At 43.8% G+C, this 288,358-nt stretch overlaps 5 protein-coding genes and 1 pseudogene across 12 annotated transcripts; 3 read left to right on the top strand and 3 right to left on the bottom strand.

Annotated features, from left to right (window-relative positions):
- Nucleotides 1-73,257: 73,257 nt before the first annotated feature.
- MRPL22 (mitochondrial ribosomal protein L22) lies at nucleotides 73,258-117,423 on the bottom strand. 2 transcript variants are annotated; one of them, XM_047774618.1, is made up of 7 exons: nucleotides 117,368-117,423; nucleotides 115,796-115,838; nucleotides 89,143-89,278; nucleotides 83,840-83,905; nucleotides 82,279-82,356; nucleotides 80,159-80,228; nucleotides 73,258-73,554 (listed from the first exon to the last, which is right to left on the bottom strand). In XM_047774618.1, exons 2-7 carry the CDS (start codon nucleotides 115,825-115,827, stop codon nucleotides 73,343-73,345), a joined length of 594 nt encoding a protein of 197 aa, XP_047630574.1. In that variant the 5' UTR covers nucleotides 115,828-115,838; nucleotides 117,368-117,423; the 3' UTR covers nucleotides 73,258-73,342. The 2 variants fall into 2 exon arrangements, with proteins under 2 accessions (XP_047630574.1, XP_047630528.1); XM_047774572.1 differs by lacking the exon at nucleotides 117,368-117,423 and adding an exon at nucleotides 115,920-116,033.
- LOC125124599 (spermine synthase-like) lies at nucleotides 99,022-100,125 on the top strand (annotated as a pseudogene).
- A 168-nt stretch (nucleotides 117,424-117,591) lies between the features above and the next one.
- On the top strand, nucleotides 117,592-163,531 carry GEMIN5 (gem nuclear organelle associated protein 5). 4 transcript variants are annotated; one of them, XM_047774330.1, is made up of 28 exons: nucleotides 117,592-117,842; nucleotides 118,642-118,802; nucleotides 119,514-119,695; nucleotides 123,216-123,367; nucleotides 123,575-123,691; nucleotides 125,194-125,326; nucleotides 126,487-126,652; nucleotides 127,677-127,889; nucleotides 128,878-128,963; nucleotides 132,945-133,027; nucleotides 134,244-134,380; nucleotides 136,559-136,632; nucleotides 137,289-137,470; nucleotides 140,749-140,888; nucleotides 141,898-142,069; nucleotides 145,158-145,385; nucleotides 147,082-147,195; nucleotides 147,574-147,699; nucleotides 148,856-148,951; nucleotides 149,386-149,523; nucleotides 150,661-150,808; nucleotides 154,346-154,465; nucleotides 154,971-155,181; nucleotides 156,912-157,166; nucleotides 158,723-158,885; nucleotides 159,506-160,010; nucleotides 161,838-161,934; nucleotides 162,731-163,531. In XM_047774330.1, the coding sequence occupies exons 1-28, from the start codon at nucleotides 117,677-117,679 to the stop codon at nucleotides 162,896-162,898; spliced, it is 4,533 nt and encodes a 1,510-aa protein (XP_047630286.1). In that variant the 5' UTR covers nucleotides 117,592-117,676; the 3' UTR covers nucleotides 162,899-163,531. The 4 variants fall into 4 exon arrangements, with proteins under 4 accessions (XP_047630286.1, XP_047630229.1, XP_047630173.1 ...); XM_047774273.1 differs by having other exon boundaries at nucleotides 148,853-148,951; XM_047774217.1 differs by having other exon boundaries at nucleotides 123,572-123,691.
- Nucleotides 163,532-167,811: 4,280 nt separating this feature from the next.
- Nucleotides 167,812-187,948, bottom strand: CNOT8 (CCR4-NOT transcription complex subunit 8). 2 transcript variants are annotated; one of them, XM_047774428.1, is made up of 7 exons: nucleotides 187,758-187,948; nucleotides 179,186-179,367; nucleotides 177,091-177,284; nucleotides 171,572-171,733; nucleotides 170,839-170,983; nucleotides 170,001-170,111; nucleotides 167,812-168,288 (listed from the first exon to the last, which is right to left on the bottom strand). In XM_047774428.1, exons 2-7 carry the CDS (start codon nucleotides 179,300-179,302, stop codon nucleotides 168,139-168,141), a joined length of 879 nt encoding a protein of 292 aa, XP_047630384.1. In that variant the 5' UTR covers nucleotides 179,303-179,367; nucleotides 187,758-187,948; the 3' UTR covers nucleotides 167,812-168,138. The 2 variants fall into 2 exon arrangements, with proteins under 2 accessions (XP_047630384.1, XP_047630436.1); XM_047774480.1 differs by lacking the exon at nucleotides 187,758-187,948 and adding an exon at nucleotides 186,772-186,847.
- An 8,727-nt stretch (nucleotides 187,949-196,675) lies between these two features.
- Nucleotides 196,676-225,779, top strand: FAXDC2 (fatty acid hydroxylase domain containing 2). 2 transcript variants are annotated; one of them, XM_047774053.1, is made up of 9 exons: nucleotides 196,676-196,795; nucleotides 205,965-206,012; nucleotides 207,958-208,049; nucleotides 208,167-208,270; nucleotides 215,699-215,820; nucleotides 221,999-222,204; nucleotides 222,663-222,768; nucleotides 223,189-223,355; nucleotides 224,108-225,779. In XM_047774053.1, exons 2-9 carry the CDS (start codon nucleotides 205,965-205,967, stop codon nucleotides 224,262-224,264), a joined length of 1,002 nt encoding a protein of 333 aa, XP_047630009.1. In that variant the 5' UTR covers nucleotides 196,676-196,795; the 3' UTR covers nucleotides 224,265-225,779. The 2 variants fall into 2 exon arrangements, with proteins under 2 accessions (XP_047630009.1, XP_047629998.1); XM_047774042.1 differs by having other exon boundaries at nucleotides 221,996-222,204; nucleotides 224,108-224,409.
- Nucleotides 225,780-226,802: 1,023 nt separating this feature from the next.
- Nucleotides 226,803-288,138, bottom strand: LARP1 (La ribonucleoprotein 1, translational regulator). 2 transcript variants are annotated; one of them, XM_047773841.1, is made up of 19 exons: nucleotides 287,315-288,138; nucleotides 251,232-251,293; nucleotides 250,914-250,979; nucleotides 249,810-249,981; nucleotides 248,493-248,624; nucleotides 248,209-248,415; nucleotides 247,948-248,110; nucleotides 246,927-247,071; nucleotides 242,265-242,439; nucleotides 241,977-242,146; nucleotides 239,357-239,749; nucleotides 238,487-238,610; nucleotides 238,168-238,373; nucleotides 237,610-237,716; nucleotides 236,613-236,764; nucleotides 234,716-234,860; nucleotides 232,272-232,381; nucleotides 232,004-232,131; nucleotides 226,803-230,371 (listed from the first exon to the last, which is right to left on the bottom strand). In XM_047773841.1, exons 1-19 carry the CDS (start codon nucleotides 287,751-287,753, stop codon nucleotides 230,162-230,164), a joined length of 3,306 nt encoding a protein of 1,101 aa, XP_047629797.1. In that variant the 5' UTR covers nucleotides 287,754-288,138; the 3' UTR covers nucleotides 226,803-230,161. The 2 variants fall into 2 exon arrangements, with proteins under 2 accessions (XP_047629797.1, XP_047629893.1); XM_047773937.1 differs by lacking the exons at nucleotides 250,914-250,979; nucleotides 251,232-251,293; nucleotides 287,315-288,138 and adding an exon at nucleotides 250,319-250,847.
- Between the last annotated feature and the right edge of the window lie 220 nt (nucleotides 288,139-288,358).

Raw genomic sequence — 288,358 nt, 5'->3', positions numbered from 1 at the left:
ACAGAGCTAGGATTTATTTGCTCCATAGCTAACATTTGTTGAGAGCTTATTATGTTCTGACACCTTGCTGAGAATTTCAGACAAAATATTTCATTTAATCCTCACAATATGTTCTATTATTATCCCATTTTTCAGAAGAGAAAACAGAGGCTCAGAGAGGTTCGTGACTCACCCAACTTGACACAGCCAGGAAGTGGTAGAGCTAGGTCTCAAACATAGTTTGTCTCCAGAGTCTTCTCTCTTCTCATTATACTGAGATTTAATCCAGAGCACCTTCCACCACTCCATGCTGGGTTACACTGTAATAGGATACAGAAATAGAGAAAAAGAGGTGTTTCAGGCACATGAAATAGAAGAGATTCAACTAACACTAATACTTTGTTTTACAGGGCTTTCCAGGACTGACGAACGAGCACCTCGAGAGAAGAACCCTATCTTATTAATAATTTTACGTCATCTAACAATGGTTGCATCATGTAAATGTGCAAAATTTTTCTACTATAACCATTGTGCATACCATGCTCTCTGACCCCCTGCTTTGGTTTTCTGCCCTTGAAAAACAAAGCCCAGGTATCTCAGCCCTGCTGAAGGTCACTGAGCTTCCTCTAGCAGTCCTTCTCTACTCCAAGCTGGACTGCAGTGTGGAAGATTCCAGAAGCCAAGCCCTCACAAGCCACCCAGCTCTTTTCTCCCCCTAGAGGGGCTTAGTGACATCATGGAATGCTGGGTTCTTATTCCTAGCACCAGCACCCCTCACCAAGTGGCCCTGAAGAACTCATTCAATGTGGACCTCATTTTATCCATACCTTTCACATAAAAGGGGTTAAACCACATGGGCTTTAAAAAGGCACATTTTGGAATTCCCGTTTTGGCACAGTGGGTTAAGAATCTGACTGCAGTGGCTCAGGTTTGGGTTTGACCTCTGACCTGGCACAGTGGGTAAAAGGATCCAACGTTGCTGTAGCTGCAGTGCAGATCACAGGTGCAGCTTGGACTCAATCTCTGTCCCAGAGGCCTCCATAAGCTGTGGGTGCAGCCATAAAAAAATAAAAATAAAAACTGAAAAGGCACATTCTTGTATGAAAATATTGACTAACTATGCTGTACACCTGAAACTAATATAATATTGTAAATCAGCCATACTTCAATTTTTTAGAAAGGCACATTCCTCTCTGACAATGCATAATTCCATGAAATCAGGGAGTAAGAAAGAGACACTTAAAAAAAATTTCTATGAACAGAAACAAGAAAATTTTATAAACAAAATGTAAAACTGAAAATTAAATGACTCTATACAAACATACATAATAAAATAAATATACATATACTTATTGACTATACAGTATTAGGGCGCAGCATTATTTTATGCCACTACTGGACTCAGAATATCAGACAGACTGGGGTTTGTAGCCCATCTTTGCCAAGCACTGGATATGTTACATTACTTATTATAATAATGACAATAATAATAGTTAATAGTCATTGAATACCACCTATATGTCACAAACTCAACACTCTATGGCTCCCTCTGTTCATTTAACCCTCAGTTACCACATCTATAATAAGAATGAACAGAAGCATACCATAATACAGTAGCAGTAACAATATAGATTCTCCTAAAAGACTTTCTTAAAGCATATTATTATTTTGAACAAAGTGTAAGCTTATTCAGAACAACTGCTCTATCATTATCCAGGCGAATGCAATGTTAGCCACCTACAGTGAAAAAAAACTATTCAAATATTTGTCTAATTTTCTTGAAAACTATTATTTTTATTTTTTTTATTTTTTTATTTTTTTTATTTTATTTTCCCACTGTACAGCAAGGGGGTCAGGTTATCCTTACATGTACACATTACAATTACATTTTTCCCCCACCCTTTCTTCTGTTGCAACATGAGTATCTAGACAAAGTTCTCAATGCTATTCAGCAGGATCTCCTTGTAAATCTATTCTAAGTTGTGTCTGATAAGCCCAAGCTCCCGATCCCTCCCCCTCCCTCCCCCTCCCATCAGTGAGCCAAAAGTCTATTCTCTAAGTCCATGATTTTCTTTTCTGAGGAGATGTTCATTTGTGTTGGATATTAGATTCCAGTTACAAGTGATATCATATGGTATTTGTCTTTGTCTTTCTGGCTCATTTCACTCAGTATGAGATTCTCTAGCTCCATCCATGTTGCTGCAAATGGCATTATGTCATTCTTTTTTATGGCTGAGTAGTATTCCATTGTGTATATAGACCACCTCTTCTGAAGCCAATCCTCTGTCGATGGACATTTGGGTTGTTTCCATGTCTTGGCTATTGTGAATAGGGCTGCAATGAACATGCGGGTGCACGTGTCTCTTTTAAGTAGAGTTTTGTCCGGATAGATGCCCAAGAGTGGGATTGCGGGGTCATATGGAAGTTCTATGTATAGATTTCTAAGGTATCTCCAAACTGTTCTCCATAGTGGCTGTACCAGCTTACATTCCCACCAACAGTGCAGGAGGGTTCCCTTTTCTCCATAGCCCCTCCAGCACTTGTTATTTGTGGATTTATTAATGATGGCCATTCTGACTGGTGCGAGGTGATATCTCATGGTAGTTTTGATTTGCATTTCCCTTATAATCAGCGATGTTGAGCATTTTTTCATGTGTTTGTTGGCCATCTGTATATCTTCTTTGGAGAAATGTCTATTCAGGTCTTTTGCCCATTTTTCCATTGATTGATTGGCTTTTTTGCTGCTGGGTTGTATAAGTTGTTTATATATTCTAGAGATTAAGCCCTTGTTGGTTGCATCATTTGAAACTATTTTCTCCCATTCTGAAAGTTGTCTTTTTGTTTTCTTTTGGGTTTCCTTTGCTGTGCAAAAGCTTTTCAGTTTGATGAGGTCCCATGGGTTTATTTTTGCTCTAATTTCTATTGCTTTGGGAGACTGACCTGAGAAAATATTCATGATGTTGATGTCAGAGAGCGTTTTGCCTATGTTTTCTTCTAGGAGTTTGATGGTGTCCTGTCTTATATTTAAGTCTTTCAGCCATTTGGAGTTTATTTTTGTGCATGGTGTGAGGGTGTGTTCTAGTTTCATTGCTTTGCATGCAGCTGTCCAGGTTTCCCAGCAATGCTTGCTGAATAGACTTTCTTTTTCCCATTTTATGTTCTTGCCTCCCTTGTCAAAGATTAATTGACCATAGGTGTCAGGGTTTATTTCCGGGTTCTCTATTCTGTTCCATTGGTCTGTCTGTCTGTTTTGATACTAGTACCACACTGTTTTGATGACTGTGGCTTTGTAGTATTTCTTGAAGCCTGGGAGAGTTATGCCTCCTGCTTGGTTTTTGTTTCTCAGGATTGCTTTGGCGATTCTGGGTCTTTTGTGGTTCCATATAAATGTTTGGATTATTTGTTCTAGTTCTGTGAAAAATGTCATGGGTAATTTGATAGGGATTGCATTGAATCTGTAGATTGCTTTGGGTAGTATGGCCATTTTTACAATATTGATTTTTCCAATCCAGGATCATGGACTATCTTTCCATTTCTTTACATCTTCTTTGATTTCTTTGATTAAAGTTTTATAGTTCTCGGCATATAGGTCCTTTACCTCCTTGGTCAGGTGTATTCCAAGGTATTTGATTTTGTGAGGTGCAATTTTAAAAGGTATCGTATTTTTGTATTCTTTTTCTAATATTTCATTGCTGGTATACAGAAATGCAACTGACTTCTGAATGTTAATCTTATATCCTGCTACTTTGCTGAATTTATTAATCAGTTCAAGTAGGAAAACTACTATTGTTAAATATCACCTTACATCTTCTGGATTGTTCATTCCAATGGCAATAATAGTAATAAATGTATTATCCCCTTTCCCATTATTACTCCAAAATAAATTCTCATGAATTTATTCATTGTTTACCACAAGATGCCACAAAGAGCAAATGAGAGAGGAATGCTGTATTGATAAACTAGAGCCAAAAACTGAAGAATTTAAAACCATGTGTATCATAATTAGATAGTCAGTTGCTCTTAACAGGCACTCAAGTGTTGAAAATATTTGCATTACCACATGGCTATGCTCTCAATTGGATTTTATCATCTTTAGTGATTCAGCTATAGAATTCAAAAGAGTGCTTACAGGTCAACCAGATTGTTCCTCTTCCAGTTCCAATCCCTATGTTCAGAGAGGAAAATGAGAGCCCAAAAAACAATCAAGAAGCCAGTCAACTATTGGCATCTATGCTCTTATTATTTGCTAGCCCCTCTCTATATTCTTGGAATACCTTATGAGCAAAGGAACATTAAGACAGTCCATGCCCTTATGACATATATTTGGCAGGGAGAAGTGACTTGTCCAGACAATAGTTCAGGCCAGGGGTAAAACTGTATCATCCGGCACCTAGACCTGGGCTAGAACCTTTATATCGAGTGATCAGACACCTGGTTTACATCAAAATTTGAATCATACCTCTGATTAGGATTATTCTTCCCACATTTTGCCCAAAAGGCCTTCAAAGCTTTCCTTCAGTTCTATCTCTTTGGCAGAGATAAAAATTTGTGATTGCCAGATCAATCTGGGTTGACTACAGCGTCCTTTAGCTTATCTAGTGAAACTAGACAATATAATGTCACAGACTATAATAATTCTGTTTTATAACATGCGTAATGCTGAAAAGTTCACAAAGCTTTTTGTAATCATTTTGGAGTTAGGTACCTATTCTAGGTGTTGCCATATTACCCTATGTTTTCATTACAGTATTTCTCATGTTATATTTTGCAGGTGCTTATTTTCTGTCTCCATCTCTAAATTGTAAGCTCCATAATGGAGCAGGGGCATTCATATGTCCCATTAGGTCAGTATCTAGCCCTAAACCTGACATGATTAGCACTTAATTCATATTTATATGTTGAATGGATAAATGATCTATTTTTCCTCTCAATCTTCTCAATGACCCTTTGAAGTGGGTAGAGATGACTACTATATTTTACTGGCCCAAGACTCAGAAACTCAAGGTCACATCTCCAAGGTCACACAGATGGTCATGATAAAACCTGCTTTCCTGACAATTTCTCTAGTGACGTTATGTTTCTTGTAGACTAGAACCACATGTTTTCCATTTTTGAGCCCTTTACAGAGTTGGTCACAGTATCTGGCACCTAATGAGGCAGTAGTAAACCTAATTTTAAAAAATTATTATTAATAAAAAATAAACTTTAAGTCAAAAATCATCATAAGAGAAAAAGAAGGACAATATATAATGATAAAAGGACCAATACACCAGGAAGATATAAGAAGAGCATGCAGGGAGACCTAAATACATAAAATAAACATTGAAAAAAACTAAAGTATGAAAAAGACACCAACACAATAATAGTCACGAACTTCAATACTCCACTTTAAATAATGGATAGAATATCCAGACAAAAGATCAATAAGGAAACAGAGGACTTAAACACACCATAGATCAAACAGACCTAAAAGACATATAGAAAACATTCTAACCACTAGCAGCAGAATACATATTCTTTTCAAGTGTACACAGAACTTTTTCCACGATAGACCACATTTTAGGTCACAAAATAAGTCATAACAAATTTAAAAAGATTAAGATCATACTAAGTATCTTTTCTGATCACAATGGAATAAAATAGAAGAAATGGATAAATTCCTAGAAACATACAACCTACGAAGACTACAGGTGAAAACTAGACAGTCTGAAAAGACTTGTAATGAGTGTAGAGATTGACTTAGTAATCAAAAACCTCCCAATAAAAAAAAGCCCAGGACAAGAAGGCTTCATTGGTGAGTTCTACCAAGTCTTCAAAGAATTAATGCCAATTCTAAATTCATTCAAAACATTTAAGGAGTTCCTGTTGTAGCTCAGTGGGTCAAGTACCCAACTAGTACCATGAGGATGCAGGGTTGATCCCTGGCCTCACTCAGTGGGCTAAGAATCCAGCATTGCCACAAGCTACAGTGTAGGTCAGAGATGCAGCCCAGATCTGGCATTGATGTGGCTGTGGTGTAGGCTCACAGCGGCAGCTCTGATTTGACCCCTAGCCTGGGAACTTCCATATGCTGCAGGCACAGTCCTTAAAAAATAAAAAAATAAAAAATTTTTTAATTAAGAGGAGGGAATACTTCCAAACTCATTTTATGAGGACAGTATCATCCTAATAACAAAGCCAGACAAAGACACCACAAGAAAAGAAAACTACAGTCCAATATTTATACATATATTTATATAAATATAAAAAACTCCAACAAAATCCTATCAAACCAAATCCAACAGCACGTTAAAGGGATCAGACATCATGACCAAGTGGGATTTATCACTGGGATGCAAGAATGGTTCAACAAACAAAAATCAGCTAATGTGATATACAACAGTAACTAAATAAAGGATAAAAATCACATGGTCATCTCATAGATGCTGAAAAAGAATTTTTGACAAAATGCAATTCTTACTCATTATAAAAACTGTCACCAATCTAGTAATAGAAAATACCTCAGCAAAATAAAGGCCATATATGAAAAACCCAGAGTTAACATTATTCTCAAGATAAATATTAGAAGTCCTAGCCAAAGTAGTTATACAAGAAAAAGAAATAAAATGTGTTCAAATTGGATAGGAAAAAGTAAAATTGTGCTTGTTTTCAATTGACATAATCCTACATATAGAAAAGTCTAAAGACGCTATTTAAAAAACCATCAGAACCCCCCAAAAAAATTCAATGAAGTTTCAGGATACAAAAAAAAAATCAACAAATTATCTAAAAAGGAAATTAAGGAAACAATCTCACTTTCAATTGCACCAAAAAGAATAAGATATACAGGAGTAAGGTTAACTAAGGAGGTGAAAAACGTGCACACTAAAAACTACAAAATACTGATGAAAGTAAAGACACAAACAAAAGGAAAGAAACCCAGCATTCATGGATTAGAAATCTAAATATCATTTAAATGTCCAATCTATCCAAAGTGATCTAGAGATTCAATGGAATCTTAACCAAAACTCTAATAGCATTGTTTACAGTAATAGAAAAATTATTTTAAAATTCATATGAAACCATAATAGACCAGGAATAGTCAAATCAATTTTTAGAAATAAGAACAAACCTAGGAGTACCCATTATGGCTCAGTAGAAACGAATTCAACTAGGAGCCATGAGGTTGCAGGATTTGATACCTGGCCTCACTCAGTGGGTTAAGGATCCGGTGTTGCCATGAGCTGTGGTGTAGGTCACAGATGCAGCTTGGATCTGGCATTGCTGTGGCTCTGGCACAGGTCAGCAGCAACAACTCTGATTAGACTGCTAGCCTGGGAATCTCCATATGCTGTGGCTATGGCCCTCAAAAGACAAAAAAGAAAAAGAAAAAAGAAAAAAAGAAGTAAGAACAAACCTGGAAGCATCACAATTTCAGGTTTCAAAATACACTGCAAACCTACAGCAATCAAAACAGTATGGTACTGGCATAAAGACAAACATATAGACCAATGGAAGAGAGCAGAGAACATATAAAAAAAATCTACACATGCAAAATCAAGTTATGTCAAGAATACACAATGGGGAATAGATTGTTTCTTCAACAAATGGTACTGAGAAAAGTGGATAACCAGATACAAAAGAATGAAACTGGACTTTTATCTTATATCATAAAAAATAATTAAAGATATTAAAATATATTAATTATATTAAAATATATTAAGGAATTAAACATAACATTGAAACTGTAAAACTCCTAGAAGAAAACAGGAGAAAATCTTTATAAAAATGGTCTTGGCAATGATTTCATGGACATGACATCAAAAACACAGACAACAAAAGTAAAAATAGATTTTTTTTAAATGAGACTGTAAATCTTCTCCACAGCAAACAAAAAAAATCAACAGAGTAAATAAACGCAAATTATAGAATGGGAGAAAATAATTACAAAGCTTTTATATGATAAGGATTTAATCTTCAAAAACTATATAGAACTCCTACAATGAAATAGTAAAATAAACCCAAAAAAAGCCTATTTAAAAGAAGGCTAAGGACTTAAAGAGACATTCTACAAAGAAGACATACAAATGACCAACAAGTATATGAAAAAATACTCAATGTCACCAATTATCAGGGAATGCAAATCAAAACCACAATGAGTTATCATCTCACATGTGTTAGGATGGTAATTATGAAACACACACACACACACACTCAAAATACAAGTGTTGGTGAGGATCTGCAGAAATTAGAACACTTGCACAGTGTTCAGAAATATAAAATGATGCAGCCACTATGGAAATAGTATGGCATTTCCTCAAAAAATTAAAAATAGAACACCATATGATCCAGCAATTCCACTTCTGGGTATTTACCCAAATGAATTGAAATTATGATCTCAAAGATCCCTCACTTTCAGTGATTCACAGTAGTCAAGATGTGGAAACAACCTAAATGTCTACTGACAGATGAATGGATAAATAAAATGAGGTATATACATACATGAAATATTAAGCCTTATAAAGGATTTTCTGACACACAGTACAACATGGATGAAACTCGAAGACATTATACTAAGTGAAATAAACCAGTTACAGAAGGACAAAGCCTGCATGGTTCCAAAGATATCAGGTATACAAAATAGTCAAATTCATAAAATCAGAGAGTGGAATGGTGGTTGCTAGGGGCTGAGGAGAGGGGAAAATTAGGAGTTACTATTCAATAGGCCTAAAGTTTTAGCAAGACGAATAAATTCTAGAAATCTGCTGTACAACATTGTACCTATACTCAACAATACTGGGGAGCTCCTGCTGTGACTCAGCAGTACTGAACCTGACTAGTATCCACAAGAATGTGGATTCAATTCCTGGCCGCTCTCAGTGGGTTAAAGATCCAGTGGTGTCTCTGTAAGCTGTGGAGTAGGTCACAGGTGCAGCTCAGATCTGACGTTGCTGTGGCTATGGTATAGGCCAGCAGCTGTAGCTCCAATTAAACCCCTAGCCTAGGAATGTCCATATGCTGTGGGTGCAGCCCTAAAAAGAAGAAAAAAGAACAATACTGTATGTGCACTTCAATTTTTAACAGGTTACATCTCCTGTTAAGTGTTCTCATCACAATAAAATTTTAAAGAATTATTGCTGTCGTGATGATGATGATAATGAATAAATAAAAATAATTTGTTAAAAGATAGAGATTTAGATACAGGCCCTGAATGAAGCATTAGACCAGATGAACTTAATAGATATTTATAGGACACTCCATCCAAAAGCAACAGAATACACATTACACATTCTTCTCAAGAGCACATGGAACATTCTCTAAGATTGATCATATCCTGGGCTATAAATCCAACCTCAGTAACTTTAAGAAAATTGAAATCATATTAAGCATCTTTTCCAACCACAATGCTATACAACTGGAAATCAACAAGAAAAAAACTGCAAAAAACACAAACACGTGGAGACTAAACAACATGTTACTAAACAACCAATGGGATCACTGAGGAAATCAAAGAAGAAATGAAAAAATACCTAGAAGCAAAGGACAACAAAGATACATCATTCCAAAACCTATGGGATGCAGCAAAAGCCGTTCTTAGGGGAAAGTTTATATCAATACAAGGCTACCTCAGGAAACAAGAAAAAGCTCAAATAAACAAGCTAACTTTACATCTAAAGCAGCTCGAGAGAGAAGAGCAGACAAGACCTAGAATTAGTAGAAGGAAAGAAATCATTAAGATCAGAGCAGAAATCAATGAAAGAGAAACGAAGAGAACCACAGACAAGATCAATGAAACAAAAAGCTGGTTCTTCGAAAAGATCAACAAAATTGATAAACCTTTAGGCAGACTTCTCAAGAAAAAAAGAGAGAGGACTCAAATCAATAAAATTAGAAATGAAAAAGGAGAAGTAACAATGGACATCACAGAAATACAAAGGATCATAAGAGACTACTACATGCAACTATATGCCAGTAAGACAGGAAACCTAGAAGAAATGGACAAATTCTTAGAAAAGTACAATCTTCCAAGACTAAACCAAGATGAAATAGAAATGAACTGAAATCACAAGTACTGAAATTGAAACTGTGATTAAAAAACATCCAACAAACAAAGGTCCAGGACCAGATGGCTTCACAGGCGAATTCTATCAAACATTTAGAGAAGAGCTAACACCTATCCTTCCGAAACTGTTCCAAAAAATTGCATAGGAAGGAACACTGCCAAACTTATTCTATGAGGCCACCATGACCCTAATACCAAAACCAGACAAAGATAACCACAAAAAAGAAAAATTACAGGCCAATTTCACTAATGAACATAGATGAAAAAATCCTCAACATAATACTAGCAAACCGAATCCAACAATACATTAAAAGGATTGTACACCATGATCAAGTGGGATTTATCCTAGGGATGAAAGGATCCTTCAATACCTGCACATCAATCAGTGTGATACACCACATTAACAGACTAAAGAATAAAAACCATATGATCCTCTCAATAGACACAGAAAAAAAACTTTTAACAGATTCCAACATGTGTTTCTGACAAAAACCCTTCAGAAAATGGGCATAGAGGGAACCTACCTCAACATAATAAAGGCCATATATGACAAACCCACAGCTAACATCATTCTCAATGGTGAAAAGCTGAAAGAATTCCTGCTGAGATCAGGAACAAGACAAGGATGTCCACTCTCACCACTACTATTCAACATAGTTTTGGAAGTCCTAGCCACAGCAATCAGAGAAGGAAAATAAAAGGAATCCAAATTGGAAAGGAAGAAGTAAAACGATCACTATTTGAAGATGACATGATACTATACCTAGAGAATCCTGAGGACTCTACCAGAAAACTGTCAGAGCTCATCAATGAATTTGGCAAAGTAACAGGATACAAAATTAATACACAGAAATCAACAGTATTTCTATATACTAGCAATGAAAGATCACAAAGAGAAATTAGGGAAGCAATCCCATTTACCATCACATCCAAAAGAATAAAATAAACCTACCTAAAGAGACAAAAGTCCTATACTCTGAAAATTATAAGACACTGATGAAAGAAATCAATGGGGACACAAATAGATGGAAAGACATACCATGCTCTTGGATTGGAAGACTTCATATTATCAAAATGACTATACTACCCAAGGCAATTGACAGATTCAATGCAATCCCTATCAAAGTACCAAGGACATTTTTCACAGAACTAGAACAAAATATTTTAAAGTTTGTTTGGAAATACAAAAAGACCCAGAATAGCCAAAGACATCCTGAGAAAGAAAAATGGAGCTGGAGGAATCAGGCTCCCTGACTTCAGACTATACCACAAAGCTACAGTCATCAAAACCATGTGGCACTGGCACAAAGACAGAAATATAGATCAGAGGAACAGGGTTGAAAGCCCAGAATTAAACCCATGCACCTACAGTCAACTCATCTATGACAAAGGAGGCAAGAATATACAATGGAGAAAAGATAGCCCCCGCAATAGGTGGTGCTGGGAAAACTGGACAGTCACATGGAAAAGAATGAAATTAGAACACTTCCTAACACCATACACAAAAATAAACTGAAAATGGATTAAAGACCTACGTATAAGACCAGATACTATAAAACTCCTGAGAATGAACAACTATATGTCAACAAATTTGACAATCTGGAGGAAATGGACAATTTCTAGAATCTTACAGCCTGCCAAAACTGAATCAAGAAGAAACAGACCAACTGAACAGACCAATCACTAGAAATGAAATTGAAGAAGTCATAAAAACACTTCCTACAAATAAAAGTCCAGGACCAGATGGCTTCACAGGCCATCAAACATACAAAGAGGAATTGGTGCCCATCCTCCTTAAACTCTTTCAAAAGATCAAAGAAGAAGGAATACTCCCAAAGACATTCTATGATACCACCATCACCCTCATTCCAAAACCAGACAAAGATAACACCAAAAAAGAAAACTATCAGCCAATATCTTTGATGAACATAGATGCAAAAATTCTCAACAAAATCTTAGCCAACTGAATCCAACAACATATCAAAAAAATTATACACCATGACCAGGTAGGGTTCATCCCAGGTTTACAAGGATGGTTCAACATACGCAAATCAATCAACATCATACATAACATTAACAAAAGAAAAGTCAAAAATCATATGATCATCTCAGTAGACGCATAAAAAGCATTTGACAAAGTCCAACATCCATTCATGATCAAGACTCTCGCCAAAGTGGGTATAGAGGGAACATCCCTGAACATAATCAAAGCCATTTATGATAAACCCACAGCAAATATAATACTCAATGGGGAAAAACTGAAAGCCTTCTCACTCAAATCTGGAACAAGACAGGGATGCCCACTCTCACCACTGCTCTTCAACATAATTTTGGAAGTCCTAGCCACAGCAATTAGACAAACAAAAGAAATAAAAGGCATCCATATAGGAAGAGAAGAGATCAAACTGTCACTGTATGCAGACGACATGATACCATACATAGAAAACCTTAAGGACTCAACCCAAAAACACCTTGAACTGATTCATAAATTCAGCAAAGTAGCAGGATATAAGATTAACATTCAGAAGTCAGTCGCATTTCTGTATACCAGCAATGAAATATTAGAAAAGGAATACAAAAATACGATACCTTTTAAAATTGCACCTCACAAAATCAAATACCTTGGAATACACCTGACCAAGGAGGTAAAGGACCTATATGCCGAGAACTATAAAACTTTAATCAAAGAAATCAAAGAAGATGTAAAGAAATGGAAAGATAGTCCATGATCCTGGATTGGAAAAATCAATATTGTAAAAATGGCCATACTACCCAAAGCAATCTACAGATTCAATGCAATCCCTATCAAATTACCCATGACATTTTTCACAGAACTAGAACAAATAATCCAAACATTTATATGGAACCACAAAAGACCCAGAATCGCCAAAGCAATCCTGAGAAACAAAAACCAAGCAGGAGGCATAACTCTCCCAGGCTTCAAGAAATACTACAAAGCCACAGTCATCAAAACAGTGTGGTACTAGTATCAAAACAGACAGACAGACCAATGGAACAGAATAGAGAACCCGGAAATAAACCCTGACACCTATGGTCAATTAATCTTTGACAAGGGAGGCAAGAACATAAAATGGGAAAAAGAAAGTCTATTCAGCAAGCATTGCTGGGAAACCTGGACAGCTGCATGCAAAGCAATGAAACTAGAACACACCCTCACACCATGCACAAAAATAAACTCCAAATGGCTGAAAGACTTAAATATAAGACAGGACACCATCAAACTCCTAGAAGAAAACATAGGCAAAACGCTCTCTGACATCAACATCATGAATATTTTCTCAGGTCAGTCTCCCAAAGCAATAGAAATTAGAGCAAAAATAAACCCATGGGACCTCATCAAACTGAAAAGCTTTTGCACAGCAAAGGAAACCCAAAAGAAAACAAAAAGACAACTTTCAGAATGGGAGAAAATAGTTTCAAATGATGCAACCAACAAGGGCTTAATCTCTAGAATATATAAACAACTTATACAACCCAGCAGCAAAAAAGCCAATCAATCAATGGAAAAATGGGCAAAAGACCTGAATAGACATTTCTCCAAAGAAGATATACAGATGGCCAACAAACACATGAAAAAATGCTCAACATCGCTGATTATAAGGGAAATGCAAATCAAAACTACCATGAGATATCACCTCGCACCAGTCAGAATGGCCATCATTAATAAATCCACAAATAACAAGTGCTGGAGGGGGCTATGGAGAAAAGGGAACCCTCCTGCACTGTTGGTGGGAATGTAAGCTGGTACAGCCACTATGGAGAACAGTTTGGAGATACCTTAGAAATCTACACATAGAACTTCCATATGACCCCGCAATCCCACTCTTGGGCATCTATCCGGACAAAACTCTACTTAAAAGAGACACGTGCACCCGCATGTTCATTGCAGCCCTATTCACAATAGCCAAGACATGGAAACAACCCAAATGTCCATCGACAGAGGATTGGCTTCAGAAGAGGTGGTCTATATACACAATGGAATACTACTCAGCCATAAAAAAGAATGACATAATGCCATTTGCAGCAACATGGATGGAGCTAGAGAATCTCATACTGAGTGAAATGAGCCAGAAAGACAAAGACAAATACCATATGATATCACTTGTAACTGGAATCTAATATCCAACACAAATGAACATCTCCTCAGAAAAGAAAATCATGGACTTAGAGAATAGACTTTTGGCTCACTGATGGGAGGGGGAGGGAGGGGGAGGGATCGGGAGCTTGGGCTTATCAGACACAACTTAGAATAGATTTACAAGGAGATCCTGCTGAGTAGCATTGAGAACTATGTCTAGATACTCATGTTGCAACAGAAGAAAGGGTAGGGAAAAAATGTATACATGTAAGAATAACTTGATCCCCATGCTGTACAGCAGGAAAAAAGAAAAAAGAAAAAAAATCAAACATAAAAGAAAAAAGCATTTCCTATCTAAAATTCTATGACCCAACTTATCAATTAAATGTCTCTGGAAAATAAATATATTTTAATATGTACAAAGTTGTAAAAGTTTACCTATAGAAACCATTTCTCAGAAAGAGTCAGAGAACTACCTGGGAAAAAAGTCAATTACTAATATTGTACTCCAGAATATTACTTAGGAAAAAAATTAAGCATGTAAGATATAGTATCATTCTCTTTAATCCAAATTTATATCTAGCTTTGCTGTTTTGATTTTGATTTCAAGAATACTCGAAAGTGAAGGTAGTATTAATGGCACTTTGCTTTTTTTGTGTTTTTCTTTTTCTGTTTATCTTGTAATTTTTTCACTTTAGTAAATACATTTAAATACAATTTTTTCAAAAAAAAAAGAAAGAAAGAAAAAACCTCATAGAGGAAAACATAGGCCAAACACTGTCCGACATTAACGACAGCAATATCTTCTCAGATCCACCTCCTAGAGTAATGACAATATAAACAAAAACAAACAAATGGGACTTAATTAAAACTTAAAAGTTTCTGCACAGCAAAGGAAACCCTAAACAAAACGAAAAGACAACCCACAGAATGGGAGAAAATCTTGGCAAATGAATCGACTGACAAGGGATTAATCGCCAAAATTTATAAACCCCTTGTGCAGCTCAATACCCCCCCCAAAAAAACAAAAACAAAAAACCCCATCAAAAAATGGGCAGAAGATCTCAAAAGACAATTCTCCAAGGAAGACATACAGATAGCAAAAAAACACATGAAAAGGTGTTCAACATCACTCATATTAGAGAAATGCAAAACAAAACCACTGTGAGGTGCCACCTTACACCAGCCAGAATGGCCATCATCAAAAAGTCTATAAATAATAAATGCTGGAGACGGTATGGATAAACGGGAACCCTGTTACACTGTTGGTGAGAATGTAAATTGGTGCAGCCACTGTGGAAAACAGTATCGAGATTCCTCAGAAAACTAAAAACAGAACTACCATTTGATCCAGCAATCTCACTCCTGGGCATCTATCCAGAGATAATCACGACTCGAAAAGATACATGTACTCCAGTGGTCATGGCAGCCCTACATACAATAGCCAAGACATGGAAACAACCTAAATGTCTATCGACAGAGGAGTAGATAAAGATGTGGTACATATACACAAAGGAATATTACTCAGCCATTAAAAGGAAAGCAATAAGGGCATTTGCAGCAACATGGATGGACCTAGAAATAATCATGCTAAGTGAAGTCAGTCAGACAGTGAGACACCAACATCATATGTTATCACTTAAATGTGGAATCTAAAAAAGGACACAATGAATTTCTTTGCAGAACAGATACTGACTTACAGACTTTGGAAAACTTAGGGTTTCCAAATGAGACAGGTTGGGAGGGTGGGGAGATATGCTGGGGGTTGGGATTGGAAATGCTATAATCTCATTGTGAGGATCGTTATACAACTATAAATGTAATAAAATTCATTGAGTAATTAAAAAAAGAAAGAAAGAAAGGAGCTTTAGAATCAGAGGGTTCAAATCTCACCCCTGCCAGTTACTGGCTGAAAGAACTTGGTTGGGCTTTTTCATCTCACAAGAAGAACATTATAGTCCTACCTCCAGGGAGGCTGGGAGGATCGAACAGAAATTGCACGTAGAGATCAACACGACACTGGCATTTCCAATGCGGGACCTTCAGGCCAAGGCTCCTTCCCCAGGCCCACAGAAACAGCAAGAAGGAAGGCTTTAAGAAGGAAGTACAGCTTCTTCAAACCTGCTGGTGTAGCACAAATGTATCAAACCAGGGGGTTCTAAGACTCAAACAGTCATGGACAGTCCCCACCAGGCACTCACAATTCCATTCAAAGTCCCTGAAAGGCTTCTTCCCAGCCTCTGCTCAACTCAAAGGCTGTTTTTATCAACTCCTATAGGTTCCTGCAGCTTCATTCACTGTGGACAGTCTCTCTTGGTGGCCTGTGTATGAAGAACTCCAGATGCTGCAAATCCTCAATTTGCACATGAACAAAGGAAATGCTTTTTGTTTTTCAAAGTAGCAACCTTGAAGAAACAAGCCAGGAGCTGATGTAGGAAAGCAGCCTGACAGTCAACACAGACCAACAGCTAATAGTATCAACACAACTATGTGAGCAATGGGAGGCACCATAACTCTCCCACATGCCCCCAAATAAACAAACCAAGAGCGTCCACAGACTGGATGGCAGCAGGCAGGCTGGAAAATGGTGCCTACAAATGAACCCCCAATCTTTGTTCTGTTTTCCAAGCCATTTAGCCCAGAGATATGTGCGATAATGGACCTTCTGATAGGAAAGCCACTTCTAAACAGTTCTGACAATTCATGAGTGCTATTTATTGTAGTTTATTACGTCTACAAGGGAAAAGTTTGGGGCTGCTTTTCAAAACTGAACACTTTTTTTTGTTTGTTTGCTTTTTAGGGCTGCACCCACAGCATATGGAAGTTCCCAGGCCAGGGGTCGAATCAGAGCTGCAGCTGCCAGCCTACACCACAGTCACAGCACTAGATCTGAGCTGCATCTGCCTCACAGCTCACAGCAATGCCGGATCCTTAACCCACTGGACAAGGTCAGGGATCGAACCCTCATCCTCATGGATACTAGTTGGATTCATTTCCACTGAGCCACGATGGGAACTCCCCCAACAATTTTTAAAACTTTCATTCATTCAACAAATATTTACTGGACCTTCGTTCTGTGTCAGGCACTGAACTAGATCCTGAGAAACTAGCAATAGTAAACAAAACAGAAATGGGTCCTGCCCTCAGGGAAATTATATTCTAATGACACAGACAGATAACAGCAAGCAGACAAAGAAATAAAATAATTACAGTAAGCTCTACAAAGGAAGCAAACGAGGAGCTGACATGGGGAGGGGATAATAGTAAAGTTGGAAGAAAGAGGTAATATTTTGGCTGACATTCAAAGAATAAGGAAGGAAAGCCGTGAAAAGGGATGGGGCGCTGTATAATTCCATTTCTATAGAATGTCCAGAAAGGCAAATTTAGAGACTCGGAAAGTAGATTAGTGGTTGCCTAGGGCTGGGGTGGGAATGGGAGGGAGTGTAAAGAGGCAGGAGGTTTCTTTTTGGGCTGATGGAAATGTTCCAAAACTAGAGTGTAGTTGGTGGTTGCACAATTCTGAAAATATGTGAAAATCACTGAATAGTATACAAAATAGGTGAATTTTAGGATATAAAAACACCTCAAGGGAGTTCCTGCCATGGCACAGCAGAAACAAATCTGACTAGTAGCCATGAGGACACAGGTTCGATCCCTGGCCTTGCTCAGTGGGTTAAGGATCTGGTGTTGCGTGCCATGGTGTAGGTCACAGACACAACTCAGATCTGACGTGGTGCGGCTATGGTGTATGCCAGCGATTACAGCTCTGATTTGACCCCTAGCCTGAGGACCTCCATATGCCACTGGTGTGGTCCTAAACACACACACACACATACACACACAAAGAGATGGGTGGACGAACCCAGGAGGAGGAACAGCATGTACAAGTATTCTCATGTGGGAAGGCACTTGCCACATGTAAGGCCTGAGAGAACCACTGCTCTGGACACAGAGGAGGCAGGAGAGGAGGGTGAAGACAACAGAGCTGCCTGCAGGTCACTTGAGGCCTCCTTGGCCATGGTACAGAGCAAGTACCATGCTATTAAGTGGATTCACTGTACTGGCCATTCAAGTTGTTCATGATTTAGTGAAGAAACAAGAGGCGGAATATAGAGCAATGATACCTACTTGATTTAAAAAATTTTTTATTACAGTATAGTTGATTTACATGTTCCTTCAGTTTCTGCTGTATAGCAAAGTGACCCAGCCACCCATACACACTCGGTTTTGATTTGGCTTTTATTTTTGTCCATCGGGTTCTTACCCAAGACACTGGACACAGGTCCCTGTGCTGTACAGCAGGACCCCATTGTCCATCCATTCCAAAGGCAAGAGTCTGCATCCACCAACCCCAGACTCCTTGGCAGCCCCCCGGTCTCCCCATCCCCGCCAGCAAACACAGGTCTGTCCTCCACGTCCACGATTTGTTTCTGTTTTGTAGAGAAATCATTTGTGCCATCTTTTTTTTTGTCTTTTTTTTTTTTTAGGGCTGCACCCGCAGCATATGGAGGTTCCCAGGCTAGGGGTCTAACCGAGCTATAGCCATTGGCCTACACCACAGCCACAGCAACACCAGATCTGAGCCATGTCTGTGACCTACACCACAGCTCGCAGCAACACTGGGCCTTGACCCACTGAGCAAGACCAGGGCCTCAAATCCGCAACCTTGTGGTTCCTAGTCGGACCTGTCTCTGCTGTGCCATGATGGGAACTCCTGTGGCATCTTTTAGACTCAGAAATAAACCCGAGGCACCTATGGTCAAGTAATTTATGACAAAGGTGGCAAGAACTTACCATGGAGGAAAGACAGTCTCTTCAATAAATGGTGCTGGGAAAACTGGACAACCACGTGTAAGAGAATGAAACTGAACATTTTCTAACACCATATACAAAAGTAAACTCAAAATGAATTAAAGACCTAAGTGTAAGGCCAGATACTCTAAAACTCCTAGAGGAAAACATAGGCAGAATGCTCTTTGACATAAACCATACCAACATCTTGTTTGATCCACATCCTAGATCCTTATGTTTTATAATGTGCTGCCCCACACGGTCTCTCATTTGCTCTGCCAACAACTCACTCAGAAGAGACGGTTTTATGAACTTCAGCTATGAGATGAGGAAACTGAAACACAGTGGAGTTAAAATGACTTGCCCAGGTTGACACAGCTATCAACGCGAGACCTAGGAACTACCTTTATTTTATGAATAAATTCACCCCATTTTCAAACACTGAGTTTACCAAAATCCACATCACCAATCTCTCTGTATTGGTTATCCATCTCAGCATAACAAACCTCCCGCAAATTCGGTAGCCTAAAACAACCCTTAAAATTGCCCAGGCATCTATGAGACAGCTGGGAGATTCTGTGGTTCTAGACCAGACTCTATCAGTCTTCACTGGGCTTGCTCATGTGTCTGGAGTCACCTGCCTAGTCAGATGGGATCCAGTTGGTATAACTAACATGCCAAGCAACAGGCTAACGGGTGGCTGGGGCAAAAGAAATAACTGGGCCATATATCTTTTATTATATCATACCATACCATAGTAACAGGCTAGCTGAGGCTTTCTCCATGGCAATAGTAAGGCTCCAAGAGAGCAGATGGAGACACACAGTGTTCCTTGAGATCCAGGCTTAGAACTGGCACCCACCTCTTCTGCATTCTACTGGCCAAAGGAAGTGACAAGTCCAGCTCAGAATCAAGGCAAAGAAAACTAGATTCTGCCTCTTGGTGGGAAGAGATGCAAAGGCATATCACAAGGCCAAAAATATAGCGGGGGTATGGGGTGGGATGAAGGATTATTGCCATGTTTGCAATTTAATAAAATCTCATTCCCACAAATAGCAAGAAGAAAATTGCCCCTAAAGGACCAATGATCAAGAAGTATTCCTGGAGTCCTACTGTCAGGTACCCACAGACACCTCTGGCTGTGAGGAAGCAAGAAGACTGCTGTGTCTGGTCATCAGTTTTCCTGCCCCTCCCCACACCTCTTTCTTAGCGTCTTCTCGAGGACCTCTGAATTATTCCCTCCACCATGAGCATAGTGCACCAGATGGATGGAGAGGGTGACCATTTCATCCCGCCTGGCCAAAGGCATTTGTTTCTTAGAGCTGCCACAACAAAGTACCACAACAAGTTGGCTTGAAACAACAGAAATTCATTCTCTCACAGTTCTGGGGGCTGCAAGTCCAAAATGAAAGTGCAAGCAGCGTCAGTTCCTAGTGCACGTTCTAAGGAAAACTTGTCCCATATTTCTCTCCTAGCTTCTGGTGGCTCCTGGCAATGCTTGGCAACCCTTGACTCATGGCAGCATAACTCCAATCTTTGCTTCTGTTCCCACATGGCACCCTCCCCTGTGTCTATGTCTCCACTGTTCCAATTTTTTTATAAGGACCCTAGTCATTGGGTTAGTGTGCACACCTCAATGCAGTACAACCTTCTTCTTAATGAATTACATCTGCAAAAAAAAACCCCCAAAAAAACAAAAAACGCTATTTCCCAATAAGGCCACATTCTGAGGTTCCAGGTCAACATACGTTTGGAGGGATATCCTTCAGTGCGCTACAGGGATCTCTGTCCCAGGAATTTGGAATTGAGACTTGGAAATAACCATTTGTCTTTGTTGATTCTTGAATAGAAGAGATATGTAAAGAGCTAGAATGGCCATTTTCTTCTATGTATGTAAAACAGAGAAAGTCAGATTATAGAGAGGAAAAGAAAGAAGCAGATCTTTAGAGAGAAGCAGAGATGAAAAAATATGCTGAGATGGACAGAAAGACAGAGAGACATTCCATCTTGGTTTCTCAGGGTCTTCAGTCAGCTAGCTCAGTACCTCATGGGACCAGGTTGCCCTTCCTACTCTTGAATGCCCATAGATACGTTTATATCCTTGCAATAAACTTCTTTCTTTGGTATAAGTTAGCATGAATGGATTCCGTTAAATGCAACCTAAAGATATCCATAAAGCCAGAGATGACTTCATTATCCTGCTAAGATGCTTCTGGGGGCCAGCCTGGCTGGGGCTGAGCAGGAAGGTGTCAATCATGAGATGGGCATTCTTGTCCTGGATGTTGCTATTGTCTCTGTTCCTTGCACAATGTTACACATGATAGTTAGGTTCCCAGGCCAGCACCCTAAAGCTCTTTAAATCTTACAGTAAAATTAGCATGCTAATTTAATTACAGAACAAGTAGATAAATAGGTAAATGGATTAAACAGCATTCAAATATATCAAATAATTCATAAAATCTCCTTTAGAACCAGCTAAAATTAGGGCTGTCTCCTCTCCCTACTCAAATCATTCTTTGTTTTGTTTTTAATTTTTCAAGAAATGGAGAAAGAGACTGCTCAAAGCGTTTTCACTTCAAGCTCTTTTTCTTCTCAGGGATAAAACTGCAGTGTTCAATGGTGTCATAATATGTGTTTGACAGCTCGGCCACTCAGTAACTTGTGAACATACTGTACATCCATCTTCTCCAAGAAAGAAGTTAGAACTCACTTTCCCAGCCTCCCTTGCAGCTAAAGTTTAAGTGTGTGACCTAGCTTGACACCAGCAGGCCTTCAATTTGGAAAGGAACCACATGGGAAAGCAGGCACTAGGCAAAGTTCATATTTTAATGAGTGAAGCAGTGACAGCATCTGGATCAGGGGACATTCATGGCAGGGCTTCTGTCCCTAATATTATCAGTGAAAGCACCAGTTCTTATGCTGAGCAGTAGTGCCGTCCTCATTGTACTGTCTGCACAGTGTGATCTGGGCTTTGTGTCTGACTAAATTGCCAGCTTCTCTGGCTTCATCTCTGGCCTTCTCTCTGAGGTTCTGTGAGCTTTTTATGTCATTTAATGAATCTCTTCCTTGAATATACCACCAACAGTGGCTTGTAATTAAGAACCCCAACTGATAGAGGATATTTCTGGTATGGCTTCTCTCTTCCTCCTGAAGGTAGGATGCTTCAACCATCTAGACTGTCCTGAACACGTGTGCTGGTCTGCCACACATGGCTGTGGATGCAGGCGACAGGACCGTTCTGACCTCTTCCAATCTTTGCTTCTTAAAAGCAAAGTAGATTCATGGTGGCCTCTCCTATCAAAATTGAAAGGCATGTTTTTTATAATATGTTATAAAGAGATAAATATGAATAGCATACCTTCTAAATAATGGAGTTTTAAAGAATGATTTTTCAGAAACTATGTGATCTATCCCCTATTGCAAAAATGCAACCTATCTTTTATGAGGGGCACTGAGACCTTAGGTTATCTTGCTTGACAACAGTCATCACAATCTTCCAAATGCCTCTGTTCTCATTGGAAGGGAAAAGTATCACATTCCAGTAACAAGTGTTTCAGGTTCACAAAGGGTATCTTTCCAGGGGTCTTCCACACTTCAATCCATTTGTGCTTTATTGCTAAAATTAAAGGAATTTTAACACGTATCTGATCACACCACTCCACTGAGTAAAACTGAACTCATTCTGTACTGGCTATGGAAAAACGTCCAAATTTCTTAGCATGATGCATAAGGCCAAACAATGCCTGTCTCTCCAGCCTCATGTCTTTCTGTGCTTTAAAATTCTACTCCTGTATCCAGCATCCCATTCTCAGCCATACTCCACTGCTTATGGCTCATTCACTGAATGAGATATACTGTCCCTTGCTTCTGTAGGCTTGCTCACTCTGCTCCATCTGCCAAGGGTCACCTTCTATATTTTGCCCAAATGATAAACATTTATCTCTTTATTAACACCCAATAGCAGTGTTAATTACTCTAGAGTTTCTGCATAGTCACATATGGATTTCATTCGATAAGAACTCTTTCATTTGTAAGGTAACAAATCTTCAAACTGGCTTTAAATGGGAAAACGATTTAAACAGACACTTTACAAAAGAAGATTTACAAGTGGCCAATAAGCACATGAAAACATGTTCAAAATCATTAGTCACAAGAGAAACGCAAATTAAAATCACGAGATACCATTTAACAACCACTGGAATGATTAAAATTACAGGAACTGACAACAAATGTTGGCTTGGATATGGAAGAAATGGTACTCTCAGAAACTGCTGATAAGAGTGTGAAAATTAAATGTATAGGAGACTCCCCATTTGTGGGGCAGTGGAAACGAACCAACTAGTAACCATGAGGTTGTGGGTTTGATCCCTGGCCTCACTTAGTGGGTTAAGGGTCCGGCGTTGCCTTGAGCTGTTGTGTAGGTCGAAGACACGGCTCAGATCCTGCATTGCTGTGGCTGTGGCATAGGCTGGCAGCTATAGTTCCAATTTGACCCCTAGCCTGGAAACTTCTATATGCTGAGGGTGTGGCCTTAAAAAGAAAAACAAACAAACAAAAAAAGAATCCTCCCCAGAGATACATATGCGTACATAATACACACAACTTTCTGCCTGTAATTTCTGTAGGTTCTCAAGTCCAGTCCCAGGAACAGTTTGGATTAAGAACTCCTGGACAAAATGACTTTGCAATATCTCACAGGCTCTGAATTCTCTGAAGAGAAAAACGATTCTAGAATCACAATGCACTCACAAAGTCAGTGGGGAAAATTAAGTCCCGGGGTGCCATTAATTCACATTTCACCTATAACATACACCATGAAACATAACTTAACCTTCCTTGGAGGTTAACTGCAAAGGCTAATATCTTCATCCTGGCCCAGAGGAGCAGAGGCAGAAGTCAGGGGGCTTGTTGTAAAGAACAGCATGGAAGGGAGATGGCTACTAGCCCGCAGAGGGGACATACAACAGGAGTACCTCCAACTGAGACTGGAGCCTCAGTTTTGCCATTAAGAAGATTAAGAACCTTACAAGGAATGTTGGAATCAATCAGGCCAACAGTCTAATTCCAAAGATGAACATCCTGCGTACCAGAGAAAGGGATTAACTGGCTCAAGTTCAAATAGGAAGTAGCAGAGCCTGAGTTAGAAGCCTGTCTTATCAAACCCAATTAGTGTGGACCCTGTTGTTTTATTTGGCCACTGTCCATTTTCTAGGAATCTCTTCTTCATCCTGTTACATACATGGCTGTAGTAGAGCTGCCATGCTCCTTCAAAGTAACCCACACTACCAGGCCTATAGTTTTCAGATCTAGAGGGAGAGGTGAGCTGGGAGAGGAGGAGAGGGAAGGGAGCAGAGGAGGAAGAGGAAGAGAAGGAAAGAGAGAAAGATTCTGTTTTTAGTTATTTTTTTCTTTTTTTTTCTTCTGCTTATTAGAAGTTGGTCTTTTTTTCTTTTTTGTCTCTGTAGGGCTGCACATGCAGCATATGGATGTTCCCAGGCTAGGGGTCTAATGGGAGCTACAGCTGCTGGCCTACACCACAGTCACAGCAACGAGGGATCTGAGCCACATCTGCAACCTACACCACAGCTCATGGCAATATCAGATACCCGACCCACAGAGTGAGACCAGGGATAGAACCCACATCCTCATGGATCCTAGTTAGGCTTATTACCACTGAGCCTCGACATGAATTCCAGAAGTTGGTCTTTTGAAGTTAGTTTTTTGGGGAAGTCGCTATCATGGGGTTCAGGTGTACAAGACAGTGATTCACAGTTTTTAAAGGTTGTTTCGGTTTTGGTTTGGTTTATTTTTTGGCTGCACCTGTGGTATGTGAAAGTTCCTGGGCCAGGAATCAAAGCCAAGCCACAACAGTGACAACACCAGATTCTTAACCCACTGCACCACCAGGGAACCTCCCAACACCCCAAAAATTTTTATAGCCACACCTGCTGCATATGGAAATTTCTAAGTCAGGGATTGAATCTGAGCTGCAGCTGTGACCTACACCACAACTGCAGCAATGCCAGATCCTTTAACCCATTGCTCCAGGCCAGGGATCAGCCAATGCCTCCATAGTAACCCAAGCCACTACAGTCAGATTCTTAACACACTGTACCATGCAGGCTCTCCTAAAGGTTATATTCCATTTATACTTATTATAAAATATTGGTTATATTCCTTGTGTGGTCTATCTGCTTTTAGGTGCTTGTACTAGGAACCTGTGGTAACAGCCATAAGTTATGGAAAAATCCATAAGTCAGATGTGCCCAAGGACTAGAGTTGTTAGTCAGCCAATAGATTATTTCTATAGAGTTTTTGAGAGTTCAGAGAATATTCGAGAAGGCAGAGGACCTGAGCAGACATTTTTTCCAAGGAAGACAAACAGATGGCCAAGAGACACATAAAAAAATGTTCAACATCACTAAGCATCTGGGGAAAAAAAATCAAAACCACAATTAGTTATCACTTACACCTGCCTATCATCAAAAAGACTACAAATAAAGTACGTTAGCAAGGATGTATAGAAAAGGGAACCCTCATGTAAAATGGGAAGGTAAATTGTTGCAGCCACTATGCAAAACAGTATGAGGGTTCCTCAAAAAATTAACTGAACTACCATATGACCCACTCCTGGGTATATATAAAAGACAATGAAAACACTAATGAGAAAAGATATATGCACCATTATGTTAATTGCTGCACTATTTAAAATAGCCAAGATATGGAAACAACCCAGTGTCCATCAATAGATAAATGGATAAAGAAGATGTGATTTATAAAAACATAAATAGAGTTATAGACACAGAGAACAAAAAGGTGGCTGCCAGAGGGGAGGGGAGTTGGGGGAAGAAAGAAATAGGTGAGGAAGATTAAGCGGTAGAAACTTCCAGTTGCAAAATAAATGTCACAGATATGAAATGTAGAGAGTGGGGAATACAGTCAATAACAGCGTAATATCTTTGTAGAGTGACATATCATAACCCAGCAAATCACTATGTTCTGTAACAGGACATAGTTATAAACTAGTACCGTAGGTCAACTATACTTGCAAACAAAAAGGAGTTCCCATTGTGGCTCAGTGGTAATAAATCCAACTAGTATCCGTGAGGACACAGGTTCAATCCCTGGCCTCGCTCAGTGGATTAAGGATCCTGGGTTTGCTGTGAGCTGTGGTGCAGGTCACAGACTTGCTCAGAACCCAAGTTGCTGTGGCTGTGGCGTACGCTGGCAGCTTCATCTCCAATTCAAACCCTAGCCTGGGAACTTCCACATGCCACAGGTGTGGCCCTAAAAAGCAAAAATTAAATTAAATTAAATTAAATTTAGTACAGGAGACACTGAAATATTTTTTTGTTTCTTTTTTCCAATGTCTTTATTTTTTGTCCATTTTTTATTACTCAATGAATTTATTACATTTATAGTTGTACAATGATCATCACAACCCAATTTTATAGCATTTCCATCCCAAATCCCCAGCACATCCCCCCACCCCCCAACCTGTCTCATTTGGAAACCATAAGTTTTTCAAAGTCTGTGAGTCAATATCTGTTCTGCAAAGAAGCTCATTGTGTCCTTTTTTTAGATTCCACATGTAAGTGATAGCATAGGATGTTGGTATCTCACTGTCTGACTGACTTCACTTAGCATGGCGATTTCTAGGTCCATCCATGTTGCTACAAATGCCATTATTTCTTTCCTTTTAATGGCTGAGTCATATCCCATTGTGCATATGTACCACATCTTCTTGATCCACTCCTATGTCAATGGACATTTAGGTTGTTTCCATGTCTTGGCTATTGCAAACAGTGCTGCAATGAACATTGGAGTGCATGTGTCTTTGCGAGTCGTGGTTTCCTCTGGATAGATGCCCAGGAGTGGGACTGCTGGACCAAATGGTAATTCTATTTTTACTTTTCTGAGGAATCTCCATACTGTTTTCCACAGTGGCTACACCAATTTACATTCTCACCAACAGTGTAATAGGGTTCCTTTTTCTCCACACCCTCTCTAGCACTTCTTGTTTGTAGACTTTTTGATGATGGCCATTCTGGCTGGTGTAAGGTGGCACCTCATAGTGGTTTTGATTTGCATTTCTCTAATATGAGTGATGTTGAACACCTTTTCATGTGTTTTTTGGCCATCCGTATGTCTTCTTTGGAGAATTGTCTGTTCAGATCTTCTGCCCATTTTTTGATGGGGTTGTTTTTTTGTTGTTGTTTTTTGGGGTTTTTTTTGGTATTGAGCTGCATAAGGGGTTTATAAATTTTGGCGATTAATCCATTGTCAGTCGATTCATTTGCCAAGATTTTCTCACATTCTGTGGGTTGTCTTTTCGTTTTGTTTAGGGTTTCCTTTGCTGTGGAGAAACTTTGAAGTTTGATTAGGTCCCATTTGTTTATTTTTGTTTTTACTTTCATTGTTCTAAGAGGTGGCTCTGAGAAGATGCTGCTGTCATTTATGTCGGACAGTGTTTGGCCTATGTTTTCCTCTGAGAGTTTTATAGTGTTTGGTCTTATATCTAGGTCTTTAATCCATTTTCAGTTTATTTTTGTGTATGGTGTTAGGAAGTGTTCTAATTTCATTCTTTTCCATGTGGGTGTCCAGTTTTCCCAGCACCACCTATTGCGGGGGCTATCTTTTCTCCATTGTATATTCTTGCCTCCTTTGTCATAGATGAGTTGACTGTAGGTGCATGGGTTTAATTCTGGGCTTTCTACCCTGTTCCTCTGATCTATATTTCTGTCTTTGTGCCAGTGCCACATGGTTTTGATGACTGTAGCTTTGTGGTATAGTCTGAAGTCAGGGAGCCTGATTCCTCCAGCTCCATTTTTCTTTCTCAGGATGTCTTTGGCTATTCTGGGTCTTTTGTGCTTCCAAACAAACTGTTGGTGAGAATGTAAATTGGTGTAGCCACTGTGGAAAACAGTATGGAGATTCCTCAGAAAAGTAAAAATAGAATTACCATTTGGTCCAGCAGTCCCACTCCTGGGCATCTATCCAGAGGAAACCACGACTCGCAAAGACACATGCACTCCAATGTTCATTGCAGCACTGTTTGCAATAGCCAAGACATGGAAACAACCTAAATGTCCATTGACATAGGAGTGGATCAAGAAGATGTGGTACATATGCACAATGGGATATGACTCAGCCATTAAAAGGAAAGAAATAATGGCATTTGTAGCAACATGGATGGACCTAGAAATCGCCATGCTAAGTGAAGTCAGTCAGACAGTGAGATACCAACATCCTATGCTATCACTTACATGTGGAATCTAAAAAAAGGACACAATGAGCTTCTTTGCAGAACAGATATTGACTCACAGACTTTGAAAAACTTATGGTTTCCAAATGAGACAGGTTGGGGGGTGGGGGGATGTGCTGGGGATTTGGGATGGAAATGCTGTAAAATTGGGTTGTGATGACTGTTGTACACCTCTAAATTAAATAAAATTCATTAATAAAAAATAAAATAAAATTTCCTTCAGAAAAGACACAAACAAACAAACAAAAAACTAAGATGGTTGTTCTGGGGAAGCCAATGTGGTCAAGGTGGCCACAGTGGATCATGTGATTCAATGCATGTGACCTGGAGCATCCCAGCCATCACCTGGGCTTATATACCTTACTCCTGTCATCACTGGTCTCCCTCTCACCAAACTGACTCTACTTAACTAAGGCATAGGTTCCATTGGTTACTTACTTACATCTGACAACCTGATTGGCACATCTACCATCCAATCAGAACAAGTAAAGGCAGCAGCTTCAGAGGAGTGTTCTGGAGGCCTTTGCAGTTTGGCATTAACATTTTAGTTGTGGATCATGGGGAGGGCAATGATGTGAAATTTGAGGAGGGCCAAATCAGCAGGAGTCCTGGGGAGGGGTCAAGTGGGTCTCAGAGCAGCATCTATTACCGAACATATGGATGGAACTCAATATTTCAACAACCCCTATGGTCATGCCAACATACAGTACCATCCAGAGATAGGCAGGAAGGGTCCATACTCTAGCACCTACATTTTAGAACACCTACAAGTCAGAAAAAAAAAAAAAAATACGTTCCTTGAAGAACACACGGGCACCTTCATCCATCAGTGTTCAACACTATGGCGAGCACGGCTCATTCCCCAAACACCAGTTCTTAGGACCAACACCACTCAGGCCCAGGCAGGCAGTTCTGATGACCTGTTGTTCTATAGCCTTGAACAGATGCCTGAATCCAAATGCCACAAAGGTTTGCGAGTTGTGGCCTTACCACAACAAAGACAGCGATACAGACTGCGGGAGGGTATGTGCCGTGGGTGTGCTTAGGTTAGAGAAAAGACTAATTAATTAATTTGTCAAGTCCTTCCACAAAGATAGCATAAATGTGATAGATTCTTGAATAATGAAGTATAATTCCCCAGTAGTGCTGAGTGTCCACTTTTTTTTTTTTTTTTGCTTCTCTTTGAGTTCCAATATGTTATTCACAAATGAGCCTGGGATTCATAACTGCACGTGGTGACTAAGAAATATGTGTGCCATGTTAAACAATTCACCTGTGTGTACTGTCATGAAAAAGTGGACAAATGTCTTAAGGAAAAAAAATAAGATGCAGTCCCCTCACCTATGAGATGGCCCACGCTCTGTCTATGGAGTGTGTGTCTCCCGGAATAAATCTGCTTTCACTCTTTAAAGAAATAAGATGCAGAATAGTAGGTATACCATGTTCCCATTTGTGTGGTTTTTAAAGTTCATATACACAGAGATAACACATTTGAACAGTCTTAGTAAATTCTCAGACTTCCTATCTGGAATTTTCCCTTTCTGGGGATCCACTTTCTATCTGGAATTTTCTCTTTTTTGGGGGGGGATCCATCTTACTCTATTTCATGCTCTTCTGAAGTGTTTGAATGTTTTTTTCTGTTCATATACTACTTCTGCAATTTCAAAAACTAGTATTTAATTAAAAAAAAGAAATTCCTTATACACTGAATTTTATTTTTCTGTTTATTTTCTGATTTTTCTATGTTAAACATGTATTATTTAGAAACTTCTAAATAATTCACTTCAAGTGAATTCATACAAGTTCTAAAAGTTATAGTCACTAGTTAGTTTCATTAATTAGCCCAATGTGCTTCCACAGGATTTTCTGTCTCTATGACTGAGCATGTGGGCTTCTGGTTATGTTGGAAAATGAAGGCACTCTGACGGTGTATATATGAGAGAGAGAGAGACAGAGACAGCAGCTCACAGAGACAGAGAGACAGACAGGCAGAGACGGAACAATCACAGCTGGCACAATCTCGCTGGAGAAAACCCAAGAAAGCATCAAAGACACCTTCAGGAAAATGCTGCCTCCTGGGGGATGTCTGGGGAACCCTAGAGAAACCACAGTTCCCACCGCCATTGCAGGGCACAGCTAACAGGAGCTAAGACAGAGAAAGAACACAGTCCCCCAGCTGACAGCAGGTTCTCATCCACACTCTGGACTGCAGAGGCCACTCACCCCTGCAGCCTTGCTAGCCTCCCAGGCCTGAGCTTCCAGGTCACCTCAGCGCACACTGCCAGCCCTCCGGCTTTGCATACAGGCTGTCCAAAACCCTGAAACCAAACAAGAAGTCTCCACAGTCCTGAGCTTCAGACCTCAGCTCCAAATCCCTCAGCCTTCTTTTTAAAATACGCCTGTGAGCTCTATTTCATCTCATCTCATTCTAAAATCCACTAATTCATTGGGGGAAACAGGAATCTTTTGATCTCTGATTGCCTGGCCATTCATAATTGATAACTTGCCTTGGAAAAAAAAGGCACAATTAGCTGTTCCATTTGATACGTCCAGAACTTCAACGCTGCAGACCCCGCTAGTGGAACAGAACTTTATTCCAATGAGACAAATCAATAAGGGATGAAGGGGGCAGGGAAGACCAAGAGAAAGACAAAAAGAAACAAAGACAGAGACCAGCCAATATACACAGAGTGAGGAGCTGGAAACACGGAGAAAGGATGATTGCTTCAAATCTCCAAAGCCAAAGCACAGCCTACTTCTTCGCACAATCCTGGTTGTTTTCTAAACTCACTTGGTCAAACTGCATGGCACTATTTCTTTCTTTCTTTCTTTTCTTTTCTTTCTTTCTTTCTCCCGCGGCATGTGGAGGTTCCCAGGCTAGGGGTCTAATCGGAGCTGTGGCCACTGGCCTATGCCACAGCCACAGCAACGCAGGATCCGAGCCGCATCTGCAACCTACATCACAGCTCACGGCAACGCCAGATCCTTAACCCCCTGAGCAAGGCCAGGGATTGAACCCACAACCTCATGGTTCCTAGTCGGATTCGTTAACCACTGCGCCACGACGGGAACTCCTGCCTGGGCACTTCTTACTTCCTTCATTGCAGATAAAAATGGGACATGGTGCTTTGTTTTCCTGACAGTTCCAAGACCCTGGGCGTGAGTGACCTACCAGCATGTGGAGCCATTATCTTAAAGCCCTCCGCACCTGACAGCCTTCATTCAGAGTGAGCAGTAATGGGGAGTCTCTGTGCACTTCAAGACACTTAACTCATGAAAATTTAAGGCAGGGCAAATGAGGTTGGGGGAATGAAGTCTGGGGGTGTGGTTCATGGCGTGTGGGAGGAAAACCTGGGGACAAGTTCAAAGGAAACACTTTGGAGTTTCCTTGTGGCGCAGTGGGTTAAGGACCCAGCATTGTCACTGCAGCTGCTCTAGATGCTGCTGTGGCACAGGTTCAATCCCTGGCCCAGGAACTTCTGCATGCCGTGGGCATGGCCGAAAAAAAAAAAAAAAAAAAAGAAAGAAAGAAAGAAAAAGGAAAAGAAAGGAAGAAACATAATTTACTACCAAGAACTTTTGAAGTAATCAGCTAGCTCTTCTTAAAAGAATTCTCTGGGAGTTCCCATTGTGGCTCAGCAGGTTATGAACCCCACTAGTATCCATGAGGATTAGGGTTTGATCCCTGACCCTGCTCGTTGCGTTAAGGATCTGGCATTGCCATGAACCGCGGTGTAAGTCACAGATGCAGCTCAGATCCTGAGTTGGCTGTGGCTGTGGCGTTGTCCTGTAGCAGCAGTTTTGATTCAAACCCTAGCCTGGGAACTTCCAGGCTAAAAAGCAAAAAAAAAAAAAGGAAAGAAAGAATGCTCTATTACTAGGTCATTTATTTATGTCTTGGTGGAATTTCACTACTCAAGATCTATGTGCGCAGGGTTCAACCACTTCAGTTCTGGTGGTAGTAGAATGCCTAAGATATCTGACCAGAGAGCTCTTTTCTAGAATATTCTATTGCAATGTAAAACACACATATCAAATGACGTGACTCCAGGATGTTTTAGAGACATCCAAAAGTCCCAACAAGGTGGTTGCCCAGACCAAATCTTATGTATAGAGACTCAGTAAGAAAGAAAGTTGGAACTCAACCCCTACCAAAGTCAGCTTGCAGAACACTGCCATGGTGATACTTAATTCTAATCAGTTTGCTTTGAAAAGCCTGACACAAGTTTTTTTGAGCCCTAAACAGGGGTGACTATAGCTCTCCTAGGAAAATGTGATCAGCAAGCTAGCTGCTACATTCAAAGTCCAAATCTCATAGTGGTGGATATGTTTTCTAACAATGACACCACTTGGAAATTGCACAGCACTTTATATTTCCAAGTGCCTTCATCCACGTGGTCCCCTGGTGCTGGCAGGCAGGCAGGGCAGGGAGGAGAAGGAAGCCACTCAAGGCAGTGATGTGTTTAGGGTCCCACAGATGTAATGTTGCAACTATAGAGATGGTTGAGTCAGGGACAAGACTGAGATTCCACAGATCTTTCTACAATGCCCAGAAAACCCCCACATTGTCTGAGCTTCAGGGTTTTTGTTTTTGTTTGTCTTTTTAGGGCCATGTCCACGGCATATGGAAGTTCCCAGGGTAGGGGTTGAATCAGAGGCGCAGCTGCGGGCCTATGCCATAGTAATAGCAACAACGGATCCAAGCCGCATCTGTGACCTACACCACAGCTCATGGCAACGGCGGATCCTTAACCCACTGAGAGAGACCAGGGATCAAACGCACATCCTCACGGATACCAGCCAGGTTTGTTAACCGCTGAGCCACAATGCAAACTCCAAGCCTCAATTTTAAATGTCATTACTCTGGGGTTCCCGTCATGGCTCAGCGGTTAACAAATCCGACTAGGAACCACGAGGTTGCGGATTCGATCCCTGGCCTCTCTCAGTGGGTTAGGGATCTGGCGTTGCCGTGAGCTGTGGTGTAGGCCAGCAGCTGTAGCTCCGATTAGACCCCTAGCCTGGAAACCTCCATATGCCTCAGGAGCAGCCTTAGAAAAAGGCAAAAAGACAAAAAAAAAATGAAAAAAATAAATGTCATTACTCTACTGGCCCACGAGGGCATTCCCACTAACCACCTCCCCTTTCAGGGCCTCTGCTCCTCCCTCTGCCTACAGAGCTCTTCCCCAGGAATCCCTAGTCATTATTCACATCTTGGCTCAAATGTCATCTCCCCAGAGAGGTCTTCCCTAACTACCCTTTCTAGGCTGTAAGCCTTCACTATGACATCCCTTGCTCTGTTGACTACATGGAACTTAGCCTTTCCTGAAATTATGTTCTGCATTGGTGATCTTGTTAACCACCTGGCCCCCCAGCAGAACCAAGAGCATAGGAACCCTGCCTGGCTTTGCACCACTGTATCGATCCCACATGCCTACAACAGTGCCTGGTATACAGTAGGTACTCCCCCAAATTTTCTGCATGACTAACTGATTTCATTAATAGTCATAATCAACCTTACAAAACACACAGGAAAACATTATTATCCCCATTTGACAGAGGAGGACACTGAGGCCCAGAATGATTGACTTGTTCAAGATCTCAACTAAAAAGTGACAGAGTTGAGAAAAGAGCCTGGGTCTTTGACATCAAATCCAATGCTACCTGCACTAGATAGTTTTTATTCAAAAAGTTATGGAAATGAGAAATTCTTCCCAATCAAGAATTACTGTACATTCATTCATTCACTCAACAAAAGATTCTGAGTGTTTACAAAATCCAAGTGGTATATTAAGCTCTATGGGAGACAAAAGGTATCATCAAGATATATGTCCTGCCTTCAAGGAACTTACCATATCCTAAAGAGGTTAAGCATGTGAAAAACAGTAAAAATAAAACAGAAAGTTTTAAGTGCCTTATGGACTCACTTGTGTCCACCCCAAAATCTGAATGTCAAAGTCTGAACCTCCAGCATCAGAATGTAACTGTATCCAAAAATAGGGAATTTTTTTTTTTTTTTGGTCTTTTGGTCCTTTTAGGGCTGCATCCAAGGCATATGGAAGTTCCCAGGCTTGGGGTCCAATCGGAGCTGTAGCCACCAGCCTACGCCACAGCCAGAGCAATGCGGGATCCAAACCGCATCTGCGACCTACACCACAGCTCACAGCAATGCCAGATCCTTAACCCACTGAGCAAGGCCAGGGATTGAACCCATGTCCTCATGGATGCTAGTCGCATTGGTTAACTGCTGAGCCACAATGGGAACTCCTGGAAACAGGGCCTTTTAAAGAGGTAAAGATTCACTGTTGCCTTTGGAATGGATAAGCAATGAGATCCTGCTGTACAGCACTGGAAGCTACATCGAGCACTTGTGATGGAGCATGATGGAGGATCATGTGAGAAAAAGAATGTGTATGACTGGGTCTCTTTGCTGTACAATAGAAAATAGAATGCTGTAAACCAGCTATAATGGCAAAAATAAAAATCATTAAAAATAATAACATAAAAGCAGCCATCCTAAAAATAAATAAGTAAACACAAAGAGGTAAAATTCAGTAACGTCACGTGGGCCCTGAACCACGTGACCATATTTGGAGATGGGCTTCAAAGAAGTAATGAAGTTAAAATGAGGCCATTAGGGCAGGGTCCGAATCCAACAGGACTGGCGTCCTTATAAGGAAGAGCCATCAGGGATGTGTGGGCACAGAGAAAGGGCCATGTGAGGACACCTCGAGAAGAAGGCCATCTGCAAGCTAAGGAGAGAAGCCTTGGGAGGAGCCAAACCTGCAACACTTTGATCTTAGACTTTTAACCTCCAGAACTGTGAGAAAATTAATTTCTATGTTTATCTACGAAGTCTCTGTCTCTCTCTGCTCTCCTTATAAGGATATCAGTCACACGGGATTAAGAGCCCACCCTCTTCCAAACAAACTCATCATAACTAATTATGTCTACAACAAAACTATTTCCAAATGATATCATATTATAGACATCAGGACTTCATCATATCTTTGAGGAGGATACAATTTAACTGATAACAAGTGGCTGGTTCAATTTTACCCAAAAAGTCTCTTTCTAGAACTTTTTCTGGAAATAACAGAAAAGTTAAACCCCCAAGACCTCATTGGAAAGATTATGTGAACCTAGAGCTGACAGGGCCCACCAGCCCACCATTGGAGAGAGACTGACAGAAAGCAGAGCCTGAAGAAAGGAAAGATGGAACAAGTCCTGAGGGCCTTCTCCGAGCTCCTAGATCCAACCATGCCTGATGCTGGTTTCCAGTTATTTGATTATTACCATCTCTCTGTTCACCAATCCACTATAACTGGATCACTTAAAACCAAGAGTCTCAACTAACAAAGAAAACAGAATTGAAAAGAACTTACAGCAGCAAAAGGAAAGCCAAAACTACCTCTAAATCTGAGTTATTTGGGGGGGGGGGGGTTAGGGAAAAGAATGGACAAAAGGAAGTCCATAGAAAGAGGAAGGTAGGAAAAATAATGAGATTAGTTTTGGGTTTCTGGAGCTTCAGATTCTAGGCTGACATGAACAGAGCTATATTCTAAAAGACATAGGAAACATAAGGAGAAAGACTGCAACACACCACACCAGACATGAGATCCATGAGAGGAAGATCATTACCTACCTATCCTAAGTGTGATTTATGCTAACACGGAGGGATGTATCCGAATTCAGGGCAAGAAACTGAAGTCACTCTAGGTATGTCAAGCAGAAAGAGGTTTAATCCAGGGAATCAATTACTCAAAAAGAAGGGGGAGGGCACTGGAAGGCTAGAAGGGGTAGAAGTCAGAGAGCCTCCAGAGGACCAGGGAGCTCAATGACATGCTACCACAGCTGCAATCCCACCTGCTGCCACCACTGCCCCTACAGCCCTGGAGGCTGGTGGCTAGCCACTGAAATGCTGAGTCTAGTCACCACGGCCTCTTCACACATCCTCACCACTTTGACTCTCAACAGCCATGGCTGCAAAGAGATCTTATGCAAGGGTAATGAACTGGTGGAATTGACCTTGCATCTGGAATCACAGCTGCAAGAAAGATGAGTTAGCTTTCCATTTAGAGGAAATGGAGGTTGAGAAAGCCAAGGCATGGCTTTTACCATATATGAATTGATGACAAACCAGGTAAAGGAGCAATTCATTGTCCAGGTGATTACTGGCTTTCAAGTGCTTTCACACACTGAGTCCAAGTTTCCCCGTCTCTAAAATGAGGCAACTGGACTGTGTGATTTGTAAGGGCCTCTCCAGCCCAGCTACTTATGTGTCTGTGAGAGTCACCCTGGCCCTGACCCAGAGTCAAACAATTTTCTTCCTAAGAATATCATCTTCTTGGCCAAAAGACCAGCCCCACACATTAAACACCTGGCAAGAAGGGCCACCCCACATAAGTTTAATAATTCACATTCCAATCCAATTACTGTGCATTTCATAAACAAGGGCTTATTAGAATACAGTCATTTCTCTGAGCAAGCAGCGTTTGTAGAACGGAAATTACAATGATTATCTTGAAGATACAGGCATGAATAATATAACCATTCCTTCCCGCTCCTCGTTTTCATCATTTCCCTTCCAGACAGTCTTAGATGGGAGGCTTTTAGCCAGTGGCTCAATCCAGCCACCTCTCCCGCTCTGGACCCTCTTGTCCCTGCCACGTAAGGTCCTCCTTGTCTCTTCATCAAAATACATCTGTCCTGGGTCTTAGATGAGCTTAAGGACTTGGCAAGGGTCCTGCTTATTACCTCTTCATCTCTGACTTAGGCATGTGAAATTGGAGAGAATTTGGTGGGGAGACAAGGAGCAGACTGCAGTGAGGCTACTGCATGGCTTGGAGCATCTGTGACCTCTTTTTGGATCTCTGAATCCCCATCTCTAACATAAAAGAACTGAATTCTTAATCTGGGGCACTTGAGCAAGACTTGAGGGCTATAAGGATAAGCCTAAATTATATGCAGTAAGTTGTGTGTGTATAAGGACTATTCACTGACCCCAAACTCTGTTTGGGAAATAATGTGGGCCTAGGGACAGTAACTCCCTATCAGCACCACAGCAGAGCAAGTGATCTACTAGTTAAGGCAGACAGTACTCTCTAGTTTCTGGCCAAGGTACTGGTTCCGAGACGTGTATTGCCTAAAACTTAATCATATCAAATCTTGTGGCCTTTACTGGGAATACTAAAATAGAGACATTCTTTCTTGATGGACATATGAATGAAGTTTCATGAACTTCCACCAGTCATCTTGGAACCCACAGGGGAGCCAGCCTTGGGATAAAGCTGATATTGCAGGAGGCAAAGCAGAGAGAGAGAAGAAATGAGTCTTGGTAAAATGTTCAAGTGCTGGATCAAGCTTCACCTGATACCCCTGCAGTTTTTATTATAGAAATCAGTAAGTTTCTTCCAATGTTTAAGCTGTTCTGAATAGGGCTTCTGTACCTTGACACTAAAAGCAACTTAAATGATAGTATGCTTATATGTGAAATGCTCTAAAGACAAAAGCCATAGTTTCCAAGAGATCTTCTATGGGATCTGTGACCCCAAAAATATTTTAAACCCTTAAACTAAGAAAAATTTTAAGGTAGCTTTGCAGCATTAGCATTCTATAAGCTTATGAACCCACCAAATTATAAATTGTTGGTATGAACGATAATGCGTAACCCACACCACTCTAAATAGAGCTTCATTTTTTAAATAAAGTTGATACTTTCCATTACAAAAGAAATACAAGCTTATTACAGAAATCTGTACACTATAGGAAAAAAATAAAACAGAAACACAACCATCTTTTTTTTTTGTCTTTTTGCCTTTTCTAGGGCCGCTCCCGTGGCATATGGAAGTTCCCAGGCTTGGGGTCCAATTGGAGCTGTAGCCACCTGCCTGTGCCACAGCCAGAGCAATGCGGGATCCAAACCACGTCTGCAACCTACACCACAGCTCACGGCAACGCCGGATCGTCGACCCACTGAGCAAGGCCAGGGATTGAACCCGCAACCTCATGGTTCCTAGTCGGATTCATTAACCACTGAGCTACGATGGGAACTCCACAACCACCATTAATACTTTGGAAATTTCCTCACAATTTAAAAAAACTTTCTATGCATAATCTTAGGGAGGTTTTAAGATAGCAGAGTTCAAACTATATGTACTATTTTGTATCCTGCTCTTTTCACTTGATATTATCGTATAATTCCCATATCATCGCAAACCCTTCCTGAAGAGCCTGTTCAAATGACTTCTTAACATTCTACTGAATGGATAGTCTATAATTTACTATTCCCCAAACGGGCAAGATGGGGCTATGTCCAGGTTTTGTTTTGTTCGTTTGCTTGGGTTTTTTGGCCTTGTTTTGGCTATTATTTCCTTGAGTGACAAAAGACTGTTTGTACAGGACTCTAAATGTAAAGGAAGGAGGCACCCGCCCTGGAATGCCCATCACAGAGTCAGACCGAGTGAGGAGGGCTGGGGCACCATCCTGACCAGAGGAAGTGCCTGCCTCACCATGGACGTCAATAGAAGGTGAAGCCCCCTTTGCCTGTCTCAGGACTTCTTCCATTTGGATGGAGCTCCACCAGCAGCACTCCTGGCCTCCCTCCACTTCAAGGTGGAGTGTCCATCCCAACTGATGGTCTAGGGAAGGAGTCCCTTCAACTGAGAGCCAGCACAGCCCTATCCCTTCCTGCAGTGTTTTTTAGATTAGGCCCCAGTTTGGGCAGCTCTGCAGGAACCCAGCTTTATCTGTTAACAGGGGAGAAGTCTCACTCTACTGTTCAGCCATATCAAGTTCCTTTCATCTCCAAAATCTGTTTGATTGGAATAACCGTGATATTTTGGTCACCTGTCTCCTTCCATTTTGTCTAATTTTTCCACTGGCTCAGGATTGAAGCCAGGAAGAAGGATGCTATTTATCCAACCCCTTCAAAACCACAACTAAGACCATATCCTCCACTGTTGCTGAATTTTTTCTCTTCTCATCCCACAAGCAGGATGTTGGGGTTTGGGATTCTGCTTAGAGGACTTAGCTGAAGGCAAAATTCATTGCTACATGCGGGTCTTGGCAATCAACACTATGCTCAAACAGAAACAACAGATAATAGAATCATTATTATTTATAACAGTCACTGCTGTTTCTTGAGTAGTAATCACGTACCATGTGTTGCTAATTTTTTTTTTTAAATCTTTTCAGAGGCGCACCTGTGGCATATGGAGGTTCCCAGGTTAGGGGCTGAATCGGAGCTGTAGCTGCTGGCCTACATCACAACCACAGCAATACCAGATCCAAGCCGAGTCTGTGACCTAGACCACAGCTCACAGCAACGAGGGATCCTTAACCCACTGAGCAGGCCAGGGATCGAACCCATATCCTCACGGATCCTAGTCAGGTTCGTTAACCCCTGAGCCACAGTGGGAACTCCCATGCACCCTGCATTGTATCAAATGCTTGGCACCCCTAGTTCCTGCTAACAAAAGCCCTCTCGGGTAGATATCATCACCTCTGCTTTACAAGGGGGGGAAGCTGAGGTTATACGAGAGGTCTTGTAACATCCAGATTACAGGCTTACACCGTTAACAGTGGCCAGGCCAGGATTCACAATTAGATTAAGACCCCTGAAAGCCTGTGCTCTTAACCTCTTAGCAGCCACATGGGTTCCTCTGAGGAAGGGGGCAGGTGAGGGAGTGAGGGCCCCCACATCCTCCCAACACACAGTTCAGGGAATTCCAGCATGCTCAGAGCCCCACCAGATCTTTATCTTCCCAGAGACCATTGCCACAGCATCATTGTGGTATAAAGGGGGGGAGTGTTGATTACTTTGGGCTTCTTTTTTTTTGTTTTTTTTTTTGTTTGTTTTTTTTTAGGGCTTCACCAAGGGCACGTGGAAGTTCCCAGGCTAGGAGTCTAATTGGAGCTACAGCTGCCAGCCACAGCCATAGCAATACCAGATCCAAGCCGCATCTGTGACCTAGACCAAGGCTCACAGCAACACCAGATCCCCACCCACTGAGTGGGGCCAGGGATTGAACCCACATTTTCATGGATACTAGTTGGGCTTGTTACCACTGAGCCTCAACCAGAACTCCAGGCTTCTGGTTTTTTTTAGGTCGGAGTCACATAACCTAAAACTCACCATTTTAAGTTGTACAATTTAGTGGCGTTTAGGCTGCAAGGCTCTACCATCACCACCTCTCCCCAGTTCCCAACATTTTTATCACCCTAGACGGAAACCTTCCTACAAAGTCACTCCTCAATCCCCCCTCCCACTCTGGCAATCACTCATCTGCTTTCTGTCTCTATGGGTTCTCTTATTCTGAATATTCCATCTGAAGGGATTACCTGGAGGTTTCTCATGGGTGGTAACAGCATCCACCACTCACGTATTGTGTGCAGATAGGGACGCAGCTCTCCAACACAGGGTCAGAGAATTCTCCTCTCGCTGCCCACCCGGACGTCCCCCCTTGCCATTGTGCAGCCTCTTAGCGTTTCTCTCCTTGACGGGCCACACATCCTGTCCCGCTTCCCCACTTCACATTCACGCTAAAACATAACAAACACACAAGGAAACAAAACCCTTCGCACCTCGTGAGCAGATGAGCCAGGAAATCCGATGATTCAACCCTTTTTTTCTTAGCTCAAGAAGGTCAAGCCCAACCCACTGCAGGGTACTGGAAACCCTATCTGATCTCTTGGGACAGTCCATGAAGGAAGATAATATAAGGAATGGAAGGTATATGTATGTAGGACTGGGTCACTTTGCTGTACAGCAGAAATGGACACAACATCGTACATCAACCATACTTTTGAAAAAAAGTTTCAGGAGTTCCCACTGTGGCACGAGCGGAAATGAATCCGATTAGGAACCATGAGGTTGTGGGTTCAATCCCTGGCCTTGCTCAGTGGGTTAAGGTTCCGGCATTGCCATGAACTGTGGCTTGGATCCTGCGTTGCTGTGGCTGTGACACAGGTCAGCAGCTGTAGCTCCAATTTGACCCCGAGCCTGGGAACTTCCATATGTCATGGGTGTGGCTCTAAAAAACAAACAAACAAATAAATAAAAATATTTAAATGTTTCATGTATCTTTAAAAAAAAAAAAGTGTCTTCTGGGAGGGCAAATGCAAGACTGAATGAGGCAAAAAGCTACAAAAGGAGAAGGTAATAATTGAAGGGAATGGTCCCCTTACTGCCAAAAGGAACCCAAAGCAGAATGTGAGAGTGCTAGCCAGCTCCCACAGCCCCCACCGCATACAGGGCCATTCAGACTTCTACGCACGTATTCCAGAAAGTCTACAAACACAGGGCCAGTTGAACCAGGAAGACACACCTGGAGAGGATGGCACTTACCTGTAAACCGCCTCCCCCTGCCATCTTGCCACTCAAAGTATGGTCTGAGGACCAGCAGCATCAACACACCCTGGGGCCTTGTTACAAATGCAGACTCTGCCAAGGACCTGTCTGCTCAGTCCTGAGCTATTCCCATTGCAGGGCTTGTCCCTATACTTCTGTACGGAGGTATAATTATACCACCCCTTAGGTTTTCTTAGCATACTATGCTCTGTTTCACGTTGCACCCTTAAAGCTCTGTCCATATGCCTTTATTTCAAGATTCTGAGCATAAGGCATGGCCAGCATTATGAGTGAAATTTTTTATTTTATTTTTTGCCCTTTTTAGGGCCATACCTGCAGCACATGGAAGTTCTCAGACTAGGGGCTGAATTGGAGTTGCAGCTGCCAGCCTACACCACAGGCACAGCAATGCTAGATCCGAGCCGCATCTGCGACCTACACCACAGCTCAGGGCAATGCTGGATCCCCAACCCACTGAGAGGCCAGGGATTGAACCCGCATCCTCATGGATACTAGTCGGATTTGCTTCCTCTGTGCCACAACAGGAACTCCTTGTTAGCGAAATTTTTAAGTGTTAATAAAATAGTATTAAACACACACACACACACAAAAAAAAATGCAGAACCCATACCTCAACAAGATTCCATGGACATTTGTATGCATTAAAATCTGCGAGGTACTATTCCTCCATATAAGCAAAAAAAAAAAAAAAAAAAAGTCAGGACCAAAATGTGTTAGAAGTTCAGCAGTTCAAAGAGTGCCTTAGCCTGGGCTCCTGTAAGTCCCCGGTCATATGTGCACCTCCACCTCCACCCACATTACCCTCCACTCTCGGCACAGGAGCAGTGATTATGTACATCCTTGCGGTGTGTTACTTCTTCCTTCCAGATGTGGTCTAGTCTTCCCTTAGAATCAATGGCCTGGAGCAGTGAGACTGGTTTATTATTCCCATCTGTGAATGCTCCTCCTTCTAGTTGGAGAAGGCAGGAATTTCAGAGTTGCTCAAACTGATCCCGCCAGAGTGCAGAGAAGGAAAAGATGGGTGGGGAGGGAGGACCAGTGAGGTTAAGAGGGGGTGGAGGGATCGTGTACTGAAAAAGGACTTCCACATCTTTCAGGACCACTGGGCAGAAACATGAATTGAGACAGAGACCACCTGGCTGTCTCTGGGAAATTCCACATACACAGAGCCTGTCCCTGGAAACTCTCTCCTGGTCCTCACCTGACATGAAGCAAAGGCATCCACCGAGGACTTAGAAATTCCAACAATTTCCTAGGCCTGTTCCAAATTCTCTGCATCTCAGCCCAACGAGAAAACTACCCATACTCACACGACAGAGAAGAGGAAGGAGGGTGACATAACAGGAGACCTGGGACAGATGAGACAGAGCCGCCCTTGCCCTCCTCCCATGTCCCCTCCCGTCTTTTCTGAGTGCACTTGTGGCAGTCTGTGATCCTGAATATCCGGTCAGGATGGCAAAGGCTTCTGGCTTTTATTCATCATGGAACTTCTGTGTCCCCCACAACCAATACACACTCACACACACACACATACACACACACTCCTCCAGCATCGCTAAGTCAGTGGGCAACCTTTTTGGGAGGTTATTAAGCAATGGATTGAAAGCACAGAAATAAGTGTTCTCCAGCTAACAACTAGCATCTCCTAACTCTAGATGCTTAAGTGGGAGCCCAGAACAGCCCCCCCTCCACTGATACCCTCTGCACTGGTTTCTGAGAGCTGCCCTAACAAATTACTACAGACTGAAAGGCTTAAAACAACATCAACTTACTGTCGCCTAGTTCTAGAGGCTTTAGGTCCAAAATCAAGGTGTTGGCAGGGCCATGCTTCCTCCAGAGGCTCTGGGGAAGAATCCTTTGCCTCTTCTGCTTTCTGGTGGTTGCTAACAAGCCTTGACGACCCCTGCAGCATCACTGTGGTCTCTGCCTCAGTTCTCACATGGTGGTCTCCCTATGGGCCTGTGCACAAATTTCTTTTTCTTTTTTTTTTTTCTTTTTTCTTTTGGCTGAGCCCAAGGCATGTGGAAGATCCCAGGCCAGGGGTGGCCCCTGAGCCACAGCAGTGACCCAAGCCACAGCAGGGACAATACCAACACCAGATGCTTAACCCACTGAACCACCAGGGAACTCCTCCCTCTTCTTATAAGGACCCTAGTCATTGGATTAGGGCCCAAGATAATACAGTATGTCCTCATCTTAAATTGATTACATCTGCAAAGACCCTATTTCCAAATAAGGTCACGTTCGCAGCTAAGGGGAGTTAATACTTAAACACATCTTTGGGGATAACACAGTTCAACCCACCACACCCTCTAATAAGGACCAAACCAAAGCCCTGTGGCATGTTAACAACAGAAAGATTTTGCTTTTGTCAGTCCCTCAGGCCTCAAAAACACATCATCGACACAAAACACCAATACTGACTGAGTACTTAGTAAGTGCCAAGCATTGTGCTATTTTATTTTACATGGATTTTCTTCTTAATCGTCAAATTCACTCAGTGAAGTAGGAATTATTATCAGCCCCATCTTACAATTGAAGTTTTCAAAAATTAAATAACTTACCCAAGGAATACAGTGATGGATCCAGGATTTGAACCTGACTCTCTCTGACCCCAAAGTCCACCAAAGTTCTTCCATGTTTTGCTTTTCAAGCTAAGCTGTGTGATTTGGGGCAAGTACCCCTCTCTGGGCCTCGGTGGCCTTATCTGTAAAAAGAACAGCTCCCCAGATTAAGGGCTCTTCCTTCTTTGAGTCCACAGCACTTTGAGTCTTTTCATCCAGGGTAACCAGTCACTGACCAGCTGATCCACTTTTGAAATCAACTGCAGAAAGGTCCACCCCTGACCCCTCCAGACCCCAAGAACAGCAGGGTATCTTGCCACATGTGTTTATGCATGATTCGTACAAAGAGGATTTCAAACACATTACCAAATTCTGATTCCAGGCTGTGACAGCCTCATCAGAGGCAGGGATCGTTTCTATCTGCATATAAGCTTCGGGGAGGGCCTAACCGACCCACAGGGAAAGACCCGCTCCACCAGCAACACACGCCTTTACAGCACTTGGGGAAAGAAAACACTTGCACTTCTAATTGGTTTCTTATCAGCAGTGTGCTTCTGGAACTAAGCGAGAACATCGAGTACACGATGTCTTTCACTTGACTTAGATGAAAGTTCACATTCCAATTCCCGAGAACAAGTTAGTGGAAGGGCCTTCCACAAGTCCTGACCTGCTCCTCCTGGCATCTTCCCTCCGCCTTTCATTCCACTTGCCAACCAGGCCACATAAGTGGGGGCTCTACACCTCACAAGCAAGGGAAGGGGATGGGGGAAATGGCAAAAAGATTAGGGTCAATAGGGAGCTGGTGGAAACAAAGAATGGCGCTAATTGCTGGCTGGATCCAAAATGATCACAAAATCCTAAAATGCATCACATTTATTGGACACTACTGGTTTCAAGCATATTTTCTCCTGTAATGCTCCCAGCAATTATGTGGGGCAGCTGTGTTATGGTCCCACTTTGCAGATGGAAAAAACAAGGCTCAGCTCTTAAATGAGATTTAAGACCAGGTGTGGCTGATTCCAAAGTCTCTTCTACAACCCTGGGCCTCCAAGGACCACAAGAAGAAAACAGTCACCTTCCTGTTTCTACAGCTTACACTGCTATTGGTGCCACAGCTGCCAACTTCCGAGAGTATGTGCTCTATTCTTTTTCTTGGAGGAGATAAGATTTTGTTCCGATGAAGCAGAAAACAAATAAGATTACCTTAGATCTGGAGTCTCAGAATCAGTGACTGTGAAGAAAGCAGGAGGACAGGGAGGAAGCGGCCCTCTTCATCCTGGGTCTGGCTCCTGATGCAATGTCAGGATCAAGGACTGAAGGGTTCCTGCCGTCTCTCCACGTGTCTCTCAGTGGCAAGACCTTGTTCCCCTGAGCTGCACTCCCCACCTCCTCCCAGCAGAGGGCGGAAGTCGTCCAAACCTAGACTCGGCCCTGCCTCTCTGCAGCGCCCTCTTCTCTATGATGAGGAGGATGTTAGCTTGCCTACACCCGGAATCCCACAGCGTCACGCTTGCACCCCCACCCCCACTTCTAAGGCCGTATCCCAGCCCGTTCCCCCGCAATAGCCACCTAATTTATCTCCCACTTTTCACACTCCTGCTCCCTATAGCCATGCTTTCTACCCAGCATGCAGCAATCTTTGAAAAATGTAAATTAACGCACTGTCTAGTTAAAAAACCTCCGGGGCATTTCATCATTCCTAGAATTTTAAAAAACTCTCTGTCGTGGTCTTTAACACCCACCCCTGCATGCTTCCCTTACAGGCCCCACCTTGATGCCTCCACACCAATCCTGTGGGTTTTCTTCTAGTTCCCGAATCATGCCACGGTCAGAGCTGCCGGCACTAGCTGGTCCTTCTGGCTGGAACCCTCCTCCCCAGAGTTGCACAGGCTCCCTTCCTCACGTCACTGTCTACCCAAGTATTCTTTCTCCAGAGAGGCTTTCCCTGGCCTCCCCAGTTAACAGGCATCTTCCCCAGAAAACTCTAAAACCTTATTTGCCTCTTTTTCACAACATTTATTACTACTTGAAATCCTACATGTGCATAAATTGCTATTGTCTGCCTCTTCCACTAAAACGTAAGCTCTGTGACCGCAGGAGTTTTGTCTATATTGTTTATCCAATAGTTGTCCTGTAGTAGATGCTTAATAAATATTAGTAGAATGAATGAATGACAGCATATTAAGCTTTGGCAGAGACTGCTAGTTGTCCCCAATATCTAGTCTCCCTTTCTTCTTCTAATTAATCAAAACTCCAAGCTGTAGCTTAACACATTACCATCCACCGAAAGACTATGTTTCCCAGACTTCCTTGCACTTAAGTGTGTCCATGTGACTAGGTCTGGCCAATTAGGGTTGCCAGATAAAATATGGAATGCCCAGTTCGATTTGAATGTTATTCAAAGTTTCTGAAACCAAATTTATGGTTACCAAAGAAGAAATCTTGGGGGGGGGAGTAAGTTAGGAGGTTGGGATTATCATATACACACTATTATATATAAAATAGATAGGTAACAAGGACCTACTGTGTAGCACAGGGAAATCTACTCAATACTCTGTAATGACCTAAATGGGGAAAGATATATGTATATGTATAACTGATTCACTTTGCTGTACACCTGAAACTAACACAATGTAAGTCAAATATACTCCAATAAATTTTTTAAAAATAGAATATTTTAAAAAATCTGAATGACATATTAACAACCAATAATTTTTTACTGTAAGTATGTCCCAAATTAAAAGACCAGTAATTGGTTTAGTATAAGTAAGGCCTATTAGGACACCAGAAAAGCATTTGTGGTTTATCTGACTTCAAATTTAACCAGGTGCTCTATATTTTTGTTTGCTATATCTGGCAACCCTATGGCCAAGAGAACACAAGAGAAAGTAATGTCTACAACTCTGAGGTCACCTCCTTAAAATGAGGGGCACGTCCTCACTTCCCCTTCCCCGTGTTGTTGGCTAAAACATGGTTGGGGTTAGGGGCCGGTGACTCATCTCTGACCATTACTGATGTGATGCAGGAGGGCTGCTCTGCTCTCCAGACCCACCTGCTAGCTCAGTCTTGTAAATGAGAGAAAAACTACCTTCTGCCTCATTAAAGCCTCTGTTATTTTGTTCACCATTAAAGCAGCTAAACCCAAATCTGAGTAAATGCAAAATTTAAAGTGAATTATGGTAATCTGGGTGCCAGGGAGATCGCCAGAAAGCCTCAATAAATCTTCATTTCCCGTCCCCTCACTATCAGGTTTGGCCCCCCTCTAGCAAATTCCACAGCCCTGATTTGAAGGAATTTGGCATCTTCATGTTTTAACCAGCAGCTCTTGTAAGCCCCCCAGTTGTCACCCTCTCGGCCCCGGAGGAGAGGGGCTCAAAGTAAGCTTTATTCATGGGATAAAATTAAACAAAGCAACCAGTGAGATTTTCGGTTCTCCCAGCATTGATTCCCAGCTGCCTGGAGAAGCTATGGTGTTCCACGATACACAGCTTAGAGCTCTGTAAATACCCTCATCTACGAAACACCAGGAAAAGAGAAGTGGCCCAGAGTCCTTCTGCACTGGTGCCAATATGGGCTCAGCCACTGTCAAAGACGCCCAAGCTGGGGAGGAGCCTCTGAGTCTCCGTGGGAATTCTCCCCTCCACGCCCGCCCACTGATCCCCAAACCTTCACGTGGCTGGTCTGTGCATCAATGTCACCTCCTTAGAGAGACCTTCCCTGGCCATTCCATCTAAAGGAGAAGCCTCCACTCCTGCAGCACTTCATAGCATCTATCTTTATATGTATGGATATATATCCACTGGGTTATCCTCTGCCTTCTCCACTGAAACCTGGGCCCCCTGAGCACAGGATATTTGTCTCTGCTGTTCACTGCTTAAGCCCAACACCTCAGACTGTGCCCAGCCAACGTGGAGGTACTGGATAAATATTGTTGAGTAAATAAACAAAAAGAAGATAGATATGGGTATAAATATGGATGTAGATATTGATGTGGATATAGCTTTCCATGTAGATGTGGATATAGATATAAATATAAGGGGTTCCCGTTGTGGAGAGCAGAAACAAATCCAACTAGTATCCTCGAGGATGTGGGTTCGATCCCTGGCCTCGTTCAGTGGGTCAGGGATCCGGCATTGCTGTGAGCTGTGGTGTAGGTCACAGACACGACTCAGATCTGGCTTTGCTGTGGCTGTGGTGCAGGCCAGCAGCTGCAGCTCCGATTCGACCCCTAGCCTGGGAACTTCCATATGCCATGGGTGCAGCCCTAAAAAAAGCAAAAAAATAAAAATAAAAAATAAAAGATATAAATATAGGTGCAGAGGTTCACCAACAAGCCAAGCATCTTCTACCAACAGCTTCCAGCACCAGATAACAAGAAAGGTGACAAAAACCTGTGCACAATAGTGCTGACGTTTTACCAGAGAATACACAGCTTTGAATATAAAGTTTGACTCCCTGTTGACATGGAAACCTCTGCTAGGTAGAAGTAATGATTCCACAGAATGTCAGGACCAAAGGCATCTGAAGTTCAAGTCCCTGATGGGGAAATAGAGCTGGGCTCATGCTAACAGTGGCAGCAGATATCTGCCAAGCACTTTTTGGTTTAGGAAGCATCTCCCCTTCCTTTTTCTTCATTTGGTCCTCACAACAATTCTACTGGGCAAGTAGTTGTAATATTGGTAGCATTATATTAATTATAATTTAGCAATTATTATTTATAACACTCATCCATACATACACACACAATGGAAGAGCACTCAATCATTAGAAAGACTGAAATAATGCCATTTGCAACAGTATCGATGGCCCTGGGGGGGGTATTATGCTAAGTGAAATGTCATAGCAAGGCAAATACGTATATCATTTATAGGTAGAATCTAAAAAAAGCAACAAAGTAGTGAATAAGACAAAAAAGAAGCAGACTCACAGACACAGAGTACAAACTAGTGGTTAAAAGAGTGGGGAGAGGGAAGGGTGAGGGGCAATACAGAGGTGGGGAAAAATGGGTTATTATGAGGTTATATGAAACCACGAGTTTGAACTTCGGAGGATGTAAAGCACTATAGAATTTAAAGAATCTTTCATTCATTAAAAAATAACAAAATATAAAAATATCAGTAGCATTTTAGTTATATTGAAATATAATTAGCCTCCTGAACTGTGCACTTAAAAATAGCTAAGATAGGAGTTACCGTCATGGCTCAGCAGAAACCAATCTAATACCCATGAAGACGAGGGTTCGATCCCTGGCCTCGCTGAGTAGGTTAAGGATCCGGCGTTGCTGTGACCTGTGTTGTAGGTCTCAGACGTGGCTCGCATCTGGCATTGCTGTGGCTGTGGCCCAGGCCAGCAGCTGTAGCTCCAATTCGACCCCTAGCCTGGGAACCTCCATATGCCACAAGTGCAGCCCTAAAAAGCCAAAAAAAAAAAAAAGCTAAAATTGTAAATTTTATGTCATGTGTATTTCACAACAACTAGAAATGAAAATTATATATGGGTATACATAAAATGATTAGCCACAACTCTGTTCTGTACCTGAAGTAAGTTAAGCTCAGAGAGGCTATTACTTGTCAAAGTCACACAGTAAAGGGATGTGTGGGAAGCCAGTGTCACATGGGGACATTGGAGTCCAGCTCTGGACATTTCCTACAGGGAGAGGGAAACTTCACCCCACAAACATGCCAAGAACCAACCCCAAGCTAGAAGATGAGTGCTCTGAGTTTCCCAAGGAAGTTTTTAATATGCTTAATCCCACATAGCTGTTCACACAACGCTGCTGTCAAGGTCTGCCTCTTGCGTGATGCCACACCGAAGGGCGGCTGATCCAACAGCCGGCAGCTCAGCACAGACTGCGTGTCATTTACTCTCATTTTGAGACAATTAATTTGCTCGAGGACCAAGGGTGTTCAGTGGTTACATTAAGACGCAAAGAAAAATTAAACACTGATGTGTCTTTTCTCTCACGGGTCAGTGTCGGCAGAAGGTATTTTCATTGACATTGTTTATCTGTTCCACTTGACTCCAAATTACACTTGAGATACAAGAACTAACACACCACAGTGTCTTTATACAGAAGTGTTGACTATGAGGGACCGGATATTAAAGAGAAAATAACTAGCCTGAGATTCTAGTAGGGCATAAAAGCAGTGAGATATGACACAAAGAATTAGTCTCAAGCATGCAGGAGCACAATAAAAGCCTTCTTAGAAAAACCGATCTGCGCTTCTGGAGTCTCTGCTTAATATGCAGCATTGTGCCAGCTATACTCCAACGTCTAAAACAATGTGTTAAGAAAGAGTCTAATGGGGAGTTCCCATCATGGCTCAGGGGTCACAAACCTGACTAGGATCCATGAGGACTCTGGTTCAATCCCTGTCCTCGCTCAGTGGGTTAAGGATCCGGCATTGCCATGAGCTGTAGTGTAGATGGCAGATGTGCCCATGTTGCTTTGGTAGCTCTAGCTCCAATTTGACCCCTACCCTGGGAACGTTCGTATGCCACAGGTGCAGCCCTAAAAAGCAAAAAATAAAAAATAAAATAATTTTTAAAAATGTTTAAAAAAAGTCTGATGCCCATTTAGAATAGTTACAGTTAAAGCACGAGCATCGTGTATCATAACTGCCTACTTTCTGATCCTCTGCCAGCTCTCCCCACCTCACTTAGATCATGCTTCTCTCTTTCACACCAGCTGTTTGGTCCTGACTGGATATCAGGCTTCTCAAGGTAAAGCAGCATAAAGTTTAACTTTGCAACCAGCGAGACCTGCACTGGAATCAGAGCTCCGTCATTTACCGCTCCTGCGACCTTGAGAAGTTACCTAAACTCACTGATCTCCTTTTCTCGTCTCACAAAATAATACCTCCCACACCGTAGGATTCTTGCGTGAATTAAATGAGATATTTTGTGCCAAGCACTGGGTACAGTGCCTGGTGGTAACGAGGGTTCAATAACTGGGCAGTTCAGGATGCTCTACTATGCAGAGCACCGTGTTAGCTCTCAGAGCATATCTTCAATAAGCATCTATTAGCAGTTATCTCAGGGTCATGAGAATGATCTCATGGTTGGTTTTTCTTATTATATTATTCCACATGAATTATGCTTTATTGAGCACACATCATGTGCTAGGTCCTGTTGCACCTATTTCCTGTCTTCTCCCATTAGTCTAGTCGTTCTGTAGGTGGGGAGAGCAGGAACGCATGCCCTGGCAATCTGGCTCTGGCTCCTGCCCTCCTAACCTCACTGCCTCTGCTGCTACTTTTTGTGTAACCAGAAAAGCAAAATATTTTTAAAACAATTTAAGACATTAAGTGCACACTTGTCGAATGCTTGTCAGCTCTCATCTGAATGTGCAAGAACCTGAAGATTGAGAGAGTGACACTTCTTGTAATTCACAAAAATTGTCACAAAAAGAGCAGGGTGGGAGTTTCCGTTGTGGCTCAGCGGTCATGAACCTGACTAGCATCCATGAGGATGCAGGCTCAATCCCTGGCCTCACTCAGTGGGTTAAGGATCCGGCGTGACCTGTGGGGTAGGTCTCAGACCTGGCTGGGATCTGGCATTGCTGTGGCTGTGCCGTAGGCCAGCAGCAGCAGCTCCAATCAGACCCCTAGCCTGGGAACCTCCGTGGGCCACAGATGCGGCCCTAAAAATAAAAAGACAAAAAAAAAAGAAAAAAAAAAGAGAGAGAGAGAGAGAGAGAGGAAGGTGTTAGGCCCTAGGCAAGATGCTGTGGGAAACATCACAGAAAAAAATGATGTCTTCCCTTCAGAGCCTTCAGACATGGAAGGTAAATTAGTGCTGCTAGCAGCTGACGTTCATTTAGGGTGTGCCGTGGGCCCAGCCACTGTGCTAAAAGTTCTGTCTACATCATTTCATTTAATCCTCACTACAAATCAATGAACAAGAGACGATTAAAACCCTCCTTTTGCAAAGGAGGAAACCAAAGCCTTCAGAGGTTAATCACTTGCTGGGGGTTCCAGAAGAAAAACCCGCACAGGCTAAGTGCCACGTGGCTGCCATCGGCAATGATTCTCATCCATCTTCCTCTCCCACTGTCTTAAAAAGCAGGCCACCTGGTAGGTGGCTGAAACATTCCTGGCAAAGTGAATGTCCACTTTTTAATACTCTCCCATTGCTAAATGTCAGTGTATTAGCAGACATTAAACTTTACACAAACACAATTAGTGAGTTCTAATGAATTCCACCCACTGAGTTTATCAGCCTCGTCATGCTGGTCCCCACTGGCACCTCCTCTCCTACCTCCCACTTTGGAGAAGGGCCTGAGATGGAGAAGACAACCCTTTCCCTGTGCTCTTGCCTGCAAATTCTCAATTGCAAGGTGTTTATTACACCTGATTTATGGCCTGACAGGGCTCATTCTAGCCCACAACCTTGAGCATATGAAACGCACGGGGGGAGGGGGATTTACTACGACTGTGTTCGTCTTCATGCACTGCAGGGAATTTCTTAAGTGAAAAAGGCTCAAGAAGCAGGGATATTTCAAACAGCCAATTATGAATAACAATCGCTTGATGGCCAAGCGCCGTAGATCGTCCAGCTCATTCGGTTTTCATCTAATTAAATCTTTCATTTCCACGGGCAGCGTGCGGTACAAGCTGGTGTCTGCTTTTGCCGGCAGGAGATAATCAATAGGAGAAATGTGGATGCGTTTCAGCATTTATTAGCAGCTCAATTGGAAGTTGTTTTATTTTAATAACAGCCTGGCCTTCGTTCTGTGCAGGATAAATCGACAGCTTTGATGAATAATAGACGACAGAAAACTGGTTTATATTATCCCATTAAGAGTAAAGAAATCAGAGAATGAAAGGGAGCTGAGAAAGAAATTGAAAAACACTCTAGAGCTGCATTTTCTTTGTTACCAAGAAAGGGAAAAATAACCAAAAATGCCTTCCATTTATTCTAAAGGATCATCAAACCTACCTGACTTCAGCTAGACATGCCTTCAAGGACTGAAACAATAATTCCCTCATTCTGAAGCTTTCTACCACTTTTATTTGTAGATCATATTTAGTAATTCTTGGTTAATTTCCACTGGAGATGAAGTCTGGATCAAAGAGGGGAGAAACACATAGAAAATGTCATTTGTTTACCAGAAGTGAACCCAAATGCCCAAATGCTCACATCTTCAAATAGCAGGCACACTGACCAGGGTAGAACAAATACAGAAGGTCCATCCTGGTGAGGCATTTACATGAGGCTGCTGCACACCTGGGTCAGTGGCATTTAAACTGACCTGTGGGCAGAGGACCTCTCTTCGAAATCTCACTTGGTATAGCCAACCATTTACCTGACAGTGCCACAGAAATAACTAAGGCATCTCAAATATAACATCTAAAAATAAAAAGAAAGGGGGGGGGGCAGAGGGGAGTTCCCACTGTGGCTCAGCAGAATTGAACCCAGCTAGTATCATGACGATGCAGGTTCAATCCCTGGCCTCTCGCAGCAGGTTAAGGATCTGGTGTTGCCAGGAGCTGCAGTACAGGTTGCAGACGCAACTCGGATCTGCAGTTGCTGTGGCTGTAGTGTAGGCTGGCAGCTGTAGCTCCAATTCAACCCCTATACTGGGAATTTTCATATGCTGCAGGTGTGGCCCTAAATAAATAAATAAGTAAATAAAAAATTAAAAAATTAAAATCCGAGCGTTTTACCACAATGAGATACCACTTCACACCTCTTAAGATAGAGATTATCAAGAAAATAAATAACGAGCGTTGGCAAGTAAGTAGGAAATTGAAACCCTTGTGCACTCTAAGTGGGAATCAGAAATGCTGCAGTCAGTATGGAAAATAATTTGGAGTTAAAACTTAAAATAGAACTACCATATGATCCAGCAATTCCACTTCTGGATACACACTCAAAAGAAGTGAAAGGAGGAACTTGGACAAATATTTGTACACCCATGCTCGTAATAGCATAATTAATTGACAAAGAGCTGAAAGGTGGAAGCAACCCAAATGCCCATCAACAGATGGAGGAATAAATAAAACACGGCCTATACACTCTATGGAACAGCTTTAAGCCTTAAAAGGGACATTCTGACACCTGCCACAGCATGGATAAACCTCGGAGATATTATATGGAGTGAAATAAGCCAGTCACCAAAGGACAGATATTGTATGATTATATGAGGTACCGAGAGAATCAAATTCATAGAGACAAAAGTGGAGTGATGGTTGCCGGAAGCTGGGGAGGGGAGAATGGGGAGTTCGTGTTAAGTGGGTACAGAGTTTCAGATGGAGAAGAAAAAGTTTTGAAGATGCAGAGTGGTGTTGGTGGCACAACAATGTGACTGTACCTAGTGCCACAGAAGTGTCAATTTTAAATGGTCGATTTTATGTTTTATACATATACCCTGCCACAATAAAAAAACAATCTGAGTATTTAAGCCCCCAGAGAGAGTGGTCCTCTGATATTTCCCACCTGAGCATATAGCACATCCATTCAATGGGCTGCTCCAGCCAGAGAGCTAGGAACCAGCCCTGATCCCTCCCATCTCCTGCTTCCCTGGATCAACTCACGCCTGCCCCCTCCAGGCAATTCTCCATCGGTGGCCAGACTGGGCACTGGGTCCTGCCACCCCTCAGCTACAAGCTTCCCGTTGCCCTCAGACCCCCCTCTCTGAAGCCGGCGGTCTTCACCAACTGCTTGGGCCGCGCTCTCCCTCGCCCCGTCCTTCTGTGCTTCACACTCTGCACGTCCATGAGTTCCTCAGACTAACTAGGTGTCCTCTTCACACAGGGCCTTTGCCTGGAACATTCTCCCCTCATACTCGGCAGGCTGAGCACTCCTTAGACTTCAGGCCTCAACATAAATGGCACTTCCAGGAGGACCCTTCCCAGATGCTACATTGCAGAGAGTCCTCCGGCTCTCCCGTCTCTTCGTAGTCCCCCAGGTGCTTACGGCTTCATCTGCACATGGCCAGATGCCTGAGGTCAGCACCAGGGGCCCGCCTTGATCCACAGTCCCAGCACTTACTACAAGGTCTGGCACATGGCAGGTATGCATCTGTCAATGAGGGAATCAGAAAAGGAATGCATGTTCTTCTAAATCACCTGAACAATGGGAAGCAGAAACCCTGCCCTTTTTTTTTTTTTTAGGGCCGCAGTGACTCGCATGGAGGTTCCCAGGCTAGGGGTCGAATCGGAGCTACAGCTGCTGGCCTATGCCACAGCCACAGCAACGTAGGATCGGAGCCTCGTCTGTGACCTACACCACAGCTTATGGCAACGACGGAACCCCCCACCCTCTGAGCAAGGCCAGGAATCGAACCCGTGTCGTCTTCGTTGGATTCGTTTCCGCTGTACTATAACGGGAACTCCAGAAACTCTGACTTTAACCCAAAAGGCCCCCAGCTTTTCCTTTCCTAGACACCTGGGCAGGCCTTTCACACTGACCTGAAACACGTCTCACCTACACTGTCCCACACACCTGCTCATAACCACTGGTCCTGGACACACGCAGCCCACGGTACCCTTACACAGGGGCCTTGTCTTCCTCCAGATGGGCCTGAGAGTGACGCCTGTCAAAGACAAGGTAATTGCTTGAGTTGTTCCCTGCGATGACATAAATCCATTGACAAGTGCCACGCAGCTGTTCCCGCTCCTTGGTTTTCAATGGCACGCTGCCTGCTGGATTAGTGAGCAAATTCCCTGAAACAACGTGAGACTGGCGACATAGATGGCATGTAAAATTAGGTCTGTAGCTGCGAGCACCCCAGAGCGGTCCCAGTTCCTCACCTCAGCAGTCACGAGGAAGCCGGGGGCTCCCCGGCCCCGCTTCCTCCCTTTGGCAAGCCATCCTCCCCCAGCTACCGCTCCAACAAACAGTAACTTGGGTAACGACCAATGCTACCGTGATTATTATTGTTCTTATGGACTCTATTTTATTCTCATTTAATTAGTAATTATTTTAAATTACATGGCTGAAGAGCTGCTACAATGGGTGTTTCCTGGCAGTCAGGGGCTAATTCTCCATCAATGCAGAAAATGGGCTATTTGGAGATGAGCCGTTAAGACGCTGTAGTGATGAACGTCTCTCACAGCCACATGGTGTCGTCTAAACCTAGTGTCTTCACAACAATAGTTTCACTGCTATTACCGTTAGAGAGAAGTATGTGAAAACCGAGCCCGCCAGTACCCACGAGGAGGAAACCAAACGATCCTGCAGCACAGATCGGGGCCAGTTCCTTTGTTGCCCCCTCAGGGATGCTCAAGTTACAGCTGATATTTAACTGGCCATAAAATGCACACATCCTCTGTTGGACCAACAAAGCCGATAGCAAACCAGGGGTGAAATCTTAACCTCACAGGCCTCGCCAGTCGTGGATGCATGCGAAACGACCAGGGTAACACCCTGTTTGTGCAGTTTTAACATTTAGGAGTGGCCTTATTGCCACAGATAGATGTGCTCTCTTCAAATCACTGAATCCTGAGAAAGGATGAGCCTGGAATATCTTTTTGTGTCATAAAGAAAGGAAGCCCTCAAAAAATGATGAAGAAATGTCCAAAGGACCCAGGAAGTAACTTACAATGGCTCCCACGGGCCAAATCTGGGACATTTTGAGCATTAAAATACATTCTGATAGCAGCATATTAGGACACAGTGAATAGGATAAGTACTCATGAATCCATACTGATAGAAAGAAATGAAAAAATAAATAAGAGAAAGCTCTTTTTTTTTTTTTTGCCTTTTCTAGGGCTGCTCCCGTGGCATATGGAGGTTCCCAGGCTAGGAGTCAAATCAGAGCTGCAGCTGCCGGTCTACGCCAGAGCCACAGCAACTCGGGATCCGAGCCATGTCTGCGACCTACACCACAGCTCATGGCAACACCGGATCCTTAACCCACTGAGCAAGGCCGGGGATTGAACCCACAACCCCGTGGTTCCTAGTCGGATTCGTTAACCACTGTGCCATGACAGGAACTCCGAGAAAGCTCTTCTTTATAGTAAACAACTAATAAATGCAAAAGGAATGATACAGTTATTAGAAAATCACCATTTACTAATCATCACAGTAATGTTTAATTCAGTTAAGAAATATCAAAGGATGCTAAACTCTAGTGGGTGAAAGACTGATGAGGAAAGACATACATAGTCTCAAAGTGCCTCCTCACAAGATGCTTCTTAATGACAAAGAGACTTTACAATGACTTTACAGTTGATTCATCTGTACAAAAAATGATCAAAGTTAAAAACAGTAGTAACCAGGAGTTCCCATTGTGGCGCAGCAGAAACAAAACCAACTAGGATCCATGAGGACACGGGTTAGATCCCTGGCCTCGCTCAGCAGGTTAAGGATCTGGCGTTGCTGTGAGCTGTGGCGTAGGTCACAGACATGGCTCAGATCTGGTGTTGCTGTGGCTGTGTGTAGGCCAGCAGCTGTAGCTCTGATTCGATCCATAGCCTAGGAACCTCCATATGCCACAGGTGTGGCCCTAAAAACCAAAACAAACAAACAAAAAAATAAATAAAAACACTGGTAACCAGACAGACATGCACCAACCCATGTGATTAAAAAAAAAAAAAAAAAAGGGGGGGGCGTCTGTGACATTCCAGTCAAAACACATAACTTAGTCTAACCATGAGGAAATGGGTCAAAACCAAATCGAAGGAGATTCTACAAAATACCTGGCCTACAATCTTCAACTATGTCCACCTCACCAAACATAGAATTACCATATGATCCAGCATTCCCACTTCTGTGAAAATTAGAAAATTGAACAAATTTTGTACACGTGTGTTCATAGCACCAATATTTACAACAGCCACAAGGTGGAAGCCACCCCAGTGTCCCCTGATGGGTGAGTGAATAAACAAAATATGGTATACTCATACAATGGAATACGGCTCAGCCTGAAAAAGGAAAGAAATTGTGACACATGCTGCAGCATTCATGATCCTCAAAGATGTCTGCTAATAAATAAGCTGGCCACAAAAGGGCAAATACTATAATGGAAAAAAATAAAAAGCATTAAAAAAAAAAGGACAAATACTGCATGATTCCCCATATATGCGGTCTCTAGAGGGGCCAGATTCACAGACACAGAAAGTAGAAGGGTGGGTGCCAGGGGCTGGGAGGAGGGAGCCACATGAGGGGTTAGTGTAAAATGCACACTGAGTTTCAGCTGAATAAAGGTTCTGGAGATGGGTGGAGATGGATGGTGGTGATGGCTGCATAGCCATGTCAGTGTACCTAACGCCACGAAAGTGGACACTTAAGATAGTTTTCTGTTTTATATATTTTACCACATTTAAAAAAAAATAAAGAATTCCAGCTTTGGAGCCAAACCTGGGTTCAGGGGAAGGGAGGGAATTTTTGGAGAAGTTGGATAAGTTTATAGCTGTAACAGTAATGATAGTTTCCTAGCTGCATACGTATCGCCAAACACACCTAGCTGTGTACATTAAATACCTATATCTTGTTGTAGGTCAATCATACCTCAATAAAAAAACAGGGAATTCCCACTGCGGCACAATGGGACCAACAGCCTTTGGGGAGCAATGGGACCCAGGTTTGATCCCCGGCCCAGCACAGGGGGTTAAGGTCACAACTACAGCTTTGATCTAACCCCTGGCCCAGGAACTCCGTATGCCAGACAGGGCGGCCAAAAAAGAGAAAACAGAAAACAACAACAAAAAACGGGTTTAAAGTCTGACTCTGCCACTTACTCACTGCGTGACCCTTAGAAAGTTATTTAATTTCTTTAAACCTCAAGTTTCCCGTTTATAAAATGGAGGCGCTCTTCAAGCCTACATAGGATTGCTATGAGATGGAAAAAAATACATTTAACACAGTGCCTGGCATATAATATTAGCAAGACGATAAATGCTCTGTGACATGAGATAACACGCCACATGTGCTCAGAGAACTAAAGCCACTTTGGTGTGGTTGGAGTATGGGGTGCTGAGTGACGGTGCTAGAATGAAAAGCAGCTCTTTTATGCCAAGATGAAGAGTTTACACTTTGTTCTGAAGCCTGTGAGGAGTCACTGGAGGGCTGGAAGCAGTGGAGGGAACATTAGAGAAGGAGGCAGAAAGGGCAGACATCTGTATACTGCCCTCCGTCGTGGCTTTTCTCCTCTCCATCAACACAGATAATTAACACTGCTGGCGTCAGGGAAACACAAACTACTGAGGGAAATGCCACATCTAACACTCTCCCTTTGTAGCCAACACCTTAACAGAACAGGGAACTCAGATACAAAGAAATAACTGGCCGTGTCATGAAGTCAAGTGAGGCTTAAGCACAAACTCCAAAAAGACTGCTCTGTCTTTATCTCCCACTTTAATTGCTGGGTGGAGAGGACAGGGGGTTCTCGTGCTTCTGTGACTTGACCAAGGCTTCCCACTGCCTTCTCCATCTGTCCCCTGACCTGTGCCAAGCTTTCTTCGGCCCCTTGACATCTGTGATGAGAAGGGCTGGTTCAGAAGTGTATTGCTCGGGTTACAACCTGTACATCATGCATGGCCTGTGTCACACAACCTCATCTCGTTTCAATGTTTTAAGGGGGTCACATTTTTCATCACTGTACTGAACGTCATTCTGAACAGCTCCTCTCTACTGATTTTTCTCTCCATCTATAAGGCTTAAAATTTATAGGAAATTCAAGGTAATGAAATTAGCCAAAAGCACACATTTCTCCTGGATAATCTGCATTTTTGACCTGGTTTTGCTGTCCTCTAAATGAGATAGATAGATAGATTTTTAGCTTTTTAGGGCTGTACCCATGGCATATGGAGGTTCCCAGGCTAGGAGTCGGATCAGAGTTACAGCTGCCTACACCACAGCCATAGGAACGTCAGATCCAAGCAGCATCTACAGCCTACACCACAGTTCATGGCAATGCAGGTCCTTAACCCACTGAGCAAGGTCAGAGATCGAACCTGTGTCCTCATGGATGCTAGTCAGATTCGTTTCCGCTGAGCCACGATGGGAACGCCATGATTTATTTTTGATTTTACTGTTTTTTTTTTTCTAATTATCTAGGTAATACACATTCCACCTAGAAAACATCAAAAATATAGAAAAACACAAAAGGAAAAATAAAAATCACTTTTATCCTTATCAGCCTGAAGTTAATAATCTTAAAAATACTAACATACAGCCTTTTAAGGTTTTTTTTCCTAGTTCTCTTTCTGTGAATATTACTACTCTTTTTATAATTGGACTCGTGTTGCTCATATTGAAAAACTTAAATTTTCAGTAACTAGAAACTCGGCTTGGCACTTCACATTTTATGTCATTAACAGCATCTTGTGACTCTATCCCTATGTCATTCGAAAATGTGTTTTACTGACTCTGTAGGACAGCATCGCGTGATGTGTATCCGAGGCATGCACTCCACTGTCCAAGTTGTTGTCTACACAAGCCTGAGCCTGGTGTGAGGTGGGGGGTCCCTGGAAAAAGAGCAGTCTTTTTTTTTTTTTTTGTCTTTTTAGGGCCGCACGCATGGCATATAGAGGTTCCCAGGCTAGGGGTCTCATGGGAGCTGAAGCCACTGGCCTATGCCACAGCCACAGCCACACGGGATCCGAGCTGCATCTTTGACCTCTACCACAGCTCACGGCAATACTGGAACCTCAAGCCACTGAGCAAGGTCAGGGATCGAACCCTTGTCCTCATGGAAGCTAGTCAGGTTCATTAACCACTGAGCCATGACAGGAACTCTCTTTTTTCTAAGTTACACAATGGTGCCACTTTAACTAGAAAATGCCCAGGTGTGGAGTTCCCGTCGTGGCGCAGTGGTTAACGAATCCGACTAGGAACCATGAGGTTGCGGGTTCGGTCCCTGCCCTTGCTCAGTGGGTTAACGATCCGGCGTTGCCGTGAGCTGTGGTGTAGGTTGAAGACGCGGCTCGGATCCCTCGTTGCTGTGGCTCTGGCGTAGGCCGGTAGCTACAGCTCCGATTCAACCCCTAGCCTGGGAACCTCCATATGCCGTGGGAGCGGCCCCAAAGAAATAGCAAAAAAAAAGACGAAAAAAAAAAAAAAAAGAAAAGAAAATGCCCAGGTGCACAAAGGGAACATAACCTAACGAGTCCGCTGTCACTGGAGTGTTTTAGGTCATTTCCAGTTATCATTATCACAAATATCTTTGTGCGTATCTTATTAAGTCAAAGGAAACACAATATTTGAGGCTCTTGCTAATGTTGCTGGACTGCTCTCCTACCAAGTGCTTCGGAATGTTCTCTTCTCCACAATTTCCCAATTCTAGATGTTTCCATTCCTTTTAATGCTGGACAACTGGATGTGCGGCAAGTGCACACTTTTAATGTGCCACGACTTGATTATTAGAGGTCGAATATTTTTACATGCTGATTAGTAATAAGTGTTTCTTCCCTTAAAAACTGGCCTATCGATATTTCCTGCCTGTTTTTCTGTTAGGATATTGGTCTCACTGCTTTTAAGGGCTCTTTGTATTTCAAGAATGTTAACCCTTTATTTGTCTTTTTTTTTTTTTTTTTTTAGGGCTGCACCTGTGGCATGTGGAGGTATCCAGGCTACGAGATGAATCGGAGCTGTAGCCGCCAGCCTATGCCTCAGCCACAGCAACGCCAGATCTGAGCCACCTCTGTGATCTACACCATAGCTCATGGCAATGCCAGATCCTTAACCCACTAGCAAGGCCAGGGATTGAACCTGTATCTTCACGGATTCCTTTCCGCTGAACCATGACAGGAACTCAGACAATGTTAACTCTTTATCTGCCATTTATTTTAAAACATTTTCCCCAGTTGCTGTATTTCAATTTTTATTTGATGCTATGAAATTTGTACATAATTTTTAACATGGGAGTAATCAAATCTTTCTTATGGCTTCTGCCTTTACTTTAATGTTTAAAAAGAATTTTTGGGAGTTACTGTAGTGGCGCAACAGAAACGAATCTGACTAGGAATCATGAGGTTGTGGGTTTGAACCCTGGGTTCAGTGGGTTAAGGATCTGGTGTTGCCATCAGCTGTGGCGTAGGTTGCTGACGTGGCTCAGATCCTGCATTGCTGTGGCTGTGGCATAGGCCGGCAGTTGTAGCTCCGATTAGACCCCTGGCCTGGGAACCTCCATATACAGTGAGTGCGTCCCTAAAAAGCAAAAAAAAATTAATAATAAAAAAATAAAAAGACTTTTTGGAGTTCCCTTGAGGCAAAGCGGATTGTGTTGTCACTGCAGTGGCTGGGGTCGCTGCTTTGGCTTGGCTTCGATCCCTGGCCTGGGAACTTTCAGACGCCATGGATGTGGCCTAAATAAAAAAATAAGACTTTCTCCATCCTAAGTCAGATTGACTTCACCATAAAAAAAATTTATTGAGCATAAAATATTTGCTCAATTTTTTATTATGCATCTCATAACTTCAACCTCAGTTCTTTTAAACTGGGTATGGTTTTTAAGGTGTGATAATGGTGCTAAACCATGTGGCCGCTCTGGCTGGCAGAACATTGGATAGAGAATGGAGAAGTGAATGAGGAAATGGGAGGAATTCATCTCCACCAATGGACTTAGACTGTGCCTAAATGCTCCATGTGTGAAATTATATTTGGACTCCAAGATTTACCTTTTTTTTAAATTATAAAATATGGTACGTATATAGAAGGCTGCACAGCATGGTGAATACTCATAAAACAAATGTTCATGTAGCCACCATCCATGTTATTGAGATAGTGAGGGAGGGAGAGAAAAGGGGAGAGGGAGAAAGAGACAGAGGGAAGGGGGATGGGAGATACCAAGGGAGGGGGCGAGAAGAGAGAGGTTCTCGCAGTGGCTCCTTTCTCAGGGGCATACCCTCTCATCCTCTCCGGAATCCCTATCCTGACCATAGCCATCTTCACTTCCTTGTTTCACTTTATGCTTTCATCTCCTACGTATTCACTACCCATCTTTTCTGCATATTTCTAAGGTTTTAACAGTTAGATATTTTTCATCCTTATCCATAACTCTTTTGGAATTTATCTCATCATGTGATGTAAGGAACCAAGTTAATTTTCCACAGATGGTTTATCAATTATTTCAGCACTGTTTGTAGCGCGATAGTTTCTTCCTGTACCTTTTTTTTTTTTTTTTTTCTTTTTAGGGCTACAGGTACAGCATATGGAAGATCCCAGGCTAGGGCCAAATTGGAGCTGCAGCTACCGGCGTACACCACAGCCACACCAGATGTAAGCCACGTCTTTGACCTACACCGCAGCTCGTGGACCTACACCACAGCTTGCAACAATTGCCCGATCCTTAACCCACTGAGCAAGGCTAGGGATCGAACCTGCATCCTCACAGATACTAGTCGGGTTCATTTCCGCTGAGCCACAGCAGGAACTCCCTGAACCATTCTTTAAAGTCAGATTTCTTGAGTGTAATTCATCCTCTTTAAGAGTATAATTCCATGATCATACAACTATAAATGTAACAAACTTGAGTTTAAAAAGTACATACAAAAAAGAGTATAATTCCATGAATTTTAAGAAGTACATCCCATGCGGTCACAACAATCAAGACATATAGATGCAGTTATTTTCTTACCCCAAAAAGCTCCCTTGAGCCCTTTTGTAGTCAGTCCCACTCCCCCACCCACCAGCCCTTGGCAACCACTGCTCTCTTCTCTGTCCGTATAGGTCTGCCTTTTCTTGAATGTCAACCAAATCTAATTTTACGGTATGTAGTACACAGCCTTTTGAGTCTGGGTTTTCACTTACCATAATGCTTTTGAGATTCACCCATGTTGCTGCTTGTATTGGTAATTCATCCATTTTATCGACGAGACGCATCCCGTTGTATGGACGTTCTGCAACTAATACATTCCATCTTCCACCGTTAAGTATGATGGTAGCCACAGGGCTTTGTAGATGTCCTTTATCAGACTGAGGAAATGCTAGTCTGCTGAGTTTTTATCATAAATGTAAGTTCAATATCATCAAATGCTTTTCAGGCAGCTACTAAGCAATGCGTCTTGGTCTGACTGCCCCGGGGGTAATGGGCTCTGCTGCACGGAGACTTGAGACTGTACTCTACTGTCCAGGGAAGACTGTCCAGGAAGGCAGGCAGGACCTTAGACCCCACACCCACCGATCACCTTGAACCCTGCGGGCAACTGAGTTTGCTGCCCTACCCCGAGGAGCTTAGAGCTTTTGACTCCTAGGGAGAAAAATATAGGGAAGCCCCTGGTATTTTATGTCCCCAACATGCCTGGATCGCCTCGCTCTGACTGGCCCTCAGAGGGAGCTGGAGCACCTGGTGGAAGGCTGCGGAAGAGTCTGTAGCTGAGTAGGAACTCCTCTGCTACCTCAGCTCATCCGGATGTAAAGGCTCATCTACTCATCTATAGCTCACCCACACATGGCTTGTGATAGCTTTTTGTTGTTGTTGTTGTTGTTGTCTTTGTGCCTTTTCTAGGGCCTCTCCTGCGGCATATGGAGGTTCCCAGGCTAGAGGTCCAGTTGGAGCTGCAACTGCAGGCCTATGCCACAGCCACAGCAACACCAGATCGAGCCATGTCTGCAACCTACACCACAGCTCACGGCAACACCAGATCCTTAACCCACTGAATGAGGCCAAGGATTGAACCTACAACCTCATGGTTCCTAGTCGGATCCATTTCCACTGCGACACGACGGGAACTCCGATGGCATATCATTCAGCTGATTTCTTCTCCCCATGTGGACGGTGTCAGTGCCTCTGTTCCCTATGCTCTCCCAGAGCAAAGACAGTTTGTGAAGCTCACCTCTCCTCGAGGGGCTTTTCTCTCTTTTGAATGAGGCTACTTGGCTGCCTCGCATCCTTATCCTTCTCTGAGTTCTACACAAGTAATGATTTTGCAGTTTATCTGTCATTTTCTCATTGGGGTAGGAATGATGTGCTTAGCAACTTTCTGTACCTTAAGAAGCATAAGAATGTTAAATTCCACCTTTATCTTAAACCAAATGTATATACTTGAACCTGTTTTGGGGGCTATTCCTATTCTTAAACAAGAATCATGCTGCTTTGATAATAAATCTTTCTTTCTAGCAGTGTAAGTCACCTCTCAATGGTCTGAAAATTCTTCGGCCTTTTATTAAGCTTCCCAGGTGACCTTAGGATTATATAGTCTAGTTAAGAAAAAAATACTTCTGACATTTTTATTAGAATTGAAATGGCTGAATTATTGAGTTATGCCATCCAAGAATGTGGTATGCCCTATCATTTATTTAAGGCTTCAAGTCTCCAAGTCTCCCAGAAAAGTTTTACAGTTTTATTTATACGGGTCCTGCATACTTTTCTTACGTCAAGTTTATTCCTAGATATTTTCTACTCTAGTTCCCATTTTAAGGCTTTTAAAATTGTGTGTGTGTATATATATATGTACATATATATATTATTTCTATTTTCAGCTGCCTCCACAGCCTAAGGAGGCTCCTGGGCCAGGGATCAAATCCAAACTGGAGCTGTGACCTACACCACAGCTGCAGCAATACTGAATCCTTAACCCACTGCACCAGGCAGAGGCTCAAATCAGTGCCACCACAGACGCCAGGCCATTAACCCACTGCACCACAGCAGGCAACTTCTAAAACTGTACATTTTGATGACTGTTGATTTAAAGCACAATCATTGGCTTTTGTATACTGATTTTTTTTTTTTTTTCTTTTTAGGGCCACACATGCAGCATATGGAGGTTCCCAGGCTAGGGGGCAGATCGGAGCTACAGCTGCCAGCCACAGCCACACCAGATACGAGCCTCATCTTTGACCTACACCACAGCTCATGGCAATGCCAGTCCCTTAACCCACTGAGTGAGGCCAGGGATCGAACCTGCATCCTCATGGATACTAGTTGGATTCGTTTCCACTTCGCTACAACAGGAACTCTGTATACTGATTTTGTAACCAATTGCCTTAACGAGCTCTCTACTCCTAATATTTTTCCCATTGGTTTTCTTGGGTTCCTAGGTAGGCAATTATATGCAAGCAGTAATGTGTCTCTTCCTTTCTAAGGATTTTTCTTTCATTTTGTTTTACTGCTTTGAGGAAATATTAAATGACCATGGAGAGTAGGCATACTTGACTTGCACCTACCTGACTTTGGTAGGAAACATCAGAGCTTCATCATTAAGTATGATGATACCTAAAGCAGATATAATAATAAATTCATCTACTCAACAACCACTCCAATTCCCTTCCAGCTGATACTTGAAAAACAAGAGAAAAAAAACACCTCTGACATTCAGAAGCTGTCCAGGAACTTAACACTGTTATTCTCCTGTTGCACATAAACCATCTCACAAAACAGCCACTCAGACAAGGTCATTCTGAGAACATGATTAAATGAGATAAAGCGAGTCCACACCATAATTTTGTCTAACGAGAGACAAAAATAAGGTCGCTGTGCCATCCACAACGAAAGACAAACATCACCTTCTCTTGGCTAAAACGAGTCCCTGTTAATTCTTCATCAGTTAATTACAGCTCTTCCTCATCCTCGTTTGCCCCCCTGTCCATATAATTTATTAAGATATTCAACCACAGAATTCCCCCCACTCCCACTTCGATGGCATTCAGTACAGAGCAAACTGCACTCCTTAAGGATGACTCCCAAGATACCCAACCAAAGCCCAAGTCCTGACCTAGGCTCTAGCTGTATGGCCTCTGGCTGAGGACTCCCCATGGTTCCCCAAGGCGCGTTCTCTCTTCCTGACTTGTTCGACTGTAATTGTGTTTGTGGTGGTCTCTGGCTGGGAGACACTGACATGTTAAGAGGCTAGAATACTAGAAAGTCCATTTCTAGACTCCCTTACAGCTAGGGTGCAGGCATATGACATCTCTGCCAGTCACTGACATCCATGCATGATTCAAATGAGGAAGAGAACAAAGTGAGGAGATGGTTGCTGATGGGGGGTATTTATAGTTCTTGGGCTCACTTAGAAATTCTTTGAGCTCTCTAATACCCTTTAATAATTTCCTTTTGCTTAAATTCCAACAAGATGTTGGAATGGAATACTTGCTGCCTTAGTATGGTGGCTTAGGCTAAGGTACCACTGTGACAGATATCAAGATGACAAAATGATGGGAGTTCCCATCATGGCTCAGCAGAAACGAATCTGACTAGCATCCATGAGGACGCAGGTTCGTTCCCTGGCCTCTCTCAGTGGGTTGGGGATTCAGCAATACCATAAGCTGTGGTGTAGGTCGAAGATACAACTAGGATCTGGCATTGCTGTGGCTGTGGTGCAGGCCAGCAGCTGCAGTTCCAATTCGACCCCTAGCCTGGGAACCTCCAAATGCCTCAGGTACTGTCCTAAAAAGACAAAAAAAAAAAAAAAGAGACAAAGTGATTACGAGAGCATCATTTACTCCCAAATATTACTCAAGTTCACCTTCTGGTCCATTCTAAGCCAAAACTATACAGAAAAAGAGAATGATGCATCACATTGCTACACAGGATTCTAATTTTTTTTCAGGTATATTTTATGCTCTTGTCTCATAGATACCATTTTTTAATTTGTATTTTAAGTATAGTTGATTTACAATATTGGGTTTGTTTCTGGTGTACAGCAAAATGATTCTTTTTCATATTTCCTATCATGATTACAAGATAATTAAATATAGTTTCTGTGCTATAAAGTAAGACCTTGTTGTTTATCTGTATTTTATATATAATAGTTTGTATCTGCTAATCCCAAATACCTAATTAATCCCTCCCCAACCCTCTTTCCCCTTTGGTAACCCTAAATTTGCTTTCTACCTCTGTGAGTCTGTTTCTGTTTTAAAAATAAGAATAAGCTCATTTGTACCATATTTTAGATTCCACATATAAGTGATTATGCTCATACGGTATTTGTCTTTCTCTGACTGATTTACTTCACTTAGTATGATAATCTCTAGGTCCATCCACATTGCTGCAATTGGCATTACTTCATTCTTTTTTAAGACTGAGTAATGTTCCACTGTATACCTGTACCACATCTTCTTTATCCATTCCTCTATCAATGGACATCTAGGTTTCTTCCATGCCTTGGCTATCGTATCATTTGTACTTGGTGACTGGACTTAAAAGATCTGTCCATTTCAATGTTTTATTTATTTATTTTTTCCAAGAACCAAGTTAGGAATGTTTTATTATCAAGTAGATTATCTTAAAACTTTTTTGGGGTTTCCGTCGTGGCTCAGCAGTTAACAAAACCGACCAGCATCCATGAGGACGCGGGTTCCATCCCTGGCCTTGCTTAGTGGGTTAAGGATCCAGCGTTGCTGTGAGCTGAGGTATAGGTCTCAGACGCAGCTCAGATCCTGAGTTGCTGTGGCTGTGGCCAGTGGCTATAGCTCCAATTCGACTGGACCCCTAGCCTGGGAACCTCCACATGCCATGGGTGCGGCCCTAAAAAGACAAAAAGACCAAAATAAAAAACTTTCTTAAAAGGAACAGATTTCTGGTTTTAGGACAATATAATTTAAAAAAGTGGTCTATATTCTTTTTTGAGAGAATCTGAAACCTTTGTAAATCAATATTACAATTGTAGAATCAATATAGATTCTATGACTAGAGATCCTAAAATTTGTAGAATTTTACAAATCGTTACAGACATTTGAAAAGGATAGGTATTCTCCTTAGGGTACAAAGTTTGAAATATTTATCACAGCTAATACTCTGTAGCAAACCACCTCAAATCTCAGTGGCTTAAACAAGAAGAACGTAGTAATTTCTTCATGAGTCTGTAGGTCAGTTTGTGGCAGTTTTCCTCTTCTCAGCTGGGCTCATTCATGCTTCTGTCATTAGTTTTTGCTGGACTGGCAGCTGGACTCTCTCACATGGTTAGTGGTTGGCTGGCTGTAAACCGGGGCCCACTGCTCTCTTCCACATGGTCTCTCATCTTCCATCAGGTCAGCCTGGGCTTGTTTACATGGAGAAGCAGACATCCAAGAAAGAAAAAGGAAACAAACAGGGCAAAGGCTGAAAACCTGCAAACGGACACTTCTGCCACATTCTGTTGGTTGCAGAAGTCACAAAGTGAACTCAGATTGAAGAGGTCAGAACAAGACTTCATCTCATAAAAAGAAAAGCTGCAGAGCCATACTGTAAAGAGCATAGATATAGAAAAAGAGTCAAGAGCTGTGGCCAGATGGATAAAATGAACTTCAATCATTTAAGAATTTCTTATCCTAGGTGCACTGTGAAAACTGGGAACTAGTAGATGAACTTCAGGAGGTTTAGACATTGTTTCGAATTGATTGCAGAATGTGTTTCTCCATATGGATATTAAACAATGCTTTTAGATTCATTTATGCCTTTTCCTTAAATTCCACTTTGTTTGATATTAATATTGCCATCCCTTACTTTCCAGAGTGGAATTTTTATGAGTCTCCTTGGGCCATAAGTAAAAACAGTAATTCATTCAAGTCCCTATTGGACAAACAAAAAACATTTTACTTGAATGCACAAGTATGATTCACTCGCCAACACTTCCTCTCTCCCATCCAATGTTTTGTAATTTCATTACAGATACATCCTAAATTATATGCTAACGTAACTCACATCAGGCTGGTTTGCTTAAGAATAAAGGCTAGACCCTCTCTCACACATCTCACCCTAGACAGTCAAATTAGAGACAGAAGCTCAAGAAGGGGTGCCCATCCGTAGCTGTGCTAGTAATGCCGTCTATGCAATTTTGTCCTGCTTTACAATCTTTCTGGAAGTTCACCTACTCCAAAAACATTCCCTGTTTTAAACCCACAGGGAGCACTTCTTAATCAGCTAAAACTGTTATAAGCTCTGCATTAAAATGAAATGCAAGGAAAAACTCCAATCATTTTCATCACTTACAGAAAAACACATTTTATTTTGCAATGTTTGCAGTACACTCACTTCACATGTACTTCCCCTTGGGCTTCGCTGGAGCCTCATAAAATTTGGTAAATCTGAGTCAGAGCCAAGGACAGTATATTTCCCATCCACATCCCACTTAACTCATGGAAGGATGAAGTGGTCCTGACATTTACGCTGTTGAAAACAAAACCCAAGCTGGCATTCTGACAACATAACCCCTTATAGAGCCATATGGCATTGGATCATTTTTACCCTTTCCCCTCACTCTATCTCTTTAAGAATATAAACTTTCCCCCAAACACCAAGTGACTCTTTTCCAGGTGTCCTGACGTCTCCTCCCACAGCCCCCTCCCTCTGCCTGCGTAACACTCCCCACTCCCTGCATTACTGATTTACAATCTGCTCTTCCCACAGTGTGAGCTCCACGGAGCAGGGGCTGATCTTCCTTTCACTGTCTGTAGCCTTAGCACCAGGCACATAATGGCTGCCTAATAAATTTGGGTTAAGTTGAAGAAAACAAAAAGCTAACCTTAAAAAAAAAAACCTATCATATGATAGCAGTGGGAGCAACAGTTATCCTTGGGGAAGAGGTGAGTGACGACTGGGAGGGGCAGGAGGGGCCTCGGGCCGCTGTCACCCTCTACCCCTTCACCTGGTTACTTGGGCACGCTCACCACTTGATCATTTAATGAACTAAACTTGTGACTGGCATGCTTCCTGACTATGCTAGAGGTCAACAACAAAAAAGTTTAAATCTATCACAGTTTTCCAACAAAATGAAAGAAGGAAATACAAGCATTTGGATACTGCCGTTAAAGAACAATTAAGACATTAGTTTCTGAACCCTGTGAAGTTAACTTTCAAGTGGGGACCAAAATGTTTTCATTTATGTTAGAAAGTGCACTCTCAGCCATGGAAACTAACCAGATGTATTCGGCACAGTCACAGGGAGAAAGATTCATTGAGATAAAGGATATATAATGCTTAAAGCAGTGCTAAGTACACAGCGCTACATGTTAGCTATTATTACACTTTTTAACATCAAAAACAGTTCCAAATGAAGGCTGAACCTTAGATCGCAGCAAACTTTCTTCATTAGAATCCGAGATCTGTTTTGTCCTTAACGCTTTCAAAAAACAGCTTTAATAGCCTGAATGGAGTGGTACCCTCACTTACGTGATTTAGAGAGTCCACATCAACATGTGGTGTCTTTCAGTCACACCCAAGGAAGTTGAAACTCTGAGGCAAAGACTCATGGAGCATCTGCACGGAAAGAGAACCCAGAGGCCCTCCGTTCTAGGGACTGTCCAGCAGCACGCGGCTGGGGATTCGTTACAAGTACAAGCCCCCCGCCCAGGTCTCCTGCCCCAGACCCCGACTCACTTAGTCTTGGGAGTAGGGCCCAGGGATCTGCATCCTTTAATGAGCCCTTTGAGTGATTCTGAAGAAGATGGTCTGCAGAGAACAGAGTCTCTTGCTTTCTAGATGAATGAAATGGTGGCCAGGGAGAAGAGCGATCTGCCCAGTCCTTTTTCTGGTTCATGAGTATGCCAGGGCTAGAATGAAGGTCGCCTTCTACCACTCCCGTGGTATTTCCATGATTCCATGCTACAACAGCCTAGGACCCAGAATCAATCTGCCCTAAACCCCAGTGGCTTACTCCATGGAGGCCTTTGCCTTTTACCCACACATGAGGTAAATGCAGAGGCACAGAAGCCCACCTGAATATTCACTGGATATGCAGAATCAGGTACTTGAGAAACACAGAATTCAAATCACAGCACCACTATTTACAGACCATGTGATTCTGAGAGTTACTTGAAAAATGCATCACAGAACATGTCAAAGAATGAGGTCCCAGTAAAGAGGAGCTGGTACTAATGCCACCTTAAACATGGCACTAAAGCTATACTCTTCACCTGACTGGAGGAGAGGGATTCTCAAAGTGTGGTCCTCTACAATAGAATCATCTGGAAGTACTTTTTAAAACAGGTTTTTAGCAAAATCCCTGGTGGTCTAGTGGTTACGGTTCAGCACTTCCATCGCTGCAGCCCAGGTTCAACCCCCGATCTGGGAAATCCCACATCAAGCCATCGCACTCCATGGCCAAAGGAAAACAAAAAACCCCAGAAACCTCTAGTGAATCAGAAACACTGGGGTGAGACCCAGAAGCCTGCATTAACAAGCAGGCACTCCTTCTGCATACAGAAGTCTGAGAAACACTGGATCAGGGCTGTGGATAGAGAGCGTCTTGCCAGTGAAAACACACCTGTCAACAAGAGCCAGGTGGTGCGGAAGACTCATTTAATACTAGCAATTTTCCGCTAACACAAGGGAAATGAGTGCCACCTACTGCCTTATTTTAGAATGCAATGCTGAGACTGGTTCAATTCCTCACCCGATAATTGAATTCACTCTGAAAAATGAATCAACCCTCAACGAGCTATCCAAGCAATGGAAAGCAGTGTCGGAAGGAGACATAAAACAGTCCTTACCTAGAATACAACTCTCTGAGTTCAAGGGCATGGAGAATTTTAGATAAAAACAGTCCTTACCTAGAATACAACTCTCTGAGTTCAAGGGCATGGAGAGTTTTAGATTAATATATCTAATAAACTCTTGCAATTTCGAGTTACTGCTGAAACAGTAAAGGAAAACATAATCCCTCACCCAGTAGCTTATGCCAACTGTGAAAGGAAAAACTGAATCACAGAATTCCCTAAAACATTGCTGAACTACTGAAATAACATAGAGTGAGGCTTATCTCCACCACCCCTCCCCAGGTTCAAGAGAAAAATCAAGTAAAATATTAAGGACAAGTTTTCTTATCCTATAACCTACTCAAGTCCAATACCAAAACTGCCACCTGCAGGACACTAGCTTGAAAGTTAACATTCACTTCAAATGGCCCTCAAAAAAGCCTTCTGAATTATATACTCTGTTAACTGTATTTAAAGCTGATTTCTCCTTTCAAACTGCAAATGCATAAAATGTACTGAGGCGGGAATTCTCATTGTGGCGCAGTGGAAACAAATCCAACTAGGAACCATGACGTTGCGGGTTTGATCCCTGGCCTCGCTCAGTGAGTTAAGGATCCTGTGTTGCTGTGAGCTGTGGTGTAGGTCACAGACAGGCTTGGATCTGGCGTTGCTGTGGCTGTGGTGTAGGCCAGCAGCTGCAGCTCCGATGGGACCCCTAGCCTGGGAACCTCGGTATGCCGCGGGTGCAGCTCTGAAAACCAAAAGAACATACATTATATACCCAGAAGCTCACAGGAGATGGGCAAAGCCTAATAAATATTCATGTAAAACTAGCAGTTGTGCTTTGTATTTCAATAATTCAATGCCAAATCATAAAAAGCACTGGTCTTTAATTTCTGTTGGCTTCAGGAAATAAATGGTAAAACAGAGACACTGCGGAGTTGGAACACCCCCATCAGAGAGCGTGCGTGATAGTCCGGTTTCGAAGCTCCTGAATATACTCTCTGGCGTGGGCGACTGCTGTCTTTGGTGCCTCACGTGGAGGTGGGGGGCCTTCCACCAACTTCACAAAATAGTGGCAAAAAACCTTCTCCATAATCCCAAAGCGACCTCTGCCGTGGTATCGGATGCGTTTCAGGTACTGGCCTCGCCCTGAGGTGGACTCAGCTAGACAGGGAAGAAAAAGAGAATTATGGGAAATGACTGTAACCACAAGATGACAGACAGCTCGATCGGCTGAGCGATTTCTGTCCTCGCCTCAACAGGATTCTAAGACTACTCGAGCCTGCTGGCTGACTGACTAGAGCAGACTCACCTCAAGGCGACCACCCCCCAAATCCTTCCTTACTAAGAACCAAGCGGTGGAGACACAAAGAATGAACAAGACCAGCAAGGGCCCTGCCTTCATGCAGTGCGCACTCCAGAGGAGAAAAACAGAAAATAAACGTGATCATTTCAATCAGTGATAAGCGCTAACAGTGATGTGACAGAGATTAATGGGGGTGTTGGAGGGCAACTTCAGACTGGGGGTGTGAAGAGGCCTCCTTGAAGAAGAGACATTTGATGCAAAACCAGAGAGAATCATTCATGCAAATATCTAGGGAGAAGGTTTTCCAGGCAGAAGGAACAGCAAGTGCAAGGGCCCAGTGGTGGGAAAGTGCTTGGCTTGTTTTAGGGAAGAGAACCTGCTGAATGAAGCATAGCAAGCAAGGCAAAGAGTGCTGCAAACAAGGGAAACAGATCAGAAGTAAAGGCAAGACTGCAGAAAGCCCTGGAGCTTGAGGGAAGACATTCTGATTTTACTCCATGTGCAAAGCCTCTGGAACCAATGGTTCCCAAGTGCTGTCCTCAGGCTAGCTACACCAAAGTAACCTAGGGAAAATATTTAAGAGGCTGAGGCTGATGCTGCAGTTTCCTGGTAGTCTAGTGCTTAAGGATCCAGCAATGGCACCCCTGTGGCTTGAGTTCAATCCCTAGCCCAGGCAGTTCCACATGCCACAGGCATGACCCAAATATTTAAAAATTAAAAAATAAAATAAAATGCTGTTGCTAAGAACCCATATCTGGAGAGTCTAATTTAGTATATTTGGAGTGGACCTTAGAAATTACATCCTTAGCAAACAACCCCTCCCCTGCCCAAGCAACTCTGATTCACAGCCAGTTTTAGGAACTCCTATATCATATCTGCCTCCTCCCCTCCCCTCCCCCATTCCACATCAAAGTTTGACCTTGTAAAATTTGAAGAAACCTTTTAAATAGAAGAAGAAGAAGTCCGTTCACCTATTCACTCTCAGGAAATCAGAGTAGTAACTGCCTTCTACTAGCCTAAAGTTTATTTAGTTTTACTTTTTTAGTTAATTTAATAGGCCTTTTTAAAAGGCAAAATCTGTAGACTACATATCAAATTAATCCACTTCAATGATCACCATTCTTTCATTCTTACCGTGACAGAACTTTACATCACAGGGACATATCAAAGTGTGTGCTCCATAACCCTCTAACTACAATCCCCTCACGAAATGGGTTTCAGCAGAAGCATCCGAATTTTGCCAAAGAGAAAGCTAAGGATGAAAGTGATTAAGAAAACTGCCCGTGGTCTCAGTGAGATAAAGAGAGAGCTACTGCCCTTTTATCAACCTCATCTACTGAGCACTAAAGAAGTAACTTTAATTGACAGAACACTGTAAACCAACTATAACAGAAAAAATAAAAATCATCTTAAGAAATAAATTTAAATTTTTTCCAAAGATGGGGGTGGGGAGGGGGGCGAAATGTGTGTAAGGAGTCAAAAGATACAAAATTCCAGTTATAAAATAAAAAGTCAGGAGTTCCCGTCATGGCTCAGCAGAAACAAATCTGACCAGCATCCTTGAGGATGCAGGTTGAATTGCTGGCCTCGCTCAGTAGGCTAAGGATCTGGCGAGGCCTTGAGCTGTGGTGTAGGTGGCAGACGAGGCTCGGATCTGACATTGCTGTGGCTGCAGCGTAGGCCAGCAGCTGCAGCTCCAATTGGACCCCTTAGCCTGGGAACCTCCATATGCCGGGAGTGTGGCTAAAAGACAAAAATAAATAAATAAAATAAAATAAAAAGTCATGGAGCTGTAGTCAGTCCATGGTGACCACAGGTAATTATACTGTATTACATATTTGAAAGTGGTAAAAAAAAAAACAGATCTTAAAAGTTCTCATCACAAGAAGAAAAATTCTGTATGTGTGGTGACAGATGCTAACTAGACATTGTAGCGATTACTTTCTTTCTTTCTTTTTTTTAGGGCTGCACCCACAGCATATGGAAGTTCCCAGGCTAGGGGTTGGAACGGAGCTGCAGCTGCCGGCCTACACTACAGCCATAGCAACGCCAGATCCGAGCTGCATCTGTGACCTACACTGTGGCCAAACTGGATCCTTAACCCACTGAAGAGGGCCAGGATCGAACCCACATCCTCATGGATACTTGTGAGGTTCGTTACCACTGAGACATCATGGGAACTCGCTGGTGATTGCTTTATACTTTATACCAAAATTGAATCATTATGTTGTACACCTGAAATTAATGTCATATTCAATTATACTTTTTTAAAAAGTTAAGTTTTTCCAAAGAGAAAGTAGCATTATACAAATCACTCTATAATGAAGTAACACCAGGTGCCCTGTATCCACCTGGCAGGAGGAAACTTACAAATAAGAAGAGGATAAAAAACTTCTAAAAAGGTTTTACAAACATGATGGCTACTTTTATCCAAAATTGCTACTCTATCCAATTTGAGCACCAATTTCCAAACACTCTGAGAATAAGGAAGACTACACCAGTGGAATAAGTATCAAAATTAACTGTGCAGCAGTACATAATCAATCAAAACACAAGGATCAATCCTACCAGGATCTATGGTAACTGTCATTTTCTTCTTATCTCTCCCAAAACACATAAGAGCACACATTCAAAACCTGCTTTAGCCATTTATTCCAGTTACTGTTTCATCCTCAAGTCATAAAATATCATCTGCCTATCTTTATACACATAATGCCATCATGCTTTTATGTCAAAACAAATATGTTAATTCTTCTGAAATACCAAGATTCTTTAATACTTTGGAATGGGAATATACAACACAGCCTGGAATTCCTGCTGTGGCTCAGCGGAAATGAATCTGACTAGCACCCGTGAGGATGCAGGTTCAATCCCCAGTGGGTTAAGGATCCAGCATTGCCATGAGCTGTGGTGCAGGTCACAGATGTGGCTCAGATCTGGCATTGCTGTGGCTGTGGTGTAGGCCAGCAGCTGTAGCTCCGATTCAACCCCTAGCCTGGAAACGTCCATAAGCCTCAGATGCGGCCCTTAAAAAAAAAAAAGATTTTGAACACAGAATTTGATTAAAAGAAGGTGCTGGTGGGGCAGAAACATGCATAAGAAGACCAAAACTACATGGGCTACGTGTTTTAAATCGCTAACTGTGTGGGCAGTATACCCACTGAAGGCACTCAATATTTGTAGAATTAAAGAAAAAGCATTAAAAGATCTCAAAGATGGAAACAACCTTCTAAAGATAATGCCCAAGATAATGTTCTTCCAAAGATAATGCCCAAGAGGTACCACATAGTTAAAATACTGTCAATATTTCCTACTACTGGTATTTAATGAGAATCTTGACATTTTAGCTTTAGAAACCCTCCCCACTTCTTCCTTCATTACTCTTAGCCCGGAAGACTGATTTACAAAGTCAGCCGACCACTTTCCCTGAAGTGAATCACTTCAGATGCCATGAATCACGATGCAGTGACATTTTATTAGTCCATGTCCACTTGTTAAGGCCTTTTCACAGAGTCATTAGTCACCATTATAAGTTGGGAAAGGAAATGACCTTTCAAAGTCTGTGGTCACGCAACACCAGGCATTAGTTTTAGACTGATGGCAAGCATTTGAAGGAATTACCATGTAATGAGAACATATGCTGCCAAAAAAGCATTTCCCTTACAATGTCTGTACTTCCTTATTTCAGGGGATGGAAAGAGCTACTGCTGAGATGAATTGGTAGCCAACAGTTAACTAGTCTTTCAAAGCTCTAAAAGAAGCCTATGGAATGAAATGTCTAAGCCTTTTCAAAGACTCTAAGAAGATAAACCAGTTTCCCACATTTTATAGGTAAGAATCACTTGAGTAATTACCCAAGACTCTCCCCGGGGGTTTCAGATGCAGTGAGTTTGTGAGGCCTGGGAATCTGTATTTTTAATAAGACTCTCAGGCAACTCCATCAGGGAAGTGTAGCAAATACAGGAATAAGAAGCCTGACATGTGGTCAGACACTCTATCTTCCTGAAGGCACTCATCTCTTTTCCCTTCATTATGGAGATCAGGCCACAACATATTAGCAAACGAATTTTTAAAATCATAAGACAAATCTAAACTTATAAGGCTGACTTAAGAAAAGAGATTATGGAGTTCCATCATGACTCAGCAGTTAGAGAACCCAACTAGCATGAGGAAGCAGGCTGGATCCCTGGCCTTGCTTAGTGGTTAAGGACCCGGTGTTGCCATGGGCTGTGGTGTAGGTCGCAGATACAGCTCCAATCTTGCATTGCTATGGCTGTGGCATGGGCTGGTGGCTACAGCTCCGATTTGACCCCTAGCCTGGGAACCTCCACATGCCATGGGTGCAGCCCTAAAAAGAAAAAAAGACACCCCCCCCCAAAAAAAAGAAAGAAAAAGGAAAGAGATTATGAACACTGAACTAGATGACAAGAAGGTGCAGGTGAGGCAGAAATGGACACAAGGAGACCAAGAAAACAAAGACTCGCTCCCAATGGACTGGTTATGTTGATTTTTTTTTCCTCTTTTTTTTTTTTTTTTTTTACGGCCACACCCACAGCATATGGAAGTCCCCAGGCCAGGGACTGAATCTGAGCCATAGCTGTGACCTAAGCTACAGCTGCAGCAATGCTGGACACTTTAAGCCACTGCACTGGGCCAAGGAGAAAAACCACACCACAGCAACCTGAGCCACTGCTATCAGATTCTTAACCCCCTGCGCCACAGTGAGAACTCCTGGTTAAACTGATTTTTGCTTGAAGGCGACACTGAACTTTGCCCCTTCATTTGGGAAGACAAGATGAAGCTCCTCACCCTATCTCTCTACACTACAATTACTGAAACAGATTTAAGGACAAATTCTATTTCACTTGCCTCTGAACTCCATTATGAAATATTGTCTATCAGCTAAGAAGTCAATATTCCTATGAAATTGTGTAAAATTAAGTTTGATTTGATATTCAGGCATAGAGCAGGAAAGGTCACCAAGAACTTTTAAGCAAATGGTCTTGCTCTTTATCCACTTCATCTCTTCCCATGACTCTGGGTCCTCCCAGCCTTATTTATTCATGATGCTCCCAGAAGAAAACACTTATGATTAACTACTGTGGCCTGAATCTTTTGAATTTGCCATTTTGATTTCCCTCTGCATCTATGCATGTATCAGAATATAATTAGTTAAAATGATATTTCAACTGAAAATCATAACTCCTCTGAATTTTAGAAACAAGTATGCTTGCCAGAATCAATTCCACGTGAGCTGAGGTAAGACTTTAACTTAACCACTCCAGTAAAGCAGAGATTATGTGACAAAGTGGAATTTAGATTTTTTTTTTTAAACTTCTAAGTGTTGAAAGATGATGTGTGCACAGCTAACTTCCCTCCTAATGATTTAGCCTTTCCCCTTTATTTGGAGAATAGCAATTCCCCTATCTGGAGTTTAAATGTCTTTAGATAAAAAACAGTCCTTCTTAAATATAGGTTTGGCAGACTGGGAAAATTTTGCTTTTTTATCAACACCTTTGTTTGATAACAAAACTGCTGAGCTTGGAATAACTGCTGCAATAATTTTACTGTGGTGTTGGGGGTGAGCTTTGTAAGAGAGCTTTGTAATAAACACTGATCTCTTTCTAGAAAAAGAGCTGTGTGAAGGTATGCTACTAAAAAATTCCTTATATTTGTAGAGGACACCATGTCTCCCAAAGCATGTGGACTTACACTGATTTAATGTGATGTGAAATAACCATTCAAAACCAGAGGTAATGCTTCAGGATATAATAACAAAAGGGAACAAACACATCTGGGTCATCTGAGCCTTTGTAGGCCCCTTGGCTTTGATAATTCAACAGATTTTCCATTCTGATAATTGGACGGTTAACCTACATAACATTTTTTTGGATTAGGTACCTGGCCTGACACATTATAAATAAAAGATTTTTTTTCTTTTTATGCCCACATCTGCGGCATATAGAAGTTCCCAGGCTAGAGGTCAAATCAGAGCTTCAACTGCTGGCCTATGCCACAGCCATGGTGACTCCGGATTCTTAATCCACTGAGTGAGGCCAGGGATTGAACCCTCATCTTCACAGAGACATCAGGTCCTCAACCCACAGAGCCACAACAGGAAATCCCTAAATAAAGATTAAGTCTACCAGTGATCCTTTATATATCTCCGATGGGTTGACAAAAAAATTCATCTTTTAAAAAATCAGTTACATTCTTCCTTAGTCAAAACCTTTCATGATCTCCATCTCCTTACAGAATAGGTAACAATAAAGCGGTAACACTGTAACCAATTACAAAAGACTAATATTAGCATGCTGAAGGCTGAAGAGTAAGCTATTACCAGCAATTTTCACTGGCAAACACAACCCTAAGTAGTTAGATATGAAAGACTATTATTAGATAAAGAACTTGGCATCACTACTGGAAGACACTTTGCAAAGCTAAGAATATTAAAGATCTTACCTACGTACAAATTGGATCTGAATTCCACATTGTGGTCTCTCACTGCCATATCTTGTGCTTCTAAGAGAACCTTAAACAAGGAAAAGAAAGGCATTCATATGGCTGACCCTGAACTAAAACAGAATTAAATTTCTCATTTCTTGTTATCTCTATAATATGACTGCTAATCAGACCTCTTCCTTTTATGGTCAACTTTAAAAAGGGAATATCAAATGATAACAGTACTAAGGAGAAAGGGTACAGTATGCTTTCCTTCCTTGGACAAGAACTGCCAATGCAAAGAACACAGTCCATCCTGCTGAGTTTTAAATGGAATGCGTAAGCTATAAAGGAGATAACAGCACTTGCAGCAGTACGCTCAGTAATGAACATTATGTCTTTGAATCACAGACCTGTCAAAAAATTCAAGAAGCTCAAGAACCAAATCTTATCGAAAAATTTTAAACTTTGGATCCAAAATAACCATTAACAACTCAGACAAGTAGAGAAAAAGCATACTTGAAAATTTCCTTTAAGAATTATCAGGAGTTCCTATCATGGAGGTGCAAAAACGAATCTGACTAGGAACCATGAGGTTGAGGGTTCAATCCCTGGCCTCACTCAGCGGGTTAAGGATCCAGCATTGCCATGACCTGTGGTGTAGGTCGCAGATGTGGCTCGGACCTGGCACGGCTGTGGCTGTGGTGTAGGCTGGTGGCAACAGCTCCGATTAGACCCCTAGCCTGGGAACCTCCACATGCCTCAGGTGCGGCCCTAAAAAAGATTAAAAAAAAAAAAAAAGAATTATTAAATTTATACTCCGTAGATATTTGGAGTAAGTTAATTTCCTTTAAAACGCATTTTTAAAAATAGGACAATTGTCAGAAATAACAGAAATCAGATCTTTCACTCATTTAAAGATGAAGAATGTAGTACAAAGCTGGGTACACAGCAGATACTTAATAAGTGCTTTCTGAATAGAATTAAATACAGGCATTACAATAGAGTCTCTTAGAAGTCTGAATCCAATAATCTCAACTATTCAACTAGTAAACTGAAATGATAAGATCGATTTATGTGAAAATTAAGTGAAGTATGAAAAATAATGCTGATAGCCTCAGATGTCCTCAACCCAGTTTTTTTTTCATTTCTTCCTTTTTTAATGTTTTTTATTTTTTTGTAATTATTCAAATGAATTTATCACATCTATAGTTGTAAAATGATCGTAACAATCTGATTTCACAGGCTTTCCATCCCACAGCCCAAGCAAATCCCCCCACCCCCCTCAACCCAGTTTTTTGAAACAAAAACATTCATATGCCTAGAATGGGTCAGCACAAATACCATTAGCACATTTGTACCTAGTGAATCATCTATATTTAGAGCTAGAAGGGTTTTTAGAGACCATCTAATCCGATTCCACCTAGTTTACAAGTGAGAAAAATGGAACCGGACACGTGTCCTGCCCGTAGTCCCAAGAGACATTATCAGAGAAAAGACGAAGACTCCAAGTCTGAGTCCAGTGCTCCTTCCACTCAACTAAGTATAAAACCACAAGCTCTCAGTTGTGGAAGTGACACAAAAATCTTCTAAAAAATGTATCAAGCCCCCAATGATTAAAAATAAGATGGGTCACCTCATAGACTGTAAAATATAAATGACTATCTGATGCAAATAAAAGCATCTCAGGAGTTCCCTTCGTGGCTCAGCGGAAATGAATCCGACGAGGAACCATGAGGTTGCAGGTTCTATCTCTGGCCTCGCTCAGGGGGTTAAGAATCCTGTGTTGCCATGAGCTGTGGTGTAGGTTGCAAATGAGGCTCAGATCTGGTGTTGCTGTGGCTGTGGGTTAGGCCAGTGACTACAGCTCTGATTCAACCCCTAGCCTGAGAACCTCCATATGCCATGGGTGCAGCCCTAAAATGACCACCAAAAAAAAAAAAAAAAAAAAAAGGCATCTCGGGAAAAAAAATACTTAAACCACACAACATTCTTAAGGTATAAGGACAGTAATCAAACTGAGTACCCTAAATCTGAATTATATAAACTATGCATTTATACCAGAGAATTTGGTTTTTAGGCCAAGCTTACTAACACATGAGTGACAGCTATGTGCGCACTTGCAGCCAATCTCAGTTTACCTCTTTAATTATTTGAGCCCCCTTTTTGTCACTGAATTCCAACTGAGCCAAAGCCTGGTCAATAGACATTCCTCGTATCTAGAATTAAAGGGTAACAGACAAGAGAAAATAAATTATTTTACAAAGCGAATGTTCCCTTTTCAATGAAAAGTTAAAGCCTCACACAATCCAAATAACTTTTAAAATTAGCTAATTAGGAGTTCCCGTCATGGAGCAGCAGAAATGAATCCAACTAGGAACTATGAAGTTGTGGGTTCGATACCTGGCCTCTCTCAGTGGGTTAAGGATCCGGTGCTGCCGTGAGCTGTGGTGTAGGCCGACAGCTGTAGCTCTGATTAGACCCCTAGCCTGGGAACCTCCATATGCCATGGGAGCAGCCCTGGAAAAGGCAAAAAAACAAAAGAAAAAAAAAAGAATAAAAATAGGGAGTTCCCATCGTGGTGCAGCAGAAATGAATCCAACTAGGAACCATGAGATTGTGGGTTCGATCCCTGGCCTTGCTTGGTGGGTTAAGGATCTGGTGTTGCCGTGAGCTGTGGTGTAGGCCGGCAGCTGTAGCTCTGATTAGACCCCTAGCCTGGGAACCTCCATATGCTGTGGGTGTGGCCCTAAAAAAAAAAGACAAAAGACCAAAAAATAAATAAATAAATAAATAAATAAATAAATAAATAAATAAATAAAAATAGCTAAATGCAGGTAAAAGAGAAGAGTTTGAGAAGGGATACTACCACCTGCTTTAGGACATAATCAAATATTTTAAACTATAAAACCTGGATTATAATGATTTCAATAATAATAACAACAGACGTGACAGAGAAGGATCCAGGTTGGCAAGGACCACACTAGGCATTAAAAGCATCTCCTTCTCCTACAGAATAGATGTACTACATGTGTATGTGCTACTTTTTCTTCTCTCATATATAAATTTCATCTTCTGGGGAAAAAACTTAAAAGGCAACAGTTGTGAAATAGGTTGAATTAACTTTTATAGATATATAAATATGCTTCCTTCATTCTCTAATTGTAACCAGGTTCTTTTTTTTCTTTTTTTTTTAATTTAATTTAATTTTTTTTTGTTTTTTTTTTTTTTGTCTTTTTGCCATTTCTTGGGCTGCTCCCGCAGCATATGGAGGTTCCCAGGCTAGGGGTCGAATCAGAGCTGTAGCTACTGGCCTATGCCAGAACCACAGCAACGTGGGATCCGAGCCGCGTCTGCAACCTACACCACAGCTCATGGCAACGCCGGATCGTTAACCCACTGAGCAAGGGCAGGGACCGAACCCACAACCTCATGGTTCCTAGTCGGATTCGTTAACCACTGCGCCACAACGGGAACTCCTGTAACCAGGTTCTTGATGCTTTTGTTTCAAGTATCTACATAGCTACATAGTTTCTCAGGAGGTAAAAATTAAGCAAAATCACTCATCTCTAAGCAATCATTTTTGGGTTACCTACCAGAAGTCTTATCATGTAATTATACTCCTCACTTTTCTGAGAAATCAGGACAAGTCTTTTAGCTCCTTTCCCTAAGTGTTACATGGTAATGGTCATTTTAGCTTACCAGTTTTGCTAAATACCACATCTTGTCCTTGCTGTACTTTATTTGTCTTCGACAATGGTAGATTTCCTTAAAAATGGTAAGAAAAAAATTAAGCAAGTTCATCAAAATGACAGTAATACACTGCTAATATAGTTTTTACTTTCTATGCTAATAAAAATGCTTCCATAAGAAATAAAAACATTTTTAAGAATTTGGAGATTCTTTTTCCCTATACAAAGTTATATTTTTCCAAATTCTCACTATGTCATAAAGATTACTAAAGGAGAAACAGAAACTGTAAAATGGCTAGTTTGTGCCAAAAGTTGCAACATTTCTATCCAGAGTAAAAGATTTAAATGAGAGTATTTTGAAAACACTTCAAATGGCTAGCTAAAAGAGCAAAAGAAAAGGTACGATTAAAAAAAAAAGTTTTCAGTTAGTGAAAACAATGGTGAAGTGGACAAAATAACTATTTTCATAAGAAAACCAATTTCTAAGTGTTTGGTCAAGAGCATAGGCTCTAGCATCAGACTACCCAGGCTGGAGTCCCAGCTCTACCACTTACCAGCTACAGAGCCAAGCTACTTAACCTCTCCCTGCCTTATTCTTTAAAACGAAGATCATAGATCTGGAATCTAATATACAGCAAAAGGAACCTGTCTCCAGAAAAGAAACAAACTCAGGGACATGGAGAACACACTTGTGGTTGCCAAGGCGGTGGCAGCGGGGGGAGATGGACTGGGAGTTTGGGGTATAAGCAATGAGATCCTGCTGTGTAGTACTGGGAACATATCTAATCACTTATGATGGAACCTGATGGAGGACAATGTGAGAAAAAGAGTGTGTGTGTGTGTGTGTGTGTATATATATGTACGTATGTATGTACATATGTATGTGTGTATATAAGTATGTATGTGTGTGTGTGTGTGTGTGTGTGTATATAAAAAACTGGGTCACTGTGCTATACAGCAGAAATTGACAAAACACTGTAAATCTTCTATTAATTAAAAAATAAAGCTTTTTCGGCTGCGGCGTGCGACTCGGCTTGGTCCAGTTTAAGATGCTGACAAAATTCAGAGCTGGTGCTTAGAAGCAGCTTTTCAAGGAGGTATGGTATATTTGAACATGTGAAATATATGGAACAGAGGTTTTTGCTTTCTCTATCCCTTTCATGGTGGTGGTAATTAACTTTGATCTCTCTGACAGAAAATGGATCAATAGATTGCTAAGGATCAGGGAAAAGTTTGTTGCGTAAGTTTCAAGGGGTGTGTTCATGAGGAACTATTCCTACAGTTTGATTTAAGGTTGGTTTCTGCATTTGTCAAATTTCAGTGTTTTACTGAATGTAAATTCTTCAATAAACATGACTTAAAACTTAAAAAAAATAAATAAAATGATGATAATAGTACCTAGTGCACAAAACCATAAGAAGGATTAAATAAAGTAACCTAGGTAAAGATGGTACTTTACAGTGCCTAGCACGTGGGAAGACCTTCAGCAATGTTAGCTTTTATTATCTTTTGTTTATAGCAGTAGGCATATCCAATTGCCTGGTTTAATCAAACATCCAAGAAACCATCTACAGTTCACAAAGCACTTGAAGAGCCCAGGATTTTATGTGACCTAACTGTATGAAATGGGAGAAAAAAACATTTTGTAACTACAAATAGCAATTCAGAGAAATCAAGTGACTTGTCCAAAATCACAAAGCTTGTAAGTGCCCCTCAGGGAAGCAGAAAGGGCCTAATACCATGTCTGGCAGGTATATCTTTGAAGTTTCCCTTATGACTCTAAAACCCAGATTCTTTCCACTACTATACCACACTGCCACTGTAAAAGAAAAAAATTAGACAACATTTTCAAGGCAAATAATGAAAGAGAGACCTCAGAACTTTCTAACATTCTGACTCCTGCTGGAAATTTTCAAATGCCTCAGAAATAACAGAGTTTTCTCAAGTGGCCATCTTTTAATATGTAGGAGATTTCATTTCAGTTGCAATACAAGTTGACAGGCTGAAAATTGTAGCAAAAGCCCAATTATATTTTCAGCAATAAAGTGTCCTGCGGAGCACGGGACAAGACAGAAGAACTGTCATGACTGATAACGTTAATAAATAAAATTCATACATTCGATAAAATTTTTTACATAGATCCTTTCAACACTTGGTTTCCCACAGTGGGATATCTAAACCTGAATTGTGTATGATATCGTAATCCTGGAAAGACATTTGGGAAAAAGGAATCCCATGTTTATTCAGTCATGCTCTTCTAAAACTAAAAAGCTCCATGAGTTCCTGTCATGGCGCAGCGGAAACAAATCCAACTAGTATCCACAAGGATGCATGTTCGATCCCTGGCCTCACTCAGTGGGTTAAGGATCCTTCACTGCCGTGAGCTGTGGTATAGGCTGGCAGCTGCAGTTCTGGCTCCAATCTGACCCCTAGCCTGGGAACCTCCATATGTCGCAAGCGTGGCCCTAAAAAAGCAAAAATAAAATAAAATTAAATTAAATTATAAAGCTCAACATTTACTTGAGACAGGTGCAACACCTAAGGGGACTCTCTAATGATAAACTGGACAAAGTCTCAGTAAATAAATCTATTATGGCAAAAAGATAAAGTGACAAAATTGGAGGTCAGAAGGCCCGGTTAAATATCACTGCTGTTAATTAACCTACACAGTAAAATTAGGCAAAGTTATATTAGAATATAATGTGCAAAATAATTATTCAAATGAAGTAAGCCTAAATTATGAAACTTCTAAAGTAGTAACTTTCAAAGAAGTTAATTTATTTTTAAATGCACAGAACAACGCAAACAACAAAAAATGTCAGCTAAAGAAGGTTCTAGAGTCTTACAGGATCCACATTAATGACGCATAAGCCTGACTTATTATCAGTATGTCAATTAATCCACAAATTAAAAATATGTCTCTCATAGAAATGGTCATTTAAGAGTTCCCATTGTGGCTCAGCAGAAATGAATCTGATTAGGAACCATGAGGTTGCAGGTTCGATCCCTGGCCTCACTCAATGGGTTAAAGATCCGGTGTTGCCATGAGCTGTGGTGTAGGTCGCAGACGCAGCTCAGATCTGGCGTTGCTGTGGCTGTGGTGTAGGCCGGTGGCTACAGCTCCAATTAGACTCTTAGCCTGGGAAGCTCCATATGCCGTAGGTGTGGCCCTCAAAAGACAAAAAAAAAAAAAAAAAAAGGTCATAAACTATATATAAAATAGTGAAGTAACAAGGACCTACTTATAGCACAGGGAAATTTACTCAACACTATGTAATAACCCATATGGGAAGAGAATCTGAAAAGGAACAGATTGTATATGTATAACTGATTCATTTTGCTATACACCTGAAACTAACACAACACTGTAAGTCTACAATATTCCAATGCGATTTTTTTTTAAAGCTATTTGTTTTGGAGTTTCTGTCATGGCTCACTGGTAATGAACCCGACTAGCATCCACGAGGACGCAGGTCCAATCCCTGGCCTCGCTCAGTGGGTTGAGGATCTGGTGTTGCCATAAGCTGTGGTGTAGGTCGCTGTGGATATGGCATAGTTCCCTATCCTGGGAACTTTCCTATGCCACAGGCGTGGCCCTAAAAAAACAAGGGGGAAAAAGTTATCTGTTTAAACTATTAGCAACTTTTTTTCCTTCTTCATTCCCAATCAAGGGGAGGTCTTTTTTTTTTTTTTTTTTTTTTTAATGGCCATACCCATGGCACATGGAAGTTCCCAGGCCAGTATAAGCTACACTGCAGGTGTGACAACACCAGATCCTTTAACCCACTGAGGCAGGCTGGGGATTGAACCCACACCTCTGCAGCGACCTGAGCTGCTGCAGTTGGATTCTTAACTCACTGTTGCCACAGGGGGAACTCCTTCGATCAATAAATTAGCTCCCCTAAATAAGAAAAAATAAAACTATTAATTCAGACTAATATCTAGACAGCAAATGAATTTTAACAAAATACATGCTGTCAGGTTCATATAAAAACTACGCAAATTAAATTACTACTGAATTGCATTCAGTAGCCTTAAATCCCAAAGACCTTTTAAAAATGTTATAATTAAAATAGTTCTATCAATAGTAAGTGTATTTCTAAAGTACTTATCACAGTTTTTTTGTTGTTTGTTTTTTTTGGGCCATGACATTGGGAAGTCCTGGGCCAAGGATCCCAAGCCATTGCAGTAAAAACACCAGGCCCTGAAGCCCTGCTTCACAAGAGAACTCCCAAGGTTTATTTTCTTAAGGATTCAAATGTTCCCATCTTTTTTATGCTATTATTACTTAAACTTTTTAATATATGTGTATGAATCCCACAATTAGTTCACATTAATCTAGAAATTAGTCTTCTATTTCAGACTTGAGCAATCTCTAGCAGTTTGGGAAAGGATTCTAAGCAGCTAAAGATCAGATAAAACTCTAGAAAGAATACGATATCTCTGGAAAAAATCCAGTGATTACATTCAAACCATAGGTTCAAGGGTTTGTGAATTACCAAAAAAAAAAAAAGGAAAAACCTCAAACCTCAAAGCCAGTTTGTCTATATTCAAAAACAAAACACTGAAAAATCTTATTTATGATTTAAATATTGGCCAGTGCAGGGCACCCAGGCTCCAAGGATTCTAGAAGACTCACCATGATGTATTGTTATTTTTTTATTAAGTAATAAGGTTATCACTCTTTGTAAAGTTGAATAGATAACAAATACTGGCCAATGGTTTAAGCCCAACTCCTCATGCTCCATTATCAAGCCTTGTGAAGTCAAAAAACAGTCGAAATTGTCTCATGTTATTAGTTTAGTTTTAGAGTTAAGGTCCCTATTCAGGAGGTTAAGTCATGGCAAATAAATATGTAAAACAAAGACAATTTTTTAACTATCAAAAAGATAAATCTAGGAGTTCCTTTCGTGGCTTAGAGGTTAATGAACCTGACTAGATCCATGAGGACGCAGGTTCAATCCCTGGCGTTGCTCAGTGGGTTATGGATCCGGTGTTACCATCAACTGTGGTGTAGGTCGAAGAGGTGGCTCAGACCTGGTGTTGCTGTGGCTGTGGTGTAGGCCGGCAGCTGTAGCTCCGATTCCACCCCTAGCCTGGGAATCTCCATGTGCCGCAGGTGCAGCCCAAAAAAGCAAAAAAAAAAAATGTATGTATATATATGTCTAGAACATTTTCTGTACTGACTAAAGGATCAAGCAAGCTGCCATACATATTTTCTTTTCTTAACATGGAATAATAAATCACTGCTGGCCACAGAAGCGTAAGAGCACTTTATCAACATCGAGAGATTAGTTCTACCCTCAAACTTACAGCTGGTCTTCGAGGTTCTCCGGGCAGTTGTGGAGGATAAACAATTTTATTCTTCTTCTCCCATTTTCGAGATATTTCAAGGGAAGCACTTGTGTGGATATGCGATTGGGGTAAAATGCTGTGAGACGAAAGAAGCCTGCAAAACAACAGACACTCAGACTTTTTCAGAACTTATCTATCTTCCGAACCACATCAGCTTTAATTTTCTAGACGTATTCATTAAGAGAACCACTATTACATAAAATACCACATAGAGCTAGTTTACTGATGGCTAAGATGAGTGAAAACTCAATAACTTATATAATTCAAATAATAAACAGATATTAACCCAAGACTTCTTGCCCTGATTGGCCAATAAATATTTATTTTTTTTAGAGAATTTCCTATCACACATATTTTTTATATTGAGGTATAGTTGATGTACAGTAAGTTTCAGGTTTATAGCGGGTGATTCACAATTTTCAAAGGTTACGTTCCATTCAGTTATTACAAAATACTGGCTGTATTCTGTGTGTTGTATGATACACCCTTGCAGCTTATTTACTTTGTACCTAGTAGTCTGTACCTCTTTACCGCCCCTATTTTGCCTGTCCTCCCCTTCCCTTTCCCCACTGGTAACCTCTCATTTATTCTCTATATCTCTGAGTCTGTTTCTTCTTTTGTTACATTCACTAGTTTATTTTTTAGATGCTACATATAAGTTCTACCATACAATATTTGTCTTTCTCTGTGTCTTCATGGAGGCCAGTCGGGTTTGTTAACCTCTGAGACATGACAGGAACTCTGTATTTCACTCTTTTTGATGCAAGAGTAAATGAGAGATTGTTTTTATTAGTTCATCTTCCTGCTAGTTCATTATCAGTATAAAGAAATACCATAAAGTTCTGTGTATTGATTTTGCACCCTCCAACTTTACTGAATTCATTAACTACCTTTTTTTGGGGGGCTGCACCCATGGCACATGGAAGTTCTCAGGCTATGGGTGGAAACGGAGCTACAGTTGCTGGCCTACACCACAGCCACAGCAATGTGGGATCCGAGCCGCATCTGTGACCCACATCACAGCTCATGGCTACGCCAGATCCCTGACCCACTGAGCAAGGCCAGGGATGGAACTCACATCCTCATGGATACCAGTCAGATTCGTTTCCGCTGCACCATGACAGGAACTCCCTCATTTACTACTTTTAATAGATTTTTGGAGTCTTTAGTTTTCCTACTTGTACCAAGTTACATGTAAATAGTAATAGTTTTACTTCTTCCTTTTCAGTTTGGATACCCTTTATCTCTTTTTCTTGTCTAATTTCTGCAGCTAGAACTTGGACTACTATGTGGAAGAAAAATAGCAAGAATACACATCATCTTCTTGTTCCTGACCTTAGAGGGAAAGTTTTCAGCTCTTCACCACTGAGTGTGAGGTTAGCTATGGACTTGTCATATATGGCCTCCATTGTGCTGAGTATGTGCACTCAGTATGTGCTTTGTTGAGAGTTTTTACCATAAACGGATGTTGAGTTTTGTCAAATGCTTTTCCTGAATCCACAGAGATGATCTTATGATTTTTATCCTTTATTTTGTTAATGTAGTGAACTGCACTGACTGGTCATTGACTTGTTTGTAGATGTTAAACCATCCTTGAATTTTTGGAATAAATCCCACTTGATGATGGTGTATGATCCTTTTAATGTATTGTTGAATTCAGTTGGCTAAGAATGTGATGAGGATTTTGCATCTATGTTCATCAGGGACAGTGAGCTATAATTTTCTGGGTGTGGCACCCTTGTCCGGTTAAAATCGGACAGGATAATGCTGGCCTCTTAAAATGTTCTTGGAAGAACTCTGTACTTTCCAGTTTTCAAAGAGCTTTAAAATAATTAGTTTTAATTCTCCTTTGAATGTTTGGTAGAATTTACCAGGGAAGCCATCTAGTCCTGGACTTTTATTTCTTGGAAGGCTTTTGAGTACTGATTTAATCTCCAATCTAATAATCCGTCTGCTTAAATTTCCTATTTCAGGAGCTCCTGTCATGGCTCAGTGGTTAACAAATCCAACTAGGAACCATGAGCTTGTGGGTTCGGTCCCTGGCCTCACTAGATGGGTTAAGGATCCGGCGTTGCCGTGAGTCATGGTACAGGTAGCAGACGCAGCTCGGATTCCGAGTTGCTATGGCTGTGCCATAGGCCAGTGGCTACAGCTCTGATTAGACCCCTAGCCTGGGAACCTCCATATGCCGTGGGTGTGGCCCTAGAAAAGACAAAAAAAAAGAAATTCCGATTTCATCATGATTCAATCTTAGTGAGTTGTATGTTTCTAGGAATTTATCCATTTCTTCTAATTTGCCCAATTTGTTGGCATATAATTATTCATAGTAGTCTCTTATCCTTTTATTTGTTTGTCTTTTTAGGGCCACACCCATGGCATATGGAATTTCCCAGGTTAGGGGTCCAGTCAGAGCTGCAGCTGCCAGCCTACACCACAGCCACAGCAACACAGTATCTGAGCCATGTTTGCAAACTACACTGCAGCTCATGGCAACGCCGGATTTGTAACCTACTTAGAGAGGCCAGGGATCAAACCCTCAGCCTCATGGATACTAGTTAGGTTCTTAACCTGCTGAGCCACAACAACAGGAACTCTTTTTTTTTTTTTTTTGTCTTTTTGCCATTTCTTGGGCTGCTCCCGCGGCATATGGAGGTTCCCAGGCTGGGGGTCCAATCAGAGCTGTAGCTGCCAGCTTACACCAGAGCCACAGCAACTTGGGATCCAAGCCGCGTCTGCGACCTACACCACAGCTCACAGCAACGATGGATCATTAACCCACTGAGCAAGGGCAGGGATCGAAACCGCAACCTCATGGTTCCTGGTCGGATTCGTTAGCCACTGCTAGCCACTGACGGGAACTCCTTTTTTTTTGTTAATTTAACAGCCACACCTGCAGCATATGAAAGTTCCTAGGCTAGAGGCTGAACTGTAGCTGCAGCTGCTGGCTTACACCAAATCCACAGCAATGCCAGATCAGAGCCACATCTGTGACCCACACTGCAGCTTGCAGCAACACCAGATCCTTAATCCACTGAGCGAGTCCAGTGATCAAACCTGCATTCTCACAGACACTAGGCTGGGTTCTCAAGCTGCCGGACCACAACAGGAATTCCACGATCCTTTCTATTTCTGTGGTGTCACTGTCACATCTTCTCTTCCATTTCTAATTTTATTTATTAGAGTCCTCTTTCTTTTTGCTTGTTGAGTGTAGCTAAAGGCTTGTCAGCTTTTTTTTGCTTTTTTTTTTTTTCTTAATCTTTTCAAAGAATCAGCTCTTAGTTTTATTTATCTTTTCTATCTTTAGTTTCCTGTTCATTTATTTCTACTCTAATCTTTGTCGGTTCCTTCCTTTCTACTAACTCTGGGCTTCATTTGTTCTTCTAATTTCTTTTATATATAATGATTTTTATTTTTTCCATTATAGCTGATTTACAGTGTCCTGTCAATTTTCTACTGCACAGCAAGGTGACCCAGTCACACATACACGTATACATTCTTATTTCTCACATTATCATGCTCCATCACAAGTGACCAGACATAGTTCCCAGTGATATACAGCAGGATGTTCTTCTAATTCCTTGAGGTGTAGAGGTAGGTTGTTTTAGACTTTTCGTATTTCTTGAGGTAGGCATTTAACACTAACAATGTCCTTCTTAGAACTTCTTTTGCTGCATCCCATAAATTTTTTTATTTCTTCTTTCATCTATTGGTTATTCAGTAGCATACTGTTTGATCTCCACATGTCGTGAATTTTCTAGTTCTCTTCATGTAATTAATTTTTAGTTTCATACCACTGTGGTCAGAAAAGATCTTTGATATGATTTCAATCCTTTTAAATTTATTAAGCCTTGTTTTGTGGCCTAACAGAAGCATCTATCTTGGAAAATGTTCCATGTACACTTGAGAGGAATATGTATTGTTGCTTTAGGATTGGGTGTTCTGTAAAACCCTTTTAAGCCCATCTGGCCTACATATCGCTTAAGGTTGTAGTTTCCCTATTGAATTTCTGTCTGGATGATCTATCCATTGATGATATTAAGCTATTAAAGTCCCCTACTATGCACTGCTCTCTATTTTTCCCTTTAGATCTGCTAATATTTGTTTTATATATTTAGGTGCTCCTTTCTTAGGTGCATAAATACTTACAAATGTCATAACATGTTGTGTTATTAACTCCTTTATCATATAACACACTTGTCTCTTTATTATTGTCTCTGCCTTAAGTCCATTGTTTTTTTTCTTTTTACAGCCACACTGTGGCACATGGAAGTTCCCAGGCCAGGGATCGAATTGGAGCTCCAACTGTAGGCCTAAGCCACTGCCACAGCAAGACTGGATCCAAGCTGCATCTGCAACCTATACCGCAGCTTACAGCAACACCAGATCCTTAACCCACTGAGTGAGCCCAGGGATCGAACCCTCACCCTGATGAAGACTACACTGGGTCCTTAACTTCCTGAGCCACAAAAGAGAACACCAAAAGTCTATTTTATCTGATATAAGTATAGCTACTCCAGTTTTCTTTTGGTTTCCATTTGCACCAACTATGTTTTTCCATCCCTTCACTTTCACCTGTGTGTGTCCTTCCATCTAAAGTGTCTCTTGTAGGCAGCATACAGAGCAGTCTTGGTTTTTTTTAATCCCTTCAATCACTCTATGTATTTTTATTGGAGAACTTAGTCCATTTATATTTAAAGTAATTAATGATAGGTATGTGCTTACTGCCATTTTGTTAATTGTTTCTAGATGTTTCTGGGGTTCTTCTCTGTTCCTTTCTTCTTCTCCTGCTCTCTTCATTCCGGTTTGATGACTTCAGTGGTATGTTTACATTCCTTGCTCTGTATCTTTTGTGTATTTACTACAGGCTATTGTGTTGTGGTTACCGTAAGGCTTACACATAACACCTTATTAACACCCTGTTTTAAGCTGTTAACTCAAACTCAGTATCTTTCCTCTGCTCGCTACATTTTATGTTTCTGATATCACATTTTACATCTTTTTTTTTTCCAAGGTTGGGTTCTTTTTACATCTTTTCATCTTGTGTACCACTTGACTAATTATCGTAATCATAGTTATTTTTATTTCTTTCATCTTTTAACCTTCATACTAGTTTTGTAAGTCATTAACCTACAATCTTTACTATATATTTACTTTTCCAGTGAGATTTCTTCTTTCATATGTATTCTTTTTACTGACTAGCACCCTTTCTTTTCAACTTAAAGAAGTGAGCGCTACTGGTCATTATGAGGCTGAGTGGAAACAGATTCCAAGGAGAGAAGAACAGTCAGAGGACACCTCTTCTTGGGGCTCAGGCTGGGAGTGCTCCTCTCTGCCTCCTGCTGCACACCAGAGAAGAGGTTTCAGTTCAAGATGGCAACACAGGAAGGTCCTAAATTCACCTCCTTCCACAGACACACAGAGTCTACCGCTGTATATGAAACAACTTCCTCTTTTAAAAAACTAAAGGCTGACTGAGTGACAACGATATATCAGGCAAACAAGAAGAAAACTATATTAAAGTGAGTAGGACAGCCAACTAATCTATGACAAAGGAGGCAAGAATATACAATGGAGAAAGGACAGCTTGTTCAGTAAGTGGTGCTGGGAAAACCGGACAGCCGCATGGAAAAAAAATGAAATTAGAACACTCCCTAACACCATACACAAAAATAAACTCAAAATAGATTAAAGACCTACATATAAGAACAGACACTATAAAACTCTTAGAGGAAAACAGGCCAAACACTCTCTGACATAAACGACAGCAACATCTTCTCAGATCCACCTCTTAGAGTAATGACAACAAAAACAAAAATAAACAAATGGGACCTAATCAAACTTAAGAAGTTTCTGCACAGCAAAGGAAACCCTAAACAAAACGAAAAGACAACCCACAGAATGGGAGAAAATCTTTGCAAATGAAGCGACTGACAAGGGATTCATCTCCAAAATTTATAAACACCTCTTATAACTCAATACCAAAACAACAAACAACCCCATCAAAAAAATGGGCAGAAGATCTGAACAGACAATTCTCCAAAAGAAGACATACGGATGGCCAAAAAACACATGAAAAGATGTTCAACATCACTCATTATTAGAGAAATGCATATCAAAACCACCATGAGGTACCACCTTACACCAGCCAGAATGGCCATCATCCAAAAGTCTACAAACAAGAAGTGCTGGAGAGGGTGTGGAGAAAAAGGAACCCTAGTACACTGTTGGTGGGATTGTAAATTGGTGCAACCACTGTGGAAAGCAGTATGGAGATCCCTCAGAAAACTAAACATAGAACTACCATTTGATCCAGCAATCCCACTCCTGGGCATCTATCCAGAGAAAGCCATGACTCACAAAGACACATGAACTCCCATGTTCACTGCAGCACTATTTGCAATAGCCAAGACATGGAAACAACCTAAACATCCATCGACAGAGGAGTGGATCAAGAAGATGTGGTACATATACACAATGGAATATTACTAAGCCATTAAAATGAACGAAATACCAGCATTTTTAGCAACATGGATGGACCTAGAAATTATGCTAAGTGAAGTCAGTCAATGAGACACCAACATCAAATGGTATCAGTGACACGTGGAATCTGAAAAAAGGACACAATGAACTTCTTTGCAGAACAGATACTGACTCATAGACTTTGAAAAACTTATGGTTTCCAAAGGAGACAGTTTGGGGGGTGGGGGGATGCGCTGGGGTTGTGGGATGGAAATCCTATAAAATTGGATTGCAATGATCATTGTACAACTATAAATGTAGTAAATCCATTGAGTAATAAAAAATATATATAATAAATATATATATGAACAAACAAAAAATAAAGTGAGTAGGAGAGGATGGCTCACAAACCCCATCCCCAGCATGCCAACTCCACGACTGGCAGGGAACTCAAAACCCACAGATTCTCCCCAAAAAACAAAGACTTCAAACCTCACATTGGGCACTGCAATTTTTTGTTTGTTTGTTTTAGTCTTTTTAGGGCCACACTCATGGCATATGTAAGTTCACAGGCTAGGGGTCAAATCAGAGCTGCAGCTGCCAGCCTACACCACAGCCACAGCAATGCAGGATCCAAGCCACATCTGTAACCTACACCACAGCTCACAGCAACACCAGATCCTTAACCAACTGAGCAAGGCCAGGGACAGAACCCATGTCCTCATGGACACTAGTCAGGTTCCTTACTGCTGAGCCACGTCAGGAACTCTGGCACTGAATCTTTGAAGACACACACTTGAGAGCTGAGCCCCCAGCACATCTAATTTTGAAAATCAATGGAGCTCATGGTCTGAGACCCATGAGACAGAGACAATCAGAGAAACACCTCTTAAAGAGCTCATACTCACCCACCCCAATGTCCAGTTCAGAGGTAGCTGATCATGCCCAGATTTAAAGGGGGCTTATGTGCTTATATTAAAACCTCAGCCTGAGGGCAGGCATCTAATTTAACATATGTATCTAGAAGCCAACTGGAACATTCTCTGGGGATGGAGAAACATGGAAATCATCTTTGCTCTCTTCCTCCAGAGCACTGGTATATCCCATAAGGGATCCTTTACATCTCTCTTGTATCCCAATTTTTGCAGCTGTCACCCAGAAAATAACTCTTGACTACCTGGCTCTGGAGGTCAGGGGAGCTTGCATTCTTGGTCACATGGCACTATAATAATAGGTACCACCCAGAAAGGAGCTCATAACCCTCTCATGTACCCTGATTTTTGTGACTGCTGCTGAGGGACACTTCTACATCATCTGGCTCTGAGGACCAGTGGGGCTTACACCTGTGGGTCCCATAGGACTGTAACCACTGGAGAAAGAGTTTTTAAAGAGCTGCCACCCTAGAGCACAACAAGAGGCAAAAGACTTTTGAGCTCTGTCTTTCTGTGAAGGAGGTCTATTAGCTAATCATCATGACTGTGGCCTGGGACAGGTTTCTAATTAAACAATTCTTATCTAGAGGCTGCTGTAATCCTTTCCAAAGGAGGAGAAAATATTGCCACTATCTTTGCACTCACCCTCTGCCATGCTCCAAAGCACCAGTGTCTCTAGAGGACAGCTTTACATGTGTCTGGTGCAGTTTCTGAAACCAACATCCAGAGGATGCCCTTTGATCACCTGTCCCTAGTGGCTGGAAGGGCTTGTGTTCTGGGGTCTCATGGGACTGTGGTAACTGGGGAGGGATGGTTCTTGGCAGGAGACTGTGCAGACAGTGGACTAAGGCACATACCGCCCCCCACCCCCTGGTGTTTGTATCAAAGAGGCCACTGTGCCTGTCCTGGAGCTTTGGACTAAGTGTCAGGTTTCAAGTCTGGCACATTCGGTGGCCTATGGAGCTGCTCACAAGAATGGAGGCTGTAGACACTATCTTGGGGCTCTCCCTCTCTGCCTTGCTCCAGTCCACCAATATCTCCCAAAAAAGGAGCTTACACATGCATATGAACAGTGTATCCTGAGCCTTGAGACTGCTGCCCAGGGGACACCTCCAGATTGTTTGGATCTGAGAACACAAGGCCACTCCTTCAAGACTAAGAAAAGTGGATGGTTTTTCTACTATACAGAATCAACACAGAGAATCAAGGAAAATGAAGAAACAGAGGAATATGTTCCAAATGAGTTAATAAGATAAAATCTTAGGAAAAACACATTAATGAAACAAAGATAAGTAATTCACCTGATAAGAAGTTCAAAGTAATGATCATAAAGATGCTCACTGAACTAGGAAGACAGATGGATGAAGACAGTGAAAACTTTGTTCAAGAGATGGAAGATACAAGAAAACACCATGCAGAAATCACGAGCTAAAGAACATAATAAGCAAAATGAAAAACACACTAGAGGCATTCAAGAGCAGACAAGATGAAGCAAGAAAGAATGAAAGAAGACAGAATCAGTCAACTTGAAGAAAAGGCAGTAGAACTCACCTAGTCAGAGCAGCAAAAAGAAAAAGAACAGAAAGACGTGAGGACAGTTTAAAGAGGATTATGGGACAATATCAAACAGACTAAAGTTCACCTTTTAGGGCTTCCAGAAGGAGAAACAAAGAGGGCAGAAATCTTATTTGAAGAAATAACGGCTGAAAACTTCCCTACCTTGGGGAAGGAAAAAGACATCCAGATCCAAGAAGCCCAGAGAGTTCCAAGTAAGATGAACCCAAAAAGACCCACACCAAGACACATTATAACTAAAATATAAAAAGTTAAAGACAATGAGAGAAGATTAAAAGCATCAAACAAAAAGGCTCTGTTACAAACAAGGAAACCCCCATAAGACTACAGGCATATTTTTTTTCAGCACAAATTTTGCAAGCCAGAAGGGAGCAGCATGAAATATTCAAAATGCTAAAAGAAAAAACTTCCAACTAAGAATACTTGGCAAAGTTATCATCCAGAATTGAAGGAGAAATAAGAGTTTTCCAGATAAGCAAGAGCTAAAGGGGTTCATCACCACTCAACTGACCTTACAAGAAATGTTAAAGGGACTTCTTTAAATGTAGACTACTACTATAATTTTAAAAACAGAAAAGTTATCCAGACTCACAGACACAGACAACAGACTTGATGCCAAGGAGGAGGGAGAAGAGAGTGGGATGGACCGGGAGTTTGGGGTTAGTAGGTACAAGCTATTACATTTAGAATAGATAGACAGCAAAGTCCTATTGTGTAGCATAAGGAACTATATCCAAACTCCTGGGATAGACCATGATGGAAAAGAATATTTGAAAAGAATGTACATAGGCACTCCCTGCCTGACATGCTGTGTGGTCCCCCAGTCTCCCCGGCCACCTTCCCTAGGCATGGCACAGGGGCTCGCCTCACTATGGCAGCAGCACAGCACAGCACCCTCGACTTCACGCTTGGCGCCAAAGCTGATGGCAAGACCATTCTGAAAGGCCTCTAGTCCATTCTCCAAGAGCAGGGGATGACAGAGTCAGTGGGTATTTAGTGACCAACATCAACAAAAATAGCACCTTCACCAATGTGAGAATTTAGCCACATGGATTGGTGTTGCCGGACCTTCAGAGTTACGACAGTAATGTGCAAGGCAAAGAGGCTGACAGTCTTTTGAACAAAGTAGAAGAAAGAGGAGTTCCTGTCATGGCTCAGTGGTTAATGAACCCAAGTAGTATCCATGAGGACTCGGGTTCAATCCCTGGCCTTGCTCAGTGGGTTAGGATATGGCATTGCTGTGAACTATGGTATAGGCCGCAGACGTGGTTGGATCCTGAGTTGCTGTGGCTGTGGTGTAGGCCAGAAGTTGTAGCTCCGATAAGATTTTACACTCAAAACAGTTTGGAAATGTTCTTATCCTCATTGAGGATGTTAATTTGGCAGAAAGTGATGTGGTGTATATCCATGCCATCATGGGCAGTGGCAAAGATTACACTGGCCAAGATGTACTGATTCTGGGAGGTGGAAATGGGGGCATATTATGTAAATAGTCAAAATGAAACCAAAGATGGTTACTATGGTAGAGAGCGACAAATGGTGATTGACAGAGGTAAGAAATACCTGAGGAAAAAAAGATCTTAGACAATCTTAAAGGAGACTGCTATCGGGTTCTAATATTAGACTGTATTCCAGTTGTGAAGAACTATGCCAAAGAAGGGAGAGAGTTTGATTATGTGATTAATGATTTGACAGCTGTTCTAATCTCCACATCTCCAGAAGAAGATTCCACATGGGAGTTTCTCATTGATTCTTGACCTCTCAATGAAAGTATTGAAACAGGATGGGAAATATTTCATAGGGGAACTGTGTCAATTTGACGGAAGCCCTGTCACTCTATTATAGCTGGGGCACCTGTATTGTCCTGTGGAATTCTTGAAGATCATCTGTGTCCCTTCATATTTGGAACTGTGGGTATTTTACACTGTTTGGAAGAAAGCTAAACCTTGAAAATCAGTTTCCCCTAATCACGTGTGCTGCAAAGAGCCTTCCTGACCTTCATATTCCGTACATGATAGCGAAACGAGTCAGGCAACTGACTGAATTCCTTCAAGTTTTCATCTTTTAATTATTTTTTCATACAAAAAACAAATGGAAAAATGTATATTTTGATGAGCTAGGGTGTTATTTTTTTTGAAAGTCAGCTGAAGGATAATTAGACAGCACAGTGAAGGCTGCTGCTAAATGCACTGAACCCCTAGAAAGTGATTTTTTTTTTTTCCTGTGTAGGGTTTTTTTGTTCTTGTTTTGGTAGACTTTGAATTTGGTTGTTTGGAGGAATGAACATCATTGTTGTCTTCTGGAGGGATGTTCTTTAGGGAGTTTCTTTCCACCCCAAATTGACATCAATGCTAAAATCTGGTGCTTATAAAGAAAGACTTTAAAAAATGAATAGCAATGTTTCAAGGAAAATTACAAATGAGAAATTCAAAATAAATAAATAAATAAAAATAATGTATATAAAAAGTTAATTAATCACTGAAAATTTGAACATTAACTAGACAGTTGATAATTTTTAATGAGATATATAGTGAAATATTTATGGATAAAATAATATACTACCTGGGATTTGCTTCAAAATATGATGGGCAAGAGCATGGGCTAAATATAAAAAAAGAAAGCTAGACAGGCCATGAGCTAATAACTGCTGGAGGTCGGTGACAGGTTCGTGAGGGTTCAGCATGTTGTCCACTTTGGTACACATCTGAATATATCCAAAGAACACAGTGAACCTTGGTGCTTCCCTATTGCTCAGACTATAGAATCCAAACTCCTCAACAAGACAAGAGAAGGCTTTTCATAATCTAACCCCAACCTGGCTGTCTTGGCTTATTTACCTGAAGGTCTAGGCACACCAACATTCACTGTTCCCTGAACAAGCCACACACTTTCTTATCTTTACACTTCTGCTAATGTTGTTTTCTCTTCATTATCTCCTGAATGAAACACTTGTCCTATTCGAAGTCCCAGCTCAAATGTCACCTCACTGTGGAGCACTAAGCACCTCAGTGTGAACCTGATCCCTTCTCTCAGACAACCATTCACCCCATTTGCCTTCGTAGTTTGTTCTTGCCGGCCATACAGCAATGAGTTGGCCTACTCCTACGCTACAGTAAGCTGGCTGTAGAAGGAGGAGTTCTGGTAGTAAGTGTATAGATTTGAGCATCTCAAGGGCAAGTAAAACATCCTTCCTTGTTCTAGCACCAAGGACAATATCTGGCACATATAACACAGACTTAAATATTCAAAGTTGTTGTATATTCGCAAATTCTCACACAAAATATGCAATTAGCTTATACATACACACTTTAAATTAAAGCACAACACCCTACAGAGTTAGCACATGATAAACAATGGTAGTTAGCATCAATTTTAAATTAGACCCTCTAAACAGTTCCTCTCTCCTGTTCTCCAAAAAATAAACACTATGAACTGCAAACTTTGTATTACATGATTTCAAACCTTCTTCTTATATTTATAATCATCATGTTTCTATGAAGTTGTAATTTGTGAGTACACTAAGTTTGTCACCTCTCTGAGCCTCAAATTCTTTATCTACAAGAAGAGAAATTGGAGTACTTCAACTCCAAGCCTTCTCCAAGGTATGAATTCTACCTCTAATCCATGGTTACAGAAATATCAATGCCTTGGCTTCTATTTAATACTTCAATGAAACCACTACTATACTAAACAGTCTGAAAGGCTGCTTGAAGGTGAGGCCCATGCTGTCTGTATCCCCCATGTCTAGCACAATGCCTTATACTTCTCAAATCCTCAATACACATTCAGTGAATTAAATATAATGCTTAATAAATTAAACACATTATGGATTAATAATTACAAAGCTTTCTAAATACCTATAAAACTTTCAGGGCTCAAATGATTCATAAAATGAATTATCATGCAAATACTACACAACTGTAATCAAATTAAATTAAAATAGTATTCCAAACGGGGTACTTAATGCAGAAGTGTATTAAACCATAAAGGTTGTGTGCACCCTCTCCTGGCTAACAGTTGGAATAACACTGAATTAAAGCAAGAAATGAACTGACCATGAAGTACAACTGAAAATAAAACTAATTCAAAACTCTAGGTTTTTATGAGAAATTTTTATAAGAAAGCCTGTGGGAGTTCCCATCGTGGTGCAACAAAAACGAATCCAACTAGGAACTATGAAGTTGCCAGTTTGATCCCTGGCCTAGCTCAGTGGGTTAAGGATCTGGTGTTGCCATGAGGTGTGGTGCAGGTCGCAGACGTGGCTTGGATCTGGCGTTGCTGTGGCTCTGGCACAGGCCAGCAGCTACAGCTCCAGTTGGACCCCTAGCCTGGGAACCTCCATATGCCACGGGTGTGGCCCTATAAAGACAAAAGACAAAAAAAAAAAAAAAAAAAGAAAGAAAGCCTGCGAAGAGTCACTAGAGAAAACAAATTCAACAAAAGCAAGTTGGTGGAATTAACAAACGATACCACAGGTTATTGCTAGGATTCATTTCCTTCTGTAATATTATTTTCAAACAAATTTTAAATTTTAAATCTTGGAGTTCCCATTGTGGCGCAGTGGAATCAAATCTGACTGGTATCCATGAGGATGCAGGTTTGATCCCTGGCCTTGCTCAGTGGGTCGGGGATCCAGCGCTGCCATGAGCTATGGTGTAGGTCGCAGATGCAGCTGGGATCCTATGTGACTGTGGCTGTGGTGCAGGTCAGCAGCTGTAGCTCCAATTCAACCCCTAGCCTGGGAACTTCCATATACTGCAAGTTCGGCCCTAAAAAAAAAAAAAAAAAAAAAAAACAGAGAGAGCAAAAACTAAATAAATAAGTAAATAAATCTGCCTAGAACTCTAGCTTACTGTTAGCATTCTAAAGAATGAAACTAAGTTAAAGTTGTTTAAAAAAAAAACACAAAAAAACAAAAAAACCACTGAAAGGCAGTTCCCGTCGTGACACATTGGAAATGAATTCACTAGGAACCATGAGGTTGCGGGTTCCATTCCTGGCCTTGCTCAGTGGGTTAAAGATCCAGCGTTGCTGTGAGCTGAGGTGCAGGCTGACAGCTATAGCTCCGATTCAACTCCTAGCCTGGGAACTTACATATGCTGCAGGTGAGGCCCTAAAAAGCAAAAACCAAAAACAAACAAAAAAAGAACACTGAAAGGCAACCAGGATCAACTTTTATCATTTTGAAATTCAAATATCACTACTAATATTTACTGTATGTTTTCATTTACCAAGAAAATCAAATCCGTTTCGCTTCATTGTATCTGTGCAAATCCGGTGAAGGAAGGCAGGCATGAATCAGCATTCCAGAGCACTTGCACACAAAACACACACAGGGACCCACCCATGGTGAGACTGCCAGAGTTCAAGCAGAAAGTGGATGGTGTGCTGGAGCTAGCGTATGAATCTCCTTAGTCTCATTATTCTAGTGATATCTATCTACCAATACTTGAAGATTAGGTTTCAGTACCACTTTTCAAATTCCGCCCATAGTCATTTGGTATTGAAGAGCAGCAGATAACAAACCAAATTTTAGGATTAAGAGTTAACTCAGTCTGTATCTGTAAGTTTGCAAAGTCACAATTTGACAGAACTAATACTCCCTCTTTGTTACTCAAAGTTCATTTTGAAATTTAGTACAAAGTATACCCAAGTCCCAAGTGAAGATATTATTGGCCTCAGGCTCAATCTTAAGAAAATCATGCTATTATAGATGCATCAAGGTAAAAAATTCTTTGTTCCAAATTTACTTCAGATAACATTAAGTTAATCCCACACTTGAGACTGAATAAAAAGAACATCCTTCCTCTTGCTTTAATTAAAATCTAAAATAAAGGGCTGAAGTGATATGTGTATTCTCATAACTCAATATAATTTTACTTTGTGAAAGTCAAGGACAATCAAACAAGGAAACAAAAGTTTAGCAAACAAAAAACGTAAAATCCCAGCAAGTCTGGACCATTAACAGCTCAGTTGCTCGCCCTGGGCACTACTGACTTTTCAGGCAGGTCACTCTTCGTTGTGGAGGCTGCCCTGTGCCTTCCTCACAGGATGCTGAGTAGCATCCCTCACCTTCACCCACTAGATGCCTGTGGCACCTGTTGCCTTGCGACAACCAAAGACGTCTCCAGACATAGTCAAATATCTCCTTGGTGGAGTGAGGGACAAAACTGCTCCCAATTGGAAGCCACTGTTAGCTAAAGCAGCCTTAAAAACAAACAAACAAAAAACAGAGCTAGTCTGTGCAGACCAGGGAGCATGACATTTCTGTTCCTGTTATTACAACATTCGCATGTGGATGGTTGATAAATCAGATTTTCCCACTCTGCTTCTTATTCATAAACCCCAAGTGGGCCCTTAAGGCTGCCTGGCATTCCAACTGGTATTTCTCTAGTCTGTTTACTCTCCTAGACCCTGCAGACATACTTCATCCCTCTTCCTTGCTAGTTAAACCTCCTATGTCTCCTCCCTCGTCCTCAGTCTCCGCTAAAAACTATGCCTTCTCACTGAGAAAACTGAACAATCAGAAGAGAACTCCTACAAGCTCCTGCCACCTAATCTAAATACCCACCTGCATCCATGTCCACACACACTGACTGCCTTCAGTTGTTACGAAGAATGCAAATCTATGCCCTATCTAGGACTACTCTCATCCTCTGCTTTCTAGATCCCACTTCTTCCCACCCCCTCAAGGGTACTGCTCCAGCAATTCTTTCTTCCCTCTTTAAATCATCACTTTTTCCCTTCTCTACTAGAATGCTCCCATCAGCAAAAAAAATAACCTCTAGTACTTCTCAACTTAAAATAATCCATTCCCTGACCAATTCTCTCTAGCTACTGCCACAAAACTCTTTGAACTTCCCTGAACCTAAATGTTACCTAACCTGCTGTGGTGCAGGTTCTCTCTCTCTCATTCCAGCCCTCCCATTCACCCTTAACCTTCTCCACTTAGGTTGTTTTGCCTGCATCACTCCACCAAAACTGCTTTATCAAGGTCATTGAAGACATGTGCATTGTAAAATCCAAGAGGCAATTCTCAATCTTCATCTGAGAATGAGCTAAGGATCTGTGGAAAAAGGGGTCTGACTGCCTAACACTTGCAACACTGCAGGGTAGTTCCTCACGCCACCACCAAGCAAGGCTCTGACACCAGCTGGCTGTCCTACAACTGAATTCAATTCTGACACTCTATCTGGAGACAGCATGATTCTACAGGTTAAGGACTCTGTCCCATAAGACCAGCTCCACTTCAGATGCCAACTACAAGGTTTATAGCCAGGTTGTTATCTGGCTATAAATCAAGAGGGTCTCAATGGCCCCTTCTTTGGGTTTGATTAATCTGCTGGCGCAGCTCACAGAATTCAGGAAACCCACTTACTTGCTAGAGTAAACTGATTTTTTACAAAACACAGTAAAATATATCAATCAAAAGCTAAATGAAGAGAAACACAGGGCAAAGTCCCAAACAAAGGCGCTCTTTGTGAAAATTGGGGCCCAGATCGGTGGCACATGGAAGCATTCTGATCCCCCAACTCAAAAGCTCTCCAGACTCCTTCCTTTTGATGGAGGCTTCATTACATTGGCATAACTGATTAACTTATGGCCACTGGTGACTGATTCAACCTCCAGTCTTTTCCTTCTTGAAAATCAGGAAGTGGTGGGACTGAAAGTTCCACTCCTCTGTTCCTGGTTGGTTTCCCTGGCAAACAGCCCCCATTCTTAAGTGCTACCCAAAATTCACCTCATTAACATAAACCCAGCTGTGGTGGGAAGGGATTTGTTATGAATAATAGGACACTCATTTCACTTTATGGCTCTGAAGCCATTTCAGAAACTGAGGACAAGAGACCAAATATGGCAAAAGAAGCTCCCACTGGAGTTCCCTTGAGGCACAGTGGGTTAAGGATCCGGTGTTGTCCCTGCTGTGGTGCAGGTTCAATGCCTAGCCTGAGAACTTCTACATGCTGAGGGTATGTCTCCCCCCCAAAGAAGCTCCCACTACCCTATGGCTCAGGAAATCCCAAGAGTTTGGGGAACTATGAGCCAGAACCACGGACAAAGACCAAATATATATGAGAAATACATTTTGGTCATCTAAACGCCCAAGTATGTATTTCTCATAAACCACGGTATCGCATTTGGTCACTTGCTCTTCCTTGAGACACATTCTTTACTTGCGTTCCAGGGCATTGCACAGTCTGGGTTTTCCTCTCACCTCTCTAGACACTTCTCCCGTCTCCTCCTCACCCTAATCTGTGTATGTTGGCTGCCCCAGGTAGGAATCAATCCTTGAATTCTTGTGCTTTCTATCTACACGCAAACACGGTGAAGTCAGCTAGTCTTCCGGCTTTAAACACTGTTCATACACTGGTAACCAGCAAATCTGCATGCCTTTCCTGACTCCAAACTCATCTATCCAATCACCTCCTCATGTCTCCAATTATACGGTGACTGGATATCTCAAACTTAACAAGATCCAAACCAACCTCTTGATATTCTCCCCCAAACCCACTCTTCTAGGAGTTCCCTGTGGCACAGTGGGTTATAGATTTGGCATTGTCACTGTAGCAGCTTGGGTCACTGCTGTGGCGTAGGTTCGATCCTTGACCTGGGAACTTGCACACACCACAGGTATGGCCAAAAACCAAAACAAAACAAAACTCCTCTAGGAGTTCCTGTTATGACTCAGCGGTCATGAACCTTACTAGTATCCAGGAGGATGGAGGTTTGATCCCCGGCCTCGATCAGTGGATTAAGGATCTAGTGTTGCCATGAGCTGTGTTGTAGGCCGCAGACACAGCTCAGATTTGGCATGGATGTGGCTAGCAGCTACACCTCCAATTCAACCCCTCACATGGGAACTTCCATATGCCACAGGTGCAGCCCTTAAAAACAAACAAACAAAAAAACAAACAAAAAAAAACAACGCTCTTCTAGAAGTCTTCCCATCTCAGGAAACGATAACTTCAACCTTCCATTTGGTCAGGTCATAAACCCTGCTGTCACCCTTCTTTCTCATACCCCACATCCAATTCATCAACAAGTCTTGTCAGCTGTCATTAACCTAATGCCAGAATCCAATCACTCACCCAGCCTCACAGCCACCCTAATCCAAGCCTCCATAATCTCTAACCTGAAATATCCACAGTCTCCGCTTCTCTCCTTGCTCCCCGCCCCTTCCTTGGTCTGTTCTCAACACAGAAAGAACCACTCAGAAACATAAGTCAGATCATATGGCTCTCATACTAAAAACCCACCAATGGTTTCCCATCTCAATCAGAATAAAAACCAAAGGACTTACAACGACCCTAAGGCTCAACATGCTGTCCTAGTCCTTCTTCTGACCTCATCTCCCACTGTCTCCTTCTTCACTCACTGCTTTTGACCATAGTAGGGGCTTCACACTTAAGTTCCACATGCCTAGGTTATTCACTCAGATGTTGGCAGGCTTACAGCTTGCTCCCTTATTTCTTTCAAATACTATCTCTTAAGGAGGGCCCTCCTATCCAAAAGTACAACCTCCTATCCAAAAGTACAACCTCCCTCTCATTTACACACTTCCTATTCCCATCCTCTGCTTTCGTTTTCTACAAGGCAGTTATCACCATCATGTATTTTCCTTATTCTGCTTATTACTCTCCTCCCTCACTAGATTATACATTATGAGGGTAGAGACTATCATGGTTTTTGGTTCACTACAAAATTCCCAGTGCTAGAACAGTACCTGGCATACAGCAGGCACCAAATACACATTTGTAGAATGAATTAGAGAATACAGGGGACAGCCAGGTAACACAAACAAGCTAAGAGGGCTGGGCATAAGTACCTACACAACAATTTATAAGTAGTTGGAAAATGAAGAAAACTGAAGACTCTTATGTCTCACCTAAAGAGTGGTACACTCTTCTGCTCTAGAAAATTGTTGCCATGCCTTGTGATGCACAACAGAATCTAGAAACCTAGATTTTTTTTTTTTTTAAGTTTTTTGTTTCTTGTCTTTTGGCTGCACTAGTAGCACATGGAAGTTCCTGGACCAGGTCAGATCCAAACCACAGCTGCTACCTATGCCACAGCTGCAGCAACACTGGATCTTTAACCTACTGTGCCACAGCAGAAACTCCTGGAAACCTAGATTTTTATGAGAAAGGTACCAGTTTTTAAATGCTGATTTAAAAAAAGAAGTTTTAGGAACTCCTGCCTTGGCTCAGTGGTTGACCAATCCAACTAATATCCATGAGGACATGGACTGAACCTATTTCCTCCTGGATGCTAGTCAGGTTTGTTTCCTGTTGTGGCGCAGCAGAAACAAATCCAACCAGCATCCATGAGGACACAGGTTCAATCCCTGGCCTTGCTCAGTGGGTTAAGGATCCGGTGTTGCCGTGAGCTATGGTGTAGGTCACAGAGGCGGCCTGGATCTGGCATTGCTGTGGCTGTGGTATAGGCCAGCAGCTGTAGCTCCAATTCAACCCCTGGCCTGGGAACCTCCATATGCCACAGGTAGGGTCCTAAAAAGACAAAAGACAAAAAAAAAAAAAAAGAAGTTTTAAAACACAATATAACATACACACAAAACATATTTGCAGGCCTGATGCATAAGACAGATCTCTCATTTGTAACCTCTTCAGATAAGCTAGTAGGGCCCCAAACCAACTTTTTAAAATAAGTTTCATTCTTCCCTGTCTCCACATTACTCTTCTTTTTCATGATTAGCACATAGATTTTTTTAAATTTATATTTATATACTTTGAGGGGTTTGGCCTACTACAGAGTGGTATGAGAACAAATAAAAAACAAAGTCACAATTCTCAGCAGAACAATTTCTTTAAAGAATCTGAGAATAAATCAAAAAGTTTATAAATACATTCTTATTCAACTTGCCATTTCAAAGATGTGACACCTTCCCTCAGAGAAGCTATTAGAAGCCTCTGGTGCCAATAATCATTTGAAAATAAGACATTAAAACTTTCAGATTACTACCGTATCATTCAGAGTAATAACAGTCATATTCTGGTGGATAACTAATTGCATAGGTGTAGAGAGCTTCTAAAAGCCTCATTCTAGGGAGTTCCCATTGTGACACATGGGTAACGAACCTGACTAGTATCCATAAGGATATAGGTTTGATCCCTGGCCTCACTGAGTGGGCTAAGGACCTGGTGTTGCCGGGAGCTGTGGTATAGGTCACAGATGCAGCGTGGATCTGGCATTGCTGTGGCTGTGACGTAGGCTGGCAGCTGTAGCTCCTATTTGACCTCTAGCTTCGGAACTTCCATATGCTGCAGATGTGGCCCTAAAAAAACTAACTAAATAAATGCCTCTTTCTGTCCAAAGGAATAGTTTAGAATCCTGAAAACAATTTGGATAATCAGCACAAGCTACTCTTCTTTTTTTTTTGTCTTTTTAGGGCCGCACCCACAGCATATGGAAGGTCCAAGGCTAGAGGTCGAATTGGAGCTATAGCTGCTGGCCTACGCCACAGGCGCCACAACGGCCAGATCCAAGCCTTGTCTGTGACCTACATCACAGCTCATGGCAACACCAGATCCTTAACCCACTGAGCGAGGCCTGGGATCGAACCAGTGCTCTCATGGATACTAGTCAGATCTGTTTCTGCTGAGCCATGACAGGAACTCCAGCACAAGCTATTCTATTTCATAAAACTAGAAATCTATACCCACGCTTAATTTGCCATGAGGATTCCTTCCTGGCACTGGAATGGAGAAACCAGAATCTCAATTTCTCCCAATCTTTCAGACTACAACTTGCATCTGTTCAGGCTGATTAATAGTTCAGCTTTTACTTACTGACCAACTAATAAGGAGAGGGTACTATGATGTCTTTTGCTAACACCATGTCTGACACCAAACGTGGGGGTTTTCTATACCAACAACCACTTCTCCAACACTGAGTATCCAACAACTGAATTCAATTCTGACACCATCTACCTGAGAGCTAGCATCAGATCCCACAAGTTGAAGGGCACAGTTCCACAGGACTGCCCCACACCAGAAGTCATATGCAAAAGGGTATCCAGGAGTTCCCGTTGTGGCTCAGTGGTTAACGAATCCAACTAGGAACCACGAGGCTGCGGGTTCAATCCCTGGCCTTGCCCAGTGGGTTAAGGATCCAGCGTTGCCGAGAGCTGTGGTGTAGGTTGCAGACGCGGCTTGGATCCCGCGTTGCTGTGCTCTGGCGTAGGCTGGTGGCAACAGTTCCGATTAGACCCCTAGCCTGGGAACCTCCATATGCTGTGGGAAAGCCAAAAAGCCAAAAAAAAAAAAAGGGTGTCCAGATTACCCGGAGCTCTGCTTACCTGACAACAAATGTGGTGCTTCCCACAACCCTCTCTTCCACCCCGAGGTTCAATAATTAGCTAGGACATCTTCAAGAATTCAAGGAAATATTTATGTTTATTATAAAGGATTCACCTCAGGAACAGCCAAACAGAAGCGATGCATAGGACAAGGTATGGCAGGGAGGGCACAGGCCTCTATGCCCTCTCCAGGCAGACCACCTTCAAGGACATCAAGGGGTTCACGAACCCAGAATTTCTCAGAACCTCGTATAAAGTTTTTTCTTTTCTTTCTTTTTTTTTTTTGTCTTTTTCGTCTTTTTCTAGGGCCATACCCGTGGCATATGGAGATTTCCAGGTTAGGGGGTCTAATCAGAGCAGTAGCTGCAGGCCTATGCCAGAGCCACAGCAATGCAGTATCCGAGCTGAGACTGTGACCTACACCACAGCTCACGGCAATGCCGGATCCTTAACCCACTGAGCAAGGCTGGGGATCAAACCCGAAACCCCATGGTTCCTAGTCGGATTTGTTAACCACTGAGCAAGGCTGGGGATCAAACCCGAAACCCCATGGTTCCTAGTCGGATTTGTTAACCACTGAGCCACGACGGGAACTCCGTTGTTCTAGTTTTTATAACCTAAATTCCAGCCCCATTCCAAAGGGACTTGTTATGAGTGAAAAATACTCTCCTAGCACTCAGGAAATTTCAAGGATTTTAGGAGCTCTGTGCAAGGAACCAAGGACCAAGACCAAATATATTTCTTATTATGGTACAGGTACTATTCTAGGTGATGGGGACATAAAATATATACCTAGCCCTAGAGAGATGGAAAATTAACCATAATGTGCAGTAGGCATTAAAATGCCATAATTAACAGGAAGGCTGGGGTAATCGGAATGGCTGTAAGGAGTTGAGACTTGAGCTAAGTACTGAAGAAAGTACAGACTTCAACATTCAGATGCCTAGTCTGAGAGCACTCCAGGTTAAAGGCGTAGCAGAAGCAAAGGTGTGATTTACAGGACATCTTTCTGGGGGGAAAAAAAAAAAAAAGACCTAAAGATGATGTAATCAACACCTTTTGAGAGAGAATGTAGTGGGCTGAATGTCGGCCCCAAAGATGTGTCCACGTCTTCACCCCAGAATCTGTAAATATATTGTATGGAAAAGGAGATCATTAAGTTAGATATCTCCAGAGGGGAGCTTATTCTGGATTATCTTTTTAGCCCTAAGTGTAATCCCATGTACCTTAATGAGAGAGATGTAAAGAAAGTTTTGAAGCAGACAAATGGAGGGAAAGGTGACCTGAAGAAAGAGCCAGAAGCTGGAAGAGGCAAGGAATGGATTCTCCCCCACAGTCTCCAGAAGGAGCACAACCCTGCCAAAACCTTGCCTTTGAACTTCTGACCTCCAGAACTATGAACGAAAAAATTTCTACTGCTTTAGCTTTAGGTCACTCAGGTGGTGGTAATTTGCTACAGCAGCCCTAGAAAACTAACAGAAAAACATTTCAGATCTATGACTTCAACCAGATATAAACACTAATTGAAGGAAGTTTTACAAGTGCTTTGAAAGGAATAAAGCATCACATAAACAAGAAACTCATTAAACAAACATAAATATTATGAAATTGAAAATGTCCACCTATAACATCTCCTTGTTTTCGCGCATGACCATTTTATGGCTTATTGTCAAGCTACAAAAAATAGCAGCCAATGTTCTTTTTACAAAAGTAAATGTCGAGAGTTCACCTTGTGGCTCAGTGGGAACGAACCCAACTAGTACCCGTGAGGATACGGGTTCTATCCCTGCCCCTGCTGAATGGGTTAAAGATCCGGTGCTGCTGCTAGCTGCCCAGTGCAGGTCACAGACATGGCTCAGATCTGGCCTGACTATGGCATAGACACAGGCGGGCAGCTACAGCTCCAATTCAACCCCTAGCCTGGGAACTTTCACATGCCACAGGTGCAGCCCTGACAAGAAAAAAATAGGTAAATGTCAGTATGTCAGTATAAACTTGATTTCTACTTGAATCCTTTAAACTGAAACATTAAAATAAAAAAGATCATTAAATGGTACTATTTATGGTGCATGGTTCTTGGAAACCATCATCACTTTTAAGAAAAACAACCTGAAGTGATCAGGAATAAAGCACCGTAATGGTTGTAACTCTCTTTCAAATGATTTAGGGGAAAAAACCATGTATATTTATAGAGAGAGCTAAAGTGATGCTAACAATTGATGGATCCAGCTAAAAGACATTTTAATATTCTTTCAACTTTCTTGTAAGACTGAAAATTTTCAAAACAAATTGAAGGAAATAGCTCACCCATAAACGCAAGAACCACTCTCTGAAAAGCTTTCCAACATAGCCTACAACAACTAACCATTATTGCGTTTACATTTATTAACGTGTGTCATCATTGTGGTTTTGTTTAATTATGATGTCCCAGTGCAAAGATTCGTACGCTGAGGATTATGACATTACAAGAAAAACTATGAATGTGATATGCATTTTCTGGAAACACATTTTATGGCTTTCATCACACTCTCAAAGGGGTTTATGACTCAAATTTAAGAAACACTGCCCTAAAAAGCAAGGAATCACAACCCCTCAGATCATAGGCTAAGATTTCCTTAAGACAGCACAAGACATCGTGATTGTCACATCTGCTGGTCATGGCCATCAGAACACTGAGAGCATACATACATAAAAAATCAAGAGATAATTTCTACCCCTTACTTTGGAAAAGTCTCTTAGGAATAACTCAACTAAAGAGAAAAATAGGCTAATGTATGTTTCAGTTTCTTGTCATTCTGCAAATTGTTCTATAAAAGTAGGGCTGACTGGAGTTCCCATCGTGGCTCAATGGTTAACAAATCCAACAAGGAACCACGTGGTTGCGGGTTCAGTCCCTGCCCTTGCTCAGTGGGTTAAGGATCCAGCGTTGCCATGAGCTGTGGTGTATGTTGCAGATGCGGCTTGAATCCCGAGTTGCTGTGGCTCTGGCGTAGGCCGGCGGCTACAGCTCTGATTCGACCCCTAGCCTGGGAACTTCCATATGCTATGGGAGTGGCTCAAGAAATGGCAAAAAGACAAAAAAAAAAAAAAAAGTAGGGCTGATAAATGAAATACATAATCTCATCCATGAGTGCTGAGGAGCTACTAATAGTTTCAGCACAAAATCTGATTTCCTCTCAAACAACTTCACAGCAATATCACCCCATCACCACTTCTCTACAGCACCAGGCACTAACAGACATTTTATAATTTGTCCCTTAATTCTCACAACCACTCTTGAAGATAAACATTATCCTCACTTTTTGATATGAGGAAACTGAGCCTCAGAGAAGTTAAGCAAATGGCCCAAGGCCACAACATCTGTCCTTGACAGGGACCTGAAATTCATCTGCATCACCTGCAACTCAGGGTTCATTCAGATATATCAGACTGCTGTCATCATTTCCCCACCAAGCTGCTGATTCATGACATTTCCAATTTGATTTTTCTTGTGGAGGATTTTAACCTATGTACAGCTTAATAACTAGTGCCTTTGAGCTTTTACAATAACCCTTCTATTTCTAAACCACCAAAATACACTCTTCATTCTCTAAACGTACACTTTTAAATCACTCTGATCCTCCCATGTGACAGAGCACTATTATTTTTTAGGACCACACCCACGGTAGATGCACGTTCCCAGGCTAGGGGTCAAATCAGAGATGCAGCTGCCAGCCTACACTACAGCCACAGCAACTCGAGATCCAAGCCACATCTGCGACCTACAGCTCACGGAAATGCCAATTCCTTAACCTGCTGAGCAGGGCCAAGGATCAAACCTACGTCCTCATGGATACTAGTCAGATTTGTTACCACTGGGAACTCTGACAGAGCACTATTTAAAGCCAGAAAATTTTTTGTTTAGTCTGATTTGCCATGTAACCTTCAGTAAGTCACAAAACTTTCCAAATGTAGCAGCAATAAAGTGGAGACTTAAAATTCAAAGGCTGGAAATTGTCAGTCTGCACTAAATAGACCCTACAGAAAAGTTTTATTTGGTCAGAAGCATTTTTCAATTCAATTAAATGCCTTTAGAGGTGGAATGCACTCTACCGACCTCCACAGGCCTTACCACTCTCTCTTTTTACAGAGACCACTTCTCCTAGTTCAGTCATTTCTATCACCTGTCTGGCATCTGGTATCCAATTAGGTTTTCATCCACTGAACTAGATGACCTCTAAGATTTTGCATGGTCATCACGAGCCTTAGTTATACCTTTCGACTTAGTTTTCATGTAGCCATTTCCCCACTAGAAAGTCCAGAATGGGGATTCATAAAATTAAATAACTTCAAAACTATAAAGACAACACTGTAAATCAACTATACTCTAATAGGAAAAAAAAAAAGTAGAAAAAGCCTTTGAGATTACCTAGCAAATTCCAACCCTCTTATATTACAAACATAAAAAGACTAAAACCAAACTGCTCCAGTTACTTGCTTAAGCTTCCCAATATAAGTCAGTGATGGACAGTTTAAATCAACCAAATTAGCAAAACATTTACTTTGTGCATGACCCCATGCTGCAGCTACAAAGAGAAACAAGAGTTGTTCCTAACTCCAAAGCCTATGAACTAAACCAAAATTAATGTTAACAAATACACCGATCAGAATATTTGCAATCAGATTATCAATCTCCAAATATCGATAGCAGTACTACAAAAAAAAGGACAATGAGAAGAAGGCAGAGAAAGCCTCCTACCAGCACTGACTCAAGTGCATTCCCTAACCTTAAAGAACGCTTTTGTCCTGAGATCAAAGAATGCTCTAAGGAATACAGTATCAAGCTTCAAAACTTCCTGCAACTCGGAGACCTTGGGCAACTTATTCTACTTTGGGAACTTCAATTTACTTGTCTGCAAAAAATGGGAATACTAGTACCAACACTACGTAGGATATAATCATAACGAGGGAATGCGAAAAAACATTTTCACACAATGTCAGGCACGATGTAAAGCCAACAGTCTGCAATACAACCCTGCTCATGCAGACAAATAACTCCAGGCATAATGAGGAAAGGGCGCTCCCAACATGTTTGGGAGAGTCTAACTATATACAGAAAGATCAGGAAAGACTATTCAGAAAAGAATTTATAATGCCCCATAGGTCATAGGAAGAAATCCTGATCCCCGCAGGGCTATGCAGTACGGCAGCGAAAAAACGAGGTGGCACAGCAGACGCTCTGGATGTCCAGTTTGCTAACCTCGGAGCCTAAACCAGAGCCAGGCACTAGGCTCTCAGTGACTGACTGAAAAACTAACATGGAGCTTTCTGCAACTCCGAGGCGACTTACCTCAAAGCCAGCTTCCCCCTGAGATTCTGCATCCATAACCCACCTGCAAAATCAACAAAGGCCGTCAATTTAGACTCCCACCTCCCTCCTTTCTTCCATCTCTTAAGCCCTCAACGGTCCTTACCCAAATGTTCCAGTACTGCCGCCGCCATCTTTCTCCCTCCCGCTACGGAAGCCTCCGCGTTCAAACGCCGCGTGGGCAAGACGCATGCGCAATTCTCCGGCTTTCTCCCCGCCCCCAATCCCGGGTCCCAAAGACACCTAGGGGGTTGTCATGGAGACTGCGAACACGCTTCAGGAGTAAAAGGTGTGGTTGGGCCAGCCTTGTTTGGGAGTGAATGACTTAATAAAGGCTCCAATCTAGCGATTTTCCGGAAACTCGTCAGGATCCAGAAAAACTGGATAACACCTCACAAATGGCCTGAAGGGTTAGGAAAACAGAGACCGTGAACAAGCCAATTAACCTGGGAAGGTTTCGGTTTTGTCGTCAGTAAAGCAAATAAGTATCCCTATGGCACTGGCTAGTAAAGATCACTAGAGATCATGTGAAAGCTCTTTTAAAGAACATGCAAACTACTAGGTATAAAATAAGCTACAAGGATCTATTGTACAGCACAGGAAATATAGCCAATATTTTATAATATTTTGAATGAAATCATTACAAACTGTGAATCGTTGTACACCTGAAATTAATATAGTATTGAAAATATTTGATAAATAAATGAAAACAAGAGTTCCCGTCAGGGCGCAGCGTAAAGGAATCCGGTTTGTTCCCTGGCCTCGCTCAGTAGGTTAAGGATCCGGCGTTGCTGTGGCTATGGCCTAGGCCAGTGACTACAGCTCCGATTCAACCCCTATCCTGGGAACCTCCATATGCCGCGGGTGTGACCCTAAAAAGCAAAAATAATAATAGTAGTAAAATAAATAATTGAAAATAAAGAACAAGCAGTTCAAATACAAAGTATGATGCTCCAGGTTCACCTCCAAGAGCTAAGAGTTAATAATTGTCAGGCACTTGCTGCCAAATATGGCCAGTAGGCATTTGACTAAATCTCATGTATTCCCCACAGCAATCCAACAAGGCCTGGATTATCATCTTCCTTCTTCAAATGAGAAACAGATTTAGGATAGGTTAAAGTCTCAGATAACTGGAAAAAAGAGGTCAAAAAAAAAAAGGGTTGGATGCCTCCAAAGTTATGGTTGTACCCACATCCAAATATATTTGACCTCCCTTTATTTGCATAGATATCTCAAATTTTATTTGCTGGGTATGCCGGAGTTCGAGATACCCAATGCAAACATGCAATAGGGAGTAGATGAGTGTAAGTGCAGAATCTGAGCATTTTAGGATGTTTGAGCTGGAAGGGAACTTCAGTTCTTTTTCCTCCACAGCACTTAACATACAGTCCCTTCACAGAGTTGACCGGTAATCAGATCAAAAGAGTCACTATTCTGCTTTTACTTGAGTATCGAAAACCCAGAGACAGAATTTTCACCCAGTTGCGGAAACCCTTTAAAAAAATATTTGATGGGATAGGGGTTGAATAGGTCCAGGGAAAAAAGCGTTCTAACCTCTTAATGATGCACCTTGCTGTGAGAAGTGAAAAATGCCTAACCCCTGGGCTGGGCTCCAGCCGCACTAGACGCTCCAGCCGCAGGCGAGGTTCGGTGGCTGAGCGCCGCGCTCTGGACCCCACCCTACCCAGCCCAGCGACACCAGTAGCCGAGCCCGCGGTGCGGCCTGGACCTCCGCGCGCGCCGTAGCGGCGGGCCCGAAGGGGCGGGGCTCCGGGTCAACCCCGCCCCCTTCCTGGCTACAGCGTGGGGCTGCGAAAGGTCTGCGCAAGTGGTTGCTTCCCTCATCCCTGGGTGCCAGTGATCATGGCTCAGGAACCGCGCACGCTGCCGCCCTCCCCTAACTGGTACTGCTCCCGATGCAGCGATGCCGTGCCCGGGGGCCTCTTCGGCTTCGCGGCACGGACCTCGGTCTTCCTTGTCCGCGTGGGCCCAGGCGCGGACGCGATACCAGGGACGCCCCCATTTCGAGGTAATTCCCCACCTCCTGGCCCCAGCCTTCTTGCCCTTCCTGAGTTCCCTGCAGGCTCCGAGTGGGCATTTCTAGCCACCCCCATCTCTTTAGATGAGGAAACTGAGGCTCGGGAAGGGAGAAGGGTCTCCTTACGGCCAACTAAGCTGACTCGCGCGCGTCCCAGTCTACAAGGTTGAGCTATACACCACGCTGTGGCCGAGCGGTCCCGCCTCCTGGCGCTCTCACGTGGATCCTCTGCTTACTGAAAAGTTAACCCTGTCTCTTTTCAGATATTTATAACATCTAGGCCTTCCTCCCCAACCCAGTGCGTGCGGGCCCCCTGAGTGCTCCTTGGGGTTGAGGGCTGCCTAATAGCTGCACGCCTTAAGGGAGATCTTGCAAATTTATGATACTAATTTCTGTAAGATGAAGGACTTGAGCCGGATGCTTTCAGGCTCCAACCCAGGTTTTGCTTATGCCTTAGGATATGGGATGCCAGATACTTATTCTGTTCCAAACGATGTCTGGCCAGATCTAGATAAGAATCTCTTACATGCTTCCATTGAGCTGCTCCTCAGTCTGAGAACTGGGCATATCAAGGGATATGAACAGCATTTTATAGATTTGAGAAGACTGAGGCCCAAGGAGATAAAAAAGACATGTCTAAACTCAGGTAAAGGCAGTACCAGCACTTGGGGTCTCTAATTGTGAGTTCTTCCATGGGCTAAGTGAAGTCTCAGTCACCACTTAACAACAGTAAGATTCTGCCAAGGAGGCTTAGGTAGCACTTTAACCTGGAATCTGATTTTGCTTAAAGTCATAGGGGAGTTGGTGGGACACACCGAAAGGGTCTCTGGCTTCACATTTTGTCATCACCCGGGTCAATACAACCTCTGTGCCACCAGCTCTGACGATGGGACTGTGAAAATCTGGGATGTAGAGACAAAAACAGTTGTGACCGAACATGCACTCCATCAGGTACCATGGCTTACTAGTTTCTCAGGCCATTATTATATATCTGCCAGAGTTCTCTTGCTTCAAGTATAGTTTTGCTAGCTTATCTGTGCAAGTAACTTTTGTAATTGTTTTCGTTCATTAGATAAGCTCTATATGGTAAGATACTTAAAAACTTTTCTGGAAGGAGGTGAATATAAATAAGAGGTCAGCAAACTGCACTGCTGCCTCCTTTTCCAAACTGTTTTACTGGAATATAATCACAGTTGTTCATTTAAGTACTTTCTACAATTTTAAGTATTGGCTACTTGCATGCGACAATGGCAGAGTTAAGTACTTGCATCAGAGACAGTACGGCCCACACAGTCTAAAATATTTACTCTCTCCTTCTTTATGTGAAAATGACTCCCAGTATAAACTATAAGTGAATGAAACTTGTTTCCAAACTAGGTGATTAATTGTATATCTGCTTTTTGAGAGAATGTAGGAAAGGAAAGAACTCCTTTTTAGTAAGAACTTTGCATTAATCTGTAAAAGGAAAAAAAAATGTAAATGGTCCTTTGATCCCCAGTAGCCTAAATTCTCCTATCATTTGGTTATGATGTAGTCTTGCTATACAAGTGGAACTCACAGTATATATTAAGTACCTGTCATGTGCCTAGCATTGTACAGGTTAAAAACTAAAAATTTAGCATTGACAAATAAGAAGCAAATAATTTTTGTTTTGTTTTAAAGCATACAATATCAGCATTGCATTGGTCTCCTCGAGTAAAGGATTTAATAGTATCTGGAGATGAAAAGGGAGTAGTTTTCTGTTACTGGCTGAACAGAAATGACAGCCAGCACCTGTTTATAGAACCTAGGACAATTTTCTGTCTTACTTGCTCACCTCATCATGAAGATTTAGTAGCCATTGGGTAAGTACTATGCTGCCATCTGTGTGGATGATTTATTTTTGTTGATGATCTTATTTCACATTGCTTTACCTTCTCCTGTCCCTTCATTCCTTAGAGGAAACCGTCTACAGGTATTCACTCTCCCTAGGTCCCTGGTATCCCTCTAGGTCCTCAGTCTCTCTCATTCTATTTTTGTTTCCTTGGTTTCCATGATACTGTACTTCCCTCATTCTCCATAACCCATTTCTTCAGTCAGCCTCCAAATGTCAGAAATGTCCTCTTTCACCTTTTTTTCCCTCCATGTTTACCCTTGGACATAAAATAACATTTACCTCCAGAGTGTCAAATGACTAAGCTCTGGCATTGGGATCTGTTTCCCCAGTGACCAGCAGAGTTGTTTACACAGCTGGCTGAGTGGGCACTCCCCGTTCCCTCACCACTCCATTTACTTCTCTCCCAAAGCTGTCCTTTCTCTAGTTTGAAGACTAGTCATGAGCACTAGAATGTAGGAGGAGAAAGTCCAGCTGCAGGGAATTCAAGAGACTGGGAGGTGAGGTGGATATGCATGGAGACAACTTTTTCACAAAGTTTTTTGTGAAAATGTGCATAGACATGAAGCCAGAGGAGTTATATGGAGGTCAGGGCAGTGTTATATGGAAGATAATAAAGGCATGGTTTTTATGCTGATGGAAATGAGGCAGAAAAGGGGTAGCTTGCTGCAGGGGTAAACAGTGATAAGTACAAGAATGATACTGAGAATTCAAGAAGAAATTGGATCCAGATCACAAGTTGAAAGAACAGCTGAGAATATGGAAATAGGTGCAAGTGGGTTTGAAGATCTGGTTGGGAGGGAAGGGTGTTTCATTCTGATGGCTTCTGATTTTCTTAGGCACCAGTCAGAGAGGTGGAGTCAAATTCAGAGTGAGGAAGGAGCTGGATGCAGAAAGAAGCTATGAAAATAGTCATCTCAGAAGACAGAAAAATGAACTTAGGGAAATTGTAGGTCCAGTGGTCCCTGTAGAGTGCCAGGCTAAGAATCATGCTCATGAATTTTAAGTAAATTACTTATGCTGAAAAGGGAGATGGTTGGATTCAATCAGGTTTGAGTTTTTTGTGGAGTAAATATCCCTAAAAGAAAAGGGAGGACAAAGGAGATAAGTGTTTTTTTTAAGGAGTGATTATTATGGTTCATGAAATCTGTGCTGCATAGGGAGAAGGACAGGAAGACAGAAGTGGGTGAATAACAGTGAAGATGGACGAGGACTATGAATGGGCGGTCTCTGTGAAGTGGGAACATTGCTGCGATGGGGGTACAAGAGAATGAGCAGCAAGGATGGTAGGCAGGGGTCAGAGAAGGGTGAATCAAACCAACCCTGAAAGATGAGGAGGAATTCACAAGAGGAGATGAGTCTTTCAGGTGTACAGGACGATCAAAGGGGAATGAATCAGAATGGTTTGTTTTTAGAGGTTCTTCAAAATAGTGACTATTCCCTGAAGTCTTGATTGAAATTGCAAAACAACATGGTTGCATAACTATTAGGCTGAATAACTTTCAAAGGCCATGTCATCAGAGATCTGATATGTTTTATGATTTTTTTTAAATAAAGCTGTAATGGGGGAAAAAACTTTTAATAAAATGAAAAAAATTAAAAGGCTATAATGGTGTTTTTCCCTGTGGGATTGTCTAGTATATAGGAAGTATAAATAGGAATGCCCATTTTGGAGAGCAGTTTTTACTTTCTAGTAAAGCAAAGATGGGCAATAGCTGATGTCTTGGCAGTTCTCTTACAAGGCATTAAACTGAAATTGGCTCAAGTATGTATAAGATTATTAATAGCATTTTCTGTTTGTAATAATAAAAAAAAAATGGAAGCCCTTCAAAAGGAAAATGAGTAGCTAAACATTTGGTCTGTTCATACAGTGGAGTACTATATAATAGTATAAATGATTAACCAGGAACTAGAGGTAAGAATGTCAGCATGGATGACTCACAAAAAGATGAGTGAAAAATGCAAACTACAGAAAAAGACAACACCAATACCATTTATATAACATTTTAAAATACACAAAGTAATTCTATATCTTATTTAAGAATAGGGGGTTCCCGTCGTGGCGCAGTGGCACAGTTGTAACGAATCCCGCTAGTACCCATGAAGACACAGATTGGATCCCTGGCCTCGCGCAGTGGGTTGAGGATCTGGAGTTGCCGTGAGCTACAGTGTAGGTCACAGATGTGGCTCAGATCCCAAGTTGCTGTGGCTGTGGTGTAGGCCAGCAGCTACAGCTCCAATTTGATCCTTAGCCTGGGAACACATGCTACAGGTGCGGCTCTAAAAAGCAAAAAAAAAAAAATACATATATATATATGTGTATATATATATATATATATGGCCTACGAATGATGTGACACAAAATTTAGGAATAGCAGTTTATCTCTGGGGAAGAGAGAGAAATAAGATTGAGGTGAGATATAAAGAGGACTTCAACTGTGCTGGTAAATTTTTTTCTTAGGGTAGAGGGTAGATACTTGTTTATTGCATCTGAAATACTTCATCATTTAGGAAAAAAACAAAAAGCTGGAGTTCCTCCTGTTGCACAGCAGTTAAAGATCCAGCATTGTCTCTGCAGCTGTACAGACTGGATCCCAGTGGGTTAAGGATCCAACATTGCTGCAGCTACGGCATAGGGCGAAGCTGCAGCTCAGATTCGATCCATGTCCTAGCAACTTCCATATGCTGCAGGTGTGGCCAGTAAGAGTGGGGAGGAGAAAAACTATTACAATCTTTCAGTTTCTTCTTAATTCAAAAAATGACAGGAGTTCCCGTCATGGCTCAGTGGTTAACAAATCTGACTAGGAACCATGAGGTTGCAGGTTCGATCCCTGGCCTTGCTCAGTGGGTTAAGGATCCGCCGTTGCCATGAGCTGTGGTGTAGGTCACAGACGTGGCTTGGATCTGGCGTTGCTGTGGCTCTGGTGTAGGCCGACGGCTACAGCTCCGATTTGACACCTAACCTGGGAACCTCCATATGCCGTGAGAGCAGCCCAAGAAATGGCAGAAAGACACCCCCCCACCCCACAAAAAATGACAGCCTTGGAATATCCCGATCTAGAAGGTAGAATTCTGCAGCTTTTGTTAGAAAAGGAAGATGACTTGTAAAAACCAGGAAATTTTTTTTGGTGTATTAGGACAAATGTATCTCCAATTAGGGGAATTTCTGGGCCCCTGTAAGAACTACTCTGTAAGTTCCCCTCCAGCACAAGCATGTTCCAGTGTTTGAGCTTCACATCAGGCAATGTATATAGTATAACTTAGTGCCAAGAGGTTGATCATGGAGGAGAGTTTAAAATAAAATAAAATGGAAAACACGAAATAAGCACTTTGGAAACAGGACAAAACAAGATTATTTCTTGCTCTCTTTCCTTGCCCCCACCCCAAATGCCCAATTTTTAGAAATACACAGTAACTCCTAAGCCACAATGTTTACTAGAGAGACAATCTGTTTTCATTTTGCAGTAATATTTCTAACTCTTGTTCTTAAGCTACAAGGATGGCATAGTGGTTATAATTGACATCAGCAAGAAAGGGGAAGTTATACACAGGCTTCGAGGCCACGATGATGAGATCCACTCCGTTGCTTGGTGTCCCCTGCCTGGTGAAGACTGTTTATCCATAAATCAAGAGGAAAACTCAGGTAGAGATGATTTAAGAGGGTTTAGTACTCTTTAAAGAACAGAGTGGGTAGAATAGTATCATTTGAACTATATTTAAACTTTAGATTTTACAGATAAAATCTGTGAAAATGATAACTAAGTTTCAGGAACACTTGCAAACTAGTTTTTCTTTGATAAGTGGTTTTTAATTCCGATCAAAAATAAAATTGCCATCTCTATCCTAGAAGAAGCTGAAATTCCCAATGGAAAAGTTATAGCACAAACTCCAGGAACAAAAGGCTGCTACTTAGCCACTGGAAGTAAAGATCAAACCATTCGGATCTGGAGCTGCTCTAGAGGCAGAGGTAACACATTTGACGTTTCTTTTGTGATATAACCTGTATGCATCCAGTAGAAGTACAAGCTTTTTCACCATTTTGTTGTCCTGATGTGTGTCATCTGTCAGAAACTGGTTCTTTACTTTTCTATCAGAAAGTTGCTTCCCCGGTTTTAGCCTTGGCTAGACCTCTCTGAACCTCTGAACATCTGGCTTTGGGGCTGGAGATGAGGGTTCCTAATGCATTCATAGAAGAGTCACTGTTTGGTAAGGTGGGCAGGATGTTTGTTATGAGAATGGGAATATTTGAACTTGGCAAGGCCTGGGTGAAAGGGATAGAAAAGATCTCTCAAACTAGAGTTTTAATGCACAAATGCAGAATAAATAACATACGCCCAATACAGAAGTACACATTCAAATGTAAAAGCTCAGTTTACGCAAATTACCGAGACCCTCAGTCATAAAGCTTCCCCAAGCTTCTCTTTGAACTGGAGCTTTTACCTCAAATTTGTTTATTTATTTTTGGTTATGCCCATAACTAGCAGAAGTTCCCAGGCCTGGGATCAAACCTGAGCCACAGCAGTGACAACACCAAATCCTTAACTGCTAGGCTACTAGGGAACTCCAACCTTAAACTTACAGATTGAGAGGAACTCCAGGCAGATTGAATGCTACCTATATAGTAAAAATCTCTTTTCAGCAATTTATTGAGCACAGCTTCTAGTTATTTTTCTCCAGTTTATATAAAACCTTGGAAGTTTTATCTTTATCTAAATGCACTAGTGGACATAAAGCAAGTTGCATGGTGCTTGGCACATAGTTAGGGTTCAGTCAGTGGTAACAGTAGTATAATTTTGGAAAACAGGATTATTTAGGTTTGTGGACTGCTTTTGGACCTGTTTTGGCCAATTCTCCCACTTGGGGATGGCCTCAGGCTAAGAATCCCTGCAGAATGGTAATCTCTAAATTTATGACTGTGTAGTACCATGATCTTCAGTTCTGGTCTTGCAGCAGAATCAGCTGGAGGTAGCAGGACCCCACCTCGAATCTCCTGAATCAACCTCTAGGGATGGAATCGTGGCATATGAATTTTAGAAGCACCACTGGTGTGTCTGATACACAGTAGGGTCAGTAGCATGTCAGGGGTAAAGAACTTCCCTGCCACAGCATATTAACTGCCTCATTTGTCCCTTTTGTTGAATTTCTTGCTAAGTCGAAGGAGTCCTATCCTTCCAACTTTGAAAAGTACTGGACTGTGTTAGAACCTGTGTTCTCAATCCTTGTTAAAACCTTATTTTCCCAAACAATATTCTTAATGTTTAAGTTGCCAAGACCGGCTATAAAAGCTTGTTTGACCTAAATTGGTTAGACTAGTATTAACCACTTATTCATAAATTTCCATGAGAAAAGAGGTCTGAATTCCAAGTAATCAAATAAGCTTAAACCATGAACTGTATTATGAACCGCTGGTAGCTTCATGGATGTACTTTCACTGTCTTGACTATCCATGGACCTTCTTTTAACCTGTAGGGGTGATGACTTTGAAATTACCCTTTCTGAAGAGAAGAGGAGGGGGCATAGACCCAACTGTTAAAGAGCGCCTTTGGTTGACACTACATTGGCCCAAGGATCAGCCAACACAGCTGGTATCCAGCTGTTTTGGGTAAGTCTTTTTTTGGTCATGCTCTCTAATATACTTTGTTTTCCTCTCTAGCCTCAAGAACTCCTAGGCTTCTTTTTCTAGACTTCTAAATCTAGAAGATTTAGAAAGCAGTGGCTAAGATTTATATTATGGTAGGCTATTTGTAATGGAAAAAATCATGGAAGTAATACCTATGCAGTCTCATAACAGAGTTGTGAAAACAGCAAATAAGTACAGCCTGGTGGTTAAGAATGTGGACCCTGAGGTCAAGCAGAACCGAATTTCAGAATCAGTCTATTACTTACCTGCTGTGTGTTTATGAGCAAGACCCTTTACTTTTTTGAGCCTCAGTGACTTTATGTGAAAAAAGGGGGGATTACAATGTTTCTTATCTCTTAGGGTGAGTATGGCCATTCTTTAAGCAAAATTTATTGAGCACAACTTCTAGTTGTTTGAGATAAGTGAATTTAACAGAAAAGGTTCCTGCTTTTAAATGAGGGAACACAGGGAAATCATATAGAACTCTCCCCAGGTATTAGTCATGGCCCTACTCCCGTCACTGCTCTTAAAAAAGACACGCTTTAAAGCATTTGTGGCTTTGCAAATTTTGGTGGTATTTTTATGATTAAAGCTGTTAAGAAAATCTGTTCAAATGTAGCCAGTACATTCGTGTGGTTCACAAAGAATGAAAGCATATAATAAATAATTACGGTCCCTTCCACCTCTGTCTTCTCTACTTGGTTCCCCTCCCGACAGGCGAGTGACCTCTTGTTTTTGTGTGTATTTTTCCAGAGGTGAGGTTTTTTTGTTTGTTTGCTTGCTTGCTTTTTAGGGCCACCCCAAGGCTCTGGAAGTTCCCAGGCTAGGGATCAAATTGGAGCTGTATCTGCGACCTACACCACAGCGCATGGCAACACCAGATCTTTAACCCATTGAGCGAGGCCAGGGATGGAACCTGCGTCCTCATGGATTCTAGCTGATTTGTTTCCACTGCGCCACTACAGGAACTTCTCCAGAGATATATTGTGTTTATTTCAGAATATGTAATTTTTTTCTCTCCTTTAGGGAACAACGGACAGAAATTATTTTGCATTTGAGGGCCCATGCATACTCTCTGGCCCCAAATCACTTGTTTTCAGATTGCTTGTGAAAGAGAACTAATACTTGTTTTTCCTTCAAAGAGGTGAACTCCTCCTGTGGGATCTCACTCAGTCTTGGAGGCGGAAATATACCCTCTTTAGTGCTTCATCAGAAGGGCAAAATCATTCAAGAATTGTGTTTAATTTATGTCCTTTACAAACCGAGGATGACAAACAGTTGCTGCTTTCCACGTCAATGGATAGAGATGTAAGAACTGCTTATTTTGTGTTCAGTACTGTAGAGCAGTGGTCTATGATTTGAAATGGAATTAGAGGGCTTTTTCAAATCATCCATTAGTTCTCACACCTCACCTTGTCTCAGAGTTACTGTTACTGATCGGCATTAAATGTATTAGCAGCAAAGAAGTAAGGAAAAGATGAGGAGCCACCAAGATGCCATTTGTTAAAGCAGGTACAGTAAGAAGAATAGATGTGTCCACGGAGGGCTGTGTGAGATCATCATGGTTTAGCTCTAAAATATCCTTGTCTATAGTTTAGGTAGTGCAGTCATCTGCTCCTGGCCGAGTCTCTTGTAAGGAAGAATTAGCTTTATTTAAAAGACCTTACTGCTTTGCAACTAAGCTAGGCTTGTTCGTTAGACTTTGTTTTCCCCCAAGCCCCTCTGTTAAACAAATGACTATTAAAAACTTGGTGCTCCTCTCCCACTGGGTATGATAACATATTTTGCTTTCTGAGAAAACAACTGATTCTTCCACTGTCCTGATGCCATCTTCATCCCTTTTTTTTGTTTTTTGGGTTTTCTTTGTATGTGTTTTTTTTTTTTGGCTACACCGTGACATTTGAAAACTTCCAGGCCAGGAATCAAACCTGCGCCACAGCAGTGACAATGCCAGATCCCCAGATCCCCAGTGTGCCACAAGGGAACTCCTTCATCCTTTTTTTTTTTTTTTTTTTTTGGCCAACTGAGAAGATTACCAATGCTGTAAGACAACAGAGTGGAAAGGTCTCTATACTCTGGGAATAGGAAACCTGGGTTCTAGTTTATTGTGTGACTTTCAGTTCACTTGGCATCTTAGGGAATAAATATATTCTAAGAGCCCTTTGACCACTATAGGTTTTTCCCTAAGAGACACTTTTTCCAATTCCTGCTGGAATAGTTAAATTATATTACCCTGATGCCCTCTTTGAGCCCATCCTATTTGAAGTGTTGATTTTTTTTTTCCTATTTCTCTGACCTTCTTTATAAAGACTCTAACCCTGAATCTTTCCAGGTAAAATGCTGGGATATGGCCACCCTGGAGTGCTGCTGGACCCTGCCTTCGCTTGGTGGGTTTGCCTACAGTCTGGCTTTCTCTCCTGTGGACACAGGCTGCCTGGCCATAGGCGTCGGGGATGGCATGATCCGAGTATGGAATACACTCTCCATGAAGAACAACTATGATGTGAAAAATTTTTGGCAGGGTGTCAAGTCCAAGGTTACAGCGGTAAGGATGTTTAAGATTGTTGGGAATTTTTTTCAAACCAGTACTTTTCTTTTAGAGAACACCTATTCACATAAATACTCTATTTGGAATTGAAACTTCTTCCAGGATATTTTCAATGAAGTTTGAAACTAGGAAAGCAAAAGGAACCTCTCTAATCAAAGCATTACCTCCTAATTCAGAAATTTATTTTCGTTTGTCAAATTAAGGCTTTGTTCAAGTCACCCTGTTTACTAGTAATAAGAAATTGGAAATAACCTGGATGTGCATTCATAGGAGACACAGTAAGTTGTAATATAACATGTTAGAATGGTATCAAACTATTAAAAGTAATAATGTAGATCTTTCTTTGGTGTGGGAAGACATTAATGGTTTATGAAAAGTGTAAAATTACAAAACACGGAATGCAGATTACAAAATAATACATACAATTTTTTTGTTTTTCTTCAAAGTGACTTTTCTGTTGTGGTTATTTAATGTGAAACCAGTAATGCTTGTGGTTTGAAAGAAAACCACAGTAAAGAAGTACAGAACACCAGAAATGTTTCCTGCTCCACCTTGACTCCATTCTCCCACTTCTATCCAGAGAACTACTGTTGACAGTTTTTGACAGATCTAAGCTTTGTTAATTATTAATAGAGTCATATTTTCTAAATTGTTCTGGAATCTTTTATCCTTACTCAACAGTGTATCTATCATGTACATCCTTTAAATGTTTGAACCTATTTTTGTTTTTTCAATTATATATAAAGTTTATTCCCAAAACAACATTTAGACAGATACAGAATTGGCAGTGGGCTGTTTTGGATGGTGAGAATACAGGTGACTTTTACTTTGTTTTTAATATTTCTTCATTCCTCTCTTTTAAATAATGAGAACTTGTTACTTTTAAAATGAGAAAGCAACAAGAGCAAGCACGTTTTCCAGTTGAACACTCAAAGGATAACCTAAGGATTCTCCTAATGCTGCCCCCTCCTCGTATTTTTTGTAGCTGTGCTGGCACCCAACCAAGGAAGGCTGCCTGGCTTTTGGAACTGACGATGGAAAAGTGGGGCTGTATGACACCTACTCCAACAAGTAAGAAGTAGATGGCTCTTGTTTAGCCCATTGACCAAAGTGTCAGTGACAGAGTTAATTTTGAGTTGATAAACCTGCGTGTACATCATAAAAGGCTGGAGCATCTTTAGGATTCTGACTCGGAGACTGAGGCTTAGAACTCAGGATTTTATTTTTAAAAACTTCTTTTAGGTGATGGTGTTTCAGCCCATCTGACCTGCGGGAAGCACTAAAATAAACCATTTGCTTTTATTTTCATTCAGTGTATTTTTACAAAAGTTTTTAGGCATCTAAGAATGTTAAAAGCCTAGAACAAAGAACATCTTTTACCTTCCATCTTGACTCACCAGTTGATAACATTTTGGCATACTTGCTTTTTTTGTGTACACTTAACGAAAATTAGCAGTAATCCATAATATGATCTAATATCCAGCTGAGCCAAAAATGTTTTCCTGCTGTTTTTTTCTTAAACTTTTTTTTTATTTGTCTTTTTAGGGCCACTCCCATGGCATATAGAAGTTCCCAGGAGGCTAGGGGTCCAGTCGGAGCTGCAGCTGCTGGTCTACACCACAGCCACAGCAACATGTGATCCGAGCCACGTCTTCAACCTACACCACAGCTCAGGGCAACGCCCGGATCCTTAATCCAGTGAGCAGGGCCAGGGATTGAACCTGCATCCTCAAGGCTGCTAGTCAGATTCATTTCCGCTGAGCTATGATGGGAACTCTCTTTTTTTTTTTTAAGCTTGTTTTCAATCAGGGTTCACAGATTGTACTTTGTTATGTCTAGCTTTTATTCTAGAATAGTGCCCCTACTTCTTTCCAAAACAATGCCTTTTCAATTTAAAGATTCAGATAAGTTGTTTTGTAGCATAGTCTACATTTGGGACTTCTCTGGTTATTTTTTTGTGGTGAATTCTAACTCATTTCACCTTTCCCTGTTTTTCCTGTAAACTGGAAATTATGTCTAGAGCGGCAGTGTCCAGTACAGTAGTCTTTAGTCACAGGTGGCTACTGAGATGTGCTCTAAGTATAAAATATTCTCCAGAGTTCAAAGCCTGTGTTCCCAGAAAGAATACCAAGTGCCTCAAGTTATTTATTTTAATTATATTTTAGAAGATAATATTTTTTATATACTGAGCTAAATAAAATATGTTCTTTTTTTTTTTTTTTTCCTGCTTCTTAAGGCTGCCCCCATGGCATATGGAGGTTCCCAGGCTAGGGGTTGAATCAGAGCTGTAGCTGCCGGCCTATGCCACAGCCACAGCCACGCCAGATCGGAGTGGCATGTGCAGCCTACACCACAGCTCAGGGCAATGCCGGATCCTTAACCCTCTGAGCGAGGCCAGGGATTGAACATGCGTCCTCGTGGATGCTGGTCAGATTCGTTTCTTCTGAGCCACAACGGGAACTCCCTAAAATATATTCTTAAAATTGAGTTTCAGTTGTTTATTTACTTCTCTCAATATGGCTACTGGCAAGCTTTAAGTTGTCAGCGTGGTTCACATTTATGGCTCATGGTATAAACCTCTTCAATGCATCTAGTCTAGATTCTTGATTAGATTTCACACTGTTGATTTTGGTAGCCACTGGCCATGTATGGCTATTTATACTTAAAGTGATTAAAATTAAATAAAATCAGAAATTCAGTTCTTAGTCACATAAGCCACGTTTCTAGTGCTCAAGGGCCATACCTGGCTGAGGGCTGCTTTACTGGACAGCACCAGTCTAGGCCGAGGGTTGGGAAACTATGGCCCATGAGTTAAGAATAGTTTCATCTTTTAAAACAACTGGGGAAAAAAAAAAAAAAACAGTATTTCACTGTGTATGAAAAGTAAATAAAATTCAGATGTCTCTGTCCATAAATTTTTACTGGAGCCCAGCCACACTCATTTCTGTACATCTAGTCCAAGGCTGCTTTCATCCCACCACAGCAGAGTGGAGGAGCTGTGACAGAAACTGCATGGCTCACAAAGCCTGAAGCACCGACTGGCCCTTTACAGGAAATTTGCCTACTCCTGTGCTAGATCATTTGCATTTAAGTGAGAATCTTTTATCAGGCTGTGGAGCTAACCTTTTTATATGCAACTTGTTAGATACTTACTATAGCTTACATGCAGAGTTAACTTCTTTTCTCCATTTTTAGTTTTTAAGAAAAAGGCTATACGGGAATTCCTGTCCTGGTGCAGCGGAAACTATGAGGTTGCAGGTTGGATCCCTGGCCTCGCTCAGTGGGTTAAGGATCCAGTGTTGCCGTGAGCTGTGGTGTAGGTCACAGACGAGGCTTGGATCCAGCATTGCTGTGGCTCTGGTGTAGGCCAGCAGCTATAGCTCCAATTAGACCCCTAGGCTGAGAACCTCCATATGCTGTGGGTGTGGCTCTAAAAAAAAAAAAAAAAAAAAGGACAAACGACAAAAAAAAAAGAAAGAAAAAGGCTATACTATTTCAAAGAAGTATGTAAGAAAATAAATCCCTAGGAGTTACCACTGTGGTGCAATGGGATTGGCAGTGTCCTGCAGTGTCAGGACGCAGGTTCCAACCCCAGCCTGCCACAGTGGGTTAAAGGGTCTTGCGTTACCACAGCTGCAGAGTAGGGTGCAGATCAGGCCCACGAACTCCATATGCCATAGGGTGGCCCTATGGAGGAGTTCCCGTCGTGGCGCAGTGGTTAACGAATCCGACTAGGAACCATGAGGTTGCAGGTTCGGTCCCTGCCCTTGCTCAGTGGGTTAACGATCCGGCGTTGCCGTGAGCTGTGGTGTCGGTTGCAGATGCGGCTCGGATCCCGCCTTGCTGTGGCTCTGGTGTAGGCCGGTGGCTACAGCTCCGATTCGACCCCTAGCCTGGGAACCTCCATATGCTGCGGGAGCGGCCCAAGAAATAGCAAAAAAAAAAGACCAAAAAAAAAAAAAATTCAAAGAGAACTAACATGTTTCAACATTTCCACTCCTGGCTGTATATTTGAACAAAACAAAAACCAATTCAAAAAGCTACATGCATCCCAGTGTTCACAGCAGCACTGTTTACAATTGCCAAAATATGGAAGCAAGCACCCGTCAACAGATGAATGGATAAAGACGATGTATACACACACACACACGCCATAAACAGGAACAAAATTTTTCCATCTGCAGCAACATAGATGGATTTGGAGGGCATTATGCTAAGTGAAAGCAGTCAGACAAAGACATACTGTATGATATCATTTAAATGTGGAATCTAAAAAATACAACAAACTAATGAATATAACAAAACAGAAAAAGATTCACAGATACAGAGAATAAACTAGTGGTTAGCAGTAAAGGAGGTGGAAGACAGGATAAAGATGTATTATACAACATGGGAAATATAGTCCGTGTTTTGTAATAATTGTAAATGGAAAGTAACCTTTGAAAGCCAAATACAAATTTTAATTACGGAGAATAAAAGTATTAATCCAAGGGGGGGGGGGCAAACTTTCAAATCTAACTACTCTAAAGCTTGTCTTAGTTTAAGAATGTGATGTGAATGACAAAAATCAGCCCAAAATGACCTCTAGTCTTTTACCTGAATATAAGGTAGATACATTTGCATGGTGAAAATATATGCTTAGCAATAATCTTAGATCTGGGCGAAATGGTTTGCATCTTCTGTTTTGTCCTAATTTTCTCCAGTTGTGATAGCCTTTACATGGATATATAACTAACATAATATTAGAATTTTTGACATTTAAGTGAAATGGGCAACTCAGAGGAAGCGACAGGGGAAATGATCACGAAATGGCCAGTTGGGGTTAATAACATTTTTTTTCTGGGTTAGGAATGTTTGGGCTTAATTATTGTGTTAGTAGATATCATTACGTGATATGTTATTAAGTGTTTGCTTCTTTACAATGTTATTTTGAAAGGGTACTGTTAAATTATTTTTCGTTTAATCAACAGGGACCTTTTTGAAAAAGAAGGCCTATTTTCCACTATGCCTTTTCATTTAAACCTTTCTGTTTGCAATCCCCCTTGTCCCCAGACCCCCACAGATTTCTAGCACATATCATAAGAAGACTGTGTACACGTTAGCCTGGGGGCCACCAGTTCCCCCCATGGCATTCGGTAAGTGTCTGAGCCATTCTCTAACAAACTTGAGAGTACTCTCTTTCTTTCAGTTTAATCCTAGGATATTCAAGCTGAAAAGAGTCATAAATATTCTAGTACAGTGCCTACTTAGGCAAGCTGCTTTGTCCCCAGGGATCCATGAGGGCAGTTATAGCAGGCAGTAAATCAGAAACCATTCATCCAGAATAAGCCTCTCCAGACTCCAAACCAAAGCATTCAAACTAAAGCATTATTTGGTCTCTCTGAGCTGAATTTTTTTGATCGTGAAGGTAGTTATCTCATGCCAAGTCCTGATACCTAGTCTAGTGTTTTTCACTGAAATTTGCTATCACATTTTCATTTTATCAGAATTATAATGTTATTTCACTGAATTAGTGGAGTAATGATCATCTGTGTTCACCTACAGTTAAAGCAAACTTAGAATTTCTCAAAAGATCTCATCTTGCCTTTTACTGTATTCTGACCCCATTCCTCTTCTACACCCTAAGCTTTGTCTTTCTCTTTCGTATACCTACAGTGATAGGTCTTACTTTTTAAAATTAGTGTTCAGCAGAAGTCTTAGGTAATTTTTTCTTAACCATCCATAATGAAACATCTGTAAATTTCCAAAATAATTACATTTCATAGGACAGCATAAATCAGAACTCAAGCAGCACTGCAGTTGTAGCATATTCATTCATTCATTCAACAAATGCTGATCCTTGATTTATGCCAGGCATAGTTCTACCAGTGTGAAAATAAAACTTGCCCTTACAGAAACCACCAGAACCACTGTTTGCTTCTCAAAAACCAACAAGACAATTGCTGTAATACTGAAGAAGTCATTGTTTTGAGAACTCTTCTTATACTTTTTATACTTAGGAAGTCCTGCAGCTCCATATTTAAATCCCCAAAGAGTACTTATTTCTGGAAGAAAAAGTAAATTCCCCAAACTTTGAGAAGATGTTTTCTGGTTCCACCTTCGGCACCCCTACTCTTTCAAGCAGCAGAAAATGTTTAAAGCAAATATGCATTGCAAATATTAACGTAGAATTAATACATCTTACTTCTGCTCTCAACTATGTTCAGAGGCAAAGAATGGTGACTTTATTCCAGTGTATCAATCTAAAGTCTTTTAAAGCATCTCATAGTATGTTGTGGTCATACTGTAGCAACAAACAGTAAAGCTGGTGAAGAAAAAAAATGATAAGTTTTCTCTTCTTATCTCACACAGGAGGAGAAGGAGACAGGCCTTCCCTCACTTTATACAGCTGCGGAGGGGAAGGAACTGTCTTACAGCACAACCCCTGGAAGCTTAGTGGGGAGGCCTTTGACATCAACAAACTCATCAGAGATACCAATTCAATCAAAGTGAGTTCTTGTGGTCTTAAGTCTCTTATCTCTACATCTTGGTTTCCCATCTTGTATAATAAGTGCTGTTATGAGAGGTATCCATTGTGCTCATCAGATTTCTTAGTTGTTCTAAAAAGGCTCAGTGAATTTGTGTTACAACACTTATCTTAGAAGTCTTTATCCTGAGTAAAGCAAGTAACTTATCTAAAAAAATTAATTGTAATGATGATTTATTATAAACTTCCAGATCTTGAACATAAAGCATCATTTTCAGGCCAGCCACTTTGTCCAGAGTGAGGTTTTGATAAAAATAACTTTATAACATGGAATTCCAAGTACAGATGTAAGGTATATTGCTGAAGACACAATTGTAATTTCATTTTTAATTTTTTAGTGACATAATTGCAGATTTACACAAAAGCTGCAATAGGAATACAAATAATTGCCTTATATCCCTGACCCACATTCCTACATTTAGTCACATTCTTTACCATTCAGTCGGTACGTCTGTCTTTGTAAGTGAAACCATAAATGTTGAGATTTCCTGATTCTTTCAAGTGGTTGGTTTTTTTAATTGTTGGGTTGTGTTGTTGTTGTCAGAACTGTCTTTGTAAGTGAAACCATAAATGTTGAGATTTCCTGATTCTTTCAAGTGGTTGGTTTTTTTTATTGTTGGGTTGTGTTGTTGTTGTTGTTTTGCTGCACCCTTGGCATGGTGGAAGTTCCTGGGCCAAGGATTAAATTCAAGCCACAGCAGTGACAATGCTAGATCCTTAACATACTGAGCCACCAGGGAACTCTCATTGCTCATTACCTTCCCATGGCTAACAGAAATAACATTTAACCACAAATTTAAAAAAAATTTTTTTTTTTTTTTTTGCCCACACCCACAGTATTCGGAAGTTCCAGAACAGGGATAAAACTTGTGCCACAGCAGTGACAACACCAGGTTCTTAACCACTAGGCTACCAGGGAATTCCTAAATTATTTTTATTGACTATATTCCTTCATGTCTTAAATGTTACCTGAACATTAACATTCAAAATGAATAAAAGAGACAAAATTCCTGTTCCTAGCACACTGCTAATTTTGTGATAGTTATATGGATCAGAAGCTCATATATAAGGAGTTTGGGCTAGACATAGAAATTTGGAGTTCCTTCACATGAGTGGTAGCTAAAGAAACTGTGGACATGTATGAAGTAGTCTAAAGAGACAAGAAAGAAAAGAGGGCCCAGGCAGCCTTGGGGGACACCAACAAAAAGATTTAGGAAAGAAAAGAAAGAGAAGAAAGAAAAGAGACAGACAAGATAGGAAGAAAACAAGGGTAGTGCGTATGACTTCTATTGAGGAGCCCGTGACTCTCATGTTATCAAAGCCAGTGGGCATGTATCATGTCTTATGCAGGATAAAAATCATTTTAATTAAGTTCATTTCACAAAGTTAGATATTGTAGATATTGTATTTACCGGCCTCTCTTTTTTTGTCCCAGTTAGGAAATTATATTTAGAATACTTGCTTTTAGTAACTCTTTGGCAGATTATGTAGATTATTTCTAAGCATGGCTGTTGTATAATTAGAACTTTTTTTTAATGGCCGCACTCAAGGCACATGGTAGTTCCCAGGCTAGGGGTCAAATCAGAGCTACATCTGCTGGCCTGCACCACAGCCACAGCAACATGGAATCCGAGCCTCATCTGCAACCTAAACTGCAGCTTATGGCAATGTCGGATCCTTAACCCACTGAGCGAGGCCAGGGTTAGAACCCACATCCTCGTGGATACAAGTCGGATTTGTTTCTGCTGAGCTACAACAGGAATTCCAGAACCTTTTTTCCCCCCTCCTTTTAGGGCTGCACTGGTGACATATGGAGGTTCCCAGGCTAGGGGTCTAATTGGAGCTACAGCTGCCAGCCTATGCCACAGCCAGAGCAACACAGGATCCAAGCCATGTCTTCGACCTACACCACAGCTCATGGCAACACCGGATCCTTAACCCACTGATTGAGGTCAGGGATCAAACCTGCAACCTCATGGTTCCTAGTCAGATTTGTTTCTGCTGTGTCACGATGGGAACTCCAGGAATTCCAGAACATTTTTCAACTATGGATTTTATTTTTTCTCACATTGTCATCATTGTAAGAAATGTGCAAGAAGAACAGTGTTTTTAGTCAAGATTGGTTTGTTTTGCTTTCTAGTACAAATTGCCTGTGCACACAGAGATCAGCTGGAAAGCAGATGGCAAAATTATGGCTCTTGGCAATGAAGATGGGTATGTGTTTGTTTCTTTAAAAAAAAAAAAAAACTTTGTAATTGCACATACATTTGATCACAAGCTAATGCCATCTGTAATGTTAACTGGGGAAGCTTAGTTCCATTTAATATCCTGACTTATCCTTGAGATCCTTAAATGACTCAGGAGCTCTCTGGATCTTTGAGAACTGCAAAATAAGTTAAATATTTTCAGTCCAAAGAAAATGTTTGCCTAGTCTGTGTTTGGTTGTTGTATGCTTCACAGAATGCTCATCTCCTGAATTAAACTGCCTAAATCTCCCTTCATTTTTTTGAAGCGAGACTAGGCTGAATTGCTTTGTAGGCCTCACAGCATGCCCTTTTCACTGTTGATCACAGAAAGACTCCTAATTCAGCCATTGGTTTATTTACTTCTTTTAGCTTCTCCCCAGCACCACTTATTATATAACCACCTGATAAACACAACTTACTAAAGATTGTTGAGATTTTCTAAAGCTGTTTGAAAGAACCACCTTTTGTACCTGGCTCTTTGAAGAGAGTGACCACTGCGGTTTAGATAGGGTTATCCTATTACGTTTCACCTTTCTTGTCCAATGGAATGAGAGAGATACCTGTTTGCCATGGACTGTAATTTGAGCATCCATCTTTCTTGTTTCGGTGTGTTTCTTATTCCAGATCAATAGAAATATTCAAGGTTCCTAACTTGAAACTGATCTGCACCATCCAGCAGCATCACAAGCTTGTGAATGCCATCAGCTGGCATCATGAGCATGGCAGCCAGCCAGAGCTGAGCTATCTGATGGCCTCTGGTTCCAACAATGCAGTCATTTATGTGCACAACCTGCAGACTGTCATAGGTAACTCTGGTTTCTTACCATACGGGAGTGGTATGTATATATGTTCAGCTACTTCTTGTTCCAATCTCTGTACCTTTTTCCTTTCTTTTTGGTATTAAATACTATTCTTATTATTTTTCTGCTTTCAAAAGTAATATATTCACCTTATTTAAAACACAGCAAAGCTTTCAAACACAACAAAAGTGTTACTTTTGAAGTTCCTGCCCTCATCCCATCCCTCGGTAATAACTAGTATAACTAGCTTGCGGCATGTTTTCTCCAGATTGTTTTTAATATAGTTATTGCTAACTCCCTCTCCCTCTCCAAAAGACTATGCCAGTTTATAGCCCCTTCCCTCCTAGTCTGAGTATTTGACACACACATCCCATTCCCATGTGTGACTGCATCTAATTCTCACCATCCTGAGAGGGAGGTTTTGTTATCCTTATCTTCCTGATTAAATTGAGGCCCAGAGAAATTAGTTCACTTCCTTAAGTCTCATAGCTTAGTATGGCATAGAGCCTAGATTCAGGCCCACACTGTCCTAACTGCAGAGTCTGCATGTGCTCTAGGAACTAATAGTCCCTGCCTGGAAGGTTGATCTTTTTCATACTCTCATATGACTTGTTCCTTAACGAATCTTAAGCTTCTCTAAACCTCCTCAGGACCTAGAAGAACTATAGTAAGTGTCAGAGGAGCCTTTTTTTTTTTTTTTTTTAATGTGAAGGAAGTATAATTCCTTTTTGTCCTAATGTGAAGCATTATAATGTGACACTAAGCTGTTTGCAAAGAGCTGCAGAGTATGTGCTATCAACCACAGTGAAAATAGTTGACATTTTAGGGAGTTCCCATCATGGCTCAGTGGAAACAAATCTGACTAGTATCCACGAGGACGCAGATTTGATCCCTGGCCTCGGTCAGTGGGGTAAGGATCTGGTGTTGCTCTGAGCTGGGGTATAGGTCGAAGCAAGGCTCTGATCTGGCATTGCTCTGGCTGTGGCGTAGGCTGGCAGCTGTAGCTTGGATTCAACCCGTAGCCTGGGAACCTCCATATGCCATGGGTGCAGCTCTAAAAAGACAAAAAAAAAGAAAAAATAGTTGACCTTTTAAATTTCCCTAGAACTAATTTTCAGTAGTTTCCTGAGAATCCTTATTTCTAACAACAAAAACATTTTGATTCTAGTACTGACTCTCAAGTTAAAAGCAATATGGGAAAACTATGAAAGTATACACAACATTTTTCTTAGAATAAATTGTAGGCAGCTTGTAATTAATGAGCACGAAATGTTAGAAAGCTTATCCTGGTCCTCTGATCCCAAATCAAATATCTACTTTGGCCAAAGGCAGCATATAGAATTCCCAGGCCAAGGATCAGATGTGAACCTATGCCACAGCTGCAGCAATGCAAGATCCTTCAACCCACTGCACTAGGCCAGGGATCGAACCTGCACTCTGGTGCTGCAGAGATGCCGCCGATTCCACTGTGTCACAGCAGGAACTCCTAAGTTAATTTTTTTAACAGACATATACTTGATTTCCAAAGTTAGTTTTAGGTGTAAAACATAGTGATTTACTGTTTTTATGTTTTGTGGTTTTGTTTTTTGGGTTTTTGTTTTTTGTTTTTTGTTTTGCTTTTTAGGGCAGCACCTGCAATATATGGAGGTTCCCAGGCTAGGGGTCAAATTGGAGCTAAAGCTGTCAGCCTACACCAGAGCCACAGAAACATCAGATCAGAGCATCTGCAACCTACACCACAGCTCATGGCAATGCTGGGTCCTTAACCCACTGAGTGAGGCCAGGGATCAAACCAGCAACCTCATGGATACTAGTCGGATTCTTTTCTGCTGCACCAAGACGGGAACTCCATGATTTACTATTTTTCTGGATTATATCCAGAAAATAATGGCTGTATTTCCCTTTGCTATACAATATATTCCTGTTGCTTATTTGTTTCATACACAGTAGTTTGTGTCTCTCACTCCCCAACCCTTATCTTGCCCCTTCCCTCCTTCCTCTCCTCACTGGTAACCACTAGTTTGTTCTCTATGTATAAGAGTCTCTTTCTGTTTTGTTATATTCAATCGTTTGTTTTATTTTCCAGATTCCACATACAAGTGAAACATACACAATACTTGTTTTTCTTTTGTCTGACTTATTTCACTTAGCATTATCCTTTCTAGGTCTGTCCACATTGTTGCAAATGGCAGAATTTCCTTTTCATAGCTGAGTAATACTCCATTGTATATATACACTACATCTCCTTTATCCACTTGTTGATGGACACTTAGGTTGCTTCCCTATCTTCGCAATTGTAAATAATGCTGCCATGAACATTGAGTTTTGTATATGAAAGTGAGAAAATGTTATGGTTTCATTCTTTGACATGTAGCTGTCCAGTTTGCCCAGTGCCACTTACTGAAGAGCATTAACTTAATTCTTAAGAACAAGGCAGGTCTTTGTCTATTGTAATACTATCACCCTGGTTTGTTTTTTATTTTATATCTACTGAATGATAGAAAGAGGGGAAAAAATGGCCAGAATCTACTTCATTTTACTCTTACATTCTTATACATAAATAATTCATACTTAGAGGAAATTTGCAAGAATAGTATGAAGAACCCCCATATACCCTTTCACAGATTCAACAACTTATAACACTTCATCATATTTGCTTTGCTCTCTGTGTATTTTTTCCAAACTGTGTTGCATGTGTCATGCCCCCATATCCCTTAATATTTGTATATTTTGTAAGAATGACGATATTCCCATATATAATCATGATTCCATTATAGTTTCACTTAATTTAATATAGTAGTTTGATCTACCATGCTTACTCTTGTGTTGTCAGCTGATCCAGTATTGTCTTTTATATCTAAACCAGTCTCTCAGCCTTTTCTTTTCTTTTTAATCTTGAATTTTTTGAAGAATACTGGACAGTTATTTTATAGATATCCCCTCAGTTTGGTTTGGACTCCTGTTTTCTCATGACTAGGTTCACGTTATACATTTTTAGCTAGAGTGCCAAACACATGACAGTACATGCTTGCTATCCCATCTAAATGGTATTGCTTTCGCTGTGATAGCTTTAGAAAGAAAGAATGATAGCTAACACTTCGTGCAGTAAGCCCATATGCCAGGCACTGTGGATATGCCCACACTCTTAACTGCTAAACAGTCATTTCCCACTGAAAATCATATAGAAAGCATGTTGCAAAAGCTCGACTCTTGCCTTGTTAATACGCTCTTTTATATCTTTCTGTTGTTACTGGTAAAAATGACATCATCCCCTTGTCTTTTAGAGAGCAATCCTGAATCTCCAGTGACCATCACAGAGCCCTACCGGACCCTCTCAGGGCACACAGCCAAGATCACCCGTCTGGCATGGAGCCCACATCATGACGGAAGGCTGGTGTCTGCTTCCTATGATGGTACCGCTCAGGTACTATTGCATCCTTGATTCTGTGGGTTCTTCACCTTGTACTCTAACTGAAACTCCTTCCTCTTTCCCTCCGTTTTGTACACACTCCTTCCCTCACCGATGTCTTCTATAGATACTCTGTAGAGATTTTTTTTGCACTCTAGAGGGCATTTTAGTTTATTAAGCCTGTCTGCGCCCTTGGCAGGCTAAGTTTTGGTTTTATTTTTATTTTGGTGGTGGTTTTCTTTTTCTTTTTCTTTTTTTCTTTTTTTTTTTTGTTTTGATGAAAGGGGAAATATTAAAAGGAATAGCAAAATTCTGATGTTTTTTTAATATTTCATTCTGACCTACTGTCATTATGGACTATGTGATGTGAAAAGTACTCCTTCCTTTTCAAACACAGAATGGTGACTATACCTCATAAAAAAATATTCTGTTAATAAATTGGTAAGTCAGATCTCCAAGTTACCAGAATCAGAATAGACCTTAGAAACTGGGGATCTATCATCTGCTATGGATGTCTGTCTCAGTACTACTGAGTGGTAAATGAGCTGTCTGCCCAGAGCTGAGAGCCATGAAGGGCTGCCCTTTGTGAAATGGAGACTGGAGTAATTCAAGAAACAGCAAGGAAATGATCATTTGCCCAAGAATTGGGGACAAAAGAAATTAGAACCCTAAGAATTTATCACACATGAAAACGTGGGCTCTGAATTAGAATTCTCTTCATGGTTTCAGAATCTCTAGCCCAAAAATAATGACAATACGGGTTCAAGATAGTAAAATCCATAAGGCACCATTAGAAGTTTACTCAAAGTCAGCCCCATGGATGTGCCTCTTGCCCCAGAGCACAAAAGTTACCCACAGGAAATAGCACTCTCTGAAACTCACCTCCTGAGAGAAAAGAATAGATCACAAGAGGAAATAAGAATACACAGATATAAAAAATTTTTGCAAAATGTCTATACACCCCCCCACCAAAAAAAAAAATTACCAAAAATTATCTATTCTCTTGTGTGGCTTTTGGTTTTAGGTGTGGGATGCCCTCCAGGAAGAGCCTCTGTACAATTTCCGTGGACATCGAGGTCGACTGCTTTGTGTGGCTTGGTCCCCGTTGGATCCAGACTGCATCTACTCAGGGGCAGATGACTTCTGTGTGTACAAATGGCTCACGTCCATGCAAGAACATTCCCGGCCTCCTCAAGGTCAGTCAGAACCTGGAGCATGAAGGCTTGCCTAATTCAGTAACTGAACTGATCAGAGTCAAGCAGGGAAGACATTCGTGCAGTGTGGTGGCGGCCCTGTGGTAGGGGGGTGAAGCCCACACAAAGATGGCAGCCGTGAGGGGCCTGAGGACAATACGCAAGTACACCAGGCATCCACATCCTGCTTTCTAAATATTATTCTCAGTTAAGAGGGAACCCCCAGCCAGAGCTTCTTGAAGAAATGGCTAATTCCAGGTCAGGACAGGAGAAATTCAAGACGGGCCTACAGCATCAGCCTATGCCACAGGGAAGGAAGTGCTCAAAGAACTGAGATGTAGCAAAAGAGCAAAGAAGCCAACCTGAAGGGGCTGCCTCCCCAAATCTGGGACAATTTGAGTTTGTAAATAATTAGCAGGAGAATTCCATTGCTGACCATAAAAGATTAACTGGTGCCAGATTTGCCCACCTACCAGACACAGCTAGAAAACTAGACATAGTATATAAGCAGCTAGAAATGTATACAAAGAAATGTTATCTCCACAAGGAGATTTTTTAAGAGTGCTCATAGCTTTATCTGTAAAATCGCCACAAACTGGAAACAACCCAAATGTACATTGGCTGGTAAATAATTGTGGTATATCTCTATAGTAGAACTCTGTTCAGGCATAATAAGAACGTAACTACTTATGAACACAACAAAATGGATGAATCTCAAAAAAAGAGTATGCTGAGCAAAAGAAGCCGGGCCCAAAAGACTAAATATTTTATAATTCTAATATAGAACATGTAATAGTTATATGTCATGTCAATTTCTAAAACAGACAAAACTAAATTTACAGTGATAGCATGTCAGTGACTGCCTAGAGTTCAGGGAACATTTTGAAATAATGTAAATATTGTATTTGTGGCATTAGGTTACCTGACTATTCATTAGTCTAAACTCATAAAAGTATTAAAAAGTGCATATATTTTCTGGTATTAAATTATCTCGATAAAGACAACTTAAAAGCAAAAGGTAAAAACTTTAAAAAATAAATAGCAATGGGAGTTCCCGTCGTGGCGCAGTGGTTAACAAATCCGACTAGGAACCATGAGGTTGCGGATTCGGTCCCTGCCCTTGCTCAGTGGGTTAAGGATCTGGCGTTGCTGTGAGCTGTGGTGTAGGTTGCAGACGAGGCTCGGATCCTGCGTTGCTGTGGCTCTGGCGTAGGCCGGTGGCTACAGCTCCGATTGGACCCCTAGCCTGGGAACCTCCATATGCCACAGGAGCAGCCCAAGAAATAGCAAAAAAAAAAAAATAAAATAAAAATAAATAAATAAAATAGCAATATAGGATTAAAACATAAAATAGGAATTGATGAGTCCATAATGATAAAAATAAACAAATCGTTTAAATAAATAGAGAGGAGCAGAAGTTCTTTAGAGTTCAAAGCCAGCTAATAAATGTGGAGTGAATGATGGAGTAGAAGACTGCCATTTGGAATCATCACAGTAACAGTTTTTAGTCAAGAAACCTCAATGGGTGCAACTTAATTACTACAAAGAGAAAATAATTTTTCAGGCAGGGAGAAACCTGCAAGATACCGCCCCTTAATCAAATAATGAGACAAAGAGTGATAAATGTAGCCTCACTTCTATGCACTATAGTTAAAAATGTATAATCTAAATCCAATCATGAAAAACACAGAGCAGACCCATTTTGAGGGAAATTCAACAAGGCCTATCCTGTAATCTTTAATAAGAGTTTCCAGTCCTGAAGGTCAAAGGAAATTGAGATGGCCAACAAACACATGAAAAAATGCTCAACATCGCTGGTTATAAGAGAAATGCAAATCAAAACTACCATGAGATATCATCTCACACCAGTCAGAATGGCCATCATTAATAAATCCACAAATAACAAGTGCTGGAGGGGGTGTGGAGAAAAGGGAACCCTCCTACACTGTTGGTGGGAATGTAAACTGGTACAGCCACTATGGAGAACAGTTTGGAGATACCTTAGAAATCTATACATAGAACTTCCATATGACCCCGCAATCCCACTCTTGGGCATCTATCCGGACAAAACTCTACTTAAAAGAGACACGTGCACCCGCATGTTCATTGCAGCACTATTCACAATAGCCAAGACATGGAAACAACCCAAATGTCCATCGACAGAGGATTGGATTCGGAAGATGTGGTATATATACACAATGGAATACTACTCAGCCATAAAAAAGAATGACATAATGCCATTTGCAGCAACATGGATGGAGCTAGAGAATCTCATACTGAATGAAATGAGCCAGAAAGACAAAGACAAATACCATATGATATCACTTATAACTGGAATCTAATATCCAGCACACTAACATCTCCTCAGAAAAGAAAATCATGGACTTGGAGAAGAGCTTGTGGCTGCCTGATGGGAGGCGGAGGGAGTGGGAGGGATCGGGAGCTTGGGCTTATCAGACACAACTTAGAATAGATTTACAAGGAGATCCTGCTGAATAGCATTGAGAACTTTGTCTAGATACTCATATTGCAACAGAAGAAAGGCTGGGGGAAAAATGTAATTGTAATGTGTACATGTAAGGATAACCTGACCCCCTTGCTGCACAGTGGGAAAATAAAAAAAAAAATGGAAATTGAGCCTGTTCCAGGCTGAAGGAAACTCGGACATAATAAGCCAATGCAACATGTTATCCTAGATTGATTCCTTTTACTGTTTTCCATAAAGGACATTCTTGATGCAGCTGGCAGAACGTGAGTGAGTGTAAAGAGCAGACAGGAGTAATGGATCACTGTTAATTTCCTGATTTTAATGGTCGTGCTGTGGTCATGTAGGAGTGTATTCTTGTTTGTAGGACATACACTGACGTGTTGAGGGCTAAATGGGCATCATGTTTATGATTTAATGAAATCTCAAAAGGGTTTGATGTAGTGCACATTTTGCTACTATAAGAATTCACTGGGAGGGAAGGGAAAGAGCAAGAATGTGATCAAAAAGAAGAGTAATAAGGTTTTGGAGATTATCACCTAGAGTGCTTTTAACCAAGAATATATATATTTTAATCTGTCCTTTACTTAACTGCATTTCCTACAGGCAAGAAAAGTATTGAATTAGAGAAAAAAAGGCTCTCTCAACCTAAGCCAAAGCCCAAAAAGAAGAAAAAGCCCACTTCAAGAGTGCCTACCAAGCAGGAATTGTGTGACGGGAATGAAGAAGAGAGCATAAAGGAGAGCTCAGGCCCTGTTGAGAACGGCGTGTCAGACCAGGAGACGGAGGAGGAAGTCCGGGAGCCAGAGCCACCCTGTGGTGACACCCCCACAGGTAGGTGGCAGAATCCCGTGTTTCACCAACTCTCTAGGACTTAAGAGTCATGACCAAGAAACTAAGCCAGATCCTTACTGAAAGTGAAACTTTTCTGCCTCTGAGCTACTTGCTTTCCCAACTCCTTAACTTAGGTGTGTCTTTGGTGTCCTTAAAAACTGATTAAGGTTTTTTTTTAAGATTTATTTAAGCCTCTAAAATAATAACTTTGAAGTGTCAAAGGGGATCTAATGGATGGCTGCAATGGAAATAGTGAAGTTCTGTAGAGAAAACATATCACCTTGGGCAGGGTTAAGACTGTGAGACAAAGTGAAGCTAGGGCAGTGTCCACGTAGAAACTTAACATGGGGAAAGTTTTAACAGTATGACATCATCAGCCACATTTATTGAAAGAAACCACTGTACCTGACCTAGAAACCACCACACTGGGAACTTGCAAGCAAGCAATATAAATAGGACTGACTCATGTTTAATTCTGAAACAAAATATTTTGATGTGTCAGAATTTTAAATGGCCAAAATCTAAGGGACAGAGGCATCCCTGACTCTCTCTGTTCCCAGGGGTGGCTGTTAGGACCCAAAGTTTGGATAAATAAGGATGTAAAAGCTTAATAGATTTTGCTTTTGTTTCATTTTGTTTGTTTAAATTTTACGGGAGTATAGTTGACTTACATTGTTGTGTTACTTTTAGGTGTAGAGCAAAGTGAATTGGCTATATATATATCTATCTCCATTCTTTTTTTCCCATATGGGTTGTTACAAACTATTGAGTAGATTTCCCTGAGCTCTCCAGTAGGTTCCCGTTAACCACCTGTGCTCTATAGTAGTGTGTATATGTTACTTCCATCCTCCCAATTTCTCCCTCCTTCTCACAGTGTACCCTATGGTAACCATAAGATTGCTTTTGAAATCTGTGAGTCTCTGTTCTATACACACAAGCCCTGCATCATTTTTTATTAGATTCCTCATATAAGTGATATCACATATTTGATTGACTTCTCTCAACATGTGAATCTCTAGTTGCATCTATGTTGCCGCAAATGGCATTATTTCATTCTTTTTTGTGGCTGAATAATATTCCATTGTATATATGTACCACATCTTTATCCACTTCTCTGTCAATGGACATTTAGGTTGCTTAATGGATTTATTTTTTAGACCCATTAGAATACCTCTGTATCACAAAATGACTGCACAAAATGTCCTTTTACTCCTAAATATCAACAATTTGGTTGTTTTGTCAAGTTCTTTTTTAGTTTGTGGTTGTATATACTCAGGATTATGACTCCGTATCCCATACACTTTAGATTTCTATTGGTAAAGTTGTTCCTTGTTTGTGTAATTAAATATGCAATCAGTAATGTGTCACCTAAATATTTAAGTCTTATGTCACCTAAGCTAAGTCTGAGAACTCTTGGGCCTATGGTATAAAGTTATGGAGGCTAGAATCATACAACTTTTCCTTAGATCAATTAGTCAGAGTTCTAAGTAATAAAGTTGCAGATTCCTAGAATGTAGTTTGTGAGGTGGGGAAAGGAAGAAAACACCCATGTTTCCTTTCTGAAATATTTCATCTCATGTTTGGGGTAACAGACAAAAATCACACCTTAAGACCTGGGATAGCTCTTAATTTTCAAAAAGAACTGGATTCTGTGTTGTTCTCATCCAGACATTTTTTTCTTTTCCCTATGATGTAGTTTCTAAGGAACCAGTTACCTGTACTCCAGCTTCCTTAGGTTTAGAAAAGTCAAAAGTCACCATTAATAACAAAGTCCCTGTACTGAAAAAGGAGGCATCTAAAGAGAAGCCAGGTTAGTATCTAGTAATTAAAATTTTGTTAAAGCATCCTCAAATATTACATGTAACTGAAAACTCAAAAGTGTACAATTTTTGCTTTAGGTTTTAAATATTTGTGTTTTGATTATGTTTCGACTGGGGTCATTTTTTTGGTACTGAGGAACTCCTTTGGCAAATTACTGATGTAGCTTCACAACTGTTCACAGGAGTAGGTTTGTGTGTGTTGTGAACACTGCCCCCAGCTAATTCAATTTGAAAGCTTCTTTCTAAGAGTGGGAACTTTCTCTACCCTGCAGGATCCCTCCAGTAGGTTTACATTCACACAAAGGGCTTGCTTTCAGTTTTGTGTTGTGATCAGCTCTTCTTCAGTCAATACTTTTATTACATTTCAGAAGCCTTAATCATTAAGAAGCGAAAAGCTCGTTCCATGCTTCCACTGAGTACGAGTCTGGACCACAGATCTAAGGAAGAGCTTCATCAGGACTGTTTGGTACTAGCCACTGCAAAACACTCCAAAGGTACAAAAATACACTCCCCTGGCCCATCCATAGTCTTCTGAGACCTGACACCGAAGAAGTGCTTGTTTATTTCTTGAATGAATGAATGAATGAGCCAACATGTCCTAAACTGCCGTCTGTATTTCTGCAGTCTTTTCCAGCCATCTTTCCCCCTGTATCCCACTGCCAGGCTCCACACTCTGACCCACTGTCAACATTCCCCCATGCTTTTGAGACCTAATGGTCTACTTTTCTGGTATAAACGAGTTACCAGCCATCTGTGTGCTGGAATTGGTATGATGGCTTCAGTATCTTAGCATGAATCAATTCCATCAACTATTTATTCCCACTAAACAGTATCTACATATAGAAAAAAATTATTTTACTTATTGGAAATATATCCATAATGTGGTAGTTCCTTTAAAATATTTGCTGGAAGTGTTTATGTTTTAAAAATTGAATCTTATGTGTTGAAAAGGGATACATATGATAAAATGAAATTCAAACAGTATAAAAACAATCTCTCTCCTACTCTTCACCCCAGTCTTCCATTTCTTCCCTGAAATGGAAGTCCGTTGACTTCTTCAGAAACAGAATGAATATTGAACCCCTTCGTGGTAAATCCTAATTTATATTAAGAACATTTACTTATTAGTTTTGGGGGGGTTTTTGTTTTGTTTTGCTGCATTTAAATATACTGAATCTTGGGTTGGCTTTTTACATTCATCTTTTTTTTTTTTTTTTTTTTTGGCTGCCCCACAGCACATGGAGTTCCCGGGCCAAGGATCAGATCTGAGCCACAGTCTTGACCTAAGTCGCAGCTGTGGCAACACTGACTGGATCCTCAACCCACTGTGCTGGGCCAGGGATCAAACCTGCATCCCAGAGTTCCAGGACGCTGCCACAGCAGAAACTCCTACATTCCTCTTTTTCCCTCCAGATCTTTCTTTGAGCAATCCACAAACTAAACTATCTCATTGAATTTTGCCAAAGCTGAGCCTAACAAACCTGAAGTATTTTCATATTTTGGCATCATCATAACCAGCAGGGGTGTCTGTTATAGTAACAAGGGCACAGGACTCTTTCTCTCACTCTCTGAACGGGGCGTTCTAGACAGATACCCAGAAGTAACCTATAAAATCACTTCATCTGAATTTGTGTCTTTTTGAATTAGCAGAGCCGAGCGAGGATGTGTCTGCCGATCTTGAGGAAAGATTTCACCTGGGGCTTTTCACAGACAGGGCTACCCTGTACCGAATGATTGACGCTGAAGGTGAGGCAGGTCCAGTCCACACAGTCCTGTCCATCTTTAAGCCCCTCTGACACTTTGTACATACCTCTGTTATGGCTGCCATCCTGTGGCATAGTAATGGTCAGTTTTACATGTTTAGCCCAGCTTAACTAGGTTTTGAGCTCCCCTGTCTGCATACTGCAAAACACCCCTCACTCACATCTGTCACAGGACCCTAAAACACACAGTGTTCATTCTGGGTGAGTGACTGAGTGCACGTGCAAGTGGGTAGGTGGACGACTGACTGAGGGGGCTTCAGGCCCCATCATGAACACTGGCAAGTGACTTACCCATCGGCCCATGACTATATATTCTAGGAATTTATCCTTCTCCTTCATCCGCCTTTCTTTTTCTAGAAGTCAGTGAAGACAGATGTTTCTAAAACGTCTTCCAAACATCCTCTCTCCTCCCATCAGGAAAAGGTCACTTGGAAAATGGCCACCCAGAGTTGTACCACCAGCTCATGCTTTGGAAAGGAGACCTAAAAGGTGTTCTGCAGACGGCGGCGGAAAGAGGGGAGCTGACGGACAATCTTGTGGCTATGGCACCAGTCGGTATGTTGTTTTCAACAAAAGCTCTGTCATCTCCAGGGTGCGTCCACTTAAGACAGGCACTGTCTTGAAGGACAGTTTGGCCTTGTCTAATAACTAACTTAAAATACACAAACCCTTAGTTACTAGACAGTTTGGCCTTGTCTAATAACTAATTTAAAATGCACAAACCCTTAGTTACTAGACAGTTTGGCCTTGTCTAGTAACTAATTTAAAATGCACAAACCCTTAGTTACTAGACAGTTTGGCCTTGTCTAGTAACTAATTTAAAATGCATAAACCCTTTGACTCAGCAGTGCTAACTGTAGGATGTTAACTGTACCCAAACATGCAAAATGACCGATAAACATGGCCTATCATTGCAGTGGTATTTGTAATAGCAAAAGATGGCAAGACCCTCTATGTCCATCATCATAAGACTGGTTAAATCCTGTATATCTATACAGTAAAAACTCCTACAGATGCCCCAAAATGGTATATTCTGATGAAGAATGGAGCTCCAAAGTTTAGTAAGTAAAAAGAATCAAGGTAGAGATGCAGAGCAGAATATCTAATACTCTGTCATTTATATTTATACACATGCAGTATATTCATAGTCTACCGCTAAAGGTTTCAAAAGAAACCAATAATAATGGTTGTCTCAGAGAAAGGAATTTGGACAAGTTTGAGTAGGAAAATTTTTTATGCTATGCCTCGTTTTTTAGCTTTTTATTCAAGTATGCTAGAGCGAGGGGTGATCTTACACAGGTCATGGGTGTACTTGAATTTCACTAACTGAATACACCCTTGTAAGCAGCACCCTTATCAAGAAACATAACATTACCAGCATCCTAGAAACTTCTCTCATGGCTCCCGTGCAGTCAGTCTGCACACACCTCAACAAGGATAACCACTGTATGACTTCCATACTCTGGTATTTTGAATTTTGCACTATTTTTTAAATATTACATAACCAAAAATATGTTTCAAAATGTAGGTATGGGGAAAGGTAGATATAATAGATGATCTGTAGCAACAGCATCTAAATGTTCTGCTTAATACAGTGACTAAAAACAAGGCATATTCAACCCAAATGTATATGCTTTTTTTTTTTTTTTTTCCTTAAACCTGCTTCTTATTTAACCACTTTTTTTTTTTAAGCCGGTTACCATGTGTGGCTCTGGGCAGTGGAAGCTTTTGCCAAACAACTGTGTTTTCAGGACCAGTACGTCAAGGCTGCCTCTCACCTACTTTCTATCCACAAAGTGTATGAAGCTATAGAGCTGCTCAAATCAAACCATTTCTACAGGTCTGTATGACCCAGCAATTGAACCAGTGGTTGGATATAACATGAAATTAATCTGTGTAAGCTCCATTGTATGATAGCCAGCTGTAATTAAACAGCTCAAATGTACAGAAATATATGAACACTAGCTTAACAACAAACACCAATGCACCTACCACCTATACTCAACAAATGTTAACTTTCAACAAAATTTGCCACAGATCTTTTCTTAAACTTCCTTATTGTTAACACAGAGGAAACAGCATGATACAAATGAACAGCTTAGTGAATTATTAAAAGAGGAACTTTTTTTAAGCCCCACCGGTGAAGAGAACAGTTTAACATTCCGGACTTCACTGAACTGCCTTTCCCTGGTTCTGCCTTCATCCCTCCTCTAGCAGTAAGCACTCTCCTGAGACTGGTCTGAATCCTTTCTGTCCAAGGTTTCTTCGCAGTGCATATATGAGTACGGAAGACAAAAGGAACAAAACATTTCTTGTAGACAGCATATAGTTGGGTATTATTTTTTATACAGTCTGATAGTCTGCCTTTTAATTGGAGTGTTTTAATGTAAATATTGGTGTGACTGATTTAAATTTACCATCTTGCTATTTCATCTCTTCTTTAGCTATTTTCTTTTGGATCAACTAAGTATTTTTTTTTTATCTTTAATACTGGCTTATCAGCTATAATCCTTTATTTATTTTTTGCTTTTTAGGGCCACACATGTGGCATATGGAAGTTCCCAGGCTAGGGGTCAAATCGAAGCTGCAGCTGCCAGCCTACACCACAGATGCAGCAATGCCAGATCTGAGCTGTGTCTGTGACCTGCACCACAGCTCACGGCAACACCGGATCCTTAACCCCCCCAAGCAATGCCAGGGATTTTTTTTTGTCTTTTCTCAGGCCGCACCTGCGGCATATGGAGGTTTCCAGGCTAGGGGTCCAATCAGAGCTATAGCCTCTTGCCTAGACTGCAGCCACAGCGATGCCAGATCTCAGCCTCATCTGCGACCTACACCACGGCTCACGGCAACACCAGATCCTCAACCCACTGAGCAAGGCCAGGAATTGAACCCGCAACCTCCTAGGAATCTGGTTCCTAGTCAGATTCATTAACCACTGAGCCACAATGGGAGTTCCCTATTTGCCCATATTCTTATTTCCATTCTCTTATTTCCATTCTGCTATCAATTCATGCTTCACCTAAAGAACTTTGGCATTTTTTGTCATGTAGTTCCACTGGTGACATAGTCCATCACCTTTGTCCATAACAGTCTTAATTTTTCACTGGGTGTAGATTTCTAGATTGGAAGGTTTTTGTCTTTCTGTGCTTCACAGATAGTCCATTTTTTCTTGCCTTGCGCTGTTGACTCGACTACTGCATTTATTCTTATCTTGGTTACACAAGAACTGTCTTTATGCTCTGACTGTTTGTAGGACTTTCTTCACCACTGATTTTCAGCCATTTCATATAATGGTTTTGTTGAGATTTTATTTTGTTTTGTTTTGTTTTTGCTTTTTAGGGCATATGGAAGCTCCCAGGCTAGGAGTCGAATCAGAGCTACAGTTGCCAGCCTACGCCATAGCCACAGCAACGTGGGACCCTAGCCCTATCTACAACCTACACCACAGTTCAGGGCAGTGCTGGATCCTTAACCCACTAAGCAAGACCAGGGATCGAACCTGCAACTTCATGGATGCTAGTTGTATACCACAATGAGAACTCTTGAGATTTTCTTTTTGTTTATGCTGTTTGGGCCTGTTGTCTTTAGAAAATGCAGGACTCTTGTTTCGGCAGGCAGTAAAGTTCCCTGCAGATCAGCTTGGTGTTTTCTGGCTGTCTTTAAGCTTTCCTAGGACAACTTGAGAGAAATCTGTACTCTAGAATTAGTTTGCCCTCCTACCTTCTGCTGTTTTGTTTTTTGTTTTGGGTTTTTTTTTTTTTTTGCCCATGCCTGAGGTATGTGGAAGTTCCCAGGCCAGGAATCAAACCCACACCACAGCTATAACCAGAGCCACGCAGTGACAACACTGTATCCTTAAACTGCTCCCCTTATGGTGTCTTTCCCAAATGCCTTGTGTAATCCAACAAATCTGAACTCAAATGTCTGGCTGGTCAAAACTGATGTCTCCAAGCCCTGAATGAGCTCTGGGAATTATTCAGCTAATCACATTCCCTGATTATTCTTTATCCAGCCTTCAGGACTTTCCAACACATGCACTGCTTTGTGTTTAAACCAGACTCAAAAGGATCCATAAGCACGGTTGTGGAGTTCTTTCTCTGGGTGGCTTCTTCCTAGCATCCTGCCCCACAAATTCCAATTGCTTCATCTCCCCGAAGCTCTGACCACTGAGGCTCTGCTGGGGTGCCCCCTAGGAAAATGGCTTTAGGCAGGGCCAGGGCCAGGGCCATGACTGGGCTTAGAGCATTTGTTTCCTTCTTTCCAGGATGACAGTCCTGTGCTGCCTGGTGTCCAGTGTCTTTTGCCCAGTGTTTTAATTTTGTGACAGGAAGACAAGTCTGGTACTAGTTATCACTCAATCATGGCTGGAAGTGGAGGTCTCAAAATATGTACTTCTTAAATACTGCTCTAAATCTCCTTAGTCTAAAGCACTTCTTCCAGCTACAGATTTATGTTGCTGCAACTCAGAGGTTGTATGTCATTTGGAAAATAGCAGTTCACTGAGTTATACAGATCCTCCAAATGCTAACATATTTTGTTAAAAACATTCCCCAAAATCACATTCCTTATTACTTCATCAGAAAAATCTTAATTTGGGGGATGCTTTCAAGCTCACAGTGGCAGACACAAGTTCCCTAAAATTCAAGTTTTCACTTAAAAGCTCAAATTTTTTCATTGGCAACAGTACAGTTGGTTGCTTTCCATGAAATGACAGACTGTTCATTTTCGAGAAAACATCTGCCAAATACTCAACGCTGAATAACTATCATTTGTTATTTCTTTCAAGCAGTAATAAGGTTTCACCAAAAAAAAAAAAAAGCAGCTAGTTCAGCTCACAATTTGTACAAGTTTTTCGTAGAACTAAGCATTGTACTCTGGAATGCAGCAAAGAACACAAAATGTTCTTCCCATTTTGTCACACAGAATATTAACAGGATACACAGGATTCAGTGAAGTTTTTTCCCTGCTTTATCAAGGCCATGTACCTTAACTATAGGGGCCACTACCTGGATTCTTGCTCAGATGCCAGCAGTTTACCAACCATTGCTTTTGCATTATCAGTACAAATAAGAAATAGCAAATAACCTCTTGACATTATTATGGAAATAGTTTTGACCTCATGAACCCCCTAAAAGGGCCTTCGGGATGCCCAGAAATCCACGGACCACACTTTTAAGAACTGCTGACCTAGGAAAAAACCGAATGCAGCACATGGTTTTAACCTGCCGTTTAATACAGGAATACTGTTTTTTATGGGAAATTAGAACAAGACAGACAACATAAAAGAGACAGTTTATCCTGCCCTGCAGCCCTTCTGAGGGTCTCTTAGAGAGGAGCCTTTTCAGATTGGCTAACTGCCTATTCTTGCCTCTAGGGAGGCCATTGCAATTGCCAAGGCCCGGCTGCGCCCAGAGGACCCAATCCTGAGAGACCTGTACCTCAGCTGGGGAGCCATCCTAGAAAAAGATGGTCATTATGCCTTAGCAGCCAAATGGTAAGTCTGAGGCAAAGAGGAGGGCGCCCAAAAAGAAGAGGTTCCACAGAGAGCAGGATAAGAATGGAAGCGAGGCATTTAGAGGTGGGGTAAGGTGACCAGCAAATTAAAAAGCTTATGTGTGTTAAACCCAGCTTCATAAGACTCATCAAGGTCTACCTACTTGGCATTTATATAAATGACCACAACTGTCCAAGAAATTACACCTTTCTTTGGGGATGTCTTCTATCATTAAGTGTGGAAAATGAGAGGGAATGACTTCTTTGCTTATGCTCAACTTGGCAACTGTTGAGGTTTCTTTATCTCCTTAACCTGTATTATGCTGCCTCATTCCCTTCTGTGCTGGCCTCAGGCTTCACAGGGACAGCCACAGGCAGTGGCCACAACCGGGACCACGGCAAAGCACGCTAGCAAAGTGGACAGAAAGAAATGATTCAACCCGCTATGAAGCAGGAGTAAGAGATCTGTCTATGACCCTTGGCTTGAGTTTTCTTTTGTATTTCAGCTATTTAGGGGCCACTTCGGCTTATGACGCAGCCAAAGTCTTGGCCAAAAAGGGGGACGCGGCATCACTTAGAACCGCTGCAGAGTTGGCTTCCATCGTAGGAGAGAGTGAGTTGTCTGCTTCCCTGGCTCTCAGATGTGCCCAAGAGCTGCTTATGGCCAGGAACTGGGTGGGAGCCCAGGAAGCCCTGCAGCTCCACGAAAGTCTCAAGGTCAGTCTGTTACTGCCTCTCCTGCTTTTAAGAGGGAGGAGCCCCAAGTCCTTTTCTAGTCAGAGTCTGAGTGAATTACCCAATTGCACAAGCTGTACCAATTTGGCAGCTATCCCCAGAAGCGTCCAGCAAGTCCTGGCCATGCAGCGCCCCTTTAAGAACTGTGGCTTCTCCCTTACCCGACTCAGAGAAAGAGATAATGTGGTCCCTGACAGGTATCGCCATTGCTTAGCAGCTCAGCCTCTCTGGGCTGGCAGTCTGGCCTTCCGTCACTGATGTCATCAGCACATCAGTGAAGAGGGAGGCTGGCTGGTGCTCTGCCCAAAGCAGCCCTCTTCAACTGTAAGCTGTAAGGAATTGGGTGAAATCAAACCATTCTGTTAAGTATTCTGTTCCATCTGGTTAAAAATGAGTAACTTAAATAACCACTGTCCTTTTTGACACGTCAAAATTCAGATTGTTTTAAAAGCACCAGCACGCTCACCTAGGCTTTTTTTTTTTTTTTGTCTTTTTGCCATTTCTTGGGCCGCTCCCGCGGCATATGGGAGGTTCCCAGGCTAGGGGTCTAATCGGAGCTGTAGCTGCCAGCCTACGCCAGAGCCGCAACAACTTGGGACCCAAGACGCGTCTGCAACCTACACCACAGCTCACGGCAACGCCGGATCGTTAACCCACGGAGCAAGGGCAGGGATCGAACCCGCAACCTCATGGTTCCTAGTCGGATTCGTTAACCACTGCGCCACGACGGGAACTCCCTCACCTAATTTTTAAAACATGTAAACATCTGGTCCATTTTAGACAGCTTTGCTTGTCAGGCAATATGTGAATTTCTTCAGTTCCTCTTTCCCTTCAGTACTCAGCCTGAAGACCCGAGTTCCTAGCTGAATATTCCTTACCCAAGAAAAATGTTAGGCGAGGAGGTAGCTTTCTGGGAACTGCAAAATAAAAAATGGAGGTAAAAGTAGAACACCCTCAAAGGATAGTGTCGGTTAGTATATTATTTATAAAGTGACCAAATTTAGAGAGATAATAACCATAACAAAAAAAGTTTCCGGAGTGGTTATTTGGCACTTCTTTTTTTTCTCCCCTAAAATGGCATCCTTAATAAAGCAAAAAAAAACCTAAGGTTATGCTAAACAATGTTCTGCTAAGGGCTGTTTTGGCTATAAGAACAAAGACCTTCCCAAGCTTAACTGAGAAAATATCATAGGGGTACACAAGGAATCTCATGGCAACTGAAAATCCAGTAAAAATAAGTATCTCTCCAGGCCTTTTCTCTGCTTTTGTTCTCTTCTAGTTGACTCCCTCGGTTAAACCTCCTTGGACATGGCCCCTAACCACTGCCCCGGCCCTCAGAGCTACACAACTTGTCTGTTCCAGCACCTTCTGCCTGTTAAGCTTTAACTTCTGTATTCCTTAATCTGAGGTTTGGGCAAGGGGAAAAAACTGGATGAGTCCAGCCCCTCTTGGCTCAAACTGGGCCACAAGTCATAGGTAGCTGGGCTGCATGTGGCTTAAGTTTCGGTGAATAGGGCTATAGTTGGGATTTCATGTTATAAATATGGTTGCTTGAGCTCCAAGGGCTCTGGGTAGGAATCTTTCAAAAGGCATCTGGAAAAATTGTCTGTGGTTGCTCAAATGCAAAGAGGGAGACTGAGAGACCGGAGAAATCTCCAGATAACTGAGCACTTCCCTGCCTGACAGTTCCTCTCCTTTGTTGTTGGTTCCAGGGTCAGAGATTGGTGTTCTGCCTTCTGGAGCTGCTGTCCAAGCAGCTAGAGGAAAAGCAGCTTTCGGAGGGCAAAAGCGCCTCCTCCTCTTACAATGCTTGGCCCTCGGGCAGCGAAGGGTGCTTCGTGGAAAGGGTGACTGCAGTATGGAAGAGCGCCTTCAGCCTCGACTCCCCAGAGCAGTACCAGGCAGCCCTTCAGCAGCTGCAAAATATCAAGTACCCATCTGCTACCAATAACACCCCCTCCAAACAGGTACCCCTCCATGTGAGCTTTTGATACTAACCGCTCAGGAGTAAGACTTCTTTAATCCATGTCTAGTACAACAAGGCAACATGTAAAATGCCAGTTTGCATCCTACAAAAAAAAAAAAAACTAAGGCAAGCCCAAGAAACCTTGGAGAGATCCCTTCAGACTAATTAAAACCCTTTATTTTGGAAGTTAGTCTTAGAGCTGTATTCCCTTTTAAAAGCAAAAAAAGTCTAAAAATGAAGAGGAATACAATGAATAATATAAGTACCTATCAATTAGAATTAACAGATGTTCACATTTTGTCATTTTTGCTTCGTGGAGTTTTTTAGTTTTGTTTTGTATATTCTTTTGTCTTTGGTAAAAGAAACAAAATCAGCTTGAAGTCCCTCATGTTCCCTTCCCCAGTTTCGTTCCCTTTCCCTGGCTTACCAAAAACAGCCCTTGCGTCAGACCATGTGCATTATTATGGGGCTTGTTTATGTGACCCCTGTTTGTAAAACTTGTCCATGTTTTTGCACAGAGAATAGGTTGATTCATTATAGCTCCTATACCCATCATATGAAGACAACCTCAGTTTACCCAGTTTTTCTTTTGATGAGAGAACACTCATGTTTTTGAGGAATGAGATGTCCTCAAATGGTACAGCACTTTGGAAAACAGTGTGGCAGTTTCTTAGAATTAAGCATCCATGTGCATGATGACCCAGGAACCCCACTGTCTGGATAGTTCACCAAAAGAAGTGAACTCAGGTGTCTACACAGACTTGTACAGAAATGTTCACAGCAGCTTAGTTCACAATAGCCAAATAGAAGCAACCCCAAATGGCCATCAGCTAGTGAATAGATATACAAACTACACTGTAGCCATACAGTGTTAAACTATACTATCCAACAATAAAAAGAACAAATTTCTAATGCAGAAGTAGTATCAGTGAATCTTAAAAGCATTATGATAAATCAAAGAACCAAGTCACAACAGACTATATACTCCACTGTTCCATTCGTATTTCATGTGAATTCTAGAAAAAACAAACTGATACTGGCAAAAACTAGATGAGTTGTTTTCAGGGGCTGGGGAGGGGGTCGACTACAGAGGGGCGCATAGGAGTATTTTACAGTGAAAATGTTCTACGTCTTGATTTTGATAACCTGTCTTGATAACTACCACATGGATGTGTGTGTATATATATATAGTATATATATATTTGTCAGAACTCATCAAGTTGCACACTTAAAACCTGATAAATTTTCTTAATTACACACCAGAATTTTTTTAATTACAGCTTTTAGAACCAGAAACTGTTTTAATTAAATACAAATATTAAGGCATTTTCTTAGCATGGACAGACTTTTTAACACCAGACGGTGTATGTTGCTGTGCAACTAAATATAAAATTTTCAGATGAGGAAGCAAAAATGGATGGTGAACACAGGAACACCTTTCTTAACTGTGGACTGTGTGTACTTCTTCCCACATGCAGTTAATAGGAACATTTCTGGTGTCATCCCAGTGCTTGCTGTGGGAGGATGTTTAACTGAGACTCTGGCTCCTCTTTCCAGCTCCTGCTTCACATTTGCCATGACCTAACCTTGGCAGTGCTGAGCCAGCAGTTGGCCTCCTGGGACATGGCTGTGGAAGGACTGCTTCGGGCTGTGATGCAGAGCTACGATTCGGGCAACTTCACCATCATGCAGGAAGTGCACTCAGCCTTTCTTCCCGAGGGTAAAAGACCCCCACCTCTGCTGGTACACACCCACCACCAGTGGTGTGGCACCAGGTGTACACAGTTCATTGACAGACAGATGGGCTATTATGTCATTTAGTAGAAAGTGTGAATTCCTTTACCCAAACTCCTAGAGGTAGGCAGAATGACTGAGCTGTTTTCCTTCACCTGGTCCTACCTACCTACGTACTGCCTCCTATACACTTTCCTACACACAGCTAGAGAGAGGGAGAAATAGCAATGTGCTCACAAATTAGTAAGAAGGGAGAAGACATTCCTTAAGCTGCATAATTAGTCACTGAACTAAATGAAGCATTGTGGTTTTCCAGGGACATGGTGGGGTAAGACCTTTCCCCACCAGACCCTTCAGTAGGACAGATGGCATACTTTCCCTATCATGCTTTGAATGGCCTGGTGTAGTGGGAACAGTGTCTTAGGCCAGGAAGTATTGAGCTCTGGTTGGCTTTTAGTAGAAGACATATGGTCCCATGCATAGATCACTGCTGTTCTTTTTCCCAGGATCTAATTTGCGTCTTGGGTAACAGGAAACATGTGGGCAGGAGGCCAGATCTCTGGCAGATAAAGAAATGCACAACCCTCAATCTTTTTCTTCTTCTAGGCTGTGACCACCTAAGAGACAGACTGAGTGACCACGAGTCTCCGACCACACCAGCTTTCAAAAGTTTGGAGGCCTTTTTTATTTATGGACGTCTGTATGAATTCTGGTGGTCTCTCTCCAGGCCTTGCCCCGAATCTAGCATCTGGATAAGGGCTGTTCACAGAAGGACAACCTCTGTTGAGCAGAGCCAACAGGTGGACAATGTCAGCCCTGAAGAAACTGACCCCAAAGCTTCCCAGCCAGAGCCAAGCAAGACTCCAGAACCAGATGTGAAACTCACAGAAGAAGGTGAGCAAATGCTGAACACTTGTAAGGAGCTCATTTCAGAAAAGCATGCCAGTCTCCAGAACTCACAGAGAACCATTGCTGAAGTCCAGGAGACCCTGGCAGAAATGATCCGCCAGCACCAGAAGAGTCAGCTCTGTAAATCCACAGCCAGTGGCCCTGATAAGAATGAACCTGAACGGGAAGCAGAAGAATCCCTCTCTAGCCCTCAGAGTCAGAGGTAAGTACTGATTCAGTACAAGACGGAACGGAAATTCCCTGCTGGATTCCCATGTAGTACTTGATGAGACTGATCAGGTCATTTGGAAGCACCACAAAATGTTCCCTAAGGCACAGGCTTTGGTGTCACCTGTGAGCTCCAGTCCTGGCCCCACTCAGTGACCTCAAGCCAAGAGTCTTAATAATATCTAAATGTCTCTGAGCTTTAGTTCCCTCATCCATGGAGGGAGTACCAACTCCAACCTTGCTTGATTTAAAAATTAAACAAAATCATATATATTATTAATGACAACAGTACAACAAAACTCTCCCTTTGTGCAGTAAGTTGATTCCCCCCAAAATCAAAAAAATTCAGTCATGATGGAGCATGATAATGTGAGAAAAAAGAATATATACATGTATGTGTGAATGGGTCACCTTGCTGTACAGTAGAAAATTGGCAGAACACTTTAAACCAGCTATAATGGAAAAAATAAAAATCATTATAATAAATAAAAGCATCATGCTTTCTTTCCAAAAAAAAAACACAAAAAAATTCAGTCATGTAAAATGGGGAGTTCCATTATTGCATCATTAATAAAAACATTGTTTTTCAATTGTTTGGTACTGTCCCAAAAAATACACAGAAAGAGTAGTATCCAAAACTACACACTTAGCTGTGAAAAATCCCAGATGATCAGACTGCTGTAGCATCCTTCAGCAATCACCCTTCCATTGACAATAGGAGCCAGATAGGAGGGGAAAAAAAGAGGAACCAGGTGGATGATCACCAGTCACCTTAAAGTCCATTTGTGTTATCACAGGGCACTCGGGTAAGGGTATTTGCAGTGATTAACAATTACTGGTTGGTTGGTGGGCTGAGTGACTTTTACCTTGATTATGTCCCCCCCGCCCCGAGCACAGAGCCTAAAATACATAGTAACTAGTACAGCCAATAAACTTAAAGCTATTATTACTAACTTTTAAAAAGTAAAATTGGAGTTCCCGTCGTGGCGCAGTGGTTAACGAATCCGACTAGGAACCATGAGGTTGCGGGTTCAATCCCTGGCCTTGCTCAGTGGGTTAATGATCCAGCGTTGCCGTGAGCTGTGGTGTAGGTTGCAGACGCGGCTCGGATCCCGCGTTGCTGTGGCTCTGGCGTAGGCCAGTGGCTACAGCTCCGATTAGACCCCTAGCCTGGGAACCTCCATATGCCGCGGGAGCGGCCCAAGAAATGGCAAAAATAAATAAATAATTAATTAAAATTAAAAAAATAAATAAATAAGTAAAATTACGTTTTTTGCTCTAAAAATACTCCAGCTGAAATCTTAAGTCACAATTTTGAGTTACTATGTCACTGGCCTCTCATGCTCTAGGCAACACTTTAGGTTTGTTTCTGGTAGCAAGAGAAACTAGAGTTCTCTAACCCAGCATCTCTTAACCTTGGGATCAGAGGGCCTCTTTGAGAAGCTTAACATGCTCTTCCGAGAAAAAAACATGAATCCACACACCCCACGGGTAGGAATCCCAGCTCTTTCTAACCCATTCCCCAGAGAAATCCAGCCTCTCTGCACTTGGCTGCAGATGGAATCTCCTGAAGGTCCTTTGTATTTATTGGAGCTCTGTGTCTGAGAAGTGGGGGCTTGGACAGTGGTGAGCAACAGTACTGCATTCTGAAAATGGGATGTTATGTCAGGTTAAATTCTCTTCTCTTGGCCTTTATAAAGATGAGATAAAGACCCAGAGGATGAAGTAATTTTGTTTACAGGATAACAGAATTAAAAGTCATGTGGGGCAAGACATATGACATGCACTTTACTGTTACTGTTGTTGTTGTTGTTGTTACTAGGAAAGAAGAAAAAAATGAGGCAGTTTCTCTGCCTGAATTAACCAAAAGGCTTACGGAGGCAAATGAGAGAATAGCTAAGTTTCCTGAGAGTATTAAGGTAAGATTTAATGGCAGTTCATTTGGTAAAACATTATATTTTTGTACTATCAGTTGGCGACACCAAATTCTTTTTTTTTTTTTTGTCTTTTTGCCATTTTTTGGGCCGCTCCCATGGCACATGGAGGCTCCCAGGCTAGGGGTCCAATCGGAGCTGTACCGCTGGCCACGGCCACAGCCATAGCCACAGCCATGCAGGATCTGAGCCGTGTCTGCAACCTACGCCACAGCTCACTGCAACGCCAGATCCTTAACCCACTGAGCAAGGCCAGGGATCGAACCCGCAACCTCATGGTTCCTAGTCGGATTCATTAACCACTGAGCCACAACGGGAACTCCCAGACACCAAATTCTGTAGTGTCATCTACTTTGTTAGGTTTCTGAAATACGTACACATTGGTATGTGCTTCAAATTTGGGATCCTTTGGTGAACTAAAATGTTTTGTGAGAGTGGAATCACTGACAATGCAAACAATTTTATACCACAGCCTTCAGAGAAATCTAACATTTTATAATTGAGCAATAAAGTAAAATTAGTTGGTACCATGTATTTGATCGCTTACAGATGGACAGGTGTATTGGATGTGGCCCTAGTAGCATCATAATAGAAGCATCATGTTTTAAATTCATTTGAGTCGGGCTCTAGGAAAGATTGTATCGTTTGAGAGGGACATCCCAGTTCTGAGTATCATCTCTCCTTAGAGGAACTGATGAAGAAGTGTCATTGGTGCCTTCTCTGCAGATGTTTGTGGCTCTCTTGTTAATGCTTCCTTGTTCATCTCCATGCCATCTTTCAGACCTGGCCCTTCCCAGACGTGCTGGAGTGCTGCCTCATCCTGCTTCACATCGGGTCCCAGTTTCCTGGCTTTGTGACCCAGGAAATGCAGCAACAAGCTCAAGAATTCCTCCTGAAATACGGCAACACTAAAGTTTACAAACGACAGTGCCAGACCCTCTGCACGTGAACTTTCAAGGACCTCTAGGAAACTGTGCCAAATTCAGAACATCCAGCACCTTTCACCTCTGCATTTACACCTCACCAGACACTGACTTGGATCCCTAAATGTTTCTGCAGTGATCTAAATAAGACAAATGAGGATCACGTTTGAATCAGCTCTGCACTTAATCACAGGGGAATCTGGCCTTGGACTCAATTGTGGTTTCCCACTGGAAGAAAGATCATGAAAAGCCAGCAGTAGTCACTCAGAACTAACGTCTGCAGAGTGATTGTTGGTCATCTCTAAAGCCTTATGCAGGTTTCACCCAAAGAGGAGAAACGTCTTTAAATTACCCAAAGTGTTATATTCTCAAACACAAGCTACCTTTACAAATGCTTCACCTGATCATAAACATGTCATTCTCCTTTGAAACAGAATTGCTGCATTTTATGATTATTGGTATGGTTTTTAAATTGTTTTTGTTAACTTGGGTTCACCCCTTCTACTCCTTCAAAGACTGAAGTTTGAATGTGAAATAGGCCTTACCCATCATGTTGACGCTTTATCCCATCTGAACTTTAGGTCAGAAGTTTGTTTTGGTGTTTCACAGAATTGCGTATTTGAACAAATCATTTACTAAAACTTTAGAAGAATAACTAACTCAGAAGTGTCTTATCCCTTCAGTTTTCTATGAAATGATTGATGATGACCAAAGTAGCTCAGGAAGAAATTACTGTTTCACTGGTTCTTAATCTTTTTTGGATCATAGGACCCTTAGATAATTAAAGCCACAGATGATCTTTAAAGGAAAATGCATACTCCTCATTTTGCGTATGTAAATCAACGTTTGGATCGTTGAGCTCCAACTTCAGCATACTAAGACCCTGCATACTATTTAATTATAAATCCTTGTGGGGCTTTGTTGTTCTTTGGCTTTGGGTTTTTGTTGATGTTACTGCTTTCCCCCAGTAATGAGCATTTTCTTCTCTTTGATTATTTACATAGTTGAACAATGTCAGGAACAGATGTCTCTGTAATACCCTGGTTGCTAGGACATAAAAATCAAGCAGTCACAGGTGAGTTGGGAGAGAGCACTCTCCCATTACTATGTTCTTTAGAGACTCATTGTGAAGGTATTCCTGCTTCAATGTCCTGTTTATTCTTTCAGCTATTTCCTAGAGTTTGGGCTGTGGTGGGCAAGAATGAAATGCATTAACCGGAACTCTCTAGAAAGGAAAAAGTTTAAGAGGCAGTTTTCAAAGATCTGACTTACCAAGTTTGGTTCTGTCTTGTTTTAATTAGACCTAACTTTAGAATTTAAAGATGCTAAACCTAAAAAAAGGAAATATTGTAGAACTTAGATCCTTATAGTTCTAAGTTAAGTGAATTTTAGGAAGAAGATGCATTGCTGTTAGAGGCTGAAGAATCCTGTTGCAAAGATATAAACAGGCTAATAAGTGGAGAACGAGATACCAGTTCTATAATCTTTGTTAAAATGAACAAATGCTTCACTTAACAGAGACGGAAAAATACCTCTTTCCTTCCACTTGAGTAGAGAGCAGTATTAAACTAGAAATCCTAATAAGCACCTTCATGGTTTACCAAAACCATCACCTGTGGACGAGGGAAAGCTGCACACTCCTCCATTACTGCTTGGCTAAGAACGAGAATTATTGCTTGACGACCAAGCAAGAACACTACCCAAAAGCAAAGAGGACAAATGACACAACTCCGTTTCCTCTCAAGCTCCTCTTTCCAGTACTAGATAGTGTATCAAGCTATTCTGATTTGAAAAAATGGTTTCATTTCCATCTCCCTAATTATTAGAACCACAGAGCACCAAAGAGGGGAAGCTTTCTGCATGGATAAGATATATCAAAGATAAATCACCAAGCAACTCAAGAAGCAGTTTTGGTACTTAGGCCATCCAAGATAACTTCACCTCTAGTAGATAACTGTATCTCTATTATAAGCCACCATCCTATTACCCAGATGGATGACTGAACTCTCCTCCCAGTGTCTGAATCTGCTTTCTTACTACTAATTCTACATTCTTCATATACCAATGACTAGTCTAAATTACAGATCAAATCTTATCTATTCTGTTCTCAATTAGTTTCCCACTGCTGCTGGAAAGATAATCTTGAAAGGGGCTTAAAAAGCACTCCCTGATTCCAGCCCTCACCTCTTGGCCACCTGTCCAGACGTTTTCATCCTTGCTTCTAGATTCCTGCTCCACTGGTCTCTGAACTGCTGGAACCCAGCAGGTTCTCATGTCATCTCAAGGGTTTTGCCCATGTTGTTCCCCTGCCTTGCCCACTCCTGCTCATCTCTTAGATCTCAGCTTAAATGTTCTTTCTCTAAAAAGACTGTCCCTAAACTTCAACCTCAGTCAGGGACATCCCATCCAGTACTTCACAGGTCACAAATTGTATTTTTGTGAATTATTTACTGGCTGGCGACAGATTGTAAGCTCCAGTGAATGTAGAGATTATGTCTTCCACGCACTCTTTTCCCTAGCCCCCACTTAACAGTGTATATAGTATTCAGTAGGTGCATAGTGGAAACAGCCACTTGAGAAACTGGGAAACTGGGAGAATGCTCATTAATAGCTTGCACTTGAAGGACTCTAAACTGAGCTTCCTATCAGCCCCGGCTGACAGCTGAGGCTAGTGGATGGTAGTCAACCTTACTGTGTTGGCAGAACATGGGAATTCAAGAACATCTGGCAAGAGCCTCCCCACCTCTCTAGCCATGATTTCACTTTTCGGTTTCAGTTACCTACAGTCAATAGCAGTCCAAAAATATTAAATGGAAAATTCCAGAAATAAATAATTCATAACTTTGAAATTGTGGACATTCTGAGTAGCATGATCAAGTCTCAGAGCAGTCCCACCATATCCCATCCAGAACGTGAACCATCCCTTGGTCCAGCACATCCATGCTATATACACTCCCTGCCCATAGTATAGGAGCAAACAGAGCACAGAGGGCTCAGTACTCTCCATGGTTTTAGGCATCTACTGGGGGTCTGGAAACATCCCTCTACAGATAAGGGGTTGAATTACACCCATAGTTAGCATTCTCTTGGTTACTCAAGACCACCCCTTTCTGATGATAACCACTGACGCACAGCCCTAAACACGCTCAGTGTACACAAGGTGAAGTTCTTTGCAGTTCCACTAGACTTGTGCCCCTTCTTTAGCACCACTTTAAGAAGATGTCTCTTATCTCTCCCATGCAATGGCCAGACACCTACTCAACACTGAGGTCCTCAACGCTTCATCTCAACATTGCTCCTGACATGTCAGTAAGCCTTTTCTCACCTGTGGCAAAGATAAATGCCCTATTTTAATCCAAATTTGTTAGGACATCTGTGTAGGGCTCACAGTCACCAGCAGGCCAAAGCACCTTGGCTGAGAACCACTGACCTATGCTGCTTTACTACACAACTTACAATGATATATATATACCACTTCCAGTATGTGAACAACCCAATCAAAATCCTAGATCTGCTCCTGCACTTGACTTCTTACAACTCCATGTTTTGGGGCCAACAGGACTGGAAACAAAGTCCTGAGCCAAAGCCTAGGGGATCAGAAGTTCAGCTTATCTAAAAGAAGTCCATTAATTAACAAGCAAATCCACCACATATAATGGAGTAGCACCAGTAAATATAATTAAAACCAGTTTCCTAATAAGGCCCAATAATCAGCAGAGCATATGAAGTGAAGAGACAATTCCACTTACACAGTTGCTCATTAAAAGCTTCCTACAAAGTAAAACATTCTGTATGCAAGCCAGCTTGCAGCAAATAGGGGCAAGAGGGAACAGACAAGATGTTTCCATGTTACATTAGCCATCGACCTTCTTCTAGAGCTGGCAATTCAGAGCTTTGAAACACCAAACTTTCATGCCAGTGGTTGTTAAAAAGACATCTTTATTTTACAAAATTAAAAACATAAATAATATTTACAAGCATCTTAAATACCAGCTTATAATACTTGACATTTTTGAATCATTTCAAATTGAGTTTCTCATAAGCTTTTAAAATGCAAGACTATTTATCCATCAGTGAGTTACCAGTTTCCATTTCCACTATTACAAAGGAGTTTTTGGTTTTTTGAAATTGTCCATACCATAGTCATTCAAAAAAAAAAAAAAATACAGTGTACTTTTTAAATGATACCCTAGTATAAAAAAAAAAACAAAAAAAAAACTTAGTCCTGAGCTTCCTACCCCGGTTGTGGGATATTACTCAAAGAGAACCCTATAAACCAAATTCCTGACTGCCCTGTTTACATGTAACTACGGTAACTTTTTAAAAGACTCATATTCCTGGAACTCACATTAATTCACCGCCCCAACTTCTCAGTCTGCTGAAAAGGAAAGGCAGGGAAAAGAGAAGAGAGGTGGGAGAATACAGATAACCATCTGAAATCACATTACTGAAAATACAACAGACTTATGATCCAAAGATGTGCTCAGGATCAAATCCAGGATATTTTATGAAAACTTAAATTGATTTCAAATGATGCACATATGACAGCAAATCTCAGTGGCACAATGGAACACAGACAAAGACCCTTGAGGCTGGCTAATTTAATACCATTCTGGAGTTCCCTATGAATAAAGGGGTAGATAGATTCAGTAGAATGTTGTTTCAAGGAAAGCTTTCATTATCTGGTCTTCGTGTTTCAGCACTGAGTAATTCATTTCCACATAACAGCACATAAAGAAAAACTAACCAAGTGTGAGGAAAAGGTCCTCGAGAAGGGTCAAAATAAACAAAAGAACGGAAGGAAAGGAAAGGACTCAACGTCTATTACCCACTTCACAAGACCACCTTTTTGTTCCACTTTCCCACGAAGCCCTCAGCTCAGCTGAGAATCATCATCTTCAGATATTAGCAACAAATTTAAAAGAAGAATGACAACAGGTAAGAGTTATATACATTTTACTAGTATGTTTCTGACTTGTCCTGGATTTTAAAAGGTATCAAATGAGGCATGGATGCTGGTGGCAAGAGGCAACTGGAGAGGCGCAGGGATGAGGAACAGGGAAGATGTGTTTACAAATTGAGAGCAAACTCCCTTCTTCTGAATCTAAAATAAAGACATCGTTTGTCTTCAGTAGAACAAAAGTCTTTGTCAATGCAGGTGGCAGGTACAGTTTGCTCAAAAGAAGTGTTCTCTCTTGGGTGGGAAGGTAAGTACACAGTCAGCACCACTCTGGGACCAGGCCCGCCCTGCAGAGCCCCGCCGCCATCACTGCTGCATGTTGTTGATGATCGCCAGGATGCTCATCTTCTCCTGGGCAGAGTCCACGTCCTCATTCTGCTTCTGGGCCACTCCCGTGCCTAGGCCATAGAGCCGCCCACAGTATTTGGCATCATCAATACTGTCCTCAAAAAACAACTGCAGGATAGGATAGAGAACCCCTGGTGAGAACCACGCCAAGAGTCACGCCAAGAGTCATGCCAAGCTGCACCACTACCACATAGGCACCTCCCAGCTCTCCTAAAGCCTTGAAAATCTAGCCAACCAGACACCAACTTCATAAAGGCAGGCTCCAACCCTTTCCTATACATGACAGTCTTTTCATGCTCCTTTCTGCTTTCACGCGCCTCTACTCTCCGTGAGTTTTCACTGCCAGGATCCCTGTGCTGCTTGCTGTTGCCCACTTAGTACAACTGCCTCCATCTCCTCCCTTCTCTTTAACAGGAAGGGCAAAGGTTAAGAGCTTGAGCTCCAGACTGAGAATGAGTTGTTGTGTGATCTTAGGAAAGTTATTTCAACGTTCCTTAAGCCATGGTCTCCCATCTATAAAATGGGACAATGTTGTCACGAGTGAGAAATGGACATGAGGCACCTACACAGCAAGGTATCTCAACCATTTGGGCACTAGTGAGCAGGATAAGTCTTTGCTCAGGGGTGAAGGAGGTTGTCCAGTGTGTTGAAGTACCGTAGGATGTTAGCAACATTCCCTGGCCAGTGGTACACAACCCCACTCAGGTTACGACAGCCAAAAATGTCTGCAGACATTGCCAAAGGTACCTTGGAGGGCAAAACTGGGAGCATGATGCTGCCAGCTTAGTTCTTCTTTCACAAGATTGCTCTGGCTGTCTGGGGTCTTTTGTGATTCCAGATTCCATACAAATTTTAGGATTACTTGTTCAATTTCTGTGAAAAATGCCACTGGAATTCTGGTCAGGATTACAATGAAACTGTAGGCTGCTTTGGGTAGTACAGACATTTTTTAAAATATTAATTCTTCCAATCCATGGACCTGGAATATCTTTCCATTTATTTGTGTCTTCTTCAGTTTCTTTCATCACTGTCTTAGTTTTCAGTATGCAAGTCTTTCACCTCCTTGGTAAAATTTATTCCAAGGTTATTTTATTCTTTTTGACGCGACTATAAAATGGGACTGTTTTCATAATTTCTCATTCTGATAGTATGCCGTTCACCATTAGGATACAGAAACACAACAGATTTTTGTACATTAATTTTGTATTCTGCAATTTTACTGGATTCATTTATTAGTTCTAACAATTTTTTTGGTGGAGTTTTTAGGGTTTTCTATACATATTATCATGTCATCTGAAAAGAGTCATAGTTTTTCCTCCTTTCTGATTTGGATCCTTGTATTTCCTTTTTCTTTTCTTTCTTTTTTTTTTTTGGCCTAACTGCTCCGGCTAAGAGCATGTTGAATAAAAAGTAGTGAGAGTGGGCATCCTTGTCTTGTTCCTGATCCTAAAGGAAAAGCTTTCAGTTCTTCACCACTGAGTTTGAGATGTTAGCTGTGGGACATTTGATAATTAACAGAACTTTGCATAAAATAAGTGGGTGGTTTGACATGTGTTCATATTATAGAAATTGGAATAAAAGCAAATCACTGCAAGGATTAGAGCTGCTAGGAACACCAAGTATACGTCTAGCCTTGAGCATATTGAGTAGCCTCCATTTCAAAATGCTTCTTTCCTCCCAAATCACACTTAAGGTACTGAACATATGCATAATGAACAAACCAAAAAAAAAAAAAATACTGCCTTCAAGGTAGTCATCAACTTCTACGAGACACTATAAATTTTCAACAAACCTCAGCCCCAAAAGCCTCTCTGCCTCACCTCTTTCATCCTGAAGAATGCCATTCCCGTCAGCAGCGAGTCTGAGCCTGCCTGGTGCTGCCTCCCAATTCTCTGCAAATCCAACTGATCAGCAACTTCCTGAAGACCTCCCTGGAGATGTAAGGAAAACAAAGTTAGTGTCACAGTCTTGACTCCTCTACTGGAGTCAACTATGTCCACTCCTGACTTACTACATTTAGTGATGAGAAGTAGGAACAGGCCATTTACTTACCAGGCTTACCCCAGCAGTACCCCCTTCTTAGCCCTCCAAAGGATACACTGTATTCTATTCCACTTTTCCCTTCTTTGTTTTCTATTTCTTTAATTTTGTTTCTATATCTATAATTTTGTCAGACCTCTGCCCCTGAAAATCCCCACTGCTACAAAACAAGGTCAAGGGAATAGCAAACGCCAGTCTAATTCTAGACAGCAAGCCTCTCATTAGGGAAGGGAGTTCTTAAATCATCTAGGGCTAAGAACCCTTCTGAGAGTCTGGTACACAGTAGACCCCATCCCTATGAATCGTTGTTATATATACTTCATGTCGCTAAGGGTTTCACTAGGTTCATGGGCCCTTAGTGAAGAATGCCTGCCTTAGGGTGAGAGAAGCAGAGCGGTCCCTTCCTGCCCAGGTTAAAGACAGTTAACACACAAATCCCTGTGCCAGTCAGTCAGGGTGCCAATACACCCTTGTCTAGTACAGTGCTGGCACCTAGCATGTACTCAAGGACGCATGCTAAACAAACCACAATAAAGCAAAATTACACGTCTGCTTTTTTTGTCTTTTTGTTGTTATTATTACTAAGAAATATATTGTGGGAAAAAAAATATCATGTACCTTAAGATTTTTGCAACTCTTCATCAGGTATTTCACATCATAAATGGATGGGAAGAAAAGGTTCAGAATATGAAAGAATTCATGTTCCTCTTCTGGCAGGCGAGAATCTGTAAGTAACTTTACCATGTAGCCAAAGTCATAGCCACTACAAGGAGAGAGTGAGGCAATGAGGTGAATGCAGCAGTCATCAGGCCCCAAGTTCAAATGCTTTACTGTTCGGTGTCCCATACGGCCTCATGTTAGGAACTTTACATTTTCCAAAGTAGCTTATCCTGTACTCTAAACGTTCCATTAAATAATAACATAACAGAGTAATGTGGACGACATATAAGAGAACTGAAGGGTTTATAAATGGGGGCTTTATTCATCAAAAATTCACAAGTACTGAAAGATAAAATAACCTCTCCTAAGGGGAATCTGGTTTTTGAGTACCGAGGGAACTCGAGGCCAGCCATTTAAAAGACAAGAAAAAGACAACCAAGTGCTTCCACCCTCCTCATCCTCCTTCTTTCCACTTGGCGTATATCCACTGTATAGGCGTGTGGTAGGGCCTATTACTCAAACCAATATGAGCCCCAAAGTGTTTTTTGCAAAAATGAAATATGAGCAACCAATACCATTTCAACTTTATAACTGCTAGTGAGCAACAAAAGAGAGCCAAGAAGACTCCAAAAATAACGTAACGCCAATTCCCTGCTTCCAAAGCAAGAGAGAAACATCCTCGGAGACTGACCTGTGAAATGAAAGCCACTTGACATTGTCACAGAGAACCACCCCTGATGTCATAAGCAGCTCTGCAAAGTGCAAAGTGTCAATCCCTTCCTCTTCATGCTTCTGAAACTGGAGTCCTGAGTTAGCAAGGAGATCTATGGAATCCTGGGAGTACATGTCCTCTCTGAAAAAGAACGTGTGCCCGTCTCAGCTGGTGGATAAGGTAACACAAGTAGTGGGCAACATTACCATCACCTTATAAATTACAGAACAGGTATTCCCGACATGTTTTCATAATTTAAGAATAAATCAGAGTTCCCATTATGGCTGAGCAGTAACAAACCTGACTAGTATCCATGAGGACGCATATTTGATCTCTGGCCTTGCTCAGTGGGTTAAGGATCCAGCATTGCTGTGAGCTGTGGTGTAGGTTGCAGATGTGGCCCGGATTTGGCGTTGCTATGGCTGTGGCGTAGGCCGGCAGCCTATAGTTCTGATTCAACCCCTAGCCTGGGAAGTTCCCTATGCTGTCGGTGTAGCCCTAAAAAGGAAAAAAAAAAAAAAGAATAAATCAATTCATTCCTTCTAGTATTCCAGTAGACATACAAAGTAATCTTATCTTGGAGCTCCCCTTGTGGCTCAGCAGGTTAAGAAGCCAACCAGTATCCATACAGATGCAGGTTTGATCCCTGGCCTCACCCAGTTGGTTAAGGATCCTGCATTGCCATGAGCCGTGGTGTAGGTCACAGATGCAACTTGGATCCCATGTTTCTGTGGCTGTGGTATAGGCCAGCAGCTGCAGCTCTGATTCGACCCTGAGCCTGTGAACTTCCATATGCCGCAGGTTAGGCCCTTAAAAAAAAACAAAGTCATCTTATCTCTGTGATGAAAAGAAAAATGAGATTTGCTCCCCCGAACAAAATAAATGTTTTCCTTATGAAAGATTCGTATTTTTTCAATGTTTGAAAAAAAGCAGAATCAACCAATACAAAAATGCTTAAAATAGCAGAAAGAAAAAAAAATGTTCTTATAATGTTGCCACAAAGAAATAACTTTTAATTCAACTCAGTTTATATATCCTTACAGACTGTATTCTCTACCTACATGTAAATACCTCCATCTCTACATCTATATTATCATAGGCTATCTTTCCAAATCAACACTCATAGATATACCACATCCTTTGTTACTGTCACTGTTCCACTGTAAAGATATATCCATTAATTTAAACACAGGAATATTTAGTTAGTTGTTTTGCTTTTTAGGGCTGCACCCGTGGCATATGGAGGCTCCCAAGCTAGAGGTCGAATCAGAGCTGTAGCCACTGGCCTACACCACAGCCACAACAACACTGGATCCGAGCCTCCTGTGCAACCTACACCAGAGCTCACAGCAACACCGGATCCTTAACCCACTGAGAAAGGCCAGGGATCGAAACTGCATCCTCATGAATGCTAGTCAGATTCATTTCCACTGAGCCACAATAGGAACTCCTAAACACAGGATTATTTATACTATCACATAACACAAAAGTAAGGAAATAACTCCTTTTCCATAAGATTTCATCATTTCCCTTTCCTTTGTTTTTCACATAAATTTAGAAGACTGAAAAGAAAAACACCACAATCTTACTTTTTTTTCCCATGAAATTGAAACCAGTGTTGAATCACAATCTTTGGTTCCTGCTAAAATTAACATTATTTTAAACACAAACACAAACCCTGCAATAAATATAATCTTTATTTTCCCTTGCATATTAAATTGCCATTATGGTACAAATAACATGCTTTTATAATGGACTACTACATGCAATTAAAGGAAAAATCTTGATCATCTAAAATTATTCTCTGACTCTCTCCAAAATTTATGAACAACAATCAAAAAATTATTCCTGGAGTTCCCTTCGTGGCTCAGCAGTTTGCAAACCTGACTAGCATCCATGAGGACTCAGGTTCAATTCCTGGCCTCCCTCAGTGGGTTAAGCATCTGGCGTTGCTGTGAGCTGTAGTGTAGGTCTCAGATGGCTTGGATCCTGCGTTGCTGTGGCTCTGGCGTAGGCTGGCAGCTACAGCTCCAATTCGACCCCTAGCCTGGGAACCTCCATATGCCATGGGTGCGGCCCTAAAAAGACAAAAAAAGCTATGAGCTATCAGACGCTCCTCATCCCAGTTAAACAAAGCAACTTTAAAGAACTGGGGCCCAATATGAAACTAACACCACTTCATACACTAACACCACCCCATACAATCAGCAAAACAATAGTCTCCCCAAATTTTCCCCTTAAAAATTACGTCATCCTCAAAAACTTTAGAAAAGAACTATCAAATGATCCAGCAATCCTACTTCTGGATATATACACAAAAGAAATAAAATCAGTATCTCAAGGTGATATCTGTACATCCATGTTTATAGCAGCACAACTCACAATAGCTAAGAGGTAGAAACAACCCAAATGTCTGGCAATGGGTGAAGAGGTGAACAATATATGGTACATACATACAAAGGAATATTATTCAGCCCTAAAGAAGGAAAGTCTGCCACATGCTACAACATGAATGACCCTTAAGGACACAATGTTAAGTGAAATAAGCCAGTCACAAAAAGCCAAATACTGTATAATTCCAAAGAGATAAGGAATTGTAAGGAATTAAAGAAGTCAAAGTCATAGAAACAGAGTAGAATGGTGTTTACCCAGAGCCGGGGGAGGGGGGAGAGGAAAAAGGGGAGTTGTTTACTGGGTACAGAGTTTCAAGATGAAAGAGTTCAGGAGGTGTGCTTCACAAAATTGCAAATATTCTTAACGTTACTCAACTACACACTTAAAAATGGTTAAGATGGGAGTTCTCTGGTGGCTCACACTATCACTGCTGAGGGCTGGGTCTCTGCTGTGGCACGGCTTAGATCCCCAGCCCAGGAATTTCCGCATGCTGCGGGCTCGGCCAAAATAAATAAATAAGGAATGAATGAATAAATAAAGGTTAAGATGCTAAGTTTTATGTTCTCTGGTTTTTACCAGAAATTTATTAAAAAGTTCTCAAAGGAGTTCCCGTCATGGCTCAGCGGTTAACAAATCCGATTAGGAACCATGAGGTTGCGGGTTTGATCCCTTGCCTTGCTCAGTGGGTTAAGGATATGGTGTTGCTGTGGGCTGTGGTGTAGGTCACAGACATGGCTGGGATCCCACACTGCTGTGGCTCTGGTGTAGGCCGGTGGCTACACCTCTGATTAGACCTCTAACCTGGGAAACTCCATATGCTGCGGGTGCGTCCCTAGAAAGACCAAAAAAAAAAGGTCTCAAAATTCAGAGTTCCCGTTGTGGAGCAGTGGAAACGAATCTGACTAGGAACCATGAGGCTGTGGGTTTGATCCCTGGTCTCGCTCAGTGGACTGGGGATCCGGCGTTGCCATGACCTGTGGTGTAGGTTGCAGACACAGCTCGGATCTGGCGTTGCTGTGGCTCTGGCTAGGCTGGCAGCTACAGCTCCAGTTAGACCCTTAGCCTAGGAACCTCCATATGCCATGGGTGCAGCCTTAAAAAGAACAACAAAAAAAGAAATCCTCAAAATTTGCCCCATATCAGATAGGCTTCAGTTTCAATTTACCTTGATTAGCACCCACTCCAAACCTTACTTCTATTCTGAAAGAGAGTAATAACCCTGTTTGACAAATAAGAAAACTGACTTACAGAGAATAAAATAACAACCCAAATTAACCCAGCTAAGAACAGCAATTCGAACACTGATTTCCTAATTGAGGAAATGATTTCCCCCTCTCATTTTTTGCTTTTTTTTTTTAAGGGCCTCGCCTGCAGCATATGGAAGTTCCCAGGCTAGGGATCGAACTGGAGCTGCAGCTGCCGGCCTACACCACAGCCACAGCAATGCAGGATCCAAGCCTCATCTGTGACCTACAACATAGCTCATGGCAATGCCAGATCCTTTACCAACTGAGCAAGGCCAGAAATCAACCCACGTCCTCATGGACACTTCAGGTTCATTTCCCCTGAGCCACAATGGGAACTCCTCCCCTTTTAATTTTAAACAGCTTGATTGAGATATAATTCACATACTAAACAATTCACTCTTTTAAAGTAAAAAATTCAGAGTTCCCACTGGCGCAATGCTCAATGCAATCCAACTGCAGCAGGCTGGATCGACGCAGAGTCATGGGTTCAATGCCTGGCCTGGCGCGGTGGGTTAAAGGATAAGGAGTTGCCAGCTACGGCTCAGGTCACAGCTGCAGCTCCGATTCAATCCCTGGCCCAGGAACTTCCATATTTTGCAGGTGCAGCCATTAAAAGGGGGGGGGGGGGACATAATTCCATAGCACAGTTTCAGTGTATTCAAGAGCTATCCGACCACCACCAATTATAAACCATTTCATCACCTCAAAAACAAACCCCATGCCCATCAAGCAATCACACTCCATTACCCCATAACCTCCCACTCTGGCTACTAGTTTATTTTCAGCCTCTAGACTTGCCTATTTGGGATATTTCATATAAAGAGAATCATACAATATGTAATCTTTTGAGTCTGACTTCTTTCCCTCAGCCTGTTTTCAAAGTTCATCCACGTATAGCATGTGTCAGTACTTCATTCCCTTTTACTGGCCAGTAACCTTCCATGGCACAGATGCACGTTTATCCACTCCTCGGTTCACACACTTGGATGGTTCCCACTTTGGGTTCTTTATGAATAACTGGTGCTACAAACATCCGTGTAAAGTTTTTACATGGCTACGTCTTCATTTCTCTTGGGCATATGCACTCCTAGGAGGGAAATTGCTGGGTCATACAGTAACTCTATTTTTAACCTTCAGAGGAAGTGTTTATAGCAACAGAAGAGAAGCCTACTTTCTCCACAGCTTCGCCAACATTTAATATTCTGTCTTTTTGACTACAGCCACCTAGTGGGTATAAAATAGTATCTCATGGTTTTCACTTGCATTTCCCTAATGACTAAAGATGGTAAACATCTTTTCATGTGTATATCAGACATTTCTAAATCTTCTTCGAAGAAAAGTCTATTCAGATGTTGTGCCCATTTTTAACTGGGTTGCATTTATATTGTTGCCTTGTAAGAGTTCTTTAAGGACTTTACTTTCTTTTTTTTTTTTTTGTCTTTTTGCTATTTCTTGGGCCGCTCCCGCGGCATATGGAGGTTCCCAGGCTGGGGTCAAATCGGAGCTGTAGCCACCGGCCTACGCCAGAGCCACAGCAACACGGGATCCGAGCCGCGTCTGCAACCTACACCACAGCTCACGGCAATGCCGGATCGTTAACCCACTGAGCAAGGGCAGGGATGGAACCCGCAACCTCATGGTTCCTAGTCGGATTCGTTAACCACTGCGCCACGACGGGAACTCCAGGACTTTACTTTCTGATATTCCTTACTCCATCTTCTGCTTGACTGCCCTATCCAACCCCTGCTTGGGTTTGGTGAAAACAAAACTTCAAATCAATAAAATCAGTTAGAAATCACAGTCTTCACAAATGTAGCAGATCTAAGAAGAACACTGAGAAGTGTCTCAGACACTTACGTAAGGTTGAATTTGAAGTTAAACTGCCAAGTGTTGATTCCAGAAGGATATTCTCCCTTCTCATTCGTGAATGTAAGGCCCAGCTGGATAATTTTTAAAAGATCAACATTGCACCGTAAAAGCTGATACTGGTAATCTATGGAACTACGAAATTCACCAATTGGTCGCACCACAACACCTGGAAATTCTGTGTCCTAGAAAAGGAAAAAGTCATCATAAGGTATCACAACTGGATGTTGAACTGATCATTCATAAACGAAAACTGTACCTTAATTTATGAACGTTCCTGACAGGTGCTAAGCTCAGGCACAAAAATTCACCTTAAAATACTGATTTCATTGAGAGCTACAGAAGGAGCACCAGAATCATGAAGCTTTGCACCACTGGAGGTCCTAAAAAGGATGTGCACAGAAATAGCTGACCAACTCTGGGTCCGTTAAGAACATTCTAGGTTCCTACACAGGTGATTAGAAACAATCTAGGGTGAGAACAATATGAATAAAAATACAATAGAGGGAAGTGAAACAGCCATTCAGAAAATAAATAAATAGCATGTAAAAAAGCCTGTTACAAGGTCAGAGAGAGTACTAAACACTAGGCTAAAGTTAATTCTACTTTCTCCACAGCAGGAGTCGCAAACGCCAGGCAACTAACATTAAGGAGTAAAGTGCATGGAGTATGAGAATGATTATGAGTCGTGGGGACTGGAGCCAACTCAAGAGTACATGCCTCCCCTAAAAGGGCCCTGACAGCTTCCTCCAAACTCTCCAAATGTCAGGCTGGAATGTAGACCCTTTAAAGCCAGATCATCTCATTTTTTCCAGAGATGACAGAAATCCAGGATTTAAGTATGTCTCTTAATTTTTATTTATTTATTTTTGCTTTCCAGGGCCACATCCACAGCATATGGAGGTTCCCAGGCTAGGGGTCCAATTGAAGCTGTAGCTGCCAGTCTTCGCCACAGTCACAGCAACGCCAGACCTGAGCCACGTCTGCGACCTATACCAGAGCGCACGGCAAGCCAGATCCTTAATTCACTGAGCCAGGCCAGGGATCAAACCCAAAACCTCATGATTCCTAATTGGATTCATTTCCACTGTGCCACAACAGGAACTCCATATGTCTCTTGATTTTTAAATGCTGGCAACCACTTTTTAAAAACTGCTTTAAACACTGCTGTCAGTCAAATTCACCTTATCTGTGGGACAGATGGGGCTTATGGGCTGAGACAACTTCCGCTTTGAAGACTTTCATGCCCTGGAGTTTCTGTGTCTCAGTGAGCTAAGGACCCAGAGTTGTCATTGCTATGCTGATGGCTCAGGTCGCTACCATGGCATGGGTTCAATCCCTGGCCCGGTGACTCCCACATGCCACAGGCATGCCCCCCGTCCCCCCAAAAGACTTCCATGCCCTAATCTTCCCCCCGCCCCATGGCTACACCCTCAGCAGATGGAAGTTCCCAAATCAGGGATTGAATCTGAGCTGAAGCTGTGACAATACTGGATCCTTTAATCCACTGTGCCAGGCAGGGAACTGAACCCATGCCTCCACAGTGACCCAAGCCACTGCAGTTGTATCTGTTTTGTTGTTTTTTTTTTTTCTCTTTAGGGCCACGTATATAAGTTCCAAGGCTACAGGTCAAATCAGAGCTGCAGCTGCTGACCTGTGCTACAGCTGTAGCAACATGGGATCTGAGCCAAACTAGTGACCTAAGACACAGCTTGAGGCAACAGCCGGATACTTAACCCTCTGAGCAAGACTAGGGATTGAACACACATCCCCATGGTTACTAGTCAGATTCTTAACCCAATGAGACACAATGGGAATTCCTGAAGTCAGATTCTTAACCCACTGCACCATGGCGGTAACTCCTAAAGACTTTCAAATGAAGAGAACATCATAAATAATCTTAAGATAGTAGAGGTTCTCTTCTCAGACACAGTGGCTACCCTGATGTTTCATAAAAGCAACATAACATAACTTTCCATCACATTTAATTTACCATGACTTTACTGTAGTCATTTCTCTCAGAATCTCACATGAAATATTCCCTAAGTCCATACCAGAAGGTGAGTCAAAAAGCAGAGCTCTTTACCATGGCAATATAACTGTAACTAAGCACAATTTCTCGGATCTTCCTCATCTCTTCTTCTAGATTGCTGGCCCAGACTTCACAGATGACCTGGCTGTTCTCCACAAGTGCAGCAGGCATCCTGAAGAATCTTGAAGCTGCTTTCAGCTGACTACGTTAGAGGGCAAGTCAATGGTTGATCTGATCTACATTCAAAAACAGATTTTGAAATCATTTCAATTTATACAATGGCATAAGGTGTTAACAAAACAAAGACATTGAAATAGTATTTCACCATCACTTAATCAGCTTAAGCTAAAACATTAAGACTATTATATTTATTCTCCACTTTATATGATACCAGAACTTGCCTTGGTCAAGAAAGACACACACACACACACATTCTTTCTCCCTCCCTCATTTCTTTAGCCTGAAGAAATAGGAAAAAAAAAAATAAATTAAAAAAAAAAAAAAGAAACATGAAGAAACTTTTGGCCAAACTGCCCTTTAGCACAGAAATAAAATCATTACCCTAAACTGGTTTTTGAGCCCTCTCCAGACTCCTAAAGACTAAAATAGCCCTCTATGATCACAAATATGCCCTCATCCATCACTTTCATATCACTCTGCAGAGAAATCAAATCATGGAAACATTTCTAAAGGAATGGCTTTAGGAAGTTCCCATATGGCACAGCAGGTTAAGGACCCAGCATTGCCTCAACTGCAGCATACATCCGATCCCTGGCCCAGGAACTTCCACACGCCCAGGGTGCACTAAAAAAAATAAATAAATAAATTTTAACTTTTAAAAGTAAAATAAAGGGGAGTTCCCTTCATAGCACAGCAGAAATGAATCCGACTAGGAACCATGAGGTGGCAGGTTCGATCCCCAGCCTCGCTCAAAGGGTTAAGGATCCGGCGTTGCTGTGAGCTATAGCGTAGGTTGCAGATGCGGCTCGGATCTGGGGTTGCTGTGGCTGTGGCCTAGGCTGGCAGCTGTAGCTCCAATTAGATCCCTAGCCTGGGAACCTCCGTGTGCCACAGGCGCAGCCCTAAAAAGAGAATAAATAAATAAATAAATAAATAAATAAATAAATAAATAAATAAAATAAAGGACTCGCTCTAGCCAGTTGTTTTTTTTTTTTTTTTTTTAGGGCCGCACCTACAGCAAACTGAAGTTCCCAGGCTAGGGGTCCAATTGGAGCTACAGTTGCCAGCCTATGCCCCAGCCACAGCAACACCAGACCCGAGACTCGTCTTTGACCCACACCACAGTTCACGGCAACGCCAGATCCTTAACCCACTGAGCAAGTCCAGGGACAGAACCAGCATACTCATGGATACTAGTCAGGTTCATTATCACTGAGCCACAGCAGGATCTCCCTAGCCAGTTTAAATGTCCTGGGATCTCTGAAAGCTTGAAAGAATGTGGACTTCACCTTTCACACTGAAGTCTTAGCATCCATATAATGAATATGAGCATGGGACTTGTCCCTCCACTCAACAAAAAGGAAATTCTTTTCCCCCACAATTCGAAAGTCAAATACAACTAAAGGCAAAGAGATCATAAAGTGAGATTAAGTAGTAAAATCAATCCCATGTGCTAATCTGAATCACAATGAAAATTAGAATCTGAGTTATGAATGTCTACTTTTAAACATATAGTATAATTATAAAGAAAATAAGCACGCAGTTCCCATCGTGGCTCAGTGGTTAATGAATCCGACTAGGAACCATGAGGTTGCAGGTTTGATCCCTGACCTTGCTCAGTGGGTTAAGGATCCAGCGTTGCTGTGAGCTGTGGCATAGGTCGCAGACCCAGCTAGGATCCCGTGTTGCTGTGGCTCTGGCGTAGGCCATAGGCCCGCGGCTACAGCTCCAATTCAACCCCTAGCCTGGGAACCTCCATATGCGCAGGAGCGGCCCTAGAAATGGCAAAAAGACAAAAAAAAAAGAAAAGAAAAGAAAATAAGCAGCAATTCAACATTAAGAATAGAAAAGAACTGGTATAAATAATTCAACCAGAAGCAGAATGATTTATAGTGTATATTCTGGGAGGAAACTGGGGAGGCAACAGTATCCTGCAAGATAAATCTCAATGTGGTTCAGCCTCGAAGCAATGCTGTTATTATAGCAATGAGATGCTTAGTTATAAAAAGATGAAAAGGAGTTTACCATAAGGGCATTGACTTAAAAGCCAAGCCCATTCATGGATCCCCAACATAATGTAACACCAGGTTCCAGTGTATATATTGAGGGGGAAATTCCTAGAAAGACTAAAAGGAATCTTTGCTTTCTACTTTCAAGATAGGTGGATCAACAATAAAACTCTCAATCAAGGAGTTCCTGTCATTGCTCAGTCAATCCTGGGCCTTGCTCAGTGGTTTAAGGATCTGGTGTAGCCATGAGCTGTGGTGTAGGGTCACAGACGCAGCTCTGATCCTGTGTTACCACTGCCATGGCTGTGGTGGAAGCCAACAGCTACAGCTCCAATTCAACCCCTAGCCTGGGAACTTCCACATGCCACCGGTGCGACCCTGAAAAGACAAAAAAAAAAATCTCGATCAAAACAAAGTTGGCAATCTTAAGTGACATCATTTCTCTGAGACACTTCTGAGAAACCAATCTGTTGGTTTGTGACCACCCCTGGAAGATTCCATTTATTCAAGTTACTCTATACTTTGACAGATGCTTCTCTGAAATTATAACGGACTTATTGTAATTACTCTGAAACTTCAGTAGACTGTAGCTTCCTAACAAACATGGGTGAACACTTCTTAAGGGCAGAATCCACTTCTCATTTTTTTTTTTTTGGTCTTTTCTAGGGCCGCTCCCTCGGCATATGGAGGTTCCCAGGCTAGGGGTCGAATTGGAGCTGTAGCCACCGGCCTATGCCAGAGCCACAGCAACTCGGGATCCAAGACGAGTCTGCAACCTACACCACAGCTCACGGCAACGCCAGATTCTTTACCCACTGAGCAAGGCCAGGGATCGAACCCACAACCTCATGGTTCCTAGTCGGATTCGTTAACCACTGCACCACGACGGGAACTCCCTCATTTTTTGTTCTACACACAATGGGCATGAATTAAAGGCTTGAAAAAGAACAAATCAAGAACATCGGAAAAGTTCAGACTGAGTGTAGACTAAATCCCACTAACTGACCAAAATTAAGAAAATTTGGGGGAGTTTTCACTATGGTACAGGAACACAGGTTCAATCCCCAGCCCGATACAGGGGTTAAATGATCTGGTGTTGAAGTAGTATGGTTATAGGTCCCAACTGCAGCTTGGATCTGATCCCCTGGCTGGGAATTTCATATGTCATGAGCTAAGAAAAAAAAGAAAAGAAACTTTGGAGACTCAGAACTTTTTTTTTCTTTTTAGGGCCGCGCCTGCAGCATATGGAAGTTCCTGGGCTAGAGGTTGAATCAGAGCTGCAGCTCAGGCCTACTCCACAGCCACAGCAATGCTGGATCCAAACTGCACCTGCAACCTATGCCACAATGGTAGATTGTTAACCCACTGAGCAAGGCCAGGGATGGAACCCACAACCTCAGAGGGACAATATCAGGTCCTTACCCCTATGGGCCACAAGAGGAACTCCCAGAACTTTAGATTCTAAACTATGCTTAAGGTTTTCCCTTGCAAAGGGCATAAAACAGTTTCTGTGCCCATTAATGTTAAATCAGTACCACCTGGCTTCTTTCTTTCCCTAACTGAAACAAAGCACTTCCTTTTTGGTGTCACTGCAAACACAATCATCAACTACTTTAGGGGAAGTGGCTATCACTAGTGGAGCCATTTTCATAAAACAAAGGCAACAAAAGGGACTCAAGTAAAAAAAATGTCTTCAGCCTCCAGGCAGCAAAGATATGGTTTAAAAAGAGGACAATCGGAGTTCCCGTCGTGGCGCAGTGGTTAACGAATCCGACTAGGAACCATGAGGTAGCGGGTTCCATCCCTGCCCTTGCTCAGTGGGTTAACGATCCGGCGTTGCCGTGAGCTGTGGTGTAGGTTGCAGACGCGGCTTGGATCCAGCGTTGCTGTGGCTCTGGCGTAGGCCGGTGGCTACAGCTCCGATTCAACCCCTAGCCTGGGAACCTCCATATGCCTCGGGAGCGGCCCAAGAAATAGCAACAACAACAACAAAAAAGACAAAAGACAAAAAAAAAAAGAGGACAATCAATCAGATATTTATACTAAACCTTAGACCCAGGCTCCCCAGCCAAGAAGCTCTTAAACTTGTATCAAAAGAACTCAGGAAACAATCCCAGGAGGCTCCCTCTGGTCAAATAAAAGATGATATGAACATCACTATAGATAATTACTACAAGGCACTACAACTTCTCAGATTTAAGTCTGGGTGTTCACAATGAACTAAGAAAATAAATTTAATTGGCCATCAGTGGAGAATGCTAGCGAATGGACTAATTTTTAAAAATAAGTATCTTTCCTATATAAACTGTACCAAGTAAACAAATAGTTAAAAGGAAGGTTTCTCTTTGCAAAAGTTGTATAGCTAAAAACATATATGAAATGACAAAATTTCACTGTTTTGTAACTCCTAGTGAATTTATAGATCTGGGCAATAATCATAATGGCATTTATATGGAATATCCAGAAAAGGCAAATTTATAAAGACAGAGTAGACTACAGGTAGGATGGGACTGAGAGTTAACTGTAAATGGGAATGAGATATCCTACTGAGGTGACAAAAATTTTCTTAAACTCAATTACAATGATTACTGCACAACCCAGTAAAATTACTAAAGATCACTGAAATGGGTGAGTTTTATAGCACGTAAATTATACCTCAATGAAGTTGTTAAAATAATCACAATGGCCGTAATCATCATAAAAAGACACTACCAGGTATTACATGCCTCCAGACAGAACACATCACCACTATGAAATAATCTTGCCAAAAAAATCCCACTTGAGTCTGACCAGACCTCTACATTTAACCATCAATTTAAGGGAAATAATGAAGACAGAGGATCATATTAAGTGACACCACAGTAATGCAATCAGAAAAATCCAGAAACTTCTATGGAAGACTACAGAACCCAGCTTCTTCAACAAATAAATTGCAAGAAATACACATAAAAGACTCTCAAGAGACCCATCCACCAATCAATATGTATAGACTTTAGTCTGCTTTAAACAGAGGAAAAAAAAAACCCACAAAACTATAACATTTTTGAGACAATTAGAAGTTTGAACAATGTCTAATTTTGGGTTTTTGTTTCAAGGTTTTGTTTTGCGCTTTTTTTGGTGTTATACTGTGTGTGTGTTTTTTTTTAAGGTTTTTACCTTTTAGAGATAAATAAAATAGTTATAAATTTTAATAAGAAAGGTGGAATTTGGAGTTCCCGTCGTGGCGCAGTGGTTAATGAATCCGACTAGGAACCATGAGGTTGCGGGTTCAGTCCCCTGCCCTTGCTCAGTGGGTTAACGATCCGGCATTGCCATGAGCTGTGGTGTAGGTTGCAGACGCGGCTCGGATCCCACGTTGCTGTGGCTCTGGCGTAGGCCGGTGGCTACAGCTCCAATTCAACCCCTAGCCTGGGAACCTCCATATGCCGCGGGAGCGGCCCAAGAAATAGCAACAACAACAACAACAACAACAACAACAAAGACAAAAGACAAAAAAATTTAAAAAAAATAAAATAAAAAAGAAAGGTGGAATTTGCTTCAAAATAATAGTTGAGAAAACTCACAGGTTTGTTCAGTACCATCTTTCTCTACATTTCACAAATAGGAAAACTGAAATTCAGAGATATTAATTTAAAAAGGTAGCATCATGACAACCATTTCCAAGAAAATTCACTTTACAAAACAGGGGTTAGGGATTAAGAGGTAAAAACTATTATACATAAAATAAGCTAAAAGGATATATTGGACAACAAAGGGAATACAGCCAATATTTTATAACTATAAATGGAATATAAACTTCAGAAACTGTGAATCACTGTTTACACCTGCAACTTATATAATATTGTACATACTTCGATTGTAAAATTTTTTAAAATTATCTTTAAAAACTAACCAACATATATATATACAGTGGAATACTACTCAGCCATAAAAAAGGACAAAATAATGCCATTTGCAGTAACGTGGATGGAACTGGAGACTCTCATACCAAATGAAGTAAGTCAGAGAGAGAAAGATAGATATCACTTATCTGTGGAGTCTAAAATATGGCACAAATGACCTATTCACAAAACAGAAAACATCATGGACATGTAGGACAGACTCCTGTTTGCCAGAGGGAGGGGGAGGGATTGGGATGGATTGGGAGTCTGGGGTTATGAGATGAAAACTGAGAGGACGGGCAATGAGATCCTGCTGTTTAACACAGGGAACTACATTATCTAATAACTTGTAATGGAACATAATGGAGGATAATGTGAGAAAAACAATGTATATATATATATATATATATATATATGACTGGATCACTTTGCTGTATAGCAGAAATTGACAGAACAATGTAAATCAATCATAATAAAAAATTTAAAAAAAACTAACCATTGTTGGAGTTCTCACCATGGCATAGTGGGTTTAGAAACTGACTGCCAATGGCTTGGATCATTGGGGAGGTGCAGAAGCAGATTCAATCCCCTGCCTGGCATTGCCATAGTTGCAATCATAATTAAATCCCTGGTCCAGGAACTTCCATATGCCACAAGTGGGGCTATTTAAAAAAAAAAAAAAAAAAAGGGCTAACCATTGTTATACACACCTAACAAATGAGGAAATTAAAAGCGGACCACAGGCAAAAATATTTAAGACATCCTTGCATCAAACCCTTATCTAGGAAAACAGTGTGGAAATAAACAGTAGCTCGAAAGCCCCCAAAAGCAGTAACACTCAAAAACTTTTGAAATGGAATCACATTGCACACATTGAACTTAGCATAAATTATTGGATGTACTAACCAGAAAGAAAAATAATAATAGTAATGATAATAAATAATTCCAGCAATTCTGCCTGTCACTTTCCACTTGGTGAGCACATGCTCCAGTACCAGCCTAAAATGGGGATCACAAACTACTGTTCCCCTAGGTTATCAGTCTTCCTCCTTTTATGCCTCCCCCTCTCCATCCCAGCACGCCCCAGTGTACAGGCACACTGCACCTCACAGTGCAAAACGACTCTATGCCATTCGATTTTGTCTATTTACACAATACAGCCCCTAAAGGTAACTTAATTACTTTATCTGGGTTACAACCTAAGAAACAGTAACGAGTTTCAAAACTGAAGGAATAAGGACAGTACTGGATTTACTGAAACACGGCCATCTCCAATTCTCCCCCTTCCTAATGAATTCTAAAGGATAATTCTGGTTGCAAGCAACGTTGGCCCTGCAGGTTAACTTTAAAACTCGACTCCCACTCGAGCTACTCCACTCTACATGAAAGCAAAATACAAACCCGGATACCTGTTGTTGTTACCCAGTACCAGAAGGAAAAGTCACACAGCAGTTACTGACGTCCCTGCCCCATGCTGACCTGTAGACAGAACTGTGCAGATAGCCTCCCCCCCCCCCCGCCCCCAATAATGATCTGCACTGTAAACTTTTCCAAAATAAAGCTTACTGACCCAGGAAAGCCCTGAAGAGCAGCTAAAGTCCCCCGAAGCTTTCTCTGCAACCCATCCGGAGTACGAAACTTTGCTTAGGAAGAAAATGTTTTGGTTTTCTGGTTTTGTTTGTTTAAGTGTGCAAGGAAATAAACATACTCACTTCCCCATTCTAGAGGAGCGGACAAAGGCTTTGCCGCGCAGAGATAAAATGGAAAAGGAAGTAGCAGCGCTTTAGAAGAAATGGCAGCCGCTCAGAAGAGGGTACAACTCCATACGCCGCCGCGGGGGCCGCCATCCTCCCCTCCCCGGCCCCCAGGAGCCCCAGCCAAACAGTGTCCCAAGACACCACGCTGGACGGAACCGCAGTTCAACCAGTTCTTAAAACCACTCATGTGGCCCAGGCCTGTGAGCTGGCTCCTACAGAGCCAAGAGCTCTGGGTCACGAAGCCAAAGAAAAGGAAAACTTGTGAAAGAACCAGGAGGAAGGAGGCGGCCCGCAAGGTTCCAAACTCTGGTCCTCTCCCTCCCACCGTCTCCCGTTATCTTCGATTCTCTTTCCGGATCACTCTTCCACTTAAAACCACCCTCAGCCCTCTCCACCTCCTTTTAACTACCCCCTCTTTTTTTTTTTTTTGAGACAGACCTAAATTCGAAATCAGGACATGGACTAGCTGTGTTTGGCTTTGCATAAGTTACTTAGCCTCTCTCGTGCCTCAGTTTTCCCTTCTTGTAAAATGGGTTTAATGACGGTAAACATCTTGGAGGATTGCAGTAGAGGTTAACAGAATGAAACATACAAGGTGCTTTGTAAAGTCCGGGCACACATCACTAAGAATATTACCGTGTGGCAGTGGTAGTTATTACGGCTATTATTCGATGGGCCTCTTTTTGTTTTCACACACCCAGTCCCTCACGCATACTCACACTCTTCCTCCCGCAGGCCCTTATAGCCTCCCACACACTCTCATCCCACGCTCCTCTCTGATTAGCGCGGGCTCGCTTACCCTGACCCGCAGGGCCCGCGAAGCGCGGGCAGACGGGCTGCGGGGCAGACTCCCCGGGAGCTGTAGCAGCTGCCCCTGACCCGACGTTCTTCTCACCCTGCCCGGGATCCGCTCCTAGAACCAAGCGGCCTAGTGAGATGGGCGCCCTCGTGCCCAGAGCGACCTTACGCACCACCCACCAAACAATCTGGTCGTACCACTCTACCCATCCGATCCGCCCGACTCGCCTGCTCTCTTTACGTCACTGCAAACGCGCGCGCCTGAACCTCTCCGCACCTCCCCTTTCTGCGCGCCCCCGGCGACTCCGTCCCTGTTCTCTCAGCGCGAGAGCTCGCGAGAGCGGCGCGCAGGCGCAAAACCAAGAGCGAGTCGCGAAAAAGGCGGGGCGGGGCAACCTCGGAGGAGGCATTCGGAACATCGCCTCCACCCACCCCAAGCCTACGCGCGATTAGTTGCGTCGGTTCAGTTCAGTTTGAGGACCGCCCCTCCAATTCGGTTCCCCTTCTGCGCGCTCAGGAAGGGGCGTGGTCTAGAACTAGCCCATCCCCGCGGAGGGCGTGCCTTGCTAGACCAAAGGGTGTGGCCCGTCTGACCAAATACCCTAAATTACCAAGTCCCTTCCTTCTTTGAAAGACCGTTAAAATCGTTGCCAGGAACGAAGTTGGGGGCAGGATCGCTGGGGGAGCTCCTGACCCCCTTCCTTCTGTACTAACGCGGCCCCTCTTACAAAACTTCTGCCTTAAGCTTCCTTTCCGGCAAACAATTGTTTGTGGGTGGGCCAGCACCCCCAAACCGAGTCTGGGTGACGTCCGCCGAGGCCCGCCTCCCTCCTCCCACCCTCGCTGGTTTGGGCAGCCAGCATTACCATAGCAGCCAGCCCGCTGGGGTTTGCTCGGGTAACAAAGAAGACGCTGCCCGGTTGGGGAGGCACTGGGCCAGCGCTGACGCCCTCCCGCTTTCGGAGAACCTCTGAGACCTGGCGGACGCTAGGCGAGCTCGTGGGATCCTCCAACGAGAGGTGGTGCCCCGGCCTAGCTTAGCAATATCCTTTTAGCCCCCACCTTCCCTCTGATTCACTGTGAATCCTATTTGAGAAGAGAGCTCTTTGCCAACACCTGTCCTTGGCAGTATTTGACCAGGCGGGGAAGGTTCAACGCTGCCTCGCGTTCTCCAGCTGTGGGAGAGAAGACAAAGCACTGGTTTTCCGCACACAGCTGACAATTCCAGGCCGCCCTCAGTCACCGGCTCAAGAACTCCACTTTATCCCTGAGGGACGGTGCAGCAGACTCCGCAGAGCATGGCTCTAGTTACACTCCTAGATGCCTCCACTCGAAGGGGCTGCTGCTAAGTGGATTTCAAATTCATCCCCGAATCACTGCGCCTTTCTACGTTTAAACATTACCTCCTAAAGCAATCTCTAAAATCCCACATCCGTTTCCCAGGCTGGAGGCAGGGCAGGCCTTCATCGGCAATTCCAACCTAGAGTCCCAAAGGCTAGTCTCCAGGAAAGTGCACTCCCAACCCATCAAATGCACCTTCTGAACACGCCTCCTCTTCTCCCCTCCTGATGAGTCTGTTTCCTTCTCCCATAACATAGAGATATGAGTAACAATCTCACACAATGTCTGTGTTAATACATAGGAAAACCACACCGCACTAAGGAAGATATATAAGTGTATTCAACCAAGAAATGTTTCTAGGAGTTCCCGTCGCAGCTCACTGGTTAACGAACCATGAGGTTGCGGGTTCGATCCCTGGCCTTGCTCAGTGGGTTAAGGATCCAGCGTGGCCATGAGCTGTGGGGTAGGTTGCAGACGCCGCTGAGATCCTGCGTTGCTGTGGCTCTGGTGTAGGCCAGCAGCTATAGCTCCGATTGGACCCCTAGCCTGGGAACCTCCATATGCCTCAGGTGCGGCCGGCCCTAGAAAAGGCAAAAAGACAAAAAAAGAAAAGAAAAAAGAAGTGTTTCTGGCCTGCCTCAGTTTGTCGTCCGTGAGATATCCAGTCTGTGTTAGTGCTGCAGACTTAATCATTCTGTTCAGCAATACTGTGCCTAGAAAGCAGACAAGACGCTCGTTTCCCCCTGTCCTGTGAGTTTCTAATGTCCTTTCATACACTTGTAATTACTTTCAGGAGAGGATAGCCCTCTGGGGATCTAGTCTTGTGAGGAACAGCTTGTTTTTTCCTGCAGCACTGGTCCTGGTGTCTGCTGAAACAATCAAACAGGAAACACACTCCATCTCCTACCCCACAATACCCCTTCTCCCAGAACTGTGTTCATTTCTCAGGTTACTGAAGGTAAAGGTAAAATGAACACACTGATGGCTTGTATTTCCAGAGAACTTGGAGTATTTGTGGAACAATGGATTTTATGTTGCACTTAGGCTATTGCAAAACTGGAACAATTGTGTAAACCACTGATGGCAGGGAGAAGCACCAAAGGAATCAAAGGGTAGGTGGAAAAGAACATAGTCAATAATATAATTTCACATTTTAAGGGAAATGCAGCGACACTGGATCCTTAACTCAACCTGCTGCGCCACAAGGGAACTTCCAAAACGATTGTTTTTGAACTACAGACTATGGAAAGTAAGGCTTGAACACATCTTCTCAGCTGGGAGAGTATAGGTATTAAAAAACTGAGAAACATTGGTTGTAAAATGGGTCTCTGTAAGAACCAGGCAGGCTGATATCCTTAGCTAGACAAACCTTTCTATTATTACCAATTCTAAGTAAATCTAACAAGGTACATTTCTTAAGCTAGGAAATGTGTAGGAAAAGCTAAAATACATATTTGTGTTTGAAATATTTTGAAAGTGGGGCAGAAGGTAAATGCCTCCGGGCATATAATACCACTCACTCCATGAGCCCAAGTTTCAAAACTCTTTTTTTCTTTCTGCTTTTTAGAGCCACATCTTTGGCATATGGAAGTGGGAACTATGTTCTTTTCCTACACCAGAGCCACAGCAACTCGGGATCTGAGCTGAGTCTGAGACCTACATGACAGCTCACAGCAACACTGGATCCTTAACCAGCTGAGCAGGGTCAGGGATCAAACCTGCAACCTCATGGATACCAGTCAGGTTCGTTATTGCTGAGCCACAACAAGAACTCCCTCAAAATTCTTTTTTTTTTTTTTCTTTTTGGCCACACCCTTGGCATATGGAGTTTCCCAGGCTAGGAGTCAGATTAGAGCTGTAGTTGCTGGCCTACACCACATCCATAGCCACGCAGGATCTGAGCCATGCCTGCGACCTATACCACAACTCACGGCAACGCTAGATCTTTAACCCACTGAGCAAGGCGAGGGATCGAACCTGCATCTTCATGGATGCTAGTCAGTTTTGTTTCTGCTGAGCCACGACAGGAACGCTCCCCTCAAACTTCTTTACATTCCTTAGAGTAATGCTGACATACCTAGATGCCTGTCAATTGAGTAATACCATTGTTACAGTGCCCTTGGCCTCAAGCTTAGCCAGGGTCAGTCGCCTTATTTAATGTTGTTTTATCAGATCATATATATATCTTTACATTCAGCTGAAGAGTGCACCCAGCTGGCTTTTTTCCTTGGCATTGGTGGAATTAACTTCCAGCTTTTGAAATATGTTGTCCCCACTTTTCCTATGTTACAGAAAAACCTTCTGACTTAAAAATTATCAACAGAGCGTCAAACTTCTCGTAAATATAAAGCAGAGATCATGTTCCATGACAAAGCATTTAAGTATTATTTTGGTCTTTTGATTACAATCTGAAAAAACTTTTGATCTCTGACAGAGTTCAGGGAGTTCCCGTCGTGGCTCAGCAGTTAACAAACCCAACTAGCACCCATGAGGACTCGGATTCGATCCCTAGTTTTGCTCAGCGGTTAAGGATCTGGCGTTGCCTTGAGCTGTGGTACAGGTTGCAGCAAGGCTTGGATGCTGTGCTGCTGTGGCTCTGGCGTAGGCCAGCAGCTATAGCACCGATTGGACCCCTAGCCTGGGAACCTCCACATGCCTCATGTTCAGCCCTAAAAAGACCAAAAAAAAAAAAAAAAAATTAGAAAAAGATCAGAGTTCATTTTTTAAAATCAAAAGTTCATTTTTTAAAATCCAGAAATAGATATTCTATTATTTTATTTGTAACATTTAATTTTCCTTCTCCCCTAGAGTCTACTAAAATAATATTTCAAAATCTACCAATAATAATCATAAAACTGACTTCCAAAGCTGAAGAGTTTCATCAAGATGATCTAACTAGGAGTTTCCTTCATAGCTCAGCGGTTAACGAACCCAACCAGGATCCATGAGGTTGCAGGTTCAATCCCTGGCCTCACTTGATGGGTTAAGGATCCAGCACTGCCATGGGCTGTGGTGTAGTTCACAGATGGGGTTCAAATCCCAAGTTCCTGTGCATGTCGTTTGGGCCAGCAGCTGTAGCTCCAATTCAACCCCTGGCCTAGGAACTTCCATATGTTGTAGGTGCAGTGCCAAAAAGCAAAAAAAAAAAAAAAAAAAAAAATGTTCTAACTAATATATTCCCCTAATTTCACAGTAAGTAAGTAATTTGGAGTTCCCATTGTGGCTCAGTGGTTAACAAATCTGACTAGGAACCATGAGGTTGTGGGTTCGATCCCTGGCCTTGCTCAATGGGTTAAGGATCCGGCATTGCCATGAGTTGTGGTGTAGGTCACAGATGTGGCTCTGATCACGTGTTGCAGTGGCTGTGGCCTAGGCCCGCAGCTACAGCTCCAATTAGACCCCTATCCTGGGAACCTCCATATGCCATGGGTGTGGTCCTAGAAAATACAATAATAGTAATAATAATAATAATTTAGGGTCACTTGGTTCCCAAAGATAGGACCAGGATTTGAGTCTTCTGATTACCAGTCCAGGATTGGATTAGATGTTCATCCTGTCAGCTGTGTCTGTGATCCATTTGCTATGAGCAGGGTGCCATGTTGATCCTGGCAGATGCACTGCTGAATGAAACAGGCATGGTTCCTGGCCTGATGTGCTGCACCTGTGGTGGCGGGGCTGGCAATACAGCAAGTGAGTCAGCATTCAGGTAAGAAATAAAAGGATAATGGGAAATTTTGAGAGCTCTCATGATGGAAATTAATGAGGTAAAAATCACAGACAATAACTGGATTGAGGGACGATCTGGGCAGTGACTTAAAGGTCAAAGAAGGCCTCTCTGAGAAGGTGGCAGTTAGGCAGAGATGAAAAGGGATAAGAAGGACACAGCCAGAGAGAAGCAGGCACGAGGATTTGGGAGCAGTAGATTAAGATCAGGCAGAGGATTAGAATGTGTGTGTTAGAGGCAGTGAAAGGAGGGCAGGGTGGCTGCAGAGAGGTGGAGCAAAGGCAGTGGGGCTCCAGAGGAGGCTGGAGAGGAAAGCAGAGGCCAGGTGAGTCAAGGGCTTGCAGACTTTAAACTGCACTCTGTTCAAAGTCCACCAGGAAATCCAGAAGGATTTTACTCACAGGAATGAGCTGATCCAATTTATGTTTTTATTTTTTTTTTTTTTTGGCTTTTTTCCATTTCTTGGGCCACTCCCGCGGCATATGGAGGTTCCCAGGCTAGGGGTCGAATCGGAGCTGTAGCCACCAGCCTACACCAGAGCCACAGCAACGCGGGATCCGAGCCGCGTCTGCAACCTACACCACAGCTCACGGCAACGCCGGATCATTAACCCACTGAGCAAGGGCAGGGACCGAACCCTTAACCTCATGGTTCCTAGTCGGATTCGTTAACCACTGTGCCACGACGGGAACTCCTACTTTTGATTATTATTGTGAAACACTTCAGGGCTGCTAACTGAATATTCACTACTTTACAAAGAAGAAAATTGATCTCTGTCTGTACAGAATGAGGCAAATAGAAATATAGGCCAATGGAAAGAGAGCAGGAAAGCATATTAATACAGATGAAGCTTTCACTTTGGGACTCTGGTTACTTCTAAAGCTCTCTTTTCTAGCTCTCTGTCTCTCTCCTTTTGTGTGAATGTTAACAAATCCATTTCTCGAAAAAATCCTGTGATTCTTTTGTGTGCATGTGAGACCAGTATTGAGAATTTTGAAATTCTGTAACATTCTGTAATGTTCTAGGAGCAATAGGACCCAAAGACTTCAAAATAGCTCAGAAGCTTCTAACCAGATGTGTTTGTTATGTGAGTGTAGGCTACAGGATATATTTCAGAATAATTGGCACACAAAATTATAAATCTCAACTCCATGAGAACTAGAAGGGGCCTCAGAGATCCACTAATCCAAGCCTTCATTTTACAGATGAGGAAACTAAGACTCAGAGAGACCAAGGTTACAAAGCTGGTGGGTGGCCGAGCTCAATTTGAACACAGATCTACCTTCTTCCAGGATCTCAGGACCTCTCCTCCCCTTAAAGGAAATCAGCCAAGGAAGGGGCCATCTTATACAACCTTGAAATAACAAGAAAGCTGAGTGAGACTCAGACATAGAAAGAAGAGAAAACCCAGAGGACCAGAGAGATTCTCATTTGTGCAAACTCCACTGAGGAGCTATTGTGTGCCAGAATTACTAGTGCCATGGAGACACATAAAGCTTCTATTTGACATGGTTACAAAAAATGTTACCTGCTACTCTAGGGAATGTTGCTCACGTAAGCTAAAAAAGGTCAGAGGAGTTCCCAAAAAGGCTCAGCGGAAACGAATCTGACTAGTATCCACGAGGACACAGGTTCGATCCCTGGCCTCGCTCAGTGGGTTATAGGTCCGGTGTTGCCATGAGCTGTGGTGTGGGCCAGTGGCTACAGCTCCAATTCGACCCCTAGCCTGGGAACCTCCATATGACGAGGGTACAGCCCTTCAAAAAAAAAAAAGTTCAGAAACATGAGTTCCTGCTGTGGCACAGTGGGTTAGTGATCCAGCTTTTCAGTGGGCATTGCTGGTTTGCTCCTAGGGCCAGTGCAGTGAGTCAGGGATCCAGCATTGCGGAAGCTGTGGCTAGAACACAGATGTGGCTCTGGCCCTTGACCTTCCATATGCTGCAGGTGCATCCCAAAAAGAAAAAAAAAAAGAAAGTTCAAAGAAAAGAACCAGAAGCAGAGTAGTGGGTAGTGGTCAAGACCAGGAAAGATTGGTGGGAAGATTAGTGTAAGCAATTACATGATAATTAGTTATCAGCAAGTATAAGCAATTAGTATAAGAATAACAGAAAACAGAAAAAAATTTTCTGCATATAGTGATCAAAAATGTTTGCAACAACTCAATAACAAACAACCCTGTTGAAAAATGGGCAGAAGACCTAAATAAGCATTCCTCCAAAGAAGACAATACAGACGGCTAAAAAACACATGAAAAGATGCGCAACATTGCTAATCATTAGAAAAATGCAAATCAAAACTACCTCGTGCCAGTCAGAATGGCCATCATTAAAAAGTCTACAAATGACAAATGCTGGAGAGGATGTGGAGAAAAGGGAACCCTACTGCACTGTTGATGGGAATGTAAATTGGTGCAACCAGTTTGGAAAACAGTATGGAGGTTCCTCAAAAATCTAAAGATAGAATTGCCATATGATCTAGCAGTCCCACCCCCGGGTAGCCATATATCCAGATAAAACTATAATTCAAAAAGATACATGCACCCCTATGTCCAGAGCAGCACTGTTTACAATGGCCAAGACATGGAAACAACCTCAATGTCCATCGACAGATGAGTGGACAAAGATGTGGTGTGTACACACACACACACAATGGAATATTAGCCATAAAAAAGAATGAACTGTGGAATCTAAAATACAATATAGGAGTTTCCATTATGGCTCAGCAGGTTAAGAACCCAACATAGTCGCCGTTCCATCCCTGGCCTCGCTCAGTGGGTTAAGGATCTGGGGTTGCTGCAAGCTGTGGTATAGGTCATAGATGTAGCATGGTTCTGGCGTTGCCGTGGCTATGACATAGGTCTGCAGCTGCAGCTGCAATTTGACCTCTAGCCCAGGAGCTTCCTTATGACACAGGTGCAGCCATAAAAAATAAATAAATAAAAATAAAACACAACACAAATTAACATATTTACAAAACAGAAACAGACTCACAGATATGACGAACAGATTTCTGGTTGCCAGGAGGGAGATAAGGATTGGGCGTTTGGGATTATCGGAGGCAAACTAGTATATATAAAGGATGGATAAACAACAAGGTCCTACCATGTAGCATAAGGAATTATATTCAGTATATTGTGATAAACCATAATGAAAGAGAATATGAAAAGTTATGTGTGTGTGTGTATAACTGAAACACTTTGCTGTATAGCAGCAATTAACACATTTTGTAAATCAACTATATTTCAATAAAAAATTTTTAAAATAATTCAACCTCTAAAAATAGCAATAATTCTTCTTAGAAAGTTTAAAAATTCAGTTCTTTCCCAAAGTTATCACAATTTCACATCATGCGTCATCCTGTATTCTAATTTCCCCTGTTTCGAAGTATAAACTTAACCTCTCTGGGTTTTACTTTCCTGCATCTAGACTCAACCATAGTAGCTGATGCTACTCCCTTGGCTGCCCTCAGTAGCAACAGAATCAAAAATGAGAAAATGAGGTCCTCCGGTCCATGGAACCTTTCTATCCACTTGAACTGCCCACTTTCCACTCTTCAACATTATCTGATACCCACGTCTCTTATCAAAAGTGCCTCCTACGGGACAGCAACATTTTAAGTTGAGGAAGATGAAGAAAGTTTGTTGAAAAGAAGGAAAAAAGCCCAGAATTCAGCCGATGCGCTTTTTCCAGTGCTGGTTTAGATTTCACATTTCCTCTTGGCTTTCAGGAGACGTCCTTTGGCAAAAAGGTGTTTTTGTTTCCAGTCAAAACAGACCCATTTTTTTTTCTCTTGTCACGTGCCTGGCCAGAGCCAGTTGGCTGCTGTAACATGATCACCTTGGCCAGGATCCCAGCACACCCATGTATTAACTGGGTGAGGCAGCAGCAGCTCAGCAACAGGGCAGCACCTCACACAGGGACTGGAGGAAGAGAAAGCGGTACCTCGGAGGTGCTGGGAAACAGTCCACTGCAGAGGTGAGTGCAAGCTGGGAAGGCACGCAGGGAAGCTGGTCACCAAGGTCAGGATGTGTCCAAGTTCATTTAAAGTTCACCCTTCTTCCCTCTACCACCTGTCTTCTCCACTTACAGTACTGGTGACGTGTGCCTCTGAACAATGTCCTGGGATGTTACGTTAGTACACAGAGTTCCCTTCATAGCTCACTAATGTCTGAGTCCTCTGCCTGTGTTCGCACCATCTACCTCCTCTGTAGTCTTGTTTTTCTAGCATTTGACAGGTAATTCTGTCAAATGGACTGGGTTTGGCTTAAAAAGTCCCAAGTCAGAACTTGAAAATCTGAACTGGAAGAGACTGCCAGGATGCAACTGTGGTTGAATTGCTTCTCCTCTCTAATTTGCTGGGGTCACCTGGAAGGGATGGGGCTAATTATAAGACTTAAAATTGCAAGGACCCAAGATAGATGTGTGGGCTAGGAGATGGACAACCATACCAAAACTGTTTTGATGCAACATAGGGGGATTTATCAACAGCTCTTCGGTGCTAGACTTACCTCTAAGTAAGTGTGGTACACCTCTGAGACACCCACAGAGGTAACTGCGTGAGGGGAATGCAGTGTGCATAGATGGGGGTGAGCAACGGACCCGTGGTTTTCAGGGTGCTCATACAGGTCCTGAGAGGCTGAGGCAAGCAAGACAAGACAGACTTGTAGGCTGCTTCAGTTTCATATGCAATTCCAACTACATTTCTCTGGTTGGGATATGAAGATTCAGTTCAGTTTAGTAAAGCAAATGTTCTGCTCATTAGCTTCTGACTTTAGAAAGTCTGTAGTGCAGGGACAGGTGCTTAAATGTTCAAGAGCCAGTGCTGGACACATTCTGAGGGCAAAAAGCAAGTCTTCTTTTCCTCTTTCATTTATTTAGCAAAAACTTTCTGAGTATCTGCTACAAACCAGGCTTGTGTTTGGTGCTGCGGATCTCACAGTAAATAAAACAGGCAGGCTTTCAGCCTCATGAGCATGCAGTCAAGTGGGGCAGTTAACTCAAAAAGAGTCTTTAAGTATCCACTGCAAAAGCTGCGAAGGGAGCACTGATAAAACTGTGCAGAGACATTTTTTAATTCCAAAGGTAAATGAGTCATTTTTGTCTTGGAGTTTAACTCTTTTCTTCATGCATTTTATTGTCTTGAATGAATATCATAACATAAATGTTACTTCATATTCTCCTCCTACATACTTTCTCCCTTAGAAAAATCAAAGTCCTACTATTATGCTACTAAACAGAGCCAAGAAGTAGGTCTATTCATCTTTGGATCCCCTGTGGCTAGCACTGTATCCAGCACACAATAAATATTTCTCAAAAGAATGATTAATATCTTAGAAAGCCATTCTCTATTTTACCTTTGGAATTAAAAAAAATAAAAAATAAAAAAACCACACACACAAACACATCCACAATATCCAATCCATTATTTGTGGCTAACAGAGGCTGACCTTGTTCCTTTGCACCCCTTTACAATTCCAATGCCCCCCATGTATTCACTGACATCAGCACCTTCTATACCTTTGGCTAACTCAGCTGGCATATTAGCACTGAATTCAAGTTCTGCCACTAAATAGCTGTGTAATAATGATTATTTCTATGCCTCCATTTCTTCAAGTGGAAAATGAGTGCATCAGAATAGATGAGCAGGAGTTCCTATAGTGGCTCAGTGGTTCACAAATCCGACTAGGAACCATGAGGTTGTAGGTTCAATCCCTGGCCTTGCTCAGTGGGTTAAGGATCTGATGTTGCTGTGAGCTGCAGTGTAGGTTGCAGACGCAGCTCAGATCCCGCCTCGATGCTGTGGCTCTGGCATAGGTAGGCCAGCGGCTATAGCTCCAATTAGACATCTAGCCTGGGAACCTCCATATGCCTCGGGAGTGGCCCAAAAAATGGCAAAAAGACAAAAAAAAAGACAAAAAAAAAGAATAGATGAGCAGTTAAGACCACTTCTCGTTCTTCAATTGGAGACTTGAAAAGAGAAAAAGAAAGGAAGCATCATTAAAAGGTAATGATTATAGTACCTTAACATAGTAAATAGTTGATAACTGTGTTGTTGATTTTCCTCACCAAAACGTCTAACTTGAGCACTATGACTGGCAAACAATGTTGAGGAACTTCTCCTGGTGAAGACACATCTACTCACCATGGTTGGGTTTCTCCTAGAACCCTTCCGACTGACTCTGTGCAGTTAAAACAAAGCAAGTCTACTGACATAGGCACAGAAAACAAGCTGCTCTGGCATAAAATATTCAGAAGAATGATAAGGTTGCAGCTGTGTAGTTTAGAGGAATAAATATCTTGGAAATCAGCTTATCGGCCTATTGGCTTAGCCAAAGAACAAATGGCATGTTACAAAATGCTTCATTGCTTCTAATGAAATCAGATGTCAACAGATAAATGCTGTGACTTCTGCAGCCAAGGGACATTCCTATCACCAGAAGATAAAGTTACTTTCCCTTTGGCCAGCAGACTTACATGGAGCAAAGGGTTCCAAGGTCAAACTTCAGTATCAGCGCCTAATCACTCAGTCTCAGTGAAACTCAGTTTCCGAGACATGGACACCCTGGGCATCAGCACCTTGCCTTGTGGAATCGACAGAGCTGCCTCCTCCCAGGGTTAAGGTTACATTGTACTGACAGCTGACTTAGTCTCTCTTGTTATAAAATAAGGCACATGATAAAAAGCCTTCCTTCTACCTTATCCCTCAGCCACCCAGTTATCACACTAGAGGCCACCACTGTAACCAGTTCCTTGGATATTCCTCCAGCAATAGTCTAATACTTTATGGATTATTATGTGCATACATAAACAGCACACACAAACACACATACACACTCGCATATGTTCCACATATTGCTTTTCTCAAGAGTTCTGGAAAGTATACACAGGACTGCCTTATTTCTTTCATGGTTATAGAATATTTCATTACTGAACGTACTATAATTTATTTAACCCACCCTTTATGACAGATTTTAAGTTGTTTCCAATCTTTAGCCATTAAAAACAATGTCACAACATCCTTGGACATACATCATTTTTTATATACTGGATTATAAAATAGGAAAAACAATCCTGAGATGTGTAATTGAGCATTAAATTTAAATCTGAACTTAACAGGCAACCAAAGCAGAAAAGGTGGGGAGAACCAAAATGGATTGCCTAACTTTTTGCATTCCACAAGTAAGCATACCACTTCTTCCAAAGAGGAAGACTCTGAGCACTAATTTCTCTATAACAATTTGTCATCTGCATCCTCCTAACAAGTGAACTACCATCTGGGGGGAACTAAATAACAGAGTAAAGAATATCTTCAATGGCACTTTTTGGTATTTGTGTGGCAGATTCTTACATTTATCTTGATTTTTTTTTTTTAATGAGTATGATACAACTAAAACTTAGCATTCCTTGATATGCTAAACTGCAATCTGGGGGGAGTTCCCGTTGTTGCTCAGCAGTAATGAACCCTACTAGCATCCATGACAATGTGGGTTCCATCCCTGGCCTTGCTCAGTGCCTTAAGGATCTAGCGTTGCCGTGAGCTATGGTGTAGACCAGCAACCTGCAGCTTGGATTTGATGGCTAGCTTGGGAACGTCCATTGACGCAGGTGCGGCCATTAAAAAAAAGAAAAAAAAGAATTCTTGAGAATTCTTGGGAATCCTTATAAAGTCAGGTTACTAAGGAACATCTGTATCAGCGATGTGGGAGACAAGTGTTTACCATAGTTTGGGGCTGAGACGTCTGCTGGAATGCTTGTACAGCTATCCTCTGGAAGCCTCGGGTGGTGCACAACACGACCACAAAACACCCAGAGCACTCAAGTAAGCAAAGGAATCCTGACTGTGCCCCTGGGTCAGAACAGGGAGTAAAGGCCTACAGCTTCACTCTTCCTTCACAATGAGGTGGAAAAACAGGTTCTCCTGCTGCCTGCCAGGCAACACAGAGAGCTACAGGTGGGAGCAGAGGAGGCAAAGAAGCAAGCCTGGGAGGGTGGGGGTGGTGGGGGAGGTGCTGGGGTGGGGGCTCTATAGTGAGGCTGAAATCCACTCCCCTAGGGGTTGGGTTGACATCACACCAAGCATTCTGATGCCTTTTCTTTTTTTCTTTTCTCTTTCTTTTCTCCCTCCCTTCCTTCCTCTCTCTCTCTTCCTTCCTTCCTTTCTCTCTCTCTTTCCAGCAATGCTGGACCCTTAACCCACTGAGCGAGGCTAGGGATGGTACCTGCATCCTCATGATGCTAGTCAGATTCATTTCCACTGAGCCATGACAGGAACTCTCTGATACCTTTTCTTAAAGGCTGCCTCCCTGTCTGGGTATCAAATGTCCCAGCAATTTTCCCTGACAGGCTTTTCCTCTGAGCTGACTATATCCCTTCTGCTGTGGTAGAATTCACAGTGGAGATGGTGAGCATCTTACCGCCTTCCTCTGCTGTCCTAACACCTCAAACCCTTGAAGGCACTTAGTATATCGCCATCCTCTCTTCCTTTGTTCAGCATAAGTATTCTGTAAGAAACATGGGTCAAAGGGAAGGTATATTTCCTAAGTTCATAAACATGCATCTAGAATAATAAAACCAGGAGTTCCCATTGTGACTCAGCAGGTGTAACGAACCTGACTAATATCCATGAGGACTTGGGTTCCACCCCTGGCCTCACTCAGTGGATTAAGGATCCGGCATTGCCATGAGGTGTGGTGTAGGTCACAGACACAGCTCAGATCCCACATTGCTGTGGCTGTGGTGTAGCCTGGCAGCTACAGCTCTGATTCAACCCCTAGCTAGGGAACTTCCATATGCCTCAGATGTGGCCATAAAAAGACCAAAAAAAAAAAAAAAGAATAATAAAGCCAAGCATAATATGCTCAAAAGAATTAAATACCCTTAGAGATATTGGAAGCTGGGTCCCGGCCCTGGCTTGGACATCTACAAACTCTGGGAAGTCACCTGGCCTCCTTTATCTAGGGTCCTTCATCCTTGTCCCATAGCAGGACCTGTAATGCTCCTCTTCCCCCAGGTTATGGTTTTATTAGATAAGGACAATAACAGTGTTGGTGAGGATGCGGAGAAACTGGAACCCTCATACACTATTACTTTTGGGAATTAAATTGGTGTAACCACTTGCCATTCCTCAAAAACTTCACTGTAGTTACTATACGATCCAGCAATTCCACTCCTAGGCATACATCCAGGAGAAATAAAAATGTGTCTCAACACAAAAGCTTGTGAAAAATTGTTCATAGCTTGGTTCATAATGGCCATAAAATGGAAACAACCCCAATGTCCACAGAAGCAGGGATAAACAAAATACGATATATCCATATGAACATTATTTGGCGATAGACAATAATGAAGTACTGATACATGCTATAACATGGATGACCTTGAAAAGATTATGCTAAGTGAAAGAGCCAGGCATAAAGGACCACATATTGTATTATTCCATTATATGAAATGTCCAGAGTAAGCAATTCCACAGAAAAAGAAAGAGGATTAATAGCTGCCAATGTGGGGGCAGAGTGGGGGAGGATAGAGAGACTGGAAATTCATGGCTAAAGGGAGCAGGATTTCTCTTGGGGTAATGAAAACAATGAAGACTGTAGGAGTTCCCATTGTAGCTCAGCAGAAATGAACATGACTAGCATCCATGAGGACACAGGTTCAATCCCTGGCCTCATTCAGTGGGTTAAGGATCCAGCGTTGCTGTGAGCTGTGGTGTAGGTCGCAGATGTGGCTCGGATCTGAAGTTGCTGTGGCTGTGGTGTAGGCCGGCAGCAGCTACAGCTCTGATTCAACCTCTAGCCTGGGATCCTCCATGTGCCAAGGGTGTGGCCCTAAAAAGACACACACACAAAAATAATAGTAATAATAAAATTGTAGTGATGAACGCATAACTCAATATACTAAAAGCTATATAAATGTATACTTTATTTATTTATTTTTTTTGTCTTTTTGCCATTTCTTGGGCTGCCCCTGTGGCATATGGAGGTTCCCAGGCTAGGGGTTGAATCGGAGCTGTAGCCACCGGCCTATGCCAGAACCACAGCAACTTGGGATCCAAGACGAGTCTGCAACCTACACCTCAGCTCATGGCAATGACGGATAGGTAACCCACTGAGCAAGGGCAGGGATCGAACCCTTAACCTCATGGTTCCTAGTCGGATTCGTTAACCACTGCGCCACGACAGGAACTCCTAAATGTACACTTTAAATGGATAACTTTTATGTGCACTCTATGTCAACAAAGATATATTTTATTTTTATTTTTATTTTTTGTTCTTATCTAGGGCCACACCCACGGCATAAGGAGGTTCCCAGGCTAGGAGCTGTAGTTGCTGCCGGTCTACACCACAGCCACAGCCACATGGGATCCGGGCCGCATCTGCAACCTACACCACAACTCGCAGTGGCGCCAGATCCTTAACCCACTGAGTGAGGCCAGGATCAAACCTGCAACCTCATGGTTCCTAGTAGGATTTGTTAACCACTGAGCCATGATGGGAACGCCATCAAAGATATTCATGGTGCGGCAGGTTAAAGATCTGGTGTTATCATAGCAGCAGCTTGGGTTGCTGCTATGGTGAGGTTTTGATCCCTGGCCTAGGAACTTAAAAAAAAAAAAAAAAAAAAAGACCAATTTTAAAGTACCCTCAGCCTCAGCAATGTAGCCAAACATATGGCTTTTTGCCATGCTAATGAGTGAGAAATAATATCTTACTCTAGTTTTAGTTCACATTTCTCTTATCATGGGGGAGATTCAGCATCCATTCAAGATCCATTGATACTGATTTCTTTTTATCCCATACTAAGTTCCCATGTATACTTTTAGATTGGTTTCCACACTTTCTAATATGTTGTATACGTCTGCCTGCATGCACTAGAACCACATTTTCAATAGTTAAATCTTTATGATAAAACAAGAAGTGTAGATACTCAACAAAGTCAAGCTGGCCAGCAGCTCAAGGCAAGTGAATCCCCAAGCACCTTCCCACCAAATCCAACTACCATCCCAGGCTGGCACCTTAGCAGATAAGCCAGTTTGGGAGACTTAAGGAAGTAACCTGTTTTGAACAATCCATAATTCCTGCTTCCAATTTCAGCCAAGAACAGGGGATGGGAGTTGGGAGTAGGTGAGAAGGGCATTGCCAAGACCCAACCCCTGCCCCTACACCTCCATTGATGGCCAGTTCAACTCTCTCTCCCACCATCACCTTTACCAACCCACAGCACAAACCTAACTAGCCTGGACTGGCAGTAAGGCCCTCCTTCTCACTGCCAACCTAATCTACTAGGCCAACAGCCCAGGGCCAACAGCTGTTAAATGTTAGTGAGTGAGTGATGTCATATGGTATTTGTCTTTCTCTTTCTTACTTCACTTAGTATGAAAGTCTCTAGTTCCAACCATATTACTGCAAATGGCATTCTTTTGTTCTTCTTTATGGCTGAGTAGTATTTATATCTGGAATCTAATATATGGCACAAATGAACCTTTCCACAGAAAAGAAAATCATGGACATGGAGAACAGACTTATGGTTGCCAAGGGGGAGTGGGAGGAAGTGGAATAGATAGGGAACTTGGGGTTAATAGATGTAAACTATTGCATTTGGAATGGACAAGCAATGAAATCCTGCTGTATAGCTCTGGGAACTATGTCTAGTCACTTATGACGGAGCGTGATAAGGTGAGAAGAAAGAATGTATACATGTCACCATGCTGTACAGTAGAAAGCTGACAGAACACTGTAAACCAGCTATAATGGAAAAAATAAAAATCATTATAAAATACATAAATAAATGCTGCTATGGAAAAGTAGGAGGTCCGATTAAATCCATATTTTTTTTCTCTCTCACAAAAAAAAAATGTGAGTCTCAGAACCACCTCTGAACAAGTCTGAAACGCCGTTTCTGAGGCTCCACATTAAAATTCTGATTTGGAGTGTAGCCTGGAATCTGATGTGCAGCAAACCCCGGGTGACACTGATGTAGGGCTTCCTGAGGCTCAGCTGGGCCCGTGAACCACATCCTCTGCTTCACTCACCCACTTCACAGTTACCGTGCAGTAAGCAGGTACCATGCCAAGACCCAAGGAAGGACAAGCTCTCTGTATGGCATTTATGGCATTTACCACCTCCAGGCAGGGATCCCATGAGAGGGAAACACTATTATTCACATTTTACCTCTCACGAAGCCGAGGCTCAGAGAAGATTATTTGACCAAGGTCGCATAACTAGAAAGTGACAGATGCAATTGAGATATGACCTTGAGAACAGTGTTAGATTCCAAGCTAACTGTCCTAACGATTTCTCTATAGAAACATGTGTACTGTTTAAATCACATTGAACAGTTTACATAATGCTTCAGTTTCAGTCAGCATTCCAAATCTAGCCCATGTGTGTGATAACCTGACTTCATAGCAGTTAAAGAAGTTTTTGAGTTTCTGTTGTGGCTCAGAGGTAACGAACCCGACTAGTATCCATGAGGATGCAGGTTCAATCCTTGGCCTCACTCAGTGAGGGTTAGGGATCCAGTGTTACTGTAAGTGAGCCGTGGTGTAGGTCGCAGATGCGGCTCGGATCTGACGTTGCTGTGGCTGTGGTGTAGGCTGGCAGTTGTACCTCTGATTCGATCCCTAGCCTGGGAACTTCCGTATGGCGCAGTTGTGGACCTAAAAAGCAAAAAGCAAAAAAGAGGTCAACCAAGCAGGTCAAGGAAGAGTCTAGAGTCCGGAGAGCCATAGGCCATTGGCAGTTAGGGTACAGTGGGGGTGCAGAGGACAGAGATTCCTTCTGAATGACATGGGGTCACACTGAGTAAAGCCATTTGTCACAGTTCATCTCTTAGGAAGCCAATTCCAGAGGCAAAATCCTGTGGCCAACCATCCCTCATTGTATTATTGATGCCCAGATCAACTCGGCCTCTGGAGTGCTGGCCCAGAGAGAGATTGGTGGGGTTTTTTGCTTTCGGGGGCGGGGGGGGGGGGCGGGGAGGAATTTTGTTTTTTTGTTTTTGTTTTTTTAACTCCCAGGTGATTTTAATGAGTAACCAGTGTTAAAATTCACTGCTAGTCATTCACCTTGACTTTCTCCATCCCCTACTTCCTTGGTTGTATGTGAAAATGACATCCAGACTCAGCTGTGCTTTCTTATTCCAGATGAAGGGAGAAGCTGGAAGGACACTACACAATGAGAAGCCAAAGCAGGTAAATGCCAGCACCCCACCCGCCAAACTAGAGACAATGCAGCCGGCAGGGTGGGGGAGCCCCTTCCGCATCTGCACTGTCAGCATCCCAGATCCCTCCCACAAGATCTGGGGTAGCTTCACTAACGTTAGTGAAGTGCTCACTTCAGTAGCTGAGCAGAATCACTCCAAGCTGCTCTATTATAACCGAAGCCCCTTTGCCTGCCTGAAGGTAGCTGAATAGCCCAAAGCTGTCCCACATCAAGGTCTCTTGGCCCTTGGAATGCCCCACACCTCAGGCCTGCGGAATTACCCCCTTTCTACTGCTGCTCTAGGGACAGGAGGGCCCCCTGGAGGCCAGACTGGGGCTGGGAACCAGCTGTTGACCGCAGATAACTTCCCTGCGCATGTCCTGCACTTCACAGTGATCTTTGTCCTGCCTGTGCTCCCTGCACCAAGCCTGCTGGAGAGAGAAAACACCACAATCCCTAAAAAGATATCTAACCCTATACATGAAATTGAGGTTTTAAATTGGACTAAGTTTGATCTGATTAAACTTTAATGAAAGAATCCTAGTGAGCCTGGAAAAGCTCATGAAAACGGTCCTTTGAATCTCAAAACAGGAATCATCTCAAAAGTCCATGTGTTTTGCAAGCTTCAGGGTGACCTATGAATGGCCTATGTAAAAGAAGAAGTTTCTGTGGTCCTGGAGATCCAGCCCTTGAGGGAGTAGAGAGAGGGAGAGATATTGAGAGAGAGGTCATTTTCAGAACTCCGAACGCTGATAATTCAAAAACCTTTCCCTGGCCATGAAAAGCTACTCACTGACTTCCTTTTGGTCTTTTGATCAAAAGTGGGACAGGGTAATGTGAGAAGGAAAGAGTCAGTACAGATTCAGGTTGCTCAGAATAGGTCCAATCAAAACGGTCTGCTCTGTCAGATCTCCAGTCTGGGTTGAACATAGTGTCCTATTAGATCAGCTTCCCCTAAACACTGTGTGGCCCAGCTCACTAGGTACAGAGGAGCCCCAGGCACACAGCTCTGGGGACCCCCCCCACTCCAGGTCTCTCCCAAGAAAAAATATGAGCACAGTCCACCTGGGCTTAGAAACATAGGCTGTAATGGCTGCTTGTCATTCCTGTCCATGGAACTATGGGAACTGGTGACACACCTGGCAGCCAGGGACTTCCTCCAGGTCTGGAGTCTTCTGGTTGACCGTCCAGCTTGCAATGACTGCTGTTTGAGGTGACACAGAAGGACCTTCCCGGGATTGCCAGAGGGCTGTTCTTTGCCCCAAGACCTGCTCGGCGTCATGTTCAACTGGCAGCCCAAGCTAATCTAACTGCAAGGCAGAGGAATTACTAAAAGTCAGAACATGTGTTTATTCACACTCCTCTTCAAGGGCAAAAGGGTGATGGGGACGGGAAGATAGGCCTGGCCCTTGAACACACTGAAGTCCCTGTGTTTTTATCAAGGATTCTGCAGGTCCTCCTGTGATGACTGTCCCAGCCTTGCCTGCCCATTGGAATTAGCCAGGGAGCTTTAAAAATCAGGGAGGCCCAGGCCCCACCCAGAGACTCTTACGTAATTGGGCTGGGGAGGAGCCTGGACACAGATTTTTAAAAAGCTCGTAGGTGATTCCAATGTGTTCAACAAGACAACGGGTAATGAAATCACATCTCTCATCTGTCCTCTGGGTGATAAGACTGCCTGCTAATTACTCAAGGTCAGGTTTGCTCTCTTCCCTCCCCCACCCTCCCAGCTCTAATTTTCATACACACTCCCTCACAATGACTGAGAGCTCTTGATAAGGAAGAGCCTCCCATGCAAGCCAGGACCAGGTCAGCAGAAGCTCCTGCTGGCGTGACTGGGATCCTAAAGATCCCAACTCACTGCTGGGCCTTGGCAGTGAGTTGGGTGGGAAGGCAGGAGGCTTGCTGGGGCTGACGCTGGCTTGTTCTCTCTAGGAAGGACACGTCTGGGGCTCCATGAGGAGGACGGCCTTCATCCTGGGCTCTGGCCTTCTCTTGCTGGTGGCCTTCTGGAACTCAGTCACATGGTGAGCTCTAATTCAGAACCTGGGGGCTGCCCGGAGGGGTCAGGGGGCAGAGCATGGATTTAAGGATCTGTGTGCCCACCAGTCTTCATCCAGAAACATGAGTGAATTTTTTTTAAGGCATCTTCAGAGATTCTGGGGAGCTTCTGGCTACTTTTGGCAAGCCCAGTGGGAGAGGCTGCTGTCTACATTTGAAGGGAAGGAGTGGACCCTCTTCATTCTAGGTAAGAGTCCCAGACCGCTAGTGCTTAGGGTTGAGTACATGGTTATTGCTTACTTCTCCTTCTTTTATTCTGTCCTTTACTTTGGTACTTCACAATTTATTATTGCAAGGAATGAGGATTTAAAATTTGTCAGTGATAATCCCAAAGATTGCTAAACTTTTAAGTTTAAATAGGTCCCATTTGTTTATTTTCATTTTTATTGTTATTACTCTAGGAGGTGGAGCTGAGAAGATATTTCTGTGGTTATGTCAGAGAGTGTTCAGCCTATGTTGTCCTCTAAGAGTTTTACAGTATCCAGTTTTATATTTAGGTCTTTAATCCATTTTGAATTTATTTTTGCGTATGGTATTAGGCAGTGTTCTAATTTCATTCTTTTACATGTAGCTGTCCATTCTTCCCAGCACCACTTATTGAAAGGACTATCTTTTCTTCATTGTGTATTCTCGCCTCCTTTGTCATAGACTATTTGACTCTAGGTGTGTGGGTTTAATTCTGGGCTTTCTATCTTGTTGCACTGATCTATATTTCTGTCTTTGGGCCAATACCATACTGTTTTGATGACTATAGCTTTGTTGCATAGTCTGAAGTCAGGGAGCCTGATTCCTCCAGATCCATTTTTCTTTTCTTTTTCTTTTTGTCTTTCTGTCTTTTTAGGGTTGCACCTGTGGCATTTGGAGGTTCCCAGGCCAGGGGTCCAATCAGAGCTGTAGTCTCTGGCCTACACCACAGCCACAGCAATACTGGATTGAAGCTGCATCTGCGACCTACACCACAGCTCACAGCAACACCACAGATCCATTTTTCTTTCTCAGGATGGCTTTCACTATTCTGGGTCTTTTGTGCTTCCAAACAAACTTTTAAATGTTTTGTTCTAGTCATGTAAAAAATTTCCTTGATAATTGCATTGAATGTGTAGATTGCCTTGAGTAGTATAGTCATTTTGACAATATTGATTCTTCCAGTCCAAGAGTATGGCATATCTTTCCATCTGTTTGTGTCAACTTTGATTTCTTTCATCAGCATGTTATAGTTTTCAGAGTACAGGTATTTTGTCTCTTTAGGTGGGTTTATTCCTAGGTATTTTATTCTTTTTCTTTTTCCATTTTTTTTTTCTTTGGCTTTTTGTCTTTTTAGGGCCACACCCATGGCACATGGAGGTTCCCAGGCTAGGGGTCAAATTGGAGCTACAGCTCCTAGCCTATGCCAGAGCCACAGCAACGAAGATCCAAGCCGCATCTGTGACCTACACCACAGCTCATGGCACCACTGGATCCTTAACCCACTGAGTGAGGCCAGGGATTGAACCCATAACCTCATGGTTCCTAGTCGGATTCATTTCCACTGTGCCAAGACAGGAACTCCTCTTTTTCTTTCTTTTCTTTTTCCTTTTTTGTTTTGTTTTGTTTTGTTTGTTTGTTTGTTTGTTTGTCTTTTAGGACTGCACCTGTGGCATATGGAGGTTTCCAGGCTAGGGGTCCAATTGGAACTGTAGCCACCAGCCTACGCAAGAGCCACAGCAACTTGGAAACTGAGCTGTGTCCTCATGGATGCTAGTTGGATTCACTAACCACTGAGCCACAATGGGAACTCCAGTATTTTATTCTTTTTGATGCAATGGTAAATGGGCTTATTTCCCTAATTTCTCTTTCTGAACTTTCACTGTTAGTGTATAGAAATGCAGTCAATTTCTTTTTTTTCGTTTCCACTGCACCATGATGGGAACTCCGAAATGCAGTCAATTTCTGTGTATTAATTTTGAATCCTGCAACTTTACCAAATTCATTGATGAGCTCTGTTTTCTGGTAGCATCTTTAGGATTTTCTAGGTATAGCATCATGTCATCTCCAAATAGTGATAGTTTTACTTCTTCCTTCCTTTCCAATTTGGATTCCTTTTATTTATTTTTTTCTTCTCTGATTGCCGTGGCTAGGACTTCCAAAACTACATTGAATAGTAGAGGCAAGAGTGGACATCCTTGTCTTGTTCCTGATCTTAGTGGGAATTCTTTCAGCTTTTCACCACTGGGAATGATGTTCGTTGTGGGTTGTCATATATGGGCTTTATGTCATATATGTTGAGGTAGGTTCCCTCTATGCCCACTTTCTGGAGGGTTTTTTAATCAGAAATAGGTGCTGGATTTTGTTAAAAGCTTTTTATGCATCTATTGAGAGGATATGGTTTTCATTCTTCAGTTTGTCATTGCAGTGTATCACACTGATTGATTTGTGGATGTTGAAAAAACTCTTGCATCCGTGGGATAAATCCCACTTGATCATGGTGTACAATCCCTTCAATGTATTTTTGGATTCAGTTTGCTAGTATTTTGTTGAGGATTTTTGCATCTACGTTCATCAGTGATAGTGGCCTGTAATTTTCTTTTTTTGTGGTATCTTTGTCTGGTTTTGGTATCAGGGTGGTGGCAGCCTCATAGAATTAGTTTGGGAGTGTTCCTTTGAAATTTTCTGGAATAGCTTCAGAAGGATAGGTGTTAGCTCTTCTCTAAATGTTTGATAGAATTTGCCTGATGCCATCTGGTCCTGGACTTTTGTTTGTTGGAATTTTTTAAATTTGTTTTTATTTGTATTTATTTTTTGTCTCTTTAGGGCTGCACTCATAGCATATGGAAGTTCCTAGGCTAGGGGTCAAATTGGAGCTGTAGTCGCTGGCCTATGCCACAGCTGCAGCAACTTGGGATCTGAGCCACATCTGCAACCTACACCACAGCTAATGGCAATGCTGGATCCTTAACCCACTGAGCAAGGCCAGGGACTGAATCTGCATCTTCATGGCTACTAGATGGGTTCATCAACTGCTGAGCCCTGATGGGAATTCCACAAGTTTTTAAATTACAGTTTTCAATTTCAGTACTTGTGGTTGGTCCATTCATGTTTTCTATTTCATCTTGGTTTAGTCTTGGAAGATTGTATTTTTCTAAGAATTGGTCCCTTTCTGCTAGGTTGTCCATTTTATTGGCATGTAGTTGCATGTAGTAGTCTCTTATGATCCTTTGTATTTCTGTGATGTCTGTTTTAACTTTTCCTTTCTCATTTCTAACATTATTGATTTGAGTCCTCTCTTTTTTTCTGGATGAGTCTATCAACTTTGTTGATCTTTTCAAAGAACCAGCTTTTAGTTTCACTCATCTTGTCTATGGTTTTCTTCATTTCTATTTCATTTATTTCTGCTCTGATCTTTATGATTTCTTTCCTTCTGCTAACTTTGGGTTTTATCTGTCCTTCTCTAGTTGCTTTAGGTGTAAAGTTAGGTTGTTTACTTGAGCTTTTTCTTGTTTCCTGAGGTAGGCTTGGATTGCTATAAAATTCCCTCTTAGAACTGCTTTTGCTGCCTCCCATAGGTTTTGGATTGTTGCGTCTTTGTTGTCATTTGCTTCTAGGTATTTTTTAATTTCCTCTGATTTCTCTAGTGACCCATTGGTCGTTTAGGAGCATGTTGTTTAGTCTCTATGTGTTTGTGTTTTTTGCAGTTTTTTCCCTTGTTGTTGATTTCGTTATATAGCATTGTGGTCAGAAAAGATGCTCGATAAGATCTGTTTTCTTAAAGTTACTGAGACTTGCTTTGTGGCCCAGAATGTGATCTATCCTAGAGAATGTTCTGTGTGCACTTGAGAAGAATGTGTATTCTGCTGCTTTTGGATAGAATGTTCTGTAAATATCTATTAAGTCCATCTGATCTAATGCATCATTTAAGGCCTTTGTTTCCTCATTGATTTTCTGTCTGGATGACCTGTCCATTGCTGTAAATGGGGTGTTAAAGTCCCCCACTGTTATTGTGTTATTGCCAATTTCTCCTTTTAAGGTTGTTAGCAGCTACCTTTTATATTGAGGTGGTCCTATGTTGGGGGCCTATGTATTTACAATTGTTATATCTTCTTCCTGGATTGATCCTTTGATCATTATGTAATTTCCTTCTTTGTCTCTTATAATATTCTTTAAGGTTTGTTTGTTTGTTTGCCTTTTTAGGGCCACACCTGTGGCATATGGAGGTTCCCAGGCTAGAGGTCCAATTGGAGCTACAGCTGCTGGCCTATGCCACAGCCACAACAATGCCAGATCCAAGCTGTGTCTGCAACCTACACCACAGCTCATGGCAATGCTGGTTCCTTAACCCACTGAGTGAGGCCAGGGATCAAACCCACAACCTCATGGTTCCTAGTCAGATACATTTCTTCTGCACCATGACAGGAACTCCTTTAAGGTCTATTTTGTCTGATAGGAGTATTGCCACTCCAGCTTTCTTTTGATTCTTGTTTGCATGGAATATTTCCTTCCATCCTCTTTCAATTTGTATGTGCCCCTAGAAGTGAAGTGGGTCTCTTGAAGACTGCATATACATGGGTCTTATTTTTGTATGCATTCAGCCAGTCTAGGTCTTTTGGTTGGGGGATTTAGTCCATTTACATTTAAGGTAATTATTGATATGTAAATCCAAGCCACGTCTGCGACCTACACCACAGTCACTGCAGTACCAGATCCTTAACCCACTGAGCGAGGCCAGGTATAGAATCATAGAATATATGTATGATTGTTTTAAGTTGTTGGTCTCTTAATGCAAGTGCATCTCCAATGTCCTGCATTTGTACCCTCCTCTTTTCATGATTTCTGGGTTTTGTAGCATATTTGTGTGTGGATGATTTCCTATCTTTAATGTATGTATGCCTTTACTGGTGAGCCTTGTTATTTTTGGGGTTTGTCTTTTTAGGGCCTCACCCATGGCATATGGAGCTTCCCAGGCTAGGGGTTGAATAGGAGCTGTAGCCTCCCACCTACACCAGAGCCACAGCAATGACAGATCCAAGCCACGTCTGCAACCTACACCACATCTCACAGCAATGCTGGATCCTTAACCCACCGAGTGAGGCCAGGGATGGAACCCACAACCTCATGGTTCCTAGTCAGATTTGTTAACCACTGAGCCACAATGGGAACTCTGATTTGTAGTATTTTTGTTTCTATTTGTGGCCTTTTCTTTTACATCTAGAGAAGTTCCTTTAGTATTTGATGTAAAAGCTGGTTTAGTGGTGCTGAATTCTCTTAACTTTTGTTTATAAAGCTTTTGATTTCTCCTTCAAATCTGAACAAGAGCCTTGCTGAGTAGAGTAATCTTGGTTGGAGGTTTTTCCTTTCATCACTTTAAGCATATCATGCCACTCCCTTTTGGCCTGCAGAGTTTCTGCTCAAAAATCTACTAATAAGGAGTTCCCGTCGTGGCGCAGTGGTTAACGAATCCGACTAGGAACCATGAGGTTGCGGGTTCGGTCCCTGTCCTTGCTCAGTGGGTTAACGATCCGGCGTTGCCGTGAGCTGTGGTGTAGGTTGCAGACGCGGCTCGGATCCCACGTTGCTGTGGCTCTGGCATAGGCCGGTGGCTACAGCTCCGATTCAACTCCTAGCCTGGGAACCTCCATATGCCGCAGGAGCGGCCCAAGAAATAGCAGCAGCAACAATAACAACAACAACAACAACAACAAATCTACTAATAACCTTACTGGGGTTAACAACAACAACAAATCTACTAATAACCTTACTGGGGTTCCCTTGTATGTTATTTGCTTCTTTTCCCTGTTTTCAGTATTTTCCTTTGTCTTTAATTTTGGTCAGTTTGATTAATATGTGTCTTGGAGTGTTCTTCCTTGAGTTTATTTTATATGTTACTCATTGTGTTCCCTGGACTTGAGTGAGTGGGTCCTTTCCCATGTTAGGGAAGTTTTTAGCTATTATCTCTTCAAATATTTTCTTTGACCCTTTCTCTCTTCTTCTTCTGGCACCCCTATAATATGGATGTTTGTGTATTTAATGTTGTCCCAGAGTTCTCTTAGACTGTCTTCATTCTTTTCAATCTTTTTTCTCTTTTCTGTTCCATGTCAGTGATTTCCACTAGTCTGTCCACCTTGCTTATTTGTTCTTCTGCCTCCTATATTCTGCTGTTGGTTGCTTCTAGTGAATGTATTTCAGTTATTTTATTTTGCATCTCTGCTTGCTTAGTCCTTAAATCTATTTCTTTGCTCAATGTTTCTTGTAATTTATCAGTCTTTGCCTCCAGTTTATTTCCAAGATCTTGAATCATCTTTACTATCATCAGTCTAAAGTCTTTCATGGAAGTTGGTAATGTCCAGTCACTCCCTGTTTTTCCAGGAGATCCTCCAAGAACTAAAGTCAGGTCTGACCCAGATTCCTTTGGAGTGTCTGCTTTGCCTTGAGATCCAGTGCACATGAAAGCCTGTATGCACCTCACCTTTCAAGAATGGATTCTCCCTTTCCCCCAGTCCCATGGAGCTCCTATGCACAAGCCCCACTGGCCCTCAATGCCAAATGCTCCATGGGCTCCTCCCCCCCATGCTAAGTCCCCAGGCATGGGAAACTACACTAGGGCTCAGAACTCTCACTCTTGTCGGTAAGCCTCTGCATGGTAACATGGGAACGAACATCCCTGGAATCACTGCCAGTAGAGAGGGACAAAGTACTTATTTGTTCACAGTGAGAGGTCAGAGATACTTGGGATGTGACATTATGGAAAAGTGGGACGTGAGCAAAGGTCATATCTGAATTTGAAGTGTTGATCAGCATTACCTAAAATACCCTGCAGAGCACTGGTGCTGTGAGGCTAATGGATGGTATGGCCATATGATCTATCATCCAAATGGGACATTTGTGAGAGGCAAGGAGGGGTTATTAATAATGAGGCTGGAATGCCGGATGTAAGTTGAAACCATCCTGGGCAAACAGGGATGCAAGGCCAACCTATTATGAGATGTTCTGAGAAAATAGAGTTCTGGGTAAAGGAAACATGGGAAAAGTTGAGTTCAACAAAGTCCAAGAGGAATTCTCAGAGCTGTTACCACACTGGCCTGGACCTTGACTCTCCAAGAGGGCAGGCTCTGAAGATGGTTCCATTGGAAGCCCCTAAGAGACGGGTTTTCCTCTTTGACAGAGGCTGACTGGACGCCTGAAGTCCCTTTGTTCATGTCATGTCCACGGGGATTAGGGGCCTGAGTGCCTGTTGTCAGCCATGCGCCCTACCATACCAAGCTCTTCTTTGGCTTCTCCTGTCCTCGGCAATTCTTAAAGGGCTCGTGGGCACAGACTCGCAAATGTCAACTGAAATTCATTTATATCTAGACTACATCACACATCTTAGCATCATTTTGTAGCGTATGGTCTCTATCCACTTAGGTTGTGATCCCCATTTCATAACTAAGAGGAGAAATAGAGACTGCCCTTAAGCGACCTGTCCCAGCTCCCACAGCTAGTCTGTCACCCCAAGACTAAAGTCAGGCCTGTTGTCCCCAAGCACCAAGACCTCCCTGGCAAGGGTCTGTCTAAATGCAGCCTTGGTCACTACCTCGGGAAACAGGTAGGCTTCCAATTCCTAAGGTTACCCTGACATTTTCCTTCTGCTTCCAAAACTTAGGTGCCACCCAGGTACCTGTTTTTTTCTTCTGGAGCTTTAGTGGACTTCTGCTGGTGGTTGACACAACTGGAAAGCCTAACTTCATCTCCCGCTACCGAATTCAGGTCGGCAAGAATGACCCTGTAAGTGTTGCTGCAGCTTCTCCTGGTCAAAGCACAGAAAATAAGGGCTAAAGCCACACTCTCAAAATGCTCCCAGCTGGCCCAGAAGAGACCATGGCTATTGAGAGCCACATCCCCCTCTTTGGCAATTAGAGAGAGGACATAATATGGTCCAAATCTCAGAGCCCATCAGTCAAGGTCAATGTCTGGTCTTCTGACTCCCAGACCTCACTCTCTACGTGCCTGGGATGGTCCAGGGCACTGCGCTCACCATTTTAGGAACAGAAATGATTGTCTCAGTGTGGCTGGCACAGTGCATCCCAGAGATGTCAGGCAGTTCCCCGCCATCTACAGGAGCAGGGACAGCAAAGCCTAGAAGCTGAAACCAAGGATGACAGTTGCTGAAACAATGGATTAAGCCCTTTAAAATATCAATTCTGAATGTGGGGGTGGTGGTTATTTTTTAATCAGATCTTCCTTCCCCAATTTTTTTTTTGTCTTTTGTGCTTTTTTAAGGCCACACCCGCAGCACATGGAGGTTCCCAGGCCAGGGGTCTAATCGGAGCTGTAGCTGCCGGCCTACGCCAGAGCCACAGCAATGCCAGATCTGAGCCATGTCTGCCACCTACACCACAGCTCATGGCAACGCCGGATCCTTAACCCACTGAGCGAGGCCAGGGATCAAACCCGAGACCTCGTGGTTCCTAGTTGTATTAGTTTCCGCTGTGCCACGACAGTAACTCCCCAAATTTTCTTTTTTTTTTTTTCTTTTGTCTTTTTGCCATTTCTTGGGCTGCTTCCGCGGCATATGGAGGTTCCCAGGCTAGGGGTCCAATCGGAGCTGTAGCTGCCGGCCTACACCAGAACCACAGCAACACAGGATCCGAGCCGCGTCTGCAACCTACACCACAGCTCATGGCAACGCTGGATCCTTACCCCACTGAGCAAGGGCAGGGATCGAACCCGCAACCTCATGGTTCTTAGTCTGATTCGTTAACCACTGAGCCACGATGGGAACTCCCAAATTTTCAATACAACCAACAGTACACAGTTCATCCATGGCAAACAAGGCCCAGGCCCTGCTGATCAGGAACTCCTGGCCCAGGAGGACAAGAAGGCCAAGCACACGTGTCTGAATTACACACGCCTGGGAAGTAAGCCCTAGTGCCCACTGCTCCCTCAGCCCACCTGCCAACTTGGTGCTCCAGTAACCCCTAGAAAACTTTTCTTACACAACAAGGAAGAAGTTTTCTTAAAGCCAGACTTCTCTCCTCAGCTCCACCCAAACCACAGGCTGGCTTTTTTCCCAGACAAGACAATCATCTTTTATTTTTTTGTCTTCTTAGGGCTGCACTGGAAACATATGGAGGTTCCCAGGCTAGGGGTCTAATCGGAGCTGTAGCTGCCAGCCTATGCTAGAGCCACAGCAATGCCAGATCCGAGCCACGTCTGTGACCTACACCACAGCTCACGGCAACGCCGGATCCTTAGCCCACTGAGCGAGGCCAAGGATCGAACCCGCAGCCTCATGGTTCCTAGTTGTATTAGTTTCCGCTGCGCCACGACGGGAACTCCCCAGATTTTCAGTACAACCAACAGTGCACAGTTCATCCATGGCAAAAAGGCCCAGGCCTTACTGATCAGGAACTCCTGGCCCAGAAGGACAAGAAGGCCAAGGGCACATGTCTGAATCACACACGTCTGGGAAGTAAGCCCCAGTGCCCAATGCTCCCTCAGCCCACTTGCCAACTTGGTGCTCCAGTAACCCCTAGAAAACTTCTCCTACACAACAAAGAAGAAGTTGTTTCTTAAAGCCAGACTTCTCTCCACAGGCTGGCTTTTTTTCCCAGACAAGACAATCGTCTTTTAATGATCTGCCAGGTACCTGGGTGAATCACCTTGGCTCTTAGGGAGTTCTGTAGCCTGCACTCTGGAAAGCCAAGTGGCTGAGAAGTAGTGCCCTTGACCCACGCTTTCAGAACCATCCCTTCCTGAACTAGAGCTTCTGGAAGGAGTTCCCCTCACTTGAGGCAGGACTGCCAGCCAGGGGCTTCCCCTGGGTTGAGCCTGGCAGGCAGGAACCGGAGCCAAAGGGTTGAAGCCAGTGCTGTGCCCTTGAGAACATCTCACCTGTCAGAAGCCTCCTTATCAGGCATCACTGACTAAATGCATGTCTTCAAGTACTTTAATAATCTTCATTATCCAGGAGAGAAAATGGAGGCTTTGAGATGTGACATTGGTTATAACCATAATTCACCCCAAGGCTGTGTGGTCCAGGGCTTGTGCTCTGAACTGCTAGGCCACATCAGCTCTCAAGTAGACTTCACAGTCTACAGTGAATTCCCACCCAGGGAAGTCTCACAGCATTTTGCACAGGCTGACATTCAGAACGGTTCAGTGATGAGGTCGAGGTCACACCGTTCCTAGGAAAGAAAGCGAGGGCTCCTACACTGTGTGTCCCCTCAGGTGGCCACACACGTGAGAAGGCCAGAAGCCGTTTAGTCTTTGGCCCATTCCAGAAAGGCCTGACCCCTGACCTAAGACATTAGGAGCAGGTCCTCAACTGGGACCTGAACACTAAGACATTCATAAGATACTCTCGCAAGCCCTGCTTACTTTCCCACTCTCCTGGAAAGAGAGCTGGTTCACACCTTCTCCTCCCTCCACAAGTCCCAACACCTCCCACCTTCACTTCACCTCCTCCCAGAGGATGGCCTCGCCTCCTACGTCACTAAGAAAATTGAAGCAGGCAGAAGAGAGTTCCCTCAGCCGCCTACTAGCTCAACCTGTAGGCAGCACCTGCCCAGACATGCTCACTACCCACCTGGTACTACAGGTGGCCATCCTCTCCCTGTCCCATGAGGGCCTGGTCCTCCACTAACTCTGCACTACACCCATCACCCCCTCTTTACTCCAGGAAATTGCTCCAGCATTTCTTCGTTCTCTTTCCTTTATTCTTTTCTTTTCCTCTTCTGGATTATACCTCTCTGTCTTATTACAAACAGCCTATAATTTTTCCTAGCTTCAAACCAAACCAAACCAAACCCTCTTAGCTTCCTCTCCCACACTCACTACCACATATATTCTTGTTCCTCTTTGCAGTAAAGCTCTTTGAAAGAGTTGTCGATACAGTTTCCAATTCCTCTCTTTTTCCCAGCATTTAGTAATTATGAAAAACTATAGGAGTTCCTGTCGTGGCGCAGTGGTTAACGAATCCGACTAGGAACCATGAGGTTGCGGGTTCGGTCCCTGCCCTTGCTCAGTGGGTTAACGATCCGGCGTTGCCGTGAGCTGTGGTGTAGGTTGCAGACGCGGCTCGGATCCCGCGTTGCTGTGGCTCTGGCGTAGGCCGGTGGCTACAGCTCCGATTCAACCCCTAGCCTGGGAACCTCCATATGCCACGGGAGCGGCCCAAGAAATAGCAACAACAACAAAAAAGACAAAAAAAAAAAAAAAAAAAAAAAAACAAAAAAAACCTATCAACACGTATACAGAAGTTAAAAAATTAGTACACTTATCACTCATTTACACACCACCTAGATCTGCCAAGTTCAAATATTTTACAATATTTGCTTTCTTTCTTTTTCTTTCTTTCTTTTCTTTTCTCTCTTTTTTCTCCTTTTTGTCCCCTTTCCAGGGCCGCATCCACAGCACATGGAGGCTCCCAGGCCAGGGGTCCAATCAGAGCTGTAGCCGCCGGCCTACACCACAGCACAGCAACTCGGGATCTGAGCCGTGTCTGCGACCTACACCACAGCTCATGGCAGCGCTGGATCCTTAACCCAATGAGCAAGGCCAGGGATCAAACCTGCAACCTCATGGTTCCTAGTCAGATTCGTTAACCACTGTGCCATGACAGGAACTCCTGCTTTCTTTATGTATAAAAATGTAACTATGCATCTAGAATTTTTGGCCTAATAATTTGAAACTAAGTTCAGACATTATAAATCTCCAAACCCTTCAGCCTGCATCTCCCAAAACAATCACAAAGCCATCATTTCACCTTCTGTATAAACCTCCTCCCATCAGGCCTTCACCTCCTCTGTTCCCCCAAAATTGTCCTGAGCAAGGTCACCAGTGTTCGTGTCAAAGGCGTGACTCATTAGACCTACTGGGGTGTTTCCACAGCTGCTCCCTCCCATCCTGGTTGTAGCTTCTTACACTGGCTCCCAAGGCTACGTTCCTTCTTTCCACCTCACTGATCACCCTTTCAGAGTCTCCTTTCTGGTTCTTCCTCAACCTAATCTCCCAACCTCTTAACGCCGATGCCCAGGACTCAGCCTCAGTCCTCTTCTCCATCCTCATCTCCTCAGTGGCATGACTTTAAACACCACCTCAATGCCTACAGCTCACAGATAGATATCTCTAGGGCAGAGCTCTCTGCTGGATTCCAGGCTCAACTATCCAGTGGCCTCTCTGAAATCTCTGCCTGGATTCTAATCCCACGTCCCAAAGAGAAAGTCTGATCTCTCACTCCTCAAAGCCTTTGGTACCCATGGCCTCCCCAGTTGGAGCTGGGGAGCCTCTCAGACCAGAAGCTTTGCAGTCACCCTTGACTACCCTATCCCTCATGTTCCACATCCAATCTATCTGAAACACTATTGGCTCAATTTCCATAATGGATCCAGAATCCACCCTGTCTCATCACCACCTCCACAGCTACCTCCCCGTTCTGGGCCATCATCCTCTCCTCTGTATATCTTTGCAATTCTAACTGGTCTGTTTCTATTCTTGGTTCCCTACTATCTGTTCTCGACATGGCAGCAGAGCAGCCCTGTAAGATCTTGTCCCTTCTCTGCTCACAATCTTGGGATGATGATCCCCATTTTTCTTGGAGTAAAAGACACGGTCCTCAAAGGGGCCTGTGCGTCCCTAGATGCACTGGCTCCTCCTCCCCGCCTCATACCTCACTCCTCTCCAGCCAAGGATGCCAGGAGTGTACCTGTCTTAGAGCTTTTCCGCCAGCCCTTCCCTTGCCTGAAAACTCTTCCCCCAGGTATCAGCTTCCTTCACCACCCTTACCTCTTTGTTCAGAACTCATCATCTCAATGAAGCTGCCCAAGGCCACTCTATTTAAAATGAGAAGAGTAGAAACTCAATGAGAGAAGCAATCCTTGATTTGTTCCTTGCTTCCATCCCAGCACAGAGAACACTGCCTGTAACAGTGAGGGGACGCAATAAAAATCAGTTGAATGAAAAAAAATGAATAACCATATATGACACCTTCCTCTTGGTCAAGTTTCCTGGAAGAGGTGGATGGCATCCTTTACAGATGCTCTCAAACCAGGCTGGTCAGACCTTGGCTTCACCCAGTAGATGGAATTCAAGGTCTAGAGAGTGAATTCTGGTTCGGAGGAAGAGGCAGGCCTGAAGTCTTAGGACCACTCTGCACACAGCCTCACCTTGGGGTAGAAACCCCCCAGCCTGTGGACATTTCTCAGGAAGAAATACCCCTTGCCCACCCGCAGCCAGCAGCCTGTGGCCTTGGGCTATTTCCAGGAACTCCAGTGCTTCGACAAATGGAAGGGTCGGGGATTTACTGACACCTGTGAGAATGCTGGCTGTTGTACTGTGACTTGCTGGGGTTGGAGCATGTGGTCCAACTGTCCACTATGACCTGGAGAGGAGGTCTAGACAGGTTCCCATCCTGACAACTCCACCGTGAAACCCAGGAAGAATCAGCCACAGCAAGTTGTTCAGGAGGCCAGGTAGCAGCTCCCTGGCTCACAAACCTTCTTCATTCTGGGCCTCGACCAGTGAGGCTGGAGCACGTGAGGAGGCAGATGACCTTCATCTCTGTATGTGATCAAGGCTCTCTGGATGAGGGGCTAACGGCTGAAGGACTCAGGCCAGGAGCCTTCTCCAGGCACCCTGGAGGCTCCCTAAGGTGCCTGTCAGGAGTACATGGAGTTGGGCAGGAGCAGAGAACGGGGGAGGACAGTGGTGGAAGTTGCAGAAGCAGGAAGCAGAAGGCAGGTTCAGGCAGAGACTACGGCTGGGGGAGGGGAGTTTCCCAAGGCAGGGCGTTAGCAGATGGTTCCACCCTGGGCTGCCAGCTACAGCCAGACATCACTCCTGGCATCTACTCCTGAGGGAGGGCCTCCCCTGAGCAGATCACACAGGAGCCTGGTTCCTAGAAGAGGAGCTCCTACTTCTTATACGCTTGTCTGCCTCTGTCCTTCCTTCCTCTCTCCGGCAGGTGGACCCCGTGAAGCTACGCAAGTCTATCCAAATGGTTCTCTTCAACCAGTTTGTCATCTCCTTGCCCTTATTGGTCTTCCTCTATCCCATCCTCAAGTTGCGGGGAGACCCCTGCCGCCAAGAGCTCCCCACCTTCCACTGGTTCCTCCTGGAGCTCGCCATCTTCACGCTGACTGAGGAAGTCCTGTTCTACTACTCACACCGGTGAGTGAGGGGCTGCCTGCGCCCAGCCAGCTCCATGCTCTTCCTGCCTCACTCATCCCCGGAACATACCCCCGGCCCCAAAGCTTCCCGGGAACTAGTTAACAGGGAGACAACCATTGGTTCCACAGCTGACACCTTCAGAAGACTGAGGAGTGTCCAGAAGCTCCATTCGTGTGTGTGCCAGGGCAGTGTCCCGTTGAATCCATTCCCTTCTTCAATCTTCTGCCCATCATCCCTGTTTTACAGTTGATGCACCTGAGGTAGAGAGGTAATGTCACCACCCCCTAATTATGCACCAAGAGCACTCAAAGGCAGGTGTGTCTGAGCATCAGTCCGGTGTGCTATCAACTTTCCTCCATGGATGTACAACCCCTAGTTCCTACATTTGGATTTTCATGGTCTGATGGGGGAGGGAGAGAGGGAGTTGACAGATTATTAACTGTTAACTATCTTCCCAGGCTCCTTCACCATCCAACACTCTACAAGAAAATCCACAAGAAACACCACGAGTGGACAGCTCCTATTGGAGTGATCTCTTTATATGCCCACCCCGTTGAGCACGTGGTGAGTAGAACTCTGCTCCCCACAGAGGAAAGGGCAGAGGGCCCCTTCTCTAAGCTAAGGTCTCCTGCACAGAATTAGACTACACTAATAGTCTAATTCTTTCTTCTGCCCTTTCAATAGCTACCATTTATTGTTGGCCTGGCATAGGCCAGGCTACTCTATATGCCCAACCTAAGTTATCTCATTTAGTCATCTCCCAAACCTTCTAAAGCCTCACTTTGCTAATGAAGAAATTCAGGTGCAAATAATTAATAACTTGTAATAAGTTTCAAAGCTGAAGGACTCCAGCAAATCAATGTCTAGAAGCTCATTCATCTTCTCCAGATCTAAGTCAAAGATGTCTTCCTGGAACCACCTTGGAGTAATGGGAACACACACCTGGGTCCCCTCCATCCCCTTCAAACAGCCCTCTCCTTGCAGGCCTCCAACATGCTGCCGGCAATGGTGGGTCCAATAATAATGGGTTCCCACTTGTCCTCCATCACCGTGTGGTTTTCGTTGGCCTTCATCATCACCATCATCTCCCACTGTGGCTACCACCTACCCTTCCTGCCTTCACCTGAATTCCATGACTACCACCATCTCAAGTAAGGCACCCCCTCCCCCGTTCTGGTCCCGGGCAACAACCTCCACCTTTACTCCCGGAGTGCCTGCTAGCAGACACCGCTATCTCAGTGAAAATGTGAGCCTAGTGTAGGGAGAAGTGCCCCAAATGAGGAACACACTGACCCCCCAGGACCCAGGTCACCTTGCCCCTTTCCTCCTTCCTGACACTAGATCTTCCTGTGGCTGGGAGTTTTTAATCCGAATTAGGGCCTGGGCCCTTTGAGTATCTAATGTAACTATGGGCATTGTCAGAAAATGCACGTAGGCACTGAATACCTGCATCCGATTCCAGCCGAGTGCACACTCTCTGAAAGGCTGCAGGCTGTGGGCTAGGAACCTCCGGCACCAGAATCACCTGAGGTGCTTTTCTCAACTGCAGGCTGTTGGGTTACAGTCCAAGTACAATGAATTGCATGAAGCATCTGGGGAACCAGGGCCTGGAAGCTCTATTCGAAGTGTTCCCGGGGATTCTGATAGGGGTGGTCCCAGAACCTACCCGAGCCAGTTGGGTCTGCCACAGGTCTGACTTGTATGTGTGAAATCACAGAGCTTTTCGGGGAAGATGGTAGATTTTCAGTCTGGAGTGGCTCCAGGAGTGCATTCATACCCGCAGGTTACTCTGAGGCAGGTGGTCAGCAAGGTGGGGGCGGGGATGGGGCAGCGGCTGAGTGCTCAGAACGCGTGCCAGACCACACAGGTGAAAAGGACATTGGCACCCTCCTCTCTGCTCCAGGTTCAACCAGTGCTACGGGGTGCTGGGGGTGCTGGACCACCTCCATGGGACCGACACCGTGTTCAAGCAGACCAAGGCCTACGAGAGACACACGATCCTGCTGGGCTTCACCCCGCTCTCTGAGAGCATCCCCGACCCCCCAAAGAAGATGGAGTAAGAGATGGCCCGAGGGCTGCCCTGGCTGGCCCCTCAGCAGAGAACTGCCAGGTGGCCTGAGGCCTCTGGGTTGCTCTTCGGCCCACACTCTAACAAGGACACCAAGAGGGCAGGGGAAGGACACCTTCCTGGAAAGCAGGGCCAAGGATGGGGCCAGGACACTAACTGCCTGCCATCCTCCAAGGGGTCCAGGGAGGGGTTAGTTTAAGAGGAAAACTTGTAGCTCTGGGAACGGAGGCCAGTCAGAGGGAAGAAGCCAGGCATCTGAGACATCCCAGATGACTCCTTGTGGCCTTGGGAAGACACAGGGAATGACAAAGGTGGCAGGAGGCTGTGGCTGATGCCAGGGTGGGGGAACCAGAAGACACTGCTTTGCCCCCTCCTCCCCCCCGAGTCCCAAACAACTCTCATACTCTACTCAGGCCAGGGCCAGGACACACTGGCAGTGGTTCTGGGGTCAAGTCCCCTCTGCCCCCGAGTAGACACACAGGTAATGTGATCAAGCCCCCATTGTAAATGGAAGCCACCCCCAGGAGTTCCTCCTGGGATCCACGCTGAGGTACCAAAGAGGTACAGACAAGCCTGGTACCTTCAGCCACACACGGAAACCAAAGGCCCAACCCTGTGGCCCTGCTACTAGGGGCCCTTCCATGCACGGAGGGAAAAGTCTGAATTGCTGACCTGTGGGAACACCCAACTGAGGCCCCTCAGCGGCCTCTGTGAAGCAGGACCAAAGGGCCTAGAACCCTCTTCCTCCAGTGAGAGGGCAAGAAACACATGGCTAAACAAAGGGCGAGTCGTCACTTTCCCCTCAACGATGGACCGGTTGTTAAGCACCACTGATTCAGGACGATTTGGGCAGTGACCCTTTTTATACACAGCAAAACCGCAGATCTGCTCAGGTGGAAGCAGTGCCCACCGTGGGGCTCCCAAGAACAAATGAACTTGAAAGACCACTATGGTCAGTTCTAACTCTGATATATTCCTGAACTCTCAGTTCTGCTCTGTCCAGAAAAGCACCCACTGTAATTTTGTAAAGGACTTGTAACATCTGACAGGGCCAGGTCTCCAGGCAGAACTATCCGAATAACCTCTTCCTAGCAGTCCTGGTGCCCGGAGGACCCGCCCAGTTGGCCAGCCGGGTGTGCACCAGGAGGCGCCCTCCTCCCTGGGATAGCTCCCCTTTAGCTGGTGCAGCTCCTGCTGCCTCGGTGCTCTAAGTGCTCACTGCTGCTGGCCTGACCCACAACCCGATGCTACGAACAGACAGCTGGAAAACGGCTCACCATCGGTGAACTCGGCAATGTGAAGAGTGAGGAGAAAGTGGGAGAAGGGATGTGTTTCTCCCTGTGAGGACTTTGCATCTGGGGTACTGTCTGGGCGCAGAGGGATGAGGGGCTGGGTCTGAAACTGGGTACCAGAGAGACTCAAGCAAAGGCCGAGGTCTCAACATTCCCAGCAGAACATGCAAAGGTGAGAGACGGCAGGGAAATAAACTGGTGTCCTTCAAACTGCAGTAGACACTTGTGGTTTTCTCTCCACTACACGACTCACTTTGGCTCTCATGACTACATGGCGTCGGGGAGCCACAGCAGCTCAAGGAAACACTGGGTGGGTCTTTCAGGGTATTCCCAACAGGCTGAGGAGTGAGGGTGAATTAACACTCTTTCTCTTCCCGGGAGACCTGCAGAAGCCCCGCTCACCACCTCCTAGACTCTCCTTTGGTCCTTCAGGCCGTTGGTGGCAGTTAAGGTTCCCACCTACCCGGCATACACTGGAATCGTCTAGAAAACCATCTCTGACAGGATGCTGAAGTGCCCGGCCTGGGAAACAAACAGCTGTGAGATAATGAGTAGAAAACACATTTATACCTTTGTAATCACACACCATGGCCAGACTGGCACTCTGAATGTCACCAGTGCTGCTACCTGGCCTCGTGGGTCATGGAGAAGCCAACAGGGGCCCAGGGGCCAGTCATGGTTGGGGGACTTTATGGTTCCTTCCTTCCCTGGTGTCAATCCTCAGGGCTCCAGGCAACGACCTGGACCCCAAAAGTCCAGAGGGTTTGTCACTCACTCCTTTACACCCCACAGGGATGTCAGCTCTATCTTCCTGGTGGTTTCTCCACACAAGGCCAGGCCACGGCCAGTGCTTGAAACCCTGAAATTCTGGCTGCTGGACCGATGTCTGGTCTATAGCACTGGCTGTAGCCCCCACATCTCTTGAGACATGAGGCAACATGAATTCAAGGCTGGCAAAGGCTCTTGAGAGCTGGACGCTCGAGAGGCTGAGCTGCACAAGGAATCCTTGCCTTGGTGACTCCCCACCGGCCACTGGCAGAGCCCCTCAAGGTTTCACGTGCACATCCAGACTGCAGGTCCCTCACACCCACAGCTGTGGCCCACATGGGAGACCAGCCAGTCTTTTGCCTTTTCAAGTTTTTATTTTTATACATTTTTTTTGTATTAAAAAGAAAAGCATAATTACCACAAATTACAAAGGACTAAAGCAGGACTAGAATAATGAATGAATCACTTCAGCCTGGAAAGCAGATACTCTCAATAATATTAATGTTATAATACAAGCTCATTCAAGTATTTTACATTGTTTTTGTCCTTTTAAATGGGATATCCTAGCACGGTAAAGATAATGGACTATGAGCATAAGTGGAACCTTCTCCGCAAAGCCAGATGACAAGCTTTCCTCTCCAGTCAGAAATGGGCTGTGCATCCTCATCTTCTCTGCCTCTGCTGTCGACACGGCTCAAGGAGAGGGTGGGGCTGGGGCAAACCCAGGGACCCTTCCACACAGGAGCTACTCCGGGGTCCCACTTGGGAGGGCACCAGATGATCCAGACCACCCTACCCAGGCTGTCAACCAGCCCCCAACACCCGCCCCCACCAGCTAGTTGTTTCCTCCTTGCCCCTCCTCCCCACTGCCAGGGCTTTTTGAGCAGCTTTCTTTTGTTAAATCAGTTATCAGGAAAGGGAAAACAAGAGCTACACTAAAACTAAACAAAAACTTAACTTTGACATGGGGGCTTCACACCTCGATCTGAGCCCAAGGGGGTGTAGGCTGGGGCAGCCCTTCTCTACATGGTAGTGCATTTACTCCTGGATTTAGGAGCAAGTAAGAGAAACCTGCCCCTCTGCACGGCTGAGGTGTACAGACCTTGTGATGTTTGATGCTCAAAAGTGGTGTTGGCATGGACCCATCTTGGGAGGGCACGGGATGAACAGAAGGATTTAGGCAGGCTGTTGCTTTGTTGCTCAGATCTTGGATTCCCCATGGAAGATGGTGGGTACGAAGTGGCAAGCCCTGATGGCCCTTGCTACTCCTGGCATGCTTGTCACAGATACATCGGTCCTAAATTCAAGTGTCTTCAGAAAGTGAAGATGTAAACTACTCTTCGCAACAATAACTCCTAACATGTTACAAAAGGAAAAAAAAAAAAAAAAGGAAGAAAAACACTCTCCCCCTCCCCCCATCCTCAGCCTGTTTTGAGATGAAGTCCTAACCTCCCCACCCAAAGGGGCTGCCTCTTTTTGGGTGTCTGTGGGGAGGATCAGGCAGAGAATGGCAGCCCCCAGGCCTGGGAGGAAACTCTAGATAAGAGCCTTACCCCCACACCCCCAAGGCTTCCTTGTGCCCCCAAAACCCCACAGAGGACAAACACTGAGGTTTCTGTGGTGCTGGATACAGTACAGGGCTGAGAGAGACCCAAAGGAAAAGGGTTGGAATGAAGGGAAAGAGGACGGGGTGCAACAGTCCAGTGTCTGGTACATTGTGGGGCAGGCACCAGACTGGGCAGGGAGAGACCTTAGACCCCACTGTCAAAGCAGAGGTCACTCAACCTTGGCTTTCAAGACAACTGGCTCACAGGAACTGAGATGGGCTTTCCCATACTAACCACCGGGAGGACAGAGATGCAGGGAGGGCACCGGCCAAAGAAATGAAGTGCCCAAGATGGGGCAAGCCCTTGCCAGCCTGAGATACTGTCTCCTCCTCCCGACTTCAGGGCCCAACAGAGGAAGCAAGTGGAAAAAAACGCCAAGAAATCTGAGTGCATGGCTACTGCCACCACAGGGCAAATGTGTCATCACACCTGCACCTGGCACGTGGCCCAGTCTGTGAGGGTTGGTCTTCAGTCACCCTCCCTAGCTTTAGATGCGAGGAGACTCCAGCCAATCCACTGTCAGTCACAGCCCGAGCCAAGCAATCCGTGGCTGGAGAAGAGAAGTCGGGGATACCCCATGTCCACATACGCCGTCCTGCCAAGGGGCTTCTCCAACTGGCAGGACGCCCCCACCCTCAAAGCTTCCTCGTCTCCTTCGCAGGTAGGGTCCACAGGAGGGTGGGTAGAAATGGCTTGTGCGGGAGGGGGAACACAAGATGGGCATACCCACCCGGCCCGAGGGAGAACGGCATCTTTCTCCACCTTTTATGAGACAAAGCCTCCTTGAGGTCTCAAGAATCTTTCATGGCAACACTTAGAAATGTTTCCAAGCCTCAGCTGTCCAGTGTTCAGTTTTCCCCTCTGAGGTGGGGGAGACGGTCAAGCTGAGGATGAGTGTGCCCCAGATCCAGGCCAACGCTGTCCTCCAACAGTTTGAAGCAAACTTGGCCTTGGGGTTCCAAGGGTAGGATGAAGGGTGTCACGACAGGATGGGGCCTGGCGTGAGGCAACAGCAAGCAGAGCGAGGACACAACAGTGGCAGCAGTGTACAGACACAGGACGTCAGCTTCAAATGATGCAACAGCAGGGATATTTCAGGCACGGCTCTGATCTGAGCCGCTCCCAACTCTCTTGCCTACAGGCAGGAGGCACTGTACATGCAACTCAGTCCAGAGAAAGATCCTAGCCAATCCAGCCCAGGCACATCCAGAGAAGGTGGGAGCTCTTCAAGTTGACTCCACCGAGGAAAACAGGCATTTGGGTATTTCAGATTCTCACTCCACAATAAGGCAACTTTTAAAAAAATATTATTTCCCAGAACAAACAAAAAAAACAAAACAAAACAAAAAAAATTAAAAAAAAAAATAAATCCAAGGGTAGAGGAAAGATATTTTTTTGTGGATTAGGTGGGGGTTTTCTGATGCTTTTTTTTTTTTTTGGTCTTTTATGGTCGATTTTATCTTTTTTTTTCCCCCCATTTTCCCAAGGATGGAAAGGTCTGAGAAAAATAAAATAAATCATCTTTCAATAGTCTTTTCTGGTACGAGCAGCGTCCTTCTGGGCTGGGGAGTAAGGGGCACGGGGAGAGGGGAGTGGAGCGAGCCCCTCCCCTTTAGATCCTTTGGTTTCCTTCTCCCAGAGGATGGCAGAAGGGTGTGGTGGGGACGGCAGGGAGAGAACACGGTGACGGCAAGCCCCAGATGATCCAGGGGCCGGTGCTCGTGGGGTCCAGGGACGCTGCCAGAGCCTTCCATGGGACAGTGCTGGGCAATGGGGCCCCACAGGGACTTCTTGTGGGCTGCATAGTTGGCTTGAAGGGGAGCAGGAGGCGGCTGGAAGTGGGTTGCGGCCTACCAGCCGCGGGCAGGGCTGCAGAGTGATTTTGGTAATCCAGACGAGCTATCAATAATTTAAAACTTGATATATATATATATATATGTATATATATATAAAAAAAACTTTTCCCCCTTCCCCTCCCCCCGAAGCTAGGATGTGAAGAAGAGTCATGGAGAGAGAAGGGGGAAGGGATGTGCGGAGGCTCCTGCCCAGGGGCACCTGATAGCCCAAATGGTGTACATACTGCTACTCAGCACGAAGGCCCGTCCTAATGACCCGAGGCCTGTCCCTCCTCTGTCCCTTCTCCCGGGACTGGGGACCCCATGGACTTTCATCTACTCCCTCCACCCCTTCTCCCTCCCCAGACCCTAGAGCTAAGGGGCTTTTCACTTTCCCAAAGTCTGTGTGTCCGAGTGCTGGCTTGTCCATTTAGCATCTTCCCGGGTGGGCTGGCCGGTAGGTGGTGTGGGGGGTTGGCTGACCATGGTGGAGGGCCTGCTGGAAGACTGGGAGGGGCACCGCTTCCTGCCCTCACCGCTGCCACCTCCTGATGCCACTGGGTGTCGCTTGTGGTTGCCCTCCTCACCCATGGGGGGCTGTAACAGAGGAGGGAGTCGTAAGTGATAAGGGAACACTATCCACATCCCCTTGCTTGCCAGAGCTGTTTAGAGACCCCCCCTATTTCCCAGCTCCCAGGGTAGATAATGAATAGGCTTATAACTCTCAGAAGTAGTTACTAGTCTCACTGAGCACAGCTCCACACCAAGATCCAAGCTTTGTGCTGATTTATACGTATTCACTCATGGGGTCTAACCATCCTTTGATGGACACGTGACCATCTGATTTCACAGATAAGGACAATGAAGCACAGAAAAATGATTTGTAACTGGTGAAGACTAAATCTGGACCAGGTCCATCTACCTTTGAAGTCCTGGACTTTATCTCTACAAGTTTCTGCTTCCCTTCTAAGAAGGGGTCACTGCTCAGGAAATGATAAATGGAATGTCGTTTATAATATGCTGAGACTCTGCAGTTCAGAAGGCCCAGGTGCGCCTTCATCCCCCTTGAGGCCCTAAAAAGGACACTCCTCTCCCACCCCCACCCCCTCCGGATTTGGCTTCAGCCACAGCATCTGAAAGTTCCCAGCCAGGGATGGAATCTGAGCCACAGCTGCGGTAACACCAAATCCTTAACTTGCTGGGCTTGAGTGGCAACTCCTAAAGGGTCAGACTAGGATCCAGTCTGGCCTCACGACTGCCAAAGGTCCTGTAACCCTGAGGACACTTCCCTCCCTTTCTGGCCACCAAAGCTGAGCCCTTCTTATTCTACCCTCAACAAGTCTTCCTATTACAAGGCTTCTCTACACAGGCGCTCCCTTCCAGGCCCGTACTAGAGAAGTCTTTCAGGACAGAAGTCAATAGACTCATCATCCCATCAGGCAACCTGAGCAGCACTGCCACTACTTCAATGGGTGGCCATGGGGTTCAGTTCATCCACTGCTACAGGGATGCTGACAATAAACCCTGCTTGCTTCACATTAAAAAGGTTAAATAAGGTCAAGGTAAAGAGCCTAGCACAGTGCCTGACCCACAGTAAACAATCAATACCAATTTTTAAATAACTATTATTTACTTCTATTTGCTCTTTTCGAAAAGGTTTCAAGGAACTAAGACGACTGGCATATCCTTACTACATTATAAATTCTCTAAAGGAGAAAGTCTTACTTATCTCTGGGGTCCCTGCAGCACCTACAAAGAACAGTAGCAATAACTCTGACCTACCACTGGATGTCACTGTTGAGTCACTGCGTCAAGAAGACGTGGATGGAAGGGCAAAGAACTGAATATAATTTATAAACTTCTCCGGTTGGAACTTATCTCTCCCAGAAAGAGTAAAACATTAGCACTGGGTACTCACTGTCATTAATCAGTTGTAACTAGGCACAGCAGCAAGGAGGGTTGCGTGATAAGAAGGAAGGAGCATTACGATGTTTTAGGCACATCCATCATATGAAGGGGAGGGAGGAGCAACCACATATCCTACTATTAGCCTTCACCACCTACTCCTCACTCTTATTTTATAAAAAAAAACCCTAAGACCCAAACGGGAGTGGGAAGGGTCCCTAGGCTAGTGGCACAGCTGGGATCAGAACACAGGTATCCTGATCTCTGGTCCGGTTTTCTTTTCCTGGACAATCAGGGTGGGAAAGATGAGAGACTTCCACTTACATCTACTCTGAAGTCTTCGAGGCGACGGAATTTGCCGAGGTATTCTTGAAGTTTGGGGTCAATGTCCAAATTTTTGGCTTTGGAATATTTCAAGAAGGCCCAGAACTTCTCCAGCCCATAGAGTTGGCCTGCAGGGAAAGAGGAGAGAGGTAGAGAGAAGCTGGGTGGCTGACAGAGGGAGGTGTGATGTGATACAGACCAGGCAGAGTGCAGGGCAGAGAACATAAGATCAGGATGACCAGGGCTCAAAGAGCCTCAACTCTCTTACCAGCTTCATAGTCCTTCACGGTTTCTTCCTCAAAGTCCTTGAAAATGTCCAGCCGAAATTTCTTTTCCAGGCCATAGCTATAGTATCGAAAAAGGCACTCCAAACCATACCTGTAGGAGAATACAAGTCAGTAAAACCAGGACACAGTTTTTTTTTTTTTTTTTAATCTAAGACAGGAACTGTACCTGGATTCTAGATCAACTATGAAACAGTTTAAACAAGAGGACTGAGGAAATGGTAAGCACTCTTTGAGAAGGCTAACATTAAAGGCGAATCTAAATGTCTGTCAAGAACCAGCAAACTTGGGCTAGATGAGTAACAGCCCACTACCCATACCCACTTGCTTATGAAGTATCACACTGGTTGCTTTCTGCTACAAGAGCAGAGCTGAGCAGTTGCAACAGATACCTTATGCCCCACAAAGCCTAGTAAGATTTGTTGTGTATCTCTTATGGAAAGTTTGTCAATCCCTGATATGAGCCCTCTGCAAAGCTATGTGACCATGCCAATTAGGAGTTTTGTTAATCTATTGGACTCAGAAATTTCTTTTTTTTTTTTTTTGCCATTTCTTGGGCCGCTCCCGTGGCATATGGAGGTTCCCAGGCTAGGGGTCGAATCGGAGCTGTAGCCACCAGCCTACGCCAGAGCCACAGCAACGTGGGATCCGAGCCACGTCTGCGACCTATACCACAGCTCACGGCAACGCCGGATCATTAACCCACTGAGCAAGGGCCAGGGACCGAACCCGCAACCTCATGGTTCCTAGTTGGATTCGTTAACCACTGCGCCACAACGGGAATTCCAGAAATTGCATTTCTAGGAACACATACCAGGGAAATGACCAAAATTTAGAATTTTATAGATGTATAAAATTACTCATAGAAGCATTAAAAAAATTTAAATGTCTTGCAGAAGTGATTAAGAAAAATCACGTTAACTCTTTACAACAGAATATATTAAAAATTATAATGTAAATATACATTGATGGATAATGAGAAGTGTTACATGTAGAATGTCCATTTTTGTAAACAAATATGTATTTTATATCTGCACGTGTACAAAGTCTGACAGGACACGACTATTCCTGTTGTGGCTCAGTGGGTTAAGAATCTGACTAGTATCCATGAGGAAGCAGGTCTGATCCCTGTCCTTGCTCAGTGGGTTAAGGATCTGGCATCGCCACAGTGTGTGACTGTAGGTCAGAGTGGCTTGGACCTGGTGTTGCTGTAGCTGTGGCATTGTAGGCTGGCAGCTGCAGCTCCAACTTGACCCCTGGCCTGGGAACTTCCAGATGCCGTGGGGGAGCCACAAAAAGCAAAAAAAAAAAAAAAAAATTTAAACTCTATTTTCCCAGAACTTCTGAATGCCATGGATGCAGCCAAAACACCCTAACAGTCTATAATTAAATAAATTATTGTATATCCATACAGTCTAAGACCACAGGAGCTATAAAAAAGAAGAAAGTTATTTATACATGGATATGGAATGATATCTAAAATAGAGCAATGGAGTTCCTTTGTGACACAGCAGGTAAGGATCTAGTGTTGTCATTGCAATGGCTCCAGTCACTGCTGTGGCTCAGGTGTAATCTTGATTGCTGGCCAAGGAACTTAGACATTCCGTGGGCATGGCCAAAAACAAATAAATAAATAAGTAAAAAAGCAAAAAGCTACAAAATAGTATCCAAAAGAGACCATCTTTTGTGTCAACAAAAGGGGTGAAACGTGTGTGGAAGACTATATAGGTCTGCCCTCGCCTACATAATAAGCAAAGTACTTGCATTTTTAAATTTTGTTTATTTATTTAGAAACTCCTGGGCCAGGAATTCCTGTCCTTGCACAGTGGAAACGAATGTGATAAGGAACCATGAGGTTGCGTTCGACCCCTGGCCTCACTCAGTGGGTTAAGAATCCAGCGTTGCCATGAACTGTGGTTTAGGTCGCAGACACGGCTCGGATCTGATGTTGCTGTGGTGTAGGCTGGCAGCTATGGCTCTGATTAGACCCTAGCCTGGGAACCTCTACACACTATGGGTGTGGCCCTAAAAAAACAAAACAAAACAACAAGAACTCCTGGGCCAAGGAGCCAATCCATGCCATAGCAGCGACCCAAACTGCTGCAGTGACATGGCTGGATCTTTAACTCACCAAGCCACAAGGGAACTTATAAAGCAAAGTTCCCTTTTTAGAGAAGATCCACAAGATTCTAACCGTACTTGCTGGCGGTGGGAAAAGGAACCAGCTGGCTGGGGAACTAAGATGAGGAGACGTCTTACTGTGTAACCTTCTGACCTCTTTGAGTTCTCAATCATGTAAATGTAGTACCCACACAAAAGTAATACATTTTTGAAATAAAGAGTATGAAGCATATACACAATAAATTTCCAATTATACTTCTGGAAGCAGACTCAACAGGGACCCCTCACCACCCCTGATCCCATTCACCTGTAGCCTTCTTTGGCATCCTCCAGAGCCAGCTGCTTGAATTCCTCATACATCTTCTTGTTAAAGTGATCTCGGAGGAAGAAAGACCAGAAGCGGAAGAGAGTGTTCATCTCCTGAGACTGGCCAATGCCCAAGCGTTTCCGCTCTGATGGGGGAGGAAGAAGGAAAGACTGTGTTAGGGCTGGACTGCCTGTGCTATGGGGACAAATGATCCTGGGACTCAAGGACATTAGTCCTTTCTCCTTCCCTCACTCATCACCTGCCCCCTTAAGTCTTTGGGAAGGTATTTACTGAACGCTAAGTACAGTGTGTCAGGCCCTGCTGCTGGGCACTGGGCACTCTGTCTATGTATAGCTGGATCACTTTGTTGTACTGCAGAAATTATCAAAACATTGTAAATCAATTAAACTTCAATACAACTTTAAAAGCAAAACAACAACAACAAAATTACAACTTAAAATAAAAACAAATAATCTGGTTAAAAAATAAAGATCTGAATAGACATCTCTCAAAAGAAAATATACAAATGGCTCATAAGCACATGAAAAAATGCTCAACATTATTAGCTACCAGGGAAAGGCTAATAATCAAACCCAGAAGAAGGTATCATTTGGCATGGGTTTGATCCCTGTCCTGGCACAGTGAATTAAGGATCTGGTGTTGCTGCAGCTGTGGCTTGAATTTGACCTCTGGCCTGGGAACTTCCATATGCCACAGGTACGGCCAAAAAAAAAAAAAGTTATTACTGCACACTCGCACACACCAGCAGGATGGCTATCCTCAAAAAGACAAACTATAATAAGTGTTGGTAGGACATGGAGAAATCAGAACCCCCAAACACTGCTCTTAGGAATACAAAATGGTGCTGTCACTTTGGAAAACAGTCTTAAAGTTCCTCAAAAGGTTAGACAGAGTTACCCTATGATACGATGCAGGAATCTCACTCTTCTGCCCAAGGTAAATGAAAATGTGTGTTCCCACAAAAACATCTACAGGAATGTTCACAGCAGCATTATTCATGCTAGACAAAAAGTAGAAACTCAAAAAGTCCATCAATAAAACTTATTACACACACACACGAAGAGGGAAGTAAGGTAGATGAACCAAACATTTTGTACCCATATTTTGCTGAGTAAAAAGGTGGCTGAATGACTTAATAACTGTAAGTGAGCATTAAGGTTTATTTTGAGCAGCATTAAGGTTTATTTTGAGCATCCTTACAGACAATATGACAGAAACCTGCAGTTAAAAGACATCTCCTTTTGGGATGTAAGAAAGCAAATGGGAGCATCTAGACAGGTTCTCTCCCTACACTCTCATCTGGAGCAGAGGTCAGTAATCTTTTTTTCCTAAGGAGCTGGAGAGTTAGTATTTTAGACTTTACAGGTCACATATGGTTTCTGCCATAAATTCTCCCCCTGTCCACTCCCACAACCACTTAAAAATGTAGAAACTGTTCTTAGCTCCAAGGCTATACAAGCATAGGCCGCTAGCTGGATTTGGTCCATCAGCCACAGTTAGGCAACCCCTATTCCAGAGAATATACGCTGCTTCAGGCATACCCACCCTTTTGTGATGGAGAGTGGACCACACTCAGCAATGGCTGAATCAGCAGCCTTAACAGAAACAGAACGCTAATGATATAAAACATATCAAGACTTTTCCTATCAATAGAGAAAGATCAAGAACAGGAATGCGGAATGTTCTAAGCACCAGATTCTCTGTACCTCCTGTATCCCAAAGCTACCTGGCCTGAGCTGAACTTCATTCCTTCAAGCTGTAATGTCATGTCACTTCTTGCTATGAAGTCAGAGAAAAGTCACGTGGTCTACCAGCCTTTACAATGGACCAAAGTAGTGGCCTAGGAAGCTCCACCCTCTCCAGCTGTCCATCTTACCGTTAAGGCAGCGCCTACGATACTTGTGGTAGACGTGTTGTGTGAAGCCATTTTCCTTGAGCAGCTCATGGGAAGGATGTTGGAACTTGGGCAACGACTGAGGGGTACAGCCATAGCTGCCAACAGCAGGGGTGCCTTCTGAGGGGCTGGAGCTGCAGAGACCATGAAGGGCACAGTGTTACCAGGTTCCTCAGAACAACCAGCCATCAGGTTAGGAGGTGCCCCTCTGGTCCCTTCCAGCAGCCAAGATCCAGCCTTTCTTGTGCAACAAATAAAGAGGCCCAGCTACTGTGCTAGGTCTGACATACTCTTTCCACCAGCCTTTGGACGGTTTTTACAAAAACGTACTGGGGTTCAGAGACCATGAGTTTTGCCCTCAGTAACAGAGCTAGTATTTAATGTCCCAGATCTGTACAATGCCCAAACCTGATCTTTTAGCCATTTATTCATCTCATGTTAACATCTGACTTTCTTTAATGAGCTATGATGGGTTAATCCATCTATAGTTTCTTTATAACCATGCCTATCTTTGCAGGGACCAGAGTGCACAGGTCAGTGGCTCCTAAACCTTGCTCTGGAACAGGGAACACTGGGAGCAATTTTCCTAAAAATAAATAAAAAGGAATCTGGGCCCTACCCCCAGAAGCCAAGTCAGCAGATTGAGGTTGGGGCCTAGGAATCTGTATTTTTTTATTCAACTCCTTGGCTATCCTGAAGGTGGCAGCAGATACCTACTTCTGAAATCAACTGAGATACTCTCTTCCTGAGAGTGCGCTCCAGGGCCACCACCACACCACTTCAGAAAGAGGCCTTTCTCTTCCCAGGATCTGGATTAAGCTCTCTAGACTACTAGCTTTTTTTTAGCTTTGGATGAGGATTCCTTTCTTAAGTTTCCTTTAATTTGCGATCAAAGAGGTTCTTTCTTCTCGGTACTATGGAAGTCATGGCTCTCTTGCCCTCCTGCAGTGAGCCTGAGCTTCCTCCCCACTGTCAGTACCTGATGGAAGCAGTCCGGGGCCTGTGCTCTCGGGAATCCATCACCCAGCCCACGTGACTCTCTAACGGCGGGTTCGAGCTGTGTCTTGTCTTCCTTTTCCGCGGCATCTGCAAAGGATTGTCCAGGATTTGTTACTAACGTCACTCATGTGACTTTGAGGAGCATCAAGCATTTGTAGGACTAAGATCTCCTCCCAGGTGTGAGCACTGCCCTATCTACTCCCACATGTTGTCCACAGCAGTAAGCTAGGAGCTGGCATGCCTATGTCACAGGCGAGGAAACGGGGCTTGGGAGTGACCTGATCTACTCAAGGACCCACACATGGCCAGTCCTCCTTAGGCCTTATCATGGCTACATGGGGCCACCACTCCAGTGTCTAGAGATGTGGTCTTACAGATGTGGTCACTCAATCCCAGGTTGGCCCACCAGCCTAATACAGAGCAGGTGGGGGATTTGGCACTTCCTTGGCTCAGACAAGGTAAGGGAGAGCACAGAGCCCTGGAATGCAGGGAAGTGGGTCCAAGATTCTCAGCAGCCCAGCAGGAGCGCCTCACCCACCTTAGCATCTAATGTCCGACCTTCCTTCACCACTGGGTAAAACCGTGATGTCTGGCTAGAGTCTTTGAGCTGTGGTGTCCGGGGCGTGCGGGGAGTCCTAGCATTGCGGTAGTTTGGTGACTCTGGGACAGTGGTTGGCAGAGAACGGGCGATGGTGGAAGGCTCGGGAGCACCAAACAGCTTGTTGGCCAGGGCATCAGTGGGAACTGCAGAGGCAGAACGGGGACAGTAAGCAGGGGTAGGCAATTGACCACCTGTGCCCGGAAGGCCCCCACCGGAGCCTCCCACCAGGCCAAGGTCCCCAGGTGTCATCTCTTACCTTGCTGGAAGCGGGGGGGTCCAGGAGGGACCTCCTGGTTGGGATCCACAGGGGGCTCAGGGGTTAGTGTGTCAAACTGCTCCCGACTAATCATGTTGACTTTCTTGAAGTTCTCGACCTCTTGCTGCAAAGGATACGGGGTGGGTGGGGAAAAGATGGTGGTAAGAAGACTGCCCTAGCCTGTTCAGGAATCAAGGCGTGCAGGAAGCTGCAGAGGGCAGCTCCCACATCCACATATGTGGAATTCTAGTCCCTAGGCTCTCAGCTGTCCCATCGCCATGCCTCAACCCCAGCTACCCAGGTGTGAGTGTACTAACCCAGCAGGGGTGAGTACTTGTTCAGCCCTCTCTGCAGCGGCACTGAGGTGAGGACTCTGGCTCCCCAAGAACTTGCTGCTGAGCCCCCCACCCTGCACCTCTCACCTCACCTCCACCAAACACTCTAGTCCTCAGTACAGAGGCTCAGCACCACACATACTCACTAGGCAAACACCTATGACTCGGGCCTTCACTGCTTCCAGGAAGCTGGGATTTTTCAAAAGACCTAACTTTTCTCCATCTTGTATACCCAAAGCGGGCTTCGTAAACTTTCGTATAGAGCTAAGTTTTTAGAAACAGAAATGACAATCCAATCCTTACTCTACTCCTCGGAGGAGTGCCTAGCTGACTTACGACACTCAATGCGGATGTTCAAGAGGCACAATCACCACCTCTCACACCGGCAGCTTTAGGCACTGACACATCTCTTCTCATTCTTGATGCCCCAGCAGTCAAGCGTCATCCCCCCTTCCCGTTAGATGAGGATACTGAGGCTGTGTGCCCAAGGTCACACAGCTTGTCAGCCTTCCTCTTCGCATGTCACAGGCCCCACCTTGATCTGGGAATACTCGGGTTCGAACTTCTCAGTCCACAGGTCCTGTTCGTAGTAGAAGAGGCCATCATTAATAACCTTGGCCAGCTCGGCACTCATCTTGGCACGCGAGGTGTGATTGCCTGTGCGGTCACCCCCTGGGTGCCGGCGCATATAAGGTGGTGTCTGGGTGACAATGAGGATCTTGTTGACATCCCGGTCGTCAATCTCATAGTCAGAGTCCTCGTCAGACCAGGCAGTGAAGGTGTTCTTCCGCCCATCCATCTGCTCCATTTCCTCATCAAACAGGAAATCCAGTTCCTCTTGCTCATCCTGATCCTTGGACATGAGCTGCTGAGAGGGCAGGTGCTGAGGCAGAGAGGTCGGGTGGAGGAATCTGGGCTCCTCTGACTTCTAAGATGGGGGCAGACCAAAGAGAGAGAAAAATCACCAGAAGGCCTTAGACCAGGCTCTGTCGCTGTCCCGAGAAAAACCCCAGCTCTTCAACATAGGACTTAAAACTGCATGGCCCTGATAATGCCAGCAAATCACAGTCATCAGCCTTGGAATCAGCTTCATGGGGAAAGGCTGTCCCCTGGGACAGCCATTCACAAATGCTGAGAGGACAAGCTCCTTGTGTGTAGGAACTGTGATCCCTCTACCTAAATCTCTATCCTACACAGCACCTGGGCCTGGGAGTGGACACAAAGCAGCAGTTCAACAGGCCCATTCATCTGGTGATCCACCCCCAACATCTCCTAAAGAAATGAAAGCTTCATCAGGCAAGAACCTCGGCTGCCTTGCCTTCCAGCGTATCCGCAGGACCTAGACTGGAACTGAGCAATAGCAGGTGTTCAACTATTTGATAAATGGGCAAGCCCACACTGGCACCAGGCCCTGTATAAAGACACTAAAAGCAGGATAATGAACAAGATCATGTCCTTGAACTTATGGAACTCACAGTTTAGTGGGAGAAAAAGTCAACCAAGCAACCAGCCAACTGCAATGTGTTATGGTAAAGATTTTAAATAGGCCTCATACATAGGAAGGGGCACTTAACCAACTAGGGGTGAGGTGAAACAGTCAGGGAAGGCTTCTTGGAAGAAGAGACTGTGAAAGGAAACCAGACGAAGGCAGGGACAAAGACTATGCCAGGCAGAAAAAACATCATGTCCAAAAGGCAAGAGAAAATAACGTTGCTTTCAGTCAAACAAAAGTATTTCAGAGTGTGGACAGGTGGAATTTATCTAAGACTTCTGAGGTAAAACATCTGTCTACCTCACAGTGTATCTCTTTAAGTGTCAAGTCCTTGCTTGTGCAAAAAGCTTTGTATAAACTCCAAACCTATTCTCCTTTAAGGTTCAAGATGGGAACCTTAGGTGGGAGTGAGGGATCTAATTCTGGAATGGGGGCTAAGTGCGGCTCTTGCCTTTCCAAAGCCTTGGTGGTCTATAGGACTGAACCTTGTAAGGTCCTTGTCCACTTAACTACCCTTCGCCTCATAATTCCAGACTAATCTCTAAGACTGTTTGAAGGATCGCAGCCAGAATAGACCAGCCAGTCAGGGTGCGAAGGCAGGAGGAGGAAGGAGATGAGGGAAGCGGTCATAGCGGTACAATGGAAAAGAGAGGACTCCAGACCCAAAGGCCTCCTCACAAGGCCCAGATCAAAGAGGTCTCCAAAGAAGGGATGCGAATGGGAAGGTGGATGGAGCAAAAGTCTGCTCCTAGGAAAGGGGCAATAATCTTAGCTTGAGATTCAAAGAGCTCTCTAAAAGGAGACTAAATGTCAACTACTCATATATAGCTTCACTATTCCCAGAGCAGTCTAATCCCTCTTTTCTTTCATCTGAAGATGGAGAAAATGAAGCCCTGAGATATGATTATCCCTTTGTCTTTTTAGGGTTGCACCTGTGCCATACAGAAGTTGCCAGGTTAGGGGTCAAATCGGAGCTACAGCTGCTGGTCTACGCCACAGCCACATGGGATCCAAGCCACATTTGTGACCTACACCACAGTTCATGGCAACCCCGGATCCTTAAACCACTGAGCAAGGCCAGGGACTGAACCCACGTCCTCACGGATACTGGTCAGGTTCGTTGCCGCTGAGCCACGACAGGAACTCCTAAAGCCTTGAAATGTTAAAGAAACTTCCCAAGGTCACCACCAGTCAGCAGTGGCAGGAAACCTGTATTCTAGTCTAGACTCAAATCTAGTCACGCCATATATCTGCTCCCTCTCCCTTCCCTCTTCAGAGGGTCTGAGGGGCTTATTTGCGGACACTAAGAACAAATCCAGGGAGAAAGCAATCAAAACGTAGCCCCAGGGACTTAAATAGGGTAAAACAACCAAGAATTAAGAACCACTCAGTACTTAATGAAACACGGCTGCCAGAAGCTACAAGATCTCCCTCTGTGAAAACCACCACTCAGGAACTCAGAGCTAAGGCTGCCCTATGGGGTAGTCCCCACTGGAAATGCAAACACACCGTGTATCAGCCTTCCTGAAGTCACTGGTGACCTCAGCTCGCATTACAACCCTGAGGCACCCAGCCTGCCTGTTAGCCCTTCAGAGCCCAGAGCTCTGTGCCTATGCGACAGCCCCTCCCCCAAGCTCCAGGCCAGGGGACAGGCTTCGCTCACCTTCAGTCGTGCAGGGGAGGGCCGAGGTCTTTTCTTGACTTCAATCCAATTCTCAGAATCCAGGTCTGGAAGGCTGGCAGACAGGCCCTTGGGCAGTGTCTTTAGGTTGCTGACCTCCTCTGTTTTGGTTGGCACTGGGGTGACTGCACGGGGAGAGCCGGGCGCCGACTCTGAAGGGCGGAAAGGGGAGGTCCTCATCCCGCCAGTCCTCCTGAGGCCAGCCCTGAGGGACTGCTGGTGGAAGGATGAGGGCAACAGGGAGACATCCACATGCCAGCAGGTACCTACCTGTCTCCTTCTGGTAGTGCTGGCGTGGCACAAACTCTGGGCAATTGAGAAGCTGGGAGAAATCAGTCTGGGAATAATCCACTATTGGGGGACCAGGAAGAGGCCACTTCTCTGGCTCCTCCCTCCTGCGGACTTTCTCTTCAACGATCTCCACCACCTTGCTGTCCTTTAGTGCCTGCCGAGGAGAAGGAGAGAGAGGATGCAGACGAAAGACATCGACAGACTGAGATCCTCTAAGTTGGTTGATGACTGAGCCCCCTGAGCTTAGGAGATGTAAGAAAAGGAGGAGTATGAGGCCAGTGCAGGAGTCTAAGAAAACTGGCACCCTTTCCCATGACAGTGAACAAGTGAGACGTTCAAACTTGTAGGAAGGTATGAACATGAAAAACACACCTGTCCTTTAACCCTGCCATTCTACTTCTAGGAACTGTCCCCAGAGAAATACTTGCACGACAGGTGACAACATGTATAAGATTTGGATAGAAAGCTATTCACAGCAACAATGTAAACAAAAAAAACTAAATTGGAGTTTCTGCTGCGGTTAAGAATCCTACTAGTATCCATGAGGATGTGTGTTTGATTCCTGGCATCGCTCAGTGTGTTAAGGATCTGGCGTTGCCTTGAGCTGCAGATGAAGCTTGGATTCCATGTTGCTGTGGCTGTGGTGTAGGTTGGCAGCTATAGCTCCAACCGGACCCCTAGTCTGGGAACTTCCATATGCCACACATATAGCTCTAAAAAGCAAAAACAAACAAACAAACTCACCACCACTTAGATAATTTAAACCAAAGACGGCACATCAGTGAATGGAACACTACTCAAGCTTAAAAAAATCAGCTTCAGGAGTACCCATTGTGGCAAAGCGGAAACAAATCCAACTAGCATCCATGAAGTCGAGGGTTCGATCCCTGGCATCGCTCAGTGGGTTAAGCATCTGATGTTGCTGTGAGCTGTGGTGTAGGCTGCAGATGCGGCTCGGATCCTGCATTGCTGTGACTGTGGCAGAGACCGGCAGCTGCAGCTCTGATTGGATCCCTGGCCTGGGAACCTCCATATGCCACAGGTGTGGCCCTAAAAAGAAAAAAAAAAAAAAAAAATCAGCTTCAAATGTGCTGAGGTGGTAAAGACCATGAAAAAGTAGGACTAGGTCAGTGAGTTTAAGATCCTATTGGTGTCTGGGAGTTCCTGTTGTGGCACAGCAGTAACAAATCTGACTAGGAACCATGAGGGTGCAGGTTAGATTCCTGGCCTCGCTCAGTGGGTTAGGGATCCAGCATTGCTGTGAGCTGTGGTGTAGGTGGCAGAGGTGGCTTGAATTTGATATTGCTGTGGCTGTGGTGTAGGCCGGCAGCAACAGCTCTGATTAGACCCCTAGCCTGGGAACCTCCATACGCCATGGGTGCAGCCCTAGAAAAAAGAAAAGACAAAAACGAAAAACAAACAAAAACAACCCCCATTGGTGTTTGGATTTTTAAGTAAAAACAGAAATGCACTCAAATTTTTCTAGGATTCACAGGTAAACTGCTATGTGTGTTATCTCTGGAAAGCAGGGTGAAAAAAAGGAGAGAAGAGAGTTTCCTTTTAAAAATCTGACAGCCAGGAAGAGGAAAACATTTCAACATGGAACAAACATACTGCAACGGGTGAGGCTGGAGAAAGAGGCACTCTTTCTGAGAAGAATGCAAAAGGCACACCTACGAGTAAGGGAATCAGGCAATAGCTGGCACAATTACATGCACTGACCCCTTAGTTGAGCCATTCTACTTCTAGAAATCTACACCAAAGTTAAACTAGCTAAATGAAATCCTGCTGTGTAGCACTGGAAACAATGTCTAGTCACTTATGATGGAGCATGATAATGGGAGAAAAAAGAATGTATCCATGTATGTGCAACTGGGTCACCATGCTGTACAGTAGAAAACTGACAGAACACTGAATCAGCTGTAATGGAAAAAATAAAAATCATTATAAATAAAAAAAAACCAAATAAAATAAAAATTCAAAATACCCCTCCCCCCAAAAAAACACAAAGATAAACTAACTAGAACACAAAAAGATATATATACACCTGTAAACAAGAATAGATATATATACACCTGTAAATAGGAATGAGGAATATCTTCCAGTTCCTACTACTACTATGCTCTAAGCCCCAGATATGTTAGGTGAAAGCAAGAAAAAATAGGTAAAGAAATACTCGTGCCACATCACCATTTATCAAAGAGAGAGGACACACAGAGGCATTTCCTTTTTTTTTAAATGGAAGGATTCAAAAGAAAGTTGTTTATATGGAGAAATAAAAGGGAAAAGGTACAAAAAAGAAAGTTGCTTATATGGAGAAATAAAAGGGAAAAGGTACAAGTGAGAGAATTTTATTTTATTTTATTTTATTTTTTTGTCTTTTGCTGCTGTTGTTGTTGTTGTTGCTATTTCTTTGGGCCACTCCCGCGGCATATGGAGGTTCCCAGGCTAGGGGTTGAATCAGAGCTGTAGCCACCGGCCTACGCCAGAGCCACGTCTGCAACCTACACCACAGCTCACGGCAACACCGGATCGATAACCCACTGAGCAAGGGCAGGGACCGAACCCGCAACCTCATGGTTCCTAGTCGGATTCGTTAACCACTGCGCCACGACGGGAACTCCGTGAGAGAATTTTAAATCAGAATTCTATGAACACACCATGTTGACTTTGGACCTATGTAAATGTTTTATATAAAGGTAAAACAAATTAGGAATTAGCGGTAAGAAAGCAATCCCCATAATCTTGAGAGCAAAACAAAACTAATGAAACTAATACACATTAAGTTAAAGACACAACCACATAAAACATTTCAAATTATTTTAAATAACTTGAAAATACAGTCATTGACTGTATAAATTAGAAACCTTTTTATGAGCAGGAGACTATTTTTAAGTATAATGTGTATAAACCAGAGTAAAAAAACAAACAAATAGCTATGTAGATGCCATTAAGAATCGGGATTTTTGCCATGGGAGAAAGCAGCAGTTACAAATAAAAAATCCTTGGGGCTAAGTAAAGACCCTAATACCCCTTGCTTTTAATGGAAAATATCAGTATGATCTCATGTTGGATTTTATTTAAAAAAAAAAAAAGCTGTAGAAACAGTGACCAATCAAGTAGCAATAAACACCTCTATAACTCAGACTGTGGTATCTAAATAACTTAAATACCATTTCCCCAAATAGAGGTCCAAGAGTTCCTTGAAAAAAATGACCAATTCTAGATCTGGGGCAGGAAATACAAACCAGGGTCCCACTGGCCAAAGAATGGGACAATTTGATTCGGCATAGTAACTGCAACAAATTGAAATAAACAAAATGTTTGAATCTACCAGTTTGTAATGATACTAAGTTAAACAAAAATAAGAACTCAAACCTCACTGATCACTTTTTTTGGGGGGGTCTTCTTAGAGTCACACCTGTGGCATACGGAAGTTCCCAGGCTAGGGGTCATAAATTGGAGCTGTGGCCACCAGCCTACACCACAGCTCACAGCAACACTGAAGCCTTAACCCACTGAGCAGTACCAGAGACCAAACCTGAGTCCTCATGGATACTAGTTAGGTTGATTACTGCTGAGTCACAATGGGAACTCCCTTCACTGATTACTTTTGAAAGTTATTAGGGATCTGCTCCTAATTCTGAAAACTGACTCCATAATAAAGGGAAAGATCAGGCACCTGTATGCCCTTCCTGAACAAACTATACACCTCTTGGAACCCAACACTTGATAAGGCAAAGCACCTCCTTAAAGAGGTATTCCAGCTAACAAGACAGACCGATACAATACAACCATTTATTTTCTGGTCTCTAATGAAATTAATAGGCAGTGATTGTCAATAGCAGCTTATATGGCAAAAGAGAGAATGAAGTGAAGCACTATGTGCCACCTGAGAATCTATCACCACCTAACAAGCATTCTTGACCAAGGAGAAGGGAAAAAACCCAAAAAGCTGGAATATGATTGGGCTTCTCCATCACCAATTGACAGAAAACCCGGAGTACAGAAGAACATGTGAAAATTGTTACCCTGTGTCCTACAGAAAATTCTGAAATACATACAATTGAGCATATTCAAATAATAAACTCTGAGGAAAAGGAAGGAGGGATGGAGACTTAATAAAACAATAATATATTGGTCTTACCTGGATCCTGAGTCTCAGAAACTACTAACAGAAATTTTTTTTTTACAAGTAGGATGCATTTGTAACTGACCAAATATGTGGTGATATTTTGATTATTTTTTTTAACATATCTATATCTTTAGAGTTAGGTACTAAAACAAGGATAAAAGTGAGGTTACTGGAGATTTCCTTCAAAGTAATTTGGAAGAGAAAAGAGATGAGATATATGGAGTAAGACTGGCCATGAGCTGATAACTGCTGAGGCTGGATAAGCTCATGACACAATTCTGTCTACTTTTGTAAATTTTCCACATTCAAAATGTTCCCTAATATGGGGGGGAGGGGGGAGAAAGAGGAGGGAAGGAGGAAGAGGAAGAGAGAGAGGCTGGCCAAGCCCTAGACCCTCAGCATAATTAGTAAGGTGGGGGCTCCTCCAGGGGCTTGGCCCAAACTCTGGCTCCTTATGCAAGGACCTTTCTTTGCCCTGCGCCCCAGCCCCAGGGAGGGAGACATACCGCAAAGATGAGTGAAATGTCAGTGGTAAGGGCCTGCACTCGGTGGAAGGAAGCAATAAGTGTGATGGGAAGGAAACCGTCAGCATCCATTTTTCGTCGCAGGAAGAAGTCTCGCTCTAAATTGTCCACGCTGAAGTAGTACTCACTAGGTGGAGGGGAGAAGAGGCATGATTACTTCATCGTTATGAAGATGCCTTCTTTGTTCTGTAGACTCCAGGAAGGTCACACAGCCTCTTACCAACCCTGTCCCAAAGACTGAAAAGAGATCTCCTATCCTTTCATGCTCCCTAACTTCGGGTCAAACTGTTTCCTCTGCCCTTCAGCCTCTTGCGTACGCCTGACAAGCTCCTCATCCTTCTTTAAAACCCAGTTCCAATGCTGCTGTTCCACTTTCTCTGCTGCTTCTAAAACACTTACCATACTCTACTGTAATGACCTATTTCCTCGTATGGCTCCCTCCCCAGACTGAGAGACAATATAACGGAGCGGTTGGAGCTAAGGTTCTGCAAATCCTAGAGAAAAGGGCTCAAATATGTGCCCTGTTACCTACTAGCTGGGCAAGTTACCGGGCCTGTCTGTTCCTCAATAAAAAGGGCCTAAGACCCAGCTCACAGGAATTAAGTGGATAACTACAGGATTAAACAAGAGAATGCCGACAAAGCGCTTAGCACCAAGCCTCACCAAGAGTGAGGATTCACGAAGTGTCTGCCAGCACTCTGACAATGCTGCCATTACAAACACAGGCACGAATGGGAATAGGATCTGGATATTTTCTCTCCTTTTTATTATCAGTAATTTCCAAGTTTCCTAAAGTGCATGGGTATTAAGCTGTGTGATAAACATTAAGTTAATGGAAACTTAGCTTCACAGATGAGAGCAAGTTATCTTTTACGGCTCCAGCCGGAGTCAACGACTGCTGCCTGCACCAGGAAGGCCTACACAGCCTCCTCTCCTGGGATGCCATCCTCAGGGAGCCCTAACCCTACCCACGACTCCAGGAGGAAGGCTCCCGTCCACTCACATCTGGCGCTTGATGTAGTCTTTGAGCAGCTCCTGGTCCACGCTGTAAAGCTCAGTGCTGCTAACGTTGTCAAAGTAGTAGGTGATGTTGTTCATGTACTTGGGGGTGCGGGGCCCCTCTGCACCATCAAACTTTCGGTAGCCAAACTGGTAGTCAAAGTGGGCTACGGGAAAATGGGCGCCATGAGAGAGAAGAGATCCCTGCCTGCCACCCCCACCGCACTCCCTAGGACATCCCGGAGCCCAAAGGGGCCTCACGTACTTCGAGAGCCACCCCGGCCGCGTCCCCGGCCGCGACCACGCCCCCGTCCACGGCCACGGAAGGAAGCCCGCGCCCCACCAGCCCCATCACTCTTCACGCTCGATGTCTCATCCTGGTCGTGCCAGGCAGGCTCCGATTTGGTCTCTGGTTGCCAGGCTGGGGTGGGGGGGGCCACGGGTACGGGCACGTAGGTGGTAGGCTCAGACCCTATAGAGAGAGGGGGCACCAAGTCAGGGCTGAGGGTGATCTGCATGCCCAGCCCCTCCACAGCAGAAGGTACATACCTTTGATCTCCCCCGCACGGTTGGCAGATATGTGTCGTGGCTCTGGTGGGCGAGCAGGGCGTGAGACCAATTTCTCTCTGGGCACTTCAGGCTTCATGTCTATTTGCAACGGAACCCACTTGTGTTTGTTCCCTAGAGGACAGCATGAGCACAAGAAGGGCTTGAAGAAGAAATCACCCCCCGCCCCCCCAGGCCATCCCTACCTTTAACCCTTTTGCTCCTGTCCAGGGCTTCAGGCTCAATCACCATCTGGTGACCTTGGGCAAATTCCTTTCCCTCACTGGAACTCATTTTCAGCTTTACTTTATTTAATTTTTTTTAAGGGCCGCACCCACAGCATATGGAGGTTCCCAGGCTAGGGGTCAAATCAGAGCTACAGCTGCCAGCCCACACCACAACCACAGCAACTTGGGATCTGAGCCCCATCTGCGACCTACACCACACCTCATGGCAACGCCAGATCCTTAACCCACTGAGCGAGGCCAGGGATCAAATCCAGGGATCGAATCCGCAACCTCATGATTCCTAGTCAGATTTGTTTCCGTTGCACCACAATGAGAACTCCCTCATTTTCATCTTTAAATAGGGAGGTGATGGACACTCTTGGTTGACTCTTAGTATTAATTTCTCTGTGGTCGGAGAACCCCCTGCCCATAAACAAGACTGTGCCTCCAGCTCCTCTGGACACTTGCCAAAATTTTGCCCTGAAATGCTGAGTGGAAAGAGGCAATTCCAGGGAGAATCCCTATAAGGCAGGGAGCTACTTCCACCTTTCCCTGTCTCACGAGGTGGGGCAAGCAGTCTGGGATGAAAAGACCCAACCCACACCAAAATAAAGGAGTCAGAGAGCTTCCATTCTAGGCCTGGCCCATGTCCAAGTTCTCACGTAAGAAAGAAAAAAAATAAATAAGCTTTTCGTCTTGGTTAAACCACTGTTCCTTTGGATCTATATGAGCAGCCAAACGTGTACCCTAACCATTTTGGCCAGAAAAACAGGAATTCCTATCTTTAAATGAAACCTAACACGGGATAGCAATACCTCAAGATACAATAAGACACTCAGGCAGGGACCCTCTGTTTTGTGCACTGCTAGAGCCCCAGTGCTGAGAACAGGGCTTACCAGATGCTTGTTTAAGAACAGAAGGAGGTGACGGACAGATGGCTGAAGTGAAGCTTGCCGGCCCAATGGGCCATCACCCATTAGCCTCCCAAGGACTTCTTGGGGGCTCCTGAGATGGCTCCAGCAGCCCCCTGCATTCTGACCTTCCCTGGTCCTGCCCTGCCACCTTCTCCCAAGTCCGGTTCCGAGTCACTCACCTTTCTTCTTCTGCCCCCCTCGCTGACAGTCCTCGTCTCCATTCTTCTCCTCTCCTGATTCATCCGATTTGGTTTTCGGGCTCTCCTTACTATCGCTCCCCTCTTTCTCCTGTTCCTTCATGTCCTTTTTGGGTGGCAGCTTTCGGGCAGGTTGAGACTTATGGGGCTGTGGCTGCAGCGGGAAGTAAAGGAACAGGGAGGTGAAGGAAGCGTGAGAGCCTCTTGGGATGGGACAGGAGGGAGCCCCCCCGTCACTGGAAAGACAGGGCAGAGCCCTGCCTCCTCTGATGGCAGGCTGGGATAGCTGTATTCTAAGATGTTTAAGGTGGTTTTTTTCACACCCAAGATGCTTCTGCTGGAAAGAGTGGTCGAAAAGGCAGAAGCTGTGAAAGACAATCCTCTCTCCAGCTTCAGAGTCCAGGTGACAGAGACAACACCCAGGACAGGGGCTACAGCCTGCAAGGGCCAAGTGTTTATTCCCTACAGCAGGACCTCGTGGTCCAGCTTACCTGTGGAAAGGAAGAGATGCTGGACCTTGGCCTCTCCACACCACTCCCACCTGTGAACTGAAGGTCAGTGACCAGAACCAGTGACGGAACGAGATTGTCGCAGCCAGAACAAAATGGCTGGGAAGGAGGAGACTGTCCAGGAGTCTATCTTCTGCTGGGGGCCTGGAGGTGGGTACCTGGCCTAATGACCACTCTCTTGTTTCACTCACAGGCAATCCGAGTGTAGTGATGGGGAACAGAGGCTTTGGATCAATACAATACACCTGACTTCCAATCCCCATTTGGCCACCAAGGGCTAGTAATTAACCTCCCCCAGCCTCAGTGGCCTCACCTGTAAAATGCGAATTGTTGAAAGACCCATCTAGAAATCACTGAGGGTTAGATGAAATGATGCATAGACAGCACTTGGCAGTTTCTAACACACAGCAAGAGCTCAAAGGATGATTCTTAGCTATTTCAATGTCGCCCATATTATATCAACCACCCCTCTTAAAAAACTGAGAAAGCTAACACCTGGGGCTCTGAAAGCTTTGAGAGGTCCAACGTGTACATGTAGAGAGAGTTCAAACCTGCCCATTCCTCCCGGAAGACTTACCTGCACACTCTTGTGGGCTATCTCTCCAGGTGTTGGCCAGTTGATTGCATCTCCAAAGTCCCCAACCTGCAAGGCACAATCTATGAGGGCCCTGGGGTAACCCTGCCTCCGCCATTCAGGCCCTTATCCAAAATATAGCCCCACCAAGAGGTCAGAGGCCAAAGTCAAGTCTATCTACTAGAACAATGAAGGCCCAGAAGAGGTACCCTTGCTAGTCAGAGAAAACCCAGAAGTACCTTACAGCCGAGAAGCAATCATTACAAAAGAGGCTGCCACCTCCCAAAGTCCCCGCTTGGGCTGCCAACGCTCATTCCTTACCTTGCTACCTTTGCGCTGTTTAGGAACTGCTGCTCTCACCACCTTGGCCGGAGCAGAATGTTCTGTCGGAACAAGAAAGGAGAGATGGTTATGCAGTGCTGTGGGAGGGGCCACCACCAGCTCTTCATCGTCATTACTACCCCACTCCACTGAGGAACCTGCAGGCTCCCGAAGGGGGAAGATGTGACGGAGGTGTAAGGACGCATGCTCAAGTACCAGTAACAATTTTACCAGCCTCTTCCTGAAGAAATCATAAAAAGTAAGATCGTGGAGTTCCCGTGGTGGCGCAGTGGTTAACGAATCCGACTAGGAACCATGAGGTTGCGGGTTCGGTCCCTGCCCTTGCTCAGTGGGTTAACGATCCGGCGTTGCCGTGAGCTGTGGTGTAAGTTGCAGACGCGGCTCGGATCCCGGTTGCTGTGGCTCTGGCGTAGGCCAGTGGCTACAGCTCCGATTCAACCCCTAGCCTGGGAACCTCCATATGCCGCGGGAGCAGCCCAAGAAATAGCAACAACAACAAAAGACAAAAGGACAAAAAAAAAAAAAAAAGTAAGATCGTGGAAACACCCAGCAGCCAAAACTCCAGGAACTCAACTTGGAGGAGTCTCACAGTTCTACACCCTCTTGTGAAAAGGGGACAGAAGCCTGGAGAAGGTAAGTCCCTAGCATACTGAATTCATGCCAGGGTTAGCTCTCTATTTCAGGCTCCTGAATCAGAGCAGACTTCATAATGGAATCTGAAAGACTCTCACTGGCTCTAATATTCTGCAACTATGTGTGTGAGCAGATTTGGGAAGGCAAGATAAAAACCCTGGAGTTCCTGCTGTGGTGCTACGGGATCGGCAGCATCTCTGCGGTGCCATAATGCAGGTTCAATCCCCAGCCGGGCACAGGGGGTTAAAGGATCTGGCGTTGCCACAGCTCTGGCATAGACTTAAACTGCAGCTCAGAGCTGATCCCCGGCCTAGGAACTCCTTATGCAGGGGGTTGTTAAAAAAACAAAACCCAAGCAGGCAATCACAAAGTCCAGGGACCCCTTCTAAGCCCCTACACGTCAGGTCCAGCTCTATTTTCAGCGACCTGTGGTCAAAAGAGGGTGGGTCATTTAGGGAAAATGTACCTGCTGCCTTCCAAGTTTCCAAAGAAAAGGTCAGGACCCCCCCCCCCCCATTTGATTCAATGGTTCCACCTTTAGGAATTTATCCTAATGATACAAATTAGACAAATGAGGTTTATGTGCAAACATATCCAGAGAATATTCACAATTTCAAAAACCTGGAAACAGCCTACATGTCCAATAGTAGGGAAGCGGCTAAATCAGGTTTAACTATCTTTAGAGTGGTCACAAAAAGATGATGATCTCCACTGGTATGGATTATAATCCTATTTTTGTAAAACAAAAAATGTATACACAGACATATGCAAGGGAGGAACACGGGAAGGACATATAACCAAGTATTACCAGGAGTTAAGTATATGTTTACAGTGACTTAATTTTGTTTGGGATTCTCCAGTAGTTTCAGCAAGGGCAGACAGGGACTTTTATAAAAGGAAAAAAAAAAAATTTTTTTTTGAAGGAAGTAGGAATAATAGGTCTGATCCTTTTACACCTACACTTGTTCTTCAAACTTGGTTCTGAAAACCAAGTGTTTCTGAATCCTTCCTACCCCAGAGACCCACGGGAAAAGATACATCCTGGGGCTCTGCTCACCCACGGCTGTCCCATCACTGTGCCCCCTTGTTGGCCAGCCACGCCAGGGCCAAAAGCTGCCCCCAGTCACTGAGCAGAGAAATCTGTCCAGCTGGTCTCAAAAGGAATGTTCTATTCCTTGATCAGACGCATGATCCCTTAATGAGTAGACAGAGTCCTTGCCTGGCTCCTAAATGTGAAGCCACTGCATTCCTGGCCTCCACCCCATACCGGAGGTACTGCCCCCTCAAGACACCCCACATGCCAGAGCAGAGCTAGGGCTCTGTAACCCGGCCCACAGCGTTCCCCATTCTGGTCCTGGAGAACCAGAAACTCACTCGCTCTCAGTTCCAAGAGGATGGAGCCCGCAGGCCCAGGGAGCTACTTACTTCACAATGATTTTCTTGCTAGTCCTGGGTTGGCCCAGAGAAGTTTAATACCACCCAGTTCCTTGACAAGGACCAGCAGAGGCAGCTGTTAGAGGATCCTCTCCCTCCATTACACTTAAGCTATGGCAGTAGTCACTTCTCCTGGGACCCGGGACCCAGCCCCCAGCCCCCAGCCCCCAACAACACTCCATGCATGCTACCTGGACAAGAGCAGGCCAAGATGCCTGCAACATCAAGTTCATTAACAAGAAATTGGAAAGGTTCCACAGAAAAGAAAATCATGGACATGGAGAACAGACTTTGGGGTGCCAGGAGGGAGGGCAGAGGGAATGGGAGGGACGGGGAATTTGGGGTTAATAGTTGCAAACCATTGCCTTTGGAATGGATAAGCAATGAGATCCTGCTGGGTAGCACTGGGAACTATGTCTGGTCACTTGTGATGGAGCATGAAAATGTGAGAAAAAAGACTGTATACATGCATGTGTGACAGGTCACCTTGCTGTGTGTGCAGTAGAAAATTCACAGAACACTGTAAATCAGCTATAGTGGAGAAAGAAAGAAAGAAAGGGAAAAAAGAAAGAAAGAAACTGGAAAGGACAATCAGGTTCAGAGGGCAAGGTATCTCTGGAGTCTACTTGAAAAAGTTTACGACAAAGCTTTTCAGGTCGTTCATCATCTATTTCCTCTACTAAAAACTCTTTCAAAATCGGGAAGAATCAGATCCTCTAATCACCCTGCCTGACACTGTGTTCACCAAGATCACAAAGGGACATGGTGAAGTCCTAAAGGTTCGTTCTCCAAGTGATGGGCATGCCCTCCTGCCACTAGAACTTACAGATTCCCCACTCCCCTAGCGAACCCAAACTGACCAGAAGGATGGGGCTAGTCTGGGCGCACACGGAAACCTCTCCATCAGCTGTGTGTGAAGTCTGTTGAAAGAGCCCCATTCCCAGCTAGTCTCCCCCTGTCCCAAGGACCTACAGTGCCCTGATTCTGTCTACTTTCACCTAGGCCTCAGGCTGCCCCTGCTCCAAGGAAGGACAAAACTCCCCAAAGAGACAAAAAAGTCCTCCAGGGAAAGAGAACTATTTCTGTCTTTAAAAGAAGCCAGCTCTTCCCCAGGTCTGTTAAAATCCAGTGGGGCCTGGGGAAACCCCGGAAGCCTCAGAGGAGCTGCTGTCAAGCCCCAAGTCAGGCTGGAAAAACAGACTAGGCCTTCTGACTTCCACTATGCATCCTTTTCTGGGTCCCCTCCCAACCACCCACTTTTACCAGGCCACCAGACAGAGACACAGACACACAGGACAGGTCTACAGTACACAGACACAACTTACTTGGCACCTGAAATAGCTCCCAGTGAAAACCAACCCCTTGTGTAAGGTGCCAGTCCCTACATCCAGCACCAGCCCAGGGACAAGCCTCCTCCTCCTCCAGCCTCTATATTCTAAAACTTGTGCCAGCTGCCAGTGACCCAAGTCCAGCTCAGGAAACACTATACTCACCACCCTGTATCTGCTCAAGAAAACTACTGTAGAACATTAGAGCAGCAAAGGTCCATGGTTTTCACCCCCTCTGCCTGCAGACAGGGAACTGAGGCCCCTAAAGAAGGGGCTTCCTTAGGGAAGAGCAAGGATGGGAGCTGAAGCCTCGACTTCCCTTGTCCAGTGCTCCTTCCAGCTAACTGGAAATCCCATGTGTCTTGTCCAATGGTAAGAAATGCGTCAAAGAGTCTTCCTGGTGCAATCTTAGGGCAGTTCCCTGATGTTTCCTAGAAAGAGCCACTGACAGCAGGAAGAGATTCTCAGAGAGGGAGGCAGAAGTGAGGTCAAGTGGGCCTTGGCATTCCAGGGGAGAACTAGGACAGAAAGAGGCCCCTCTATGGGTATGTGCGTCCTTGACCAAGGCAAGCCGGGAGCTATTAGGTATACTTCCTGTCCCAGAGAGTCAAGGGGTTGCCTAAAAACACAGGTGCATCTGGGTATGAAATGAAACACAGCAGGATCTCTATGTGCAGTCATGAGGTGGGGGTGCAGGGGAATGTGTGTGGAGAGACCAGGAGACTTTTCCATGAAACTCGAAGATTGGCAAACTCACTATTTTCTCTCTCTCTCCCTCTCTTTTTTTTTGGCTGTACCTGTGGCATGCCAAAGTTCCTGGGCCAGGGATCAAACCCACACCTGGCCTAGTGGTGAGGACAACGCCATGTCCTCACCACTAGGCCAGGAGGACTCCAAACTCACTACTTTCATTTGAGATTAAGGACGGTGGAATAGGGGTGCTAAACCACTATGGCTAAGCAAGATGACAAGAAACAAGGGGCAGAAAGTGGGTGCTGAGGAGTGACAGGGTAGAGGGGATTAACGAGTAGGGCAGTGACAGCAGAGAGGGTGGCCTCCCTGTAAAGTGGGGGTGGCTGACCCCACAATCAAGTGTCTAACCTCTGGGCACTCTCTCTGTGCCTCAACTTTTCAATCAACTGCAGGACACCCCTTCATTTAAATACTGTACAGGAAAGCAAGGCAACCGGTAGTGAAGCACATGGACTGTGTTATCTGCCTGGGCTTAGAGTCCCTGGTACCCTGCCCCCTGCAGAGGCCCTTTGAATTTAAGTTTCCTCATCTGTAAAACTGAAGTCATAACAATCTCATGTGCCACTCTGACAGTTTAAAGAACAGAGCAGAGTAAGAGTACCCAGCACACAGTAAATGCTCAATACATGCCAACTCTTACCATTAAAGTCAATCCTTCCAAGCATTCCCTATCCTCATGGGTAGAGAGAAAGAAACGACCAAATAATCTCTCAACATGAAAAGAATTAGTGTGTGTGGGGAAACTCCCGGGGCTCAACGAGCTCAGGTCATGATGCAGATGACAAATATGCCTGCCCTCCTCCAGCCGGGCTCTTCTTCTGGACCTTGCTCTCCGGGGACAGGCTGGCTCCCGGGCAGGTTCCCTCAGGAGAGAGGGAACAAAGAAGAGCAAGGCAGGGGAGCTTGGGCATAAACCCCTGCCACACCAGAGAGGGAGGAAGAGCACATCGAAGACCTGGAGTTCCCCTCAGTTGAAGTTTAGTCACTCTTTTTTTTTTTTTTTTTGTCTTTTGTTGTTGTTGTTGCTATTTCTTGGGCCGCTCCCGTGGCATATGGAGGTTCCCAGGCTAGGGGTCGAATCGGAGCTGTAGCCACCGGCCTACGCCAGAGCCACAGCAACGCGGGATCCGAGCCACGTCTGCAACCTACACCACAGCTCACGGCAACACCGGATCGTTAACCCACTGAGCAAGGGCAGGGACCGAACCTGCAACCTCATGGTTCCTAGTCGGATTCCTTAACCATTGCGCCACGATGGGAACTCCCACTCTGTCTTTTTTACTCAGCACAGAAGAGGAAGAGAGCTTGGCCCCGAAGAGTCTCTCTCAGCCTATAAGCAAGCTAAGCCCATAAACACCCGGTACAAAGCCAAGGAAAAAACATCAAGTACAAGTGACCTTTGAACAGTCAAGGAGTTAGAGGAGCCCGTGGTCAAAAAGTCCAACCAGGTAGTACTTTTACTACTGAAAATTCAAAACCATATACGTGGACCCATACAGTTCGAACCCGTGTTGGTCAAAGATCAGCTGTATTTTCGATACTGCTTGTTCCACAAAAATCCTAAAACCGGTGACCTTTTGGGGGGGGGGGGGGGGAAGAAGCTACACAGAACAGTCAAGATCTAAGAGATCTAAGGAACAAAGACTTGGTCAACCAGGGGGAAACTAGGGAAGGACTGTGGGAGAAGGCGCATAGGTGAGTCAAACTCATCAGGCTGGGATAAAAGGAACTGGTAAGAGGAAAGGTAAAGATGGAATCGAAACAGAGAGACCAGTATGGCTAAAAGTGAGATGGGACTGGGCTACCTGGGGAAGGACTGCAGGATGCGCTGGCCAGATTTCAGGCCTTGGTGCCAGGAGAACCGGGAAGGACAAACATTTATGGGGGGGCGGGGGCGGGTGCTGGCACTGTCTCCTAGAGATTGATTTAATATCTGATGAAGGAATCTGAAAAGGCTGAGCTTACAGGGCACCTTTCTACACAATGAAAAAAACCAAGGCCCACATCAGGGAAGCCTAAGGTCACAATGCAAGCCAAGTGACACTCTTAGGTTTGAACAACAGCAACGTGACAATCTCTTCTCCCCACCCAGAGAGGGGCAGGTGAAATTGCCTCCAAGCAGACCCAGCATAAGCCTCTACATTTGGCACCTCCACAGCCCTGTGAGCAAAGAGGCAGTGCCGGCCTCTTTCCCAGTTCCTGCCTTCAACAGGTCTCTGCCCCTCCCCCCCCCCCCGCCCCATTCCTCCACTTCTGTCTTTGCCCCAGTGAGGTTGGGGGCCTGGCCTGTGGGAAGGATGGGTGTCTAGATGACATGGACTCTATCTCCATTACTGACTGAGCTGCAGCCCGAGCCCCTGACTGTGGAAAGCAGAAAAACCATTAAAGGGGAAAGTGAGGCAGGCAGGCGTCTGGATTATATTACCCACCTGTGCCAGTTCCTCCCAGGCCAGCCCGGGAACAGACTTAGAAAAACCCGAGTAGGCTCAACTGTCGGCCACCCAGGAGGAGTGGAGGAGTTCGAGGACCACGGGCTTTCACCTCATCCCCACTGACCCAACAGCACCCGCCCCCCCACTCTGCCACAGGAACATTCCTCTACAGAGTAAAAGGAACAATGCTGTGTGAACCTCCTCACCTTGTTCGCGATTCCTACAGCTGCTACACCTCTCAGAAGCCTTTCTTGGTGCCACCCTCCCACTCCCCCAGACCTGCAAGGTCAAACACTAGAGAGGGATGGTTGAAGGGTGCCCTTGTGGGAAGGAGAAGTGGGCAGAGAGGAAACCTTCAGAAGCTCAGACCATCCTGAGGCTCCACTCAAAGGAAGTTTCTGCAAAGTCTGTTCCCCCTTGGCTTAGGTAGAGGGCGGGGCCGCGGGCTCTGGTCACAGGATGCCCTGCCCAGCCCAGCCCAGCCCAGCCCAGCCCCAGTCAACTATCTTTAGCCTACAGTGACCCTTTAGCCTGAGGTGACTCTCGCTGCCCAGACAGGGACTCTGCCACTCTGAGGTGGCTGTGGTGGCCCCCACTACTGGTACCAGTGCCCAAAGCTAATTAATCATCATCACAGCTGAAGTGTATCAGCAGTCAGTGAAGCTCCTGGCCACCATGCACCAGATCCCTAACCCAACTTTGCTGATGAGCACATCTGGTGCCAATTAGAATGGCAATCCTAATAGCCACCTTTTACTGGGTACTGACTAGGTGCCTATGTGTGATCACTCAATTGCCTCAAAAGGACTAAGTATATACTCCGTGTGACATTCCTCGCAGATTGCAGCACAGATAAAGAGGCCTTCTCTAGCTGCCAAACTAGCAACTCTGGACCAAGTTCTAATTGAGTCTATCACGTGGAGTCTTCACAGCACTCTCGAGCCCCTGAAATGGTTTCGTTCGTGTGCATCTCGACCTCATTAGACTAATCAATTCCTGAGTCCATATGCTAGCCCTGAAAAGTGCCCAAGTTCTTCACATGAAGTAGTTTATTTTTCACAACCACACTAGGAGGCAGATAAAGTGATGATGGCTCCCAGTTTATAAAGGAGGGAACAGGCTTGGAGAGGCCACCTGCCTGGTAGGGAGCAGAACTGGGCCTGAAACCCAGGTATAGGCTGACCCCACCTTGACCCTCACCAACCTACAACACGCCCTATGTGGACAACGACTGGGAGCCCACAAGGGAAGGGTCATTTCTGCCTTGCACACTGGCCCCTGGAACCCAAGACTGCAACCTATATGTACATGGCTGGGCCACAATAAATATTTTCTGAAGGAAGAAATTTACATTGGTGTGGGTTCTTCTCAAAGGACTTCCAGAGCATTCTTTTCCAGGAAAGAGGTTAATTACCCCTTTGCTTTATGTCTGAACAACACAGCTGTGCAATCTGGCAGCCACAACCACTTCAGAATCTAGACTTAGGCCCTCCCTGTTCTCCTTCAAGTTGGAATCAGTGTGCTTCAACCCAAACACCAGACACCACTTGTGGGAAACAGAGGACAGAGAGAGTATGCAGCAAACAAAACAGCACAGGAACTCCCCAGATGTCCCAGACTTCAGCTTCCAGGCCCCAGGCCGTACATAAATCACAAGGCTGGCTGGCAAGGCCAGCTGGAAGCACAGGCACCAGCTAAAGGGGCACCAACTAAGGGGGCACCATAAGCAATCGTAGCTCCACCCATGAACACAGACTGATATAGCTAGAGCTTCTTAGTTCTCAAGAAAAGTATAAAAATAAATTTGATATGGCAGAGAAATTCCCTGCTTTCTAAATACTGTTAACGAGTTCACCTTAAAAAACAAAACCCTAGGAGTTCCTGCTGTGGTTCAGCGGTAACGAACCTGACTGATATCCATCAGGATGCAGGTTCCCATCCCTGGCCTCGCTCCGTGGGTTAAGGACCCAGCATTGTCCTGAGCTGCGGTGTAGGTCACAGACTCAGCGTGGACCCCATGTTGCAGGGGCTGTGGTGTAGGCTGGCATTTGTAGCTCTGATTCAACCTCCAGCCTGGGAACTTCCATATGCCAAACAAACCAAAAAAAATGTTCAAGCCCTATTCAGCTTGTAGGCTCCTACATGCTCTCCTAAGCCAGTCATCAGTAGCTAGGCTCTGGATTTCAGAGTGAGTCCTCAGGCAGGCTGCAACACTCTGTGGCCCGACTCCAGCATCCTTTTTTCCTTTTCTTTTTTTTTTTTTGTCTTTTTGCCATTTCTTGGGCCACTCCTGCGGCATATGGAGGTTCCCAGGCTAGGGGTCCAATCAGAGCTGTAGCCACCGGCCTACGCCAGAGCCACAGCAACACAGGGATCCGAGCCGCATCTGCGACCTACACCACAGCTTCCGGCAATGCCAGATCACTAACCCACTGAGCAAGGGCAGGGACTGAACCTGCAACCTCATGGTTCCTAGGTGGATTCGTTCACCACTGAGCCACGACGGGAACTCCCCGACTCCAGCATCCTGACACAGGAGGTTGCTGACATCACTTCCCTTATCCCCGTGATCACCTACTGCCTTAGGTAACGCAAACTCATTTTTACTGTCCTAAATCTAAGGCATTCTCTGCTGCAAGAAACTTCTGAATCCCCAAGAAATTACTCTGGATCATTCCTGTTATTGGAGTGAAGAGGCTGGAAGGGACTTGAGAACTCACTCATACTCTTGTACAGATAAGGAAACTGAGGTCCAGGAGAGACGACCCCAAGTGACCAGTGAACTGTCATGGAGCTGGCTCTCAACATCAAATTTCTGCCTCCTGACCCAAGCATTCCAGGTACCACTCTCCACAACTGCTGGTGGTGCGTCTCTTCTAGCAAGTCCTGGGAAGCCCCCGCCCCTTTTTCTGGTCTTTTGTCTTTTTAGGGCAGCACTTGCAGCACACAGAGGTTCCCATGCTAGTGAACAAAGGCCAGGGATCAAACCCATGTCCTCATGGATACTAGTCAGGTTCATTAACCACTGAGCCATGATGGGAACCCCAGGCCCTTTGTTTTTAAGGATGGCTTCTCACATGGAACTAGAATACATAACAGAAAAGAAGCAGGGCCCTGGGTGAAGTGGATCTGGGAGTGGGTCTCCACTTTGGCCAGTTACTTTACTTCGCCAGGGAAGGCCCTTGGCTGCTTCTGGAAGACATGAGGTAAGCAGGCCCTGGAGGGCTGACGAGCCATCTATCCAGTGTGGCAGGGTGGGCACCCTCACTAATCTTGAGTTTCCTGCTCTCTGAAATGACCAGATCCTAAAAGCTCCAGCCCTTAAGACTGGGGATACTTGGTAAACAGAAAACTCCAGCAAAAATGGGAAAGACTCACCAAGTATCCCAGAAGCACCACAGGAGTTGGAGTTTTTCGGTAAAGACTAGTTCCCCCATGGAGTTCCCGCTGTAGCACAGTGGATTAACCATCAGCTTGTCTCTGTGGAGGCACCGGTCCAAACCCCAGTCCAGCACAGTTGATTAAGGATCCAGCACTGGTGAAGCTATGGCATAGGTAGCAGCTCCAGCTGAGATTCAATCCCTGGCCCAGGAACTTCCACATGCTGGGGATAGGGCCAAAAAAGGGGGGGGGGGGTGATTAGTTCCCCTAATCCAGTTCAGCCATATTGGTCTTGCTCCTCCAAAGCAGCTGATTTGTCTCTGATGCCAAGTTTGGGCCAACTCTGGAGGCCCCTTCAGTGCTACATTCGATACTCTAATTGGGAAAGAGCAGAGAGAGCCCTGGATATGGAGACAGGCTGCCCCACCTGCAGACTCCCGACGCTTGCTCACTGCTGCCCTATTCCACCCCTTCACACTTCAGCAAACTTGGAGGGAATCTGACCCCTACCTAAGCCCCTTCCCCACTCTCCCCCAATTAGACCCTCTCCCAACTAGGCCCAATGGCTAAGAGGCAGGACAGAGCAACTGTTAACAGCATGGACTTCGGAGTCCATATGAGAATGTTCTAAACACCAGCTGCTATCAAATTAGTAACTCAAGGCCAGGGGAGATAGTCAATCTGACCAATTTCTCATGCAGCTTGTAACTTGATAGGCATTAACGGGGCCCCAAAGGAACAACAGGCAAAACAAGCAGATTCATCAGGAGACAGGAAAGTATCAAAGATCCTAGAGTATTAACCTCTTGTTTTCTGAAACTATGAAAGGGGTTCATGATAACTGCTAGCTCACAGGATTGTGTGACAACTAGAATAAGGTCACAGTTAAACAGAGAACCTACCATAAATGCATGGTAGTTATTTTAAAAATATCTTTGGGAGTTCCCGTCGTGGTGCAGTGGTTAACGAATCTGACTAGGAACCATGAGGTTGAGGGTTCGATCCCTGGCCTCGCTTAGTGGGTTAAAGATCCAGCGTTGCCATGAGCTGTGGTGTAGGTCGCATACGCGGTTTGGATCCTGCGTTGTTGTGGCTCTGGTGTAGGCTGGCAGCTACAGCTCCGATTTGACCCCTAGCCTGGGAACCTCCATATGCCGCAGGAGCGGCCCAAGAAATGGCAAAAAGACAAACAAACAAAAATCTTTGAATCAATTCCTGAATCTGGTGTTTTTATTTTTTAAAAAAGGACTATGGTTGCCAGATTTAGCAAATTTCCGATTAACAGTAATTTTTTAGAATAATTATGTCCCATGTAATATTTGGCACACCTTACACTAAAAAAATTACTTACTGCTTATCTATTAGTCAAATTTAACTGGGTAACCTGTATTTCTCTTTTTTATTGGCTGTGCCTGTGGCATGTGGAAGTTCCCAATGAACCCAAGCCATGGCAGTGACCTGAGCCACAGCACAAAGCCAGAGCCTTAACCCACGAGCCACCAAAAAACTCCTACCCAGTATTTTTAATTGCTAAATATGGCCACAATAAATAGGAAGGACCATTTCTGAGCCATGCTCCATGAGAGTGGTGCAGGGTCCAGAGTGCTGGGCTAGTAGTAAGGAGACTGACACCAATCCTGGCGCAGGCACTACAGCCCTTGCTGTTGGAGCTTAAGAATTCCCCTCTGGGTGCCGTTAAGTTTCTCTACTCAGAAGCCTGTGGTTGGGGTGGGGTGGGGATTAGGGTCCTGTCATCTTCAGTCCTACTGTCCTTTAATTCTATCCTCACATTCATTGATCATGCTTTTTTTTTTGGGGGGGGGGGGGTCTTTTTAGGGCTGCACCAGCAGCAAATGGAGGTTCCCAGGATAGGGGTCAAATCCGAGCTGTAGCCGCCAGCCTACACCACAGCCACAACAACTCAGGATCTGAGCTTCATTTTCAACCTACACCACAGCTCACGCAATGCCGGATCCTTTAACCCACTGAGCGAGGCCAGGGATCGAAAGCACTTCCTCATGGATGCTAGTTGGACGTGTTAACCACTGAGCCACAATAGGAACTCCTCTAACTACAACTTTAGATAAAACAGCTTTCCAGGGGTACAAGCTATTTCTGAAACCACTGCTACAGAGGCCTTGAGGACTTTAGCCCTCAGATTTCAGTATGCAAAATAATTATCTTATGAATCTGCCAAAATGAAGATTCCTGGATCCTGCCTTCCAGAGTTTTTTTTTTTTTTTTGGTCTTTTTGCCATTTCTTGGGCTTCTCCCTTGGCATATGAAGGTTCCCAAGCTAGGGGTCCAATCAGAGCTGTAGCCGCCGGCCTACACCAGAGCCACAGCAATGCGGGATCCGAGCCACATCTGTAACCTACACCACAGCCCATAGCAACAACGGATCCTTAACCCACTGAGCAAGGCCAGGGATCGAAGCCTCAACCTCATGGATCCTAGTCGGATTCATTAACCACTGAGCCACAATAGGAACTCCCCTACCTTCTGCAGATTTTTGCTTAGGAATGTTGGAGTCAGGAATCTGCTTCGTTATTCTAAGGTAGGTTTCCTCTGGACACAGTTGGGAGTTACTCTAATAGCCCAAGTGAGTTATGCCTGCTAACTGTGACAGGGGTATTCCTCAGAACCACAACACTATATTCAGTACTTAAAAAAAAAAACTTTTATTGAAGTATAGTTGATTAATGTATGTATTAGTTTCAGGTGTACAGCAAAAGATTGTTATATATACTATATATTTTGTTATATATTGTTATTGTTATATATACTATATATTATTTTATATATACTATATATTATTGTTATATATACTATATATTATTTTCCAGTATAGGTTATTATAAGACACTCAATATAGTTCCCTGTGGTACACAGTAAATCCTTGTTGCTTATCTATTTTATGTGTAGTCGGCTGTATCTGTTCATCTTATACTCCTCCTTTATATCCTTCTCCTCCTTTCCCCGTCTGTTTTCCGTGAGTCTGTTTGTTTTGTAAATAAGTTCATTTGTTTTATTTTTTTAGATATACACCTGGAATTGATAACATATTTGTCTTTCTCTGTATGACTTCACTTAATCTCTAGGTTCATCCATGCTTCTGTAAATGTCTTCCTTGTCCATTCATCTATTGAGGAACATATAAGTTGCTTCCATGCCTTGGCGACGGTAAACAGGGTTGCTATGAACACTGGGACGCATGCATCTTTTCAAATTAAGTTTCCTTCCTGGGAGTTCCCGATGTGACTCTGTGGGTTAAGGACCTGACACTGTCTCTGTGAGGATGTGGATTCAATCCCTGGCTCAGTGGGTTACGGATCCGGCACTGCCGTGGTGGTGCTGCAGCTATGGCTCTGATTAAACTCCTGGTCTGGGAACTTCGATATGCTACAGGTGCAGCTGTAAAAGAGGGAAAAATAAAAAAGTCTACGACTTTTCCAGCTATATGCCCAGGTGCAGGACTGTTGGATCATGTGGTAGTTTTAGTTTTTTTTTTTTTTTTTTGGTCTTTGTCCTTTTAGGGCCACACTCGCAGCATATGGAGGTTCCCAGGCTAGGAGTCGAATCCGAGCTGTAGCTGCCGGCCTATACCACAGCTCACAGCAATGCCATATCTTCAACCCACCGCGCAAGGCCAGGGAGCAAACCTACAACCTCATGGTTCCTAGTTGGATTCGTTTCCGCTGCGCCACGACGGGAACTCCTAGTTTTAGTTTTTTAAGGAATCTCCATACTGTTTTCCACAGTGGCTACACCAGTTTACATTCCTACCATTGTATAGGAGGGTTCCTTTTTCTCTGCAGCCTCCCCAGTATCTTTTTTCTTTTCTTTTTTCTTCTCCCTTTTAGGGCCACACCTGCGACATATGGAAGTTCCCAGGCTAGGAGTCCACTCAGAGCTGCAGCTTGCCTAAGCCATAGTCACAGCAACATAGGATCCATGGCATCTGCAACACAGGCCACAGCTTGTGGCAATGCCAGTTCCTTAACCCACTGATTGGGACCGAGGATTGAACCTGCATCCTCATCGATACCAGTCGAGTTCATTACCACTGAGCTGCAATGGGAACTCCTCCAGTATTTATTATTTGTAGACTTTTTGATGATGGTAATTCCAGTGGTGACCAGTGTGACGTGATACCTCATTGTGGCTTTGATTCCCATTTCTCTAATAATTAGCAAATGTTGAGCATCTTTACATGTGCCTGTTGGCCACCTGTATGTCTTCTTTGGAGAAAGGTCTATTTAGGTCTTCTGCCCATTTTTTTGGATTAGTTGCTTTTTTTTTTTTTATTTGAGTTGTATGAGCTGTTTATATGTTCTGGAAATTAACCCCTTGTCAGTTGCACTGTTTGTAAATATTTTCTTCCATTCCATAGGTTGCCTTTTCATTTTATTTATGGTTCCCTCTGCTGTGCAAAAGCCTTTAAGTTTGATTAGGTCCCATTTGTTTATTTTTGCTTTCATTTTTTGCCTTGGGAAATAATCTATGCATTTAGTATTTTAAAATGAGGGCTGCGCTTCTTAAATTGGCTAATAGGTACATGAGTTCTTGTTTTAGTGTTTTTTCTTTTTCATTTTGTATTAAATACTTAACTTCCTTTTTTTCTTCCGGCCGCACCCACTGCAGGGCCAGGGATCAAATCTGAGCTGCAGCTATAACCTGTGCCACAGCTGCAGCAAGGCCAGATCCTTAAGCCACTGTACCACAGCAATAACTCCAAATATTTAATAATGTCTTGAGAAGAAAAATAAATAGCAGGAGTTCCCCATGTGGCACAAGAGAAATGAATCCAACTAGTATCCATGAGGATGCAGGTTCGATCCCTGGCCTCGCTCAGTGGGTCAGGGATTTGGCATTGCCTTTGCTGTGGCTGTGGTACAGGCCAGCAGCTATAGCTCTGAATGGATCCCTAGCCTGGGAACTTCCATATGCCTTGGGTGCAGACCTAAAAAGCAAAATAAATAGCAGAACTATCCTGATACAAATGGAACCTGAGCCCCCTTCCCACTTTATCTCCCACTCAGCTGGAGTTCCAGAGTGGAAGGCTGTATTAAAAACCCTCATCTCATAGCTGTGGAAACCGAGATCAGTGAGCAGACTTGCAAAACCACTTCCATAATCTAAGAATACCTTGGCCTGGGTGGGGGATGCTTGGCTCAAATGCAGATTTCTGCCTTTCCCCAACCTCCAGAAATCAGTTCTCAGATGGGGGGCAGAGCATGGGCATCTTAAGTTTTATTAACAGGTTCCTGTGCAATGCTGATGCCAATTAATGTTTAAAAACTGACCTATCTATGAGCATGACCGGCAGGAAGGACCCTGGTCTCCACATCCCAGTCCAGGGTCTCACATTTACAGAAAGGAATTGCAGACAGGAACTAACTGGCTCGCGATAGCAGGAGGAAGCGTGTTTGAATTACACACACAGACAGCAGCCCAAGGAGAGATGGGTGCATGAGGAGCTCACCCTCTCTTTACCCACCATCCAGTCTCCGGTATCAGGAACCAAGACTGGTCAGGCCAAGGAGTCCCAGGCTTGTTTCTTGAGAGATTATCAGATCACAAAAAAAGTTTGGGCTGGGTTCAAGATATAGTTTCACAACGAGCTCCTGACTATGGCTGTGCCAGATGAATAAAGGCTCTGAAGGAAACTGTCTGCCTCCTCCTCACAACCAGACAGCCTCCACTCTTCCCCTAAGACTCCCTAATTTGCTCACCCAATGCCCTGAGGTCTGGATGGCTTAAACAATAATGGCCATCACTTACCAAGCACTTATCGAAGGCCTCTACTAAGGCCTCTTATGCATTCATTTTTTAACCCTCACAAGGCAGAACTACCCCAGTTTTAGAGGAGACCCAGAAGCTGAATGGCTAGCCAAAGGTCACACAGAGAGAAAGTAACTAACCCCAAGGATCTGAAAGCCCAGACTACCCGAGGCCTCTCAGCACTGCAGGATACAGACTCTATGGGCTCTTTAGGTCCCCGAAGGATCCAGCTCAGTCAAGCAGACCCTACAGGGGACTGACCATCAGAATCCATTTCTCTGAGCCTATTAGCTCACCTGCCAGGCAAGGATGATGCCACTCAGCTCAGGGGCAAAGCACAGCCAGGAATCAAAGCACTGCTTGCTGCGAAGACAACGCTCTTGTGCCGCAACCCAAAGGTGTGGGCTCTGGCCTGCACCAAGCCCAGGAGAATTATGCCTCCACCAGCAGATCAGAAACAAGAGGATGAAGGAAACTGCAAAGATTCTATAGGACAAAAGACAGGCAGGAGAGGGGAGAGGGAGATAGAAAAGCAGATGTTTTATGTAGGTCCTGCTCCAGGGCTCCAGCAAGAGCTGAACAGAACATAAGCACCCATTCAGGAAAGCTGCCTTTCCTTATTCTTGGTGACAAGGGCTCATAAGGTCGTCCCTCATCCAGCACAGTATCAGTTTGAGGTACGAAGGGTGGACGTGGTTCTTCTCATATTACACAATGAGAGGGAACTGAGACACAGTGAGCTTCCTGGCTTCTCCCAAAAACAAGATGCCAGTCCTGGACTCCTGCCGCTCTATCAAGAAACTTCACCACTGACATGAGGGGTTTTGTGTGCCAGGTATTGAGGAAGTAATGGTAAACAAAACAGTCCCTATCCTCTGAGGGCTCTGCTTATACAAAGCCTTAATCTTTTTTTTCAAGTAATTTTTTTTTTGGTCACAGTTGTAGCCACTGGCCTATGCCACAGCCACACGGGATGTGAGCTGTGTCCATGACCTACACCACAGCTCAGAGCAATGACAGATCCTTAACCCACTAAGCAAGGCGAGGGATCAAACCTGCATCCTCATGGGTACCAGTCAGATTCACTTCTGTTGAGCCATGACAGGAACTCCATAAAGCCTTAATCTTTTTTTTTTTTTTTTGTCTTTTTGCCATTTCTTGGGCCGCTCCCGTGGCATATGGAGGTTCCCAAGCTAGGGGTCGAATCGGAGCCGAAGCCGCTGGCCTACACCAGGGCCACAGCAACGCTGGATCCGAGCCGCGTCTGCAACCTACACCACAGCTCACGGCAACGCCGGATCGTTAACCCACTGAGCAAGGGCAAGGATTGAACCCGCCACCTCATGGTTCCTAGTCGGATTCGTTAACCACTGCACCACGACGGGAACTCCCTAAAGCCTTAATCTTAACTCCACCTGTAACTGGTTAATCTCGACTATGTGGGATGCTGTATTCAGGATCCTCAAACAGTAAACAGGCTCAGGAAAAGCCTGTGATATAAATTACCGCAAATGTCTTTATAATTCCAGTTTGTTAACAACTGGCAAACAGTCTTCATCTCAACAACTATTTAGGAGTTTCCATTGTGGCGCAGCGGAAATGAATCCGACTAGGAACCATGAGGTTGCGGCTCACTCAGTGGGTTAAGAATCCTGGGTTGCTGTGAGCTGCGGTGTAGGCTGCAGATGAGGCTCAGATCTGGTGTTGCTGTGGCTGTGGGGTAGGCCGGCAGCAACAGCTCTGATTAGACCCCTAGCCTGGGAATCTCCATATGCCGTGAGTGCAGCCCCCTCCTCAAAAAGGACAAAAGTTAACTATTTAGCCCACCCTACGCACTGTGGATAGTGAAGAGGTGAAAATGCCAAGCATCTGGCCGATGAAACTACTGACGGACCTGAGAGGCGACATAGGTGGTGGTGAGTTCAACGGCACTTTCCCTTCAGAGACCACCCTGTCCTCACCCCAGGTAAGACCTGCAACCCGTAGGCCTGGCCTCTTCCAGAAAGCTTAAGGCAAGGCCCAGGAAGAAGAAAATGCATCATCAGAAGTGAGAGCTATGGAATGGGTGCCTCTGTACAAAGGGCACTAGGCTGCTACTTCCCCAAGGTCAGCCTGGATTACCCTACTTCACCACCAGCAGCACGGTGGCGGCACAATTAAGTAAGAGCCTGGGCTCCAGAGTCTCGGCTCTGCCACTCCTATCTCCATGATTGGGGATTTCTGTAAATGGGAATAAGAGTTTCTAACCTACTGGGATTCTAAAGATTAAATGAGTTGATACTTGTAAAGTGCTTGGAAAAGTACATAGGAAATACTTAAGACTTGTTAGCTATTACTTGGAAGTTTAGATACTTCTGAGTAACTGACTAAGGCTACAGACAAATTATTCCACCTCATCTCAAGCCTACTGCTGAACCTTTTAGGTACTAAGTCCTGGATGTTTGCTTAGCGCTCCTCACCTCTCCTAGAACCATGTCTACGCTCCGTCTTGAAGAGACCATCACTGGGGAAGAGTGGAAGGGTGGGACTGCTTTTAGGAGCAATACTCTCCTCCATTTGAGGCTTTCCCTGGCCTTTTCAGGGCTCGGGGTATGTCAATAGCTGACCCAGCTCAAGAGAGGGAAGAAAGCTGAAGGCTTGTGTCTGGAGGACCAGGAGTGACAGCAACTACAGTGGGTCACCTGGGGTGCGTGCTGCCAGGCCTAGTGCTCTTATCTCCACTCCTGTAGCACCAACCATTTGAAGGGCCTCCCATTTCTCCACCCTTGAGGGAAAAGGGCAGAAGGAGGAGAGAGCTAGCATAGGCATCCTGATTACCTTGCTGCCACCTGAGATACTTTGGTTAACAGCCAGTTTTCTGCAAAATGAAAAGTGACCAGATGGCGTCCAAAGTCCCCTTGGACTCTGGCTCTCCGCCAGTCTAGGATCTCCAAAGAGCTGCCACCTCAGAGGGACATGACAGTGTTGATACTAGTCAGGGGGTGGGACTGGGAAGACCTGGAATAGAAGAGAACATTCCAGATCCACTGCAAGCTTAGCTGCAGCCAACGGAGAACGTTAGCGGCCTCTCTCCTCCCAGCCAGGAGTTGGGTTTTCTTAGGCTGCCACTGCCCGCACACTCCTTTCCTCAGGCTTGGCAGAAGGGCCTCCCGCTCAAAGGACAAACTGCTATGCCCACAGCTCCTGTATAGAAAGGTTGACATAGTCTTAAAGAGAAAAAAAAAAAAAAATATGGAGCTACTATTGAGTCCTTAAGTATGATCTGTCACTGTGCTAAGTGCCTCCCTTGCAATACCTCACCTAATAGAAAGACTGATGTTTATCTTTTTATTCTCCTGAATTTTTTCCTTATTAGTTGTGCTTCAAGTGGGTGGGGGAAGAAGACTAGCTCTGCCAGTTTTTAACTCTGACTTGAGAAGGTCCCTTAATCTTCACGAGCTCATGCAGTAGGAATTTCTCCATAAAAGGGGGCCAACTACCACCCACCTCAAGGGCACTGTGAGATATGAGCAAAGAAATGTTCTGTAATGTCTTAAATGCAATCTCAAAAGCAGTACCAACCCTTTTAATCCAAGCACCTGATGAGTAAGACGAGATCCCAGGAGTAATCAAAGGATGGTGGCTTGGAATCCTCAGCTCTGGCAGGCCACCTTGGACAGCGTCCCACCTCAGGACAATGAGCTCCCAGAGGAGGACAAACCAAGCAGCCTCCTTGGTACCCGAGGCAGGCCCCTCTCAGCCTGTGGACACCTGGCACAGGTACTACAGTAATGGAAGAGGAAAATGGACTTCATGGATCCACCCAGTCCTCAAAACCCCAATCATCAGTAATCCGGTCACCTTTCTGGGAGGGCCAATCCAAGGTCTGCCTCATCTCAGCCTTCCAGACGAAGGAGCAGAAGGTGGCCAGCAGCAGGCTAGTGATACACTTAGAGGCAGTCTCATTTTACACACTGAAAAATCAAGGGACAGGTTTGGGTACAGGGGACGGAAAAAATGAAACCACGCTCCTACAAATCTCTAAGGAGTAAGGTTCTTGCCACAAAAGTGGCCTAGTAGGAAGCACCCATGCCCTTGCCCTAGAGGGAGGGGCAGCACTGTCTGACGAACTAACCAAGTACTTGGAAATCTCTCAATTCTGACCTTGCCGGGCCAACCCATGTCCCTTTCTGCACCCCCTGTGGCCCAGCTGGCCTTTTTCCCGTTGCTGGCCAACCTCCACCAGGGACGTGCTGTGGGCTTTGGGGACACCCCAGGACAAACCCAAGGCAACGACTCTGCCCACCCCTCGATGGTTTCCTCTTGTACTTTGCTAGTTGCAAACCCAAGCAGTAGGCTCTTAAAAGCCAACTGAGTGTGATGGAAAGCATTAGAGTGCTTATGTTTCAAACAGAGCACCCCTGTATGAAAGCCTGGGTCAGTAAGCTTCCCCTATGTGGGCCTGCTTCCCTCAGCAAAAGGTGGTATGTGCACACAGGTGCACATGGTACATGTGAATTCTGGCCCAGGTGCAGTGGTTTCAGATCAACCGTAGAGGCCAGGCAGGGAGTACTGGAGTAGCACGGGCCTCAGGCGAAAGCTGGGGTGTGCGCATCTACACTGGCAGCCATGGAGTACTGGCCAGCTCCTTCATCTTCCCCGTCAGGAAAAGGTGAATTTCCTTTTCACAGGCTGCTTTGAGGGTTTTAAGAAAGGTGCCTTTGAAAGCCCATGTTTCTGGAGTTTCCGTCATAGCTCAGTGGAAACGAATCTGACTAGCATCCATGAGGACGCAGGTTCGATGCCTGGCCTTGCTCAATGGGTTGAGGATCCGGCGTTGCCATGAGCTATAGTGTACGTCACAGATGCAGCTCGGATCTGGCGTGGCTGTGGCACAGGCCAGCGGTTACAGTTCCGATGCGACCCCTGGCCTGGGAACCTCCATATGCTGAGGATGCGGCCCTAAAAAGACAAAAAAAGAAAAGAAAAAATTTCATTACATTGTGTGCACTGTATTTCTATTAGGCAGCACTAATCTAAAAGGATATGGTTGGGAGTTTCCTAGTGGTGTAGCAGTTTAAGAACCTGACACTGTCACCGCTGTGGCCTGGGAATTTTCACAGGCCACAGGCAAAAAACACAAACACAGATATGGTTGCTTAGTAGTATTTATAGCATCCGTTGGAATAGATTATATGAAGGGATTTGTTTTCTCTTCACTAAAACACATCTGGGTATTTTTCTACAATGAACTGGTCTTGCCTGAACAAGCTAAAAAGATTTCGCCTTCAGAAGAAGTTAAAAGGCCAGCACATAATAGTGTTTCTCATCCCTTTTGGTAACCCAGAGTCAGAGAGCCTCCCAATGCCAGTAGAGAGCCACTTCCAACCCCTCCTGCTGGCCCAGAGGCCATGCCCGAGAAACCACAAGGTCAGCATGGCTCTTTCCAGCAGGCTTCATGTACGTGGCCAGAGCTCCCCAGCAGGATCAGAAGTTCCAGGGCCTGGCTCATACCCACTGAGAGTGGCTGGAGTCGGGGGCAAAGTGAGGCCCTCCAGGCTAAGCTACCAGGGCCAGTGCCGATTCCTGATGTCTAAAGATTTGTGTGGGTCCTGTCCCTCCCATAAAGTTTTTTGGGTGAGGTATATATACTTCCGTGGCCTGGGAGAATGCAAAGCCAGATGGTAAGTATGGCAGAATTCTGGAGTCTCTCTGCCATGGGCTGGAATCCCAACCACTAATAAACTATACTGTGCAGCCTTGAGCAAATCTCTGAACCTCTCTAAAATTTTGGTTTCAGTCTATAAAATGAGCATCAAAAGTGTAGCTAGATCCCACGGGGATGTGAACACGAATCAAGATGATGAATGAGATGTGTGTGATGGCTCAGAAGTTTGCAAATCGCATGAGAAATGGAAGCTCTGGGGCAGTCGGCCTGGTTCCCTGAAGCGTCTTTCTTCAATAAGGCAAGCTACCCATGAGGCAGGTTCTAGACACCTGGCTAAGCCCAGGGACAAGATAAAGGCACATCAGCGATGGATGAGCAATGCACTCCTGAGCATGGGATCCAATCCCTTCATACAAGTCAGGAGAAATGAGAGAGCAGAGCTGAAGAACAACATGAACCCCCAAACTTTCAGCTCAAGCAGCTTGCTCTGACCCCACTCTGAAGTTCTTACTTCAGTTGGAAACTGCAATTTCCAACAAAGGGTCAGGAAAGGAAAACTGTGACACAGACAGCCTATGTTGGGCTCATTCTCTGCCTCCAGGCCTCACCATTCCTGGCCCCATGCTATTCACCCACACCCTCCCTCCACCTCCATCCCAGAGCATAGAGGCTGGGACAGGCTAGTTAAGCCACCTAGACAGAGAAAACACTCACACTCCTCTTGGCTCTGGGATCCAGGGAAAAACACCTGCCTGCCCCAGGCCACCCTTTGGATTAATTAGCACAACAGTACAACTGATTTCACTTCTGGACAGTGTGAGAAGAGAGGAAGAAGTATGATATAGCAATCAGAAAACTTCCTCTTAAAGTGGCCTAGTCTGGAGGAGGGGGAATGGGAAAGGATACTAAATAAGTTAAAAAAAAAAAAAAAATCAGGCCTTAGTCACTATGCCGTCATCCATTCCTTTTCAGCTCTTTCCTGGACAACTGCAGAGGTCTCCAAGGGGTCTTCTTGCTTCTAACCTGGCCTCTTCCCATCCTTCACCCCAGTCCATTCACAGAATGGAGAAAGAAGTAACAGAAATCAGATCAGGTCAGCTCCTTCTCAGCTTTCAGAACAGCATGCAAACTCCCTAAGCTGACCTCCGAAGGCTTCTTGTGTCAGCTCCCTGGTGAAGTCTAAACTCATTATACCTCCTGGTACCTAGTGCTCCTCTAGGCTAGAATGCTCAGCACCAGGCTCCCTATCAACCCATCCAGGCTCACCCTTGGAGGCATTCCCTGATGCCTTGATTGAAAATGCCCTCACCCACACCCCCCAACACTCTTCTATTAGTTAGTTGCCTTAGTTTTTTTCTTTCCCAGCACTTACCACTACCAGAACTGCTAAGCAGTACTAGAGATGGTAGTAAACTGACACTCTTCCCATTGAAAGGCAGGTACCATGTACCCTTCCCTGCATTCTCAGCAGGGTCTGTGGCCTCCACCAACATCACACACCAAAAGTGATGTTGTGTCAGTGCTCAGGCCCAAGACCTTGGAATACTACTGACTGCATCCACTTCCTACCTCTTGACCACTCTCTGGAGCCTCAAGCCACTAGGTAGTAAGTCCTACTACTGCAATCACCATGCCTGAGAGGGCACTTGAAAGCACTCCAACTCCAGCTGAACCCAGCTTTCCAGCCATCCCTGTCAAGGTTCCAAACATGCGAGTGACGCCATGGTGGGCCCTGAAGACTAGTACACGCCACCTCAATCACTGCCATATAGAAAAGAACAATCGCCCCACTAAGCCTTGTCCAAATCCTCCTCCATAAAGCAGTGAATAAAGGGCTGTTTTTTTTTTTTTTTTTTTTAATGCTACTACTTTTTTCTTGGGGGGGGGGGTGTTCTTTTTAGGGCCATACCACTGGCATATGGAGTTCTCAGACTAGGTGTCGAATTGGAGTTGCAGCTGCCAGCCTATGCCACAACCACAGTTTACGGCAACACTGGATTATTAACCCACTGAGCAAGGCCAGGGATTGAACCTGTGTCCTCATGGATGCTAGTCAGATCTGTTTCCACTGACCATGAAGGGAACTCCATGCTATTAAGTTTTGGGGTGATTTGCTAGGTGGCAACAGACAATCAGAACAACTGGGCTGGTTTATATGTCATTCCACCAGAAGGTAAACTATGAGGGAAGGCCCCTTCCATCTTATTCCCACCAGTATTCCCATGGTCTAAGACCTAGTAGGTTACTGAAATAAATGTGTAAATGAATGGTTTTCACTTCGGTGGCAGCCAAGTTAGTTCCTTTTAGAAAAACAAAGGTTAGGCTCAAGTGCCAGTGCTTCTCTAGATAACCTTGAGGACAGTGAATACTCAAGACAATCTCTTGAGATGGACTGGCTCCCCTTCTTACAGAACCGGTTGATACTATGACCTTGGCCTCCACCAGACCTAGGTTCTAAATCTCTGGGCCAGAAGGGGGTTCTCAGCAACCACCCAATCTAACCAGGTACAGGGCAACGACAGAATCTTCTCAACGACAGTCCTGCCAAGGGATGGGCCACCACTGTTTGCACACTGCTGAGGGCACTCACCCTCTAGAGCAGCTCACCTCAGCCCAGAACTTTCCAGAAGGCTAGGGCAGAATATCCCATGCATAGGTAGAAGAATCCCACAGCCCTGGCCAAATTCATGGAAATGATACTCTAAAGCTGGTCCAATCAGGTGGGGAAAAGCAATCTCCATTAGATGAAATCTTACTCAGTCTACAGTCTTGACCTCCAATTTGACACAGAGAACTGAATCCCAGTGGGAAAGGACCTTGCAAGGTCATCTCCACTTTCATTTACAGAAAAGGGAAAGGAAGTCCAAAGAGGTTCAATCAACTATCCAAGGTGTCTTAGCACGTGAGCCAAAGACCTATGACTACTAGAAGGTTGGTCCCAACTCTCCTGTCTAGAGGTCTCTGCCCTGTTCTATAGGACTCACACCCACAACTGCCGTAAAGAAGCTTCTTTCCTGTGACTGTTGCCCTAGGGAGAACTCAGTGCTCCAACGAGCCTTGGTTCCAACGCCCAAAGAGTAAGACAATGATGCACAAGGCCTCCAGCCAGAATCTTTTCCCTTTCCACCTAATACATAGTAACAGCTGCCTTAGCCACTCACATACCCAAAAGGTTTCTGAGTGAGAAGGTGCATTAGAGACTGATAGCGAGGATGCTATGCCCATTTCACAGATGCAGGGAGGGGAGTAAAGGCTAGCTGGGGCCTAACATAACGGAGTTTCTCTGGTAAGCTCAGCCCTTAGCATTCAGGCAGCTTTCTACTGCTGCTCTGGGGCCTCAGGCCACAAGGTCCAGTAGTGTCCTATTTCGCTTATGACACCCACTCTCCCTGAGAGAGGTGGGTAAGGAGACCCCCTCCAGGGACTGCAATCCCTGCCCTTTGCCTTAAAGTCTTCCCCACCTTCTCTCAAACTCTTCCCAAATAAGGATGTTCCTTAGCTTGTGGGCTGGACAAACTGCTGTCCTCTCTCCTTTGTATGATAAAACATATGAAGTCTGAGCCCACAGGCATCATGCAGGTGTCTTTGTCTAAAGGGAGCTAGGAGTTCCCTTTGTGGCTCAGACAAAGAACTGACTTTGGGGATTTCCTGTCATGGCTCAGCAGTTCATTAACCCAACTAGTAACCATGAGGTTTCGGGTTTGATCCCTGGCCTCGCTCAGTGGGTTAAGGACCCAGTGTCACCAAGAGCTGTGGCGTAGGTTGCAGATGCAGCTTGGATCCTGTGTTGCTGTGGCTATGGTGCAGGCCGGCAGCTACAGCTCTGATTTGACCCCTAGCCTGGGAACCTCCACACACCGTGGGTGTGGCCCTAAACAGACAAAAGGAAAAAAAAAAAAAAAAAAAAAAAAGATCTGACTCCATCTCTGTGAGGATGCAGGTTGGACCCCAGGCCTCACTCAGAAGGTTAAGGATCTGGTGTTGGCCCAAAGCACAGAGTAAGTCAAAGATGTAGCTCAAATCTTTCACTGCTATTGCTGTGGAGTAGGCCTCAGCTGTAGCTCTGATTCAACCCCTAGACCACAACTTTCATATGCTGCAGTGGGGCCGTTTCTTGTTTTTGTTTTGTTTTTTTAAAGAGCTAGATCCTGCCATCAAACAGTAGTTATGAAGGACCAGATGCTAAGTGTGGCCAGATCTTCTCATTTTTTTTTTTTCCCCTGTAACGTGCTATTGGTTTAATTCACATACCAATGCTATTGATCCATTTAAAGTATACCATTGAATTCCCCCCCCCCATATTCAGAGTGACTTTTTTAAAAAGAAAAGCTGAAAATCTCTAGGTTTCCAGATATATTTTCTTGATTTTGAAACACAGATGATTACTTTAAATTGTTTCTAAAAGCCAGGCCAATCAAACTCTGTCAGTAGGTTGGACTAGACTTGAGGTAGTAAGCAAGGGGACGCCCATTTGTAACTCTGCCTTTCAGGACAAAAGCTTCTAACAGCTTTTGTCTTGTTTACCCCTGAGGTCTGGGGCCTGACACCTAACAAGCACTCAAAAATTTCATTAACAAACACATCTAGGAAAGTACTTTGTAAATTTACAGCTGCAAAGGCCTACAGCGAACTGCCATCCAAACTCTTTAAATACTATCTATCACCACGTCAAGGATCCCAGGACCTCCGGTGGCAGCTGAATCCATCTGGGGATGCTGCTGAAAGGTACTCCCTGACCCAAGCCAAAACCTACCGATCCTCCGCCTCCCATCTGCCATCAGAGCTTCACTCATGCGGCCACATGGAGCAAGCCTATTCAAATGCTAGAGCTCTGAACAACCAGCATTTCCGCCCATCCCAAGCTTTGATTCTCTCTGAAAAATAATCCTAGTTTCTTCAACCATCCCCTCCTCACAGTAACGTGCACGTGTACTGATGAGCAGCCGCCTCTGTGTGTTCCTGATTTCCGGTCTCCCTCCCACATTCCCTGGAAGCAGCATCCAGTCTCCCACACCCAACCTTACCTTCACCATGTCCAAACTCTACCCCCTAAACTCAGCTAGCTCCACTTCAGGCCAAACCCAAACTAGACTATTCCATCCACATAACTGGTCTCTCCTCCTCATGATGCTGTAAATATAAATACAGAACAGGAAAACCAAAGAGATCTCCACTCCCTCAAGCAAGCCCAAAGCGGCAGAGAGTTACCAAAGATGCAGTGGGAGGCTTTCATTGCAAAGCACCTAAGCCCATCTCTCACTGATGTTCTACCACGCAGGCACTCCCAAGTGCCAAAATGTGGGCTTCTTGTGCAGGATCATAGCCCCCAATGATTCCTTAAATTCCCCTCCACTATACAGCTGCATGACAGCCTATAGCAGAGTCGGAAGAGTTGGCTCTAAGTGGCATGGGCTGCCTTCCATGTATACTCAGGACCAAATGGCATGGATTGAGGGGCAGAAAGGACCCAGGAAGACCAAGGAAGGATGGTTTTAGAACTTGACCTCTTGGAGTTCCCGCTGTGCGTCAGTAGGTTACAAACCTATTATCCAGGAGGTTGCAGGTTCGATCCCTGGCCTCACTCAGTGGGTTAACGATCTGGTGTTGCCGCGAGCTGTGGCATAGGCCGGCAGCTGCAGCTCCAATTTGACCCCTAACCTAGGAACTTCCATATGCTGCAGGTGAGGCCCTAAAAAGCAGGGTCAAATTCAAGACCTCAAAAGAGACACCATCAACACTCTTACGATTATTACTTATTATCATTCGCCAGGCTCACATTCACAGTAATCCTAGGGCGTGGGTACTCCAGACATAACACCATCTACTGAAGCCCAGAAGTTACCACCCTATCCAAAGACATTGACTTAGACCGTGGCCAGGCTAACTCAAACTGGATGTCTAACTCCAAAGTCCACGTTCTACCATCCCATCCCACGCTACTTCTTCCTCCAGAGGGATATGAAAACAGAACCGGAGTGGGACCCAAGAGACCTGGGTTCAAATCTCAAGCATACCCAGAACTGAGATCCTGAGCAACTCTATTTCCTTTCTAGGCCTGAAGTACCTAACCTATAAATGATGGGCTTCAATTCAATGACCTCTAGGGCCCCTTCCAGCTCTTAAATACTCCTTCCTTGGTGAAAAGAGGGAAAGAAATCCAAGCTCCTGAGGGCATAGCAACAGGAACAGAGTCAACAACTAGGTATTGATCTGGTAAGCCTGACTCTCTAAAGCCCAGTATTCTCAGAAACTCACTACAGCAGCCTCTCTATGGGCAACTGCAAACCCTCTGTCTTCAGCCCAGGGGAGGCAGCTCTGGTGGGAAGGAAACCTTGTGAATGCAGGTTTTCCACAGGGAAGAGCCCACAGAGCCAGCCCTGCCCCATGGGTACTTCCCTGCGGGTGGTGGGGATTCTCACCTCCAGATGTCTAAGACTTCTCTGACCTAGACTGAACGGGGTGCCCTCACTGCATGCCCAAAGAAGCCCACAGCTTTCTTACACAGCACCTTCCGGAGCGGACTGTAAAGGCATGTGTTCTTCGTCAACAATGATTTTTACTATTCACTGGGGTATCTTCTATGCCAGACTCAAAAATGTGAATGATACTGTTAAAGTCTGAGATTCATCCATTCGTTTATTAATTAATTGTTCATTGAGCTGCCTACTATGTGCCAGGCATGCTAAGGTGCTAGGAATAAAGCAGCAAACACCAAAGTGATCCAATGGTGACAAAAGCTAAAAAGAAAAATGAAGCAAGGTTCGGAATTCCCCGGTAGTCTAGTGGTTAGGATTCAGTGCTTTCACTGCTACAGCTGGGGTTCAGTCCCTGGTCTGGGAGCTGAGATCCCCCATCAAGCCACTGCATACCATGGCCAAAAAAAGAAAAATGCAGCAGGGTAAGAGGGATGGGGATATGGAGTTTGGGGTGCAGGCTTGCTATTTTATATACAGGGTGATCTGGGACCACCTCTTCATCTCAGTGAATGGAATAGGAACCTGAAGAAAGTAAGAGTGTGGGCCATGCAGCTATCTGGGGGAAGAACAATGCAGAACAAAAGCCCTGAAGCAGGAGAGTATACATCATGCTCCAGGGAAAGCAAGAACTGATGTTGCTGCAAGGGAAAAGTGGTGAAAGATGAAGTCAGAGCTCAGGGTTGAGGAAAGAGGAGGTCTAGAGAGCCAGATCAAAAGGGAACTCAAGGGAACGGTAAGGAACCCAACTAGTAACCACGAGGATGAGGGTTCGATCCCTGGCCTTGCTCAGTGGCTTAGGGATCCAGTGTTGCCATGAGCTGCGGTGTGGGTTGCAGATGTGGCTCCGATCTGGTGTTGCTGTGGCTGTGGTGTAGGCTGGTAGCTGCTGCTCTGATTTGACCCCCAGCCTGGGAACTTCCACATGCTGCAGGTACGGCCCTAACAACAAAAAAAGAGGAAACTCCAAGGACTCTGAATTTCACTTTGCTATAAAAGCCAGGAGGATTTTGAGTAATAGGAGATCAGTTCAGAGGCTCCTGCAACCATCTAGGTGAAACATAATGGCGTGTAAACCAGGCTGGCAATTGATGAGGTGGTAAAAATCATTTAGCTTTGGTCACAGCTTGAGGAGCCAAAAGGATGTATCGGTAAATTAGATGCGAGGTGAGAGAAACAGAGCTGGCAAGAATGACCTTAAGGTTTTTAGTCTGAGCAATCAGAAGGACAGAGTTCCTTATTAACCTCTCCTGAGTCTCACTTTCCTCATTTGTAAAGTGGGGATAAAAAGAGCACCTGCAGACAAAATGACACAGGTTAACGGCAATATCACTACTACTTATCTCAGGGTTATCAGAAGATAGTGTATGTGGAAAAGAGAGCAAAACCCATTGAGCCCAGGTGGACCAGGCATCCAGATGGCTCCTGGCAACTGTGGGACTTCAGTTCCTCTGAAAAGCTCGGAACTTCATTCTAAAGCAATGAAGAGAAGTTGCTGGAATGTATGTCTAAGGGGAGGTGGTTACCACAACAAGTTTGGACGGTTCTTACAAAGCTCGTGGACACAAGGCCTCTGATGGACGGGTCATCTGGGTTTACCAACAATACCTCAAACTGAGGTAGTGAAGCCCTTCACCATTCGTGAGATTCATCTGGTCTGCTTTACAAAATCTGTCATAAAAGCCTGTATTCTCCACCTTCCACATCTAGGGCTTTGCCAGTCCAAAGGTGCAGCCGCAAGAAAGATGCCATGTCAAGACTGCCCCTCTGATTCTGGGAAAATCCCTCAAGGAGACAACCGCGGCTATCTGCCACGGAAAAAACGGCCAGTGGGCCCGGTAACAATCACCAACAGCACCACCGCAAAATGAACTCCGGGTTACCCATCCCCGCTTAGGAAAGGTATGGATAACCCTTTAATTACCTCAGACTGTATAGACAGTTGACTCTCAAAACAACAAGGGTTAGGGGCGCCAACCCCTGGGGCTCAGTGGAAAACCCACGGGTACCTTTACAGGCTGCCCTCCAGTATCTGCAGTTCCTCCCTATGTGCAATTCTACGTAAGCGTGGACTCAATCAACCACAGTGTGGGCCTGGAACAGTTACTGGGAAAAAAAAAAAAAAAACATACGTGGGCCCATGTAGTTCAAAGGTCAACTGTACCTGGCTTAGGAACGTACCTTCTGCAATCTAAACCACTTAACATCTGGCGTTCCCATGGCGGCACAATGGGTTAAGAATCTGACAGCAATAGTTTGGGTTGCTACAGAGGCGCGGGTTCAATTCCCAGCCCTGAGCAGTGGCTTAAAATTATTTGGTATTGTCACAGCTACCGTTTGGATTCAATCTCTAGCCCAGAACTTCCACATGTCTCAGATGCAACCATGAAATTTAAAATAAATTAAAACCCAAAAACCCCACTTACATCTGTGTGGGACATTTTAGTTCATAAACTGAGCTGCCCTGTAAGACTATCAATTTGATCCTCACAACAACCTGGGCCCAGGTGCTAGTTCCATTCTGTAAACAAGAAAAACAGCATGTTCTGATTTAAATCCTATCACTTATTCCTTTGCTCCTTTACCCTACTGTTCCTTTTGCTTTCATTAACCAGGGCATCAAATTTTATTCTTTCAAGAACCCCCAGCAAGGTAAGGCTGTCCTCTCTCCTGCCCCCTCCTCCCTTAAATCACTCTGGACCAGCCTGGGAGGTTTTCGAGCCCTCCGGAGGCTCCAACACCCTAATTACCCCCTTTGAGGTTGTCCTGGACTTTGCAAACAGGGGCACTCCCATCTGCCAAGCTCTCCATTTTAAAGAGGTTTTTGTGGTTTCAGGCCCACTGTTCCTCTTCTCCCTACCAGCCTCCCAAAGGGAGGGGAAGAGTGCTAACACCTCTAAAATGCTTACTCTAGCCCAGAGTTGGGCAGGAGAGGGGGGATGTCCAGCCAAAAGACCCCCCTCCTTGGGATGTTCAGGACTGCTGAGATTACCCCCTACTCACAACGGCCCTCAAAAGCCCCTCCCCTCCCTAGAAGGCACTCATTTCTCAGTTAGTGAAAAACTCAAAACTCCCTGCCCAAAACAGGGGCCAGGCAGCAGCAGATTCCAGTGAAAGGCTGCCTTCCTCTCTCCCCTTCAGAGGATGTGCTATTGTGCGCTCTCTTTATATTTACAAGAAAGTGATCTGAACTGTAGGAACAGAGTTTTAAGCCCTCATTTATCAAAGTCAACCTAGCAGTCCTTTGCCAGAGGTGCACAACATCATCAGTTATGGATTTTAAAACAAACAAAAACAACGGCAATGCCACTATCACTCCTGACAAGTATAGATTATATTACTTAATATAATCTAAACTGATCAGATATCCTCAATTATCACCAAAATTTCTTATAGCCTGTTGGAATCAGGATTCAAACAAAATCTACACAATGCAATTGGTTGATGTCTCAAATCTTTTCACCTGCAACAGTTCCCTCTTTAAAAAATGCTACCTATTGAGATGCCGCTGATATACAATATTGTATAAATTACAGGTGTATAATATAATGACTCAGAATTTTTTCTTTGCTTTTTAGGGCTGCACCTGTGGCATACCGAAATTCCCAGGCTAGGGGTCAAATCAGAACATCAGCCACAGCCACAGCAACTGGGGATCCAAGCCAAGTCTTTGACCTTCACCGCAGCTCACGGCAACACCAGACCCCCAACCTACTGAGCAAGGCCGGGGATCGAACCCACATCCTCATGGATACTAGTCAGATTTGTTTGCTGAGCAGTAATGGGAATTCCCATGAACCACAATTTTTAAAGGTTATACTGCATTTATAGTTATTATAAAATATTGTCTATACCTCCCATGTTGTACAGTATACCCTTGTAGCTTATTTCATACATGAGTCTGTACCTCTTAAACCGGTACCACTCCCTCCCTCCTTCCCTCTCCCCACTGGTCTGTCCTATCTGTGAGTCTGTTTGTTGTTGTTATATCCACTAATTTGCTGTATTTTCAATGCCATTTATTTATTTGGCCACACTGTGGCAGATAGAAGTTCCTGGGCCAGGGATCACATCTGAGCCAGAACTGTGATTTATGCCACAGCTGCAGCAACACCAGATCCTTAACCCACTGTGCCACAGCTGGAACTCCCTAATGCCAATTATTGACAAAATAATTTGTCTTGGAGAATTTTTCACATTCAGAAACTGGATAACTCAGACTCTGCCCCAAACTTTCCTTCGAAGAGAAATGAAGAAAACAAATCACAGCACTGTTTTCTTTCTTACTAAGCAAAGTTAGAGGTTTCACACAACCAACCCCCAACTCCCCGCTAGGATTGCTGGAAGCTTGCAGGGATAATATGCTGAGATGTCAACCTATTCCATGTACACCGGCCACAGCAAACTTAGTTCACTTAGGCTTGCCTTTTCCCACAGCCTGAGAGCTCAAGTATACTCCTCTAAAAGGTAATTTTTATGAAAGGCAAACGAAAACTTATTTTAAAAATATTTGAAAGTTCCCATTGTAGCTCAGTGGTAATGAACCCCACTAGCCTCCATGAGGACAAGGGTTCGATCTCTGGCCTTGCTGAGTGGGTTAAGGATTGCTCTGAGCTGTGGTGTGTAGGATGCAGACCCACCTAGGATCCTGCCTTGCTGTGGTGTAGACCGGCAGCTATAGCTCCAATTCTACCCCTAGCCTGAGAATCTCTATATGCAGTCCTTTAAAAGAAAAAAAAAAAAAAAAGAGAGAGAGAGAGAGAGAGTTCCTGCTGTGGTGCAGTGGGTTTAAGATCCAGTGTTGTCTCTATGGCAGAGAGAGTTTGATCCCCGGCTCATTAAGGATCCCAAACTGCCACAGTTGTGGCATAGGTCACAGCTGTGGCTCAGATTCGATCCCTGGCCCCAAAACTTCCATGCGCTGTGGGTGTGACCGAAAAAAGAAAAAAATGAAACATTCATCATAACACATTCCAAAGCAAAAATAGCCAATTCTTTGGGTTATCTACCTTTGCAATTCATACTATGACCTTCGTGTCCCAGGACAAGCAACAGTCCATTTCTAAGGAGCTGGATCCCATATATTTCTTAGAGTCCTGATATAATACCAGAAAAGGAAAATTCAACATTCACCAATATCCTCATTTTACAGGTGGAGAAAACAGAGACCCAAAAAAAGTCCCAGAAAGTCCCATAGTTTCAGTCTCCCAGACATGGTGTAACAACACATGCCATACACTGAGCTGAATACTTTACACATATTGTCACAGTGAATGCTCACAATGGTCCCATGAGGCAGATCAATAATTTAATTTCTAGAATACAAATGGGGAGGTTGAGGCACAGAATAGTTAAGTATCCTGCCCAAGAAGGCACAGCTAAGTGGTAGAGCTGGCATCAGAACCCATTCAGTTTTGACTCCAGAATCTCTGCTATACTATCAATTCTTCTTTTAACTAAGACATCCTGCTTCTCTCATAAAGAGTTGTGGCTAGGATAAGGAAAAAATTTCTAATGTTTTCAAAATATTCCAGGGCAGGGAAATTACAAAAAGCCATAATGCAAATCCCAAGACTTAAAACTATTAAAATCCAGAAGCTTAAACCAGAACAAAAAACCCCACAAGAAAGGGGGGGATGTCACAAAACATCTTTTATTACTAGTTACTGCACATGTCCCTTAAAGAACTAAAATATGAGCATTGAGCCAAAAGAAGAGCTAAAAATAGTCATTTGCAGCAAGCTTTGGAAAGCTTTTGGCTCGCTTATGAGGCACCAAAAACATATGCATCACAGAGCACAAAATTTCCCAAGACCACACTGCCACTTCATTGGTGTCACATTTAAACTCGCCCAAGCTGCAAATAAAATCAGGGCTGGAAAAGGGCCTTGGTGATCCCTGCAGACTTCAAAGAAAGGGCCACCATCTAACCTGACCACAAAACTCTGCCTCAAAAAGCATCCAAGCACTAACAACAGGTTTAAACAGAGAAGCTTCGGGATTAATTCAGAGTTTGTCTGTCAAAGACTCTTCTGAAAGTTCAAAATCAATGAGTAGACAAAACATTTTCTTGCCTTATGAGTCCAGAAAAACAAGAACAGAGTAAATCTACCCAACTCAATTTCGCTTTGGGCACTTAAAGCCAAGTTGGCTTTTCTACTCAGAGGTAAAGGCGAGATGCCAGCCAAGCTGTCTTCTTCCCACGATCAATAACCTCAGTGACACACCCTATCAAGGGCCCCTGGACTTGCACAAAATGCCAGCTCAGGCACCCAACACCACCTGATGTCATGGCTGATTTAAAACCCACAAGGCAGGTTCACCATTAGCAAGCAGTTGCAGCTAGGGTGAGTAGCCCCATTTAAACTTCTGAGGAGTGCTTTCTCCTAGGGATGATTATACCCCTTCGAGTTTAAAGGGGCGGGCGGGGGAACCAAAGAGTGTCTTAAAGTTGCTTTCCCTCCCTCGGTGGATGGATCAGGAGGGATTTGCAAGAAAATGGAGGTTTCAGCACTGCCCTTTGCATAAGAGGGTTCTGGAAGGAAAGGGGGGGAAGGGGAGGAGGGCAAAAGGAAGAGAACACGGTTTGAGGTACTATTAGTAAACGTCGAAGGTCCCCTCCTTCAAATGAAGCAACCTTAAAAGAAATAAAAATTACAACATGCCATAGTCCTGGTTTCCCTAGGACTACGAGTGATTCTATTCCCCTGAATGTATAGACATCAAGGTCCCCTTTCGACTCTCCCCATTTTGATGGTTTAAACCAGTCAGCCTCACTCCCCAACTGCAGAAAAGGAGGAGTTTTGAAAAAGCAGTAGGGTTATGGCCACAAGCCATCACTCTAGCTCCAAACGGGTTTTAATACCAGTCCACTACAAAAACACCCGGAACCAAAGAATCGAGCCCCACGGTGCTCTACGCACCGGCAAAGGGAGGAGTGCGGGCGCGTCCCCCACCAAAGCCGACGATCTGTTCTCCGCTAAGGGAAGCAGAGCGGAGCCTCCATATTCTGCTCTGCGCCCCCCCCCCCCCCCCCGCTGACACGGCTCTACTGGGATTTCCCCCAAGGGGCCGGGTCTGAAAGGACCCAAAAGCCCAGGAGGGAGACTGAGGGCGCGGGGCGCGCAGGTCGGCAGTCACATGCCGCTCCCCGCGCGAGGAGGCACCACGTTGTCCCGGCTGCGGAGGAATGCCGGGAAGGGGGGACGCGCACTCACACCCGCGCACACGCACACTCCGGGCCGCGCCGCTCGCCCGCCCGCCCGCCAGCACCCGCCTTCCACCCGGAGCTCCGCGGCGGGCGCCGAACGCCGAGGCCGAGCGGCCGCGAGCAGCCCGAGGGCCGGCGGCGCGGCGCATGGCGCCCAACTGTCACCCGCCCGCCCGGCCCCGCCACTCCCTCGCCCGCCGCCACACGCCCCTCGCGTCGCCGCATGCCCCTTACTCGCCTTACATTTCCCCCTTACTGGATCCCCCGCACACTCGCCATCCAGAGGCATGGTCTAAAGGCGGAAGGTCCCCGGGAGCAGGCAGGGAAAGCACCCAATTCAGGGACATGCTGGGTTTCCTTTCCTCCCGATTCTCCCTGTAATAGACCCCTCAACCCTTCGCCAGTAGCCATTCTACTGCCTAACACTATGTGCTCGAGCAAAAAACTTAACTTTTAAATCCCGAATCCTTGTGGTCGGTATAAACTCGTCGCGGGGTGTTTTGCTGCCCATGACATATGCTCATTAAACATTTACAACATAGGGACAATCGCAACGCCACCAAAACGGACAGCATGGGGAGAGGTGGGAAGAGGGGGCTTCCCGAGAAATGTTTCAGGCTACAAACAGTCTCCTACACAAACACGCGGTGGGAGGGAAAGGGCTTTTTTCACCGAAACCAGCGCCCACCCTCTCCCGGCGAGGTAGGCCCGAACCACGCCGTTGCCCACTAACCGCTGCGGCCCGGGCGGTGGCTATAGCCTCCCGGAGGCCGAGCCCTCCGGTAGGGACAGGTTCCCGAGCATGCTGGGGGGCAGGGTATGGCGACCTAAATTAAAGGGAGCTAATTAAAAAAAAAAAAAAAAAACCCGAGTCCCGAGTCACCAGGACCAGTGGCGGACCCCCGGGCCTGGAGGCCGCTGGGGGAGGGGACGCCCAAGGCCCCGGAAGAGGCCCCCGAACCCAAGATAACAAGCAGGGAGACCCACCTGGAGGAGACTGTCCGTTCACGGTGGCCAGGACCGGCGGCAGCGCGTTCTTAGTCCACGGGTTCACCTTGGGCGGAGGGGCCTCCACGAAGTCTCGGCGCCCGGCGCCCGCGGCTCCCGCAGCTCCTCCGCCAGCGCCCGGCTCGCCGCCGCCCTCTTCTCCGTCGCTGATTGCCAGGCCCTCGGCGCCGGGAGGCTGCGGCGGCCGCGGGCTCTCGCGCTCCAGCTGCCCGGTGCCCTCCTTGTGCGGCTTGGCGTAGGGCGGCCGAGGTCTCCGGGCGCCGCCGTCCGGCTCCCCCCCTCCGACGTCGTTCGCCCCGGGCTCGCCCTTGCCCTCGGGCGGCGGCGGCGGCGGCTTCTTCCTCACCAGCCCCCCGTGCTCTTCGGCCTGCAAGAGCGGGGTGCCCCCCGGCAGCAGCGGCTCCACCTGAGTGGCCATCTGCGCGCCCGCCCCCCCGGAGAAGCCGGGCGCGCCCGAGGCTGCCTCCCCCGCCTCGAACTTGGCTCTTAGAGCCCCCGCGACTCCTTCCTCCGGGGCGCTGGGCCCCAGTGCCTGCGGAGAAGGGTCCGGGTTCACGCTAGGCGCGGCCCCCCTCCCGGTCGGATGCAGCCGCCGTAAATCCAAGGCCTGCTGGCGGGGCGGGGGGGGGGGAGGAAGGCCCCCCACTCTGCGGTCCAGGCCTCCTCGGCGCGCGTCCCCCCCCGCCCGTTCCTCGCAAGGCGCCCCCACCCCGAGCCTGGCAAGCTTCTCGTCCCGTCCCTCCCTCCCCCCCGCCCCCGGGGCGGCCCGGGCTTCCCGGCTCGGGGGCTGCAGCAATATGGACGGACGGGGGAGAGGCGCGGCGAGCCGAGCTGACCACGCGATCCGCGGCAGGCGGCGGGCGGGCACGCGCCTCGCGACGCAGCGGGCGGGGGGAGGGGAGGGCGCAGCGGGGGCGCGCCCGCTAGGGCCGGCCCTGGGCGACGAGCGGGCGAAGGCGGCGGGAGCGCGCCCGTACAGCCCCGCGGCCCCGCCCCTCGCCCCGCCCCTCGCCTCCAATTCCT

This window comes from Phacochoerus africanus, chromosome 1 (assembly GCF_016906955.1).
Source record: "Phacochoerus africanus isolate WHEZ1 chromosome 1, ROS_Pafr_v1, whole genome shotgun sequence".
NCBI classification, from domain to species: Eukaryota; Metazoa; Chordata; class Mammalia; order Artiodactyla; family Suidae; genus Phacochoerus; species Phacochoerus africanus.
This window is presented reverse-complemented; position numbering and strand designations above follow the sequence as displayed.

Coding starts and splice junctions, on each gene's coding strand:
- MRPL22 (XM_047774572.1), bottom strand. CDS start 115,947: ATGGCGGCGGCAGTACTGGAACATTTGG. Junction 83,906..89,142: donor GAGAACCTCGAAGACCAGCT/GTAAGTTTGAGG, acceptor ACCATTTTTAAG/GAAATCTACCATTGTCGAAG. Junction 73,555..80,158: donor CAGATCCAATTTGTACGTAG/GTAAGATCTTTA, acceptor TTCCCTGTCTAG/CTGAGTCCACCTCAGGGCGA.
- GEMIN5 (XM_047774146.1), top strand. CDS start 117,677: ATGGCTCAGGAACCGCGCACGCTGCCGCCCTCCCCTAACTGGTACTGC. Junction 133,028..134,243: donor AGTTCCCCCCATGGCATTCG/GTAAGTGTCTGA, acceptor TATCTCACACAG/GAGGAGAAGGAGACAGGCCT. Junction 140,889..141,897: donor CCTATGATGGTACCGCTCAG/GTACTATTGCAT, acceptor TTTTGGTTTTAG/GTGTGGGATGCCCTCCAGGA.
- CNOT8 (XM_047774428.1), bottom strand. CDS start 179,302: ATGCCTGCTGCACTTGTGGAGAACAGCCAGGTCATCTGTGAAGTCTGG. Junction 177,285..179,185: donor GTTACAGTTATATTGCCATG/GTAAAGAGCTCT, acceptor TTCCTTTTCTAG/GACACAGAATTTCCAGGTGT. Junction 170,984..171,571: donor AAGTGGCTTTCATTTCACAG/GTCAGTCTCCGA, acceptor CTCTCCTTGTAG/TGGCTATGACTTTGGCTACA.
- FAXDC2 (XM_047774042.1), top strand. CDS start 205,965: ATGAAGGGAGAAGCTGGAAGGACACTACACAATGAGAAGCCAAAGCAG. Junction 206,013..207,957: donor ACAATGAGAAGCCAAAGCAG/GTAAATGCCAGC, acceptor TGTTCTCTCTAG/GAAGGACACGTCTGGGGCTC. Junction 208,271..215,698: donor GTGGACCCTCTTCATTCTAG/GTAAGAGTCCCA, acceptor TCCAAAACTTAG/GTGCCACCCAGGTACCTGTT.
- LARP1 (XM_047773841.1), bottom strand. CDS start 287,753: ATGGCCACTCAGGTGGAGCCGCTGCTGCCGGGGGGCACCCCGCTCTTG. Junction 249,982..250,913: donor TAGCCCACAAGAGTGTGCAG/GTAAGTCTTCCG, acceptor TTCCCGCTGCAG/CCACAGCCCCATAAGTCTCA. Junction 247,072..247,947: donor GACTACATCAAGCGCCAGAT/GTGAGTGGACGG, acceptor CCCTCCACCTAG/TGAGTACTACTTCAGCGTGG.